We start from the raw sequence: 247476 nt of genomic DNA, 5'->3' as shown, positions 1-247476 counted from the left end.
AAAGGAAACATCTATATAATGATTCAGTAATCATATTCAGTCCTTAAATCCTAATTCCTTGGTTACATTTGGGGACAAAGCATTACCTTGATGGCGCCTTGATTTGGACACTTTCCCAGCCTCAAAACTGTAAACGAATAAATTCCTATTGTTTAAGCCAAACCATTTCAAAGTATTTGCTTAAGCAGCCTAGGAAACTAGAGCAACAATAAAAGCTAAATAAAAAGACATACAAAACACAATCCCTGATTTTCTTATTGTTACAGTCGAGATAGAAAAGTGTTTTGTCAAATTGATATAAACATTTCTAGGATAATTTCTCTCGACGTCAGTACTAACCTCGTCGTGGACCATGTCCGCTGTTCTGGGGACCACACTTTGAGTGGTAATGGTAGTTAACCCCTGTGAAGGGTGGGCGGCAATGTGAGAAGAAGAGGAACTTGAATCAGTAAAACATGTGTAAGAATATTAACTATGAAGTCTAATTCACTGCCGTTAGAATTGTTGTTGCCTTTTCATGTATAACTTGATTATTTTTACCCAATCTTAAAGATGAACTCAAATCCCACCTTCTCAGTGATATCTTCCTGATCTCCTCTAAGCAGTTTGTTGCTCCTTCCTATGAATTCTCATGGTATCAGAGGTTTCTGGTTATTAACCATCAATGGAAGCCTTGATTCTCCCACTGCCATGATTTTTATTCTCTCTCTGTGAATGGCAGAAGGTTGCTGGTTTAGCGATAGCCTGTCCAGATATTTCTGTTGACATACACTTTAAGATGGGGACTTTAAAAAATACATGTGAAGATAAAAAAAGAATTTAATTTCTATGTGCCCATCCTTCACAACTGCTAGCCCATATTTTTGTCACATTTGAGTAATCTTTTTGGAATGATGAAAATAAAGCATTACGAATAAAGTTAGGGTCCTCTGGTCCTTCCATCCCAGCCCTGCTCACCTTCCAGAAGTTTTCATTCTAACCTTAGTTCCGGTTGTTCTTGATACTGAAAGGGCAAGTCAAATGCTTAATATTTTGGTATATGCCGCCACCTAGTGATTACTTTTGCAATGACACTAAATGACAACCAGTATCCACAGGGAAAGGGTTTTTCTGGGGGGAAATTTGGGGTGGGAGTTGTGGTTTGTCACAGTGATTGGGGGTGCTACTGGCTTTTAGTGAGCATGACCCAGGGATGCTAGATAAGCCCTTCTTGGGACAATACCTCACAAAGAAAAATTGAATAGTCCCAAATCCTGAATGTCTTCCTTATGTCTTGCTAAGGCATTTGTGTAGGTGAAAAACCTGTTTGTTGTTATCAGAGCCTACAGCCTAATTCTGTTTTACATAGAAACATAATGTATTTTTTGCATTTGAATATATACGGAATTTTCCAGGAATGCAGTTATTGTGCACACTGAGAGAAGATTGTGCTTAGTTCTGTTTAGAACTTTGCCAACAGAGTCACCGTTCCACTTCAGTGGTCACCTTGCCATTTGTGTGGCAAATGCACCATGAGTTTAGCTCACCTTTTCCAGTCTGCAGTTGTTAGTTATCATATGCACAGTGATTCTATGGGTGTGTGTGTGTGTGTATGGGTGTGTGTGTGTGTGTGTGTGTAGGAATATATATTATTTAGCCAAATTTTTAAATGTCAAATATAAAAAAAAAAGTGATAATATTTAGTTCAATATGGTCTTAATTCTCTTAATCTAAAATTATTCATTACAAGTAGGTATAAGCATCCAGTGAGACCTCATTAGGTCTTCCAGAATTATCTTTTAAATATTGAAATATATATAATTCTATAATAAAATGATTTACATGTCTTCTTTATATTCCTCTAAGAACATCATATTGATTTTTTTTAAATATGCACACAGATAGGTTATATTATCTATGTATTGACTTAAAGGAAAATTAAGTGGGCACTACACAATATTTATTATTTTTAAAGGGGGTATTGTTAGATGGCGTTGAGAATTTTTTAATAGAATAGCTAATATTTACTGAGCACTTGCTATGTGCCTGTCACATTTGAAGAGTTTTACATGCATTAAACATTTATTCTCAAAGTAACTCTGTGAATTGGACACTATTTTTCTCCCCACTTTGCAGAGGAAGAAACTGAGGCACAGTTAGTGGAGTAAATGGCTGAGCCTGCGTTTGAACCCAGCCTGCCTGCCTCTCAAGGCCGCTCTCCTAACTGCTGAATTCTGCTGCCACTCCCGTGACAGGCCATGAGCACCGAGCTCTCCCCATCAGCCCAGCAAGGTGCTTTACGTGCTTGACAGGATTCTTTCATTTATGCTTCACAGCATCCCTTTGTGGTAGGTATCATCTCCAGGCTGCGTAGCTGCACAGAGTCCTGCTCTCTCTACTTTCGGCTGTCTCAGAATGGGAATGTGATGACAACATCTACTTCACAGGATTGAGTGAGAAAATGTGAGAGCCTTTGCAAGTGCTATAAATAGTGTTAGCTCTGTCACCCTGCAGGCTTAGATTATCCAGGCTAGTGTTTTCTGACCATGTAAAAGAAGGGAAATTATGATGGCTTTCTGAGGTATCCCTGCTCTGACCCCTTTTCATTGCCATACTCAATTATGATCACATCATAGCTGAGCACATGCCAGTTACCCCTGTAGGCACCGTATTGAGTAGATTTCCCCTATTTATTTCTTGGGTGTATATCTTTCTCTCTACCTAGATTATAAATAAGCTTGGCACCTTTTGTCATCTCTTCCTTCTTCCCTTGTGGGACCCAACCTAGTTCTAGAACACAATATGCAGTTAATAAATAGTTTTCATTGTTGGCTCAAAACTAATATTATTTTCTTCCCAGATGAAAAATATCATCTATGAAAGAGGTTATCAAACATCTCTCCATTTATTGATCAGAATAGATGACTTAGGAAATCATTGTTTTGATATAAACACATCTGCTCACTGAAGGGTTTTGCTGGATAACAGAACCAGAAAAGCTCTCCTCTTAAGAGAGGCAGAGGAAGCTCAGAACTCTGCAGGTCACCAGTGATAGAAAACTCTTTTAATATTTAGAACAAAGGAAAACAAAAACAAAAACCTCATAAAGTAACAACCAGAGAAAATACTGTGTTTATTTTCTTTAACAAACCCTTGTATAGTGCTTGCCATGTGCTTTCCAGATGTTGAATCATTTAATCAATAAATGTCCTATGGGGCAGTGTGCTAGTTTTTCTTCTGACTTCCCTCTGACCCACTCGGGTCCTTGCCCAGCTCTACCCTATAGCACATGGGGTCTGACCCTGGTGGCTGCATTTCTCAGGCTCTTATGACTTCCAGAAAGATCCAGCCAATAGGAGGCATTGGTGGGAGCTTGGAGGGCAGGCACAAAGGAGAAGCTAGCATATTTCTCCTTCTCACTTTCATAGTTCCCAGGGTGACCACAGGAACCCTGGCTCTTTCCCTTGTCTGTCCGACCTGGGGGTGGCACAGGTACCCTGCTGCTGCTATTCTCTCAGTTGTTTTACCATCCCTTTTTTGGGGGGTGATGTTTTAATTTCCCATAGTAAAATCTCCCCTTTTTAAATGCTTAGAGTGTGTTCTGTTTGGATGCTGACTGGCTATTGTCATCTTCTCTATTTTACATAAAAGGAAACCAAGGCAGAAGACTGTTGCTGCAAAGGAGAGGCTAGGCCTGCCTATAACTGTGCCTAAGAGCCTCCTCCTGAATGTCTCTTTGTTGCTCAGATGTGGCCCTCTCTCTCTAGCTAAGGCAACTTGAAAGGTGAAATCACTGCCCTCCCCCCTACGTGGGATCAGACACCCAGGGGAGTGAATCTCCCTGGCAACGTGGAATATGACTCCTGGGGAAGAATGTAGACCTGGCATCATGGGATGAAGAACATCTTCTTGACCAAAAGGGGGATGTGAAAGGAAATGAAATAAGCTTCAGTGGCAGAGAGATTCCAAAACGAGCCGAGAGGTCACTCTGGTGGGCACTCTTATGCACAACTTAGACAACCCTTTTTAGGTTCTAAAGAATTGGGGTAGCTGGTGGTGGATACCTGAAACTATCAAACTACAACCCAGAACCCATGAATCTTGAAGACAATTGTATAAAAATGTAGCTTATGAGGGGGTGACAATGGGATTGGGAAAGCCATAAGGACCACACTCCACTTTGTCTATTTTATGGATGGATGAGTAGAAAAATGGGGGGTGGGGGGGGAGAAGGCACCCAGTGTTTCTTTTTTCCTTAATTGTTCTTTTTCACTTTAATTTGTATTCTTCTTCTCTTTATTATTATTATTGTGTGGTAATAAAAATGTTCAAAAATTAGTTTTGGTGATGAATGCATGACTATATAATGGTACTGTGAACAACTGAATGTACACTTTGTATGACTGCATGGTATGTGAATATATCTCAATAAAAATGAATTAAAAAAAAAAAAGGAAACCAAGGGAAAGAAAAGTTAAGTAAATTTCCCCAAAGCCACACAGCCAGTAAGTGGCAGGGTGAGGAGACTCAACAGGCAACGGAGTCCACAGTCATCTCTGCTCCGTGAAGTAAGGAATGACGTCCCCTGTGCCTCCAGAGACCCTAACTTCGTATGTATCAACAGACCTCAAAATTTTTGGTCATTTACACTCTAGAAAATTATTGAGGACTACAAAGTGCTTTTTTTTTGTGGGACAGAAGGAAAAATCATGAAATCAGAGAAAAATGACATCACATATAGAAGAACAACTATTTGAAAGAACATGATCTTATCAGAAACAGTGGAATAATGTCATAAAAGTGCTGAAAGAAAAAGTTGTGAAAACAGAATTCTATGTTCTGTGAACATGCCCTTCAAAAGGTAAGTGAAATTAAAATATTTTGAGCGAAAAGAACACTAGTAGAATTTGTTGCCAGGAAACCTGCACTATAAGAATTGCTGAAAGGAAATGATACCAGAGGGAAACTCAGAACTTTAGGAAGGAATGAAAAGATTAACAGTTAGTAAATACCTGGGTAAATATAGATTATTTTTTCTTTTAATTTCTTTAAAATACATATGTGGGTTTAAAGCATAATAATAGCATAGTTTCGTTGGTTTTATAATCAATAGTGCACTGAAATCAGCATGTACTGGCTCATTAAATTTTCAGGAAAGTATTAAATTTTCAGGAAAGTTGCAAACCTGTTGAAGTTGTGTTGGTTGCTTGAAATCAGCCATGATGGGACTGTTTTCAAACACTAAAAGCCAGAAATTTTTTTCTTTTTTTTTTTTTTTGAGAGTCAGTTATTAAACATTAACCAGCACACCATTTATATTCTTTGTAGCTGTAATATATACGACCACTTTATCATAAAGATCTATATGACTGCAAGTTCTCTACATTATACTTAAACTGATACAATATTAACTCCAATACACAATGAAAAGTTAAGGATGTTTATTTTAATCCCTAGAAATACTACTAAAAAGAATGTAAAGAAGAACTAAAAAAAAAAAAAATTAGATGAATTACAGTGATGTTCTAAAAAAAATTCAAATAGTCCACAGGGGAAAGGAAACGGGGAAAAGAAAACCACAAACAGGGTAGAAAACAGGAGACAAATTATGAAATGGCACATTCACCAAGAAAAACTATACGCTGAGCCATAAAAAAAATTTTAAAGATTGAAATTGGAGAGAGTATATCCTCCAGCCACAATAGAATTACATTAAAATACATTAGAATGTCTAGAAAATCACAACTATTTGGAAATTCAACAACCCAAATATACAAATAATCCATGGGTCAAAGAACTAATCACCAAGGGAATTAGAAAATATTTCAAACTTTGTAATACGAAAGACAACATAAAATTTGTGGGATGCAGCTAAAACAGTCATTGGAGGAAAATTTATAGTTTTAAATATTTATGTTAAAAAAGAAGAAAGGTCTAAAGTCAATGATAAAAAGCTGGAGAAAGAAGAGTAAAGTAAACCCAAAGTAAGGAGAAATTCTGAAAAATACTAAATATCCCTTCTATTTCTTTTTCTAAGGGTCATGAGAAAACTCTTGGGAGGGATGGAAATGTTCTGCCTATTTATTGTGGTGGTGGTTTCATCAATGTAAGCATTTGTCAAAACTCATTAAATTCTACAATTTAAAGAGAAGCAGTTTATATTACTTAATTTATACCTCAATAAGGCTGAATAAAAAACAAAGGAGCTTTGACGTAGATGTGTGCCCAATGGGTTAAGGGGGGAGAGGGCTGAGAAGGGGATGACTATAGAGGCCTCGGTAAGGACTTTGGTTTTTATGAGATATACTAAGAGTACTCAGTTCACTGCTTAACTCAGTAAATATTTCATAAATATTTCTTCTCTTTCCTTTATGAAGGCAATGGAGAACAGAAAGGGCAAAGCAGATTTCTCTGTGAACTTGAAACAGTGCTACCATGTAGTGGGAAAAGTCCTCATTGTTTTATAAACAAAATTTTTTTTAAAAAAAAGCTTATTTCACAAAAGATGTCAAGTGAAAATTTAAGCTACTGTAGTCCACATAGTGTTGGGGATTGAATCACGTACCTCATAAATGGTATGTTCAAGACATAATCCACAGTTCTGTGGGTGTGAGGCCACTGGTAAACTGGAGCTCTAAAGATGTTACTGTTAGTTCAAGTGTGGCTGAACTGAATGAGGACGGACTTTAATCCAATGTGGCTGAAGACCTTATAAGAAAAGGGAATTGGATGTGGAAATAGAAGTCAGAAGTCTGCAGAAACCAGAGGAGTAGATACAAGGAGGGAAGGAGGGGGAGAGAGACAGAGAGAGAAATCGGTTTGACGGAGGATTGCTGAATACTAGAGACCCTGAGAGAAAGCCAGCCCTGCCAGTTCCTTGATGTTGAACTTTAAGCCTCCAAAACTGTGAGCCAATAAATTCCTGTTGTTTAAGCCAATCACCGTGGTATTTGTCATAGCAATCTAAGACACAGCATGAAATGAATCTTGCTGTAAATCAAAACTTCCTTCTCTGAAGTGATTTTAAGTAAGCACAAGGTAATACAAGTTTCCAAGACATTGCTCTCTTCTATTTCTCCCATTGCTTGCAATTCTTTTCTCCCAGGTGGTATTTCTTTCAGGGATTTGACCTCAGATGTTGGTGTCCAGTGAGCTTTATTGTTAGGCCTTGCCTTAGTTACATGTCATACTTATCCTGTGTAATCTTTATTCTGAAAGCTTATCTTTCAGATCCTGGCCAGACCTTTCTTGAAACTCCAAGTTCCAGATCCAGCTTCAAGTCAGGCTACCAAATGTCCTCACCCGTACGTTCCCAATACACCACAATCTCAACATTTCCCAACAGAACTCATCCTTTCCCACCCCAAACCTGAACCTATCCTTCCTATGATATGTTATAGTAAATGACTTGAAATGCAGTTGTTCAAGCAAGAGCCTGAATTCATCTTTGACTCTTTCCTCTTTTACCCCCTATACCTAATCAAGTAGCCAGTTTTATCCATTCTGTCTCCTATTTGTTTTTCCCAAATCTAGCCTAACCTCTCTCCATTCCCACTATAATCAAATTACCTTCATCATTCACCTGGGCTCTCAATAGGTCTCCTTGCTTCTACTCTGCTCCCCCTTCAAGCCATGCCACAAAATAGTCAGCATTATCCATATTGCCTTCTCCCTTCTCCCTTCATCCCTATCCCTCTTTTTCCTTTCTCTCTGTTCACATATGATTTATTACATGTACATTTGAAGTTGTCTGTACCTTGGGTTTTGTAATGCTGAGGAAAAATATTTTTAATGTATTCAGTAAAACCTATTTGATGCTATTTGATGCATGAATTTATTCTTGGTATTAAAATTTATACAGTAAATATAAAGCAGAATTCCCTTTTGATCTCCACTTCCACTCCCCTCCTTAGAGGTAACATTACCACAATTCATTGATTCATTGATTCATTCAGGTGCTCATCAACTATGTATCAAGATCCATTATGTGCTCAACACTCAATTTAGTGGTGACCAAGATCATGTCCTAATAAAGTTTATAGTCTTACACACTTAGCAGAAAAAAAAATTAAGTAATGGCACAAATAAATATAAAATTGCAATGTATATAAAATACAGGAATGAGAGGAATGTTTCACCTGACCAGGGAGGTCTGAGAAATATTTCCAAGAAGGGACTACTGATCCAGAGCTTAGCTGTCTAATACAGTAGCCACATGTGACTATTTAAAATAACTAAATTTAAATAAAATTTAAAATTCAATTCCTCATTCATACTGTGTGCATTTCAAGAGCTCAAAAGCCACATGTGGCTTGTAACTACCGAACTGAACAATACAGATATAGAACATCTCCAACATCTCAGAAAGTTCTGTCAGGCAATGTTAAGCTATAGTATGAATTTGCGTTAGACAGGCAAAGAAGAAAGGGAAGAAAATGCCAGGCAAACAGGTCTCCATATGGCAGGAGACAACATGGTGAGGAAAAGGGTCTCAAAGAAAGCCAGTGTGCTCAATGCTAAGAGGAAAAGGGAAAGCAGTGGGAGATGAGGCCTAGGAATAGATATATATCTTCCAAATGCTAGTGGGGGAAAAAAAAACCCAGAATCCAATGAAAGACAGTGAAAGAAAATAAGAAGCAAAAAATACAAAAAAAAAAAAAAAAAAAAATGTTCACTAAATAGGGGGAAAAGATGGCAGGATGAGTTTAAACATATCAGACCCAAAGCTGCATGCCATGTACCTGGGTTTGTGTAATCTGCTCTAGGAAAAATACTACATTCTGCACAGCAACTGCAGGGGCCAGAGTGAGGGATTAAATAGATACATGAAAGGAGCCACTACCCCTCTATCCATTAAGTCTTTGTGGGTGGCATTAATTTCTACCATTGCCTCTGGTATGTGATACTGTTTTTACTTTCTGCATGGAGTCAGTTTCAGTAAGACTCCTGTTTGGTCTTTCCTCCTACAAAAGTTCTTACTCAAAGGTGAAAGACCCAATGTAAGGGGTTGCCAGTTGCTAAATATGTCCATTCCAGATATCAATTTTGGGAACAGGGAAATGCTCTTAAGTCTCTGCCCTAGGATTCTGGAACAAGACTTTCTTCAACAGAATAGAAATAACAGAATAGACACGGTGCTAAGGCAATTTTGCCTTGGACCCCATTCAAGGAAGATTGGTTACTGAAGGACCAAAAGGGTCTTGTCTTGAGAGGATTTATCTGGTTTAAGTCATCTTCAGTAGACTAGACCCTAAAGTCAGTATAAGAGCAAAGCTCTGGGTAAGAGCTTAAAAGCACTTTTAAGCTCCTTTTTTTTTAGGAAGAGGAAAGACACTTTGAATGACATTAAAAATTGGCGTAAGGAAATTCTTACCTTCCTGGCAACTTTCTAATCACAAGGACTTTACCAGTTGATTCTCCCTAGGTCACACCTTTTTCCTAAGATTGTGGCTCATTCGTTCCTTCCTTCATTTATTTATTCATCAATCATTTATTGAGTATATTATTAATCATTAAGATACCTATTCAAAGGTGGGTAAGACACAGATACCGTCTGCAGGACTTTAAAATGAGGGCTCCAAGGGGCCCTCAATAAATAGCACCTATTTTCTTCACACAGGCTCTGAACTAATTTGATAAACGAAGAAGCAGTAAAGACTGTAGTATCTTTGTTCCTCATAGAGGTTAGTGGTGAGGACAGGCTTGAGATCTGAGAGCCAAATAGACCCACTATTTTAACTCCTGCATTTCAAAGATTTACCCACACAAGACATGTTGGCTTGAGGCGGGTCTCTCCCATGAAAGAAATCCACAAGTGATATTTATGACAGGGAAGAGTGGAGATGTGTGTGGTCTGAGAGCAGGTCTTTCCAAGGACAAGGGTGGAGCTGAGTTCCCATGTGTCTTGTTATTCTTCCCATATTTGCCAATTGGAGAAGTCACTCCACTTCCCCAGGGCCAAAGTAAACAAGGGATGCAGGGAAGCCCAGAGTTGTATTAATTGAGCTGCCTTCCCAGGAATGAAGCATCAGGAATGGGCAGCAGACCTCACAGGAGAGAAGACACATTATACTCAGGGAGTGTGAGTGAATGTGAATTTGTATTCTTTTAGTTTCCTAGTTTCAGCAGAAAGCAAATATGAAAAGGGTCAGGTTAAACGATGGGAATTTAACTATTCATTGGGTTGAGGCCAGGAAAATGTCCAAATCAAGTAATCATCAAGGCAATGCTTTCTTCCCGACTGCCGGTGATCCTTGGCTCCTCTGTCACATGGCAAGGCACGTTGCGGCATCTGTGGTCTCTTTTCTCTATGTTGATTTCAGCTTCTTGCTACCACAGCTTTCTCTCTACCTGTGTTCATTCCATTTATGAAGGACTCCAGTAATAGGATTAAGACCCATCTTGGTTGGGATGGGTCACACCTTAAATGAAGTAGCCCTATCAAAATCTCTTACAATGGGTTCACCCTCACAGTAGTGGATTAATTTTACGAACATGTTTTTCTTTTCTTGGAACAGTTCCAGACTACCATATGTGCTATGAAAATAGTGAGCAAGATGCTCTATCAAGTCAGAGATTTTACTTCTGGCTTGAGGTAGTAGAGGAGGTATCTTAGAGCAATTGAAGGATTGTGACAGGCATTCCAGCCAGAGAGATAAAAAACATGAGTGGTTCTCATGCATAGCTCACGTATCATTGAAGTACTCAAGATGCTTTTTTATTTGAGTAATAGAGGGAAGCCTCAAGATCAGAGGCTCCAGAAGGAGAAGATAACTAGTTAGGATTTAACCACACTGTTTTCATTAAGAATATAAGTGATATTGTTTTTTCCATTGAAGATAGGGTTTTAAATATTTAAAATGCATTTATTTAAGTTAAAAAATGAGAAGAATATGAAATAAGTAATAACAATGGCACATAGATTTGCAAAAATAGTGAATGTTGGTTAGTTTGGGAAAAAAACAGATTAAACAAAAGCATAATGATAGGAAAGTGCAGGGGCACTGGTAAGTTGGAATATAGTGTCTGTGAAGTGCACTTCGGTTGTGGAATCTGGAAAAAGAGGATGCACAGAGAGCAGGGGGTGGTAGGTCGATTTATGCACTCCAACAGACACATATTCTTGGTCTTAATCCACGTTCCCCTGGGCATGAACCCATTGCAAATAGGACTTTTTGAAGATGTTATTTTTAGTTAAGCTGTGGCCAACTGAAGAGGATGGGTCTTAATCTAGATTACTGGAGGCCTTATAAAGAGAAGGCCACAAGGAGAAGCAGGAAGTCAGCAGAAACCAGAAGAGCAGACACAGAAACGAGAGGATGTCACCATGTGATGGGAGGCAGAAATGCAAGCCAAGGCCCCGGAGGACTGCTGACAGCCAGCACCAGAAGGCTACAATTTTCAGGAGAAAGCAAGCCTTGCCGATATCTAGATTTTGGACCTCTTCTAGCCTCAAAACTGTGAGCCAATAATTCCCATTGTTTAAGCCAGCCCACTGGGTGGTATTCATTATGCAGCCTGGAAAACTAACACACACAGAGAGTCTTGGAAGCCAGCTGAAGGAGTATGAGCTCTGTTTGAAAGAAGAGGGAGATGCTGATGATCTGTAAACAAAAGTAATATTACTAGAAAACTTCAAATTTAGAATATTAATCTGACTGTGGTTTGAAGATGGATGGGCAGTGGGAAGGGGGACTGAAGGCAGGGAAATCAATTAGGTGGCCACTGTAATAGGAAATGGGGGCCCAAACCAAGCTTGTGGGTAGGAAACATCTTCAGTTTTCAGAATGCCTGGAAATCACTGTGCTCTTCATTAAATAAAAAGGAAAAGAAAAAGAAAAAGAAATATTCATATGTAATCCTATAATATGAACTATGATTTACTAAATTTAATTTCCATCTCATGCTATAAAACAATATATGAACTATATAATCAAGAGTACAAAGTGTCCATGAAAACAGTATCAATCTTAGCACAGTTGGCTCTTTCCTAGTTTTCTTGCAACTGTTTATTTGCAACTTGTTAAACGAGTTTTTTTCCCTGTCACCAGATGATTGAGTGAGCCTCAAATATTTGAGAAAAATATATAGAAAACTTATTTTAGAAAAATTTATCTATTATGATTTTTAAAATGAATAAATAAAATCTATAATCATTCCATTTTAGGAGAAGAACCTGCATCCAGAACCCTGCAGGAATATCAAATTAATAGTAAAAATTTGATATTATTAATCAATAAAATTATTTAATAATTGATTAAACAATAATTTAATAAATAATAACAAAACTAGCTGCCATTTATTAAACACCACTTGCATTGTGTTTCACATACATTTTAAAATGTAGGTATTATTGTCTTCTTTTTACAGATAAGGAAATTGGAGTCAGAGAAGTTAAGTCAATTGCCCTAGGTCACACAGCTAATGAAGGCAGAGTAGGGATTCCAAGGCAAGCTTGTCTGACATAAATGGCAGCTTTCTCCTTACATACACCGCTTCTAAATTGGAGGACTGTTATCCTTTTATTCCCTTCCTAATTATAAATTATCATCATCAGGCAACTACCTTCATGTTCAGCATTTTGCTCCACCATACTCCTCATCTTTCAGGTGTATAAAAAGAAAATGCTAATGAGGAAGTGGGTCATATGAACCAACTTTTCCAACACCAACTAAGACACCACCCGGACCCCTGAGATGCCCTTTGCTATATTGGCAAATAATTTCATCTAGGAGTTAAAGAAAATGCCTGCTCATTTCCTTCTAATCCCACTCCCCACCCTCATTCTCTTACTTCAGGCAAGGTCTGATTCATGCAAACTCGTAGGAGGATACACCCTCTTAAATGGAATCTCTCTCCCAGGCTGTCAGATTCTCTGAAAGTCTCAGATCTGAGAGTCAGCAAGAGTCCGAAGTGAGCCCACAAGCGTCCCTGGAAGAGTTCACCACATTATGCTGTTATGTTTATTCGTGTATGTGCTTAGACTGATGAGCTTTTCTCTTGAAACTCTGTATGCAGGCCACCTTAAAATTTGATCTAGAAGAGACCTTAGAGAAAATCGACTGGGCAGTTCACCCATCCTGCAATCGTAAATTTGCCTGTCTCCCCAGGAGACAGAAGTGCCTTCCCAGCCCCAGAAAGGTGGCGTTCCTCTTGACACGTGTCCTAGCCCCTAATCTGTCACCCAGCACAGATTAGGTACTCAACGAATGGACAAGTGGATGGATCAATTCCAAGCCGTTGTCTCCTGACGGTCCAGAGGCCGAAAGAAATGAGATGACTTGCCCGATTTTTCGAAGGTCTCATTCCCAGTGCAGGGTACGATATCCTGGTGGATGCTTTTGAAGCTATAACAGAGTGGGCTGGAATCTTTGCCACCTCTTGGCTTTGCTAGCAGGGGAAAAAGAGCCTGCTTCCTCGTCTGCAAAACGGGATGAATAAGGGCCCACTGAACAGGTCTGTAGTGAAGAGTTCATGTAATCTTGCATGCAACGTGCGTATCACGGGCCCGCCACTGGCAGAAAATGGGAATATTCTGATGGGGAGGAAATGGGGGCATTCGCCGGATAAAAGGAGCTGAGAAACGGTGAATGGTGGGGGGGTCGCGGGGCAGCTGAAGGGGCTGGTGCGTGTTCCACGGTTGGGTCCCCGGGATCGCAGGTCTGCTCTGGCCATCTTCTGCAAAGTCGGCTCAAAGAGAGCCACTTCCCTTTCCCTAGGTGCTGCCGGGAGAGAGCTGACCCGGCAAGAAACTGCAACGCCGGGCGCAAGAAGACACTTTAAAACCCTTTCCGGACGTGCCCGCGGCGTGCTCCGCCCCGGAAACACGCCTCCAGGCGCCACCGCCTTGGCGCGCTTTTGAAACAGTCTCTTTTATTTCGGGGACTTTTCCCAGGTTTGGGCCTCTTGGGGAACTTCTTTCTCGCCTACTGAATTCCCAGGCCTCCAGGTGCGGCGGAGCTGCCCACCGTGCGCGGCGATGAAAAGGACGCGCGAGGAGGTGGACGCGACGCTGGAGATCGCCAAGCTGAACGCGGCCGAACTACTCCCTGCGGTACACTGCCTGGCCTTCGGCCCCAGGGCCAGCGGCGCCGCCGCCGGCGACTTCTGCCTGCTGGAGCTGGAACCCGCGCTGTGCCAGCAGCTGGAGGTTGGACACAGGTGAGGCCAGGGCTGAGGGTCTGCAGAGCGGGGCCTGGGTGCGGTGCTCAGTACTCGCCGCGCATCCAGGTTGGTGCCACTCAGGATGAGGGAGCGGGGCCAAATAGATTGATTGATTTGGCCGGGGATGCACAGCCATCTGCTGACTTTTTCCCGAGGTCTGGACGCTACTGCTAGGCCGTTCAGATAGCTGGACTGAGGTGACGAAGATGACTGGTCCAACTGAGTTTGGAGGCATGTGTCAGTGGCAACAGGTCAGGAAGTAAAACCTCAGTGGGGTTTTGAAGATGTTGACAGTGAGGCCAAGGGCTCCACAGAACGTTTTGTCATTCTACCTTAAAACGATGGCAATATCGAATATTTTTAGAGTTCTTGCCTTCTGATTTTAGTTCATTTTACCCAGGTAATAGGTAAAACGCCTAAGAATAAGTTTGGAGATATATTAAAGACTTGGTAATTTGGGGAGGCCCCAAGAAAGGGACTTGCTTGGGGTCACTTAGTGGGGATCTGAAGCTGTTTCTAATTCCAGCTCAGGTAGGAATTTGCTTCAGAACCATGGATAAAAACATGGTCAAAGGTGAGGTGGTTCTTGATGAAGTCTAGAGAATCACTGAATCTCTTAACTTAGTTTGGTTCAAATTCCTGGAAATTAGGCTTGATTCTCTTCTTGGTCATTGTTCTCCCACGCCTGTATTTACTTTACACATCAAACGATTACAGTTAACTAACCAGTCTTCAGTTACCAGCCCTATCATATCTTTAAGGGAAGAGGACTTCCCACATTCATTAGCATAACAGCTGAGTTGATGAGGATTTGCTAAAAGACTTCAGGTGTGAGACCTCTGTCCAGTTATAGTTAATCTAGCTGGCAAAAACCAGAGGGAACTGGAAACGTGTTAAAAAAAATTTTTTTTTGATGGGGGAGGGAGTTGGTATAAAGAAAATATTTCAAAGCAAGGATAGGACAATGAAGAAATGAATGTTAAAGAGTGGGTACTTCCAGCCTAATAAGCATTATTAGCACCAGGAAGCTGAAAAAACCTTTTCTTCTTTTCACTTTATTGACTTAGCTTTAGAAAAATTTACACGGCCTTATATTTCAGGGTTTCCTTTTTGTTTGCCAAAGAAGGGAGTTGAGTTCAGGAGAGTCAAATGCTTCATAGACCGAAAAAGTGCTAGAACCAATTTCCTTGTTATCTCCATTTTCTTTGTCTTTAGTCTTTCCTTCTCTTCACCTTCATCCTTTGCCTCTTCCTTCTTCTCGCCTTTTTCAGCCTTGATAAACTCCCATTTTTCCACATCAGAGTCTTTCCTTTGGTCCAGTTTGTAAACATATTATTTTCATATTTTTCCTTTAGCTTTGCTGACTTGTTTTCATAAGGTTCCCGCTTCTTTGCAACATAGCTGATGGTTAGGCCGGAGGTAATCCTTTGATTTTTAGGTGATATTCAGAACAAACAAGGAAACTTGAGTGCATTGGGATCCTTGAACTTCCCTGCCTTTAGAAGGAATGTAGGTTTTCATTTCTCTTTTACAACAGGCCTTGCCTGCTTTTGCCAAGTCTTCCACATTTCCTTTCTCTTAGACTCTTGCTACTTGAGCATTTTGCTTTCAGGCTCAGCAACTTGGGCATCATCTGGGAACTTGTTAAAAATGCAGAACCCCAGACCCCATCCCAGGCTACTGAATCCCAGTCTGCTTTGTAACAAAATCCCCAAGTGACTCTCACATATAAGTTTGAGAAGTATTGTTTTAGTGTTTTAAAAAATTGTGAAGAATCTTCACTGAAGCTTCTGGATGACTTGTCTTTTGCTCCTCCCAGCAATTTGCACAAAGATGCCATATGGTGACATTTTGCTAGTTATTTTTCCTTGGTAAGGCACGTGGTGCCCTCTGGTTCTCACTTGACCCAGTGATTACATGATGGGACTCATCATTGTGCAACAGCCGTGAGAGTGGGACCAGATGCAGCTTTATGACTTAACTCCACTTCTAGGTACATACCCAGAGGAATTGAAAAGAGGGATTTGGACAGATACTTGTACAACAATATTCACCACAGCATTATTCACACTAGCTAAAAGGTGGAAACAACCTAGGTGTACATCAACAAATGAATGGTTAAACAAAATGTGGTATATACATACAATGGAATATTTTTCAAACATGAGAAGGAATGAAATTCTGATACATGCTACAACATGATGTACCTAGAAAACATTATGCTAAGTGAAATAAGCCAGACACAATAGGACAAATATTTATGATTCCACTTATATGAAATATCTAGAACAGGAAAATTCATAGAGACAGAAAGTAGATTCGAAGTTCTCGGGCTGAGAGGAGAGGAGGTGAAAGTGGGAGTAATTGCTTAATGGGAACAAAGTTTATGTTTGTCATGATGAAAAGTTTTGGTAATGGGTGGTGGTAATGGTAGCACAACATTGTGAAAGTAATTAATGCCACTGAACTGGCAGTAAAAAAATGGTTAAAATGGAAAAAAAAATACTTAATTTTAAATTCTATAAGCTTAGAGGATTTGGATACTGGTTATAATGAAGATGTCCAGTGGAATCTCAGTAAACCATATATTTTTCCCCCCTTTTCCTGCAGTCTTGTGATTCGTGGTGATAAAGATGAACAGGCTGTACTCTGCAGTAAAGATAAAACATATGGCTTGAAAATAGCAGACACTTCAAATATGTTGCTTTTTATTCCTGGTTGTAAAACTCCAGACCAGCTGAAGATGGAAGAGACACCCAATAACATTATTCACACTGAGGTACTGTTTTCTGTCTTCTGACTTACATAGGAACAAGAACGAGGACACGCTTGTTAATCTTGCCTTTAGTTAAAAATTTTAGGTACGAAATGTATAATCGGGAAATCTAAAAAAGTCTCTAAGGAAATTTGAATTTTTTTGGCAATTTTCTGAAGTTCTCTCTATTTTCCCAATTTTATTTTTAAGTTCCAGATAAGTTGACTGTGTTCCATAAAGTAGAACATCTGCTATTAAGTGACTCATTCTAAAAGTTTTACCTATTTTTAGTAAATTTCTCTATGGATATTTTGAAAGGAGACTCCCTCAAAACTAATAACTAATGCATTTGGCAATGCTTATGAGATTGAGAGGTGAAGAAATTTGAATTTTTTAGGGAAGTTATTTCTCAGCTTTGAAGTTGGGTTAGTTAATTAGTATTTGTAGCCAAGTCTAACAAATTCTTAATTATTTTGGAGAATACCGATGGTAGTTAGCAAACAGAAGTCTCCATCTTGTCTAGGTTGTTACACACACAACAATCAAGGCTAACTACTTTCTTAAAAATAGAAATGGAGTGGGAAGAAGGGAAAATGCTGGGAAGCTTCCGTGATTCACATGATATTATTTTGGTTTTTGTAGAATTATAAATCCTTCAGTGTAATTAACTAGAAATACTGACATCTCATCCACTTGTAAAAGACAGTATTTTCTTATCACTCTCCTGTTTTGTAGGTGTTTTTGTGAGGATATAACAATATCAGTGAGTGCCTTGAGCTCTCATTTGTGTCAAAGTGAATTCTGTGTGTTAAGACTAGGTAAGACTTAACCAAGACCTACTGTTCCGGTTTGCTAATACTGCCGTTTTGCAAAATACCAGAAATGGATTGGCTTTTATAAAGGGATTTATTAGATTACAAATTTATAGTTTTAAGGCCATAAAAGTGTCCAGATTAAAGGCATCAACAAGAGGGTACCTTCACTGAAGAAAGGCCAATGGTGTCCGGAATACCTCTGTCAGCTGGGAAGGCATGTGGTTGGCGTCTGCTGGTCCTTTGCTCCCGGGTTGCATTTCAAGAGGGCTTTCTTCAGAATGTTTCTAGGCTTTTGTCTGTCTTAGCTTCTCTCAGCTCTCTGCTTGGTTCTCCTGGGGCATTTCTCTCTAAGCATCTGGGAGTCCTCTCTTAGCTTCTCCGGGGCAAACTCTGGGCTTCATCTCTTAGCTTAGCATCTCCAAACGTCCTTCTGTCTGCATCTCCCAGTGTCTCCAGGTGTCTAGGTCTGTGTCAGCTCTTAGCTTCTCCTGAGGCAAACTCTGGATTACATATTTTAACTTCTTTCCAAAATGTCTGTCTCATCTTCTCTGAGCTCCTTCTCTCTGTGAGTTCTCTTAAAGGATTCCAGTGATCTAATTAACATCCACCCTAAATGGGCAAGGTAACATCTCCATGGAAATATTCAATCAAAAGGTCTTACCCAACAAAATTAGATTAAAATCATGGCTCTTCTGGGGTCCATAACAGCTTCAGACTGGCACACCTACTAACCCAAATCTTAAATCCCTTCATTATTGAAGACTATGATAATGTACTTTCTTTATTTTCTGTTTTTCAGCCTAAAAATATTCATTTCTCTGGTTTCCAGAATGGTCACCATCCTGGTCATTATTTTCTTGGGATACTCTGGTTTCCAGAGTACACTTGAGATATGAAGCTCAATTATTGGTTCTCACTATGTGAGCAATTCTTAACTGGTGGTTGAAAGGATGTTTCCTGAAGATGCCCATCCATCTACTTGAGATGGCTGGATGGGTATCTTCCCAACAGAAAGCAGAATGGCTTGGCTTTCTTTCCCTACATCTTATTGAGATCAGGTGGGTTAGTTGGAATTTTGTGTGAAATTTTCTTTTAGAGTGGTCCTTAAGAGGATATGATATATTTGTAATTTCTAGATCTTTGGTTTTTCTAATAATTATTGGGAATTAAGAAGTTGTAGACCTAAATTAAAGAAGCTGAAGAAGCTTTTGATGGAGAATACCTATGAAGGACCTGACAGTGAAAAAGAACAGGAACCAAATCGCTCAAAAGTAAGACTATTATTTTCTTTTTTTAAAATTCAGGATTTTTAAATAGAATTATAATTAGAGACACCTTAATGGTAACACTCTTAATTTTTAAGGTTTATATTAAGAAATTTCATATATATATCTCAAAGCAGAGAGAGCAGTATAATAACCCCAATATATTCATTACTTAGTTTGGATATCAGTATTTGCAATCTGGTTTCTCCTAATTCCTTTCCCCACCTCCATGTTTCCCACCCCGCCCTTCCTTTTCAGGAGTATTTTAAAACAAATCCTAGACAATATGATGGCATTCATATAGTTGAAAGCGTCTCATGTCCCTATAATATGACAGTTTTTTGAAGGTAAAATTAATTTTTATTCTATTAAAATATAACTAGGCTCCTTTAAGAAAAGACATTATGGAAATGGAAAGTATTCTTGTTCCTCTAATGTCAAAACTGACTAATTCCTGAAAGTTTGGAAGAAGTTTGGAAAAAGAATTTAGAAGTTTTTAATGTAATTAAAACTTATATCCCAAAGACTTGAACATATATTTGTACACCATTGTTCACCACAATAGCCAAAAGGTAGAAGCAACCCAAGTGTCCATCAACAGATGAATGAATAAACAAAATGTGGTATATACATGTAATGGAATATTATTCAGCCATAAAAAGGAATGAAGTTCTGATAATACTACAACATGAACGAACCTCGAAGACATCATGTTAAATGAAATAAGCTAGATACAAAAGTACAAATATTGTGTGATTATGTGGATATAAAATACTGAGAATAAGCAAATACATAGTGCATAAATACTGCCTTAATCTATCCTATACATTTATTCCCCAAAATGCAACTGTAAACCTAAAAAATATTATACCTCAAAGGCCTTAAAACATATTTCTCTTGTTTCAGTACACAACTGAAGATTTGTTTGATCAAATTCAGGCAAGTGAAGAAGAGATTATGACCCAATTACAAGTTCTTAATGCCTGCAAGATTGAAGGTAGCTTTACTATTATTATTAATAATGAGGGAATTGGCCATCATATGAAGAGAGAGGGTTTTGGACATCTTTGTCTGATTGCATACTGTTTATTTAATCTGCTTTGGGGCTCAAAGATGATATTTCTAAGTTTGGTTGTGAGTAGAAACTACATGTGATCATTATATCAGGAAGTCAATTGAGACCAGTCACTTTAACCACTTAATAGTGGTGATTAACTACTTAATAATAAAGGCCTTTTTCTTTGGGTTAAGTGGTACTAGAAGAATCTTGTTAGATTGAGAAGGTTCCTTAGGAATCAGGTATTTTTTTATTTTTTTTATTTCTTTTAATTGTAGAATATAACATATATACATAGAAGTGATAACTGTCCAAGTGCAATTTAATAAGTAGTTAAAGAGCAAATTTCAAAGAATATTCCAGTTCCAGTTTCAGTTATTTCCTTAAGGTAAAATATAGCATATATACAAAAAAGGTAATATCTTTCAAAGTTTAACAAGTAGTTATATAGGAATTTCCAAAGTTCTAACCCCTTCATATTTTTTAATAAATGAAGAAACTGAGGCCTAGGAAGGGGGCTGACTTGTCTAGAGCTACACATTGAGTTAATGACTCATGAACTCACAGTTCACAATTAAATAATAACTTCATTGAACTTTCAAGTTGCTTGGAAGATGGAAATTTGTTTCTTCTTGTGCTAACTCAATGTATTTCTGAATATGTATTAAGTAGTTTACACAATAAGACTGTGTAAAGATATGGTGGTGAATGTTGGTCTCGGGTTGAAGGAGAAGCCAGTAGCTACTCCTTTCCATGTTTTTATTGGCCTCCGGTCTATAGTTGGAACTGTGTTTCCAGCATCTGGGCCTGCAGTAATACTTAAGTAGCTGTTTACATACATTTTTCCATCCAGTATAACTTGTGCAGAAGAGCAGCTTGATTCTGCACTCGTGTATTAGGAAGCAGAAAATCAGCATGGTTAAGTAAATTCACTGTTTGATTTGCTCACAGTCTTCCAAGCACAAGTAGTCTTTGTGGGACTTGAACACTCAAATGTAGCAAATTCTGCTGTATAAAGAAACTGCACACAACTTTAGAACTAACTGGAAGCAGTTTGCCTTTGTTGTGGTTTCTCACGACTGATTTCGTCCTAAGCATCTGAAATAAAGTTTTTAATTAGGGAACCTTGCTGCCGGACCATGGTAGGTGGATACTGTGAATAATAAAAACAAACAAACAAACCACAAGCAAACCAATGAATTTTAGTGAAATTTTTGTGAGGGGATACATAGATTATCCTCACTGTCTTCCTGGTTTCACATCATGCATCCTACTTTTTAACGTTGCCTTTATTTTTTCAGAATAAGGAAAAAAACATTTTCCCTTGGAAATGGTGCATGTGTACTTGATTTGTTTCTCCAGGGGTGGTGATGGTTATCATGGATTATAAAAATGGCATTTCATGATCTTCCATAGGAATAGGGAAGGGTGTCTTAAAGTCCAGCCTTTAATTGTCCACTGTCCCACTTTACCTCTGGGTCTATTGTCTCTAGAATGAGCTGGACTTCTTTATGAGCATGGGGACACCTTGGCTGTGATGAGAGTTATGAACTGTGGCAATGCAGCACAGTGTAGATAACTGTGTAGGATACTGAACCTATGACCTTCACCTCTTTTATATTAAGTTCGAAGGAAATGACTATCCTAGCTGCAGGTTTCCACATTTCCACTTAGGATGACAAGGTGACTGTGAGATAATGAATATTAAAGCACTTGAAAAAAATCAAACTTATTCATATGTTAAAGTAATCTTTAAAAACCACCTGATCTCCTTCAAGACACAATTTAAAATGATTAGGGAAAAAAAGCATAAAAGGAAGCATTATGTAAGGAAACCTAAGACTTCTAGTCTTTCTTTTTCGCAGATGGGCAAAATTATGCCCTACTTATCAATCTATTAGCCAATTAATTTGCTTAAAATATGCTTTAGTAAATATAATTTTTGGAATTTATAGGTTATTGGAGGATTCTTGAATTTGATTATGAGCTGAAACTTCTGAATCATGTAACTCAGCTTGTAGATTCTGAATCTTGGTCTTTTAGTAAAGTTCCTTTGAATATCTGCCTTCAGGAACTTGGGCCATTGGAACCAGAGTAAGTATTTTAATTGCTTGTCCATCTAGATTTTCTTAAGGGCAAAATATATTCTTTTCCAGACTAGAACTAAACTATTAGACTATTTGTATATAACTATATCCTATTTATATTTTGATATCTTATAAAAATGTTTGAAATATACAACCTGAAAAGAATTGGAGAATTTTGGTCACTGGGGTCAATAACTGTACATTATCTTTTTTTCTCCATAAAAAAAAAAATAAATAATTGATATGTTTGAGCTATTTCATAATAATAAATTTATTCTACACAATTTATGTAAAAATGTTTCGTTTCCCAGTACATTTTAGTTAATTCCTAATCTAAATAAAGTATTACTTGGTGACCCAAATCACTTAGTACTTCAAATGTCAAATTTATATCTTAGTTTCTAGGTGGAAACAATGAGGTTTAAAATACAGTATATAAAAATATTGATAACTTTTCATATTGATGTTTTAAATTTTTCAGGGAAATGATAGAACACTGTCTTAAATGTTATGGAAAGAAATACATAGATAAAGGTAAGATTTGGAAAGTATTTGTTTTAGTTTCTTGGCTGCTAAAATAAATACCATACAGTGGGTTGCTTTTACAATAGGAATTTATTGGCTTACGGTTTTGAGGCTAGGAGAAGTCCAAAATAAAGGTATCAGCAAGGCAGTGCCTTCTCCCTGAAGACTGTGGTGTTCTGGGGCTGGCTGCCATCAGTCCTTGGTCCTTGGCTCATCCATCACTTGGCAGCGCACATGGCAGCCTCTTCTCTTCTCTTTGGGGTCCCGTGACATCCAGCTTCTGACTGCTCCCCATGGTTTTTCTCTCTGTGACCGCGATAAGTCCTCCAGTAATAGGATTAAGATCCATCCTGATTAAGTTGGATCACACTTTACCCGAAGCAGCCTTATCAAAAGATCTTATTTACAAATGGGTTCACACTCACAAAAATGGATTAAGATTAAGAACATATTTTTCTGGGGTACATAGCTCCAAACTACTGCAGTGTTCTAATGGGTATTTTAACTCTTGTATGTTAAAATTGGTAGTGCCTTCCTGAAGTGTGTTCATATTAAAAATAAGAACTCCATGGGGCTGTGGGAGCTCAGTTGAGGAATATCATTCCTTCTGAGAAATTGGATCAAGGAGAAGGAAACATTACCATGTTTAGTTATAAGAAAACAATATAGAATAACTGACTCCTTTTCCTTAGGTGAAGTTTATTTTGAATTGAGTGCTGATAAAATATGCAGAGCAACAGCACAAATGCTACTTCAGAATGCAGTGAAATTTAATCTTGCTGAGTTTCAAGAAGTATGGCAACAAAGTGTTCCTGAAGGAATGATAACTAGGCTTGATCAGCTGAAGGTAACAGCATACATTGAATAGTGCCGTAATTCAATGGGTTTTCATTAATTACGAGGAGAAATTAAACTTTTATTGAAACTGAATTTGTAGCTAATTTATTTTCCTACCTGTGTACCAGAAGTGCACCATCACAAAGTCCTATATGAGAAATAAACTTTATTGAGGTATAATTTTCGTGCCATAAAAGTCACCCTTTTAAAAATGACTTTAGTAAATTTACTGAGTTATGCAACCATCACCATAATCTGGTTTTAGAACACTTCCATCACCTCAGCGAGATCCTTGGGCCTATTTATAGTTAATCCCCATTCCAACCTGGTGTATCTCATTTTGTGCCATTTTTCTCCGTTTCAACCCTCACCATCTTAATCCAAAAGATCATTGTCTCCTGCCTCTACAACAGCAAATAGCAACCCTAAGTGTTCCCCTTGCACTTTTAATTCTGCCCACCTCCAATCCATTCTCTGAGGTGATGCTGGAATGATCTTTTAAAAATGCCAGTCAGATTAGATAAATGCCTGGCTTAAAACACTTTAATGGTCGTCCATTGCACTTAAGATATAAAATTCAGTATTCATATCATGGCTTACAAGATCTCACCATCAGCCAGTAGTGCTTTGTCTCATGTTACTTTCTATCACTTTCTACCATTGCCTACCAGCCTTCTTTCAGTTCTGCAAAAGCGTCAAGCTCTTTCCTGCCTCAGGACCTTCACATGGGCTTTTTGTTCTAGAAAGATCTCCCTAATTTCACCTGGCCACCTCCTACTCATCTTTGAGTCACTTTATCAAGGAGGCCTTCCTTTACTCTCCACTCTAAAAAAGGCTCCTGTTTTATTCGCCCATGGCACTCTGCACTTTTCCTTCATAGCACTTACCACTGTTTATAATTAAATATATAGTTGTGGAAAAATGTTTAATTATGTGGCTCCCACTCTCCACTTTGATACCATTTTTTGTTCACTGCTGCATGCCAATATCTAGGCATGGTGCCTAGCAGTTAGGATATGTTCAATAAATATTTGTTAAATAAATGAAAGGATTTACTCAACATTTACAGAATTCCTTTTATGTCTAGGCACCATGCTAGGTGCTTGGGAGAAATGTCACACAAGGTGTCATCAGGCTGTTCAGATGTAGCCTAGGGATTGGCAAAAGGACTATTCATTATATGTATAAATCTGTTCTTAAAGTATAGAGTGATGTATACTGTGGGAAAGGCATGCACAAGATGATATGTGAGCAAACAAAAGGGGCTTATCTATCACTGACAAGTTGGGCACAGTTTTCTGAAGGAATGGATGTTTTAGCTGCTGAATTTTGAACATGAACTATTGCTCACTAGATGGAAGGGCAGAGATGGGAATCCAAGGTGAGCATGTTCAAAGGGTCGGAGGTATAAAACAACATTGGGGGGAGTGTTAATAAGTATGCATGACTGGAGTGAAGCACCACTATGGACTCTGCTGAGAAATTTCAACTCTATCCAGAAAGCTCTTTGAGGCCATTCAGCAACATCAGAAGAGTTACATGATCTGTTTTGCCTTTGGGAAGATCTCTGTGGCCGCAATGAGGAGGAAGGATTGGAAGTTGGCTAGCTCATGAAAAAGGAGAATAGTTTAGTCCAGGCACTCAACACTTAAATACTCCTAAGATAGTACTGGCTGTAGAAATAGGGAGTGGGGAATGGAGAGAGAAACCTTGAGACCTTAAAATCTATAGGACTTAGAGAACATTTACATGTAGAGTTTAAATAATGGAATCTACGATGATGCCTACATTTCCTCTTTCTTAGGATAGTGGGACTGGAGCAGGTTGGGTGAAAAACACAGTGAGTTCATGGATAGATTTGGATATAGAGGCCTGGGGCTCAGAAGAGAGATTTGAACTAAAGCTACAAATACTACCATTAGCAAGCAACTGGTATTTCAATCCAAGGGTTTAGATGAGATCACCCAGGAGACTGACAGCAAAATGACTAGTGGGACAGGGATAGAGGCATGGGAACTGCAACATCAGGCTAGGAGAAAGATAAGGAGACAGTGATGCCAGGTGCTAAAAAAAGGAGAGAGATTTAAAGGGAAAGGAGCAATCAGCATTGACAAACAGAGGGCTGCAAGATGAATTCAGACAAAGGCCCACTGGATTTGGCAATGAAAGGTCACTGGTAACCATTGAAACTAGAGCTGTTTTGATAAACTGGTGGCCATAGAAGCCAGATGACAGAAGAGAAAGGGAGAAGTCATCACTGCGTGAAGGAGCTTCTGTTTATAAAAGGGACTATTGAAAGTTTCTGGGTTGTTTGTGTAAATTTTGTGACGTTGACATTGTACCTTGGGCTACACTAAGTCTACAGGTAAAAGAATGATTCACATTTTAAAATTAGCATATCTTTGCCCTTTTTTCTCTTGTTTATTGTAGGGTTTAGCACTGGTGGATAGACACTCAAGACCAGAAATCATATTTTTGCTGAAAGTAGATGATTTACCTGAAGATACTCAGGAACGTTTTAATAGTCTATTTTCTCTAAGGGAGAAGTGGACAGAAGAAGATATTGCTCCATATATTCAGTAAGTAATTTATTAGAAATAGGTTTTGAAGGTTATTTGTATTTTCAGAAAGAGTGGCATAGAGTTTTAGATTTTTAAGTAGAACCTAATTTTTAAGTATTCCTTGAAGATACTGCTTCCTCTGAAACTTTCTCAAGTGCTGGCTGTCATTCTCTACTATTCCAGAGAAGTTACTGGTCCTGGAGGAGGGTGTACATTATCTTTGTTCCCGAGTACTGCTTCTAAACTACTTCTCTGCCCTCCTCCCTGCAAAATTGCAGCTTTCTGAGGGGCAAACTCTACACTGACTCTATGGCAAGACCTCTCTCTGATTGCCACCTGCTGTCTTTACTGCTGCCTTACTCTAACCCCCTCACTTGAACATTTTGGTAGAAGCCAAATTGCAGAAGAGAGACATTGTCCCTGAAGTCCAGGGATTTGAAGTCCACTGCTTACAGGACTTCAAATCCACTGCCGCCACCACTTGTTCACCATGAATCACATCTCTTCCATGCCCTCTTGGGTCTCCTCAGCTTGGCTTCCATGGTCAGTGTCTTAACTCCTACTGTATACTCTTTACTCCTTTGCCTCTCTCTCCCTCTGTCATATCTCCCAGGCGAAAATCTAAAAGAAAATTTAATCCAACTTTCTGCTTACTCTGTGCCTGCATCTGGGCAGCTGAAATTTTCTGGAGAAAACTACATGATGGAGCTAGCCAGTATCATTTAAGAACTTAAGTGACACTTAGCACCGTCCTGGTAAGGCTTGCATTTCATCATGGAATTTTTCTACCCTTAGAGACTGCACTTTCTTTTGTCTTTTCAGAGGAGCAATAATACTGCCTTGCCTCCTCTTTACCTTCAGCTAATGACCTTGTTTCTTGAGAAAATGGAAGCAGTCAGACAAGAATTACCTTCTTTCCCACTGCCAAATCTACCACTTTCCTTGTATCTGTACCCACCTCCTTTGCAGTTCTTCCTGTACGATGCATGAACTGACCTTGCTCCTAAGGCCATTACCTCTTCTGCACTGAATTTCAGCTCTTCTGTCCTTACAGACTTGCATCCTCCAGTTAAATCCCCTTTCCCCCTTGCATTATCACTGTCTCCCTGTCTACTGGCTCATTCCCATCAGCATATGTTTTTCTGTAGTATCGCTTGTCTTAAAAAACAGTTAACAGTCTATGAGATCCCACGTCCTCTGCTCTCCTTGAATAAGAAGACTCCTTTGATAAGTTCTGTGTACTCATCCTCTGCTTCCTTGCTTCCTGTTCTCTCCTTAACCCAATAATACCCATCTTTCTACATTCAGGGGTCAATGGTCTGACCTTGTTTACTTGAACTCTTTGCACTATTTGACAAAGCAGACCACTTGTTCCCATCTGAAACATGCTGCTTTTCTGCCCCTGCTCCTCTAGTGGCAGCTCCTTTTCTGTGTCCTTTGCTGATGTCTCCCTGTTCTTCCCAATCTTTAAATATTGGAGTCTCTAGGACTCTCTTCTTGGCTACCTCTTCTTTGTTATTTTCCCCTTGGTGCCTTCATCCAGTCCTGGATGAAGTGACTTACAATTTTTTATCCCTAAGCTCAAGATTCTTATATCTAGCTGCCTAATTAATATATCCACTTGGATATCTCATAGGAATTTCAAACATAACCTTCTCATAACAGAACCATTGATTTCCCCTTTCTCCTTTCCCACCATCCTCCCAATCTCAGTTAATAGCACTACTGTTAATCTAGTTGCTCAAACACAAATTCTAAGAATCATCCTTGATTCCTTTCCTTCCCTCACCCCCTTTGTCAAACTATGAAACTACCTTCATTCAGGACCAATCCAGAATCCTATCTCTGCTCAGCATTCCCAACTTTATCACCTTATTCCAAGCCACATCATCTCTTACTGCCTCTAAATTGGTCTCCCTGCTTCTATTTTTGCCTCTCCTTTCTATTTTGGGAAATTTTAAACATTTGAAAGTGAGAGTGTAATGAATCTTCCATGTACCCATCACCCAGACTCCATAATCATCAATTTATTGCTGCCATTATTTAAGACTTAGATCACATTATACTTTTCCATTAATTAAAACTCCCTTAGTGGCTTCCCTTTACACTTAGAATTAAAGCCCAAATGCTTTTCATGTCCTTCCAGGTCCTACACCATCTGGCCCTTGCTTCTTTCTCCAACTCCTGTCCTCCCACTCTTCCCTTCCCTCATTATGTGTTAGCCATACTCATTTCTTTGAGTTACAGAAGAGGAAGCTGAAGTTCAGGGAGGTGAGAGTAAGTGAACTAGACAAGCTTACATAGTGTTCCAGTTTGCTCAAGCTGCCAAAATGCAATATACCAGAAATGGATTGGCTTTTTCAATGGGGATTTATTAGGTTGCAAATTTACAGTTCCAAGGCCATGAAAATGTCCAAATTAAGGCATCAAGAGGTAGATACCTTCTTCGAAGAAAGGCCAATGACATCCGGAGTTCCTCTGTTACATGAGAAGGCACATGGCAATGTCTGATAATCCTTCTTCTCCTGGATTCTGGTTTCAAAATGGCTTCCTCCAAAATGTCTCTGGGCTTCTGTCTCTCTTAGTGTCTCTCAGTTTCTGTCTCTGTGAGCTCTCCTAAGGACTCCAGTAAACTAATTGAAACCCATTTTGAATGGGCGGGGTCATATCTCCATGGAAATAATCTAATCAAAAGGTCCCACCCACAATATGTATTCCCCCATAAGATTTGATTAAAAGAACATGGCTTTTCTGGGGGTACATAATAGATTCAAACCAGCATACTTAGTAACCCAGTATCCTGGTTCTCTTAATCCAGATCCCACTGCATCACATTGCTCGTATTTCTAACTTGGAGGCTGCGTGATATAAAGGAAATAACATAGATTTTGAACTCATACAGACCTGTCTACAACATTTGGCTCTGCCATTTACTAGCTGTATTAATTTATTTAACTAATCTGAGCCTATATTACTTAGACTGTTACTGTGAAGATTATATAAGATAATACATTTAATGTACCTAGTTCAGTTGAGGCTTAGTAACCTCCCCCCACCTACTTCTCACAGATATACCCCCTTAAGCTTGTTGGAAAGATGGATTTAGAGGCAGACAGATAAGAATAACTAATCTGAATAGTATATTTGCATTTCTTAAAATATTCATGATATTCATTTTTTCCCCTACAGAGATTTATGTGGAGAGAAGCAAACCATAGGTGCATTACTCACTAAATATTCTCGTTCTTCGATGCAAAATGGTGTTAAAGTTTATAATTCAAGAAGACCTATTTCTTAAAAAAACAACCATCTTTCCTTGGGACTGAAGTTGCTTAATGAAGTTGGTGGTTATAAGAAAAATATATTTTTATGTATTTATAATCCTGACTTAAAAATCTAGTCCTTTAAGGCATTATTCTCACCTTCAGCTTACATTTTTCATATTTCTTAAGTGCAATACGATATTTTTACACCTTCGAAGTTATGTTTGTATTATGTACACAGTGTAAACAAGGACAAAAGATATACTAAATACATTTCCTATATGTAGTATATCTCTGAGGTCTATATGGTTGTATTTACAGAATGATTCTTTGCCTTTTATAGATATTTAAGATACCATTTCTTTAGGATTTGATGGTCTAATCATTTCACATTTAAGTTTTTTTCAGAGATTTAAATAGAGATAGTTTTATAGAAGAGAATTATTTATTCACTTACATGTCATGTCTCAAGTGAGTAAGTTCTCCACTTTCAACCCTCTACCAAAACAGGAAGTCACTAGATGCTATCAGTTATCTCATTTAGTTCTCTGCATTGATGGAATTCGCTTGATAATTGATTGCTCCTCTGTTCACTTGGCTGGTGTAGATGTGCACTTTGAGATGAAATGGGTTTGATCCTCAATCCTATGTGAAGAATACTCAGAGCAGTTTACAATCCTATTAATGGATAATAGTGGCACAGGTAATACTCACTAGACAACTACAAGTAATTTCTAGTTGATTTTGGAATGGTTGATGAAGTTCTTTTGTGGCTTTATTTTACTAATTTGCCTTGGTTTAAACCAGTGTTTAAATTAATTTTAATTTAGCTAAAACATCACCAGGACAGTTGGAGGGGGCAGGCCAAGGTTAAATCTGGTTCAAGGTAAAAAAAAAAAAAAGATAATGTATAATCCATAATTAATTAACCAAGATTTTACTGTTACTGAAATTCACAACTGTTTTGCTTCTCATACACATGAAATGCTAACAGGATGGCTTCAAGTATTTATCCTGTTTTCCAATAAAAGTATTTGTTCTGCATTTATGTGGGTTAAGTGCAAGAATTTTTTTTTTTTTAAGTAATTACTGAGGCAGTAGTGCCTGGTGAGGGCTTTGGAATGTGACAGACTGCCTGGGGTCTAATCACTTTTTTTAACAGCTTAAATCATGGGTCTAGTTACCGTGACTGTTCACACTGCATGGGAGAGGCACATCGCTCCTCCTAGTTGGGGAGAACCCCAGCCCCAGCCCCAGCCCCCGCCACGATTTATAACTTGTTCTTTGCAAATCCAGTCATTTTATTTCAGAAAGTACTGGGCTGCGCCTTAATTCTACTAGAATTTAATGTTTTCTCCTTTCTTTCCTGCTCTTCTGCCGCCACCCGCTAAATATTTGTCTCCACTGTTCTAAATTGAACAAATCTCACCCTTTCCACCCAACAAATGCAATTTAGAAAACAAACACTAAAAATCCAACCTCATCGCATAGGCCCCACCCAGGTACACAACACTTCCGGGGTTCCGCCTCCGCCGCCGTCCCAGTTCCGCTGACGTAGGAGGTCAGGGGTGTCCTCCAATATGTCTGCTGTCGGTCCTTTTGCGCGGTTGCTGAGAGGCGTATCTCTGTGACAGAAATCGGGCGAAGGCGGCTGAGTGAATCCGCGCTGCGTGAGTGAGTTTGAAGCGGCGGAGGGGCCGGCTGAGCCGAGTCTGAGCACCGAGGGAGCCCCGGCCGCGGGGCGTGACTCTCGGGACCGTGGGGGAGCGGGACGTGTGAGGTGCCCGAGACCGGTAATGCTCCGCAGTCCCCAGGAAGCAGGGAAGTCACGCTCCGCGGGACCTCTTCATGCCGCCGAGTGGTTCAGAGCCCGCCAGAATGAACAGGAAGAAAGGAGACAAGGGGTTTGAAAGCCCAAGACCGTATAAATTATAAGTATTTTTCCATTTCTCGTTCCCTATTCCTCTTTTGGGTTTTGTTTTCATTAATTGTAATTTGTGGTTGTTTGAAACTGACTTGGTGGACCTGAGAAACTTAGTGGGAAACCAGACCCAGTCACTGTGATAATGGTATTTGTAGAGGGAGAATGCTTTAAAGGATGGTTTTATTAAGATTTAATGATCTTTCGGGTTAATAAACCTTTTCTTTAAAATGCCAAACTATTTCTGTCAAAAGAAATCTATTTTCGTGGCTGTTGCTAGATTTAAACAAGAAATTTATCCCAATTTGTGGGGTTTTATAATGAATGAAGTGTGATTTTGAGCTATTTAGAACATAGTCCTTATTAATATTTGGATAGAATTATGCTTTCAGTTAATGATGGACAGTAATTTTTCTTTCCTTGTTTTGTATTTTTAATATACAACCCATCAGGTCGTCTGCATCAACAACATAAACTTCCAGAGAAAATCTGTTGTGGTAAGTATGTTCTCCATTATAAACAGTAGCAAGTCCACTGACTAGAGAACTTAGAAACTGTTCTAAGAATTTGGTCTAATACGTTCTGAATTAGAATTCAGGTGTATCTGTCTCCAAGGCCTGTGGCCTTTCTACTAGCTGCCTCCTCAATCTGCCCTTCCTTTTTTTCTCTTTTCTGATTAAAATTTCATTCCTTCTTATTTGTTGTGGAATGTGAAAGTCTGTATTACCAAACATTTTACACTTGTGCATGAAACAAGAATAAGGCTTCTGTGAAAAAAATTGATTAAGGTTATTGTACTCACTGACTTAACTTGGCTGCTAAGAGGCCAGTTTTGTTTTCTGATTCTTGGCTATCTGGTTTAGGTGGCATATTTGTAGTGAAGTTTAGATGGGTTATTTGAAGTCTTGTAAGCTGGGTCCCTCGTCCCTCCATACACATTTAGATGTAAGGACTGTTGATACAGTCCATTCTAGGAACATCCTTGAAAACCCAGGTACTTAATTTACTCTCTTTTTCAGGGGTGTTTCAGTATTAAATAGACCAAGATCTTAGGAAAAGCTGGTTTTCTTTGAGTGATATCAACTTCCCTCTCACACTTGTTACTCATATATGCATGTTTACTTAGGGTGACCTGAATAGATAGAAAAATGTAACCTTTTCATAAGAATCATAGAGCTTTATGCTTGTAAGGATCTTATAAATTTATTTGGTCCAGCCTGTTTACTTAACAAATTTCTCTTGCAATATTTCTCACAGATCATTATTTAACTTGTATCTTATGGAAGGGTATTTTAAGTGCATTTTGTTATATGAGTTGGATAGGGAAGATAGGAGAATTAGGGAGTCTAGGTAAGAGGCTACTGCAGTAATCTAGAGGGGAAATGATGAAGCCCTGAATGGAGATAGTATCAGTGAAAATAGAAAAGTAATAGAGTTAACATGATTAATTGAACTAAAGTGAACCTTTACTGAGTGCTTGCTGTGTGTGAGACACTTCCAATTACTTCATTCAATCCTCACAATAACACTATGAACTAGATACTATTTTAATTCTTATTTTTATAAATGAGGTAACTGAAAGAATGGAGGTTAAGTAACTTTCCTAAAGGCATAAAGTTAGCAAGTGATGGAGCCATTTTCAATCAGGGATGACCTTAGAGTCATAACAGCTCCTTTTTGTTTATCGTCCTCCCTCTCCATCCTTGGGGAAGTGGTAGACAAAAAGGAGTTGTGGTTGACTCTTAGAATGATAGAAAGGAGTTGTGAGTGACTTTTAGATTTCCTACAGGAAAAGTTGGTTGGCTGGTATATCAGTCAGGATCCTGGCATGCAGGAAATAGATGGTACACTCTTACAGGTTAATTGAGGGAAATTAATGAAGGGACTACTTCAAACAAACAGGGTTAAGAGAAAGCAACAGGAGATAGAGAAGTACCCTGGCTAGCAACTGTGAAGATGAACCATTACCGCTTCTAGGCCTGAAGGAACAACGGGAGAACTTAATGGAACCTACTGTTGCTGGAGGATAGGGTCACCTTACGTGGGCTATAGCCATTGGTAGAAAAATGGAACTATTGCCTTGCTGCAGCATGGCAGACAAGAAGGTGAGGGAATGAATATAGCAAGCTCACTTTCCTTCTGCTCTCAAGTTTTCTCCTGGTGCTTCTCATTTGACCAGCCTAACCAGAAGCCAAAGGGCAAGAGTCCAGTGAATGCAATTCCTGGGGCACGTAGCGAGGTGGATAGTGGATCAGGAGAGGCAAAAGGAGAAAATCCAGAACAATCTGTCCCTTTTGCCACAAAGCATATACTCTTATCCTTTGTTGAGATGGAAAGCTAGTGTTTTCAACACAGGAGACCTACAAAGCACTGTCAGCTCTTAAAGGGATTAGCAATGGCCAGCTACCTGTTTTTGTAAATAAAATTTTATTTGATCATAGTCATGCCCATTCATTTATGTATTTGCTTATGGCTGCTTTGGAGCTACAATGGCAGAATTGAGTAATTATGGCAGAGACTATATAGCCCCCAAAGCCTAAAATATTTACTGCCTGGCCCTTTAAAAAAAAATTTGCTGATCCTGAGTTATTGTATTAGTGTGAGGAGATGACAATTCAGTCATACTCCCTCATAAAACATTATAAACTACTGGTATTGTTCATACAAGTTAGTGGAAAGAAAAGTGGGGAAAAGAAACAATGTAAAACTTAATTGCTATAAGCCCCCACTTTCTTTTGGTGGTCTCAAAGTCAAAGTTGGTAGGTAACACAGCTTCCTTATTCCTTTACCCACTCCTTGCTTCCCTTATGCTACCATCTCTGTTGGGATGCTGTAGGTAGGATCTCTATCCTTGGTTGTCCAGTCTTGGTTGGTTTGTTGCAGTCTTCCATTGGGTAGGCCTGTTGGGCAAGGGAGAAATAAGAGGCATCCCAATGAATTCCATGGATTCTAGATATAATTCTTGTCCTTGCTGTATAGTAGAAACTTAATTTCCTTTTTAGTAATTGAGGTTAGTCATTCTAGCCAATAGAGTGACCCCTTTCTCTGCCCTGATTCAGTAGCATTAGGATCCCAAAGTGGTCAGGGACCAGTTTCAGCTTCCAATTTAACAGAACCATGACTACGTCCTGATGATGGCATTCCTGTCTTGGGCAGTAAGGTAGGCTCTGGGGAGATGAGCCAACATGTCAGCCATTGGTTTAATGTAACATCCTGTTGGAGTTCTCAATTCATGCTTTAACTCAGCCTTCAGCAATTTTTTTTTTTTTTTTTTGGAAATAAATTCAAAGTTATAGGAACTGTTGCAAAAACACTACTAACCCCATACCCAGAATTCCATCATACCCGGACCCCCCTCCCCCAATAGCTCAATCCACCAACTTTAACATGCTGTCACATCACTATTTCTTTCCCTCCTTCCCTCCCTCCCTCCTTATCTGTCATCCATCATCTATTGCTCTGTCTTCTGAACATATGAGAGCTAGCTGCACACATCCTTGAACATACACTATAATTCACGTATACGCTTCCCATGAACAAGAACATTCTTTTATGCAATCCCATTAAGCGCAGCTAAGAAGTACAAGAGATTCAACAATGATACAAAGCTTACATTCTATATTTCCTTTTCCTTATGTCTCAACTGTGTCCCTTTGAGCCACCTGTCCTCCATCCTCCAATCCTATCCAAGTTCATCCTTGGCATTCAATTGTCATCTATTTAGACTGTCTTTTTTTTTTTTTTTTTTTTTTCAGTTGTGGAAACATATATACAGCCTAAATCTTCCCATTCCACCCCCTCCCTAGCCTTCCATTAGTGGGATTAATCACATTTAGAATGTTGTAATGCTCTTTCCCACCATCCATTACTAGAAATTTCCCTTCACCTCAAACAGCAACCCTACACTCATTTTTTAACTCCGCATTGCCCCTTCCCCATTTCTCTTAACCCATACTCTACTTTTCATCTCTTTGCTTATATTCTCTGATAATTTCTTTTTGTTTACTGTGGGGCTTAAAATTAACCTCCTAAATTCATAACAATCTTGTTTTTCTTTGATACCACCTTCACTTCCATAGGACACATAAACTATGTTCCTGTACTCCTCCATTCCCCCATGTTTATATAGTTGTCTAAAATTGCATATTTTACATTGAGTTCAAAACCACTGATTTGTCATTAGAGTTTGTGTATTTTATTTCATGTAGGAAGTAAATAGTGGAGTTACAGTTCAAAAATCATTGACTTTTATTTGTATTCCATTGTGGTTGGAGAATATGCTTTGAGTATATTCAATTTTTTTTTTTTAATTTCTTGAGGCTTGTTTTATATCCCAGCTTATGGTCCCTTCTGGAGAAAGATCCATGATCGCTAGAGAAAAATGAGTGTCCTGGTGATTTGGGATGTAAGGTGCTATATATGTCTGTTAAAACTCTCTATATCTTTTTCTCTTTTCTTTGATTCTCTGTTGGTAGGGCTCCCTTTAGTATCTGAAGTAGGGCAGGTCTTTTATTGGCAAACTCTCTCAGCATTTGTTTGTCTATGAAAAATTTAAGCTCTCCCTCAAATTTGAAGGAGAGTTTTGCTGGATAAAGTATTCTTGGTTGGAAATTTTTCTCTCTCAGAATTTTAAATATGTCATGCTAGTGCCTTCTCACTTCCATGGTGGCCGCTGAGTAGCCACAACTTAGTCTTATGTTGTTTCCTTTGTATGTGGTGAATTGCTTTTCTGTTGCTGCTTTCAGAACTTGCTCCTTCTCTTCAGTATTTGAGAGTCTGATCAGAATATGTCTCGGAGTGGGTTTATTTGGATTTATTCTATTTGGAGTTCGCTGGGCATTTATGCTTTGTATATTTATATTGTGTATAAGGTTGGGGAAGTTTTCCCCAACAATTTCTTTGAATACTCTTTCTAGACCTTTACCCTTCTCTTCCCCTTCTGGGACACCAATGAGTCTTAAGTTTGGACGTTTTATTTTATCTATCATATCCCTGAGATCCATTTCGATTTTTTTCTCCATTCTTTCTTTTGTTTTTTCATTTTCTGTTCTGTGGACTTCTAGGACACTGAGATGTTGTTCAGCTTCCTCTAGTCTTGTCTTGTGAATATCCAGAGTCTTTTTAATTTGGCCACCAGTTTCTTTTATTTCCATAAGATCTTCTATTTTTTTGTTTACTCTTGCAATGTCTTCTTTATGCTGTTCTAGGGTCTTCTTTATGTCGCTTATATCCTGGGCCATGGTCTTCTTGATGTCCTTTAAATCTTTTGCCATGTTTTCGTTCCTGGATTGTAGTTCTTTGATTAATTGTGCGAGGTACTGTGTCTCTTCTGATATGTTGATTTGTGTGTTTGGAGTTGGATTTTCCATATCGTCTGGCTTTATCATATGCATTAAGATTTTCTGTTGTTTTTGGCCTCTTGGCATTTGCTTTGCTTGATAGGGTTCTTTCAAGTTGTAAAAAAAAATACCTATCTGATTTTTCAGAAACACAGTTTGGTGGCGTACACTTTCTCTAACCAACCAGCAGATGGCGTCTGTGAGTCACCTATACCCCTCAAGTCAGTTCTCTACCTTGTCCCCACGGTGTGTGGGGAAATGATTCTTGTGGGGTTCAGTTGGAGAACTCAGTTTGGGTGTGTTGCTGGAGCTGTCCGCCCTGAATGTGGGGCATGTGTACGGGTGGCCAGGGAGGAAGGACAGCTTTAATATTCAAATCCCCCAGGTTCTTGGAGATTCAAGGCTGCCACAAGAGTCTCTCTCTCGCTGTCCCACAAACCACTGGGCTTGGCATAGCGTCCCTGGGTTCTCTGAGTGGGTCCCCCCGCCCAGCTGCGATCCTCCAGGATCTCTGCCGAGAGAATGCTGTGCTATGTCACCAGTGTGCCCTGTCCCTCAAGGGAAGCCCCAGACTGCCGGGCCATGCAGCAGCACTTTCAGCCTGATGCAAAGATGGCCGAACGGGGCATCTCAACACCCCCCTCCTCTCACTGTTCCTCCTTCCCAGCTCTGGGACAACTGGCGGGGCTCTGGGCTGTGGGCACGGCCCCAGGCAGGAGTTTATCCAGCCCTCCGGGGAGCCAGCTGCTAGCTGCGGGGTTTCTTTCTGCTTCCGGCTCTCCCCTCTGTTCCCCCGGCCCCGAGGGTATCTGCAGCAGGCTATTTTCCAGGCCAGACACCGAGAGCCGGCCCAGCCCTCTCTTGCTGTGTTTTACTGCGTGGTTCCCACTATCGCAACTGCAGCCACTCCTGGGTTTTTCCCATTTTTTTTTTTTAAAAGAGCCAGCCGGTCTCCAAACGCCAAACCCTGGCTTCCCCAGACCGCTGCGTGGCTGTGGGTCTTCCAGCCAACTTACTCACTCGTTTCAGAATGCAGACTCCCAGTTTCACCAAGGATACGGCCCCTGTGGAAGTAGCAGACCTCGTCCAGCTGGTGCATCGCTGTAACCGGTATTCTGGGTCACTTTCTGTTTTTTATCTAGTGTTTTTCATGGAGGTATTTTTTTGCCCTGTCTCACCTAGCCGCCATCTTAGTTTCTCCTCAGCCTTCAGCAATTGATTGCGCTAGTTGCTTCTGGATGATAGGGCAGAGATAAATCCAGTAAATTTTGCTTATAAGAACCCACTGCTACACTGACTTCCCTATAAAATGAATTTCTTGAAGGCATGTATGGGATATCCAAATGATATATAAGGCATTCTATAAGTATATTGTGGGTAGGGAACTAATGTAGAATATGTATCTATTCCTGTAAAGACAAATCACTGTCCCCCTTCATGATGGGAGCTGTCTAATATAGTCAGTCTTCTACCAAGTTACTAACTAGTGCTTCTAGGGAAGATACCATAGTAGAGGATTAGTATTGGCCTCTGCCCGTGGCAGATGGATACTTACTAGTGGTATCCACATTAGCCTCTGTTGGGGGAGAGGGTAAGACTGAGTTGTTGGGCTCATGCATAGCATCTATTCCTATCATCATAATCACTTTGTACATGGACCCATCAAGCAATCACCAGGGTGGCTCAGGAAAGAATGTGACATCCACTGGATGAATAATCTTGCCAGTTTATTATTGAGGATCTTCTCTGAGGTGGATGCTCTCCGGTGGACATTTATGTGATACATGAATGTTTTCACATTGTACGTATCCTGAAAAATCCATGCATATGTTTCTCCCACTATCTTTCTTATTTCCAATCTTCCAATCTTATTCTTTCCAAACTCCTAACCACCTGGCAAACCCATTAGCAATTGCCCATTCATCATTGTAGAGCTGTACTTCAGGCCGTTCCTACTACACAGAGTGGACAAACAGGTGTATTTTCCAAAGGTCTGCCCACCCTACGCATTTTCTTCTGTCACCCATCAGTGGAACTCTGATACAACTGCCATTCACTTCCAGCTAGTGCTAGGATATTGTGTAAACTTGCACATAGATCAGGCTTGCACTTTGTCCTTTTCTGTTAGCTGATCATAGGGAACACTCCGTGAAGCGATAGGATTGGGTTGAAGGAGAGGTGGAGAAGCAATGGGAGCAAGTAATTGGATTCTGAGTCACCTACTCATGCTGTTTGTTTATGCTTTATAAACCTGCTTGAGCCTGTTGCCAATTAAATGTGGAAAGCTGCTGCACCTGTCCAGTTTTATGATTTGGAGTTTCATGTAATACCCAGTTCATGATTGCCTTTTCATGAAATATATTTATTGGAATTCCCATGTTCATATGTTCAATCTTTACCAGGGTTTAGTAGTAAACCAATAGTTGCTTAGCAAAGGAAAAAAAGTTGTCAGGAGACAACTCCAAACCCCAGGAATCTGCCCTCTTATTCTATTGGAAAATGCCATAGTCAGTAAGAGCCTATAAAGTGTCCATGTCTGCCATGGACATTTCCAGTACCATTGAATCTGCTGGTCTTTAGACCCAAGTGGTAGGACAGCTTGAACCACAGCTTGGACCTACTGTAGAAGGCTTTGTTGCTGTGGACCTCCCTAAAGCTGAGAGTCTGGTAGGTTGCCTAGTAAGCAGTATGCCCAAGTGTATATATTGCCTCCAGATTCCAAAGAAGTCCACCATCCTTTGTGCTTCTCTTTTTTCCTTTTCCTAGCGGGCAATGCAAGATGAAACAATTTATCCTTTACTTTAGAAGGAATATTTTTATGTGCCTCAGACCCACTGGATCATTAGAATCTTCATTGATGTGACAGGCCCTTGACCTTTTATGGGATTTATCTCTCATCCTCTGCCATCCATGTGTTTCACTTAAGCATCTAGAGAACTTGTTTATAACTGAGTCCAGTTATCATAATATTGGCAATATAATGTACTAGTATAATGCTCTGTGGGCTATTATGCGATCTTTTGGACTATGTTATGACTGAGCAGGAGAGTTGATACAGTTCTGAGATGACAATGAAGGTTCTGTTGTCTAAAAGGCATCTGGCTTCTGATTTTCTTAAATAAGAATTGAGAAAGAAACATTTACTTGCTCGTTAGCTGCAACTCCAGTTACCAAGAGCTGCTATGTTTTGCTAGAGTAAATATACTACATCTGCTTCAGTAAGCATGGGATGTGGTGCAAATATTTGCATTTCTAACAGGTTCTCAGGTGATGCTGAGACTGCTGGTCCAGCCACTGCTCTATACTGCTTTTGTGACAGACAAGTTCTGGCATCCTAGATTCAATAACTGGTTTACTATCAAGTCTATATGAAATCCCAAATCTCATTGAGAAATAAGACCCACTTTAATTTTATTGTCCAGCCTGCTTGGTGTGACACCCTGTATGGTCTCAAGATGCCTGATGGTGCATATTGGGAAGGTCCTACAATTTTTTTAGTACATAAAGACTGGGATCTAAGTCTTTATGTAGAAGCAGTGAATAATGCTGTAGTCTTGAGGATAGTCTGCATCTCTTGTTGAGACTACACCTTTGTGTGAGGAAGCTAAAAGGTTTTTATGTAGGGGAAGATTGGCTCCTTGAGGGGAGGAATAGTTGTTTAAGAGAATTTGGGATTTAGAGTTCTCGGCCTCATCTGTGTCTGCCCAAATTTCCTTTCCCAAGTCTTAAGTCCCACTCCTGCCTATGTCCTTATTTTATTGGCCCTGCTTTTCTGTAACCCTTACAATTAGACCCTGAACTTGATCCACAGCCTGCTCTGCTCTTTACTGCAGGGAGGGCATAAAATCTCTTGAAGTTTCTGTACAGGTTTTCTGGTTTTCCAACAGTATTTTGAGACCTTCAATTTATCCTTTCCTCTGTGTACTTCTACTCTATAACTGTCAAAAGCAGTCAACCTACACCTCAGTCTTTGTAATCAATGCTGTCATCATTGTGACTGAGTGCCACAGCCACTTAATCTCCCAGTACTATGGTCTTTATTTGCACGTCATCCCTTGCCAGCACTAGTGACAATTTGAGTAATTGTGATGTTATTACATGTCACTGATTGACAGTGTCTCGTTTCTCCTTCTAGAAATTTTCTGGGTACTCCTTAAATATGTAATCAGCCCAATCCCAGAATCCCATTTTGAGCATTTGTTAACTGGGGCTCTTTTGGTCCCAATTACTCTTATAGGTCTAGGTTCTTTTAGATAGCAGGTAGCCATACTCAGAAAAGAGTAAGAGTTTAATGAAGTGTTTATTTACAAAAGTGGGGTGGAGTTAAAGGGAAACCAAGGAGGGCTGATGAAGTCCTTTTGTGCTGTCAACGTCTGGGAACCATTATCACTTCTAGGCCTGAAAGGAGAAGGGGAGGTGATTGGTAAGGCCTGTAGCTATAGTTTAGGGCTGCCTTAAGAGCTGTGGCTTTTGGTGGAGAAATGTAGCATTGAGTGGAGTTAGGGAATAAATACCTTGGCTGAGTTCCCCTCTTGCTCCAATATGATGATGCCTCCATTGACAATCCAGCCAGAAAGCATGGGAGCCCAGTTGATGCAGTTCGCAGATGACCTGGGGCTCAGAGCAGGACAGAGAGTGGATTTCAAAGTACGAAGCAGTGCATCTGGCACAGATGGTGATGTCTTTAATTAGGGTTGGGAGAATAAGGTGAGAACAGTCTTTCATGGCTTAAGCCATGGGGATAGATGTGATCTCTTAGGGGTAGAGTATAAATGGAAAAGAATACAGGGCCAACAATGAGACCCTAGGGAATACTTAGAGGTCATGAAGAAGGGGAAATGCTGTAAAGGAGACTGCAAAAGAGTGGCTAGGGAGGTAGGAGGAGAACTCAGTCAGTGGTGTCCTATAAAGCAAGGAGTTTTGTATTTGTTTTAGTCCTTGTTGTAACCGTTAGCTGGAATTCTCTTTTTCCAGGTCTTCTGGGTAGAAGGAGGTACAGGAGATAGGAATTTCAGTGAAATGATGACTAAATAAGCCATATTGTATTGGATGGAGGATCGAGCGGCCGTTTTAGAGAATGATGAGTCCGTAAACCATGGAAGAAGTCAAAACATTGAGCATATTCTCCTTTTCCAAGAATCTTTGTTGTAAAGATAAGGGGAAAAAGAAGGGATGAATTACTTAATTTGAGGGTGACATAGATCTAAAGGTTAAGAAAGATAGGTGAGACACTGGTATGTATTTAGGCACAGGGGAAAAAAAATCCTACAGAGTGTTGCTGACAGGGTGACGCTGAAATGAGACACAGACACAAAGTTAAGATTTAAGGGAGCAGGGGAGCCACAGCATCATGTGCCAAGTGGGTGCTGATGCACCTGTGCTCCAGTTATTTACTTGTTTGTTACACAAAGCAAGACTACGCTAAGTGGTCAAAAGCATTTAGGGTCTCTCAGATATTAATCTTTACAGCCTGCTGCAGATGAGAAGGAACAATCTGGGGTCAATGGTTAATGCTGCTGTCATAGTCACAAGACACACATCTTTACAAGGCGTGCCTACATGGTGTTCCATGCAGGCTTGTGGCCCAGCGTTCCAGGCCACCACCCCGGACATGGTCTAAGTGACATGAAAAGCTTGGTTCCCCACAACAGAGAGGAGAGATTATAATTATAGAAGAAGGTAATTAATAGAATGGGATTTCTGGATTATGCCAAGAATGGCCTCTAGACCAGTGGAAGGATCATTCTTAAACAGGAGGGAAAGATGGTGCATGAAACAGATGGGCGAGAGAATTGATAGTTAACAGAACAATGTTAAATTTGAGGGTCTAAACTGAATGGAGAAAAAAATAGCCGGAGAAGTACCATGAAGGATTGTGGTGACAAACCAGGGTAGACAAGGAACAGGAGAATTTTAGTGGCTGAAATAGGAGGACTAGGAGAAAAGTAATGAGAGAGGCAGAAGGATAAGCATTTTTGACATTTCAAGTTTAAAATTTCAGTATTGGAGCAATTCTGAGCAGTGATGAGGGTCTTTCAGAGTGTAAACTTAACTCCTGGAATGGAAAGGAGGCAAAGATTGTAGGAATTGAGGTCAGGGAATTTTGAGGTAGCGTTATTGGGTACATCAGATATGTGTACATTAAAGTCCCTTAGAGTGATGGCAGAGATGAATTAAAATATGAGCCTTCAATGAATGTTGGAGAATTTGGTAGATGTAGATAACAAGAAATAGGGGATGGTGTATCTGTATAGCATGAATACAAAGGAAAAGAAGTAGAAAAGAAAATGAAAATATTTATTAGACATCTACTAGATGCCAGCTTTCCATGTATTAAATGGCTTAACTATCATTATAACTGAAAGGCAGGTAATGCCATTATTCTTGTTTTGCAAGTGAGGACAAGGCACAGAAAGCTAGAGTAACTAGCCCAAGATCATACAGCTACTGAGTGGTAGAGTTAGGATGCAGACACTGTAGCTTCAGAACCTGTGAATTTAACTGCTATACTATACAGCCCTGGCTTTTTAGCGTATGCTATATACAATCTGTGAATGATCTAGAGGTAGCAATGGAAAATAAGCAAATGCCTTTTTCCCCCCACCCAAATTTACAGAGAATGGGAAAAGAAGTAGCTTCCAGTCAAAAGAGATTCAGGAGACATTTCCTTTAAGGCTAGAAGGGGTTGAGGGAGTGTTTGAAAAGGTTGGAAGATACAAGGAATAATATTTAAAATGGAATGAGGGTTCTGGGAGGATGGTCAGTTGTGAAGTGGGGGCAGGGAGCAAGGAACAAGAAGGAGACTAATGTAGGTGAGGTAAACTGACCTGGGGGGCTTACAGTTATGCCAGTGGCTTAGGATGATGGGGATTGGAGGCTTGTGGAGTTTAATGGGTCTGAATGTTGTGAGCAGTTATTAGGTTAGGGCTCTAGATGGTACCAGAGACCTGATGATACGAGAGCACTGGTCTTTCCCCATCTTTACGAAATGCACTCCATTCACTATTTTGTTATTGTTAACCTTAGATTAGAAAGCCAAATCCTACTCTTACATCCCATGTGTAACTAGCCGTTGACAGCACTTTTCCTAATATTTTCTTTCTATAACCACAACCTTTAGTTAGAGAAAAGATGAAAATTTAACTGGCTTACACCAACAGGAATAAATCTTGTTTAGGGGCCATTTCTGTAAGAAATGCTTTACTCTTGGCAAACAAATTTTTGTGTACTTTCTGTTGCAATCTGTCTGTAGTGATTCTTTTATCCTGGACTTTATAGATGACACTCTGTCTCCAATCCCCCTCCCCCCCCAAAAAAAGGAGTGAACACACATTTTAAAATAAACTGTATTTATTGAACAGTTAATTTAAGCTTTCATTTATTCCACAAACTACGAAAGGTATTGAAATATAACTACCATGTTTCTGCTATGAACTGCCAATTGTTCTTCAATAAGATATTCGGAGACATATTTTAATTTACTGTTTTTTTGTTGTGCTCATGTATATATAACATAAAATTTGCCATTTTAACCATTTTTGGTTTACAATTCAGTAGCATTAATTACATTAACAATGTTGTGCCACCATCAGCACCATCCATTACCAAAACTTTTTCATCACTCTGTACTCATTAAGCAATATCTCCCCATTCCCCATTCCCTGTTTCTTCCCTACCCCCTTCCTAGTCCATGGTAACCTCTCTGTCTCTATGAATTTGCTTAGTTTAGATTGTCAAGTGGAATCATACAATATTTGTCCTTTTGTGTCAGGCTTATTTCGCTTAGCATAATGTTTTCAGGGTTCATCCATGTCATGGTATGTATCAGAACTTTATTCCTTTTCATGGGTGAATGGTATTCCATTACATGAATATACTATATTTTGTTTATATGTGTATCTGTTGTTGGAAACTTGGGCTGTTTCCACCTTTTGGCTATTGTGAATAATGCCATGAACATCAGTGTACAATATTTGTTTGAGTCCCTGCTTTCAGTTCTTTTGTATATATTCCTAGGACTGTAATTGCCAGGCTATATGGTAATTCTCTGTTTAATTTTCTGAGGAACTGCTCTAGTTCACTTTTTTTAATTAGAGAAGTTATAGGTTTACCAAACAATCATGCATAAAATATGTAAAATGCAGAGTTCCAGTATACCACCAAATTAACACCTTGCATTAGTGTAGTGCAATTGTTATAATTCATGAAAGAATATTTTTATAATTGTACTGTTAACTCTAGTCCATTGTTTACGATAGGGTTCACTGTGTTGTACAATGCTTTTTTTTCTTTTTAATTTTCATTTTAGAAACATTTACACAACCTTAAATTTCCCCTTTTAACCACATGCACATATATAATTTAGTGCTGTTAATTACTTTTACAGTGTTGTGCTACCATGACCAATATCCGTTAGGAAAACTTTACCATCAAGCCAAATAGAAACTGTGTACAATTTAAGCATTAACTCCCCATTGCCTACTCTCAGCCCAGCCCCTGATAACCAGTATTCTAGATTCTGACTCTTTGAGTTTGCTTATTCTAGTCATTTCATATCAGTGAGATCATACAATATTTGTCCTTTTGTATCTGGCTTATTTCACTGAACATAATGTCTTCAAGGTACATCCAAATTGTCGCATGAATCAGAACTTCATTCCTTCTTAATGCTGAATAATATTCCATTGTGTGTGTGTGTGTATATATCACATTTTGTTTATCTGTTCATCAGTTGGTGGACACCTTGGGTTGTATCTATCTTTCAGCAACTGTGAATAATGCCACTGTGAACATTCGTGTGCAAATATTTGTTCAAGTCCCTGCTTTCTGTTCTTTTGGGTATATACCTGGACTTGGGATTGCTGGGTCTTATGGTAATTTTATACTTAGCTTTCTGAGGAACTGCCAAACTGTCTTCCATAGCGGCTACACCATTTTACATTCCCACCAGCAATGAATGAGTATACCTGTTTCTCTCCACATTCTCTCCAACACTTGTTAATATCCATTTTTTTAATAGCAGCCATTCTAATGGGTGTGAAATGATTTCTTATTGTAGTTTTGATTTGCATTTGCTCTGATGGCTGATGATTTTGAGCATCTTTTTATGTGCTTTCTGGCCATTTGTTTATCTTCTTTGGAGGGCTGTCTTTTTAAGACTTTTGCTCATTTTTTAATTGGGTTATTTGTCTTGTTACGTTGAAGGATTTCTTTGTATATTCTGGATATTAATCCTTTATCAGATATGTGATGTATTAGGGTTCTCTAGGGAAACAGAATCAACAAGAGGTATCTATAAATATAAGATTTATAAAAGTGTCTTATGCAACTGTGTGTATGCATGAGTCCAGATTCTGTAGGGCAGGCACAACTCCAATGAAGATGTTCAATGAACTTCTCAGGCAGCAGACTGGCAACTTCGATGAACTGCTCAGGAAACACTGCTGGTCAGCCTAAGAAGAGGTGAAGGTCCTCTATCTGTCTTCAACTGATTGGATTAAATCCAGCTGACTGCATTCTCATTTTGGAAGACATGCCCTTCGTTGATGTCATCAGTCACAGCTGCAGCCAGTTGACTGATGATTTAACAAACCAGCCTTCTGGTTTCTTGAGCAGCCACAAACATCCTCACAGCAACGGTTAGGCCAGTGCTTGCTTGACCAGACACCTGGGTGCCATCACCTGGCCAAGCTGACACATGAACCTAACCATCACATGTGGTTTCCAAATATCTTCTTCCATTGTGTTGGTTGTCGTTTTACTTTCATGATAAAGTCCTCTGAGGCACAAAAGTTTTTCATTTTGATGAGTTCCCATTTATCTATTTTTTTCTTTTGTTACTTGTGCTTTGGGTAAAAAGTCTGAGAAACCATTGCCTGACACAAGATCTTGAAGATACTTCCCTATGTTTTCTTCTAGGAGTTTGATGGTTCTAGCTCTTGTGTTTAGGTCTTTGATCCATTTTGAGTTGATTTTTGTATATGGTGTGAGGTGTAGGGGTTCTCCTTTTTTTGGCAAATGGAGACCCCAGTTTTCCCAGCACCACTTGTTGAAGACATTGTTTTTTCCCAATCAAGTGGTCTTTGCCACCTCCTCAAATATCAATTGGTCATAAATGTGAGGGTTGATTTCTGAGCTCTTGATTCTCTTCTATTGGTCTGTATGTCTGTCCTTGTGTCAGTAACGTGTTTTGATAACTGTGGCTTTGTAATAGGTTTTAAGATTGGAAAGTGTGAGTCCTCCAACTTCGTTCTTCTTTTTTAAGATGGCTTTAGCTATTCAGGGCCCTTTGTCCTTCTATATAAATTTGATGATTGGCTTTTTCATTTCTGCCAAGAAGATTGTTGGAATTTTGATTGGGTTTGCAGTGACTCTAAAAATTATTTGGGTAGCATTGCCATCTTAATGATATTTGGTCTTCCAATCCATGAACACAGAATGTCCTTCCATTTATTTGGATCATCTTTGATTTCTTTTAGTGACATTTTGTATTTTAGTGACATTATGTAGTTCTCTGTGTGCAAGTCCTTTACATCCTTGTTCAGATTTATTCCTAGATACTTGATTCTTTTAGTTGCTATTGTGAAATTAAATTTTTTTTCCTTGATTTCTTCTCCTGATTGCTCATTACTAGTGTATAGGAGCACTACTGGTTTTTGCATGTTGATCTTGTACCCTGCCACTTTGCTAAACTCATTTTTTAGCTCTAGGAGCTTTGTTGGGGATTTTTCAGGATTTTCTGTATATGGGATCATATCATCTGCAAATAGTGAAAGTTTTACTTATTTCTCTCCAATTTGGATGCCTTTTATTTCTTTTTCTTGCCTAATAGTTCTGAGAAGAACTTCCAGTATGATATTGAATAACAGTGGTGACAGTGGATTATCTTGTTCCTGATCTAGAGGGAAAGCTTTCAGTCTTTCACCATTAAGTAGGATGAAGGAGGGTACAGAGAAAGAAGTTCAGGATATCAAGAAAACAATGACCGAACAATATGAAAGTCTAAGTAAAGAGAAATTTTAAAAAGGAACCAAACAGAACTACGGTGTTCTGTTTGTTTTTGTGCAGAATTTTCTCCTTAGCTCTTATGTTTGTTTAAATTCTGTCCCTCAGTTAGTGCCCCCTTTTCCTTATACCTTCCAGTTCTGTGACCCATTCTGCCTTATAGCAGTTCAGTCCGCCCCCTCCCTCCCCCTTTATTTATTTATTTATTTATTTGCCTCAGGTGGCTTTTTTTTTTTTTTTTTTTTTTAAAAAAAAAACTCCGGTTACTTTCCTTTTAGTGTATCCCACCCTGGGGAACCAGGTGGAGTCAATCCAGAAATCTGGCAATCAGAGACTGGGTTGAGTGTGTGCACCTCTTGCTAACAGTTCTGCCCCTGTCTTTTTTTCCCCTTAGGGCACTTTTGTTAAAAAATTTTTTTATTTTTTTATTGAGATTGTTCACATACCATACAACTATCGAAAGATCCAAAGTGTACAATCAGTTGCCCATGGTACCATCATAACAGCTGTGCATCCATCACCACAATTTTTTTTTTCAATTTTTAGAACATTTTCATTGCTCCAGGAGAGAAATAAAGACAAAAAACAGGAAACTCAAATCCTCCCATACCTCTAACCATCCCCCACTACATTATTGATTCTTAGTTTTGGTATAGTACATTTGTTATTGTTGAGGCAAGAATATTAAAATACTACTAACTGTAGTATATAGTTTGCAATAGGTATATATTTTTTCCTATATGACTCTCTATTATTAACTTCTAGTTATAGTGTCATACATTTGTTCTAGTTCGTGAGATTTCTAATATTTGTATAGTTAAACATAGACATAGTCCACCACAAGATTCACTATTTTATACATTCCCATCTTTTAACCTCCAACTTTCCTTCTGATGACGTACGTAAGGTATGTCACCAGAAGGAAAAAAAAAGCTTACCCTTTCCACCACCTTCACACACCTTTCAGCACTGTTAGCTATTCTCACAACATGCTACCAACACCCCTGTCCATTTCCAAACAAATGTTTGAGTTCACCCCCTTAGGGCACTTTTGAATGTGGCACTCCTCAGCCACTTGTGTTCCATACTGGGTCTCTGAGGACTTGGGTCCCTGTGCCTACATATGCGTGGGCTTATAATTCACTGCTGTGCACGACTATGGTCTGCATCCACAGCAGGAGGGACCTGGTTTGTGCTGCCTCTGTGCAACTCCTAAACTGCGTGGGAACAAGTGAGGGGAGGGGTTTTTTTCTTCTTATTTGATTCAGCATTCTGGAGTCCTTCTACATCCTCTGACATCCTCCAGAGTTCCAAGCAAGTGAGATTTGTCCTTTTATTTGTTGTTTCTGAGGGAGCTTTTCCAGGGGATGTCTTACATTGCCATGTTGATGGCATCACTCTCTAATTCAGTGTTTACGTTGTCTTGGTTCTGCTTTCTTTCTTGCAGCAGATTCAAGCTCATTTATTTAGGTTGGCCATTGTATGTCTGATGATATGCTCATTAAGGAGAATTTTGGTCTTCCTCCCTACAGTTGCTCACAGTATAGACCTTTAAATACAGAGCTTTCATCAACATTTTGGGCCTTTGCTCTTCCTCTTCTCATTTGTTACCACACAGTCTGCACAGAAGATCTCTTTTTGGGATGTGTGGCTTTCTTATTTGGGAGTTGGGGTGAAGTTTCTGTAGAATCCCTAGTCTGTTGAGCAGTTGGATTGAATGTCATCTAAGAAAACTTTGTGCATATTATTTAAAAGCCTCGGACTGAAAGGCATTATGGTATAGTGGAAAGGGCATGGACTTTGGAATCATTTAAATGGGAATTTGAGCCTCAGTTCTCCACTTACTAATGAAACAATTTTCTTATCCTTATTGCTAACTTATCTTTAAAAAGTATAGAGTACTACTTATCTTTTTGAGCTTTTCTGAGGATTGAGTATCTAGTGTAATATCTGATATAGGCATATAGTAGTGCTCATTAAATAGTAGCCATTGTAATTGTTATAATCTAGTACTCTGGTTACTGCCTGAATTTCATCACAGATATTCCTTTTGCAGCCTCTGAAATTTTCCTGTTCACTTTGCAGCTCCTGAAATGTTGCTGTTTCATGCCCTCCCATATTGTGTTTGAGTACATCATTTTCAACCCAGTGTATTAGAATCACTGGATATAGATTCCATATTTCCTCTGTCTTTCCCATTTGAATCAATACAAGAGGGTGGTAGGCTTTCTGTGTATTTATCTCTCTCACATTTCTTAAGTTCATATTTCAAATAGATTGTGAACCTCATCCTTGATACGTTAGGATTATATAGCACCTCCTGTGCAATACTTGGAAGGAAATCTTCCACCAGTTTGAAGCGTCTGATGCTCAGAGGTAGTATTAGATTTTCCCTGCTTTCTTGAAAATCTCTTGCAGCTCTTGTTAAAAGTGTCCCAATTTACCTCCCATAAGTAGAAGTACAAACTTGTTTGCTTCAGTGTAATGTATTTTTTTGCCTCCTTCTCTCCCTTTTGTTGTCATGTCGTTTCACTCACCAACCTCCTGAATTTGATTCTCTTTCTGCTCTGTGATTTTTTTTTCCTTCTTCTTCCCTGTTTGGTTCCAGAATGTTTATAAGTTCTTATATTAGAGAGTAGTGAATTTTTTTACCTTTTTCTAGCAGATGGTCTAATTTTCAGTGATTGTGAATGTGAGCCATCAGAATGATTAAAGTTCACATAATTCATATCCATTCATTCCCAGGCCAGACATATTTGAAATTAGGATACCTGGAGAGCACTTGTTTGTATGTATCTATTTGGTATTTTATCCTGAGTTTAGAATGTCTTGAGTAGTAAAAATCAAATATGTTCTAAAACATATCTATATTAAATATGATAAATTTGTTATTCTTTATCTTCACAGGGTTTTGTGGAACTGACTATTTTTCCTACAGTTACAAACTTGAATAGAATCAAGTTGAACAGCAAACAATGTAGAATATACCGAGTAAGGATCAATGATTTAGAAGCCGCTTTTATTTATAATGATCCAACCTTGGAAGTTTGTCACAATGAATCAAAGCAGTAAGTTATATACTTTAAAAGTTGATATTTCTAACAATTAATGTTTTTTCACATTATTGGATTGATGTTTCTCAGTGGATTTTTCTTAAATTATTATTAGGTTCAGGGTCCCAACTTTTTTTTCCTAATTATAATTTCTGAGGCTTTTACTACTCTGCACATTTAGTTCAAGAGATCTTGCTAGTTCTGCCCAATATAGTAATAAGTTTCCCTTCTTCAGACTACAGCTTTAAAGAAATATCTGGGAACTTTATGTTTTTTTTTAAATATTTATTTTATAAATATGGAAAGTTACCTTCAATGTGTTAGATGGTCACCATAATCTATAGACCAGAGACTGCTTTAAAAATATTCTGTAAAATATTTTGATTTCTTTATCATATTTATAAAAATAACTTCTAATATTAAACATCTAATCCCTTCACCTCAACTAAATATTGTGTCTGTTGAGGCTACTTCTGATATTTAATCAGTACACGTATATAGCTGTAATCAGTTTTATGTTTTAGTTTTTTCATTTAATACTTTGTTTCCACTTTTCCATGTATGTATATAGGCTTTACTATTTTATTTTTATGGTCAAGTAATATTCCATTTACTCACTATAGTATAGTTTGCATGATTATACTCTAGTTGTTTGACTTTTGTATAGTTTGCAGCTTTGGATCATGTTGACTGAATATTTTTGTACTAGTAGGTTTTTCTGCTTTGAATTGTTTCCTTAGCTATCAAGGATTATTGATCATTCTTATGGCTCCTCTTAGTCCCTTACTTGATGGTCCCCCAATAGGATTTGCACTATTGGAAAAGCTATCAGTTGCACTTGAGGGCACTTGTTTTTTTAAGCTTTGGTATCACTGTGTTACATCCCTTCTGTGTTTTAGAGTAGGATGCCAAAACTTCATCATAAACTCTTTTTTTTTTTGTTTGTTTGTTTTTTTTTTTTGTTTTTTTTTTTTTTTTTTTTTTTTTTAATATTCAAAGTTATGTTTAATTCATTTTGACACAAAGATGAACAAGTTTCTGCAGTATATACTTTGTTCAGAAATTAATGAGAAGTGTATCTCAATGCCATAGGAGTCTTTTGAATTTGAAATTACAATTGAGTACTTGGTTTTTTTTTTTTACTGACTAGCAGTACACACACAGACACACACAGGGATGAATGTGTACATATATACACATACATACACACATATAGTGTTTTTTTTTTTTTTTTTTTTTTTTAATCATCATTTTATTGAGATATATTCACATACCACGCAGTCATATAAAACAAATTGTACTTTCGATTGTTTACAGTACCATTACATAGTTGTACATTCATCACCTAAATCAATCCCTGACACCTTCATTAGCACACACACAAAAATAACAAGAATAATAATTAGAGTGAAAAAGAGCAATTGAAGTAAAAAAGAACACTGGGTACCTTTGTCTGTTTGTTTGCTTCCCCTACTTTTTTTTTTTTTTTTTTTTTTTTTTTTTTTAATATTTCCTCATCCTAGGAATAGCTTTTATATTACTTTTTTTTTTTATCATTTTATTGAGATATATTCACATACCACGCAGTCATACAAAACAAATTGTACTTTCGATTGTTTACAGTACCATTACATAGTTGTACATTCATCACCTAAATCAATCCCTGACACCTTCATTAGCACACACACAAAAATAACAAGAATAATAATTAGAGTGAAAAAGAGCAATTGAAGTAAAAAAGAACACTAGGTACCTTTGTCTGTTTGTTTGCTTCCCCTACTTTTCTACACATCCATCCATAAACTAGACAAAGTGGAGTTTGGTCCTTATGGCATTCCCAATCCCACTGTCACCCCTCATAAGCTACATTTTTATACAACTGTCTTCGAGATTCATGGGTTCTGGGTTGTAGTTTAATAGTTTCAGGTATCCACCACCAGCTACCCCAATTCTTTAGAACCTAAAAAAGGTTGTCTAAAGTGTGCGTAAGAGTGCCCACCAGAGTGATCTCTCGGCTCGTTTTGGAATCTCTCTGCCACTGAAGCTTATTTCATTTCCTTTCACATCCCCCTTTTGGTCAAGAAGATGTTCTCCGTCCCACGATGCCGGGTCTACATTCCTCCCCGGGAGTCATATTCCACGTTGCCAGGGAGATTCACTTCCCTGGGTGTCTGATCCCACGTAGCGGGGAGGGCAGTGATTTCACCTTTCAAGTTGGCTTAGCCAGAGAGAGAGGGCCACATCTGAGCAACAAAGAGGCATTCAGGAGGAGACTCTTAGGCACAAATACAGGGAGGCCTAGCCTCTCCTTTGCAGCAACCGTCTTCCCAAGGGTAAAACTTATGGTAGAGGGCTCAACCCATCAAACCACCAGTCCCCTATGTCTGTGGTCATGTTAGCAAGCATGAAGGTGGGGTAGGCAAATACCCCTGCATTCTCCACAGGCTCCTCAAGGGGGCACTACATCTTTTTTTTTTTTTTTTTTTTCCTTGTTTGTCTTTTTTCTTTCTTTTTTTTTTTTTTTTTTTTTTTTAATTTTCCCTTCTTTTTTAAATCAACTGTATGAAAAAAAAAAGTTAAAAAGAAAACAAACATACAATAAAAGAACATTTCAAAGAGACCCTAACAAGGGAGTAAGAAAAAGACAACTAACCTAAGATAACTGCTTAACTTCCAACATGTTCCTACTTTACCCCAAGAAAGTTACATAATATAGCAACATTTCAGTGAACTTGTTCCTACTACATCCATCAGAAATTAACAGACCATAGTCATTTCTGGGCATCCCCAGAACGTTAAATAGCTTATCTGTTCTTCTTGGATTATTGTTCCCCCTTCCTTAATTGCTCTCTACTGCTAGTTCCCCTACATTCTACATTATAAACCATTTGTTTTACATTTTTCAAAGTTCACATTAGTGGTAGCATATAATATTTCTCTTTTTGTGCCTGGCTTATTTCGCTCAGCATTATGTCTTCAAGGTTCATCCATGTTGTCATATGTTTTCACCAGATCGTTCCTTCTTACTGCCGCGTAGTATTCCATCGTGTGTATATACCACATTTTATTTATCCACTCATCTGTTGAAGGACATTTGGGTTGTTTCCATCTCTTGGCAATTGTGAATAATGCTGCTATGAACATTGGCGTGCAGATATCTGTTCGTGTCACTGCTTTCCGATCTTCCGGGTATATACCGAGAAGTGCAATCGCTGGATCGAATGGTAGCTCTATATCTAGTTTTCTAAGGAACTGCCAGACTGACTTCCAGAGTGGCTGAACCATTATACAGTCCCACCAACAATGAATAAGAGTTCCAATTTCTCCACATCCCCTCCAGCATTTGTAGTTTCCTGTTTGTTTAATGGCAGCCATTCTAACCGGTGTTAGATGGTATCTCATTGTGGTCTTAATTTGCATCTCTCTAATAGCTAGTGAAGCTGAACATTTTTTCATGTGTTTCTTGGCCATTTGTATTTCCTCTTCAGAGAACTGTCTTTTCATATCTTTTGCCCATTTTATAATTGGGCTGTCTGTACTATTGTCATTGAGTTGTAGGATTTCTTTGTATATGCAAGATATCAGTCTTTTGTCAGATACATGGTTTCCAAAAATTTTTTCCCATTGAGTTGGCTGCCTCTTTACCTTTTTGAGAAATTCCTTTGAGGTGCAGAAACTTCTAAGCTTGAGGAGTTCCCATTTATCTATTTTCTCTTTTGTTGCTTGTGCTTTGGGTGTAAAGTCTAGGAAGTGGCCTCCTAATACAAGGTCTTGAAGATGTTTTCCTACATTATCTTCTAGGAGTTTTATGGTACTTTCTTTTATATTGAGATCTTTGGTCCATTTTGAGTTAATTTTTGTGTAGGGGGTGAGGTAGGGGTCCTCTTTCATTCTTTTGGATATGGATATCCAACTCTCCCAGCCCCATTTGTTGAAAAGACCATTATGGCTCAGTTCGGTGACTTTGGGGGCCTTATCAAAGATCAGTCGGCCATAGATCTGAGGGTCTATCTCTGAATTCTCAATTCGATTCCATTGATCTATATGTGTATCTTTGTGCCAGTACCATGCTGTTTTGGCAACTGTGGCTTTATAATAAGCTTCAAAGTCAGGGAGTGTAAGTCCACCCACTTCGTTTTTCGTTTTTAGAGTGTCTTTAGCAATTCGAGGCATCTTCCCTTTCCAAATAAATTTGATAACTAGCTTTTCCAAGTCTGCAAAGTAGGTTGTTGGAATTTTGATTGGGATTGCATTGAATCTGTAGATGAGTTTGGGTAGAATTGACATCTTAATGACATTTAGCCTTCCTATCCATGAACATGGAATATTTTTCCATCTTTTAAGGTCCCCTTCTATTTCTTTTAGTAGAGTTATGTAGTTTTCTTTGTATAGGTCTTTTACATCTTTGGTTAAGTTTATTCCTAGGTACTTGATTTTTTTAGTTGCTGTTGAAAATGGTATCTTTTTCTTGAGTGTCTCTTCAGTTTGTTCATTTCTAGCATATAGAAACATTACTGACTTATGTGCATTAATCTTGTATCCTGCTACTTTGCTAAATTTGTTTATTAGCTCTAGTAGGTGTATCGTCGATTTCTCAGGGTTTTCTAGATATAAGATCATATCTGCAAACAATGACAGTTTTACTTCTTCTTTTCCAATTTGGATGCCTTTTATTTCTTTGTCTTGCCGGATTGCCCTGGCTAGCACTTCCAGAACAATGTTGAATAACAGTGGTGACAGCGGGCATCCTTGTCTTGTTCCTGATCTTAGAGGGAAGGCTTTCAGTCTCTCACCATTGAGTACTATGCTGGCTGTGGGTTTTTCATATATGCTCTTTATCATGTTGAGGAAGTTTCCTTCAATTCCTACCTTTTGAAGTGTTTTTATCAAAAAGGGATGTTGGATTTTGTCAAATGCTTTTTCAGCATCTATTGAGATGATCAATTGATTTTTCCCTTTCGAGTTTTTAATGTGTTGTAATACATTGATTGTTTTTCTTATGTTGAACCATCCTTGCATGCCTGGAATGAACCCCACTTGGTCATGGTGTATGATTTTTTTAATGTGTCTTTGGATTCGATTTGCAAGTATTTTGTTGAGGATTTTTGCATCTATATTCATTAGGGAGATTGGCCGGTAGTTTTTCCTTTTTTGTAGCATCTTTGCCTGGTTTTGGTATTAGATTGATGTTAGCTTCATAAAATGAGTTAGGTAGTGTTCCATTTTTTTCAATGTTTTGAAAGAGTTTGAGTAAGATTGGTGTCAGTTCTTTCTGGAAAGTTTGGTAGAATTCCCCTGTGAAGCCATCTGGCCCTGGGCATTTATTTGTGGGAAGATTTTTGATGACTGATTGGATCTCTTTGCTTGTGATGGGTTGGTTGAGGTCTTCTATTTCTTCTCTGGTCAGTCTAGGTTGTTCATATGTTTCCAGGAAATTGTCCATTTCTTCTACATTATCCAGTTTGTTGCCATACAGTTGTTCATAATATCCTCTTATAATTTTTTTAATTTCTTCAGGATCTGCAGTTATGTCACCTTTTTCATTCATTATTTTGTTTATATGGGTCTTCTCTCTTTTTGATTTTGTCAGTCTAGCTAGGGGCTTGTCAATCTTGTTGATCTTCTCAAAGAACCAACTTTTGGTGATATTTATCCTTTCTATTGTTTTTTTGTTCTCTATATCATTTATTTCTGCTTTAATCCTTGTTATTTCTTTTCTTCTACCTGGTTTAGGATTGGTTTGCTGTTCATTTTCTAGCTTCTTCAGTTGATCCATTAGTTCTTTGATTTTGGCTCTTTCTTCCTTTTTAATATATGCGTTTAGTGCTATAAATTTCCCCCTTAGCACTGCTTTTGCTGCATCCCATAGGTTTTGGTATGTTGTGTTCTCATTTTCATTCATCTCTATATATTTAGCAATTTCTCTTGCTATTTCTTCTTTAACCCACTGATTGTTTAGGAGTGTGTTGTTTAACCTCCAGGTATTTGTGAATTTTCTAAGTCTCTGATGGTTATTGACTTCTAATTGTATTCCATTGTGGTCAGAGAATGTGCTTTGAATAATTTCAATCTTTTTAAATTTATTGAGGCTTGTTTTATGTCCCAGCATATGATCTATTCTGGAGAAAGTTCCGTGAGCACTAGAAAAGTATGTGTATCCTGGTGATTTGGGATGTAATGTCCTGTAGATGTCTGTTAAATCTAATTCATTTATCAGATTGTTTAGGTTTTCAATTTCCTTATTGGTCTTCTGTCTGGTTGATCTATCTATAGGAGAGAGTGATGTGTTGAAGTCTCCCACAATTATTGTGGAAACATCAATTGCTTCCTTTAGTTTTGCCAATGTTTCTCTCATGTATTTTGTGGCACCTTGATTGGGTGCATAGACATTTACGATTGTTATTTCTTCTTGCTGAATTGCCCCTTTTATTAGTATGTAGTGGCCTTCTTTGTCTCTCAAAACATCCCTGCATTTGAAGTCTATTTTATCTGAGATTAATATTGCTACACCTGCTTTCTTTTGGCTGTAGCTTGCATGAAATATTTTTTTCCATCCTTTCACTTTCAGTTTCTTTGTGTCCCTGTGTCTAAGATGAGTCTCTTGTATGCAACATATTGATGGTTCAGTTTTTTTGATCCATTCTGCGAATCTATATCTTTTAATTGGGGAGTTTAATCCATTTACATTCAACGTTAAAACCGTGAAGGCATTTCTTGAATCGGCCATCTTATCCTTTGGATTATGTTTGCCATATTTTTCCCTCTCTCTATTAATATCCTTTATTGTACCCATACCGAATCTCTTTAGTACTGAACCTTTCTCCAGGTCTCTCTGTCCTGTCTTTGTTTCTCTGTCTGTAGGGCTCCCTTTAGTATCTCCAGTAGGGCAGGTCTCTTGTTAGCAAATTCTCTCAGCATTTCTTTGTTTGTGAAAAATTTAAGCTCTCCCTCAAATTTGAAGGAGAGCTTTGCTGGATAAAGTATTCTTGGCTGGAAATTCCTCTCACTCAGAATTTTAAATATATCGTGCCACTGCCTTCTTGCCTCCATGGTGGCTGCTGAGTAGTCACTACTTAGTCTTATGCTGTTTCCTTTGTATGTGGTGAATTGCTTTTCTCTTGCTGCTTTCAGAACTTGCTCCTTCTCTTCTATGTTTGACAGTGTGATCAGTATATGTCTCGGAGTGGGTTTTTTTGGATTTATTCTATTTGGAGTTCGCTGAGCATTTATGATTTGTGTATTTATGTTGTTTAGAAGATTTGGGAAGTTTTCCTCAACAATTTCCTTGAATACTCTTCCTAGACCTTTACCCTTTTCTTCCCCTTCTGGGACACCAATGAGTCTTATATTCGGACGTTTCATATTATCTATCATATCCCTGAGGTCCATTTCGAGTTTTTCAATTTTTTTCCCCATTCTTTCTTTTATGCTTTCATTTTCCATTCTGTCATCTTCCAGGTCACTGATTTGTTGTTCAACTTCCTCTAGTCTTGTACTATGAGTGTCCAGAATCTTTTTAATTTGGTCAACAGTTTCTTTAATTTCCATAAGATCATCCATTTTTTTATTTAGTCTTGCAATGTCTTCTTTATGCTCTTCTAGGGTCTTCTTGATTTCCTTCATATCCCGTACTAGGGTCTCATTGTTCATCTTTAGTTCTTTGAGTAGCTGCTCTAGGTGGTGTGTCTCTTCTGGTCTTTTGATTTGGGTGCTTGGGCTTGGGTTATCCATATCGTCTGGTTTTTTCATATGCTTTATAATTTTCTGTTGTTTTTGGCTTCGTGGCATTTGCTGAACTTGATAGGGTTCTTTTAGGGTTTGTAGACCAATTGAAGTCCTTATCTCTAATTTATCAGATCTACAGCTTCGTGGAGTACACTTTCTCTAACTAACCAGCAGGTGGCGTCCACGAGCCACCTGTTCTCCACAAGCCAGATCTCCCCTGCTTAGCCTTTTTGGTGAGTGGGGGAGTGAGTCTTGTGGGGCCCAATTGGTGTACCAAGCTTGCGTGTGTAGTTGGTGTTGCCTGCCCTGTATGTGGGGCGTGTTTCTGGGCAGTCGGGGAGGGGGGGTGGCCCTAACAATGAAATCTCCCTGATGATCCTAGAGTTTTAAAGCTGCTGCAATAGTCTAATCCTTCAGTTCAGTCCTGCCACAGTTTGTCTCTGCCACTGACCCACAAGTCTTTGGTATTGGCGTATGGCTCCTGAGACTTGCAAGTGGGCCCCTCTTCCAGGCTGTGCACCCCGGGTCCTCTGTTGAGGGATGACTGTGCTATGTCACAGGTGAGTGCCGTCCCCCCAGGGCAGTTCTGGGCTGCTGGGCTGTGTTGGGAGGCTCCCAGTCTGCTCAAATGATGGCTGAATGGGGCTCTGTTAATTCACACTGCTCCCCCTTCCCAGCTCTGGGACATTCAGCTGAGGTTGCAGGGAAGGCTGATGTCCACGCCCAGTTTTGTGGTGTGTGCCTGTTATTTGAAGCACTTCCGTCACACTGGGTTGTCTGGGGCAGCTCTGGGCTATGGGGCTGGCGATGGGCAGGAGTGTTTCCTGTCCACCAGGATGGTGGCTGTGAGCGGACACCCCCCTTTTCTTGGGAAGTTGTGTTGTTTAGTGAATTTTCTCAGCCACTGGATTATTGCCTTTTGTCTCAGAGCTCTCTTAGTTCTGCTCTTGACTTGACGTGCCCAAATTTCAATTCTTTGAAGCTTTCTGTATTGAGCTTCTTAGAGTAATTGTTTTAGAAAAAGCAAAAAGGATTTAAAAAAAAAAAAAAAAACAAAAAAAAAACGGCCCTCCTCAGAGATCTAATGGGTTATTGAAATGCTAATAGACAAAGCAACCAGGGCCATTAAGGAAAGGTTCACAGGGCAGAGAGATCAGCCTTGCTTCGGGATTTGCATATGCGCCTCAAGGCCTGATCTCCGCCCTTCCCCTTTCTGTGTTCACCAGAACTCGAAAAATCCTCTGCTTTTATTTTGGAGTTTTTCGTGTTGTTTTTTTTCTATGTCTGTCTCCTCTCTGCTGGGCTGGCTGCTCTCAGAGTCTCTGGTGTCTGGTCTCAGTCTATCTATGGTTGGAGTTTGAATCAGTAGAATGAGTTTCCGATAAGAGCAGCCACTGCAATTCTCCCTTCTCCTTCCTGGAGCTGACAGCCCCTCCTCCCCCGGGACTGAGCCTGGCAGGGAGGGGCGCGGGTCCCCTGGCCGCAAAAACTTACAGATTTCGCTGATCTCAGCAGTTCCACGTTTTCATGAGTGTTGTATGAAGTATGCCCAAAGACAGATTGCTCTGTGGTGTCCAGTCCACGCAGTTCCTGGCTTTTTACCTACTTTCCTGGAGGAGTAACTAAAACATACAGCTCACCAGTCTGCCATCTTGCCCCGCCTCCATCATAAACTCTTTTAACCGAGATTACATTTTAACGAGATAGTTAAATATTTTTTAAATATATTTTTTTAACTAGATAATTAATACTGCCTTAAGGGCAGCAGTTCTCAAAGTGTGATCCCCAGTCAAGCATCATCAGCATCACCTGCGAATTTGTGCAGATTCCCATACATCACCCCAGAGTTACTGAATCAGAATCTCTGGGGCTAGGATAATGCAATTTGTGTTTTAACAAGACTGCCAGGTGATTCTGATGTAGGCTAAAGCTTGAGAACCACTGTCTTTTTTTTTTTTTTTTTTTTTGCATTCTACATTATAACCATTTATTTTACGTTTTTCAGTGTTCACATTAGTGGTAGCATATAATATTTCTCTTTTTGTGCCTGGCTTGTTTCGCTCAGCATTATGTCTTCAAGGTCCATCCGTGTTGTCATGTTTCACAACATCATTCCTTCTTACTGCCATGTAGTATTCCATCATGTACATTTTATTTATCCACTCATCTGCTGAAGGACATTTGGGTTGTTTCCATCTCTTGGCAGTTGTGAATAATGCTGCTATGAACATTGGCATGCAGATACCTGTTTGTGTCACTGCTTTCAGATCTTCCAGGTATATACTGAGAAGTGCAATTGCTGGATCGAAGGGCAACTCTATATCTAGTTTTCTAAGGAACTGCCAGACTGACTTCCAGAGTTGCTGAACCATTATACATTCCCACCAACAATGAATAAGAGTTCCAATTTCTCTACATCCTCTCCAGCATTTGTAGTTTCCTGTTTCTTTAATGGCAGCCATTCTAATCGGTGTGAGATGGTATCTTATTGTGGTCTTAATTTGCATCTCTCTAATAGCTAGTGAAGCTGAACATTTTTTCATGTGTTTTTTGGCCATTTGTATTTCCTCTTCAGAGAACTGTCTTTTCATATCTTTTGCCCATTTTATAATTGGGCTGTCTGGACTATTGTCATTGAGTTGTAGGATTTCTTTATATATGCAAGATATCAGTCTTTTGTCAGATACATGGTTTCCAAAAATTTTTTCCCATTGAGTTGGCTGCCTCTTAACCTTTTTGAGAAATTCCTTTGAGTACAGAAACTTCTAAGCTTGAAGAGTTTCCATTTATCTGTTTTTTCTTTTGTTGCTTATGCTTTGGATGTAAGGTCTAGGAAGTGGCCGTCTCATACAAGGTCTTGAAGATGTTTCCCTACATTATCTTTTAGGAGTTTTATGGTACTGTCTTTTATATTGAGGTCTTTTATCCACTTTGACTTAATTTTTGTGTAGGGTGTGAGGTAGGGGTCCTCTTTCATTCTTTTGGATATGGATATCCAACTCTTCCAGCCCCATTTGTTGAATAGACTGTTAAGTCCCACTTCAGTGGCTTTGAGGGCCTTATCAAAGATCAGTCGATCTCTGAATTCTCGTTTTGATTCCATTGATCAATATATCTATCTTTGTGGCAGTACCATGCTGTTTTGACTACTCTGGCTTTATAATAAGCTTCAAAGTGAGGGAGCGTAAGTCTTCCCACTTAGCTTTTTTTTTTTTTTTAAGAGTGTTTTTAGCATTTGAAACATCTTCCCTTTCCAAATAAATTTGGTAGCTAGCTTTTCCAACTCTGCAAAGTAGGTTGTTGGAATTTTGATTGGGATTGCATTGAATTTGTAGATGAGTTTGGGTAGAATTGACATCTTAATGATATGTAGCCTTCCTATGCATGAACATGGAATATTTTTCCATCTTTTAAGGTCCCTTTCTATTCCTTTTAGTAGAGTTATGTAGTTTTCTTTGTATAGGTCTTTTTCATCTTTGGTTAAGTTTATTCCTAGGTACTTAATTTTTTTAGTTGCTATTGAAAATGGTATCTTTTTCTTGAGTGTCTCTTTACTTTGGCCATTTCTAGCATATAGAAACATTACTGACTTATGTGCATTAATCTTGTATCCCGCTACTTTGCTAAATTTGTTTATTAGTTCTAGTAGCTGTATCGTCAATTTCTCAGGGTTTTCCAGATATAAGATCATATCATCTGCAAATAACGACAGTTTTACTTCTTCCTTTCCAGTTTGGATGCCTTCTATTTCTTTGTTTTGTTGGATTGCCCTGGCTAGCACTTCTAGCACAATGTTAAATAACAGTGGTGACAGCGGGCATCCTTGTCTTGTTCCTGATCTTAGAGGGAAGGCTTTCAGTCTCTCACCATTGAGTACTACGCTGGCTGTGGGTTTTTCATATATGCTCTTTATCATATTGAGGAAGTTTCCATCAGTTTCTACCTTTTGAAGTGTTTTTATCAAAAAAAGATGCTGGATTTTGTCGAATGCTTTTTCAGCATTTATTGAGATGATCATTTGATTTTTCTCTTTTGATTTGTTAATGTGTTGTAATCCATTGATTGATTTTCTTATGTTGAACCATCCTTACGTGCCTGGAGTGAACTCCACTTGGTCATGGTGTATGATTTTTTTAATGTGTCTTTGGATTCGATTTGCAAGTATCTTGTTGAGAATTTTTGCATCTATATTCATTAGGGAGATTGGTCGGTAGTTTTCCTTTTTTGTAGCATGTTTGCCTGGTTTTGGTATTAGATTGATGTTAGCTTCATAAAATGTGTTAGGTAGTATCCCATTTTGTTCGATGTTTTGAAAGAGTCTAAGTAAGATTGGTGTCAGTTCTTTTTGGAGAGTTTGATAGAATTCCCCTGTGAAGCCATCTGGCGTTGGGCATTTATTTGTGGGAAGTTTTTTGATGACTGATTGGATCTCTTTGCTTGTGATTGGTTGGTTGAGATCTTCTATTTCTTTTCTGGTCAGTCTAGGTTGGAGAACCACTGTCTTAAGGGAGTGGGAGGGTTTAGAAAGGAGGCATATCTTTAGATATACTTATGATGCCAATAATTACTGCTTTAGAATCTCTCTGACTCAGAGAGGAGATAAGAAAATGAGGTTGGAAAAATCTAGGGAATCCCTGTATTACTTCTGTGACATCCTGTTTCACAGAGGCTAGTTCTTAAAATTGCATTGTTTTACAGCCATCCTTGTAGAATTATTACAAAATCATGTGCACCCTCTGTCCTCCAGACAAACAGCTGTGTCCTTTTGTAGTAGTAAGTACATACCATTAATAAATGGAAAGGATGCTAGTAAAAGAGTGAGTAGGGTAGCCATTGCCTTGCCAGAAGCCAAAATGTCTACCCTGTGCAACCCAGAACTCTGTATTTGATTGATAAGAAGTTTTTCCATCTGCCAGTCACAGAGCACAGTGATGAAGATCTGCTTTACCAGTAATTTGTTGTTGTTGCTCAAGTCTGAAAGCAGATAATTTGTTACCATGATAATAATAGGAACAGTGGACTCCAAGTCTGTTAAGGAAGCAAGCTTTATTTTCCTATATTTATTTTGAGATGGTAATATCCCCCAGAATTTTTCTCTAGTGATACGGAAGATGCCTCCTCACTTTCAGTGTTATAAATAAAGAAAAGGAAGTTGTAAAAGAGAATCTTTTCAAAGGTTAGTTTTGGAAATTGGGAAGGACAGATATATATTTAAGTTTTTCTTCTCCAAACTAGAGCTCTGTTGGCCTTGTTCACTTATTAAACACTTGACTCACTACCCTGGCTTTTCTGCGTAGCCCCAGGATCTTGGAGAGGTGACGTTAGTTATTTGTGCTGATGTTTGTTTATTCCCTGACTTTTTTGAAAAAAGTATTTGAAGTTAGTTTTAGAATTTTATTAGACAGCCATTTTAAAAAAGTAGCTAATGAAATCAGCATGAAGAGTAAACAAGTATAGGAAGGTGGGGGTGGGTGCACACTATTAATTACTACAAAATTACTGGAGAGAACCATACATTTGGTTGTTATTTCTGTTTGCCATAGCAAAGAGAGAAACGCTATTGCTTATGTTCAGTGTTCACAAAATACAAACATATCAAGTATTCAGAGGAAATACTGCTTTTCTTAGCCATTAGATGTGAAAAAAATCTATATTTTTAAGGAGAATTTTGGGAAAAGTAGATAATTACAGACTATTTAATTTTCCTAGACACTTGTGTTCATTTTTGCTTGTTTCTAAAATAACTTTCCATATTTTTTAATGAACCAATAAAATTTCTAATACAGTTAAAACAAATTAAGTATAGCAGTTTTGAAACTAAAAATGTAACTTAAAATTCAGTGGTAAAATTTGATCTTTAATGCATATAAGAATGTCCAACACTCAAGGAAGTAATATACCACTTCATCACATTTTCCTCATAATTGTTTTAAAGTTAAAGTACCAGGCCCTACAATTTATGATTGAAAGAGTGTGCTTACCTTGGTTCAGATTCAGAATGAACCTGTAGGGGGCTGTAAGGAAAGGAAATATTGAGATGAGAAATTAAAGGCATTACTTCTACTTATTTTACACAATAAATAAGCTGACTTATTAAATCACCTGTACTGACAATTGAAAACCCTATTCATTACTTAACAGCTTATAGACTTCTCATTTTGTGTTGGTTTATTGTCTGCCAATAAAATTTCAACACTTGCAGTTTCTCCAAATATATGTTGTGTTGAAATCTCATGTATCCTAGATCATAGTTTGCCTCCATAGGAGCTAAGACTCTTCCCCTTTTTATTTTTATTTTTTTGGCTACATATATCTCATTTTTGAAGAAATCAAATGCAGACTTTGACAGGGAAACTGTTTCTGTAGATAGTTGTGTAGTCTACAGTGGCTGACATCTCTTTTCTCTTTGTTTCTTCTCTTTCCTCTCCTATAGGCTTTGCCACTTTGGGAATCCTTTTTTGCTTTCCTTGAAAAGTCTCACATTGCCAAAGTACAAGAATCAGTTTAACTCTTGTCTTCTGTCTTTATTTCCACCAAGCAATGGCCATAGAAATGAAGCCATCTTAGGATATAAAAGAAGTAGATATCAAATGAAACTACTTTTTTTAAATTAGTGCCTTTTTAATTTTTTCAGATTTTCTAGGTCCTGTAATTTTAATGCAGTCTTCTAAACAGGGTTTCTAAATTTCATAGTTTTATTGATATCACGTAATAGAAGTGGTTGATTTCTTACTGATTATGGTTAAATAATATGGATACTTTTATATTTTTACTTAACCATGATGCCTTAGTAATGTTGTTTAGAATTAAGTTATCATAAAGTTGGAGGAAATTAGGGTTCATTTAGTCTAAACTTTAATGGGAATTTTTCCTGTAACATTCCACCTTCTGCTTGAATGTTTCCAGCTCTGGAGATTTGACTATATTTTAAAGCACCCCTTTTATTATTTCTAAATACTAGAATGTTCTTTATTAAATTAAACTATAGTCTATCTTGCTATAATATTCACAGACTTATCCAAATTAAGGAAATACTCTTACCCTTAAGTTTTATTTTCTCCAGGGTATAGAATCTCAATACCCTCAACAGTTGCTCACATGAAACTTACAGATTTGTTACTATCCTATTTACCCTTCTCTAGAGACTCTCTGGTTTGGCATTATGTTTTCTTAAATGTCGTAATCCTAGATCAAGATATAGTTCTTCCTATTTGGACTAATCAGCACATGCAGTGTAGCAGAGCCATTTTTTTTTTCTTTTATATGTATATAGTATTTCTAATAGTGTGAAATTAATTAGTCTTTTAACAATAGCTGCTTTGAGGAGTTGGGTCAATTTGAGCTTATAATTAGTGAAATTCCCTAAGCTTTTTCATAGAAAAGGCTGTTAAGGTAGATTTTTTTCCTCCAAGGAACCCTATTTCATGATGGCAGGTCAAATTTTGTTTTGATTATTTTTAAAAAGTCATCTTTATTAATTTTTCTATTAACTGTTTTTTTTTGGGTTTTTTTTTTTATGTAAAACTATCAAAATTATAAACAGAGGAAACCTGAGTATTGATGAAAATGTAGAGTAACTAGAACTCTCAAAGTCTACTGCTGATGGTGTAAATTGAGTTTGACTGTATGCACACTCAATGATCCAGCAGTCTCATTCCTAGGTATATACCCAACAGAAATGTGTTTATATGTTTACCAAAAAATATATACAAGAGTTTTCGTATTAGCACTATTTGTAATAGTCGGAGGCTGGAAATTACCTGAATGCTGTGAGCGGTAGAATGGTAGAATAAATCATGGCGTATTTGCTACTACGGAATTCTAAACATCATTAATAAAAATAAATGACCAAGAATTTTACATGTAGTAATATGAATGGATCTCCTGAACTTAATGTTGAGGAAAGAAGTCAAACATGAAAGAAATGTATATTAAGTTGCTAATCTATGATGTTAGATGTCAGGATAATGTTCACCCTTGGTGGTGGGGGATGAGGCCTGGTAAGTCACTGAAAGAGGGCACAAGAGGGATTCTGGGAAACTGATAGTATTCTGTTCTTGTTCTGAATGCTGGCTCCTTAGGGTTTTTTTGTTTTTCAGTTTGTGAAAATTCATCAAGCTGCATACTCAGGGTATGTGTATTTTTCTGATTTATAATGCCCTTCCATAAAAATAAAATTTTAAATAGAAGTTTACAAATAATTGAAATTTACATGTGCAAAATCTACACCTATATTTTTAAGAAGGAAATGTTCTTTCTTTGGCAAAGATTTAACGGATTGTTTTAATTTAATATGGATGATAATAGGTTCTCGGAGAAAATTCTTTTGATTACCTTAATTTACTGTTTTTTTTTCAGTATCCCCTTTTTAAACTTTGTTTTCCTGTGGGTTGGTGATAGTGGTAATTATAGGGCAAAGGCAGAGTGGTATTTTAGTCATCATTATTCTGAAAATTGAAAACATTTATTATAATCTTGTCCTGTAATGTTTGGCTTTGGTGAGGTTATTATGAAAAGAAACCTATTTCATTAGTACACTGAAATCCAAACCATCAGAAAGTTATTTCTCATAACTGACTTCCCAATAGGTTACATTTATAATGACTCACCTGTTTTATTTGGATCACTTTACCTTTTCTCAGGAAATGAGGAGATTAAGGACAAATAATTTCCCATAAGTAAACTAAGAACTCTAATATTTAATGTTTAAATCTGGCTTGCTTTTTTTCTTTACCATTTACTTTATTGCTTACATTGCCTATTCAAATGAAAACAATAAATTCCTTTTTTAGAAAATGAAGACACATGAAAAGCCTTATGTGCAAATTACACATCATTTAAAATTCTTACTGGCTAATAAAAGTGTTTTTTTTTTTTAACTTTATCAAAAAATTAAACAAACCAACAACAAAAAAAACATAACAAAACAAAGCAAAGGATTAAGAAAAACAAATAACCTAAAATAACTACTTTGCTTCCAACATGTTCCTACCATGCCCCAAGAAAATTAACAAACCTTAATCAAACAAAGGTATAAGAAAAACCGAATAACCTAAAATAACTACATTGAAGCTATTTTTTTATGCAAAAACTTAAAAAAAAAGCTTCAAACAAAACAAAACAAAGGATTAAGGAAAACAAACAACCTAAAATAACTGTATTGCCTCCAGCATGTCCTTACCATACCCCAAGAAAATTAACCAACCGTAACAAAACAAAGGTATAAGAAAAACAAATAACCTGAAATAACTACATTCCAACATGATCTAACATGCCCAAGAAAGTATGCAAACCATAATCATTCCTGAGCATTCCCATAACATTGAGATTACCCTCGATGGCTTACCCGTTCTTATTAGATTATTGTTCCCCCTTCACTAGTTGTTGTCTATCTTTATGTCCCCTACGTTCTACAATATAAAATATTTATTTTACGTTTTTCACAGAGTTCACATTAGTGGTAGCATACAATATCTCTCTTTTTGTGTTTGGCTTATTTCACTCAGCATTATGTCTTCAGGGTTCATTCGGGTTGTCATATGGTTCATGACCTCGTTCCTTCTTACTGCCATGTAGTATTCCATAGTGTGTATATACCACATTTCGTTTTTCCACTCATCTGTTGAAGAGCATTTGGATTGTTTCCATTTCTTGGCAATTGTGAATAATGCCTCTGTAAAATTGCTGTGCAAATATCTGTTCGTGTCACTGCTTTCAGATCTTCCGGGTATATACCGAGAAGTGCAGTTGCTGGATCGAAGGGTAACTCTATATCTAGTTTTCTAAGGAACCTCCAGACTGTCTTCCAGAGTGGCTGTATCATTATACAGTCCCACCAACAATGAATTTGAGTTCCAGTTTCTCCACATTCTCTCCAGCATTTGTAGTTTCTTGTTTGTTTAATGGCAGCCATTCTAACTGGTGTGATATGATATCTCATTGTGGTCTTAATTTGCATCTCCCTAATAGCTAGTGAGGAGGAACATTTTTTCACGTGTTTTTTAGCCATTTGTATTTCTTCTTTAGTGAAATGTCTTTTCATATCTTTTGCCCATTTATAAGGGCTGACTGTACTATTGTCATTGAGTTGTAGGATTTCTTTATATATGCAGGATATCAGTCTTTTGTTAGATACATGGTTTCCAAAATATTTTTTCCCATTGAGTTGGCTGCCTCTTCACTTTTTTGATAAATTCCTTTGAGGTACAGAAGCTTTTAATTTTGAGGAGTTCCCATTTATCTGTTTTTTCTTTCGTTGCTTGTGCTTTGGGTGTAAGGTCTAAGAAGTGACCTCCTAATACAAAGTCTTGAAGATGATTCCCTACATTATCTTCTAGGAGTTTTATGGTGCTATCTCTTATATTGAGGTCTTTAAACCACTTTGAGTTAAGTTTTGTGTAGGGTGTGAGGTAGGGGTCCTCTTATTCTTTTCGATATGGATATCCGGTTCTCCCAGCCCCATTTGTGAAAGAGACTGTTATGTCCCAGATCTCTGGTTTTGGGGGCCTTATCAAAGATTAGTCGACCATAGATCTGGGGGTCTATCTCTGAATTCTCAGTTTGATTCCATTGATTAATATGTCTGCCTTTGTGCCAGTACCATGCTTTTTTTTTACTACTGTGGCTTTATAGTAAGCTTCAAAGTCAGGAAATGTAAGTCCTCCTGCTTTGTTTCTCTTTTTAGAATGTTTTTAGCAATTTGAGGCATCTTTCCCTTCCAAATAAATTTGATAACTAGCTTTTCCAAGTCTGCAAAGTAGGTTGTTGGAATTTTGATTGGGATTGCATTGAATCTGTAGATGAGTTTGGGTAGAATTGACATCTTAATGACATTTAGCCTTCCTATCCATGAACATGGAATATTTTTCCATCTTTTTAGTTCTCCTTCTATTTCTTTTAGTAAAGCTATGTAATTTTGTGTGTATAGGTCTTTTACATCTTTGGTCAGGTTTATTCCTAGGTACTTGATTTTTTTAGTTGCTATTGAGAATGGAATCTTTTTCTTGAGTGTCTCTTCAGTTAGGTCATTTCTAGTATATAGGAATGTTACTGACTTAGGTGCATTAATTTTGTATCCTGCTACTTTGCTAAGTTTGTTTATTAGCTCAAGTAGCTATGTCGTCAATTTCTCAGGGTTTTCCAAATGTAAGTTCATATGATCTGCAAATAATGACGGTTCTACTTCTTCCTTTCCAATCCCGATGCCTTTTATTTCTTTGTCTTGCCAGATTGCTCTGGCTAGCACTTCTAACACAATGTTAAATAATAGTGGTGACAGCGGGCATCCTTGTCTCATTCCTGATCTTAGAGGGAAAGCTTTCAGTCTCTTGCCATTGAGTACTATGCTGGCTAATAAAAGTATTTCTACCATAGAACTGTAGATATCTAGAAAAGCACATGTTGCATTTTGTTCCTGCATAATATCTGAAACGTTGTTACATTTATCTGTGGCACAGTCACCACATCATATATTTGTATCTGAATAATGAAATGACTGTTGCAAAAACATTAATCAACTTATCCACATCTATACAGCCATGTCCCCTAGTATTAATTATATAAATTTTAAAGGAAGAGTAACATTGAACTGCATGTGTGTTCTTTTTCATTAATTGACTAGGAAGTTTGTTGCTTCCAGTCTTTTTTCCATGAGTCCTACTGCTAGTCACACAGGCCAGTGCTAGATAATATAGGGAAAGATAAGTGCTCATAAGACATCTGGATCCAGCCATCCTGATCCATATTATAGTGTCTTAATATGTCTTTTAACCCCTGAAAAACTATTCAGCCTTGAATGAAATCATGAAAGGTGATCTGCCCACTTCTTTGTCTGTCAAACTTTCAAGTAAGGATATCATAAAACTGGTCAGACAGCTGGTATGCAAAACTTGAGAGTGCTTGCTTGAGCTCGTTTTTGTCAGATGTCCCAGAATTGTCCCTGTCATCGGTGCAGAAGACATTCTGCCAGTCTGTGATGTTCTTCTGATGCCAGTGAACTCACTGAAGTTCACACCAGCCTTGTTCTCTTGGTCAAACATAGACATGATTGACCTGGCAGTCACAGGATAAAATGGAATTCACATACCATCAGATAGTGCTTGCTGAAGCTCTTTGTCTGATATCACACCACTTGGGTCTTTATCAGCCCTCTCTGGAAGAGGCGTGATAAAGGTATGGCTGGGCTGAAATGCTGGCAGAGCCCTGGCTTTTTTTTTCCTTTTTTTTAAAAAATATTATTAAAGTTTATTCATTTTGTTTAAAATTTACATACAAGGAAATGCACATATTTTTTAAGTTTTGAGTTTTAATAAACATAGATGCCTATATAACCCAAACCCCTATCAAGTTATGAAATATGAATTTCACTCAAGAAGTCCCTTCATTTCTACCCCAGTCAATCTCCACCTCTACAAAGACAACTCCTGCTTTTATTTTTTAACCACCGTCATAAACTTTTTTGTGTTCTAGAACTTAATATTGATGAAGTCATACAGTATTTACTCTGGTGGATTAAGAATCTTTTACTCATCATAAGGATGAATATGTAGTTCATTCTTTTTATTTTTTTATTTTATTTTTTTTTTAATCTTCATTTTATTGAGATATATTCACATACCACGCAGTCATACAAAACAAATTGTACTTTCGATTGTTTACAGTACCATTACATAGTTGTACATTCATCACCTAAATCAATCCCTGACACCTTCATTAGCACACACACAAAAATAACAAGAATAATAATTAGAGTGAAAAAGAGCAATTGAAGTAAAAAAGAACACTGGGTACCTTTGTCTGTTTGTTTCCTTCCCCTACTTTTCTTTTTTTTTTTTTTTTTTTTTTGGTTTTTTTTTTTTTTTTTTTAATCATCATTTTATTGAGATATATTCACATACCACGCAGTCATACAAAACAAATTGTACTTTCGATTGTTTACAGTACCATTACATAGTTGTACATTCATCACCTAAATCAATCCCTGACACCTTCATTAGCACACACACAAAAATAACAAGAATAATAATTAGAGTGAAAAAGAGCAATTGAAGTAAAAAAGAACACTGGGTACCTTTGTCTGTTTGTTTCCTTCCCCTACTTTTCTACACATCCATCCATAAACTAGACAAAGTGGAGTTTGGTCCTTATGGCATTCCCAATCCCATTGTCACCCCTCATAAGCTACATTTTTATACAACTGTCTTCGAGATTCATGGGTTCTGGGTTGTAGTTTAATAGTTTCAGGTATCCACCACCAGCTACCCCAATTCTTTAGAACCTAAAAAAGGTTGTCTAAAGTGTGCGTAAGAGTGCCCACCAGAGTGATCTCTCGGCTCGTTTTGGAATCTCTCTGCCACTGAAGCTTATTTCATTTCCTTTCACATCCCCCTTTTGGTCAAGAAGATGTTCTCCATCCCACGATGCCGGGTCTACATTCCTCTCCGGGAGTCATATTCCACGTTGCCAGGGAGATTCACTCCCCTGGGTGTCTGGTCCCACTTAGGGGGGAGGGCAGTGATTTCACCTTTCAAGTTGGCTTAGCCAGAGAGAGAGGGCCACATCTGAGCAACAAAGAGGCATTCAGGAGGAGACTCTTAGGCACAAATATAGGGAGGCCTAGCCTCTCCTTTGCAGCAACCGTCTTCCCAAAGGTAAAACTTATGGTAGAGGGCTCAACCCATCAAACCACCAGTCCCCTATGTCTGTGGTCATGCCAGCAACCATGGAGGTGGGGTAGGCGAATACCCCCGCATTCTCCACAGGCTCCTCAAGGGGGCACTACATCTTTTTTTTTTTTTTTTTTCTTGTTTGTCTTTTTTCTTTTCTTTTTTTTTTTTTAACTTTCCCTTCTTTTTTAAATCAACTGTATGAAAAAAAAAGTTAAAAAGAAAACAAACATACAATAAAAGAACATTTCAAAGAGACCATAACAAGGGAGTAAGAAAAAGACAACTAACCTAAGATAACTGCTTAACTTCCAACATGTTCCTACTTTACCCCAAGAAAGTTACATAATATAGCAACATTTCAGTGAACTTGTTCCTACTACATCCATCAGAAATTAACAGACCATAGTCATTTCTGGGCATCCCCAGAACGTTAAATAGCTTATCTGTTCTTCTTGGATTATTGTTCCCCCTTCCTTAATTGCTCTCTACTGCTAGTTCCCCTACATTCTACATTATAAACCATTTGTTTTACATTTTTCAAAGTTCACATTAGTGGTAGCATATAATATTTCTCTTTTTGTGCCTGGCTTATTTCGCTCAGCATTATGTCTTCAAGGTTCATCCATGTTGTCATATGTTTCACCAGATCGTTCCTTCTTACTGCCGCGTAGTATTCCATCGTGTGTATATACCACATTTTATTTATCCACTCATCTGTTGAAGGACATTTGTGTTGTTTCCATCTTTTGGCAATTGTGAATAATGCTGCTATGAACATTGGCGTGCAGATATCTGTTCGTGTCACTGCTTTCCGATCTTCCGGGTATATACCGAGAAGTGCAATCGCTGGATCGAATGGTAACTCTATATCTAGTTTTCTAAGGAACTGCCAGACTGACTTCCAGAGTGGCTGAACCATTATACAGTCCCACCAACAATGAATAAGAGTTCCAATTTCTCCACATCCCCTCCAGCATTTGTAGTTTCCTGTTTGTTTAATGGCAGCCATTCTAACCGGTGTTAGATGGTATCTCATTGTGGTCTTAATTTGCATCTCTCTAATAGCTAGTGAAGCTGAACATTTTTTCATGTGTTTCTTGGCCATTTGTATTTCCTCTTCAGAGAACTGTCTTTTCATATCTTTTGCCCATTTTATAATTGGGCTGTCTGTACTATTGTCATTGAGTTGTAGGATTTCTTTGTATATGCAAGATATCAGTCTTTTGTCAGATACATGGTTTCCAAAAATTTTTTCCCATTGAGTTGGCTGCCTCTTTACCTTTTTGAGAAATTCCTTTGAGGTGCAGAAACTTCTAAGCTTGAGGAGTTCCCATTTATCTATTTTCTCTTTTGTTGCTTGTGCTTTGGGTGTAAAGTCTAGGAAGTGGCCGCCTAATATAAGGTCTTGAAGATGTTTTCCTACATTATCTTCTAGGAGTTTTATGGTACTTTCTTTTATATTGAGATCTTTGGTCCATTTTGCGTTAATTTTTGTGTAGGGGGTGAGGTAGGGGTCCTCTTTCATTCTTTTGGATATGGATATCCAACTCTCCCAGCCCCATTTGTTGAAAAGACCATTATGGCTCAGTTCGGTGACTTTGGGGGCCTTATCAAAGATCAGTCGGCCATAGATCTGAGGGTCTATCTCTGAATTCTCAATGCGATTCCATTGATCTATATGTCTGTCTTTGTGCCAGTACCATGCTGTTTTGGCAACTGTGGCTTTATAATAAGCTTCAAAGTCAGGGAGTGTAAGTCCTCCCACTTCGTTTTTCTTTTTTAGAGTGTCTTTAGCAATTCGAGGCATCTTCCCTTTCCAAATAAATTTGATAACTAGCTTTTCCAAGTCTGCAAAGTAGGTTGTTGGAATTTTGATTGGGATTGCATTGAATCTGTAGATGAGTTTGGGTAGAATTGACATCTAATGACATTTAGCCTTCCTATCCATGAACATGGAATATTTTTCCATCTTTTAAGGTCCCCTTCTATTTCTTTTAGTAGAGTTATGTAGTTTTCTTTGTATAGGTCTTTTACATCTTTGGTTAAGTTTATTCCTAGGTACTTGATTTTTTTAGTTGCTATTGAAAATGGTATCTTTTTCTTGAGTGTCTCTTCAGTTTGTTCATTTCTAGCATATAGAAACATTACTGACTTATGTGCATTAATCTTGTATCCCGCTACTTTGCTAAATTTGTTTATTAGCTCTAGTAGGTGTATCGTTGATTTCTCAGGGTTTTCTAGATATAAGATCATATCATCTGCAAACAATGACAGTTTTACTTCTTCTTTTCCAATTTGGATGCCTTTTATTTCTTTGTCTTGCCGGATTGCCCTGGCTAGCACTTCCAGCACAATGTTGAATAACAGTGGTGACAGCGGGCATCCTTGTCTTGTTCCTGATCTTAGAGGGAAGGCTTTCATTCTCTCACCATTGAGTACTATGCTGGCTGTGGGTTTTTCATATATGCTCTTTATCATGTTGAGGAAGTTTCCTTCAATTCCTACCTTTTGAAGTGTTTTTATCAAAAAGGGATGTTGGATTTTGTCAAATGCTTTTTCAGCATCTATTGAGATGATCAATTGATTTTTCCCTTTTGACTTGTTAATGTGTTGTAATACATTGATTGTTTTTCTTATGTTGAACCATCCTTGCATGCCTGGAATGAACCCCACTTGGTCATGGTGTATGATTTTTTTAATGTGTCTTTGGATTCGATTTGCAAGTATTTTGTTGAGGATTTTTGCATCTATATTCATTAGGGAGATCGGCCGGTAGTTTTCCTTTTTTGTAGCATCTTTGCCTGGTTTTGGTATTAGAGTGATGTTAGCTTCATAAAATGAGTTAGGTAGTGTTCCATTTTTTTCAATGTTTTGAAAGAGTTTGAGTAAGATTGGTGTCAGTTCTTTCTGGAAAGTTTGGTAGAATTCCCCTGTGAAGCCATCTGGCCCTGGGCATTTATTTGTGGGAAGATTTTTGATGACTGATTGGATCTCTTTGCTTGTGATGGGTTGGTTGAGGTCTTCTATTTCTTCTCTGGTCAGTCTAGGTTGTTCATATGTTTCCAGGAAATTGTCCATTTCTTCTACGTTATCCAGTTTGTTGCCATACAGTTGTTCATAATATCCTCTTATAATTTTTTTAATTTCTTCAGGATCTGCAGTTATGTCACCTTTTTCATTCATTATTTTGTTTATATGGGTCTTCTCTCTTTTTGATTTTGTCAGTCTAGCTAGGGGCTTGTCAATCTTGTTGATCTTCTCAAAGAACCAACTTTTGGTGATATTTATCCTCTCTATTGTTTTTTTGTTCTCTATGTCATTTATTTCTGCTTTAATCCTTGTTATTTCTTTTCTTGTACTTGGTTTGGGATTGGTTTGCTGTTCATTTGCTAGCTTCTTCAGTTGATCCATTAGTTCTTTGATTTTGGCTCTTTCTTCCTTTTTAATATATGCATTTAGTGCTATAAATTTCCCCCTTAGCACTGCTTTTGCTGCATCCCATAGGTTTTGGTATGTTGTGTTCTCATTTTCATTCATCTCTATATATTTAGCAATTTCTCTTGCTATTTCTTCTTTAACCCACTGATTGTTTAGGAGTGTGTTGTTTAACCTCCAGGTATTTGTGAATTTTCTAAGTCTCTGATGGTTATTGACTTCTAATTGTATTCCATTGTGGTCAGAGAATGTGCTTTGAATAATTTCAATCTTTTTAAATTTATTGAGGCTTGTTTTATGTCCCAGCATATGATCTATTCTGGAGAAAGTTCCGTGAGCACTAGAAAAGTATGTGTATCCTGGTGATTTGGGATGTAATGTCCTGTAGATGTCTGTTAAATCTAATTCATTTATCAGATTGTTTAGGTTTTCAATTTCCTTATTGGTCTTCTGTCTGGTTGATCTATCTATAGGAGAGAGTGATGTGTTGAAGTCTCCCACAATTATTGTGGAAACATCAATTGCTTCCTTTAGTTTTGCCAGTGTTTCTCTCATGTATTTTGTGGCACCTTGATTGGGTGCATAGACATTTACGATTGTTATTTCTTCTTGCTGAATTGCCCCTTTTATTAGTATGTAGTGGCCTTCTTTGTCTCTCAAAACATCCCTGCATTTGAAGTCTATTTTATCTGAGATTAATATTGCTACACCTGCTTTCTTTTGGCTGTAGCTTGCATGAAATATTTTTTTCCATCCTTTCACTTTCAGTTTCTTTGTGTCCCTGTGTCTAAGATGAGTCTCTTGTATGCAGCATATTGATGGTTCATTTTTTTTGATCCATTCTGCGAATCTATATCTTTTAATTGGGGAGTTTAATCCATTTACATTCAACGTTAAAACCGTGAAGGCATTTCTTGAATCGGCCATCTTATCCTTTGGTTTATGTTTGCCATATTTTTCCCTCTCTCTATTAATATCCTTTATTGTGCCCATACCGAATCTCTTTAGTACTGAACCTTTCTCCAAGTCTCTCTGTCCTGTCTTTGTTTCTCTGTCTGTAGGGCTCCCTTTAGTATCTCCAGTAGGGTAGGTCTCTTGTTAGCAAATTCTCTCAGCATTTCTTTGTCTGTGAAAAATTTAAGCTCTCCCTCAAATTTGAAGGAGAGCTTTGCTGGATAAAGTATTCTTGGCTGGAAATTCCTCTCACTCAGAATTTTAAATATATCGTGCCACTGCCTTCTTGCCTCCATGGTGGCTGCTGAGTAGTCACTACTTAGTCTTGTGCTGTTTCCTTTGTATATGGTGAATTGCTTTTCTCTTGCTGCTTTCAGAACTTGCTCCTTCTCTTCTATGTTTGACAGTGTGATCAGTATATGTCTCGGAGTGAGTTTTTTTGGATTTATTCTATTTGGAGTTCGCTGAGCATTTATGATTTGTGTATTTATGCTGTTTAGAAGATTTGGGAAGTTTTCCCCAACAATTTCTTTGAATACTCTTCCTAGACCTTTACCCTTTTCTTCCCCTTCTGGGACACCAATGAGTCTTATATTTGGACGTTTCATATTATCTATCATATCCCTGAGGTCCATTTCGATTTTTTCAATTTTTTTCCCCATTCTTTCTTTTATGCTTTCATTTTCCATTCTGTCATCTTCCAGGTCACTGATTCTTTGTTCAACTTCCTCTAGTCTTGTACTATGAGTGTCCAGAATCTTTTTAATTTGGTCAACAGTTTCTTTAATTTCCATAAGATCATCCATTTTTTAATTTAGTCTTGCAATGTCTTCTTTATGCTCTTCTAGGGTCTTCTTGATTTCCTTCATATCCCGTACTATGGTCTCATTGTTCATCTTTAGTTCTTTGAGTAGCTGCTCTAGGTGCTGTGCCTCTTCTGGTCTTTTGATTTGGGTGCTTGAGCTTGGGTTATCCATATCGTCTGGTTTTTTCATATGCTTTATAATTTTCTGTTGTTTTTGGCCTCGTGGCATTTGCTGAACTTGATAGGGTTCTTTTAGGGTTTGTAGACCTACTGAAGTCCTTATCTCTAATTTATCAGATCTACAGCTTCGTGGAGTACACTTTCTCTAACTAACCAGCAGGTGGCGTCCACGAGCCACCTGTTCTCCACAAGCCAGTTCTCCCCTGTTTAGCCTTTTTGGTGAGTGGGGGAGTGAGTCTTGTGGGGCCCAATTGGTGTACCCAGCTTGCGTGTGTAGTTGGTGTTGCCTGCCCTGTATGTGGGGCGTGTTTCTGGGCAGTCGGGGAGGGGGGGTGGCCCTAACAATCAAATCTCCCTGATGATCCTAGAGTTTTAAAGCTGGTGAAATAGTCTAATCCTTCAGTTCAGTCCTGCCACAGTTTGTCTCTGCCACTGACCCACAAGTCTTTGGTATTGGCGTATGGTTCCTGAGACTTGCAAGTGGGCCCCTCTTCCAGGCTGTGCACCCCGGGTCCTCTGTTGAGGGATGACTGTGCTATGTCACAGGTGAGTGCCGTCCCCCCAGGGCAGTTCTTGGCTGCTGGGCTGTGTAGGGAGGCTCCCAGTCTACTCAAATGATGGCTGAATGGGGCTTTGTTAATTCACACTGCTCCACCTTCCCAGCTCTGGGACATTCAGCTGAGGTTGCAGGGAAGGCTAATGTCCACGCCCAGTTTTGTGGTGTGTGCCTGTTATTTGAAGCACTTCCGTCACACTGGGTTGTCTGGGGCAGCTCTGGGCTATGGGGCTGGCGATGGGCAGGAGTGTTTCCTGTCCACCAAGATGGTGGCTGTGAGCGGACACCCCCCTTTTCTTGGGAAGTTGTGTTGTTTATTGAATTTTCTCAGCCACTGGATTATTGCCTTTTGTCTCAGAGCTCTCTTAGTTCTGCTCTTGACTTGACGTGCCCAAATTGCAATTCTTTGAAGCTTTCTGTATTGGGCTTCTTAGAGTAATTGTTTTAGAAAAAGAAAAAAGGATTTAAAAAAAATAAAAAATAAAAAAAACGGCCCTTCTCAGAGATCTAATGGGTTATTGAAATGCTAATAGACAAAGCAACCAGCGTCATTAAGGAAAGGTCCACAGGGCAGAGAGATCAGCTTTTCTTCGGGATTTGCATATGCGCCTCAGGGCCTGAGCTCGGGCTTGAGCTCTGCCCTTCCCCCTTCTATGTTCACCAGAACTCCAAAAATCTTCCGCTTTTATTTTGGAGTTTTTCGTGTTGTTTTTTTTCTATGCCTGTCTCCTCTCTGCTGGGCTGGCTGCTCTCAGAGTCTCTGGTGTCTGGTCTCAGTCTATCTATGGTTGGAGTTTGAATCAGTAGAATGAGTTTCCGATAAGAGCAGCCACTGCCGTTCTCCCTTCTCCTTCCCGGAGCTGACAGCCCCTCCTCCCACGGGACTGAGCCTGGCAGGGAGGGGCGCGTGTCCCCCGGCCGCAAAAACTTACAGATTTCGCTGATCTCAGCAGTTCCACGTTTTCATGAGTGTTGTATGAAGTATGCCCAAAGTCAGATTGCTCTGTGGTGTCCAGTCCACGCAGTTCCTGGCTTTTTACCTACTTTCGTGGAGGAGTAACTAAAACTTACAGCTCACCAGTCTGCCATCTTGCCCCGCCTCCTCATTCTTTTTATAACTTAGTATTCAGTTGTATGAATTATCATGGATGGTTTATATATTTTCCTGTTGCTGAAATCTGGACTTTTTCCATTTTGGGGGTATTTACGTATATGTTATGACCACACCTATAGACACTGTTTTGTAGGATATTGATAGGATTTGGAGATAAATGCTTTCTATTATATATTGGGAATCTAAGGACCATGGTGGGAAATTTACCTGTGGTCACACAAGTCCAGGCGGATCCAGGAAAGGCTCTGACATCAGTGATTTGTGCCACTGCTGTAATCTTACTCCTCACAATAGCTTAAAGAGAGCCAGGGTTGTTGGACTTCCTTAAACCTTCTCTTGGTTCCCCATATCCCTTTTATAATATAAAGATTAGCACCCAAATTACTGTGAGGTGAAAGAATGTGACTGGTTTTCCTATTTTACCTTTAGCCTGGCTTTCTTTTAAATGACAATTTTTTATTTTTGAATTTCACAGATAACTGGAGGGGAAATACAAGTTATGCAACCCTCTCTCAAATATGCTTTTGATATTTTATTGAAAAGCAACTATAATCTGTAGATATCCAAAACAGTTGTTTTTAAAATGAGATAGTATGTTAACTAAGTGTGGCAAGGATGTGGAGCAACTCTAATATATTGCTGGTAAGGGGGTGCAAATGGTACAACCATTCAGGAAATCAGTTTGGCAGTTTCTTATAAAGTTACCATATGACTCAGTAATCCCACTCCTGGATATTTATCCTACAGCTACGAAAATTTAGGTTTATACAAAAACTTGTACGCACATGTTCATAGTTAAAAGCTAGAAACAACCCCCGTGTCCTCCCAACAGGTGAATGGATAAACAAACTGTGGTACATCTATACTTTTGAATATTATTGCAGCAGTAAAAAGGAAAAAAAAAATATTGATGCATGAAATAATTTGGATGGATTTCATGGACATACTGAGACAAGCCAGTCTCAACATGTTATACACTGTATGCTCCATTTATTTGAGCACAAGGGACTTTTGGGGGATGTTGGAACTGTTTTGTATCCTGATTGTGTATCCTGTTGTAGTCACAGGACTCTATACATGTGTTAAAATGTATAGAACTGTATGCCAAAAAAAAAGTCAGTTTTACTTTTGTTAAACATGCTAATTTAAAACTAGATAGTATATTAAAACATAAGTTATTGTTTTTATTGTAGTCCTAAAGTTTTTACACCTTTTATTTTACATATTGTTTTAACAGTAAATAGTTAAACTAAAGTCTGTTTAACTCTTTCTAGAATCTTAGGTTCTGTTGTTGTTAGTTGAGTTTAAATGGTTGTTAAACCTGTAGTTATAATATGTCCTTCCTAGTTGGTAGAGAGATGTAAATGAGGGAGGAATGGCTTCTGTCAGATTGTGTATAATTTTTAATATTTTTCTCCATGTCTTTCTATTTTCCCTTAATCACTCTGAAAAGTATATAAAACCATCATTTAATTCAGTAAAAAAATAATTAAGCTAAATAAAAGTAATTAAATATCACTAAATTTACTTTATGGATACATCTAATGGCAGGATGATAAACATAAAGATATGCAACAAGGATATGGCCCATGGTATTTCTCATTCATCTTGTTTGTTTTCTCACTCTTGCCATTCCTGTCTTTTCCGCATCTTCCATTTCTTCCATACTCCTTTAATTGATCTTAACATGTGTATAAATACATATATATGTTGTTTGTATGGACTAAAATTAGAAAATCATTTAAGAGAAGTGTTTTCATATTTCCATAAGAATTCAATGTGTAATTGTTTTCCCCCAATGGGAAATAAGGACAAATAATTACTCAGCACATGTTTATTGAGTACCTCCTACATGCCAGGCTCTGGAGTGAATAGTAGTATATTTTAAGGAATTCATTCTCATCCTGACTTGTTTTAGACATTTTAGTTTTTGTCAGATTATAAAGTTTGATGAGTCCATTTAAATTTTTGCCAGATTGGTAGAGATTTAATTATATTTTCAATTCTACATATATACTTTACTTTTGTATCAAAAAAGTATAGTTGATTTGGCTATCCAAAATTAATGACTAATGTGATAATTGTAGTAATAATTGTATGACATTGGTTAGTAGAATATACATGCCATTGTATTTATAGTTAAAAAGTTTTTAACATGGTAAGTAAAGAAACAGTTTCTTGGCTAAAAATTGTTCTTACGAATTATATAAGAAGATATAACACGTGTAAACAAGTGGTATCAAATAAAATTTAAGAAGCTGCTATGCTTGGTGAAATATATGGCTTATTGTTATTAAGCCTGACTCCTTTTTTCCTCCCCAGGAGAAATCTCAATTATTTTTCCAATGCTTATGCAGCTGCAGTTAGTGCTGTGGATCCTGATGCAGGAAATGGAGAACTTTGTATTAAGGTTCCATCAGAGTTATGGAAACATGTTGATGGTAAAGTACTGAGACTGTTGACCTTATAGTAAAATCATGTAAAATTCAATGACTAGAAAATTTTATGTGAAAATTAATGATGTTAGAATTGTAAATTAATCAGTTGAATTATATAGAAGGAGCTAGACTTCTTTTCTTCCTTAGGATCATTGACTAACAAGAAAATATCAATCAAGGGCTATGACAAAGAGCAACTCATTTCACTGGTAGTTTTTAAAAATGAAAGATATTAAAAAATGAGATGGATGGAACAATTTGACAAGATTTGAGAACCCATACAATATCAAATCAGCTTAGAATTTTATCATTTTAAAGCAAGAAACATCCTAAAAAATCATCTCATTCAATTTCTTCCCTTAGCAGAGGAATAATGTGACATCCAAAAGAGTAAGTGACCTGCTGAAGTTCATTTAGCTAATTAATGGTAGAGTCAAGGCTAGAACATAGGGTTTCTAATTCCTATTCTGCATACTTTTGATTTTATCTTATGATATTATTTCTAGATCTTCATTTTCTCTTATAATGATTATACATCACCTTCTGCCTATGTTTAGCCTTATGAAAATTGACCAAGATAAAGGAGCAGAAGATTTTTTGGTTTTGTTTTGTTTTTGCCTTTTTTGATTTTGTTTTGTTTTGTGAGGTGTTTTTTTTTTTTGAGGGGGTCCACAATTCAGGAATCAGGCATGAAAGGAGATTGCAAATTTAGGTTTTAGAGATAGTCCAGATGACTGTAATGTTTTAGAAGAAATGAAAATTAAAAATTTTAATCTCATTATGAAAACACATTTATTATGCAGAAATCAGACAGAGCAAAAAGCATAGTAGTCAATAATGCTTAATGTAAGTTCTCGGGTAGTCTCTCCTTCTCCTAACCCCAAAGTCAACTGAGGTGTGTAGTGGGAGAACAAATATGAGAAATAAGTTTGGATTGAATCTGAAAGGCCTTAAGTGTCCTTTGTGGGAGGTTTGAACCTTTTTCTTATTTGAGAGGAAGATGTGCCATGGAAGGATTTATAGTTTGAGAAAACACAGCCAGTAGTGTGACCAGAATTGATTTGAGATAGGGTCACCATGAACGCAGGCTATTGAGTTAATATAGGCAAAGAGATGGTGAAGGCCTAACTAGGGTAACCAGTGTAGTTTTTCATGTAAAATTGAGGCTTTGATTCCCATTTAATGTTCACTGTAAGTCTTTACCCTTATTATGTAGACCACACTTATTTATTTATGTATTTATCTATGAATGCATGTGTGTATTTATTTGCTGCAGAGTTAAAGGTTCTGAAGATACACATCAATTTTTCTTTGGATCAGCCAAAAGGAGGTCTTCATTTTGTGGTACCCAGTGTAGAGGGAAGCATGGCAGAGAGAGGTGCTCATGTTTTCTCTTGTGGGTATCAAAATTCCACAAGGTAGATTATTAATTCTTACATATTTCAATTAAGACGAATTTTTCTGGGTGTATGTGATACAAATATTTATTGTAAAATGTGAAGTATGAGCTTGATACCCTAAATCTTTTCTACCTCTTCTAAACCTTGTTCTGTTAGTCATTCTTCCTCTCTCTTATGTTTTCCGTCTTCTCTCTACTAGCTCTTTTTTTAAAAAAATTTTTTAATTAAAAAAATTTATTAAAGTTGGAGGTTTACATCAAAATCATGCATAAAATACAGAATTCCCATATACCACCCTATTATTAACACCTTACATCAGTATCGATCTCCTAGCTCTTTACCCTCAACCAATATTTATTTTCAAGTCTCTATTCTTCTGAAATAATCATCTCACTTGATTCTTTTTTTCTTTTTCTTTTTTGAAGTGTAAATTATAAGTGTAATGCTCTGTAAATTTTCGTAATTGAACAAACCTGTGTAATAATCCATACTCAGATCAAGATGAAGAACATTAACAGCATTGCGAAGTCCTTTTCCCCCCTCCTGCCCACTTCCATTCACTACTTTCCCACCAAAGATTCTTATGCACAAGGGTAACCACTATCCTGATTTCTAAAATACCTTAGATTGATTATACTTGATTTTGAAATTTATTTAAATGAAATCATTTGCACTGTGCTCTTTATATCTGTTTATTTTTTGTTCAACGTTATGATAGTGAGATTCACCTGTATTGTTGTGTGTAGTAGGAGTTCATTCATTCTCATTGCTATATAGTTCACTGATTCTTGATCTCCTTTCCTTCTTCAGTTGATCTTCTTTTAAAAGAGGAGTTATACTCCCTTTTTTATTGCTTTCACCTCATTCTCTTTAACACATTTGCCATATGTTATTAAAATGATTGTTTTATAGTAAGTATACTCTCATTACTGTTAACTCCTTTAAGGCAGGCATGATGCCTTATAGTGATTTGTGTTTCAAAACCAAATAGAACGCTGGCACATCACAATAAGACATGACCTGAATTGATAGAAAATTGAATAGAAATTTCATGTCCGACTTTATCAACACTCAGTTTGGATTTACACAATGCATTAAATACACCAAAAAAGCAGTTTCATAATTTATGGAATAGATTTTGAATATTAAACTTTCTTGTTTCATTTCTGGGAATGAATGCCATATAAGAACTGACTAAGGTAAGGAAATGATTTAAAATTATTTTTAATTTAAAAATTGGAAAATAAGAATTGCTTAACTCTTTTTAGGGTTTGAATTGGAGGTAGCACATGATATATTTTATTAATATGCCAAATAACATTTGGAAACAGATTTTTCTAAAAAAATCACACTCTTTCAAGTTGCACAGTAAAAAGCTTTGGTAGCCAAACAGCTGTTTCTTTTTGTACGTTTTCTAGAAATGTTAAAATATCTTATATGTGTGGAAAACAGTGTAGATTTCACTTCCAATGTATTTTATATACTGTTGATCCTTTTTCTAGATTTTGGTTCCCATGTGTTGATTCATACTCTGAATTATGTACATGGAAATTAGAATTTACAGTAGATGCTGCAATGGTGGCTGTTTCCAATGGAGATTTGGTGGAGACAGTATATACCCATGATATGAGGAAGAAGACTTTCCATTACATGCTTACCATTCCAACAGCAGCATCAAATATCTCTTTGGCCATTGGACCTTTTGAAATACTTGTAGACCCATACATGCATGAGGTAAGTCGTATTTTCTCCTGTCCTTCCAATCCCAATAAAATAAGGGTATATATATCCTTATCAGATATATTTAATGAATTCTCTTCAAAGTGTTGTCTTTTAAAATTTCAGATTTTTTTCAGCAAAGGGCTTAGCATTCCAAAAGAGCTTCAAGTCTACCTTGATTAGAGTTAAGTTGATTTTTGCAACTAATTCCTTTCATTATTAACATTATCTTTTTGTTTGGCTTATGTTTATAGATATCTGTTCCCATCTCTGCAATCTGAAGTATTGTAATTTTAAAATTAAAGAGCAGATTTAATCTTATTTTAGCATAAACAGAGAAAAGAGAAAAGCTTTAAGCAGGGTTAGAATGATAGTTAGCAAACTCATGAGGATTTCTTTATGGTTTAACTTACGCTTCTTCCACTTGCCTCCATCCCATATCTTGCTGCAAATCATGTATCAGTTGATAGGCCACATAGTACTTCTAGGCCTCCTCAAGCATGAGATGTCTGGTGGTTAGAAAAAGACTCAATGGTTGTTGACCCTTTTGGCCTCTATACCTGTTTAAAATAACATTTGAGTGAGTGTCTTTTTATTTACTATTGGTCCTTTATGTTTTAGATCTAGATTTTTATGTATATATTTATATAATCAGGCTTATATTGTTACCATGTATATCTCAACAGCATTTCTTGAGAAATGTGAGTAGATATTAAGGGGAGCCAGGTTTAGAAAGACTTAACTGTGAAACCCTTTGTCTGCTTCTTACATTTGATTTCCTGAAATTCATAAGATTTATGAAATCACTAAAGGAAAAAATTCAGGGTATTGTGTGAATGATTTTGCTTCTGCTGTCTTGACAGTGACTCTTAAAAGTATATCCACTGATAAGATTGACAGTGAACTTTATTATCTTTGGCAGATAATAAACTTTAAAGTCAGCGTTTGTTGATTAGTACCTGCTTTGTATTTCAGAAGAATTTTTTTCCCAATTTGAGTTATTGGAGGGGAACAAGGCAAATGTCAGTCAGGAAGTATATTTCTTGAAATCTTAAGAGCACATGACTTAGTATCTCTCTTCATTTCTCTCAAAATAGATAATAGAATTAACTAGCATTGTCTGTAGATTTGCTGCTACCTTGTAGGTTTGTCTAAAAGTAGGTGCTTTGTTTGATAAACAGTTTTTTGTTTGTGTACGAAGGGAGTGCTAATCATGATACATTTTGGACCCTGACCACTAATAATACACAGGTACTCATCCCTCACTATCCCTCACTATCTATCACTATTGTGGCAGCCTTTAATCTTGTCTTTTATAAGACCACTAATAATACACAGGTACTCATCCCTCACTATCCCTCACTATCTATCACTATTGTGGCAGCCTTTAATCTTGTCTTTTATAATATGGTTAGAAGAATCATTTTGATCATGTGTTAAAAGCTTCTCTTAGTTCTGCATTCTTGCAGAATCAGGATTCCTGGTCTGGCTTTCAAGATCTTCTAGACTTTGATCCTAATTTTCCTTTCTAGCCATTTTCCCACTACATTCCTTTTATTGTTATGTTGGAAATAGTTTATTTATATTTCTCTGATCATATTTTATTCCTCCTGTCTTTGACTCTGTTTGGGATATCTTTTTTCCCCTTTCTTATCAGACTTGTCCAACTCCAAAGGATTAGCCCAAATTCATTCTCCTATATGAAACCTGACTGAGTCATTTTAGTCAGCATGCTTTCTGTCATTGTCAATGTCATTCATCACAGGACCATAATATGAGGCAGTATGGGATACTTTGTGTGTGTGTGTGTGTGTGTGTGTGTGAGGTAAAATGTAACCTGTTAAGAAAATCAGAATTACCATTTCTTTTGCAGGCATCTCTTATCTCCTAATGAGCAATATGCTTTCTCGCAGCTTTCAGTATGTAGTTGTGTTATTAGAGCAAGGAATACAATAACTGCTTTTTATATGAAGTGAAGATAGTGAGATTAACATTAATTATCAATTACTAAGATAGTATTATGACATGTACAATATCCACTTAGATATTTATGAGTAAAAGCTAGACTTAACAATGAACTTTGGAAATTTAAATATTTTTTGCTGTGTATTTGCAGAAGAAATTTTAATTTAATTACTAATGAAAGTTATATTTTCAGTGTGTCTAAGCATGTCACATGAATTTAACTTCTGTGTACAATGAATATTTTGTAAACAGCATCATGAAATTTGTGGGAAAATGGATTTATGTGAAACATTTATTTATAATTGAGATATTTTGGAAATTTAAAATATTAAATTAACTCTTAATTAGATGATCTTCTATCCTTTTTATTTTCAGGTTACTCATTTTTGTTTACCCCAGCTTCTTCCATTGCTTAAACATACCACGTCGTATCTTCATGAAGTCTTTGAATTTTATGAAGAAATTCTTACATGTCGTTATCCCTACTCCTGTTTTAAGACTGTTTTCATTGATGAGGCTTATGTTGAAGTGGCTGCTTATGCGTCTATGAGCATTTTTAGGTTGGTATCTTTTAAACATTGAATTGCCTAAGTTAGATGATGAAGTGAAGAAAAGCTCTATCTTTTGTGATCAATTTTAAGATGAATTCTGAACTTTTTTCCTTTAATTTAGGGGTTGCTAGATTTGTAGGAAAATCTTCCTAGCATTTTTTAAAAATTAAAAAATAAAGAAAAGCGTAAAAAAGAAAATCTTAAAATTACCCAAAAGACTTGTATTAGCTCCTTTTGGAATGAACTGACATTCATATTTTTCATATTTCTTTTTAGTCTTTTTTCTGTTTATGCATTTTAAAAAATCATACAACTTATTTTATATGTTTTTTTTTTTTTTCCCGGCAGTATATAAAATTTTACTTAAGAGCATCAGAAATTTGTTTGGTGTTTTCTTCTCTTCATCTCTTATTCCCTTCTTCCCTCCCTCCTTTCTTTCTTTCTTTGAAAATTCCAAAGAAAATTTAGAAAGTTTTATTTTTCAGGGCAGGCATTTTATTCTTGCTGGATCTAGATTTCCTCGTCTGTAAAATGGGGACAATAATATTGTTCCTGCATTCTCCACAGGGTTTTGAGAGAGCTTGATGAGGTAATGTATTTGAAAGTAAATAATAGAGCACAGAAAACATAATAGTTATTATTAGGAAAAGATTTTTTGAAATTAAAACAACCTTCCTGTAAGGACTGTTGTCTGATTAACTGATCAGTTTCTGATTAATGATGCTTCTCCCCATTCCCTCCCCACCCCAGCAAGAAAAGGTATTTATATTTTTAATGGAAATCAGTATGAAGCATTGCATTCCTTGCTTTAAGCAAAAATTACAATAATAATAATGAATTTCAGCCAAACTTTGAAAGATGTGAAAACTTTTTTGGGAGAATAGTCTGGTTTTTCTTTATATGTCTAACTTAAATTCCATTATTTTAAAAATGTAATTATTTTATTTTGACTGAATAATTGTTTGTTTCTTGGTTATAGTTAGCTTCCTTTTCTTTTAAATTGTAGCACAAATCTTTTACACAGTGCCATGATTATAGATGAGACACCTTTGACTAGAAGGTGTTTAGCCCAGTCCTTGGCCCAGCAGTTTTTTGGATGTTTTATATCCAGAATGTCTTGGTGAGTAATTTCAAAGTTTACAACTACCGAGGAAAAAAAAATTGGAATGTTTATTTTAAAATTTCTTTCCTGTACTTTAAGCTGATTTTTGCCTTAACTACAGATAGTTAGTTTTTAAAAGTCACCATTCCATATTTATTTAAAGACAAAAGTGATTATAAATTTCACTCTTAATTTTTTTAGTCATAACATTAATAGAATAAGTTCTGTAATTTAGAATAAGAATAAGGGGAATTTTTTTATAGCAACAGCTTCTTAAGAACTAAATCAATATTACAGGTGTATTAGGCTAAGAATTCTAATGCCAGAATGTAATGTTCAAGACAAAATTTGGTCCTCGTATGGGAATTTGCCTGCTAGTACTAAACTTTGTACCAATATGCGTGAAAGGGATTAGAAGTAAGAACATTTTATTTTTTATTAACTTGAGATGAATTTGAAGAAATACATGAAACTCCCTTAGGATTATAATGTGTAATTGTGAACATTCTGTGCAGTGTATAGTATGTAAATTTTGGTTTCATTTTCTTTCTTGCTGGAGGGGAGAATAAAGAATAGTACCTGGAATGCAGTAGGCAAAATGAATAAATGAATATACAAATGAATAAATGAATGAATGGCATCAATTGCCTTTCCTCTAGAGAAACCAAAATTAATTAATTAATTGAGTAAATAAACTTTCAGTCTTAGGATGCCATTAATAATTATGCATGGGTTTGGCAATAATAGAACATAGTCCTTAGGAATTGACCAGTACATTCTTGGCTATAGGCAGGGATTTCTTTAGAGGCAGGCAGTGTGAATGTAGAGTTGGGCAGGAGGGAAGCAGCCCTGCCAGAGTAGAGCACATACATAGGTAAATTATACTTGAATTAAGACTGTAGAACAGTTTTGCAAGTAAAGGTAAAGCCATATGTGAAGAGAACATAATGAATGGGCATCTCAGCCAGAGAAAGTGGGGAAACCAAATATTTTATTAATAATTTTCATTTTGCTTTAAGAAGGCAAGGAAATACACATTATATTTGTTCTGTTATCCTTTTTGGTCTCATGTGAAGAGATTTTCAGATTAAAAAAAGTTTCTATTTTGACTTTTTGCTTAGGTCTGATGAATGGGTGCTGAAGGGAATTTCAGGCTATATTTATGGACTTTGGATGAAAAAAACTTTTGGCGTTAATGAGTATCGCCATTGGATTAAAGAGGTACCAACAGTGAGATCCATTATCTATAAGTCAATAGACAGTTAATGTCCTCCTGATTTCCAAGTTATGTATCCTTTATTTTTATAACTGTAAAATACTTTAAAAATATCATTTGTAAGTCCCTAATTTTTCCTAGCAAAATGGAAATCACTTTACTGAGGAAGACTAATGGTCCATCTGATCTGGTTTTTATTGTCGAAGGTGGATCGCCCATAGACTTTTTTTTTTAAGGAAAACAATATTTACACTTCTTAACATGAAGTTGGTCATTAGATACATTCCTCCTCCTCATAGTAGTCATTTATAACTCTTTCCTTCCTAGAATTGCTTAGATTCTGAAATCAAATTGATTGCTTTTGAATCTACCTCATACATTTACTAGCTTTGTGACTTTGATTAATCTTTTCAAGCCTCATCTGTATAAAGAGGTATAATAGTCTTATCTATTGGGAAGGATTTTGAGACATTATACATATAATGTATATTACATGGTGCCTTGCACATAGTAAGTACTTATATGTTGCCTAGTCTTTTAGTGTAATTATGTTCTCGTCACTGTTAATCTTTTTCCTACTATTTAAGGATTTGACCAAAAAGAGTCACCTGTATTTTGGTTAGCCCATTCTAGTCATAATTTTTTATACTTTAGTCTCAGTTAAAAAAGTTTCAATCTTTAACATCCTCATTGAACAAACCTCTTCATCTTCCCTCTTATCTCATTTTATGTATTTTTGTCATCCAGGCCCCAACTCAATTAAGCCATGAAGTTAATTATTAAAGACTTCAAACATCTGTAACTATGAAAGGATTCATACATCTGGAACTGAAAGAGTCCTTTCTTCACTTTGGAAACTATGATAAAGAAGAAAAAATACCATATAGCACATACAGGAACTGTTAGGAACTATTATAAATGTTAACTCTTTTAATACTCATAATAACCCTGTTATTATCTCCCACTTTACAGATGAGGACACTGAGGCACTGGGAGGTTAGATTATTTGGCCAGAGTCACACAGCTAATAAGTTGTAGAGCCAAGATTCAAATGTGGCTCTTAGCCACTTCACTATGTTTTTTACCACTTCTCTATGCTGCGTTTATATTATTTAAACTAGTTATGAGTTTCCAGCACAGTTGTTTTGTTGTCATTTATTCACTGAAACTTTTTTCTTTGTTCTATGTTGTATTAGAGGAAGACTTGAAAAGTTTTTAAATAATGGTTTCCCGAAATAATTTTATTCCCACGTATTTTTAAATCCCCCATCATAAGCAAAATACAGAGAAGGAAGGAATAAACTTAGAACATATGTCAAGAGATTGGGAAGAGCCATTACCTTATTGGCCAGCCCTGAAGTCACAATGTAGAGAAGGCTTTTTTTTTCCTTCAGTCAGCTGTTTAGTCTGCTTTGTTTATAAGAATATAAACTACTCTCCAATCATATCTTACTTATTTTAAGAAATTTACATTCTGATTTTCAGAAATGAGAATTCACAGTTCAGTTCTGAAATTTGATATGTAAAAATATTTTTCATTGACCCCTATTTTTGTATTATCTTTTTTTAGGAACTAGACAAAATAGTGGCTTATGAATTGAAGACTGGTGGGGTTTTATTACATCCCATATTTGGTGGAGGAAAAGAGAAGGATAAGTATGTTTATTTTTCAGAGAAAAAATTATAAGCCTTTTTTATGGCATCACTGTATGGGATTATTTATATGTATGTTGAGACTCAAACAATACCACATGTATGTAATAATACTGATGCCACAGACACTGGTAATATTCTCATTATTCCTTTCAGTAGGTTTACTGTTTTTAATTGCACATGATGACTATAAGTGGATTTAAATTCTTTAAAAAAACTTTAAAAAAATAAGATTTTTCAGTTTTCCATTTAAATTTTCTGATGCTGCTGTATCATACTGTTCTCATAAAAGTTTGAAAAATAATGGAAATATAATGCATAGATACTACTGATTTCTTTTTAAGTCTAAATAGTATGATTTCAGCATCACAAGGCATTCCACTTACGCCTATTTACTTTGGTAGTCACCTATCTAGACACTATTTACTCCTTTCTTTCCTTTCCCTTCCCTCTTTCTCATCTTCCATCTGTTCATTCTTCCTCTTCTTTCTGTCTTTCCTTCTCTTTTTCCTCTCTTCCTTAGCACCTCATAACTACGTAATGAGACTAGCAGGGGTTCTTATCTATCCTAGGGTCCATGGATTCCTAAGGGACTGTGTATTGAATTGGATGGGAAATTTTTCTGTATTTTCACTAACCATTAGCTGAAATTTTACATTTTCTTCAATAATGAATGTAGACAACAGGCAAATAGGATTAGCGATATCTGTAACTTTATCAACGCCAGTGATTTTATCAACGATAGAAATTATGGATATTTCTCTGTCACTTTTTAGCTGCTACAGATATCTTAAAAGAGTATTTGCACCCACTTAAAATTGTTGCATCAGCTGATAAATCTTGTTGTTTAATGCCTTAATAAGCTAGCACATATATTGCTTTATTATAATTTTTTTAGTTTTGGTAACTGCATCTTATTATAATTAGTTTCCTTTGTAATCCTATGTATTTTATTTTATGCATTTAATCACAGTTTCTCAGATAGGGTCCATAAGACTAACCAGACTGCCAGAAGTATCCATGGCACAGCAGAGGTTAAGAAACTCTTAACATTGGATTACCAGTAGCATTTTGTGGTTGTTGCAGCATGGTCATTAAGACAAGATTTAGTCAGTAGGAAAACAGGAATTTTGAGTTAGACAAACTTAGATTTAAATCACTGTTCTATTCCTTTTCAATATGGGTGACCTAAGAAAATTTCATAACCTTTCTGGATCTGTGCATGTGTGTGAGAACATGTGAGTTTGTGTGTGTATTTTTTAATGTGTAAAATGGCAGTGATGAACCTCTTAACCAGGTTGGTTGCAAGGCTTCCTTGAGATAAAGCTGGATACATAGCAAACATTTACTCAATAGATATTAATTCCTTTAACTTTCCTCTCCTGTCTGCCTACTGTATGACACTTACCGGTATATAAGTAGACCATTCCCATTGCATGCAAATACTGTTTATGCTAAATGTTTTTGTATTGGTCCTGCCATTAATTCAGTTCTTGTATTAACTTGTAAAATTCATGAATAAAAGCAGTACATAAATACATGCTCTTTGAAAAATTCAAAACAATTTAGAAGTGTATACAATAAAAAGTAAAAGATCCCTTTCACTCTCCTTACCCCCGCCCCCCCCCCCATGCACACCAGTTCTTCTCCCCAGAGATAACCATGATTGTAAATTTGGTATACTGTCTTCTAGACCTTTTTATTTGCCTTTATTTATGTGTATATGGTATTTTACAAACATCATTCAATCTAATGTCTATTACTTTGTACTTTTTCTTTTAAAAAAACTATATTAATATATATTTTGGAAAATATCCCATGTTACTGTATATAAATTTACTTTCTTCCATTTAAGTTTCATAGTAGTTTATTGTACCTTGGAATTTATTTAGCCTTTTCCATATTGCTGTTCATTCTGCTTAAGCTAGAATTAATAAGTGAAATATAAAAATAGTTTTTCACTTCTCAAAGTGACACATGGAAAATATTGGATATGCAATGATTTTAAGGAGGTGTAATGACCACTTTGATCATGGGAATATAATTTGCTAAAAACTTTTTAAAAGGTAGTTTGTTGGCATCATCCAAACTTTAAAATGGCTATTTTTTTTTTAGCTCCAAAAATTTTACTTCTGGGTGTATATCCCACAGAAATACTTGCACATGTGAAAAAGATACACAACACAGCATTATTTAAAATAGTGAAAATTTGGAAATAACTTAAATGTTCATATATTTTATAAATATTTTCTATAAGAATGAACCTTTTTTCTTAGTTTACTAATAATTTCTTTCAGTATATTAAAATTTTTAATTTTTACATAGTCAGTCTGGTCTTTATGTCCTTCAGATTTTGTCTTTTTCCTTAAGAAAAATTTTGCCATCTCAAGCTTATGACTGAGAAAATTTTTCTTTTATTTTCTTCTGGTATTGCCAAAATTGGTTTTGATTTAGATATGTAATCCATTTTGTATGTATTTTTGTGCATGCTTTAACACTGGACTATTGATTAAAATTTCATTGATTTTATTGATGAATTTGGGGAGAATTGAAATATGTTCAATATTGTATCTTCTCATCTGGAACTTAACGTGTTTCTATTTATTCAAGTTTTCTTTTATGTTTTATAGTAAAACTTCATAATTTTCTTCCAGTTAAGTTTATTCTTGGATGTTTCCTAGTCTTTGTTGCTCTCATACCGTGAATTAAGATAGTCCCATGAAGTTTTTGGTTCATTGTCTTTATGTGGCTGTGAAATGTATTGTTTATTTAATGTTCCATTTGTTATGTTAAGCAAATTTATTTATTTTTCAGTCCAGCATCCCATCTCCACTTTTCAATAAAGCATCCACATACACTCTCCTGGGAATACTACACTATGTTTCAATGTAAAGCTCACCTTGTGATGAGATTGATTGAAAATAGGATCAGTATGGAATTTATGCTGCAAGTAAGTATAAAGTTGAGAACAAGGTAAAGAAAGATCTGTTATGTGTACTACCTGAATACTTCTTTGCAGAATAGGAATCAGGGCATTTAGGTTTACAGTTAGAGTTCTGATGCTAATTGCTATTGTTGACTAACTAACCTATGCTTTTTACTTGTGTTTCTTAGATGTAGAATGGGTATTGATACCTGTCACATTTAGCACAAGATTATTGTGAAGATCAATTTAGAATGTGGTGATGAAAGTATTTATATGATTTTGTGTTCTACATTATTTGGAATACTGATATTAAGGATGAAATGCCATTTAGAAATGTTTTTAATAGAAATGAGCAAACTAATCTACAAGATGTTTATTTTTGCTGTTTTGCTAAATTCTGCCATATAGTTTAAGCATGTTATGGTGTAGGTAGCCGAGATATAGTAGTTGAGTTAGTAGAAACCAGCTATATTATAAATATTCAGCATTTTTTCCCATTGACACTTTCTTGGAGGTGAATGAAGAATTATTCATTGTTTTTTAAAAAGCATTTTTTGCCCTAAAATTTAGTTTCTTGCTTGAAAATGACAGTGTCATATAAAGTTTCATTGATCTTTGCACACATTTGAATTTTCTTTATCCACTCATCTCCTCCTTTGTGCACCTGCATTCTCGGCTGTCATCTTTTTAAGCCTCCTCTCCTTCACTTAGCCTTTAGAGTAAGGAATAGAAATATTAAATGACAGCTCGTCCTTAAAGAGTCACTTAACTTTTGGGGGTGTTATAAACCCTGAATATTCTCAACTTCTTAAATGATGTTTTATTTCTATGTAATGTTCATAGCACAGTAAATTATAGTTATTATGTTCTTATTATTAATAAAGACAGTATTCTTTGTTTTTCTAATATATCATTAAAACTTAATGTTTACACAAAATGGTTTTACTCTTCTTTAAATCTTTGCATGTTTCTGTTGCTAGCTATTCTTAAATTAGAACAATCTTTGTAGTAAGATTTGAATGCATTGTCTTCTATAATTGACTATAGTAAAGTTATAATGTGTAGTAGATATAGTATGGGATCAAAACAATATATATTATGTTACATGAACTTACTCAATGACACTTTTATCCTTTCAGGTTTTCAATAAACTGCTAAGTCTGGCTAGTACTGCTTCATCTCAGAAGTTCCAGTCACATATGTGGAGTCAGATGTTGGTTTCCACATCTGGGTTTTTGAAGTCCATCTCAAATGTCTCTGGCAAAGACATCCAGCCTTTAATAAAGCAATGGGTGTATCCTTTTCAATAGCAGTTCAACAAAAGGGGGAAGGAAATAGGTGTGTGTAGAAGAGGAGTACAAATAACCATGAAATGTGAATCATTTCCTCTTAAGTGCCTACTAATCATTGACATGCATATATACATATACAGCTATATGTTTAAAATATAGCATATTTTGAAGTACTTTTCAGTGTGTGAACTAAGCAATAGGTTTGATGGTGGGGGTGGTGAATAATCCACCAGACAGGTCTGTAGGATTACTTGAAGATGTAATGGTCTGGTGACTTTTAGATGTGGTTAGAGGTTGGCACAGGTTGAGTTGTTTGTTGTTAGAACTTGTAGTTTTTGCATTTTTAAATTTCAAAACACTATTATATTAATAATCCAGTAGAGTGGTTTTGCTTCTTTCAAAGCACCAATTTCTTAATGTTTCAGAAATTTTTCTTAAATCTGGGTAAACATTTTCACAAGAATTTTGAATACTTTGCCACCTGTTTACCATTGAAGTATGCCTTTGAAGCTTTGAACTCATGGGGATGCATTTGAAAATTATTACTGCCATTAATGAATAACTTGTTTTGTTTAGTACATGTTTATTTCAGTATATAAAAATTCCTTTACAATTCTTCAGAGACCAGAGTGGAGTGGTAAAATTTTATGGAAGTTTTGCATTTAATCGAAAACGAAACGTCTTGGAATTGGAAATAAAACAAGATTACACATCTCCTGGCACTCAGAAATATGTGGTATGTTATTTCCCAAATTGGCTTTTTACATACCTCTGCCCTAATTTCAATATGTGAAGGGTTTAGGACTGAGAGGCCAGTTGGAAGGTTTGTAATGAGGTTGTGTTTACAGAGAGTACAATTGAGGGAATACAAAGTATCAAAGAGTGGAAGAAGAGTTACAGATAGATATCTCACAGAGCTAAAATTCTCCCAGTTTCTCCTTTGGCACCAACTGCCTTCCTGTGTCTCCATATACTCATTTTGTGTATTATTATTTTCTACACATAAGCAAACATATTGGTAATTTTCTAGCAACTGTCTTTGAACAGTGTGTTTCTTTTTAAAGGGACCACTTAAAGTGACAGTGCAGGAGTTAGATGGATCCTTCAATCATACATTGCAAATTGAAGAAAACAGCCTTAAACATGATATACCCTGCCATTCCAAAAGCAGAAGGTAGGCCTTGAATCATAACTATAAACTAAAGTTTATAGTTAAACTGCCATTCTCACAGTTTTATATACCATGATCTTTTAGAGAGACAGCATGTTATCAAGTAATTTTTCTTTCTTTTTCCATTTTACTTTAAGTTAGCATTACCAAACATTCTTTCTTTGCTTTCTTTTCTTGATGACATTTTTATCTTTTGAACTGAATAATTCCATTTTTTTGAATTTATGACTGAAAATTGTTTTATTATTGGGAATGAAAATTTGGGTTTGGGAGACAGGAAAAATTCAAGACAAATAGGTTAGATTCATATTTATTAGTTTCATTGGATTAATATCTGCAGGAAATATTGAGGAAATGATTGAATCAAGTATAAGGGAAGGAGCTGAACATATATGTCATGAAAAGCATCTGCATCTTCTTTTATCATGTCTCTCTCCTTTTTCTCTATCATCATGCCCCTGCAGAACATTCTTGAGGTCTTTCATAGGTAAATCACGTTTACTTTAAAAATGTCTAACTATTCATTTTTTCTATAACTTCTATTTTTTTAATTCAGTTTTATTGAGATATATTCACATACCATACAGTCATCCACAGTATACAATCATTCGTTCACAGGGCCAACATCGGGTTGTGCATTCATCACCATCATCAATTTTTGAACATTTACCTTACTCCAAAAATAAAATAACATAAAATAAAATAAAATAATAAAATAAATACAATATAATATAATGTAATGTAATATAAAAAAACACCTAAAAAACTCCATCCCCTCCATCCCCCACTGTTTTACACTTACTTTTTGTCCCAATTTTTCTACTCATCTGTCCATACCTTGGATAAAGGGCATGTGAGCCACAAGTTTTTCATAGTTAACATAGTCACACCATGTAGGCAGGCTATTTAGTTATACAGTTGTCTTCAAGAATCAAGCCTACTGGGTTGCAGTTTGACAGTTTCAGTTATTTCCTCTAGCTATTCCAATACACTAAAAAGTAAAAACTGATATCTATGTATCACATAAGAATGCCCTCCAGAGTGACCTCTTGACTCCATTTGAAATCTCTCAGCCACTGAAACTTTATTTTGTTTCATTTTGCTTCCCCACTTTGGTCAAGAAGGTTTTCTCAATCCCACGATGCTGGGGCCAGGCCCATCCCTGAGTGCCCCTATTTATTTTTTACTTCTTTTTTTTTTTTTTTTTAATCTTCATTTTATTGAGATATATTCACATACCACGCAGTCATACAAAACAAATCGTACTTTCGATTGTTTACAGTACCATTACATAGTGGTCCATTCATCACCCAAATCAATCCCTGACACCTTCATTAGCACAAAAACAAAAATAACAACAATAATAATTAGAGTGAAAAAGAGCAATTGAAGTAAAAAAGAACACTGGGTACCTTTGTCTGTTTGTTTCCTTCCCCTATTTTTCTACTCATCCATCCATAAACTAGACAAAGTGGAGTGTGGTCCTTATGGCTTTCCCAATCCCATTGTCACCCCTCATAAGCTACATTTTTATACAACTGTCTTTGAGATTCATGGGTTCTGGATTGTAGTTTGATAGTTTCAGGTATCCACCACCAGCTACCCCAATTCTTTAGAACCTAAAAAGGGTTGTCTAAGGTGTGCATAAGAGTGCCCACCAGAGTGACCTCTCGGCTCCTTTTGGATTCTCTCTGCCACTGAAGCTTATTTCATTTCCTTTCACATCCCCCTTTTGGTCAAGAAGATGTTCTCCGTCCCACGATGCCAGGTCTGCCTTCCTCCCCGGGAGTCATATTCCACGTTGCCAGGGAGATTCACTCCCCTGGGTGTCTGATCCCACGTAGGGGGGAGGGCAGTGATTTCACCTTTCAAGTTGGCTTAGCTAGAGAGACAGGGCCACATCTGAGCAACAAAGAGGCATTCGGGAGGAGGCTCTTAGGCACAACCATAGGGAGGCCTAGCCTCTCCTTTGCAGCAACCGTCTTCCCAAGGGTAAAACCTGTGGTAGAGGGCCCAGCCCATCAAACCACCAGTCCCCTATGTCTGTGGTCATGTTAGCAACCATGGAGGTGGGGTAGGCGAATACCCCTGCATTCTCCACAGGCTCCTCAAGAGGGCAATACATCTTTTTTTTTTCCTTCTTTTTCTTTTTTTTTTTTTTTTAACTTTCCCTTCTTTTTAAAATCAACTGTATGAAAAAAAAGTTAAAAAGAAAACAAACATACAATAAAAGCACATTTCAAAGAGACCATAACAAGGGAGTAAGAAAAAGACAACTAACCTAAGATAACTGCTTAACTTCCAACATGTTCCTACTTTACCCCAAGAAAGTTACCTAATATAGCAACATTTCTGTGAACTTGCTCCTACTATATCCATCAGAAATTAACAGACCATAGTCATTCCTGGGCATCCCCAGAACGTTAAATAGCTTATCTGTTCTTGGATTATTGTTCCCCCTTCCTTAATTGCTCTCTATTGCTAGTTCCCCTACATTCTACATTATAAGCCATTTGTTTTACATTTTTCAAAGTTCACATTAGTGGTAGCATATAATATTTCTCTTTTTGTGCCTGGCTTATTTCGCTCAGCATTATGTCTTCAAGGTTCACCCATGTTGTCATATGTTTAACGAGATCGTTCCTTCTTACTGCCGCGTAGTATTCCATCATGTGTATATACCACATTTTATTTGTCCACTCATCTGTTGAAGGACATTTGGGTTGTTTCCATCTCTTGGCAATTGTGAATAATGCTGCTATGAACATTGGCGTGCAGATATCTGTTCGTGTCACTGCTTTCCGATCTTCCGGGTATATACCGAGAAGTGCAATCGCTGGTTCGAATGGTAGCTCTATATCTAGTTTTCTAAGGAACTGCCAGACTGACTTCCAGAGTGGCTGAACCATTATACAGTCCCACCAACAGTGAATAAGAGTTCCAATTTTTCCACATCCCCTCCAGCATTTGTAGTTTCCTGTTTGTTTAATGGCAGCCATTCTAACCGGTGTTAGATGGTATCTCATTGTGGTCTTAATTTGCATCTCTCTAATAGCTAGTGAAGCTGAACATTTTTTCATGTGTTTCTTGCCCATTTGTATTTCCTCTTCAGAGAACTGTCTTTTCATATCTTTTGCCCATTTTATAATTGGGCTGTCTGTACTATTGTCATTGAGTTGTAGGATTTCTTTATATATTATATGCAAGATATCAGTCTTTTGTCAGATACATGGTTTCCAAAAATTTTTTCCCGTTAAGTTGGCTGCCTCTTTACCTTTTTGAGAAATTCCTTTGAGGTGCAGAAACTTCTAAGCTTGAGGAGTTCCCATTTATCTATTTTCTCTTTTGTTGCTTGTGCTTTGGGTGTAAAGTCTAGGAAGTGGCCGCCTAATACAAGGTCTTGAAGATGTTTTCCTACATTATCTTCTAGGAGTTTTATGGTACTTTCTTTTATATTGAGATCTTTGGTCCATTTTGAGTTAATTTTTGTGTAGGGGGTGAGGTAGGGGTCCTCTTTCATTCTTTTGGATATGGATATCCAACTCTCCCAGCCCCATTTGTTGAAAAGACCATTATGACTCAGTTCAGTGACTTTGGGGGCCTTATCAAAGATCAGTCAGCCATAGATCTGAGGGTCTATCTCCGAATTCTCAGTTCGATTCCATTGATCTATATGTCTATCTTTGTGCCAGTACCATGCTGTTTTGACAACTGTGGCTTTATAATAAGCTTCAAAGTCAGGGAGTGTAAGTCCTCCCACTTCGTTTTTCTTTTTTAGAGTGTCTTTAGCAATTCGAGGCATCTTCCCTTTCCAAATAAATTTGATAACTAGCTTTTCCAAGTCTGCAAAGTAGGTTGTTGGAATTTTGATTGGGATTGCATTGAATCTGTAGATGAGTTTGGGTAGAATTGACATCTTAATGACATTTAGTCTTCCTATCCATGAACATGGAATATTTTTCCATCTTTTAAGGTCCCCTTCTATATCTTTTAGTAGAGTTATGTAGTTTTCTTTGTATAGGTCTTTTACATCTTTGGTTAAGTTTATTCCTAGGTACTTGATTTTTTTAGTTGCTATTGAAAATGGTATCTTTTTCTTGAGTGTCTCTTCAGTTTGTTCATTTCTAGCATATAGAAACATTACTGACTTATGTGCATTAACCTTGTATCCCGCTGCTTTGCTAAATTTGTTTATTAGCTCTAGTAGCTGTATCGTCGATTTCTCAGGGTTTTCTAGATATAAGATCATATCATCTGCAAACAATGACAGTTTTACTTCTTCTTTTTCAATTTGGATGCCTTTTATTTCTTTGTCTTGCCGGATTGCGCTGGCTAGCACTTCCAGCACAATGTTGAATAACAGTGGTGACAGCGGGCATCCTTGTCTTGTTCCTGATCTTAGAGGGAAGGCTTTCAGTCTCTCACCATTGAGTACTGTGCTGGCTGTGGGTTTTTCATATATGCTCTTTATCATGTTGAGGAAGTTTCCTTCAATTCCTACCTTTTGAAGTGTTTTTATCAAAAAGGAATGTTGGATTTTGTCAAATGCTTTTTCAGCATCTATTGAGATGATCAATTGATTTTTCCCTTTTGACTTGTTAATGTGTTGTAATACATTGATTGATTTTCTTATGTTGAACCATCCTTGCATGCCTGGAATAAACCCCACTTGGTCATGGTGTATGATTTTTTTAATGTGTCTTTAGATTCGATTTGCAAGTATTTTGTTGAGGATTTTTGCATCTATATTCATTAGGGAGATTGGCCGGTAGTTTTCCTTTTTTGTAGCATCTTTGCCTGGTTTTGGTATTAGATTGATGTTAGCTTCATAAAATGAGTTAGGTAGTGTTCCCTTTTCTTCAATGTTTTGAAAGAGTTTGAGTAAGATTGGTGTCAGTTCTTTCTGGAAAGTTTGGTAGAATTCCCCTGTGAAGCCATCTGGCCCTGGGCATTTATTTGTGGGAAGATTTTTGATGACTGATTGGATCTCTTTGCTTGTGATGGGTTGGTTGAGGTCTTCTATTTCTTCTCTGGTCAGTCTAGGTTGTTCATATGTTTCCAGGAAATTGTCCATTTCCTCTACATTATCCAGTTTGTTGCCATAAAGTTGTTCATAGTATCCTCTTATAATTTTTTTAATTTCTTCAGGATCTGCAGTTATGTCACCTTTTTCATTCATTATTTTGTTTATATGGGTCTTCTCTCTTTTTGATTTTGTCATTCTAGCTAGGGGCTTGTCAATCTTGTTGATCTTCTCAAAGAACCAACTTTTGGTGATATTTATCCTCTCTATTGTTTCTTTGTTCACTATGTCATTTATTTCTGCTTTGATCCTTGTTATTTCTTTTCTTCTACCTGGTTTAGGATTGGTTTGCTGTTCATTTTCTAGCTCCTTCAGTTGATCCATTAGTTCTTTGATTTTGGCTCTTTCTTCCTTTTTAATATATGCGTTTAGTGCTATAAATTTCCCCCTTAGCACTGCTTTTGCTGCATCCCATAGGTTTTGGTATGTTGTGTTGTCATTTTCATTCGTCTCTATATATTTAGCAATTTCTCTTGCTATTTCTTCTTTAACCCACTGATTGTTTAGGAGTGTGTTGTTTAACCTCCAGGTATTTGTGAGTTTTCTAAGTCTCTGATGGTTATTGACTTCTAATTATATTCCATTGTGGTCAGAGAATGTGCTTTGAATAATTTCAATCTTTTTAAATTTATTGAGGCTTGTTTTATGTCCCAGCATATGATCTATTCTGGAGAAAGTTCCATGAGCACTAGAAAAGTATGTGTATCCTGGTGATTTGGGATGTAATGTCCTGTATATGTGTGTTAAATCTAATTCATTTATCAGATTGTTTAGGTTTTCAATTTCCTTATTGGTCTTCTGTCTGGTTGATCTATCTATAGGAGAGAGTGATGTGTTGAAGTCTCCCACAATTATTGTGGAAACATCAATTGCTTCCTTTAGTTTTGCCAGTGTTTCTCTCATGTATTTTGTGGCACCTTGATTGGGTGCATAGACATTTACGATTGTTATTTCTTCTTGCTGAATTGCCCCTTTTATTAGTATGTAGTGGCCTTCTTTGTCTCTCAAAACATCCCTGCATTTGAAGTCTATTTTATCTGAGAGTAATATTGCTACACCTGCTTTCTTTTGGCTGTAGCTTGCATGAAATATTTTTTTCCATCCTTTCGCTTTCAGTTTCTTTGTGTCCCTGTGTCTAAGATGAGTCTCTTGTATGCAACATATTGATGGTTCATTTTTTTTGATCCATTCTGCGAATCTATATCTTTTAATTGGGGAGTTTAATCCATTTACATTCAACGTTATAACCGTGAAGGCATTTCTTGAATCAGCCATCTTATCCTTTGGTTTATGTTTGTCCTATTTTTCCCCTCTGTCTATTAATATCCTTTATTGTACCCATACCGAATCTCTTTAGTACTGAACCTTTCTCCAAGTCTCTCTGTCCTTTCTTTGTTTCTCTGTGTGTAGGGCTCCCTTTAGTATCTCCAGTAGGGCAGGTCTCTTGTTAGCAAATTCTCTCAGCATTTGTTTGTCTGTGAAAAATTTAAGCTCTCCCTCAAATCTGAAGGAGGGCTTTGCTGGATAAAGTATTCTTGGCTGGAAATTTTTCTCACTTAGAATTTTAAATATATCGTGCCACTGCCTTCTTGCCTCCATGGTGGCTGCTGAGTAGTCACTACTTAGTCTTATGCTGTTTCCTTTGTATGTGGTGAATTGCTTTTCTCTTGCTGCTTTCAGAACTTGCTCCTTCTCTTCTGTGTTTGACAGTGTGATTAGTATATGTCTCGGAGTGGGTTTATTTGGATTTATTCTATTTGGGGTTCGCTGAGCATTTATGATTTGTGTATTTATGTTGTTTAGAAGATTTGGGAAGTTTTCCCCAACAATTTCTTTGAATACTCTTCCTAGACCTTTGCCCTTTTCTTCCCCTTCCGGGACACCAATGAGTCTTATATTTGGACGTTTCATATTATCTATCATATCCCTGAGGTCTATTTCGATTTTTTCAATTTTTTTCCCCATTCTTTCTTTTATGCTTTCATTTTCCATTCTGTCATCTTCCAGGTCACTGATTCGTTGTTCAACTTCCTCTAGTCCAGATTCTGAGTGTCCAGAATCTTTTTAATTTGGTCAACAGTTTCTTTAATTTCCATAAGATCATCCATTTTTTTATTTAGTCTTGCAATGTCTTCTTTATGCTCTTCTAGGGTCTTCTTGATTTCCTTTGTCTCCCGTACTATGGTCTCATTGTTCATCTTTAGTTCTTTGAGTAGCTGCTCTAGGTGCTGTGTCTTTTCTGGTCTTTTGATTTGGGTGCGTGGGCTTGGGTTATCCATATCGTCTGGTGTTTTCATATGCTTTATAATTTTCTGTCGTTTTTGGCCTCGTGGCATTTGCTGAACTTGATAGGGTTCTTTTAGGATTTGTAGACCAATTGAAGTCCTTATCTCTAATTTATCAGATCTACAGCTTCGTGGAGTACACTTTCTCTAACTAACCAGCAGGTGGCATCCACGAGCTACCTGTTCTCCACAAGCCAGTTCTCCCCTGCTTAGCCTTTTTGGTGAGTGGGGGAGTGAGTCTTGTGGGGTCCAATTGGTGTACCAAGCTTGCGTGTGTAGTTGGTGTTGCCTGCCCTGTATATGGGGCGTGTTTCTGGGCAGTCAGGGAGGGGGGGGTGGCTCTAACAATCAAATCTCCCTGGTGATCCTAGAGTTTTAAAGCTGCTGCAATAGTCTAATCCTTCAGTTCAGTCCTGCCACAGTTTGTCTCCGCCACTGACCCACAAGTCCTTGGTATTGGCGTATGGCTCCTGAGACTTGCAAGTGGGCCCCTCTTCCAGGCCGTGCACCCTGGGTCCTCTGTTGAGGGATGACTGTGCTATGTCACAGGTGAGTGCCGTCCCCCAGGGCAGTTCTGGGCTGCTGGGCTGTGTAGGGAGGCTCCCAGTCTGCTGAAATGATGGCTGAATGGGGCTTTGTTAATTCACACTGCTCTACCTTCCCAGCTCTGGGACAATCGGCTGAGGTTGCAGGGAAGGCTAATGTCCACGCCCAGTTTTGTGGTGTGTGCCTGTTATTTGAAGCACTTCCGTCACACTGGGTTGCCTGGGGCAGTTCTGGGCTATGGGGCTGGCGATGGGCAGGAGTGTTTCCTGTCCACCAGGATGATGGCTGTGAGCGGACACCCCCCTTTTCTTGGGAAGTTGTGGTGTTTAGTGAATTTTCTCAGCCACTGGATTATTGCGTTTTGTCTCAGAGCTCTCCCTAGTTCTGCTCTTGACTTGACCTGCCCAAATTGCAAGTCTTTGAAGCTTTCTGTATTGGGCTTCTTAGAGTAATTGTTTTAGGAAAAAAAAAAAGGATTAAAAAAAAAAGGGCCCTCCTCAGAGATCTAATGGGTTATTGAAATGCTAAGAGACAAAGCAACCAGGGCCATTAAGGAAAGGTCCACAGGGCAGAGAGATCAGGTTTTCTTCGGGATTTGCATATGCGCCTCAGGGCCCTTCCCTTTCTGTGTTCACCAGAACTCCAAAAATCCTCCACTTTTATTTTGGAGTTTTTCGTGTTTGTTTTTTTCTATGCCTGTCTCCTCTGCTGGGCTGGCTGCTCTCAGATTCTCTGGTGTCTGGTCTCAGTCTGTCTATGGTTGGAGTTTGGATCAGTAGAATGAGTTTCTGATAAGGGCTGCCACTGCAGTTCTCCCTTCTCCTTCCTGGAGCTGACAGCCCCTTCTCCCACGGGACTGAGCCTGACAGGGAGGGGCGCGGGTCCCCTGGCCGCAAAAACTTACAGATTTCTCTGATCTCAGCAGTTCCACGTTTTCATGAGTGTTGTATGAAGTATGCCCAAAGTCAGATTGCTCTGTGGTGTCCAGTCCACGCAGTTCCTGGCTTTCTACCTACTTTCCTGGAGCAGTCACTAAAACATACAGCTCACCAGTCTGCCATCTTGCCCCGCTTCCCGATCTTTACTTCTTTTTAACTGAGCCGTTAGCATGTACTCTGAATAATAAAAGATAAGAACATTTCTGTGCTTTGTTGGAGGAATTTTAGGAATAGAAGCCTTAGAGTTATGACTACTTTTTAGTTTATCTTATATTAGAATTGTCTTGATTTTAGAGGCCTACAGTGAACTTGATTCTGAAATCTTCGTATACTGAATTTTTTCCTTTGAGAAAATTCTTTCTTAATTCAGAGTGAAATCCCCCCTTCCTTTTGTTCAGTTTACCTCAGAAATTGGGGACATCTGATTGCTACACTTTTCATAACATTTCCTCAGATTTTTTATTCTCTAATAAATATATTTGGATATTCTCTGGTGTCAGGAACACAGAAAGTCTGTGTTCTAAGTTGTTAGTTTTATTTGCCCTCAATCTGATTTTTAGTGTGTTATCCAGTAGATTTTATGATACGTAAGTAATTGACATGGAAGCAGTTGCTTTTGTTTTTGCTTAATTAATTATGTATACTAATGAATACCCTTGAGATGTTTGGTAGTTAATCATTTACTTTGTTTTGTAGAGGGCAGTGCCTTGCAATAATCTGTGCAGTAATTTAGCACATAGTTCAGAATTATTCATATCTCATTTCAGGCATGGTTTTTTTTTCATGTGCTAGTAAGGATTCCTTTATTCATAGATTCTCTTACCTTTTTTTACATAAAATTGCAATTGCCAGTTTTTTCGAGAAAATATATGGTTTAAGTTGAATTTTAATTTATATATTTTGCTTTTTTGTTAAACTTTGATTTAATATTGTTTACTTTGTTCCTTCCAGCTTCAAAATAGACAGTTTTATTGTGTTTAATTTCCATTACATTTGATGTCCCTTCTGTAGGATATCTTTTAATGTTGCATGAAATCCTTAATTTGAAATTTAGTTGCTCTCTATCTCCATTCAGAATTGGAAAATCTAACAATTTTCCAATCCAAATCCCTTCTTAATTTGTCTGCTTATGAACAGTGTCCTGCACATAGTAAACATTAAATACGTATTTGCTGAGTGACATGATTTTTTCGTAATGTCTCTATTCATTGAGATATTTCTATACAGTATTTTCTTTTTACTTCCATCAAGTCCTTTTTTACCAGATTTATGATTACAAGCCTGTAAGAACCTAATTCTCCCAGTGAAGTGCCTAGTTAGGCAATTTACAGACTGAATTTAAAAGTTGGTTTGGTCCTCCACCTTGTAGAAATTTATAATTTAGTACTTGTAATTTTTCTATACGCATGGGATCTAAATAAGTGTTCCAACAGAAAGTATATTGTGGGATAGATTTGAAAGCTACGCCGATCACCAGAGACGAGAGACAACCGAGGAGTTCGGGCAAAGGCGTTTATTCCGAGAGTGGAAAGGAGCCTGCCTGGGCAGTGCACAAAATAGTGACTGCCCCAGCTGAGTGGATGGGACAGATATGATGCAGAGCTGAGAGGAAGTTAGCTTTTGCTGGCAAGGAAGTTAGTTTTTGCGGGCTTTTTATGGGCGGGGTTTCTGACATTTAAGTTTTGGGCCCTTCAAGATGGAATTAATCAAGAGGATTTCTCAAGCTCTCATGGTTAATTGAAGATTTCTGTTTATATCTCTGTTCTTCTGTTAGGAGACTTCCTTATTTTGTGGGCTACCATTTTTACATAATTTAATTATGGCTATAAGAGCCCAGACTTTAGAGCAAAGCTCTAAATATATATATAAATAGAATACAATTCACAAATGAAGCCACATATATAATTTAAAATTTGCTAGGAGTTCCATTAGAAAAATTTAAAAAAAACCATGAAATTGAATTGAAACAATGTATTTTATGTAGCCCAGTATATCCAAACTTTTGTCATTTCAGCATGTAATCCATATAAAATTATTGATATTTTACATTTTTTTTTATACCGAATCTTTGAAGTCCAGTGTGTATTTTATACTTATAGCCCATCTGAATTCAAACTAGCTTCATTTAAAGTGCTTAGTCACCACATGTGCCCCTTGGCTACTTCATTGTCAACAGAGCTCTATATTCTAGGATCTAGACCTAATGGTTCACAACTGGAGGCAATTTTTCCCCCAAGGAACAGTTGGCAGTATCTAGAGACATTTTTGATTATCACTACTTGGGGGCTGCTACTGGCATGTAGTGGGTAGAGGCCAAGGAGGCTGCTAACCATCCTACAATGCACAGGACATCCCCCCACAACAATTATCCAGCTCAAAGTATCAATACCAATCGAGAAATCCTGGTCTAGAAAGATACCATTTAGATTAAATCCTATCTCTTCTACTAGTAATTCTCATTAGTTAAAGGGTGTACTTTTCTTTATGTACTTGTAAGGTGGTTGATGTACTGAATGAGATCATGTGTGTGAAACATATAGCATAGTGCTTGCCCTAGTGAACAGTTAAAGAGTGCTTGCTCTAGTTATTACTCGTTAATGTCATTATTGTTCTGGTTTGCTAAAGCTGCCAAAATGCAAAAGACCAAAAATGGATTGGCTTTTACAATGGAGGTTTGTTAGTTTATAAATTTACAGTTCTAAGGCCATGAAAATGTCCCAATTAAGGCATCAATAGTCAAATACCTTTACTGAAGAAAGTTCGATGGCATCTGGGTTTCCTCTGTCACATGGGAAGGCACATGGCTGGAGTTTACTGGGCCTCTCCTGGGGTTAGCTTTTGGTTTTCATTGCTTTCTTCAAAATGTCTCTGGGCTTCTGTCTTAGCTTCTCTCTCACAACTCCTGTGTGTCCTTGTTTGTTTCTCCCAGGACATTTCTCTCTAAGCATCTGGGGGTCCTCTCTTAGCTTCTCTAGGGCATTCTCTGGATTTCATCTCTTAGCTTCTCCTCTGGTTCTGGTTTCAATGGCTGTCCCCAAAATATCTCTGGGTGTTTTCTCTCTTAAGCATCTCTGAGCTTTCTTCATAATGTCTCTGCCTTTTGTCCTCTCCTAGAGGATGCCAGTCAAGACAATTAAGACCCACTTTGAATGGGCAGGTCACATCTCCATGGAAACAATCTAATCAAAAGGTCCCACCCTCAATAGGTCTGCCCCCATAAGATTGGAAAAGAACATGCAAACCAGCACAATCATCATCACCATCACCTCCTTTTCTCCTAGCATTTTGTGGGATCCACTTATTTTCTTGACCATATGTTGTATGGGACTTAGTAAGCACTCCATAAAATATCTTTCAGAAAAGGTGTTTTAACTTACTTTTTCTTAAATGTAGAAATAAGAAGAAAAAAATCCCACTGATGAATGGAGAAGAAGTTGACATGGATCTTTCAGCAATGGAGTAAGTTAGTTACTTAAATTTAAGGATATAATTTCTGCATTCTCATTTGTCTTGTTATGCATATCTTAAAGTATACGATTATCCTCAAAATCAGTGCTTTTAAAACTTTATAAAGACAATGGAAACCTTATATTAAAAGCAAATCTTACATGAAACCATAATTAATCAAAGAAATAGAAGGAAATCTGGCCTGCTCTAGGTGAGAGAAAGGATAATTGTGGGGGTGGACACAGCCTTGACTGGGGGCTTTCTTGCTTCCCCAGGTGTCCCTAGAGCAGAGCTTTGCAAACTATTATGCATGCAAATCATTTCTTCAGATGTGGTACCTGATTCGTTACTTCCCTAGTGGGGCCTAATATTTTGCATTTCTAATGAGTTCCCAGGTGATAGTGATTCTCCTTTTCTTTGGACCAATATTCCAGGGAATGTTTGAGGTTTCTTTTGTTTGCCAAACATAATTTAAAAATCGTATGTTCTAATATTTATTGATTCACAGCATTTCTCTTTTTATATGTAAAATAGCTCAAACATTCTTATTTTGCCCATCCATTTTGTGCCTGTATTTTAAAAAAAAAGAATCTGTAATTATTTACTAATTCAATCACCAAATTATCACTACTGTTTATATTCAGATTATGTTCACCTGACCTTGAGGATCAGTATTTTAATTTTTCCATAGCAAATACCTTGCATGTAGTAAGCACCCAGTAGTATTTGTTGAACTGAATTAGTATTCAAAGTAATGATTCCTAGATGAAAATCTTTAATGTATGTTCTTTTGATGAAAATGTGGACTTTTGACTGGGTTTTTTAAAACTGTGCTTGTTACTTTGTAAAGTACATAAAATAGATTGGTAATATGCCCCAAGATAATTAGAATTTCAGAACCTGCCTTTTGAAAAACATTATCATGAGTCTAGCATTTAAAAATAAAAATGTATATTAAAAGTCAGCTAAACAAATTAAATTAATAAATGTTTTTATTTCTTAATCACAGTTTTATGTCCACGGGTGGTATTTTTAGCCATATTCAATTATTAGACTGTAAGAGGTTGAATGAAGAAATTTGGTCTCATTTGCTTTTTTTGTGTCACATAATCAGAAATCTAAAATCTCAAAATTAGTGTTTTCAGACAGAAAATGAAATTTTCAATATCCTTTGTGACAGCCATCCTTTTACCCTTGGAGATATTCCCAGCAGGGTTGATGTAGATTAAAAATTGTGAGAATGTTGACATATATCATACATAATGAGAAAGTTATCAGTGTTATTTTGAAAAAATGATGTGATTTTAAAAAAATGAATACAGTAAAACTTTAAGGCAGTTAAGATGTGAATACCACATCTAGAAGAGGAATGTGTTAATAAATACTTTGTTTCATTTTCAAAATGTATAGAATTGTAAGTTTTAATAAATGTGCGATTTTCTTTTAGTGCTGATTCCCCATTGCTGTGGATAAGGATAGACCCAGATATGTCAGTTTTGAGAAAGGTAGAATTTGAACAAGCTGATTTTATGTGGCAGTATCAGCTCCGCTATGAGAGGGATGTTGTTGCACAGCAAGAATCCATTTTGGCCTTGGAAAAATTCCCTACTCCAGCATCTCGGCTTGCACTCACTGACATATTAGAACAAGAGCAGTGTTTCTACCGTGTAAGAATGTCAGCTTGCTTCTGCCTTGCAAAGGTGAGATTATATACAATAGAAAAAAACAAGATGACTACTGAAAATTAAAAAAAAAAATCCCTGAAAATGAATAAAATTCACCATTATTCTTTAAATTTGCTTGGTAGCTGGTTCTTTGAAAGCTTTTGCCAAATGCTTTTTTTTTTTTTTAATATTCTTTTTATTGAGATGTATGCACATACCATGCAGTCATACAAAACAAATCGTACATTTGATTGTTCACAGTACCGTTACATAGTTGTACATTCATCACCAAAATCAATCCCTGACACCTTCATTAGCACACACACAAAAGTAACAAGAATAATAATTAAAGTGAAAAAGAGCAATTAAAATACAAAAGAACACACTGGGTGCCTTTGTCTGTTTGTTTGTTTCCTTCCCCTATTTTTCTACTCGTCCATCCATAAACTAAACCAAGGGGAGTGTGGTCTTTATGGCTTTCCCAATCCCATTGTCACCCCTCATAAGCTACATTATAATACAGTTGTCTTCAAGATTCATGGGTTCTGGGTTGTAGTTTGATAGTTTCAGGTATCCACCACCAGCTACCCCAATTCATTAGAACCTAAAAAGGGTTGTCTATATTGTGCATAAGAGTGCCCACCAGAGTGACTTCTCGGCTCCTTTTGTAATCTCTCTGCCACTGAAGTTTATTTCATTTCCATTCACATCCCCTTTTTGGTCAAGTAGATGTTCTCCATCCCACGATGCCGGGTCTACATTCCTCCCCAGGAGTCATATTCCACATTGCCAGGGAGATTCACTCCCCTGGGTGTCTGATCTTACGTAGGGGGGAGGGCAGTGATTTCATCTTTCAAGTTGGCTTAGCTAGAGAGAGAGGGCCACATCTGAGCAACAAACATTGCCAAATGCTTTTAACAGGACTGATTTGAAAGGTGTCTTTTGGTCTGAAAGTAGATAGGCACCAAATTTTTGTAATTGTCAAGCTGAAAGTCAGATTGTAAAGCCAAAGAGAATTTTAGTGACATATGATTTTAAATGATAGCCTCTATAATTTAAGTTAGTTTATTAAGAAAACTATTTTTCTTTAGGTGAAATAAAAAAGGGAGAACAAATGAAAACCAGAAAAATGCAGACAAAAATTTGACCAGAAATTCTGGTTTCCAAGTATTTAAAAAGCTTCTTGTAACAGGTTCATTCCCCTTTAGTGACTTTTGCTGTTCTCACTGCTACATCCATTTGTCCAGCATTTCAACATATTATGATGGTTTAGATTTGTTTTATCTTTAATGATAGCAAATGAGTAGAGTCCTATGTTCTCATATGTATGAGGGGAAAAAAGATATAATTTAATTGCTTCTATAAAGAACTTTATGAGTTTTGCATGCTAAATTCTTGGCATATACATAAAATTATAGAATATATTTACAGTTAATGATTTTATTCTTTCCAGAGATATTTTTTATATACAGTAAAAATACCAATGGTAAGATAGAGTTTTTTGGTAAAGCATTCTTACAGGCTTAACTAGTAGCACTGGATTGGGCTTTTCAGTTAGCATAGCTTGAAAAAACTTACTTAAAATCCATAGTGACATTTCTAAGTAAATGTAAGATGTTAGAATACATCTGTTTAAATGGATAAAGACAAGCTACTTGTTATTCAGAATAGAAGCCTTTTATAAATATTTATTTTCTCAAAACAAAAGAATAAGTCCTGCAATTTAAAAGTTAACTTATAGAAGGTAATTGTTAGTGCAAATATTTTAAAAAGTTTTGGTGAGTTGGTATATTTTCTCAGAAATGGCTGTGAAAGGCTAAAAACTTAAATTTCTGAAAATTGAAAATGTTGAAACCTAATCCAATTGTAGTATTGATAACTTTTGGAAAGCTGTTTTGTTTCAAAACAATGGTGATGAAAATTACTTCTGTTTCTAATAATGCAGATTGCAAATTCAATGGTGAGCACTTGGACAGGACCTCCAGCCATGAAGTCACTCTTTACTAGAATGTTTTGTTGTAAAACTTGTCCAAACATTGTGAAAACAAACAACTTTATTAGCTTTCAAAGTTATTTTCTACAGAAGGTACAGTTTATTTTAAAATTTTCTCTTGATTATGCTTTATGCCACTATCTATGTAACTCAGTTTAACTGTGGACTACTCAAATAGTAGATGTGTTTACTTCCTTATACTTTTGCCTTTTTTTTTTTTTTTTTTTTGCTTCTGAATATTTTTTCAAAAACTTTTGAGTGATTGTGCATTGATTTTATGAGCTGTAGGGAACACATTAATAAGAGAGAATAGAAATGAATAATTTGCTCTTTTGGTTGGTTACATGGAGGATGGCGTTGTGAAGAGGTTCTTCTGATGGTGGTCCTTCTAGAATATGGACAGTTTATTGAGTCAGAGGCAGTAAAGCATACAACTCTCCATATAGATCTGAGTTTCAGTCCTAGTTTGACTGTTTACTAGCAGTTTGTGTCTAGACAAGTTCCTTAACCTTCTAAGTCTGTTTACTCAATTGTAAAATTTATCTTTTTTTTAGAATTATATAAGATCAAGCATGTGAAGTGTTTTGCACTATGCTTATCACAAAATAAGTTTTCTGTAAATGCTAACTTAGCAAATGGTCGTAGTCGTGTGATTAAGGTTAGAGACACTATTTCAGGAAGGAATGTGTTAATGGCAGGTTGGTCAGTATTTAGGCATCTTGAAAATCATTTATAATTTTTTGCATAATTTAGTAGTAGTGAATGCAGAAATCATATTAACTAGATTGAACTGGGAAAGGTAAGTGGAATTGAAGTAGAGAAAATGAATGAAACCTGCTCTTTCATGATTTTGGTGCTGATGAATAGGAGAAAGGAGACTGCTGAGGATAAATCTGGGAGGAGGAAGAGGACATTTTGGATTCTATTTTGTTTTGATGTGATTTGTTTAGAGAAAGGAAAAGGAAAAAAACTGGAAGCATGTTTGGCAGAGAGGAAGGAGCTGATGGGGAGAGAGAGATGAAACATTTAAGTAGGAGAAAGTAAATATAAAAGAAAGAAGGTGAACCAAATCCTGAAGGTGTTACTAGAGGTGGGGCACATGTAGAGAGGTTAATTTTAGAAATGATAAGAACATTCCTTTTTTTGAGGCAGATGGAAATCAAGTGAAAAGATTTAAAACAAGTGAAAAGAGATTTTTGAGGGAGGTGTTTTGTAAGTTGAGATTTACATGCAATATATGGAAAAGTAAAAGGATTGCCCAGTGGCATTGAGGTGCGTGCTGATAGTGAATATCATGATATATTTTTAGTAAATTTCATCAGCAAAACACATTCAGGATGATCCATGTTTAGGGAAAGGCAACATTGGTGTTATCAAAGAAGTCTTTGGCATCCTATTATTTTATATTAAAGAACTGAACATTTGGTAGTAACTAAATGCTATTAAGCTCCCTATTTCCATTTTACTGATTTATGATATGGAAGCTAGTTAACTTCTCTGTCTACTCGATATAACCCCTTCATTATGCCATTGTGCTTCCATGAACTTAGATCGGTGTTTCAGCTGGGAGTTGTGACCCATAAGTGAGAAAGTTGTGAGAGCAATTTCAGAAATTGTGACCAACTTTTTATTTTTAAGTAAATGAAACAGAATAGGCAGTGTCAGAAGGCATCAGATGTGATGAGGATAGGTTTAAGTTTTCTTTTGTTTTAGTTTATATACATTGCATCTAAAATTTGTGTGTGTGCATGTGCTAATTTGAGATGTAAAATGTATTTCTTATGGTTGACTGCAGCCAAAGAAGTTTGAAAAACAGTGCTTTTAGACTAATTTACCTTTCATATAATACCTCAAGTGTACAGAAAAAAAGAGAAGATTGGTATCTAAATCAAACATAAGTCCTAAAAGGGCAGAGTAATCAAAGGACAGATACTTCTATGGAAAAGAGCTTTTCCTGAAATTCAGTTTTTCTTAGGGCATTAAAACTGACTTTTGTTGCTCTTATTGCTTCTGCTCCTTCAAGCAAGCAAAGGAGCCATCCTCCTTTCTGGCCCCCAGTTTAGACAGTATAGTTATTTTGATAAGGGGGTGTGGTCCTAATCTCCTTGTGTGCTGAGGACTATTATGTCTGTTCATCTGTGATTCTGCCTAGATTTTCATTAGCTTCATTTTACTGGTAGAAGTTACCTCTGTGTGAGAGTCATGTTTTGTCATCCTTATAGAAGCTGCTTATGAAAATTTGGAAAGGGAAAAGTTAGGCTTGATTTCAGATAATTTACCATTTTTTTCTAAATCCTTAGGCTGGTGATGGAGGTGGTACCAGAGAATCAGTGTGTGCTAAGACCAATTACTGAGCTCAACTCCAGCCATTATTTCTTTTAATCCTAAAAATGGTTGTGGGGAAACTGAGGCTCCTAGTCAGTAAGCATCTAGCCAAAGACATCCACCTTAGTTGATAGAATAGTTAGGAGTTGAATAATGGTCTGTCTAACACTAACTAACTTATACCTTTTACTTATAGCACACAGAACTGAATTTATGCAATTTGCATTACATATACTTTCCTCCAACAAATGAGGTCCAAGGTACTTGGGCTACAAAATACATTGAGTCATGCAACTCTTCCCTTGGTTTTTCACTCAGTTCTTTTATATTAGAATGCTTTGAGATATACTATCAGAAAGAGGGATTGAGAGTTAGGGAGAGTTAGGCTCCACCCATCACATTATCTTTGTCAGCCCCAAGGTAACCCTTTTTCTATATACAATTCAACAAATTATACTAATGAAAGAGTTAGGTTATATACTTTAAAAAAAAAATTTTTTTTTTTTGTAGACTATGCCGGTTGCGATGGCTTTATTGAGAGATGTTCATAACCTTTGTCCCAAAGAAGTCTTAACATTTATTTTAGACTTAATCAAGTACAATGACAACAGAAAAAATAAGGTAAGGAACCTTTCTAAATAAATATTATAAAGTTCGCCAATGGAATTTTGTATTCAAAGTAATAGTGTGTAAAATCATTGTTGAGTTCATAGTACTCGAAATTTATACAGATAGAGACATCAAACGGGATTTATTATAGTAACTAGTGGATTAAAACCAAGATTAGTTGGTTTTTAAATGTTCCTTATACCTCTTGTAATGTGGAGATATAGTAGTGCATCAGATTTGGGGAAGCCAAAAAAAACAGTTATTTAATACCCATTGTATATTACTGTTTGATTCTAGGCCCTCAAGGATTCAACTTAATAAGAGGAGAAGAAAAGTAAATAGTTAACCATCACACTTGGTAACTGCTATGATGAAGGCATACACAGTTCCTAGGAGAACTCATAGGAAGTAGTGCCTTCTTTCAAGAATTTAAAGAGACAGAAAGATTCAGGGAAGTTTTGTACAGAAGTGACCCTTAAATTGAGTCATGAAAGATTAATAGGACTATCCCAGTCTGTGAATAGGAACAGTCTGGGAAAGTCATGCCAGGCTAAAGGAACAGCACAAAGATACATGTTATTGGTAGAATAAGTCAGATTCATGAAAAGTTTTAATATAGTATTATAATAATTTAAAAGGTCACAGACATGTTCATTCAAATTTGCTGATTTATAAAGAAAACCGGGATGACAAAATTTGTCTTTTCTCTTAAAGTCTGTAGAATAGCATTCAAATGATTTAAACTAAAAAGAGTTCTCAAAAAATGATGTTTTATAAGAACACATTATGGCTGATTCACTTTTTCTTGCCGTTTTTGAATACTGTGATTTTTATCTCTGATAGACTTTATACTCATTGCTCTCCCAGAACAATGCATATTAGGGACATAGGATTCCATGGTAACTTAGTTGTATTTGTCATGTGTCCAACTTTTTTTTAACAAGGTGCAAGCTCATCTTGGCAGATTCTTTTTAGGAAGCTTTCTTTCAATATTGTTTTGTTTTAAATAGCTCAGATTTTCCAGTATTTTATTTTAATAGATACTTATTGCCTACGGTAGTTCTCAGGAGAATTTTATCTAATAGACTGTGTAAATGGCTTTCTCATTATTTTCCCTTCAGAGTTCTTCATTTCAGAACCAGATTAAATTTTTTCCTGTTATCACTGTTTAATCTGTCTGGGCCCACTTGTAGGGAAGCCCTCAATTATATCCATAAAACATTCATCATCATCATCATTTATTGTCACAGCCCAAGGGGACTTTGCCAGTCAAAAGACCAAAGAAGATGCCGAGCATTTTCTGAAACATGACCTTTATTTGGGGCTTACTCACAGGGAGGCAGAAATCAAACAGCTTTTTTCTCACCAGGCGGGTACCGCTTTTGCAGGGAAGTTGTGCGATTGAAAGAGGACAGCAAGCCAGTTATAAGGGTTTAAGACAGACATCCCTAAGGGTGGGAGAGCATCCTGTGACATGAGGGTGGTGCAGGAAGAAAAGAATTATAGGACGGGGCTTTGTAAATAATCACAAGAGTGATAACATTTGGGGGCCAGGAAGCAGGTAGACTAGATTAACATTCTTGCTCTTTCAGGAGACCAAGAGTTTCTCAGACTCCTGCTTACTTCCCATTTAAAGTTACAATTTACCCCTTTTTCTCTTTACTGACTTACAAAGATGATAGGTTAAACATCAGCTATTTAGGTCACGCAGACTGCTGTGCGCCAAGGTCTGCAGGCCTGTTTTGTTCAGGCCAGGGACTGCCACAGCCCACTTGTAGGGAAGCCCTCAATTATTCCCATAAAACATCATCATCATCATTTCTTTAAATTACTGTCTGATGCTTAATCTGGGTATTTGACTTCTAAACTATTTCTCAGATTTATTTAAGCTCATTTTCCCACAGTAGGCTTTGTTACTGGTTTTTATAACATATGTTGCATTAAAATAACTATGAGAATCTTCCTAAAATTGAAAAAAAAATATGAGTTCTTTATGCATAAGATACTGGAGTCTGTTTCTAAAACTCCTGGCTCAAAAATTCATCTGAAACACTAAAACTAAAAGAGCCCAACAAGTAATTTAGTTCAACCATCTGCTTGGAAACAGGCCGAAATGAATAGGGCTTTAGGTGAGATGGTTATCTCTGCCACTCTTAAGAGCTATCCAAGTGTGGGATCTTATAACCAGTGTCATTAGTCTGGTCAATATAATATTTTGTTTGTCAAATTTTTTTCACTTTATGTGTAATCTATATGCCATAATAAATTTACAAAATGCTGGAAAATAGTAGGCACCTTTTAGCTGTCTTTCTCTAAACTAGGTACATTTATTGAATGGATATTAATGGGACTCCAACTATATGCTTGGTTTTGATGATACAAAGATGACTAATTTATCTTTCTAGCTACTTAATCTGTAGTGGAGGAAACACACAAATGAACAGAATATTTTAATACAATGAAATAAGTGTTATGATAGTGGGTTGCTTAGGCTGCTGAGAAAGTACTTGAAAGGATAAACAAACATTAAGATTGGGGAAACAAGAAAGGGCTTCCTGAGGAAGGTTGAACCTCTTGAGTCAGTTCACAAGCTGAAAGGACAGGAGAGGAGGAATATATGACAAATAGCATCTCTAAAGGTATAGAGAAGACAGAGAGCTAATTGCATTTGGGAAGCTTTAAGATCATTATTTTGGAAGTTGTTATCTTTTTAACTTGGCATTATTTTCTTAAAACTGGATCCATTTTCTTCATATGTTCACTTACCACAGAGATTTGAATACCCTGGCTTCTATTATGATTCCAGTTTCTAGAATTGCTTAAGTCTCTTGAGTACAAAAAGGATTTAGATATAAATTTAACTCTCTGTAAACTTAAGAAATCTGAGGGGGGCTTGGTTAGGAGTAAAAAGAGGGGAAAAGGGTTGGAAAAATAATTCTAGCCTTGAAGGAATGAGGAATTGATTTAAGATTTAGAAAGTTATAGAAAAAATCTCATCTTTTAACTTGGAATTCATTTGCTCAGCAAAGTAAGTCCTTAAGCCTTATTTAAAATTTTTATATGCATAAAAGTGGTAGTTTATTAGAATAAGAATAGCCTATAGCACAACTCTATTTGGAAAAGAATATAATCTACTTATTAGGTAATTGTGCTTTTAATTTCATGACCTATTTATTTCTCCTTCTTAAAGAGGGAAACTTTTAAAGAAATGTAACAATAGAGTTTATTTTTTGAGAGAGAAAAATACAAGCTTTTTTTTCAATAATCATGTTGTTGATAATGATATTCATTTATTGAGCTTTTACTATGTTCTTTATTCCATAATAGGTGCTTTTCTTACATGTTCTAATTTTAATTAATTTTATTATTACTTTTTAGCACTCTGTAGTTTTGCACTTTATTCCACTTTAAACATTTTTCCTCCATAAAGTTGAATTATAGAATTGTAACAATTGATGAAATTGGCAAAGTAGTCCAGTTTATACCCCTGATGTGAGTGGTTCACAACTGTGTGTGTGTGAACACTCCTTTTCATGATGTTAGAGCTACTTCTCTACCTCATTTGTAAAGTACAGAAAAGGTTATAACATACCTACATGTATCTTCTATCAATAACTACTGCTCTGTTCATCAGTCTTCACTGCTAGGAAAAGTATCCAGCCCAGTTTCTTCAATAGGATATAATATATTCATACCCTTTTGTGTATAGTAGGATTTCTCAACTATGACTCTATTAACATTTGGGACTGGATAATTCTTTGTTATGGGCTCTATTCCTGTGCATTATAGGATGTTTAGCAACATGCTTGGCATCTACCAACTAGATGCTAATAGCATGCCTTCCCCTGAGTTGTTGGAAACAAAAATATTTCCAAACCCTACTGAATGTCCTCTCAGGTGCACAAATCAGCTGCTCTTGAGAACAGTTGATGTATAGGGACAGTATAAGAAGTAAACATAGTTTATGATGATAGATTCTTTTTTTTTTTTTTTTTTTTTCCCTTTTGGGAGGGGATAGTGGTTCCTAACTTCACTTAATGTATATTCTATCCCAAGATAAACGGTCAATTTCTTACATTATCTTCAGATGATAGATTCTTAAATCTATAAACAGAATAGCTGAGATTATAGTGTTATAAAAAATAATTTATTTGTGAAGACAAATTTAGTTTAATATCATAGTTGGAGCATATAACACAAAACATGAAACTTGATTCTTCCTTTTCATTGTCTCTCATACCTACCTCTTTTTTACTTCCCCTGTTTTAGTTCAGTCCTTTCTTCTTTCCTGGACTGTTAAAATAGCTATATAACCTTGAGCGAATTACTTAATTTCTGTGCCTCAGTTTTCTCATCTGTTAAAAAAAGGGGGGGGGGGTAATAATAGTACATCTACAAAATAGGATTTTATGGTGATTACATGAGGTGATATATATATATAAAGGATTTCCTATCAGCAGCAGCTGCTACAACAGCATCATCATCATTTCTAACTTTATTTCCTAATATCTTTCCTCTTAAAATTTTCATGGTAAGACCAAAGTACTCTTTGTGATGGAGCTCACATCAGTTTCTTACTTCCTCAAAAATCTTTAGAGACTCTTTAGTGCTTGTAAACTGAAGTGTGGACGTTTTGCATGACATTCAAAACTCTCCACAATTTGATTCCATCCCACCCCTCCAACTTTATATCCCCCTACCCTGAAGCTGCATCAGTAGCTTTTCTCTTCCTTTAACATGCTATACATTTTCATGCCACTTGCACTTTTGTTAATGTTGTACCCTTAACCCAAGAGATGCCTTTCTCCTTTTGCTACCTATTGAAAATACTCCTTATTTTTTCAAGATCAATATCTCCTCCTAATGGGATGAGTTATTCCTTTCCTTTGCTCTGGAACAGTGTGCTTTCTTTAATTCTGTTCTTGCCCTTAATGTTTTTCTTCTTTGCTTGCCAATATAAATAGTTCTTGTAGTCAAGAATACCTCTTATCTCTGTATCTCCAGAGCATTCAACAAATAATAGTTGCCTATATTCACTTAATTGCATCTATATGTCAAAGTCACTTTTCTGAACCATTATCTGGCTAGTATACAATTATCTGGCTAATCTCCTACATTCAGAAAGCCCGCAGAGTTTAGTATATTGAGGTAATATATATATTTAGTCTATTGATTTGGAGATAAAGGAAATGACTAAGATGAAGAGAGGTTAGACTTAAATTTCCTGTCAATAGCCATGTATTTTATTTCTTTTTATAACTATTGCACTTGGCCTAGTGCCTTATGGACCTAAAAATTATATTTTAAAATAAAGTATTAATTAAAAACATTTTTGTAAGACTTTCTTTCCTAGTCTGCTGGTTTATTTTGGCTTTCGTTTATGGCACTCCTTTCTTCTACACACATGAATTTCTTTTATATGAGGCTACAAGATTAGAATTTGGGATGATGCCAAATCCGATTCTATTCAAATGGAATAGGAAGATGTTTTGTCCAATTACTTTTGTTGGTTGTCTTGTATTGAAGATTATTTATACAGTTTAACCATGGTAGCCCTTGTATAACAGCGCTTTCTACATTGCAAAGTGGTTTTACTTCCTTTAATTCATATCAACCTTATTTCAATGGTAGAAGGTGTGTGTCACTCCTTGTTTGACTAATTAAAGTAAAGCTCAGAGGCTGAATGTCTAAATTTACATAGGAAATGTAATCTGGGAATTATGCTTTGAGCTCCTGCCACTCAGGATGATCTTTTCAGTACACTGTACTGCTTTACACCATGTCATCGTACCTTTTACATTTAGGATTTTATGAGGTACACACTGATAGATTATTAAAGTTTGCACTTCATTTTTTTATGAAATAACTAAAACCCATTATTTTGTTTTTGTATTGAGAAGAAGGCTAACTGTTTTGTATAGTCACTTTGTATTAAATAGTTTGAGATTGGCATTTATCTTGTTCCCTAAAGGATGCTAAGGATAGCATAAATGCAAATAATAATAGTAACAGTAGCTATTTTTTTTCAATTTTATTGAGATATATTCACATACCATACAGTCATCCAAAGTGTACAGTTGTTCACAGTACCATCATACAGTTGTGCATTCATTACCCCAGTCTATTTTTGAACGTTTTCCTTGTACCAGAAAAAGTAAAAATAAGAATAAAAAATGAAAGTAAAAAAAGAACATCCAAATCATCCTCCCCATCCCACCCTATTTTTCATTTAGCTTTTTTGTCCCCATTTTTCTACTCATCCATCCATACAATGGATAAAGGGAGTGTGATCCACAAGGCTTTCACAGTCACACTGTCACCCCTTTTAAGCTGCATTGCTATACAGTCGTCTTCAAGAGTCAAGGCAACTGGCTTGCAGTTTGAGAGTTTCAGGTATTTACTTCTAACTATTCCAATGCATTAAAACTAAAAAGGGTTATCTATATAGTGCATAACAATGCCCTCCAGAGTGACCTCTTGACTCCATCTGGAATCTCTCAGCCACTGAAACTTTATTTTGTTTCATTTTGCATCCCCTTTTTGGTCAAGAAGTTGTTCTCAATCCCACGATGCCAGGTCCAGACTCATCCCCGGGAGTCATATCCCGTGTTGCCAGGGAGATTTACACCCCTGGGAGTCAGGTCCCATGTAGAGGGGAGGGCAGTAAGTTTACTTGTGGAGTTGGCTTAGCTGGAGAGAGAGGGCCACATCTGAGCAATAAAGAGGTACTCAGGGGAAGACTCTTAGGCACAATTATAAGCAGGTTTAGCCTCTACTTTGCAGTAACACACTTCATAAGGGCAAGTCCCGTGATAGAGGGCTTTGCACATCAAACCGCCAGTCCTCAATGTTTGTGAGAACGTCAGCCACAATCCAGGAAGCCCAACACCTCTGCATTTTCCCCCAGCTCCTCAGGGGGCCTGCATATATATTTTTATTTTCTGCCCAAATTACTTTGGGATGTGTTGAGTAGCTATTTTTGTGTGTTCCAAGACCTGTGCTAAAACATGAATAATCTAATGTAATCCTCGTCAGACCTCTGAGATAGGTACTTTTATTATCTCAGCTTCCATGTGAAGAGACTGAGCTTTATAAAGGTTAAGAGATTTACCCAAGGTCACATGGCTAATGAGCAGCAGGCCAGAAGTCAAGATCTGTCTGATATCAAAGGTCATTCTCTTTTTTTTAATTCAATATAATTGAGATATAGTCACATAGTGTATAATCAGTTGTTCACAGATCCATTATGTAGTTGTGCATTCATCATCACATTCAATTTTTGAACATTTTCATCACCACACACAAAAAAGAATAAGCATAAAAGTGAAAGTAAAAAGGAACACCCAGAATATCCCTAAACCCCTATGTCTCCCTATTACTCATTTACTTTTTGTCCTCATTTTTCTATTAATCTGTCCATACGCTGTATAAAGGGAGTGGGAGCCACAAAGTTTTCATAATCACATGGTCACACAGTGTAAGACATATATAATCGTCTTCAAGAATAAGGGCTACTGGGCTGCAGTTCAACAGTTTCAGGTATTTCCCTCTGTCTATTCTAATACACTAAAATCTAAAAAGGGATGTCTATATAATGTATAAGAATAACCTCTAGAATAACCTCTCGAGTCTACTTGAGATCTCTCAGCCATTGAAACTTTGTTTCCTTTCTTTTCCCCTTTTTGGTCCAAGAAGGCTTTCTCAATCCCATGATGCCAGGGCCAGGCTCATCCCTGCAAATTGTGTCCCACATTGCCAGGGAGATTTACACCCCTGGGAATCATGTCCCACGTAGTGGGGAGGGCAGTGAGTTTACCTGCAGAATTGGCTTAGAGAGGCCACATATGAGCAACAAAAGAGGTTCTCTGGGGGTGACTCTCAGGCACAATTTTCAGTAGGCTTAGCCTTTCCTTTGCTGTAATGAGCCTCATAAGGGCAAGTCTCAAGGTCAAGGTCTCGGCCTTCTAAATTGGTAACCCCCAATTCTTAGGAGAATATCGTTAATTCCCCAGGTGGGGAAATTTAGTATTTCCATATTTTCCCTCAGTCCCTTAAGGGGGCTTTGCAAATACATCTTTATTCTCTGCCCAGATTACTCTGGGATGTATTAGGGCTTCACACTAACCTGTACAAACCAACCAGATTTTACTCCCTCTTCAGCGTTCCATGTAATTATGTTGTTTGAATAAACTGACCTTACAAGTTACATTATATGGTGTGTTAAAAAAAATGTAGATTTTGCACCTAATAAACATCTCTTTCTTTGGTCTCACACAGAAATTGAAGTTTTACAAACACCGTCCATATTGTCCTTTACCCTTTAATCTGATTTCCCTTAGTCCTAACCAAGTCCATTTCATTCATATCTCTAATGTGAAGTCTAATCTCATTTTTCAGCCTCTGTAACTTTTGCTGTATGGGGTAATGCTGACATTCATAGCTGCCAGACTCTGGCTCTGAATCTCAAGTGTCACACAGATACCCAAAGTTCCAGGGACTGACCAGATTATACACAAAGAGCTCAGCATCTCAGAATTTAGAAATAACCAGTACAACACAGAAATAGATGTAACTGCTGTGAGAGCTTATAATCTAGGAACCTTTACAGTAAGCCTTGCCCTGCTAACCTGTGCTCACAGACTCAATTCTCAGAGCTTGCATATTATAGTTTGTCCAAATTAGTGAGGCATTATAATGTTTTTCTGTTCATGTCTGGTTTATTTCACTCAACATACTATCCTCAATGTCCATGCACCTCACAACTTCACTCCTTCTTGTAGCAGCTCTGTATTCCATTGTATGTGTACACCACAGTTCGTCATTCCATTCATCAGTCTGTGTACCCTTAGGCCACCTCCATCCACTACAAATCGTGAATACTGACACCATAAACCCCACTGTGCAGGTGTCCATTTGTGTCCCTCTTTTCAGTTCTTCCAAGTATATATCCAATAACCAAGTTACAGGACCATATGGCAACCGCATGCTTAGCTTCGTGTGGAACCAACACACTGCCCTTCAGATAGGCTGCACCATTCTACTTCTCCACCAACGGTGATGAGGTACATCCTTTTCTCCACGTTCTCTCTGGCACTTGTATCCCTCTTTATTTTTTAGACAGTTTTATTCACACACCATACATTCCATCTGTGCTGGTTTGGATATATTATGTCCCCCAGAACACCATGTTCTTTAACGCAGTCTTTTGGGGGCAGATGTATTAGTGTTGATTAGGTTGGAATCTTTGGATTAGGTTGTTTCCATGGAGATGTGACCCACCCAACAGTGGGTAATGCCTTCAATTAGATTATTTCCATGGAGGTATGGTCCCACCATTCAGGGTGGGTTTTGATTAATTTACTGGAGTACTTTAAAAAGAGCCATGCAGGCCCAGACGCTTGCTACAGCCAAGAGAGACATTTTGAAGAAAGCTGTTGAAAGCTGACACTCACATTTTAGAGAATGCCATTTTGAAACGTAACCTGGGAGCAAGCAGACACCAGCCATGTGCCTTCCCAGCTAACAGAGGTTTACTGGATGCCATCAGTGTTCTTCAGTGAAGGTACCCTTCTGTTGATGCCTTAATTTGGACATTTTCTTGGCCTTAAGACTCTAACTTTGTAACCAAATAAAACCCCTTTATGAAAGCCAATCCATTTCTGGTGTTTTGCAGAATGGCAGCATTAGCAAACCGGAACACCATCTGAAGTAAACAGTCAGTGGTTCCCTGTATAATCACGTAGTTTTGCATTCTCCAACACTGTCTATATTGGGACATTTCCATTTCTTCCACAAAGAAAGAGGAAGAGGCAAAAAAAAAAAAAAAAAAGAAAAGAAAAAAGGAAAAGGAAAAAAGAGGGAAAAAATGGCAACTAAAAAGCAAGAAAACAAAAAAATATAATTAAAGTAAAATACAATAAAAAAGTCAGACAACAACACCCACATCAAGAATCCCGTGCCCCTCCATTGTATCCCTCTTTTAGAGACATTTAGCTTTGGTATATTGCCTTTGTTACAATTAATGGTAGCATATTACAATTTTGCTGTTAACTATAAACTCTAGTTTGCATTGATTGTATTTTTTCCCAAATATGACCCCATTTTTAACACCTTGCAAAGTTGACATTCATTTGTTCTCCCTCATGTAAAAACATATTTGTACATTTAATCACACTCATTGACCACTCTAGATTGTATAACTAAGGTATGCAGTCCCAGTCTTTATCTTCTATCGTTCCTTATGGTGTCCTACATGCCCCTAACCTTCCATTTTCAACCATAGTAACAGTCATCTTTGTTCAGTGTACTTAAATTATTGTGCTACCATCACCCAATATTGTGCTCCAAATCTCTCTCTCCTGTCCTTTCCTATCTGCCTGTAGTGTTCCCTTTAGTATTTCCTGTAGAGCAGGTATCTTGTTCACAAACTTTCTCAGTGTCTATTTGAGAATATTTTAAACTCACTCTCATTTTTGAAGGAAACTGTTGCTGGATATAGATTTCTTGGATGGCAGTTTTTCTCCTTCAGTATCTTAAATATATCATACCACTACCTATTCACCTCTGCGGTTTCTACTGAGACATCCACACATGGTCTTATCAGGCTTCCATTGTATGTAACAGATTGCTTTTCTCTTGCTGCTTTCAGAATTCTCTTTATCTTTTTTTTTTTTTTCATTTTTATTGAGATTGTTCAGATACCATACAATTACCCAGAGATCCAAAGTGTACAATCACTTGCCCCTGGGTACCCTCATACAGCTGTGCATCCATCACACTTAATTTTTGTTCAATTTTTAGAAACTTTTCATTACTCCAGACAAGAAATAAAGTGAAAGATGAAAAAAGAAAAAAAGAAAAGGAAACTCTAAACCTCCCCATCCCTAACCAACCCCCCTCAATTGTTGACTCCTAGTATTGATATAGTACGTTTGTTACTGTTTATGAAAAAATGTTGAAATACTACTAACTGTAGTATATAGTTTGTAATAGGTATATAGTTCTTCCCTATATGCCCCTCTATTATTAACTTCTAATTGTATTGTCATACATTTGTTCTGGTTCATGAAGTGATTTCTAGTATTTGTACAGTTGATCATGAACATTGCCCACCATAGGATTCAGTTTTATACATTTCCATCTTTTGACCTCCAACTTTCCTTCTGGTGACATATATGACTCTGAGCTTCCCCTTTCCACCTCATTCACACACCATTCGGCACTGTTGGTTATTCTCACATCTTGCTACCAACACCCCTGTTCATTTCCAAACATTTAAGTTCATCCTAATTGAACATTCTGCTCATACTAAGCAAGAGCATCTACATTTCTTCCACAAGGCAGGAGGGAGAGTCAAAGAAGGTAGAAAGGCAAAAGAAAGAGGAAACAAAAAAAATGACAGCTAGGAAGCAGCAAAAGGAAAGATAACCGTAAATCAAAGTAGAGTAAAGAATCAGACAATACCACCAATGTCAAGTGTCTAACATGCCTCCCCTATCCCCCCCTCTTATCTGCATTCACCTTGGTATATCACCTTTGTTACATTAAAGGAAGCATAATACAATGATTCTATTAGTTACAGTCTCTAGTTTATGCTGATTGCATCCCTCCCCCAATGCCTCTCCATTTTTAACACCTTGCAAGGTTGACATTTGCTTGTTCTCCCTCGTAAAAGAACATATTTGTACATTTTATCACAATTGTTGAATACTCTAGATTTCACCAAGTTACACAGTCCCAGTCGTTATCTTTCCTCCTTTCTTTTTTTTTTTTAATTCAGTTTTATTGAAATATATTCATAAACCATACAGTCATCCATTGTATACAATCAACTGTTCACAGTATGATCATATAGTTATGTGTTCATCACCACAATCTATTTCTGAACATTTTCCTTACATCAGAAAGAATCAGAATAAGAATAAAAAATAAAAGTGAAAAGAGAATACCCAAACCATCCCCCCATCCCACCCTATTTGTCATTTAGTTTTTACTCCCATTTTTCTACTGATTTTTTTTCAATTTTTTAACTTTGTTTATCAAAAAATTAAAAACAAACAGGCAAACAAGAACCAAAAAAACCCCACAACATTTCAAACAAAGCAATGGATTAAGGAAAACAAATAACCTAAAATAACTACTTTGCTTCCAATATGTTCCTACCATACCCCAAGAAAATTAATAAACCATGTCCAAACAGAGGAGTAAGAAAAACAAATAATCTAAAATAACTACATTGCTTCCAACATGTTCCTACCATACCCCAAGAAAATTAACAACCCCTAAGAAAACAATGGAATAAGAGAAAAAAAAACCTAAAATAACTCTATTGCTTCCAACATGATCTTACTATATCCAAGAAAGTTTACAAACCATAATCATTCCTGAGCATTCCCATAACCTTGAGATTACCCTCCATAGTTTATCTGTTCTTATTAGATTATCATTCCCCCTCCACTAATTGGTATCTCTAGGTCCCCTACATTCTACAGTATAAAACATTGTACATTTTTCACAGAATTCACATTAGTGGTAACATACAATATCTCTCTTTTTGTGCCTGGCTTATTTTGCTCAGCATTATGTCTTTTTTTTTTTTTTTTTTTTTTTTTTTTAATCTTCATTTTATTGAGATATATTCATATACCATGCAGTCATACAAAACAAATCGTACTTTTGATTGTTCACAGTACCATTACATAGTTGTACATTCATCACCCAAATCAATCCCTGACACCTTCATTAGCACACACACAAGAATAACAAGAATAATAATTAGAGTGAAAAAGAGCAATTGAAGTAAAAAAGAACACTGGGTACCTTTGTTTGTTTCCTTCCCCTATTTTTCTACTCATCCATCCATAAACTAGACGAAGTGGAGTGTGGTCCTTATGGCTTTCCCAATCCCCTTGTCACCCCTCATAAGCTACATTTTTATACAACTGTCTTCGAGATTCATGGGTTCTGGGTTGTAGTTTGATAGTTTCAGGTATCCACCACCAGCTACCCCAATTCTTTAGAACCTAAAAATGGTTGTCTAAAGTGTGCGTAAGAGTGCCCACCAGAGTGACCTCTCGGCTCCTTTTGGATTCTCTCTGCCACTGAAGCTTATTTCATTTCCTTTCACATCCCCCTTTTGGTCAAGAAGATGTTCTCTGTCCCACGATGCCAGGTCTACATTCCTCCCCGGGAGTCATATTCCACGTTGCCAGGGAGATTCACTCCCCTGGGTGTCTGATCCCACGTAGGGGGGAGGGCAGCGATTTCACCTTTCAAGTTGGCTTAGCTAGAGAGACAGGGCCACATCTGAGCAACAAAGAGGCATTCGGGAGGAGGCTCTTAGGCACAACCATAGGGAGGCCTAGCCTCTCCTTTGCAGCAACCGTCTTCCCAAGGGTAAAACCTGTGGTAGAGGGCCCAACCCATCAAACCACCAGTCCCCTATGTCTGTGGTCATGTTAGCAACCATGGAGGTGGGGTAGGCGAATACCCCTGTATTCTCCACAGGCTCCTCAAGGGGGCAGTACATCTTTTTTTTTCCTTGTTTTTTTTTTTTTTCTTTTTTAACTTTCCCTTCTTTTTAAAATCAACTGTATGAAAAAAAAGTTAAAAAGAAAACAAACATACAATAAAAGCACATTTCAAAGAGACCATAACAAGGCAGTAAGAAAAAGACAACTAACCTAAGATAACTGCTTACCTTCCAACATGTTCCTACTTTACCCCAAGAAAGTTACCTAATATAGCAACATTTCTGTGAACTTGCTCCTACTATATCCATCAGAAATTAACAGACCATAGTCATTCCTGGGCATCCCCAGAACGTTAAATAGCTTATCTGTTCTTCTTGGATTATTGTTCCCCCTTCCTTAATTGCTCTCTATTGCTAGTTCCCCTACATTCTACATTATAAGCCATTTGTTTTACATTTTTCAAAGTTCACATTAGTGGTAGCATATAATATTTCTCTTTTTGTGCCTGGCTTATTTCGCTTAGCGTTATGTCCTCAAGGTTCATCCATGTTGTCATATGTTTCACGAGATCGTTCCTTCTTACTGCCGCGTAGTATTCCATCATGTGTATATACCACATTTTATTTATCCACTCATCTGTTGAAGGACATTTGGGTTGTTTCCATCTTTTGGCAATTGTGAATAATGCTGCTATGAACATTGGCGTGCAGATATCTGTTCGTGTCACTGCTTTCCAATCTTCCGGGTATATACCGAGAAGTGCAATCGCTGGATCGAATGGTAACTGTATATCTAGTTTTCTAAGGAACTGCCAGACTGACTTCCAGAGTGGCTGAATCATTATACAGTCCCACCAACAGTGAATAAGAGTTCCAGTTTCTCCACATCCCCTCCAGCATTTGTAGTTTCCTGTTTGTTTAATGGCAGCCATTCTAACCGGTGTTAGATGGTATCTCATTGTGGTCTTAATTTGCATCTCTCTAATAGCTAGTGAAGCTGAACATTTCTTCATGTGTTTCTTGGCCATTTGTATTTCCTCTTCAGAGAACTGTCTTTTCATATCTTTTGCCCATTTTATAATTGGGCCGACTGTCCTATTGTCATTGAGTTGTAGGATTTCTTTATATATGCAAGATATCAGTCTTTTGTCAGATACATGGTTTCCAAAAATTTTTTCCCATTGAGTTGGCTGCCTCTTTACCTTTTTGAGAAATTCCTTTGAGGTGCAGAAACTTCTAAGCTTGAGGAGTTCCCATTTATCTATTTTCTCTTTTGTTGCTTGTGCTTTGGGTGTAAAGTCTAGGAAGTGGCCGCCTAATACAAGGTCTTGAAGATGTTTTCCTACATTATCTTCTAGGAGTTTTATGGTACTTTCTTTTATATTGAGATCTTTGGTCCATTTTGAGTTAATTTTTGTGTAGGGGGTGAGGTAGGGTCCTCTTTCATTCTTTTGGATATGGATATCCAACTCTCCCAGCCCCATTTGTTGAAAAGACCATTATGACTCAGTTCAGTGACTTTGGGGGCCTTATCAAAGATCAGTCGGCCATAGATCTGAGGGTCTGTCTCCGAATTCTCAATTCGATTCCATTGATCTATATGTCTATCTTTGTGCCAGTACCATGCTGTTTTGGCAACTGTGGCTTTATAATAAGCTTCAAGGTCAGGGAGTGTAAGTCCTCCCACTTCGTTTTTCTTTTTTAGAGTGTCTTTAGCAATTCGAGGCATCTTCCCTTTCCAAATAAATTTGATAACTAGCTTTTCCAAGTCTGCAAAGTAGGTTGTTGGAATTTTGATTGGGATTGCATTGAATCTGTAGATGAGTTTGGGTAGAATTGACATCTTAATGACATTTAGTCTTCCTATCCATGAACATGGAATATTTTTCCATCTTTTAAGGTCCCCTTCTATTTCTTTTAGTAGAGTTATGTAGTTTTCTTTGTATAGGTCTTTTACATCTTTGGTTAAGTTTATTCCTAGGTACTTGATTTTTTTAGTTGCTATTGAAAATGGTATCTTTTTCTTGAGTGTCTCTTCAGTTTGTTCATTTCTAGCATATAGAAATATTACTGACTTATGTGCATTAACCTTGTATCCCGCTACTTTGCTAAATTTGTTTATTAGCTCTAGTAGCTGTATCGTCGATTTCTCAGGGTTTTCTAGATATAAGATCATATCATCTGCAAACAATGACAGTTTTACTTCTTCTTTTTCAATTTGGATGCCTTTTATTTCTTTGTCTTGCCGGATTGCCCTGGCTAGCACTTCCAGCACAATGTTGAATAACAGTGGTGATAGCGGGCATCCTTGTCTTGTTCCTGATCTTAGAGGGAAGGCTTTCAGTCTCTCACCATTGAGTACTATGCTGGCTGTGGGTTTTTCATATATGCTCTTTATCATGTTGAGGAAGTTTCCTTCAATTCCTACCTTTTGAAGTGTTTTTATCAAAAAGGGATGTTGGATTTTGTCAAATGCTTTTTCAGCATCTATTGAGATGATCAATTGATTTTTCCCTTTTGACTTGTTAATGTGTTGTAATACATTGATTGATTTTCTTATGTTGAACCATCCTTGCATGCCTGGAATAAACCCCACTTGGTCATGGTGTATGATTTTTTTAATGTGTCTTTGGATTTGATTTGCAAGTATTTTGTTGAGGATTTTTGCATCCATATTCATTAGGGAGATTGGCCGGTAGTTTTCCTTTTTTGTAACATCTTTGCCTGGTTTTGGTATTAGATTGATGTTAGCTTCATAAAATGAATTAGGTAGTGTTCCATTTTCTTCAATGTTTTGAAAGAGTTTGAGTAAGATTGGTGTCAGTTCTTTCTGGAAAGTTTGGTAGAATTCCCCTGTGAAGCCATCTGGCCCTGGGCATTTATTTGTGGGAAGATTTTTGATGACTGATTGGATCTCTTTGCTTGTGATGGGTTGGTTGAGGTCTTCTATTTCTTCTCTGGTCAGTCTAGGTTGTTCATATGTTTCCAGGAAATTGTCCATTTCCTCTACATTATCCAGTTTGTTGCCATAAAGTTGTTCATAGTATCCTCTTATAATTTTTTTAATTTCTTCAGGATCTGCAGTTATGTCACCTTTTTCATTCATTATTTTGTTTATATGGGTCTTCTGTCTTTTTGATTTTGTTAGTCTAGCTAGGGGCTTGTCAATCTTGTTCATCTTCTCAAAGAACCAACTTTTGGTGATATTTATCCTCTCTATTGTTTTTTTGTTCTCTATGTCATTTATTTCTGCTTTAATCCTTGTTATTTCTTTTCTTGTACTTGGTTTAGGATTGGTTTGCTGTTCATTTTCTAGCTTCTTCAGTTGATCCATTAGTTCTTTGATTTTGGCTCTTTCTTCCTTTTTAATATATGCGTTTAGTGCTATAAATTTCCCCCTTAGCACTGCTTTTGCTGCATCCCATAGGTTTTGGTATGTTGTGTTGTCATTTTCATTCGTCTCTATATATTTAGCAATTTCTCTTGCTATTTCTTCTTTAACCCACTGATTGTTTAGGTGTGTGTTGTTTAACCTCCAGGTATTTGTGAATTTTCTAAGTCTCTGATGGTTATGACTTCTAATTGTATTCCATTGTGGTCAGAGAATGTGCTTTGAATAATTTCAATCTTTTTTAATTTATTGAGGCTTGTTTTATGTCCCAGCATATGATCTATTCTGGAGAAAGTTCCATGAGCACTAGAAAAGTATGTGTATCTTGGTGATTTGGGATGTAATGTCCTGTATATGTCTGTTAAATCTAATTCATTTATCAGATTGTTTAGGTTTTCAGTTTCCTTATTGGTCTTCTTTCTGGTTGATCTATCTATAGGAGAGAGTGATGTGTTGAAGTCTCCCACAATTATTGTGGAAACATCAATTGCTTCCTTTAGTTTTTTTTTTTTTTTTTTTTAATTCAGTTTTATTGAAATATATTCACAAACCATACAGTCATCCATGGTATACAATCAACTGTTCACAGTATGATCATATAGTTATGCGTTCATCACCACAATCTATTTCTGAACATTTTCCTTACATCAGAAAGAATCAGAATAAGAATAAAAAATAAAAGTGAAAAGAGAATACCCAAACCATCCCCCCATCCCACCCTATTTGTCATTTAGTTTTTACTCCCATTTTTCTACTGATTTTTTTTCAATTTTTTAACTTTGTTTATCAAAAAATTAAAAACAAACAGGCAAACAAGAACCAAAAAAACCCCACAACATTTCAAACAAAGCAATGGATTAAGGAAAACAAATAACCTAAAATAACTACTTTGCTTCCAATATGTTCCTGCCATACCCCAAGAAAAGTAATAAACCATGTCCAAACAGAGGAGTAAGAAAAACAAATAATCTAAAATAACTACATTGCTTCCAACATGTTCCTACCATACCCCAAGAAAATTAACAACCCCTATGAAAACAAAGGAATAAGAGAAAAAAAAAAACCTAAAATAACTCTATTGCTTCCAACATGATCTTACTATATCCAAGAAAGTTTACAAACCATAATCATTCCTGAGCATTCCCATAACATTGAGATTACCCTCCATAGTTTATCTGTTCTTATTAGATTATCATTCCCCCTCCACTAATTGGTATCTCTAGGTCCCCTACATTCTACAGTATAAAACATTGTACATTTTTCACAGAATTCACATTAGTGGTAACATACAATATCTCTCTTTTTGTGCCTGGCTTATTTTGCTCACCATTATGTCTTTTTTTTTTTTTTTTTTAATCTTCATTTTATTGAGATATATTCATATACCATGCAGTCATACAAAACAAATCGTACTTTTGATTGTTCACAGTATCATTACATAGTTGTACATTCATCACCCAAATCAATCCCTGACACCTTCATTAGCACACACACAAGAATAACAAGAATAATAATTAGAGTGAAAAAGAGCAATTGAAGTAAAAAAGAACACTGGGTACCTTTGCTTGTTTCCTTCCCCTATTTTTCTACTCATCCATCCATAAACTAGACGAAGTGGAGTGTGGTCCTTATGGCTTTCCCAATCCCCTTGTCACCCCTCATAAACTACATTTTTATACAACTGTCTTCGAGATTCATGGGTTCTGGGTTGTAGTTTGATAGTTTCAGGTATCCACCACCAGCTACCCCAATTCTTTAGAACCTAAAAAGGGTTGTCTAAAGTGTGTGTAAGACTGCCCACCAGAGTGACCTCTCGGCTCCTTTTGGATTCTCTCTGCCACTGAAGCTTATTTCATTTCCTTTCACATCCCCCTTTTGGTCAAGAAGATGTTCTCTGTCCCACGATGCCAGGTCTACATTCCTCCCCGGGAGTCATATTCCACGTTGCCAGGGAGATTCACTCCCCTGGGTGTCTGATCCCACGTAGGGGGGAGGGCAGCGATTTCACCTTTCAAGTTGGCTTAGCTAGAGAGACAGGGCCACATCTGAGCAACAAAGAGGCATTCGGGAGGAGGCTCTTAGACACAACCATAGGGAGGCCTAGCCTCTCCTTTGCAGCAACCGTCTTCCCAAGGGTAAAACCTGTGGTAGAGGGCCCAACCCATCAAACCACCAGTCCCCTATGTCTGTGGTCATGTTAGCAACCATGGAGGTGGGGTAGGCGAATACCCCTGCATTCTCCACAGGCTCCTCAAGGGGGCACTGCATCTTTCTTTTTTCCTTGTTTTTTTTTTTGTTTTTTTTTTTTAACTTTTCCTTCTTTTTTAAATCAACTGTATGAAAAAAAAGTTAAAAAGAAAACAGACATACAAGAAAAAAACATTTCAAAGAGACCATAACAAGGGAGTAAGAAAAAGACAACTAACCTAAGATAACTGCTTACCTTCCAACATGTTCCTACTTTACCCCAAGAAAGTTACCTAATATAGCAACATTTCTGTGAACTTGCTCCTACTATATCCATCAGAAATTAACAGACCATAGTCATTCCTGGGCATCCCCAGAACGTTAAATAGCTTATCTTTTCTTCTTGGATTATTGTTCCCCCTTCCTTAATTGCTCTCTATTGCTAGTTCCCCTACATTCTACATTATAAGCCATTTGTTTTACATTTTTCAAAGTTCACATTAGTGGTAGCATATAATATTTCTCTTTTTGTGCCTGGCTTATTTCGCTTAGCATTATGTCCTCAAGGTTCATCCATGTTGTCATATGTTTCACGAGATCGTTCCTTCTTACTGCCGCGTAGTATTGCATCGTGTGTATATACCACATTTTATTTATCCACTCATCTGTTGAAGGACATTTGGGTTGTTTCCATCTTTTGGCAATTGTGAATAATGCTGCTATGAACATTGGCGTGCAGATATCTGTTCGTGTCACTGCTTTCCGATCTTCCGGGTATATACCGAGAAGTGCAATCGCTGGATCGAATGGTAACTGTATATCTAGTTTTCTAAGGAACTGCCAGACTGACTTCCAGAGTGGCTGAACCATTATACAGTCCCACCAACAGTGAATAAGAGTTCCAGTTTGTCCACATCCCCTCCAGCATTTGTAGTTTCCTGTTTGTTTACTGGCAGCCATTCTAACCGGTGTTAGATGGTATCTCATTGTGGTCTTAATTTGCATCTCTCTAATAGCTAGTGAAGCTGAACATTTCTTCATGTGTTTCTTGGCCATTTGTATTTCCTCTTCAGAGAACTGTCTTTTCATATCTTTTGCCCATTTTATAATTGGGCCGACTGTCCTATTGTCATTGAGTTGTAGGATTTCTTTATATATGCAAGATATCAGTCTTTTGTCAGATACATGGTTTCCAAAAATTTTTTCCCATTGAGTTGGCTGCCTCTTTACCTTTTTGAGAAATTCCTTTGAGGTGCAGAAACTTCTAAGCTTGAGGAGTTCCCATTTATCTATTTTCTCTTTTGTTGCTTGTGCTTTGGGTGTAAAGTCTAGGAAGTGGCCGCCTAATACAAGGTCTTGAAGATGTTTTCCTACATTATCTTCTAGGAGTTTTATGGTACTTTCTTTTATATTGAGATCTTTGGTCCATTTTGAGTTAATTTTTGTGTAGGGGGTGAGGTAGGGTCCTCTTTCATTCTTTTGGATATGGATATCCAACTCTCCCAGCCCCATTTGTTGAAAAGACCATTATGACTCAGTTCAGTGACTTTGGGGGCCTTATCAAAGATCAGTCGGCCATAGATCTGAGGGTCTGTCTCCGAATTCTCATTTCTAGTCCATTGATCTATATGTCTATCTTTGTGCCAGTACCATGCTGTTTTGGCAACTGTGGCTTTATAATAAGCTTCAAGGTCAGGGGGTGTAAGTCCTCCCACTTCGTTTTTCTTTTTTAGAGTGTCTTTAGCAATTCGAGGCATCTTCCCTTTCCAAATAAATTTGATAACTAGCTTTTCCAAGTCTGCAAAGTAGGTTGTTGGAATTTTGATTGGGATTGCATTGAATCTGTAGATGAGTTTGGGTAGAATTGACATCTTAATGACATTTAGTCTTCCTATCCATGAACATGGAATATTTTTCCATCTTTTAAGGTCCCCTTCTATTTCTTTTAGTAGAGTTATGTAGTTTTCTTTGTATAGGTCTTTTATATCTTTGGTTAAGTTTATTCCTAGGTACTTGATTTTTTTAGTTGCTATTGAAAATGGTATCTTTTTCTTGAGTGTCTCTTCAGTTTGTTCATTTCTAGCATATAGAAACATTACTGACTTATGTGCATTAACCTTGTATCCCGCTACTTTGCTAAATTTGTTTATTAGCTCTAGTAGCTGTATCGTCGATTTCTCAGGGTTTTCTAGATATAAGATCATATCATCTGCAAACAATGACAGTTTTACTTCTTCTTTTCCAATTTGGATGCCTTTTATTTCTTTGTCTTGCCGGATTGCGCTGGCTAGCACTTCCAGCACAATGTTGAATAACAGTGGTGACAGCGGGCATCCTTGTCTTGTTCCTGATCTTAGAGGGAAGGCTTTCAGTCTCTCACCATTGAGTACTATGCTGGCTGTGGGTTTTTCATATATGCTCTTTATCATGTTGAGGAAGTTTCCTTCAATTCCTACCTTTTGAAGTGTTTTTATCAAAACGGGATGTTGGATTTTGTCAAATGCTTTTTCAGCATCTATTGAGATGATCAATTGATTTTTCCCTTTTGACTTGTTAATGTGTTGTAATACATTGATTGATTTTCTTATGTTGAACCATCCTTGCATGCCTGGAATAAACCCCACTTGGTCATGGTGTATGATTTTTTTAATGTGTCTTTGGATTTGATTTGCAAGTATTTTGTTGAGGATTTTTGCATCCATATTCATTAGGGAGATTGGCCGGTAGTTTTCCTTTTTTGTAACATCTTTGCCTGGTTTTGGTATTAGATTGATGTTAGCTTCATAAAATGAGTTAGGTAGTGTTCCATTTTCTTCAATGTTTTGAAAGAGTTTGAGTAAGATTGGTGTCAGTTCTTTCTGGAAAGTTTGGTAGAATTCCCCTGTGAAGCCATCTGGCCCTGGGCATTTATTTGTGGGAAGATTTTTGATGACTGATTGGATCTCTTTGCTTGTGATGGGTTGGTTGAGGTCTTCTATTTCTTCTCTGGTCAGTCTAGGTTGTTCATATGTTTCCAGGAAATTGTCCATTTCCTCTACATTATCCAGTTTGTTGCCGTACAGGTGTTCATAGTATCCTCTTATAATTTTTTTAATTTCTTCAGGATCTGCAGTTATGTCACCTTTTTCATTCATTATTTTGTTTATATGGGTCTTCTCTCTTTTTGATTTTGTCAGTCTAGCTAGGGGCTTGTCAATCTTGTTGATCTTCTCAAAGAACCAACTTTAGGTGATATTTATCCTCTCTATTGTTTTTTTGTTCTCTATGTCATTTATTTCTGCTTTAATCCTTATTATTTCTTTTCTTGTATTTGGTTTAGGATTGGTTTGCTGTTCATTTTCTAGCTTCTTCAGTTGATCCATTAGTTCTTTGATTTTGGCTCTTTCTTCCTTTTTAATATATGCGTTTAGTGCTATAAATTTCCCCCTTAGCACTGCTTTTGCTGCATCCCATAGGTTTTGGTATGTTGTGTTGTCATTTTCATTCGTCTCTATATATTTAGCAATTTCTCTTGCTATTTCTTCTTTAACCCACTGATTGTTTAGGAGTGTGTTGTTTAACCTCCAGGTATTTGTGAATTTTCGAAGTCTCTGATGGTTATTGACTTCTAATTGTATTCCATTGTGGTCAGAGAATGTGCTTTGAATAATTTCAATCTTTTTAAATTTATTGAGGCTTGTTTTATGTCCCAGCATATGATCTATTCTGGAGAAAGTTCCATGAGCACTAGAAAAGTATGTGTATCCTGATGATTTGGGATGTAATGTCCTGTATATGTCTGTTAAATCTAATTCATTTATCAGATTGTTTAGGTTTTCAATTTCCTTATTGGTCTTCTGTCTGGTTGATCTATCTATAGGAGAGAGTGATGTGTTGAAGTCTCCCACAATTATTGTGGAAACATCAATTGCTTCCTTTAGTTTTGCCAGTGTTTCTCTCATGTATTTTGTGGGACCGTGGTTGGGTGCATAGACATTTACGATTGTTATTTCTTCTTGCTGAATTGCCCCTTTTATTAGTATGTAGTGGCCTTCTTTGTCTCTCAAAACATCCCTGCATTTGAAGTCTATTTTATCTGAGATTAATATTGCTACACCTGCTTTCTTTTGGCTGTAGCTTGCATGAAATATTTTTTTCCATCCTTTCACTTTCAGTTTCTTTGTGTCCCTGTGTCTAAGATGAGTCTCTTGTATGCAACATATTGGTGGTTCATTTTTTCTGATCCATTCTGCGAATCTATATCTTTTAATTGGGGAGTTTAATCCATTGACATTCAACGTTATAACCGTGAAGGCATTTCTTGAATCAGCCATCTTATCCTTTGGTTTATGTTTGTCCTATTTTTCCCCTCTGTGTATTAATATCCTTTATTGTACCCATACCGAATCTCTTTAGTACTGAACCTTTCTCCAAATCTCTCTGTCCTTTCTTTGTTTCTCTGTGTGTAGGGCTCCCTTTAGTATCTCCAGTAGGGCAGGTCTCTTGTTAGCAAATTCTCTCAGCATTTGTTTCTCTGTGAAAAATTTAAGCTCTCCCTCAAATTTGAAGGAGAGCTTTGCTGGATAAAGTATTCTTGGCTGGAAATTTTTCTCACTCAGAATTTTAAATATATCGTGCCACTGCCTTCTCGCCTCCATGGTGGCTGCTGAGTAGTCACTACTTAGTCTTATGCTGTTTCCTTTGTATGTGGTGAATTGCTTTTCTCTTGCTGCTTTCAGAACTTGCTCCTTCTCTTCTGTGTTTGACAGTGTGATCAGTATATGTCTCGGAGTGGGTTTATTTGGATTTATTTTATTTGGAGTTCGCTGAGCATTTATGATTTGTGTATTTATGTTGTTTAGAAGATTTGGGAAGTTTTCCCCAACAATTTCTTTGAATACTCTTCCTAGACCTTTACCCTTTTCTTCCCCTTTTGGGACACCAATGAGTCTTATATTTGGACGTTTCATATTATCTATCATATCCCTGAGGTCCATTTCGTTTTTTTCAATTTATTTCCCCATTCTTTCTTTTATGCTTTCATTTTCCATTCTGTCATCTTCCAGGTCACTGATTCGTTGTTCAACTTCCTCTCGTCTTGTACTATGAGTGTCCAGAATCTTTTTAATTTGGTCAACAATTTCTTTAATTTCCCTAAGATCATCCATTTTTTTATTTAGTCTTGCAGTGTCTTCTTTATGCTCTTCTAGGGTCTTCTTGATTTCCTTTATCTCCCGTACTATGGTCTCATTGTTCATCTTTAGTTCTTTGAGTAGCTGCTCTAGGTGCTGTGTCTCTTCTGGTCTTTTGATTTGGGTGCTTGGGCTTGGGTTATCCATATCGTCTGGTTTTTTCATATGCGTTATAATTTTCTGTTGTTTTTGGCCTCGTGGCATTTGCTGAACTTGATAGGGTTCTTTTAGGATTTGTAGACCAATTGAAGTCCTTATCTCTAATTTATCAGATCTACAGCTTCGTGGAGTACACTTTCTCTAACTAACCAGCAGGTGGCGTCCACGAGCCACCTGTTCTCCACAAGCCACTTCTCCCGTGCTTAGCCTTTTTGGTGAGTGGGGTAGTGAGTCTTGTGGGGTCCAGTTGGTGTACCAAGCTTACGTGTGTAGTTGGTGTTGCCTGCCCTGTATATGGGGCGTGTTTCTGGGCAGTCACGGCGGGGGGTGGCTCTAACAATCAAATCTCCCTGGTGATCCTAGAGTTTTAAAGCTGCTGCAATAGTCTAATCCTTCAGTTCAGTCCTGCCACAGTTTGTCTCTGCCACTGACCCACAAGTCCTTGGTATTGGCGTATGGCTCCAGAGACTTGCAAGTGGGCCCCTCTTCCAGGCCGTGCACCCCGGGTCCTCTGTTGAGGGATGACTGTGCTATGTCACAGGTGAGTGCCGTCCCCCTAGGGCAGTTCTGGGCTTCTGGGCTGTGTAGGGAGGCTCCCAGTCTGCTGAAATGATGGCTGAATGGGGCTTTGTTAATTCACACTGCTCTACCTTCCCAACTCTGGGACAATCAGCTGAGGTTGCAGGAAAGGCTAATGTCCACGCCCAGTTTTCTGGTGTGTGCCTGTTATTTGAAGCACTTCCGTCACACTGGGTTGTCTGGGGCAGTTCTGGGCTATGGGGCTGGCAATGGGCAGGAGTGTTTCCTGTCCACCAGGATGGTGGCTGTGAGCGGACACCCCCCTTTTCTTGGGAAGTTGTGGTGTTTAGTGAATTTTCTCAGCCACTGGATTATTGCGTTTTGTCTCAGAGCTCTCCTAGTTCTGCTCTTGACTTGACCTGCCCAAATAGTAAGTCTTTGAAGCTTTCTGTATTGGGCTTCTTAGAATAATTGTTTTAGAAAAAAAAAAAGGATTAAAAACAAAAAAAAAAAAACGGGCCCTCCTCAGAGATCTAATGGGTTATTGAAATGCTAAGAGACAAAGCAACCAGGGCCATTAAGGAAAGGTCCACAGGGCAGAGAGATCAGCTTTTCTTCAGGATTTGCATATGCGCCTCAGGGCCCTTCCCCTTTCTATGTTCACCAGAACTCCAAACATCCTCCGCTTTTATTTTGGAGTTTTTCGTGTTGTTTTTTTTCTATGCCTGTCTCCTCTCTGCTGGGCTGGCTGCTCTCAGATTCTCTGGTGTCTGGTCTCAGTCTATCTATGGTTGGATTTTGGATCAGTAGAATGAGTTTCCGATAAGGGCTGCCACTGCAGTTCTCCCTTCTCCTTCCCGGAGCTGACAGCCCCTCCTCCCACGGGACTGAGCCTGGCAGGGAGGGGCACGGGTCTCCTGGCCGCAAAAACTTACAGATTTCTCTTATCTCAGCAGTTCCACGTTTTCATGAGTGTTGTATGAAGTATGCCCAAAGTCAGATTGCTCTGTGGTGTCCAGTCCACGCAGTTCCTGGCTTTCTACCTACTTTCCTGGAGGAGTAACTAAAACATACAGCTCACCAGTCTGCCATCTTGCCCCGCCTCCCCGCTTCCTTTAGTTTTGCCAGTGTTTTTCTCATGTATTTTGTGGCACCTTGGTTGGGTGCATAGACATTTACGATTGTTATTTCTTGTTGCTGAATTGCCCCTTTTATTAGTACATAGTGGCCTTCTTTGTCTCTCAAAACATCCCTGCATTTGAGGTCTATTTTATCTGAGATTAATATTGCTACACCTGCTTTCTTTTGGCTGTAGCTTGCATGAAATATTTTTTTCCATCCTTTCACTTTCAGTTTCTTTGTGTCCCTGTGTCTAAAATGAGTCTCTTGTATGCAATATATTGATGGTTCATTTTTTTTGATCCATTCTGCGAATCTATATCTTTTAATTGGGGAGTTTAATCCATTTATATTCAACGTTATAACCGTGAAGGCATTTCGTGAATCAGCCATCTTATCCTTTGGTTTATGTTTGTCCTATTTTTCCCCTCTGTCTATTAATATCCTTTATTGTACCCATACCGAATCTCTTTAGTACTGAACCTTTCTCCAAGTCTCTCTGTCCTGTCTTTGTTTCTCTGTCTGTAGGGCTCCCTTGAGTATCTCCAGTAGGGCAGGTCTCTTGTTAGCAAATTCTCTCAGCATTTGTTTGTCTGTGAAAAATTTAAGCTCTCCCTCAAATTTGAAGGAGAGCTTTGCTGGATAAAGTATTCTTGGCTGGAAATTTTTCTCACTCAGAATTTTAAATATATCGTGCCACTGCCTTCTTGCCTCCATGGTGGCTGCTGAGTAGTCACTACTTAGTCTTATGCTGTTTCCTTTGTATGTGGTGAATTGCTTTTCTCTTGCTGCTTTCAGAACTTGCTCCTTCTCTTCTGTGTTTGACAGTGTGATCAGTATATGTCTCGGAGTGGGTTTATTTGGATTTATTCTATTTGGAGTTCACTGAGCATTTATGATTTGTGTATTTATGTTGTTTAGAAGATTTGGGAAGTTTTCCCCAACAATTTCTTTGAATACTCTTCCTAGACCTTTACCCTTTTCTTCCCCTTTTGGGACACCAATGAGTCTTATATTTGGACGTTTCATATTATCTATCATATCCCTGAGGTGTATTTCGATTTTTTCAATTTTTTTCCCCATTCTTTCTTTTATGCTTTCATTTTCCATTCTGTCATCTTCCAGGTCACTGTTTCGTTGTTCAACTTCCTCTAGTCTTGTACTATGAGTGTCCAGAATCTTTTTAATTTGGTCAACAGTTTCTTTAATTTCCATAAGATCATCCATTTTTTTATTTAGTCTTGCAGTGTCTTCTTTATGCTCTTCTAGGGTCTTCTTGATTTCCTTTATCTCCCGTACTATGGTCTCATTGTTCATCTTTAGTTCTTTGAGTAGCTGCTCTAGGTGTGTCTCTTCTGGTCTTTTGATTTGGGTGCTTGGGCTTGGGTTATCCATATCGTCTGGTTTTTTCATATGCTTTATATTTTTCTGTTGTTTTTGGCCTCGTGGCATTTGCTGAACTTGATAGGGTTCTTTTAGGATTTGTAGACCAATTGAAGTCCTTATCTCTAATTTATCAGATCTACAGCTTCGTGGAGTACACTTTCTCTAACTAACCAGCAGGTGGCGTCCACGAGCCACCTGTTCTCCACAAGCCACTTCTCCCGTGCTTAGCCTTTTTGGTGAGTGGGGTAGTGAGTCTTGTGGGGTCCAGTTGGTGTACCAAGCTTGCGTGTGTAGTTTGTGTTGCCTGCCCTGTATATGGGGCGTGTTTCTGGGCAGTCAGGGCGGGGGGTGGCTCTAACAATCAAATCTCCCTGGTGATCCTAGAGTTTTAAAGCTGCTGCAATAGTCTAATCCTTCAGTTCAGTCCTGCCACAGTTTATCTTTGCCACTGACCCACAAGTCCTTGGTATTGGCGTATGGCTCCTGAGACTTGCAAGTGGGCCCCTCTTACAGGCCGTGCACCCTGGGTCCTCTGTTGAGGGATGACTGTGCTATGTCACAGGTGAGTGCTGTCCTCCCAGGGCAGTTCTGGGCTGCTGGGTGTGTAGGGAGGCTCCCAGCCTGCTGAAATGATGGCTGAATGGGGCTTTGTTAATTCACACTGCTCTACCTTCCCAACTCTGGGACAATCAGCTGAGGTTGCAGGGAAGGCTAATGTCCACGCCCAGTTTTGTGGTGTGTGCCTGTTATTTGAAGCACTTCCGTCACACTGGGTTGTCTGGAGAAGTTCTGGGCTATGGGGCTGGCGATGGCCAGGAGTGTTTCCTGTCCACCAGGACGATGGCTGTGAGCGGACAGCCCCCTTTTCTTGGGAAGTTGTGGTGTTTATTGAATTTTCTCAGCCACTGGATTATTGCGTTTTGTCTCAGAGCTCTCCTAGTTCTGCTCTTGACTTGACCTGCCCAAATAGCAAGTCTTTGAAGCTTTCTGTATTGGGCTTCTTAGAGTAATTGTTTTAGAAAAAGAAAAAAGGATTAAAAAAAAAACAAAAAAACGGGCCCTCCTCAGAGATCTAATGGGTTATTGAAATGCTAAGAGACAAAGCAACCAGGGCCAGTAAGGAAAGGTCCACAGGGCAGAGAGATCAGCTTTTCTTCAGGATTTGCATATGCGCCTCAGGGCCCTTCCCCTTTCTATGTTCACCAGAACTCCAAACATCCTCCGCTTTTATTTTGGAGTTTTTCGTGTTGTTTTTTTTCTATGCCTGTCTCCTCTCTGCTGGGCTGGCTGCTCTCAGATTCTCTGGTGTCTGGTCTCAGTCTATCTATGGTTGGAGTTTGGATCTGTAGAATGAGTTTCCGATAAGGGCTGCCACTGCAGTTCTCTCTTCTCCTTCCCGGAGCTGACAGCCCCTCCTCCCCCGGGACTGAGCCTGGCAGGGAGGGGCGCGGGTCCCCTGGCCGCAAAAACTTACAGATTTCGCTGATCTCAGCAGTTCCACGTTTTCATGAGTGTTGTATGAAGTATGCCCAAAGTCAGATTGCTTTGTGGTGTCCAGTCCACGCAGTTCCTGGCTTTCTACCTACTTTCCTGGAGGAGTAACTAAAACATACAGCTCACCAGTCTGCCATCTTGCCCCACCTCTCCTCCTTTCTTGTGGTGTCTCACATGCTCCCCATCTTTCCCTCTGAACCATATTCATAGTTACCTTTGTTCAGTGTACTTACATTGTTGTGCTACCATCTCCCAAAATTGTGTTCCAAACCACACACTCCTGTCTTCTATCACCATGTAGTGCTCCCTTTAGTATTTCCTGTAGGGCAGGTGTCTTGTTCACAAAGTCTCTCATTGTCTGTTTGTCAGAAAATATTTTGAGCTCTCTCTCATATTTGAAGGACAGCTTTGCTGGATACAGGATTCTTGGTTGGTGGTTTTTCTCTTTCAGTATCTTAAATATATCACACCACTTCCTTCTTGCCTCCATGGTTTCTGCTGAGAGATCCGCACATAGTCTTATTAAGCTTCTTTTGTATGTAATGGATAGCTTTTCTCTTGCTGCTTTCAGGATTCTCTCTTTGTCTTTGACATTTGATAATCTGATTATTAAGCGTCTTGGCATAGGCCCATACGTATCTCTTCTGTTTGGAGTATGCTGTGCTTCTTGGATCTGTAATTTTATGTCTTTCATAAGAGATGGGAAATTTTCATTAATTATTTCCTCTATTATTGCTTCTGCCCCCTTTCCCTTCTCTTCTCCTTCTGGGACACCAATGATACGTACATTATTGTACTTTGTTTCATCCTTGAGATCCCGGAGACATTGCTCATATTTTTTCATTATTTTCTCCATCTGCTCCTTTGCGTGTAGGCTTTCAGGTGTTTTGTTCTCCAGTTCCTGAGTGTTTTCTTCTGCCTCTTGAGATCTGCTGTTGTATGTTTCCATTGTGTCTTTCATTTCTTGTGTTGTGCCTTTCATTTCCATAGATTCTACTAGTAGGTTTTTTGAACTTTTGATTTGTGCCGTATACATGTCCACTTCTTCCTTTACAGCCTCTATCTCTTTTGCAATATCTTCTCTAAACTGTTTGAATTGATTTAGCATTAGTTGTTTAAATTCCTGTATCCCAGTTGAAGTGTACGTTTGTTCCTTTGACTGGGCCATAACTTTGTTTTTCTTAGTGTAGGTTGTAATTTTCTGTTGTCTAGGCATGGTTTCCTTGGTTATCCAAATCGGGTTTTCTCAGACCAGAAGAGGCTCAGGTCCCTGAGGGAAGAAATATTCAGTATCTGGTTTCCCTGCGGGTATGTCTTAGAAAATTGCTCCACCCTTTGATGCCTCGGGTCAGTGTGCTTTTCTGCCCAGCAGGTGACGCCTGTTAGCCTATAGTTCTTGACTGGTGTGAGGAGGTATGGCCGTGTTCCCCCAGGCTCTGGGGTCTGGTTCTGAATGGAAAGGGCCCCACCCCTTTCCTCCTAGAGAAGACAGACCCCTCAGGTGGAGGTCATTAGCATTTCAATGGTCTTGCTCTCTGCTTGTGGTGTCTCCACCCTTCCCACAGTCACGGCCCTGGAAACTGAAAATGACTGGGGCTTTCTCCACTGAGCCAAAAAAGAAACAGATAGTCCCCTTCAGGACCCAGTCCGAGGCAGCCCTCCAGCTCTCCCAGGTCAGTCGTCACCCAAAGCCTCTGTTTTTGGGGGCTGCGTACGTGTAGTGAGCAGTTAACACTCGCTACTTAAAACCACAGTTGGAGCTCAGCTGAGCTGTATTTGCTTGCTGGGAGAGAGCTTCTCTTTGGCACCACGCAGCTCCGCAGCTCGGGCTATGGGGGAGGGGGTCTCCCGACCTGGTTCTGCAGGTTTTACTTACAGATTTTATGCTGTGTTCTCGGGCATTCCTCCCAATTCAGGTTGGTGTATGATGAGTGGATGGTCTCGTTTGTCCCCCCGCAGTTATTCTGGATTATTTACTAGTTGTTTCTGGTTTTTTGTAGTTGTTCCAGGGGGACTACTTAGCTTCCACGCCTCTCTATGCCGCCATCTTGCCCTGCAGCACCTCTCTTTGTCTTTGACATTTGGTAATCTGATTATTAAGTGTCTTGGAGTTGGTCTACTTGGATCTACTCTGTTTGGGGTATTCTGCGCTTCTTGGATCTGTAATTTTATGTCTTTCATAAGAGATGGGAAATTTTTACTAATTATTTCCCCCATTATTGCTTCTGCCCCTTTTCCCCTTTCTTCTCCTTCTGGGACACCTATGACACGTGCATTCATGTGCTTCCTGTTGTCATTCTGTTCCCTGAGATGCTGCTCATATTTTTCCATTCTCTTCCCTATCTTTTCTTTTGTGTGTAGGATTTCAGATATCCTGTCCTCCAGTTCATGAGTCTTTTCTTGTGCCTCTTCAGATTTGCAGTTGTATGTCTCCATTGTGTTTTTCATCTCCTGTATTGTGCTTTTCATTCCCATAAGTTTTGCCAGTAGTTTTTTCATACTTTCGAGTTCTTCCTTATGTTCACTCAGTGTCTTCTTTATATCCTTCATGTCTCTTGCCATATGTTCCCTGAGCCCCTTGATTTGATTTTTGTATTTGATTTAGCATTTTTGTTTCAAGATCTTTAATTAGTTGTTTCAATTCCTGTATTTTAGTTGAAGTGTAGGTTTGTTCCTTTGACTGGGTGATATCTTCATTTTTCATAATGTGACACATAAGTTTTTGTTCTCTAGGCATCTAGTTTTTTTGATTACCCCAATTAGATTTTCCCAGACTATATGGACCCAGGTCTTAGGAGAAATATTTAATCAGTATCAAGTTTCCCTGAGGAGCAGGTGGTCAGGCTTTTCTGTGAGACCTCTGGACTCAGTGCTTTTCCTGTCCTGTCCAGCAGGTGGCACTTGTTAGCCTGCAGCTTCCCACTGGTGTAAAGAGGTGCGGTCCCTTTAATTCTCAGTGGACCTTGTCCTGGCTGGGGCAGAGGGTGTCAGAAGCCAAGCTTAAGTTGTTTCTGGGTCTTTTGGGGCTTTTTTTCCCCCCCCCCAGGCTCTGGGATTAGAATTCTCTGAGGGAGGGCAGCCACCTTTTAGGAAGGTGTCTTCTACACTTGAATTCCTCCTTTGTCTGTCTGACTCTTTTAACCCCCCTTGCCTGGCTCAGTGCTGACAATATGAAAAATGCCTGAGGCTTTCTCTAATGAGCTGCTCAGAATGAGAGAAGAGAAAAGGAAAATGAGCAAAAGCCCCTTTTCAGAGCCAGTCCCCAGCCCTCTAGTTTTACTGGTCCACCTGTGTTGGTACCTGGTTCTCTGTGCCCCTTTTCTTGGGACACAGCCATTTTCCAGTATTCTGAGCTCAGCCGTCTCCAAAAACCTCTGTTTTTATTTACATTTTTGTTATTGTTTTTCTGTCAGCCCTGCCTCCACTCTGCCAGGAGGAACCTCAAATTCTTTTCCTATTTGCTCCGGGTTTATCTGTGCTGGTAACTTGTATTCAGTAGTCCAGATTTGTTAATTAAAACCACAATTGGAGCTTGCTTGAATTACTTGCCCTCACTCCAGGTAACTGGCTTCTTTTTTCCAGAGAGAAGTATTTCAGCTCAGCCTACCGTGCTAATGTGGGAGGTGGCACCAGCCCCACTGTTAGGGGAGCTTTACTTACAGTTTATGCTGCGATCTCAGCCGTTCATCCATTCTAGGCTGGTGTGCAATGCATGTCCAGTCACAGATGTCCACCAGCAGTTGTTTCAGACTATATACTAGTTGTTCCTGGCTATTAACTAGTTACTCTAGAGGACTAACTAAATTCCACACCTCTCTATGCCACCATCTTGCCCCACCTCCTCAAAGCTTATTCTCTTAACAATTATGGAGTAACTAGGTACGTCCCTCTCTACATGTTTTCTCCAGCACTTTTACCCCTATTTATATTTTTTCCTACAATTTTATAGAGATATATTCACATAGCATACAATTATCCACAGTGTACAGTCAGTTGTTCACGGTATCATCGTATAGTTGTACATTTATCACCACAATCAACACTTGAACGTACTGATTACTATGAAAGTTTTCTTTAAGAAAAAATTTAAAAAACAATAAAAAGAAAAATAAAATGTTATACAATACAATACAATAGTAAGGACAGAAAACACCACCACTACCAAGAACCCCATATCCCTCCCTTAGATCCCCCTTTCATACACATTTAGCTTTGGTATATTGCCTTTGTTACATTTAATGGAAGCATATTACAAGTGTTATTGTTGACCATAGACTCCGGTTTGCTTTGATTATGTTTTATCCCAAATACCATGCCTTTTTCAGCACTCTGCATGGTTAACATTCATTTGTTCTCCCACATGTAAGAACATTTTTATATTTGTACATTTAGTAACAGTCATTGGCCACTCCAGTTTTTCCAAGTTAAACAGTCCCAGTCTTTATAATCTATCTTTACCTCTGGTGTCATACATTCTACTATCCCACCTCTTTCAGCTTTATTCACAGACATCTTTGTTCAGTGTACTTATAATATTGTGCTACCATCACATAGTATTATTCTATCTATTTCTAGATCTATACAGTCAATCCTGCTGAACATTCTGTAGTTCTTTAGCATCAAATGCCCTTTCTCTACCCTCTATCTCCTGATAGCCTGTGTTATCAGCTTTTAACTCTCAAAGTTTGGTCAATTAATGTTAGTTCATATTAGCGAGACCATACGATATTTGTCCTTTTGTTTCTGGCTAACTTCAGTCAACATAATGTCCTCAAGGTTCATCCACGTTATTATGTTACATGTCTTTGTTCTTAGACCTGCATAATATTCCATCATGTGCGTATACCACAGTTTGTTTATCCACTCGTCTATTGATGGACAGTTGGGCTGTTTCCATCTTTTGGCAATTGTGAATAATGCTGGAATAAACTGGTTTACAAATGTCCATTTATGCCTTAACTTTTGGTTCCTTTGAGTATATACCTGGCAATGGAATAGCTGGGTCATAAGCAGTTTTGTACTTAGTTTCCTGTGGAAACTCCACGCTGTCTTCCAGAATGGTTACACCATTCTGCGTTCCCACCAACAATGAATAAGTGTGCGTCTTTCTCCACATTCTCTCCAGCACTTGTAATTTTCTGTTTTTTTGGTTAATGGCCATTCTAGTAGGTGTCATATGATATCTCATTGAGGTTTTGATTTGCATTTCCCTAATAGCCAGTGAAATTGAGCATTTTTTCATATGTTTTTGAGCCATTTATATTTCCTCTTCAGACAAGTGTCTCTCCCTGTCTTTTGCCCATTTTTTAGTTGGGTTGTTTGTCTTTCTGTTGTTGAGTTGTAGGATCACTTGATATATTCGGGATATTAGGCCCTTATCTGATATGTGGTTTCCAAGTATTGTCTCTCCCATTGTGTCGACTGCCTTTTTACTTTTCTAACAAAGTTCTTTGATGTACGAAAGTGTTTGATTTTGAGGAGATCCCACTTGTCTGTTTGTTCTTGGTTGCTCGCGCTTTGGATGTAAAGTCTAGGAAACCACCTCCTATCACAAGATCTTTAAGAAATTACCCTACATTTTCTTCTAAGAGTCTTATGGTCTTAGCGCTAATGTTTAGGTGTTTGATCCATTTCGAGTGAATTTTTATATAAGGTTTGAGATAGGGGACCTATTTCATTCTTTTGGAAATGGATATCCAGCTCTCTAAACACCATTTATTGAAGAGGCTGCTCTGTCCCAGTTGCTTTGGCTTAACTGTGTTATCAAAGATCAATTGTCGGTAGATGCGAGAGTCTGTGTCTGAACACTCAATTCGATTCCATTGTTCAGTATCTCTCTTCTTAAGCCAGTACCATGCTGTTTTGAGCACTGTAGCTTTGTAATATGCTTCCAAGTCAGGTAGTGTGAGACTTCCTACTTCTTTCCTCTTTCTCAAGAGATTTTTGGCTATTTGGGCACCTTGCCCTTCCAAATAAATTTGGTTATTGGCTTTTCTGTTTCTGCAAAGTAAGTTATTGGCATTTTAATTGGCGTTGCATTGAAACTATAAATCAGTTTACGTAGAGTTGACATCTTAATTATATTTAGTCTTCCAATCCATGAACACAGTATGTTCTTCCATTTTTTTTGGCCCTGTTCAATTTCTTTTCACGGTTTCTTGTACTTTTCTTTGTATAGGTCTTTTGTGGTTTTCGTTAAGTTTATTCCTAAATACTTGATTCTTTTGGTTGCTATTGTAAATGGAATTTTTTTTTTATTTCTTTCTCTTGTTGCACATTACTTGTATATAAGAACACTACAGATTTTTGTGTGTTGATCTTGTAGCCTGTCACTTTGCTGTATTCATTGATTAGCTCTAATAGTTTTGCTGTAGATTTTTCTGGGTTTTCTACATACAGAATCATGTCATCTGCAAACAGTGAAAGTTTTACTTCTTCCCCTCCAAATTGAATGCCTTTTATTTCTTTTTCTTTTTCTAATTGCTCTAGCTAGAACTTCCAGCACAATGTTGAATAACAGTAGTGACAGTGGGCATCCCTGTGTTGTTCCTGATCTTAGATGGAAAGCTTTCAGTCTCTCCCCATTGAGTATGATATTAGCTGTGGTTTTTTCATATATTACCTTGTTCATATTGAGAAAGTTCCCTTCTATTCCTATCCTTTGAAGTGTTTTCATCAAGAAAGGATGTTTGAATTTTATCAGATGCCTTTTCTACATTGATCGATTTGATTATGTGGTTCTTCTGCTTGATTTATTGATGTGGCGTATTACATTAATTGATTTTCTTGTGTTGAACCAGCCTTGTATACCTGGAATAAACCCTACCACCTGGTCATGGTGTATAATTCTTTTAATGTGCTGCTGAATTCGATTTGTGAGTATTTTGTTGAGGATTTTTGCATCTGTATTCATTAAAGAGATTGGTCTACAATTTTCTTGTAGTATCTTTGTCTGATTTTGGTATTAGGGTGATGTTGGCTTCATAGGATGAGGTGGTTAGCTTTCCCTCTCCTTCAGTTTTTTTTGAAGAGTTTGAGCAGGATTGGTATTAATTCTTTCTTGAATGCTTGGTAAAATTCGTATGTGAAGCTATCTGGTCTTGGGCTTTTCTTTTTTGGGCGCTTTTTGCTGAGTGACTCAGTCTCTTTACTCGTCATTGGTTTGTTGAGGTCATCTGTTTCTTCTCGGGTCAATGTTGGTTGTTTATGCTTTTCTAGGAAGTTGTCCATTTCATGTAAGTTGTCTAGTTTATTAGCATGTAGTTGCTCATAGTATCTACTCATTATCTCCTTTATTTCTGCAGAGTCAGTAGATACGTTTCCTTTCCCGTTTCTGATTGCATTTATTTGCATCTGCTCTCTCTTTTTTTTTGTTAGCCTAGCTAGGGATCCATCAATTTTGTTGATTTTCTCAAAGAGCCAGCTTCTGATTTTGTTGATTGCCTCTGTTCTTCTCCTTTTCACAGTTTCACTTATCTCTGCTCTAATCTTTGTTATTTCTTTCCTTCTGTTTGCTTTGGGGTTAGTTTGCTGTTCTTTCTCTAGTTCCTCTACGTGGACGGTTAACTCCTCAATATTTGCTCTCTCTTCTCTTTTAATATAGGCATTTAGGGCAATAAATTTCCCTCTTAGCACTGCCTTTGCTGCATCCCATAAGTTTTGATATGTTGTGTTTTCATTGTCATTTGCCTCAAGGTATTTACTAATTTCTCTTGTAATTTCTTCCTTTACCCACTGATTTTCTAAGAGTGTGTTGTTTAATCTCCATGTATTTGTGAATTTTAGTCTTCTTCCTCTTATTTATTTCCAACTTAATTCTGTTATGATCCAAGATAGTGGTTTTTTTTGTTTGTTTTTGTTTGTTTTTTTATTATTTTGAAATAAATTCAGACTTACAGGAACAGTTGCAAAAACTGTACAAACCCCGTACACAGAACTCCAGCATACCCCAACCCCCCTCCCCCGATACCCCGATCCACCAACCTTAACATCCTGTCACACCACCATTTCTTTCTTTCCCTCCCTCCCTATGTATCATCCATCATCTGTTGCTCTGTCTTCTGAACATATGAAAGCAGGCTGCACACATCCTGAACAAACAGTGTAATTCACATATACATTTCCCATGAACAAGAACATTCTCTAATGCATTCCTATTAAGCGCAGCTAAGAAGATCAAGAAATTCAACATTGATACAAAGTTTACATCCTATATTTCCTTTTTTTTTTTCTTATGTCCCAACTGTGTCCCTTTGAGCCTCCTCTCCTCCATCCTCTGATCCCATTCAGGATCATCCTTGGCATTTAATTGTCATTGTCTATTTAGACTTTTTTTTTTTTTTTTCACTTATGGAAACATATATGCAGCCTAAATCTTCCCATTCCAGCCCCTTCCTAGCATTGCATAGTGGGATTAATCACATTTAGAATGTTGCAATGCTATCACCTTCCCACCATCCATTACTAGAAATTTCCCTTCACCCCAAACAGAAACCCTAAACTCCTTTCTTAACTCCCCATTTCCCCTTCCCCAAATCTCGTAACCCATTCTCCACTTTTCATCTCTATGGTCATATTCTCTGATACTTTCTTTGTGTTTACCGTGGGGCTTAAATTTAACCTCTTAAGTCTTTAACAGTCTTGTTTTTCTTTGATACCAACTTAACTTCAATAGGACACATAAACTATGTTCCTTTACTCCTCCATTCCCCCACCTTTATGTAGTTCTTGTCAAAAACTACATATTTTACATTGAGTCCAAAACCACTGATTAATCATTACAGTTTATGTATTTTAGATCCTGTAGGAAGTAAATAGTGGAGTTACAAATCAAAAATACAGTAATATTGGTATTTATATTTACCATGTGATCTTTACTGGAAGTCTCTATTTCTTCATGTGGTTTCAGTCAATTGTTTAGTGTCCCTTCCTTTCAGTCTGCTCAATTCCCTTTAGCATTTCTTATAGGACTGATCTACTGGTGATGAAGTCCCTGAGCTTTTGATTATCCGGGTATGTTTTCATCTCCCCCTCATTTTTACCCTCCAGGTGTTTGTGAATTTTCTAAGTCTCCGATGGTTATTGACTTCTATTTGTATTCCATTGTGGTCAGAGAATGTGCTTTGAATAAATTCAATTTTTTTTTTTTTTTTTTTTTTTTTATTGAGGCTTGTTTTATGTCACAGCATATGGTCTGTTCTGGAGAAAGATCCATAATCACTAGAGAAGAATGTGTGTCCTGGTAATTTGGGATGTAATGTTCCATATATGTCTGTTAAATTTCTCTATATCTCTCTCTCCTTTATTTGTTTCTCTGTCGGTAGGGGTCCCTTTAGTATCTGAAGTAGAGCAGGTCTTTTTTCTTTTTAAATTTTATTTTGAAATAAATTCAAACTTACAGGAGCAGTTGCAAAAACGATACAAAACCCATACACAGAACTCCAGCATACCCTGACCTCCGTCCCCTGATACCCCGATCCACCAACTTTAACATTCTGTCAGATCACCATTTCTTTCTTTCCCTCCCTATCTATCATCCATCATCTATGGCTCTGTCTTCTGAACATATGAGAGCAAGCTGCACACATCCTTGAACAAACAATATAATTCACATACACAATTCCCATGAACAAGAACATTATTTTATGCAATCCCATTAAGCACAGCTAAGAAGTTAAAGAAATTCAACATTGATACAAAGCTTATATTCTATATTTCCTTTCTTTTTTTTTCATTATGTCCCCACTGTGTCCTTTTGAGTCTGGTCTCCTCCATCCTCAGATCCCATCCAGGCTCATCCTTGGCATTTAATTGGCATTGCCTATTTGGACTGTCTTTTTCTTTTTTTCTTTTTTTTTTTTCTTTTTCAATTGTGGAAACATATATACAGCCTAAATCTTCCCATTCCAACCCCTCCCTAGCATTCCATTAGTGGGATTAATCACATTTAGAATGTTGCAATGCTATCACCTTCCCACCTTCCATTACTAGAAATTTCCCTTCACCCCAAACGGCAACCCTGCACTCATTTCTTAACTCCCCATTGCCCCTTCCCCCCCTTCTCGTAACCCATACTCTACTTTTCATCTCTGTGGTCATATTCTCTGATAATTTCTTTGTGTTTACTGTGGGGCTTAAATTTAACCTCTTAAATCCATAACTATCTTGTTTTTCTTTGATACCAACTTAACTTCAATAGGACACGTAAACTATGTTCCTCTACTCCTCCATTCCCCCACCTTTATATAGTTCTTGTCAAAAATTACATATTTTACATTGAGTCCAAAACCACTGAATTGTCATTAGAGTTTATGTATTTTATATCCTGTAGGAAGTAAATAGTGGAGTTACGAATCAAAAATTATTGAGTTCTATTTGTATTCCATTGTGGTCAGAAAATGTGCTTTGAATATATTCAGTTGTTTGTTTTTTGTTTTTTGTTTTTTTAATTTATTGAGGCTTGTTTTATGTCTCAGCATATGGTCTATTTTGGAGAAAGATCCATGATCACTAGAGAAAAATGTGTGTCCTGGTGATTTAGGATGTAATGTTCTATATATGTCTGTTAAAATTCTCTATATCTCTCTCTCCTTTCTTTGTTTCTCTGTCAGTAGGGCTCGCTTTGGTATCTGAAGTAGGGCAGGTCTTTTATTAGGAAAATCTCTCAGCATTTGTTTGTCCGGAAAATTTAAGCTCTCCCTCAAATTTGAAGGAGAGCTTTGCTGGATAAAGTATTCTTGGTCAGAAATTTTTCTCTCTCCGAATTTTAAATATGTCATGCCACTGCCTTCTTGCCTCCATGGTGGCCGCTGAGTAGTCACTACTTAGTCTTATATTGTTTCCTTTGTATGTGGTGAATTGCTTTTTCTCTTGCTGCTTTCAGAACTTGCTCCTTCTCCTCAGTATTTGAGAGTCTGATCAGAATATGTCTCGGAGTGGGTTTATTTGGATTTATTCTATTTGGAGTTCGCTGGGCATTTATGCTTTGTGTATTTATATTGTGTAGAAGATTTGGGAAGTTTTCCCCAACAATTTCTTTGAATACTCTTTCTAGACCTTTACCCTTCTCTTCCCCTTCTGGGACACCAATGAGTCTTAAATTTGGATGTTTTATTTTATCTGTCATATCCCTGAGATCCGTTTTGATTTTTTCCATTTTTTTCTCCATTCTTTCTTTTCTTCTTTCATTTTCCATTCTGTGGTCCTCAAGAACACTGAGTCGTTCAATTTCCTCTCATCTTGTATATGAGTATCCAACATTTTTTTAATTTGGCCAACTGTTCCTTTTATTTCCATAAGATCTTCAATTTTTTTATTTACTTTTGCAATTTCTTCTTTATGCTCTTCTAGGGTCTTCTTCATGCCCTTTATATCCTGTGCCATGCTCTTCTTCATGTCCCTTATATCCTGTGCCATGCTCTCATTGTTTGACTTTAGTTCTTTGATTAATTGCGCCAAGTACTGTGTCTCTTCTGATCTTTTGATTTGGGTGTTTTCGTTTGGGTTCTCCATATCGTCTGGTTTTATCATATGCTTTAAGATTTTTGTTGTTTTTGGCCTCTTGGCATTTGCTTTACTTGATAGGGTTCTTTCAGGGTCTATTAAATAACAACCTCTAATTTGTCAGATCTACAGCTTGGTGACGTACACTTTCTCTAACTAAACAGCAGATGGCGTCCGCAAGTCACCTATTCCCCTCAAATCAGTTCTTCCCGACTTTGTCTTTGTGGTGTGTGGGGGTCGGATTCTTGTGGGGTTCAATTGGTGCACTAAGTTTGGGTGTATTGTTGGTGCCATCTGCCCTGAATGTGGGGTGTGTGTCTGAGCGGTTAGGGAAGGAGGGTAGCTTTAATAATCAGACCTCCTAGGAGATCCTGGAAGATTTATGGCTGTTGCAAGAGTCCAGGCCTTCACCTCAGTCCTGCCACAGATCGTCTCTGCTGCTGACCCACAAGTCCCTGGCACTGGCGTAGGGTCCCTGGGATTTCCGAGCGGGTCTGCCTTCTCAGCCGTGCTCTTCCAGGACCCCTGCCGAGGGAAGGCTGTGCCATGTCACAAGTATGCACCGGCCCTCCAGGGAAGCACTGGGCCACCAGGCCATGCTGGGGTATTCCCAGCCTGCTGTAAAGATGGTTGAATGGGGCGTGCTAATTCCCCGCTCTTTGCACAGCTCCACCTTCCCAGCTCCGGGACAGTTAGCTGTGGGTGCCCTAAAGGCTATTGTCCACGGCTGATATTGAGGCATGTACGCGGTGCTGTGGGAGTCACTCCCCATCACATTGGCTTTCTTGGCGCGGCTCTGGGCTGTGGGTCTGGCCCTGGGCAGGAGCATCCCCAGCCCGCCGGGGAGATGGTTGCAAGGGGCGCGGTTTCTTTCTCCTTTTGGCTCGCCTCTGCTCCCCTGGCTCTGAGACAATCAGCAGCGGGTGTGGGAAGGGCTGTCTTCCATGCTAGACACCAAGGTGTTGTTACAGCCTGCGCCTGCTGTGCTTCACTGTGCCGTTCTCTCCATTGTATCTGCAGCTGCTCCTGGGTTTTTGTTTTTTTTTTTTTTTTTTTTTTTTAAGAACTAGTACATCTCCAAACACCAACCCACGATTTTCTCACACCGCAGCACGGCTGCCAGACTTTCAGCCAGCTCACTCACTCGTTTCAGAATGCAGACTCCCGGTTTTACCAAATGCACAGTCCCTCTGGATTTAGCAGACCTTGTCCGGCTGGTGTATTGCTGGAACTTGTGTTCTGGGTCGCTTTCTGACTTTATTGTAGTATTTTTCACGGAGGTGTTTTTTTGCCCTGTCTTACCTAGCCACCATCTTGGATTCTTTCCTCTATCATTAGTTTTTTATATAGTAGAAGCATCTTTTATATTTCTTCGTAAAAGCTTCTTATATGTTAGGGATGTTTTGGTTTGCTAAAGCTGCTGGAATGCAAAATACCAGAAATGGATTGGCTTTTACAATGAGGATTTATTAGTTCACAGATTTACAGTTCTAAGGTCATGAAAATGTCTAAATTAAGGCATCAAGAGGCAGATACCTTCTGTGAGGAAAGGCCGGTGGCATCCCGGGTTCCTCTGTCACATGGGAAGGCACATGGTGACCTCTGCTGGCCCTTCTCTCCCGGCTTCTGGTTTCAAAATGCCTTCTCCAAAATGTCTGTGGCTTCCATCTTAGCTATTGTGGGTCTTTGCTTGCTTCTCCTGGGGCAAGCTCTGGGTTTCATGGCTTAGCTTCTCTCCTGGTTCTGGTTTCAACAGCTGTCTCCAAAATGTCTCTGGGCGTTTTTTCTCTAAGCGTCTCTCCGAGACAGTGTTTTTTACAATATCAATATTTTTAAATTTGTTGAGGCTTACTTTGTGACTCAGCATGTGGCCTATCCTAGAGAATGTTCCATGAGCACTTGAGAAAAACGTGTATCCTGCTGTTGTGGGGTGTAGTGTTCTGTAGATGTCTGTCAAATCTAGTTCATTTGTCATACAATTCAACAACTCTGTTTCCTTATTGATCCTCTGTTTAGATGTTCTATCCACTGATGAGAGTGGTGTATTGAAATCTCCAACTATTGTAGAGTTATCTATTTCTCCTTTCAGTGTTCTCAGTGTTTGCCTCATGAATTTTGGGGCACTCTGGCTTCATGCATAAATATGGATGATTGTTATGTTTTATTGATGAATTGACCCTTTTATTAATATATAGTGTCCTTTGTCTCTTTTAATTGTTTTACTTTTGAAGTCTAATATGTCTGATATTAATATAGCTACTCCCGTTTTTTCTGGTTGCTGCTTGCATGAATTATCTTTTTCCAACCTTTCACTTTCAGCCTATTTTTGTCCTTGTGTCTAAAGTGAGTTTCTTGTGGATAGCGTATAGATGGGTCCTGTTTTTTTAATCCATTCAGCCACTCTGTCTTTTTAGTGGGGAGTTTCATACATTAACATTTAGAGTTACTACTGTAAGGGCAGTACTTTCTTCTATCATTTTGTCTTTTGGATTTCGTATGTCATGTCTTATTTTTTCCTCTGTCTCTTTTTACTCTTCCTGATGATCTTCATTTCTACACTCTTCTCCAAACCTCTTTCTCCTGTCTTTTCCTATTAGCCTGTAGCACTCCCTTTCGTATTTCTTGTAGCGCCACTCTCTTATTCACAGATTCTCTTGGTGTCTGCTTGTCTGAAAATATTTTAATCTCTCTCATTTTTGAAGGACAGTTTTGCCGGATATAGAATTCTTGGTTGGCAGTTCTTCTCTTTCAGCATCTTAAATATATCATACCACTGTCTTCTCACCTCCATGGTTTTTGCGGAGAAATCTGTACATGGTCTCATCAAGCTTCCCTTGTATATGATGGATTGCTTTTCTCTTGCTGCTTTCAGAATTCTCTCTTTACCTTTGTTATTGGACAATCTGATCAGTAATTGTCTTGGAGTAAGTCTGTTGGGGTCTATTCTGTTTGGGTTGTGCTGTACTTCTTGAATCTGTAATTTTCTGTCTTTCATAAGAGATGGGAAATTTTCAGTGAGTATTTCTTCTATTATTCTTTCTGCCCCTTTTATGTGTATGAATTCAAATGTCTGGTCTTGCAATTCACTGATCCTTTCTTCCGCCTGTTCAAATCTGTTGTATCTCTCCATTGTCATTTTCATCTCCTCCATTGTGCCCTTCATTCCCATAAGTTCTGCCATTTGTTTTTTTAAGTTATGACTTCTTTATGGTCATCCAGTGTCTTCCTTATATCCTTCATCTCTTTTGCTATATCTTCCCTCAGTTCATTGACTTGATTTTTGAATTCATTTAGGAGATTTGTTTGAACATCTTTAATTAGTTCTTCCTTCAGTTCATTGAATTGATTTAGCATTAGTTGCCTCAACTCCGTATCTCGGTTGAACTATTAGTTTGTTCCTTTAGCTGGTCCATATGTTCGTGTTTTCTTGTATGGCTTGTTATCTTAAGCTGTTCAGGCATCTGACTTTCTTGATTAGTTTATTCTGAAGCTCATTTTCACTCTTTTACCTAGAGTTTTCTTGTTGGCTGGCATTGTTCTCTAACCTTTGGTGTTTAGTTCAGCTTATTCTAGGCCTCTAACTTAGGTTCTATTTAGTTGATCAGAGTTTTTCACTTCTTGTTTCTGTTTCTTGCCCTGCCTCTGTGTAGCCTTTTTGTGTGAGGGTCTCCTCATATATGGTCAACCCCAGTCAGGTTTTCCCAGTCAGAGAGGCCCAGGTCTCAGGAGGAGGGTGTGGTGTTTCCTTGAGAATGAGACCCTGCTGTGAGGCCTTCATACTCTGATTTTCCTATGCTGTCCAGCAGGTGGTGCTTGCGAACCCGCAGCTCCCCCACCAGTGTGAGGAGGTATGGAGCCTTTAGTTCTCCTGGTGACCCTGACCCTGTCGGGGATGTGGCTAACCGAAGCTGGTTTCTGAATTCCAGCCCTTCGGGTCTTCAGTTCCCCAGAGGAGGGCTGCCTCCGGAGCTGGGCCATGCCCCCCTTTTCTTGGGAAGTTATGGTCTTCAGCGAATTTTCTCCGCCACTAGACTTATTGCTTTGTCTCTCAGAGCTGTCTTAGCTCTGCTCTTGCCTGGGCCCAAATTGCAAGTCTTTGAGGCTTTCTGTAATGGGCTTCTTAGAATAGTTATTTTAAAAAAGAGAGAGAGAGAGAAAAGGAAAGAAAACGGAAAAATAAGGGCCCAGCATACAGTATTTACAGTCCTTGCAGTTCTGATGGGCTATTGAAATCCAAAAAGACAGGGAGTTGAGGGCGGTTAAGGAAGAATCAGCAAACCAGAAAAACAGGCTTTTCAGAGAAGGGCCTTGGCCCCCTGGGTTTGCATATGTGCCTGATTCTGTTTGAACCAGGCCCTTCTCCGTATGATGTTCACCCCCAACTGCGGGACACTGTTATCGAGTTCCGACTTGGCGGGCCTGGGCCAGGGGAACTGATCAGCCCCTAGGAAAGGTAGTGGGGCACGGGTGGTAGCGCCCTCCATGGCCCCCCGGGCCTGAGAAAGTGGAGCCGAATGCAGGCCCCATTTCCTCACCCCAAAGTACAACCGTTGGGGAGGGCTTGCCGGAGAAAACCCCCCCCCGTGCCTTACCCGCACCCTCCACCCTCTTCGTTACCGGAGCAACTCCCGCCCCTTTTCAAACAACCTCCGTGCCCTCTCAGAACCAATCCAAGCCTTTAACCTCTACAGCTACCCCGCCCTCTAAACCGCCCGATATAAGCTTGTACTCTCCCCTAATAAACTCTCTTGGCTTCCTCACCCTCAAAGAAACCTGTCCCGCCTGTTTCCTCTCGCCGCCCTCCACACCTTGCACGCCACCGCCGGGGACCGGGCCCAGTCCCCCGCCTCGCCCTCGCCTCCGGGAAAGAGCCCCCGCCGCCGGTACCCTCCGAGCAATCCTGAGAGCCTAGGATTTAGCAACCGGCCGCCACCCCCCCCCCAGACGAGTCAACTGCGACCGCACCCAACTCCAAAAGTCTGTTTTTATTTTTATTTTTGCTGTTTTTGCTTGCCCTATCTCCTCTCCGCCAGACCGACTGCTCTCAGATTCTCTGGTGTCTAGTCTCAGTTTATCTACAGTTGGAGTTTTTGTTTAGCAGTCTGAGTTTTTTAATTGGTGTTGCAACTGTGGTTCTTCCTCCTGGTTCCCAGCACCAACAGCCCCTCCTCCCTCAGGATTGTGCCTGGCAGGGAGGGGCGTGGACCCCCTGGCCACGAGAACTTACAGATTTTGCTGATCTCAGCTGTTCCATGCATTTGTCAATGTTGTATGAAGTATGTCCAAACTCCAGTTCCTCTGTGGTGCCTGGCCCATGCAGTTCCTGGCTATCTACCAAATGCCCCAGAGGAGTAACTAAGACCCACACCTCACTACTCTGCCATTTTGCTGAAGGTGGTCTTATTCTGTTCTTACACTTAGTTGATGGCTTAGCTAGGCATAAAATTCTTAGTACAAAACTACTTTCCCTCAGAGTTTCAAAGCCATTATTCCCTTATCTTTGAAAGTGTTATTGAGAGAAGCTCAGTTCCCTTTTGATTTTTGGTCTTTTGTATACAACATGTTTTTTCCCTGGAATGTAGCAAACCCTCTTTTTTTCCCTGGGTGTCCTGAAATTTCACCAAGTTTTTCCCTTTGAATTGTCAACAAAATTGGGTTGGGTGATTGATCAGTGGTCCTTTTGAATCTAGAATCTCATGGTTTTTCAGCTCTAGAAGGTTATGAAATTCATTTTTTCAATAGCTTCCTCCCCCATTTTCTCTGTTTCTCTTTTTAGAACTCTTATTATTCATATGGTATGTCTCCTGTACCAGCCCTTCAATGTCCTTGTGTTTTCTTTCCTTTTTTCTATTTCTTTTTGCTGAAAATTTTGGGGATTTCTTCAATCTTATTTTCTTACTTAATTTCCATTATTCTCTGCATAGTTCTTTTTTAAATGAGTGTTGTGCTGCTGTTAGATCCCATAATATTGGTTATTTCTCAGACAGTATTAATGATAGTTTTTCCTCCCCTACCAATTTTCTTTTCCTTGCATACTCTGTTTCCTCTGACTTGCTTTTTTCTCTTTGTTCTGGTTTCCCTTTATTATATTGATGCTTTCCTCATATGTCTGGTGATCCTTGGTTTATGCTTGCATATGAGTGTATAGCACTAAATAACTGATATGAAGCCTTCTGGTTTCAAGTAGGATTTGTAGGCTGTGGTCCTCCTTCTAGAGGAATCTGTGTGTAAGGTACTATAAAAGGCAGTATAAGAGTGCCTTACAGGTAGAAAATATTTGTTCGGTAAATTAATGTATCACTGATCAGTGAACCTTTTTTCTCTTTGTTTTCCAGTGTACAGCTCTATAAAATACAGAGTTCAGTATTTACCAGAGCTCTTGTTTATTTTTCAGATACATTTTGTTTTTAAGTTGTACACGTATTATCAATTTTTAGCAGAATTGTGAATTTTATCTACTCTTAAATTATTTTATTTAGTTTTCAGATAACTATTATCGTGCAGAAATGATTGATGCCCTTGCCAACTCTGTTACACCTGCAGTCAGTGTGAATAATGAAGTTCGAACTTTGGATAACTTAAACCCTGATGTGCGACTTATTCTTGAAGAAATCACCAGGTTTTTGAATATGGAAAAACTTCTTCCCAGTTATAGACATACCATCACTGTCAGGTATGATTAAATTCTTTACTTCTTTTTTAAAGTTATTTATTTTTATAACTATAAAAAAGAAATTTATCCTTATTATAGAATATTGAGAGCGGATAGTAAAGTAAAAGAAGGAAATTAAAATCCTGTGTGATTTTACCATTCATAATAAATTGTTAATATTTTGGAAAATGTCCTAAATTTTTTCCCTCAGTAACTATATATATATACATTTTTAATTATTTAAGCTTATATTTTAAATTATATTGCATGTTAAGTAATTTTTTTCTGAAGAGTGTGTTTGTTGTAATTAGAAGCCTTATAATGATACTTAAAACTTTGAGTTTCCAAACAAGTTTTGGAGTTTGTTTTCTTTTAAGAGGATTTTGCTATTAATTTTGAATTTTTATGATCGTTGCAGAAATTTAACATTACAGGATTGAAAGGTAAATTTAAATTACATCAATATTCCAGTTTACTGCTACAACTCTAATGCTGAGGAAAAATCAGCAAATTTGTTTCAAAATATTTTTTAAAAGTATTTAAAAGTAACTGTAAATATTTTTTTTCTAGTTGTTTGCGAGCCATACGGGTGCTGCAAAAGAATGGACATGTTCCAAGTGATCCGTCTCTTTTTAAATCTTATGCTGAGTATGGCCACTTTGTGGACATTAGAATAGCAGCTTTGGAAGCAGTTGTTGATTATACTAAAGGTAATATTTTAGAAATACATGCTCATATCATTTTAGAAGATTTACTTTTTAAAGCTAGTCTTATATCAGTGGGTTTTCAAATATTATTTACAGTACAGATATTTTAATTTTAAAATCTTTACTCACTGATTTAGAAAGTGTTTTTGGTGAATATAGAATCTGTATAAAAAATATTGAGGGAAAAAATAAAATTATAGATATCTTTGGCCTTCCCCAGAAGTCACTTTGTCATTCTATAGCTTTAATTACACATTGTTATTTTTATGCAATTTATTGAGATATAATCACATAACATACAATCATTCAAAGTGTGCAATCATTTGTGCACAGTATCATCATATAGTTTTGCTTTCATCACCACAGTCAAAGTAGTGTGAGACCTCCCACTTCATTCCTCTTCCTCAAGACATTTTTGGCTATTTGGAGCACCTTGCCCTTCCAAATATATTTGGTTATTGGCTTTTCTATTTCTGCAAAGTAAATTAATGGGATTTTAATTATATTGCATTGAATGTATAAATCAGTTTAGGTAGAATTGACATCTTAACTATATTTAGTCTTCCAATCCATGGATACGGTGTGTTCTTCCATTTTTTTAGGTCTCATTCAATTTCTTTTAGCAGTTTCTTACAGTTTTCTCTGTATAGGTCTTTTGTAGCCTTGGTTAAATTAATTCCTAAATACTTGATTCTTTTGGTTGCTATTGTAAATGGAATTTTTTTCTTGGGTTCCTCCTCCTGTTGCTCATTACTTGTGTATGGGAAAACTACTGATTTTTGCATGTTGATCTTGTAGCCTGTCACTTTGCTGTATTCATTGATTAGCCCTAGTAGCTTTGCTGTCGATTTTTCTGGATTTTCTACATAGAGGATCATGTCATCTGCCAACAGTGAAAGTTTTACTTCTTCTCCAATTTGATTACCTTTTATTTCTTTTTCTTGCCTAATTGCTCTAGCTAGAACTTCCAGCACAATGTTGGATAACAGTGGTGACAGTGGGCATCCCTGTCTTTTTTCCTGATCTTAGAGGGAAAGCTTTCAGCCTTTCCCCATTGAGTATGATGTTAGCTGTGTGTTTTTCATATATTGTCTTTATCATATTGAGAAAGTTTTCTTCTGTTCCTATCCTTTGAAGTGTTTTCATCAAGAAAGGATGTTGAAACTTACAGGTTTCACTGCGATGTCAGCCACTCCACACGTACCAGATTGTTGTACGATGCGTGACTGATCACAGATTACCCTGACGTGGCTGCTCCACACAATTCTTGGCTATCTACCAGTAAATGAAACTGACCTAAGCTAGATGCTAATAAGTTTTATGTTTTAAGATTACGTAAAAAATTTGTAAGATTTAGGGATATCAGAAATGAGTTATTTCACAAGGTAAAAGGTTAGTCTGGTATCTAACTTCAGATTATGAAAAATGAGAAGATGGTAAACCAACAGTTCCATAATTTTTAGGGAAAATGACCTAAGATGCTCTACCTTGACTCCCATGTAACCCTGGAGACTTAGAAGAACATCTCCTATCTAGCATTCTTGAAAACAAAATTCTTAAAGATTTTTTTCAGCTGACTTGAAAGTAAATAAAAATAACTCATGTTTGGCAAAAGTGTAAAAGAACTGGTGATGGCAGTTCTGCTTGTAAAATAGTTAAGCTTAAATATTTGTTAAAATTGTAAAATTTAATACAAATTTCAAAAATAATTCTTAAAAATGATATGCAAGTAAAAGGAATATGAATCTACATCTAAACTTTGAGATTATAGCACTAGATATGGTAAAGAAATACAAGTATGCCAAACTTCTCATCTGACTATGGGTAAAGAGGAGAGGATGAGGACAAGTACTTTAGTAAAGATATTGGTAAATTTTTAAAATGTTAGGTAGTGAAAAATATACTCAAATCTTTACAATTTTCTGAAAATTTCAGTAGAATACTGGTTTATAATCAGAAAGTAAAGAAAAGGTAAAAACAATATAGTGTGTATATATTTGTTGGCTTAAGTTCAGAAAGTTCTGTTGTTTGTTTTTCCTTTTTATTAAATGTTAAAATAGCCTTTCTTTTAAGAAGTGATGGTGAAAATAGTGATTTTTGAAAATATATTTCTTGGCAAAAAAAATTAAATTAAATTAAATAACCCTGTATTAGTCTGCAGTTTTGTTTTGACATTTTACCAGTGAAGTCTTGAGATCCACCAAATAATAATGGATATCATGTTCCTGGTCTCAGAATTTAAAATAAGTGCTAGTATTATTCACTGCTAGATAAACATTTATAGGTGTTATAGAAGGGTTGTATTAGAAACACCCTTCTAGAACTTGTTTGAAGTTGATTTTGTTCCTAAAAAGCACACCAATTAGATTTTGATTTGCAGGAGGTTCAATTGGTTAAATGTATGAATTTTTACTAGAGAAAAGGGATAGGCAGGACTTAGATGATAATTAATATAACATATAATTAAGAAAAGGATTACACGGGAAGCAAATTTAATTCTTGAAACAAATTTGGCTCTGAATTTACTTGTAATATGAGTGGGTTATGAAGGACAAAGCTATGTAAACAAGCTTTGATTTGCTTTTACTGTCATTCAAGATAGTTTTAGTTTTAGCATTCAACTATGTCAGTATTCCCAATACTTTCCCAAGATGTATGAATGATGTTCACTGTCTCATAAACATAAAGATAATTTCAGGAATTAGTACTACCTGAGATTAAAAAGAATGCTAAATATTTTTCCAGAAGAATGTTAAACTAATAAGTGAAATGTAATTCAGTGGTGTTTAAATGTGATCCACGAATCTAGACCATAGTGGTTGCTAAATTGTTCGTTTATATTTTGGTGGTCGAATGACAAAAAAAAAAAAAAAAAAAAAAATTGGAAATAAAATTCTAAAAATAAAGGAAAGCTTTTCAGATCACAAATGCAAAACTTGTTGAAAAGGTAAATGGAAATAATAATTTTAATTATGTCATTTATATGCAGAGCACTATTTTTGTGATTGCCTTTTATGTTATGTTGAAAAGCTAAGCTTTCTCTTGAGTCTTAAGTGGGAGAAATCACTTGAGGAAAAACAGTTGAACATTCTGTGTAATGTAGTTGAGATACTATTGGATAGCAAACTTCTTTATAATTTCATCTAAGCATCTAGAAAGAAATTTTATTTAAGCTAATTTTGTCTAATTAGAGGAGATCATCTCTGATTTAGAGCTCTTTATATTAAATTATAATTTGTTTTATGTTGTGTTTGCCATTGATACAAGTGTTAGAGAAAAATAATGCACTTGATATGTTTTTATAATCCTTAGAAAATTTACAGAGTAGTGTTGCATGAAAAAAGTAAGAAGTTGTCACAGCCTTCAACTCTGATTTGTAATTTTCTGTTTTACCTATAAATAGCATATTGCTTATAAACTTTACAATGTGACCCATTGCATGAAAAGTAAAAGTAGTAACCTACAGCCTTCAACTCTCAATGGAAATCCAGCTAAAGCAGAGTCTTGAATATTAAGTGTAAACTTCCGGTATATCACTTGTTATTTTCTATTTAATATGTTATAATTAACAGCAAATGTATTTCCTTATTTGTATTTTCAGTTGACAGGAGTTATGAAGAACTGCAGTGGCTACTTAATATGATTCAGGACGACCCTGTACCCTATGTAAGGTTAGTTTTTGTTCTATAATATTTTGGTTTTGTGTAAACGGAATTGAATAATTTCAAAAGATTATACATGGAACAATTGTTTATGATTTCTGAAAATATGGGATTATGTTATTCATTTATTCATGTCCTTTTTATTTAATTTCCTTTGGAAGACATTTTTAAAAAGACCTCATCCCTTATCAGACAAAACTAGTGCATTTGAAAATTTTTAAGATCCTATTGACAGCAAGGAGGAACTGTGTACATAAATACAGAACAAATAAAGTTTATCCTATATTCATGTATGTTTTAAATTCGCATCAACAGACCTAACATTAACATGCATGGTCCTGAGATCTCAGAATGTGTTTTGAAGACCCTTTTTAAGCAAATTGTCTTTATTTATGTATTATGTGTAGTTTGTGTATTATGTATTGTATGCTTTTCAATCTAATGGTTTCTTTTGAAATACTGTTGAGGAATTGTTAAGATTCTTTCACATTTCAAGAGCACTGTTATTTACTGTCTAAACTGTACATTTATTTCAAGGCATTTTTCATGATTTTTTGTCATGTTTTCCTCCTAATTGATGTGGTTCATTTGTATCACTATTGGGGAACCTCTTGGGCTTTACTTATGTCATCTAGTACATAGTATATGCGCATAGGAGCAAAAATAAACCATGTCTTAAAATATCTTTAATGGTAATGAATGGTCAAAGCATAGAGGTGTTACCACACAGAAGTCATTCTTCTTATGTATTTTTTGGTGTGTGTCTCTGTTTTTTTGAGCTTCTTTTTCTATTTTTTATACTTTGCATAGGAACTCTCTCCTTTTCTCTTTGACCCTTTCATTTATTACTTTTTATTTTACTCCTTAAGTAACCATTATATAGAACTCAATCTTAAAGATAGGTAAAAATGTGTATCTCTCCTAAAAACAGTGGCCCCAAACCCAAGGATTGCAGATTTGTGGCTCTTGGTTCATTTTAAAATTCCTAATTGTAAAGTGGCCTTCAATAAGAATTTAAAAATCTACATCAGAATTGTTGGTTTTGGTACAGTTAAAGTCTGAAGAATTTTGAGGTGAAACCTTAAAATCAGGAGGAAAAGAAAATGTATAACCTGTGATTATTTCTTTACCTATTAGGGCTAAACTGAAACGTTCATCATTTCTACAAGGCTGCTTCTTGACTTCTTGGACTAGGTCAAGTCCCACAAATTGTAATCTCTCATAAAATCTTAGTGTTCTTTCTTTATTTGTCATAAGTATTGATTTTTCTAATTTCATTATTTGGTTATTTCTGTCTCCCCCACTGGAATGTAAGTTCCAAAAAGTCAGGGACCATGTCTGTGTCTCTTTTTGTCAAAGTATGTCCAGCATCTAACTTGATACCTTGTACATAGTTGGTTAAATACATGTGAAGCAAATGGCTGTATATAATTTTTTCCTTTTTTGCCTCTAATATATATATATATATTTAATTCATATGCTAAAGAAAAGAAAAGGGTCATAAACATGTATAGAGAAAAAATTATGTTTAACTGCTTTAAATATTTGGGAAGGGGACTTCTGGGAAGATGGCAGAATAGGATAGGCAGAGTTCATCCTTCCACCATGGAAAAACTGGAGAAAATACAGAAAATGACCGGGACAGTGATTCCAGGGTACGAATGACCAGAGAAGAACTTATACATTATATACCGTACCTGGATAAAAAATCAGAAAAATTACGACTGCAATGACAGGGTGAGTTTATTCAATCATGACCACAGTTGGAGCAGGCTGCTACGTGTAGGCTGGAGCAGGTGCTGAAGGAGTGGCATGTTTCTGCACTCCCACCTCCGCGGCCAGCTGGGGAAATCCTCCTCCTCAGCGCTGCAGCTGAGAGCTCTCATGTGGGAACCTGGGAGCCAACAGACTTCATTTACCCACACACAGAGATCTTGCTGCTGTATACAGTGCCTACTCCCCACCCTTGAGGCAGGCTACTGTGGACATCTGGTTTTGGGGGATATTGGGAGGCCCTCCCCTCAGGAGGAAGGGGGCATGCTGTGCAGAGCTGATCTGATAGTTGGCCATTGAAAGAGAGATGCTGGATTCCACTGCCCACATCCTTTCTCCATGAAGGCCCAGAGCACTCACGGTGTGCACAGGAGGAGAGGCAGGAAAAACGGAGCAAGCTGCACTGCAATGCCAGGTACTCTGGCTTGCTGCGGGCAGAAGAATTGAAACTCTCAGTCCCACAGCCCAGGGTCATTCCTCATGGGAGCTTGGGAATCACCAGACCCATCGCCCATAAGCAGATTCTTGCCGAGGTACACAGCGCCCACCCCCTACTCCTGGGGCTGGCAGCTTTGAGCATGTATGGAGATCTGCAGCCTTGACTGGATTTTCACCTGGTTTGGATCTTGCTCAGCCTGCTGCCACAGTCGAAGAGAGGCAGGCTTGAGGGGTGGAAGTGGCCAAAGAGTGCCATCTGCTGGGAAGACAGGGAAAGTACACTGGCAAAAAGCCTTTCTGCCCAGCCTTTAACAGATCTTCAAATAGAGTCGCCTTGGTTTGGCTGGAAATTACTGACAAACCAAGTGCCAAAAGAGACCTTCAGTGCAAACCCAAGCAACTACAAAGTCTTAGACAAGCAAGTGAAATCAACTTTCAAAATAACCTAATCCAGATGATCAAATGCCTAGAGATCAACAAAAATATCACTAAGCATATGAAGATGCAGGAAGATATGGACATTTTTTATTTTTATTCTTATTTTTATTTTTTGGAGTAATGAAAATGTTCAAAAATTGATTGTGGTGATGAATGCACAACTAAATGATGATACCGTGATGGTACTTTGGATGATTGTCTGGTATGGGAATATATCTCAATAAAATTGCAAAATGAAAACAAAGAAGAAAAGAAGATATGACCAAGCCAAATAACCAAATTAAGAAGGCGGAGGAGACACAGAATTTGGAACAACTAATCAAAGATGTTCTTACAAACCTCACTTCAGTGGGAAGTGATATTCAATGGGTTGGCTAAAGACGTAAAGGATATCAAGAAGACATTAAAAGAGCATAATGAAGAATTTGAAAGAAAGATAGCAGATCTTATGGAAATGAAAGATACTGTAGATCAAAATAGAAATATACTAGAGACATAACAGCAGATTTGAAGAGGCAGAAGAAAGAACAAATGAACTACAGGACAGGGCAGCTGAATTTGAACACACAAAAGAACAAATGGCATTAAAGATGGAAAAATTTGAATTGCATCTTAGGGAAATGATGGACAACACGAAGCACACAAATATAAGAATCATTGGTATCTTAGAAGGAGAAAAGAAGAGTTAAGAGCTAGGAAGATTATTTGAGGAGCTAATGGTGCAAAATTCCTAACCCTTATAAAATACATGAATATGCAAGTCAAAAAAAGCCAGCAAACTCCAAATAAGTCCAAATAGACCCACTCCAAGACACCTACTCATCAGGCTGTCAAATGCTGAAGAAAAGGAGAAAGTCCTGAAAGCAGCAAGAGAAAAGCGATTCACCACATGCAAGGGAAGACACGTAAGTTCTGACTACTCAGTGGCTCCATGGAGGCAAGAAGGCAGTGGCATAATATATATTTTAAGATTCTGAGAGAGAAAAATGCCAACCAGGAATTCTTTATCCAGCAAAGTTGTCCTACAAAAGTGAGGGAGAGTTTAAAATTTTCAAAACAGATGCTGAGAGGATTTGTTAACAAGAGACCTGCCCTTCAAGAAATACTAAAGAGGATTGTGTTGGCTGAAAAAAAAGACAGGAGAGAGAGATCTGGAGGAAGGCTCAGAATTGAAGAGTATTAGTAAGGGTAACTTAAAGGATAAAATGAGAGAGAGGGAAAAAACAAATAAGTCTGACAAATAAAAACCAAAGGGTAAGGTGGTAGAGTTAACAACTGGCTTTACAGTGATACTTTGAATGTTAATGGATTAAAATCCCCAAATAAAAGATGACAATTGGCAGAATGGATTAAAAAATATGAGCCATCTATATGCTTTTTACAAGAGACTCATCTTAGACCCAAAAATACAAATAAATTGAAATTGAAAGGATAGAAGTAGATACTCCACACAAGCTGTAACAAAAAGAAAGCAGGAGTAGCTGTACTAATATTAAAAAAGATGGACTTTAAATGCAAAGATGTCATAAAAGACAAGGAAGGACACTACATATTAATAAAAGGAACAGTTCACCAAGAAGAAATAACATTCATAAATGTTTATGCACCCGGTCAAGGAGCTCTAAAGTACATGAAGCAAACATTGGCAAAACTGAAGGGAGCAATAGACATGGGAGACTTCAATACACCACTCTCTTCTATAGATGGAACACCCAGACAGAAGATCAGTAAGGAAATAGATAACCTAAACAATGTGATAGATGAATTAGACCTAACAGACATATATAGATCGTTACATCCCAGAATACCAGGATATACGTTCTCTAGTACTCGTGGAACATTCTCCAGGATAGATCATATGCTGGGGCACAAAATAGGTCTTAATAACCTTAAAAAGATTGAAATTATTCCGAGCACTTTCTCTGGACACAATGGAATGAAGCTAGAAATCAGTAACCACCAAAGAACCAGAACTTTCACGAATACATGGAGGCTAAATACACACTTTCAATCAGTGGATCAAAGATAAAATTGTAAGAAAAATCAGTAAATATGTGGAGACGAGTGAAAACAAGAACACAAGGTATCAAATCTTATGGGATGCAGCAAAGAGAGTACTGAGAAGGAAATTTATTGCCCTAAGCATCTATATTAAAAAAGAAGAAAGAGCAAAAATCGAGGACTTAACTGCACACCTGGAGGAACTAGAGAAAGAACAGCAAACTAACCCTAAAGCAAGTCGAAGAAGAGAAATAAAGATTAAAAGCAGAAATAAATGAATTGGAGAACAAAAAGACAATAGAGTGAATCAATAAAAACAAAAGTTGGTTCTTTGAAAAAATAAATAAAATTGATAGACTCTTAGCTAGGCTGAGAAAGAAAAGAAGATGATGAAAATAAATAAAATCAGAAATGAGAGAGGGGTCGTAACTATGGACTCCAAAGAAATAAAGAAAACATCATAAGAGGATACTATGAACAACTTATGCCAAGAAACTAGAGAACTTAGATGAAATGGACAATTTCCTAGAAACACATGAACAACCTATACTGACTCAAGAAGAAATAAACACCTCAGCAAACCAATCAGAAGTAAAGAGATTCAATCAGCCATTAAAAACCTTCCTACAAAGAAAAGCCCAGGGCCAGATTGCTTTGCAGGGGAGTTTTACTAAACATTCCAAAAAGAACTAACACCATTCCTGCTCAGATTCTTCCAAAAAATTGAAGAATAATGTGCTGGTTTAGATATATTATGCCCCCACCAAGCCATGATCTTTTAATCCAGTTTTGTGGGATATTTTCTTTATTATTATTGTGGTAAAATATATATAAGATATACCATATGAACTGTTTTAAAGTGCACAGTTCAGTGGCATTAAATACATTCACAATGTTGTGCAACAGTCTAGTTCCAGAACTTTCTTTATCACCCCAAATGAAAACCCTTGGCTCTCTAAGCAGTCACTCTCCTTTTCCTTCACCCTCTATCACCTAATAACCACAGATCTGCTTTCTGTCTCTGTGGATTTGCCTATTCTGAATATTTTACATTAGTGGAATCACACAAGATGCAGTCTTTTGTGACTGGCTTTTTTCACTCAGCATGATGTTTTCAAGGGTCATCAATGTACTAGCAAGTAGCAGTACTTTATTACTTCTTATGGCTAAATAATATTCCATTGTCTGACTATATGGCATTTTGCTTATACATTCATCCATTGATAGGCATTTGGGTTGTTTCTACCTTTTGATTATTGTGGATACTGTTGCTCTGAACATTTGTGTTAAAGTTTTTGTTTGAATACTTGTTCTCAATTCTTTTGGGTATATGTAGATATGGAACTGCTGGGTCATGTGGTAATTCTCTGTTTAACTGGTTCAGGAACTACAAAACAATTCCCTCCAGACTTCTCCATGGCAGCTACAAGGGGCATTGTTTTTAAACTGAAAGGGCATTTACCGTTTGGGAAGTGAAGTTTCCTTTCAATGAAAATGACTTTTTTTAAGTATACAAATTTTGAAAAAATACAGAATCACATTAACAAAAAGCTTTAATCCATAATTATTTCAACCGGAAACAACAGTTCTTACCATTTTGGTATGTTGCGTTCTGTCCATTTGTTTGCATGTATATACTTTTTACGTTGTTAGAAGAAGCCATTTATGTTTGCTTTAGATTGGGTAGGTTATTTTAAAGAAGATATGCTATTATCCTCCCCTTTTGGAATCTAGAATTTATATGATTGGAATAAGTCATTTCTACAAGGGACACATTCACAGGTAGCTCCATAATGTGTTCAAGTGGTTTCTCACATGAGATGTAAACTCCCAATCCATTACCCTTTGTGGGGATGCTTTTCTTAATTGACTGTTCTCACCTGTAGCTGCTTTTATGGAAATCTTTTTGTTTTTTCCATACTTTAAATGCTTCTACACATTTCCATACTTTATACAGACAATATAATAATGAAATTTATATTCTTTTCAAAATCTTGGTTTCTTCTTGGCCTGTGTGTAATTTTTCTTTTTTGTCCCATTTGAGAACTTTTATACTTAAAGAAGCATTCTTTTTAATAGATTTTTCTAAGGAGAATATAATGTTCAGTTTTATAAGTGAGAGGAAAAAAGTTGGTTAGGATTATGTAGAGTTGGGTTTAGAGGGCCTCATTACATACTTGGGGGATTTTAAAAAGAGCAGAACCACTAGGATTTTTTAGTTAATGAGCAAGTAGCTAATATTTAGAATGTAACAATGTCTTTTGAGACTAAACTAAACACAAAGCTAGACCTAAGGGGAAATGATAAAATAGGAAGGAAGAACTATAGACATTTGCCAAATGTTTTTATTTAATGGTCAGCAAAACAAACTTTTTATTAATTTATTTATTTATATTTTTCAGGCATAAGATTCTAAACATGTTGACTAAGAATCCACCATTTACTAAGAACATGGAGTCTCCCTTGTGCAATGAAGCCCTGGTAGATCAACTTTGGAAACTTATGAATTCAGGTGACAGAGGAATGGTTTTGTTTTTGTTTTAATATTATTATTGTTTCATTCTGTTTCATTTGCTTATACATTCATCCATTGATAGGCATTTGGGTTGTTTCTGTCTTTTGTGAATAGTGCTGCTCTGAACATTTGTGTTAAAGTTTTTGTTTGAACACTTGTTCTCCGTTCTTTTGGGTATACCTAGATATGGAACTGCTGGGTCATATGGTAATTCTCTGTTGAACTGGTTCAGAAACTGCCAAACTGTTCCCTCCAGACTTTTCCATAGCAGCTACAAGGTGCATTGTTTTTAAACTGAAAGGGTATTTACAGTTCAAATTTGATTTTGTTCTGTTTTTAATTTACTAGCATTGAGATGTTAAGGGATTGTATAACTTCTGTTCCTCAGTTTCATGATCACATGTAGAGTAAACGCACCATTGTTAGGTACACTGAAATGTAGTAGAATTGAAAATAATGCAGTCTCCTCAAAGTACTGAAAAATAACAAACGGTTTATACTGATATTGCAAAATTGTTTTTCAAAAATTTTTCCTAATTCCTGGAAGAATGATATCTTCTATTTATATAAAGTTTTATATTTTTGCTCCTTGTGGTTACTTACCTTAAAAGATAGTATTATTACTATTATTTAGATACAGGGAATGAGGCCCACAAGTTCAGAAACTTCTAAGGCCTCATTCAACCAGTTAATATGTGGCAAAAACTATATTGTATTTAATATATTCTTAACAAGAATATACAATTCCTAGACCATGGTGGATTACAAATTTTAGGAAAACATAATGAAACCCAAAGAATTCTCTTGTCACTTTGTAGGGAAGATTTCTTAGACAAAGTAAATGTGTGTTAATATTAAAGAGACAATTTGTGCAGAATATTTGAAGTCCTTTGAAAGGTTATAGTTATACAGATTCAAACTCTAATTGATGTTCAGTATTTAATTTTGGTATTGTGCAGTGTAAAGTAAGTGCTCCTTTGGTTGGTAATTCTCTATGCCAATAATATAAACAAAACAGTGAGATCAATGAGGCAATAGTCACAACTAATTTATCGCTCAAATTTTCAGATTTAGGAACAGTATGAATAGTGGAAGTGACATAAATAATTGGGTCACTGTTTTTTTTGTTTGTTTTATTTTTTTTTTTTAATGTTTTTGGGGAACAGTGGCCCTTAGACAGGAAAGATGGATTAGTCTGCTCAATTCCCTTCCAAGCCTGAACCTCTGGGATACATAAGTGAATCTGATCTGAGACATCCTTTTTTATTTAATTTTTTTTAAATTCATATTTATTGAGATATATTCACATACCAAGCGTACATTCAGTTGTTTATAGTACCATTGTAGAGTTGCGCATTCATCACCAAAATTAATTTTTGATGTTTTCATTACCACACACACAAAAATAATAAGAATAAAAATTAAAGTGAAAAAGAACAATTAAAGTAAAAAAGAACACTGGGTACCTTTTTTTTTTTTTCTTTTTCTTCCCCCGTTTTTCTACTCATCCATCCATAAAACGAGACAAAGGGGAGTGTGGTCCATATGGCTTTCCCAGTCACATTGTTACCTCTCGTAAGCTACATTTTTATGCAGTTGTGTTCAAGATTCATGGGTTCTGGGTTGTACTTTGATAGTTTCAGCTATTTACTGCTAGCTATTCCAATTCAATAAAACCTAAAAAGGGTTGTCTGTATTGTGTATAAGAGCGCCCACCAGAGTGACCTCTCGGCTCCTTTTGAAATCTCGGCCACTGAAGCTTATTTCATTTCCTTTCACATCCCCCTTTTGGTCAAGAAGATGTTTTCCATCCCACGATGCTAGGTCTAGATTCCTCCCCAGGAGTCATAGTCCACTTTGCCAGGGGGATTCACTCCCCTGGGTGTCAGATCCCACGTAGCGGGGAGGACAGTGATTTCACCTGTCAAGCTGGCTTAGCTAGAGAGAGGGCCACATCTGAGCAACAAAGAGGCATTCGGGAGGAGGCTCTTAGGCACAACCATAGGAGGCCTCGCCTCTCCTTTGCAGCAACCGTCTTCCCAAGGGTAAGTCCTGTGGTAGAGGGCTTAGCCCACCAAACCACCAGTCCCCTATGTTTGTGAGCACATCAGCAACCATCTAGGTGGGGGAGTCCAACCCCCCTGCGTTCTTCATCTGCTCCTCAAGGGGGCTCTGCATATTTTTTTCATTGTTTTGTTTTTTTTAAATCAAGTATATAAAAAAAAAATTTTAAAAAAACATACAATAAAAAAAGCATTTCAAGCAAACCATAACAAGGGAGTCCAACATGTTCCTAGTCTACCCCAAGAAATAACCTAATATAGCAACATTGGGGGAATAGGTGACTCAAAAATTAAAATTATTCAAAGCACATTCTCTGGCCACAGTGGAATACAATGAGAGGTCAATAACCATCAGAGACTTAGAAAATTCACAATGTATTTGAAGGAGAGCTTTGCTGGATAAAGTATTCTTCGTTGGAAATTTTTCTCTCAGAATTTTAAATATGTCATGCCACTGCCTTCTCGCCTCCATGGTGGCCGCTGAGTAGTCACTACTTAGTCTCATGTTGTTTCCTTTCTATGTGGTGAATTTCTTTTTTCTTGCTGCTTTCAGAACTTGCTCCTTCTCCTCAGTATTTGAAAGTCTGATCAGACTATGTCTCGGAGTGGGTTTATTTGGATTTATTCTATTTGGAGTTCGCTGGGCATTTATGCTTTGTGTATTTATATTGTGTAGAAGGTTTGGGAAGTTTTCCCCAACAATTTCTTTGAATACTCTTTCTAGACTTTTACCCTTCTCTTCCCCTTCTGGGACACCAATGAGTCTTATATTTGGACATTTTATTTTATCTATCATATTCCTGAGGTCCATTTTTATTTTTTCAATTTTTTTCCCTGTTCTTTCTTTTGTTCTTTCATTTTCCGTTCTGTGGCCCTCGAGGTCGCTGAGTCGTTCAGCTTGCTCTAGTCTTGTACTATGAGTATCCAGAATCTTTTTAATTTGGCCAACAGTTTCTTTTATTTCCAAAAGATCATCCATTTTTTTATTTACTCTTGCAATTTCTTTTTTATGCTCTTCTAGGGTCTTCTTCATGTCCTTTATATCCTGTGCCATGCTCTTCTTCATGTCCTTTATATCCTGTGCCATGCTCTCATTGTTTGACTTTAGTTCTTTGATTAATTGCTCCAAGTACTGTATCTCCTCTGATCTTTTGATTTGGGTGTTTGGGTTTGGGTTATCCATATCATCTGGTTTTTTCATATGCTTTAAAGTTTTCTGTTGTTTTTGGCCTCTTGGCATTTGCTTTACTTGATAGGGTTCTTTTAGGATGTGTACGATTATTCAAAGTCTGATCTCTAATTTGTCAGATCTACAGCTTGGTGGCGTACACTTTCTCAACTAACCAGCAGATGGCATCCGCGAGTCACCTAGTCCCCTCAAGTCAGTTCTCCCCAACTTTGTCTTTGTGGTGTGTGGGGGTCTGATTCTTGTGGGTTCCAATTTGTGCACCAAGTTTGGGTATGTTGTTGGTGCTGTCCGCCCTGAACGTGGGTCGTGTCTCTGAGCTGTTAGGGAGGGAGGGCAGCTTTAATAATCAAACCTCCAAGGTGTTCCTGGAGAGTTAAGGCTGTTCCAAGAGTCTAAACCTTCATTTCAGTCTTGCCACAGATTGTCTCTGCCTCTGACCCACAAGTCCTTGGTATTGGCATATGGTCCCTGGGATTTCCGAGTGGGTCCCTCTTCTAGGGCCTCTGCTGAGGGACGGCTGTGCTACACCACAAGTGCGCACTGTCGCTCAAGGGAAGTTCTGGGCTGCCGGCCTGTGTAGGTGCATTCCCAGCCTGCTGTAAAGATGGCTGTATGGGGCATGCTAATTTCCCCCTTTTCACACAGCTCTGCCTTCCCAGCTCCGGGACAGTTAGCTGCGGGTGCGTGAAAGGCTACTGTCCACTCCCGATATTGTGGCATGTGCACGTGATGCTGGAAATACTTCCCTTTGCACTGGGTTTTTTGGCTCAGCTCTGGGCTGTGGCTCCGGCACCAGGCAGGAGCATTCCCAGCCTGCCAGGAAGATGGCTGCAAGGGGCGTGGTTACTTTCACCTTTTGGCTCACCTCTGCCTGCCTTGCTCCTAGACGATTAGCAGCAGGTACGTGAAAGGCTATCTTCCATGCCAGCTACTGAGGCGTTCGCACAGCCTGTTCCTGCTGCGCTTCACTGGGCGGTTCTCGCTGCCATACCTGCAACCGCTTTTGGGTTTTTTAAAAAAGAACTAGTCCACCTCCAAATGCCAACCCACAGTTTCCCCACACTGCAGTGTGGCTGCCAGATATTCAGCCGGCTTACTCACTTGTTTCAGAATGCAGACTCCCAGTTTCACCAAGTGCACAGTCCCTGTGGATTTAGCAGACCTTGTCCAGCTGGTGCATCACTGGAACTGGTGTTCTGGGTCACTTTCTGGCTTTTATCTTGTTTTTTTCACAGAGGTGTTTTTTTTGCCCTGTCTCTCCTAGCTGCCATATTAGGTTTTCTTTATTTAATTTTAAAGTTTTTTTTTTTTTTTTTTTTTTTAATGATAAAAGTAATCTGATCATGTCACAGAGTTTGTCTGGAAATGTAACAAAAAGATATTATATAATTCCATTATATTGCTGCCATTAAGATTTGGGTATATTTGGCTTTTAGGGGAAAAAATAGTGTGTGTGTGCTCACGTGCATTGCTGTACTTGTGATAAAGGAATGGTTATTTTTGAAGAAATAATGAGAATTCACCTGTAACAAAAGGAAGCTAGAATATCGTGTAGGTCACTAAATCCTCCTGAACCCTGCCTGTCACCTCTCTGCTTATTGGGGCTACTGGAAATCTGGTCAATTGAGATAAAGGTTATCTTGATATGCTATGGGGAACAAATGAACAGTGGGTAGTAGAGATTTAATTATAGATGTGTTAACACATCTATAATTATAGATTATAGTCAACACATCTATAATTTGGGATTTGAGATGTGTTAGCTTTGCCTAGTTATAAAAATCATTATGAACCTTTTAAAAATATTTGGGGAAGAAAATTATGGCAGTTTAGTAAAAGAGGAGGGATCATCTTATGAGATGGTCATCAGGTATTTTTAAAGAACTCAAGTTTGTTTAATTAGCTGGTCTCAGGAAGACAGAGTAACTGTGAAAGGATTCATAGGAACAGGATTTAGAAAACTAATCAGGTGAGAGTAGGGACAGATGAAGTAAGCAGTGATGTTCATGGGTTTTAATATGCACATACCCTTTGTGAATATTGATAATACTGATACTTATTTTAGAAACATACTAGAGGGATTTGTAACTGAGAGGTAGAGAACCTGGAGGATGTTGGTAACTGAGTCCCTTTAATGGAAGTGTAACAGAAGGAAGGTTATCAGAAGATTCTGCTAGAGTTCAGGGCTGGCTGGTCTCTGCACAGTCTCTGGTGCTTGGTGGCTTCCTTTACCCTTGAATTCTGGGAGCTAGTCTAGTATCCTTCCAGTGGTTTTTGCTTTGAAAAAAACTACACATGTGTAACTGTATATGTATATACAGACATATACACATATCAGGTATCTTGTCCCATTCTGTAGTTTAATTTTCCCATGTAACTTTTTCTCCCTACCATTTTGTTTTTAAATATTGCAAAGCTTAAGAAAAATTTAAAGAATAGTACAGTTAATACCCATATGCCTTTCAGCTTGATTCATCGATTAACATTTTACCACATTTACTTTCTCTTTCTCTGTGTTATATACATAAGCCCTCTTTTTTTCTGAATCATTTGAAAATAAGTTGCATTATGATTTTCTTCCCTGAATACCGCGGTATATATTCCTGAGAATAAGGACATTCTCCAACATATCCACAATACCATTATTCCATCTCATCCCCAATATATATTCCATATTCAGATTTTCTCAGTTGTCCTAAAATTGTCCTTTATAGTTTCTTATACCATTTTGATCCTTCACAGAGAAATAGTAAACATTTTAAAAGAGAAAGCTTCTTTCAGACTAGCTGGCCTTTGTCTCTGCTTGCTTATGAATCTTAAGTATCTGTTTGTTCAGGGGCTATCCTTTTCAAAGGTTTCAAGGATTAATTTATTCACTACTTATTTATTGAGCACCTTCTCTTTTCCACTTGCTATGTCTTGTGTATAAAGATGACTTCAGTATTAAGTTAGTACTTAAGTTAATACTTCTGGTCCAGGTAAGTGTGTTTGGTCCCACAGTATAATTGCTAAAGAGAATAGGATGAACAGCATTTTACCTGAAAGGAGAGTATATAGACTGTTATTAAGTTAAAGAGAAACATAGGGACAGATAAATTATACTACAAAGTGGTAGGCACTAAACTAAAGAGAGAAAGTATTCTGGGAACCCAAAGAAAGGGGCCACAAACTCTACCAGGAATGCAGTATTTTCATGGAGAGGTGACATTTGAGCTAGGTCTTTAGAATGGAAAGGAGTGTGCCAGCAGAAGAAAGACAGTTTAGGTAGTAGAATTATATGTAAAAGCCTCAAGTTCTGCTAGGGTGTTTGAAAGATAGATTAGGTTCCAAAAGTGACTGACCTCAGGAGTTTGTTGTTTTATCCTGTGGGCAGTGAGTAACAGTTGAAGGTATGAGTTGGCTGCCTCCTGCTAGCTGTATTTAGTAGCTGTTTTCCCCACACTGAAAGAAATTATTTTCCTTCCCTAAAGGAAAATGTTTCGAAATTTAGAACATAGAGTTCCTACCTTTTATAGCTTTAAGTAAGGTACTGGATTGTAGATCAACGTGACAATTTTTTTTTTTTTAATTTTTATTGGGATTGTTCAGATACCTTACAATTATCCAAAGATCCGAAGTGTACAATCAGTTGCCCCTGGTACCCTCATACAGCTGTGCATCCATCACCGCACTTAATTTTTGTTCAATTTTTAGAACCTTTTCATTACTCCAAACAAGAAATAAAGTGAAAGATGTAAAAAGAAAAAAAGAAGGAAAAACTCGAATCCTCCCATATCCCTAACCAACCCCTCTCAATTGTTGACTCTTACTGTTGGTATAGTACATTTGTTACTGTTTATGAAAGAAGGTTGAAATACTACTAACTGTAGTATATAGTTTGCAATAGGTATATATTCTTCCATATATGCCCCTCTGTTATTAACTTCTAGTTGTATTGTCATACATTCGCTCTGGTTCATGGAAGAGAAGAGTTTTCTATTATTTGTACAGTTAATCATGGACATTGCCCACCATAGATTCAGTTTTATACATTCCCATCTTTTGACCTCCAACTTTCCTTCTGGTGACATATATGACTCTGAGCTTCCCCTTCCCATCTCATTCACGTACCATTCGGCACTGTTAGTTGTTCTCACATCTTGCTACCGACACCTCTGTTCATTTCCAAACATTTAAGTCCATCCTAGTTGAACATTCTGCTCATACTAAGCAACCACTCCCCATTCTTAGCCTCGTCCTATATCTTGGTACCTTATATTTCATGTCTATGAGTTTACATATTATAATTAGTTCTTATCAGTGAGACCCTGCAATATTTGTCCTTATGTGTCTGGCTTATTTCACTCAGTGTATTGCCCTCGAGGTTTTGTCATCAACCATTTTTTTTTTTTTTAAGATGGTTTTGTTCACACACCATACATTCCATCCTAAGTAAACAATCGATGGTTCTCTGTATGGTCACATATTTATGTGTTCACCACCTTCACCACTATCTATATAAGGGCATCTACATTTCTTCCACAAGGCAGGAGGGAGAGTCAAAGAAGGTAGAGAGGCAAAAGAAAGAGGGAAAAAAATGACAGCTAGGAAGTAGCAAAAGGAAAAGTAACCTTAAATCAAAGTAGAGTAATATAACACCACCAATGTCAAGTGTCTAACATGCCTTCCCTATTCTCCCCTTACCTGCATTTACCTTGGTATATCACCTTTGTTACATTAAAGGAAGCATAATACAATGATTCTGTTAATTACAGTCTCTAGTTTACATTGATTGCATCCTTCTCCCAATGCCTCCCCGTTTTTAACACCTTGCAAGGTTGACATTTGCTTGTTCTCTCTCATAAAAGAACATATTTGTACATTTTATCACAATTGTTGAACACTCTAGATTTCACCAAGTTACAGTCCTATTCTTTGTCTTTCCTCCTTCTGGTGTCTCACCTGCTCCCAACCTTCCTCTCTCAACCATATTCATAGTTATCTTTGTTCAATGTACTTACATTGCTGTGCTATCATCTCTCAAAATTGTGTTCCAAACCATGCTCTCCTGTCTTCTCCTATCACTCTGTAGTGCTCCCTTTAGTATTTCCTGTAGGGCGGGTGTCTTGTTCACAAGTCTCTCGTTGTGTATTTGTTAGAAAATATTTTGAGATCTCCCTTATATTTGAAGGACAGCTTTGCTGGATATAGGATTCTTGGTTGGCGGTATTTCTCTTTCAGTATCTTAAATATATCACACCACTTCCTTCTTGCCTCCATGGTTTCTGCTGAGAGATCCGCACATAGTCTTATTAAGCTTCCTTTGTATGTGATGGATCGCTTTTCTCTTGCTGCTTTCAGGATTGTCTCTTTGTCTTTGACATTTGATAATCTGTTTATTAAGTGTATTGGCATTGGCCTATTCAGATCTATTCTGTTTGGAGTAGGCTGTGCTTCTTGGATCTGTAACTTTATGTCTTTCATAAGAGATGGGAAATTTTCATTGATTATTTCCTCTATTATTGCCTCTGCCCCTTTTCCCTTCTCTTCTCCTTCTGGGACACCAATGATATGTACATTATTGTACTTTGTTTCATCTTTAAGTTCCTGGAGAAGTTGCTCACATTTTTTCATTCTTTTCTCCATCTGCTCCTTTGCATGTAGGCTTTCAGGTGTTTTGTTCTCCAGTTCTTGAGTGTTTTCTTCTGCCTCTTGAGATCTGATGTTGTATGTTTCCATTATGTCTTTCATCTCGTGTTGTGCCTTTCATTTCCATAGATTCTACTAGTTGGTTTTTTGAACTTTCGGTTTCTGCCTTATGTATGCCCAGTGTTTTCTTTACAGCCTCTGTCTCTTTTACGAAATATTCTCTAAACTTATTGAATTGATTTAGCATTGGTTGTTTAAATTCCTGTAACTCATTTGAAGTGTACATTTGTTCCTTTGACTGGGCCATAGCTTCGTTTTCCTTAGTGTAGGTTGTAGTTTTCTGTTGTCTAGGCATCTGACCTCCTACGCCACCCCAATCAGGTTTTCCCAGACGAGAACAGACTCAGGTCAGAGAAGGCAGAAATATTCAGTATCTGGGTTCCCTGATGGTTTTTCTTAGAGGATTGATACACCTGTGCTTTTCTGTGCAGCAGGTGCACCTGTCAGCCTGTCACCGCCTGTGTAAGAGGGTGTGGCCTGTGGCTCTCCTCCCCCAGGCTTTGGGGTCTGGTTCCAGAAAGGTGGGCAGTAGAGCTGGGCCCTTTCCTTTCCTCTTGGAAGCTATGCCCCCTCCAGAGAGGTCATCTTTATATCAATAAGTTCTTTGTTTCTCTGACTCCTCTGATCAAAGTGTTTTGATTTTAAAATGGCTGAGGCTGTCTTTACTGTAAAGTGCTGCAGGCTGAAAATGGCTGAGGTTTTCTCCACAGAGAGAGAAAGGGACAGAAAAGCTCCCAGGCTCACCCATCACCAGAGATAGCACCCGATCCTCTGGGCTCCCCGTCCTGAGACAGATATTCCCCTGACTCTCCTAAGGTCAGTTGTCACCAAAAGCCTCTGTCTGCTTGTTGAGGATTCACTGTCTGTATTGAGCAGTTAACAATAAAACCCTAGTTGGAGCTGGGCTGAAAGAGTGCTGCTCTCTAGCACCGCAAGGCTTCCGTGAGGGAGGGGCTCTCGGCTCTCGGCTCTTAGCAAAGGTCCGCAATGTTACTTATAGATTTTATGCTGCGATCTTGGGCATTCCTCCCAATTCAGGTTGGTGGATGATGAGTGGACAGTCACGTTTGTCTCCCCACAGTTATTCCAGGTTATTTACTAGTTTTGTGGTCATTTATGACTTGTTCCAGGGGGTCTAACAGTCTTCCACTCCTCTCTATGCCGCCATCTTAGCCTCTCCCGACAATAATTTTTTAAATGCATTTTTAAAAACCTTTAGAATTGGAGAATTTTTTATTGGTTCTTTACATTTTAAGGTATAAGTGCTTTTTCTGGTCTTGCGTGATTAGTAGTGTTTTTTCATTTCTGAAGATATATACCTTCATTGAGGAAATGAAATCTTTGATTGTTTTTCGTTACTAAAGAAATTTTAGCAGTCACTTCCAAGGTGCTTTTTAATATTGTCTACACGTTACTGTAAAGAATTACATAAAAACATTTATGTAATTATTCAGGACATTGAAGGCTGTTTTTTAACATCATTATTTTTAGTGTTTGTAAGTTTACAGCTATACTCAAGAAGGTAGAATGAAGACAGCATTTGGTTTATTAGGATTTGCCAGATTTCAAACTAAGAAAATAAACAATTTTGATATTAAAATTAGGTTTCAAAGTTCTGTGCCTCCTTCTCTCCAACATCTTAATTCTGAATATACAATGTAGGGAAGTATATGTATATACATGCATGCACACATGAAATTTGCTGTTTTAGTGTAAGAAACGTCAGGATTGTATTACCTTATGACAATTTGTCTGACTCAGCTCTACAAATAGCCACGCTTCAGTGGTCAATAAGGAGTGCTGAGTTTATTCAGAAATATCCTGAAAACAACAGTGAATTTCAGGCTGAGTGTTCTTCTTAGCAGCCTTCTGACTAGATCAGCTTTATAGGAATTACTTCAGAAAATGAAAAGATGATCTTTTGTAGGATCAGATTTGCTACTTCTTAGGTTTATCTTAAGATCCTTTTTCTGATTTGGTTAGAGAAATTAATACTAGGTTTCCTACTTTGTTCTTGAGTGTTGGTTTTCTGATTCAGTTAAACAGGTTTGGTCCCAAAGTATAATTGCTGACAAGAACAGGAGGAACAACATTTTACCTAAAAACAGAGAATAGAGACTTACTTTTTCATGTATGTGATCATATATCTGTGAGCAGGGGTGGGGGGGGGGAGATGATCAGCTAGAAGATTAAAGAGGGGTGTTCAAAATGTTATCACTGAGGGCAGATATCAGGAACTGTTTAAGGACCTTTCTCTAATGGAATAAATTGATTGGAATCAGAATTTTAGGCCTGAGGAGATCTTAAAGGTCATCTGAGTTATCTGCTCTCATTATTGCTTGAGGTCACAGAGCTAACTGATAATTCAGCAGAAGTAGAACATGCAGTTAGTCCAGTTCAGTGTTTTTCCCCCACCTTGCCTCTCAGTTTAATTCCACAGTAATAATGTGACAATCATCTTAAGATCTTATTCCGTAGTTTTAAATAATAATGGTGCCCTGATTTTTATTTCCTGATTTTTTTTCTCTTTTGTAATTTTAATGGAAGCACTGCTATTCATTTTTTTAACTGGCTCTTATAAGCACCAGTTTTTAATATCTAAGTCAATGGGGGACACTCTCAAGAACTTCCCTCAAGAACAACACAATGATATTCATTCCTCCGAACATCCAGATGGAAACATGTGCCAAAACCAAAATAAGAAAGCCTATACAAAAATAAGAAGTAACGAAAGTCACATTCTAGAGGTTCATTGCATTTAGCATCCTTCACTGTGCTGCCTAATCATCCGCAGGCTCACTTCCCTAATCTACATTTTCCATTTGCTTTTTAAAATTAAAATAATGATTAAGGAATTCAGAGTCTGACTAGTTCATCTAGTTTTCTCTGGCTAGTTTTGATTTCATCCACAGCATAGAAAGATTCAGGATGGCTGTTTACAGCACACATAATTAGATGATATTGATCAAGATTTAGTTTTCTTCTAAACAGTGTAAATGTATCCCTAAACCAATGGTAATAATAAAATGCCCAAAAGTTAGTCCTTTTCTTGCTATACCCATGGATAGATACAGGGCTAGCTCCTTTGGGTTGCCAAAGAATCTTTATTGCTCACCCTTGACAGAGCTCCTTCCATTCCCTCAGAGGGTTGAACCCCTCCAGCCTTTGCTTATATAAGACTTGGGAATCTGATAACATACCCTTTGTGGAACCTTTACAAATGTAGAGTGCTTTTGAGGAAGAAAATAATGAATGCCTACAAAAGATAAAACTATTTCAAGCCACTGAATTACCTAGATGTATATATTCCAGAGAAGAGGAGTAGATTTCTAGTTTAAAATCTTTTCTTTCACTGTATACCATCCTTTTCTAGTTTCTCAGTATCATTTTTATGACATAGAAACCTGATCCTCTTCAGGAGCTCCTGCCTCTTTCTCTGGTTTCTAACAGTGTTATGTCTGTACCTTATCACACAGTAGCAAATTGAAGATGCCTCAAATAGGGTTCATGAAAGTTCATGAAATGCTGTCTTCCCTATGGCCTATTATTTAAAAACAAAAATCAGGCAAGATGAACAGAAAATGTATATGGAATAGTTACTGAAGAGAAGGGATTAAAGGAAGATTGAAAGGCAGAAAAAAAAAATACTATTTTTGGAATATTAGATTTTCAGTTGATGTCTTTTATTCATTTCTAAGAAGAATGACATGATATTAAAATTTCTCCAATTATAAAATTCATTAACTCATTCACCAACATTTATTATTACTCTGTTAGTGTCTGTGCTAAAATGCATCTTTAGTTTAGAGAGTTTGCCAGAGGGCTCCAGAAAAGTGGATAGCTCCTTTTAGGTATCATAATCCTCCTTTTATCCCTTCCCTTTGTACAGATTCTGAAGCAATTAAAAATGTGTGGATAAATTTGCATATTGATTTTTATTTCTTTATTTACTTTTTAGGTACTTCACATGACTGGAGGTTACGGTGTGGTGCTGTTGACTTGTACTTCACACTTTTTGGCCTCAGTAGACCGTCCTGCTTACCCTTGCCAGAGCTTGGGTTGGTTCTTAATCTAAAGGAGAAAAAAGCAGTGTTGAATCCTACGATAATTCCAGAGGCAGTAGCAGGCAACCAAGAAGCTGGAAGTAATCCAAACAGTCATGCGCAGCTAGTTGGATTTCAGAACACTGTAAGAATCATATGTATTACAGAGTTTGTTTTATTATATAGACCTATCTAGAGAAGAGAGCTGCTTCCTTTTTACTGGTGAATTTTATAGCCCCTAAAATTTTTTGTATCATTTAAAGAAATGTTAACTGACATATGTTTAGAGCCTTACAGTTTATAAAGTGCTACTGAAAACTGCATAGCTGCACATAACAAGTGATGTGCTGCCAGTCCATTTACTCCTTTGTGATGACAAAACTACTTTTGTACTTGGGTATAGAATTTCTGCTTTGAGTAGCAAAAAGTTGAAATGAATATTTAACTTATTTAAAACTGATTACTAACTAAGTGGTAAGCTGTCTGAACACAGGGGCCCTTTCTTTTTCATTGCTTCTCTTTGTAATACCCAGCACAATTCTTAATATATGATAAGTGCCTGGCACATGCTTGTTGAATGAAATAAATGAGTGAATGAATAGCCAGATGAATGGGTAATCCACTGATTTGGGGGAAGATGCATTACATTTTTTATTTATATATGTGTGTGTATGTGTGTTTGCCCTTAGAAAAGCCTTTATTTCTAGCTATGTCTTATAAAGTTACCTGCTTTTTTACAGAAAGATTTTTACAATGTATGGAATCGATCACTTTATTGTAATTTAAAGAAATTTTTCCAGAGGTGATTTTCTTATTGATGACAAAATGTCCCCAATATTTGAAGTTCATTTTTCACCAATATTTAGACCAGATTACTTGCCTGGCCATCCCCTACTGGTGTTTTGATGCTTTAGAACTCAGATTCTCTCTATGCTAATTAGTAGGAGATTTTAAATTTACTTTTTCATTTAGATTTTCTGAAGTAAAATTTTATTTATTTGTTGTGAATTTGAAGTGTATCCTAGAGTTTTGGGTTAAAGAACTAAGAAAAAAAAATCATTTCATAGAAAAATGTTTCATTGAGAATCTCTTTCGGATCTGAATATATAGAGACCTTGAAAAGGAATATGCTTATAATTCTTGCCCATATATGTTCATTTGTTATCCACATTTACACTTGGAGTCCCCAGGACAAGAGGAGGAAAATGACACCAAAAACCGTATTCTTTTGGGAAAGCGCTAAAAATGCACTTAAATATATTTTATCTGAGGAAATGCTTCCTCCACCTCCCACTCTCCTCCCCCAACCAAAAAAGACCAGCAGACAGGAAAAGGTTAAATTTATTTTAAGCCCATCGCTGATAAATTTAAGGCACTGGGCATGCTCTAATCTGCATGGTTGCTTTAGCTATTAGTTTTAGCTACAATATGAGCTACTTGTCTTCAGAAATCTAATTTTGATCTTGAATGTTGCCGCAGGAAGATGATCACCTTGCCAAGGAAGCATCATGTAATATATCATCTCATCAGCAGGGAGTGAAGAGGAAGGCTGATACACCACTGGGGTCCCCACTAGAACCTGGTCAAATACTGGAGAAGAATGAGGATAGCAGTAAAGTCAAACTCAAAATCAGAGTAAGAAATACAGGTTAAACCTGTATTAACAGTGTAGGATATTCACCTTCTTATAATTCTTTTTGAATATTTGCAATGGTTTTTCCTTGGCCAAAACACATGGGGCAGACTGAATCATGAAAGAACCCAAATGTCCATCTAAGATATTCCATCCAATGATTTAACTAATACTGTTACATTCTTCTTCTCTGTTTGGGGGAGTAAACTATGTATGCACGTTCCAACATAGCTCGCTGCTTCCTACAACATAGGAATAGATTTTAGTTACTATTGCATTTCTAGTAATTTCCAGACAGCTTCTTTTGGGAGCTGAACCACATAATATTTTCTTATCTTAATATTTTTTGTGGAAAAGAGACTACTTTTCCTTTTAAGATAATTTGGGGATATATCCTGTGGCTTCTCTGCTGTCTTTCCTAAAAGCTAACATTAAGACAAAAAGTTATACTCTTTTCCTCCTTTTTGGTTTATGTGTTTCAGTTTTCAAATTCTCAAGATGAGGAAGAGATTGATATGGATACTGTTCATGATAGCCAGGCATTCATTTCCCATCATTTGAACATGCTGGAAAGGCCATCAACTCCAGGTAAGATTAGTGTACTGCAGCTCACTGGGATAATAGAGAGAGTTAATTAACTTGGTAGCACTATTCTAAGGCATATTGCTTTATGTTCAAATAAACATCTGTGCAGTTAAAAGTATAATTTTATACCCAGTATAAAATTTTAGATTGTATCAGGTTTTATCATATATAGGCAAAGGCATAAATAAAAAAGAAAATGTTTCTTTTTATTTTCTGTTTCATTTTGGTCCTTTTAAATATTTGGCATACTTTGAATTTTTTTTTAATCCATTCATCAGATTCCTTACAGAAACTTTAATTTTGTTGTTGCTGTTGTTTTGGTGGTAGACTTAACTTCAAAATAAAATCCTAGATCTTTTTAAAATAATGTAACCATAATTCCATTAAAATTCTTTTTGACTAAGGTAAATGCTACCCATAACATAACTACTCTCTATTTTTCCTGCCTATTCCACATAATATTGTATTATACAGATTTTTGCACACATCTCTAAGCATCATGTATTTGTTTAAAAATACTACCAAAGACACTGTTGAGTTGACGTGAAAAGATTAGTTTTAGCTGTTATGAGCTACTTGCCTTCAGAAGCTTTTCATAGTTCTTGATACATATTGCCATAATGCTTTTTGAAGGGATTATACCAGTTTATGTCATCAGAATTGTTTAAAATTGTAAAGCATTTGATGTAAATTACATACAGTTATGAAATATAGTAATAAAGCACAAGTATCTGTGAACCTACCAACTAACATGTACACCATACCTCCATGCCATGGGAATTTCTTCCTGGATTCCGTTCTCCTTCCTTGCACCACAAGTAACTACTGCTTTGAATTTTCTTTTTTTTTTTCCCCTTTTCTAAACATTTAATCATTTTAATCACTCTGTTGCTTTTCTTTATAATATGTCACATAAATATATGATCCTATATATTTACTTGTGTTTGGTTTTTGAATTTTATGAAAATGGTATGATGCTCAACAGAACTTGCCTCTTTTAGTCAACATGTTTCTCAAGTTCATCCACATTGACACATGTAGTGCAATTCAATAATTTTCATTTTTCATCATTTTTTGTATCTGTCATAGCAGTGTTTTATTGTCTTTGGTGTGATAATCTAAAAGATAGTTATTATTTAAGTAACTATAAAATGATAATTCAGATTTACTTTATGATGCATTTCTTTTATTATGAGTATGAATATTTTTTCTTTCTTTTTTTTTTTTCTGGGTTCCTGTTTCTTTTTATTTGAAAAGCATATTAATACCCCAGGGTGCTTTGTCTTTGTCTTTTATGATCTTTACTTTTGAGTGAGTTTTTTTTGTGTTTGTTTTTGTTTTACTTGTTACAATTGTGTGAAGTCCCCTCACCCCCATCCACCCTGGTCTGCTTTTTGTTTGTATGTTTGTGTTTTTTTCATTAGTTATAAGACTTAGCTTTCACTACCAGATAATCTAAAATGACCTAATATAATTTAAGAATTGGCTTCAGGTAGAAAATTGGTCTAAGAGATATATTTGAGCATTGGCCATGAATTCTTTGGCTTTTATATTTGTAAGGGATCTTACCAGTTATTTATCTATGCTGTCTATTTTAAACAAAAAAGTAAACTTGAGTGGAGAGGTAGGTGTTAAATGACTTGCCCTAAGTAACATGCCCAAGTAATGACAGACTCAGGGCTAAAACCCAAACCTTGAGACTTTTCCTGGCTGTTGTTCTTAACCACTCTACAACAATGCTATATTCATGTGACAAATAAAAGTATTGAAACACAAAGAGATAAAGAGTCTTGCCCAAATCGTGTATCTGGTTCATTGATGAGTTTAGAATCAAAATCCAGATCTTTTGATCTGGATCAGTGCTGTACTCATTACACCAGTAAACCATTTCCAGTTTTAAATATCTTCTGTAACTTCTTAATTATTTTGATGTATTTGTTGATTAGATATTTTATTGGGACTTATTAGTAAATTTGGGGGGAGGAGGGTTAATTTCATTATATGTGAATTTCCATATAAATATTTTAAAATATGACATGGTTCCTGTCCCAGAATATAGAGTCTAAACTGTAAATATTTAGGATGTCACTCAAACTTATTATCTATCTTGAATGCATATTATTTTCATATTTATGCGTACAGGAACAATGACAAAGGATTAAATCAAATGGAATCTACAGTGCTTTTAAAAACTGTATGCTTTATGTTATTAGAATTTTACTGTGGTTGAAATGCTTGTTTTAAGGTTAACAAAACCTGACAGACTTTATTCTTCTTCTGGGAAACAGATGAATCCCTCTTTTCCCTTTTGTTTGGCATTTTAGGGCTCTCTAAATACCGGCCAGTTAGCTCTCGATCTACTTTAATACCCCAGCACTCATCAAGCTGTGATGGCACACCCACCACAAAACCCCAGTGGAGTATGGAGCTTGCACGTAAAGGAACCGGTAAATTTTGTTTTATTTTTTTGCTCAGAAACAAATCTGTGAACTTCATGGAGTTACTTCATCAACTTAAAAAAAACCTTACCAAATATAATAGATCTTGCAACACATTGACTTTATATTATCTAACTTTTATTTAAAGCTTATTTTAAATCAGACTTTTTCTCTTTTCAAAAATAAGACGGTCCAATTATAGAAAAGTAGAAGGAAGATGGGGGGGAAATCATCCCTCATTATACCATTTAAAGATAACACTGTATTAACATTTTGCTCTTTGCTAAGCAGTGCTTTTTCTAAGAATATTATATGACATGCCAATTTCAGTAGAAATCATCAAATCTGTGCGTTTTTACCTTTATAAAAAACACAAAACAAAACAAAAAACAAACCACTTTTCACCTCTGGAAGTTATATTATTGGTGATCCAATTATGAAGAATTGATGGAATACTTAAAAACTTTAAAATGTTTCTTCTTTTATTTATATTATTTCATGCTAATTGGGTTTAAGTTTATGAAAGATAATTCAGTTCAGATGTGTTTATTCCTTGTTCTACTCTTTTATATTGCTTTCTGCATATTTTGTTCCTCTCTTGCTTACAAAGGGAAGATTATAATCCAAATAAAGAGTAAACATTCAATGTTGATGAACTACCATGGATCAAAGATCTGGTCTTCCAGTTTTGAAGGAACAGAGAGTGAAAAACAAGATATATAAGCAAAACCAATATTAAGGAGAAGCTTTTCCAAACGTCATTTGTCAGACTTCAAAAATCTATGAACTTCTGGTTATATTCCAACTGATGGATTTTGCTTATGTAAATCATGTTTTACATGATATAAACAGAAGAGTACTGTTTATTGATTTGAAAAGCTTAGGGATCAATTGTGATTAATAAGAGGCTTCAAACATGAGCAACACCTTACTATTTTAGTATTGAAATCCCAGATGGTTGTTTGCTTATATTTTTTGTTGAGAATTCTTAATTTTTATTATTTTAATGTAAATATGCTCCTCATAATGTGGCCAAAGCATGTCTTTTTTTCCTTAATTCATTTTATTGAGATATATTCACATACCATGCAGTCATACAAAACAAAGCGTACATTCAGTTGTTCACAGTACCATTTCATAGTTGTGCATTCATCACCAAAATCAATCCCTGATACCTTCATTACCACACACACAAAAATAACAAGAATAACAATTTAAGTGAAAAAGAGTAATAAGTAAAAAAGAACACTGGGTGCCTTTGTTTGTTTGTTTGTTTCCTTCCCCCATTTTTCTTACTCATCCATCCATAAACTAGAAAAAGGGGAGTGTGGTCCATATGGCTTTCCCAATCACATTGTTACCCCTCATAAGCTACATTTTTATACAATCGTCTTCAAGATTCATGGGTTCTGAGTTGTAGTTTGATAGTTTCAGGTATTTACTGCTGTTTGCTTATATTTTTATGTGCTGTGTGCATTTAGTGTAACAGATCCACAGGGAAGCTTCAACACTTTGATGAGTGAATTTTTACATTTTCTGGCCCTTACAGTTCTGTATTCTCTTGGTTTTGTTTTTGTTTTTGATGTAATTTTGCTTTATTATCATATGCTTATTAAAATTTTATTACACATGAATCTACATTTTTTAAGTGTAGAGAGTTTCATACTACTTGATACAGTTTGAGTGGTCCTTCTGCCTTCCTTCCTTACCTTAAAAAAATTGTCTGAATTTCCAAATGTCACATCAGTTCTTATTATAAAAAGATTCTGAGTACCTTTGCCTGGTTTTTCTTAGTGATATGACACACATTAAACATACAGAAGCAAATCTTGCCACCTTTTTATGCGTACCAATATGCCTTTGTATCATTGTCCCATATTATCATGAAAATACATTTTTACTTTTTTGGAATCTCTCTGTACTGTCTTGTAGTTCAAATGAGATGATATTGGAAGACTAGGAAGAGGGAGATGCAGGCCTAGTGGTGGGAAATTAAAGCATACAAATTATAGCTTTGACTGCTTCGGTGTAGGACCCTTTTTTTAATTCAGTTTTATTGAGATACAATCACATAACATACAGTCATTCAAAGTGTACAGTCGGTTGTTCACAGTATCATCATATAGTTGTGCTTTCATCACCACAATCAAATTTTGAACATTTTCATTGCTTCAAAAAATAAAATTAAAATTAAGATTAAAAAGAACATCTAAAACATCCCATTCCCCTCCTCCCCCCATTGTTAATTTACTTTTTTTGATAGTTTAATTTTTATATATTTGTACACCCTACAGTCATCTGCAGCATACAATCAATTATTCACACCACCGTCATACAGTTGTGTGTTCATCACCAGAATCAATTTTTGAACCTTTTCCTTACTCCAAAATAAAAATAAAAGCAAAAAAGAACACCTAAATCTTTCCATTCCCTCCATCCCACTCATCTAATTTTTGTCCCCATTTTTCCACTCATCTGTCCATACACTGGATAAAGGAAATGCAAGCCACCAGGCTTTCATAGTCACGCAGTCACATTTATGCAAGCTACATAGTTAAACAATCGCCTCCAAGAATCAAGGTTGTTGGGTTGCAGTTTGACAGCTTCAGGTATTTCCCTTTAGCCATTCCAACACACTAAAAACTGAAAAGTGACATCTATATAGCACATAAGAACACCCACTAGAGTGACCTCTCGACTCTATTTAAAATCTCTTAGCCACTGGAACCTTATTTTGTTTCATTTCTCTTCCCTTTTTTGGTCAAAAAGATCCTCTCAATCCCACAGTGCTGGGTCCAGGCTTATCTCCAAGAGTCATATCCTGTGATGCCAGGGGGATTTACACTCCTGGATGTCATGTCCCACGTAGGGTGGAGGGTAGTGAGTTTACCTGCCAAGTGGGCTTAGAAGAGAGAGGGAGCCACACCTGAGCAACAAAGAGGTTCTCTGGGTGGGGGGGGGGTGGGGGGTGGAGAGGGGGGCCTAGGCACAATTATAAGTGGGCTTAGCTTCTCCCTTGCAGCAACTAACCTCACAAGGGAAAGCCACCAGATCGAGGGCTTGGCCCACTAAATTGGCAGTCCTCAATGTTTGTGGGAAAATCAGCAATGACCCAGGTGGGGAAATCCAACTCTCTACATTTCTCCCCAGTTCCTTGGGGGGGCCCGCAAATACACTTATACTTTCTGCCCATATCACTCTGGGATATATTGGGATTTCACCCCAGCCTGTACAAACTCAACAAATCCCACTTTCCATTCACTGCTCCCTGCACCTGTGGTGTTCAAACAAACTGATCATACAAGTTAAATTATCTAGTGTGCTACAGAAAATACAGATCCTTCACCGGATAAACATCTCCTCCCTTGGTCTTGCACAAAAGTTGTAGTTTTAAAACTCGGTCAGTGTCAAATATGGGACCCTTTTATGTCATGAGGCAAAACGTATACCAGTGATCTGGACAGATCTGTTAAATTAAATTTTGAATATATTCTTTAGTGTGCCTTTGTAATTTTCTTTAAATGTGTTTTTGCTATTCAGTACCCTAAGACCACTGAGCAAATCTTATGAGTCAATGTTGAAATTATTAGAATTAGAAAACCTTCATTTTACAAATGGTGGTGTTCCAAAGGTTTGTTCATACAAGTATTTATTTTGGAATTCTGAATGCAGTTTTTCCATACAATGTTATATTTGATAGGTACTTTCCCAAGCTAGATGGACAAAAGCCCATTTAACTCATACCATGTGTGAAGAATGGAAGTATCAGTCCTAACCACTGTGTGTAACAATGTTTCTGTGAGAAGATGCACTCAGAGCTCTAACTTTTGAGAAGCCAGAAGCACAATTTTAGCCTAACCCAAGTAAAGTCAGCAGTAAAAACAGGAATTTCCTCTCTTCCTGCCTTCCAGCATGAGCTGGGAATCCTCTAATGTCATAGCTACCTTTTGCCAGGATTTGGGAATTGGGGGTTTAGAAGAGAAGACACAGAGCAGTGGTGAAGGAAGCTGTGACCACTGCCTCTGTTAAGTCTCTAAGGATTCTAGATTAGAGCTCACAGAGGGGATTTTGGGACCACATTCAACTCATCCAACCACGACATTTGGTTCATATAAGGCTCATAAAAATTTTGAACTGGTTGACGGTATTTGAAGATCAAGAGATTACACATAAAAATCTGGATCTGGCTTTTCTCAAAAAAGATACAGCTATCTTTCTGTACCTACAGAGACAGCCTCTTAGCAGGGCATGTGCTTTGCAATTCATTGATCCCTCTTATCTTGTATACAGTAGTCTGTTTACTCATTTATGCTCTCTGCCTATTTCCACAGCTTTTGGTTTGGGGCCCCTGCTCCTTTTATTCATGAGCCGAGATGGATTCTTAGAGCCAGGGAACCAGATGGGAATTGGGAATTGGATTGACCTGCAATGTGTTGCAAACCTCATCTGGGGAGGAAAATAAATGAAACAGGGATTTAGGAAAGATAAAGAAGGGATGGAAACTCTACTGTAGAGTAAAGGAGGACAGGTCATGGTTTACTTTTAAATCTTTTTTTCTCTTTCTTTGCATATGATAGTGAGAAGAGTGTTTCAGAGTGAGAACTGTACATGGGTGGTAGATTAAGTCATTTGGGGAAAGAAAGAAGTGGCAAGAGTATTTTCTTTCATTCATTACTATTTCTATTCCCTTCTCTGAGGTAAGGGAAGGAAATGTTGGGAAAGGGCTGTATGGGTTCCCACAGATGATGGGAAAGAGCATCACATGTCTTCTCCCTTCCCACCACTGCAGCTTCCTGTCTTACCACTGCAAAGGCCTAAATTGGCTTCTCTTGTCTCCCAGGCTACTGCAGGGATTGCAGTGGTAAGAGGAGAGGAGGGGTGAGAGGAACAAAGAGCAGAGGGAAATCCCTCATGGTTTCTGTGGGGAAGGAGTTAAGGAGAGTTTCTGCAGCTGCCTAGCCAGGGCTGCTGTATTATATAAAGTCTTCTTGCACAACTCAGAAAAGGACTATTTTGGTGCATAAAATCCTTTAAGGGGTGGAGGGAGGAAGGAGATTGATTGTTGCCCTAGAGGTTTTTCTTTTGAAACTCTAATATGAAAAACAGATTTTAATTTTATTTTTTTATGGTGATGTAAAAAATCCAAAGAATAGACTTCACACTTTTCCTAATGAAAATTTCAGGTTTTGTGTAGTGTATACCTAATGCAAATAAATTTAATAAAAACAACTGATTATTCACTGTCAGTAGCACTTTTATCAGATGGGCTGAAAAGCTTCTACATTAGGCTTATGTTAAGAACCTCTTTCTGTTTGTTTTGCATTTGTTAAATTTGTAAAAATTATAGCTATATCTTATCCCTGGTGTGCTTTATTAGATCCAGTAGAGATTTTATGTTGGATAGGACAACAAAATTATGAACATCTGTTTTGTTCTTTCCATATAACAAGAGATAGGGAAAGTATAGTATGGTGAATTACATGTATCTCCTTTCTCTGATATATCTGCTTTCTAGAATAGAGACATATATCTTAAGATGCTAAAAGGGCTTTAATAGGCTTAAAAATGAGTGGTACCTAAACTCAGGTTCCCAAGGATCTTGTAAACTGCTGAAATGATATGTGAAATTATGTGTGTAAGTGTTTATGTGTCAGGGGGATGGTAATATATGCATTTTTCTTAACAGAGATTCTGTCGATTACCTTGTTAGGCTGCTCTGAAAATAAACCCATATGTCTCCCACATCTGGATTGCTAATACATTTGCACATGGCAAGGAAATTATACTTTCTTATCACCTTGGAGTAGACCTGGCAAAAGTCATTTAGGAAAGATAAATAAGCAGACAACAAATATATTTGGTCTATAATAGATAAAAACTCAAGAGCCAGAGGTTTTTAGTGGTGATGGGGGATATGTAGGATTGAGGTTTGCTGTGTCAGAATGGGAGAACAGTGGATTAAATAACCATACTATTGGATAGTGAGTAGGGGAAGATCTGGTGTCCTCTTGGTTTATGAAAGAAGTGAGCATTTATTATATATGCACTCTTGAGCTTGGTGTGCTGCTGGTAACTCAAATAAAAATCTGAAACTACTTCCCTTCATGTGCCTAACATGGTGCTATTCTTTAAATAGGTCGGTGTTCTGGTTTGCTAATGCTGCCAGAATGGAAAACACCAGAAATGGATCAGCTTTTATAAAGCGGGTTTATTTGGTTACAGAGTTACAGTCTTAAGGCCGTAAAGTATCCAAGATAAGGTGTCAACAACTGGGTACCTTTATTGGAGGATGGCCAATGGCGTCCAGAAAACCTCTGTTAGCTGCTAAGGCACGTGGCTGGCGTCTGCTCCGGCGTTCTGATTTCAAAATGGCTTACTCCCAGGATGTTACTCTCTAGGCTGCAGCTCCTCTTAGTTGCTCTTGGGTGTTTGTCCTCTCTTAACTTCTCAGGAGCAAAAGTCTGCTTTCAAAGGCCATCTCCAAAATGTCTCTGTAAGCTGAAGCTCTTCTCTCAGCTCCTGTGCCTTCTTCAAAGTGTCCCTCTCAGCTGTAGCAAGCTCGCTCCTTCCATCTGAGCTTATATAGTGCTCTAGTAAACTAATCAAGGCCCAGGCTGAATGGGCAGAGTCACACCTCCATGGAAGTTATCTAATCAGAGTTATCACCTATGGTTGGGTGGGTCATATCTCCATGGAAACACTCAAAGGATTACAATCTAATCAATACTAATAACGTCTGCCCACACAGGATTACGTCAAAGTTAATGGCATTTTGGGGGACATAATACATTCAAACTGGCACAGTAGGCAATGAATAAATGTTGAACTAATGGATAATATACATTGTTTTGTAAATCTAATGGTCCCTTATTCTAATGCTAATAAAGGATTTAGACCTACCTGCCCTTCCTTTCCCTCTACATCTCCGTTTTGTTTCCTTGCTTGTGATCAGTAGCAAGTGAGCAGATAGATGTCTCAGGTCCCTTACTTTCCCCAGTGTGCTTTTTGTTAAATAATGGTGATGATGAACATTTTTTGAGGGATAACAATGGTAGGCACATTGCTAAGCATTTTCTCAAAGTAGTTAATTTCATCCTCACAATTACTGCATGAAAGCTGTTGTTATCCCCACTTTACCTTTGAGGAAGATGAAGCTAAGCCCCAAGACTCACTGCTAATAAATAATAGTAGTGAGATTCAAACTCAGGTCTGATTGCCTGCAGAATGTATACTCATAGCACTGCACTGAGTTGCCTTCTGTTTTAGATTTTCACATTAGTTTATCTCCCTTTTATCAACCCCCTCTTTTTTGTGACATTTGCTCTGATAATATGTATTTTTAGTGAGTTTTAAGATAATCAAATTGATTTTACTACTTTTATCATACATTATAGTCCACATTTGTCTTTGGCAATTAAAAAAGTCACTTTGAATTAATACAAAGAATATTGTTTTGGTTTGCTAAAGCTGACTAAATGCAGTATACCAGAAATGGACTGGCTTTTAACAATGGGGATTTATTAGCTTACAAATTTATAGTTCTAAGGCCATGAAAATGTCAAAATTAAGGCTTCAACAGGGCAATACTTTCTCTGAGGACCAGTTACAGGCAAGCTTGGGCTCCTCTGTCAGATAGCAAGGTACTTGGCGGCATCTGCTGGTCCTTCTCTCCTGGGTTTCATTGCTTCAGCTTCTGGTTTCGGTGGCTTCCTCTCAGCTTCCCTGGGGCTTTTTCTATGAGCTTCTCTTAATTTCATCTCTTAGTTTCTGTTTGTGTTTTATCCTCTAATAAAGGAGTCCAGTAAGAGGATAAGACCCACCTTTAACAAGGTGTATCACATCTCAATTGAAATAACTTAATCAAAAGGTCCCACCCCTAGGAACAAGTTCACAGAAATGTTGCTATATTAGGTAACTTTCTTGGGGTAAAGTAGGAACATGTTGGAAGTTAAGCAGTTATCTTAGGTTAGTTGTCTTTTTCTTACTCCCTTGTTATGGTCTCTTTGAAATGTGCTTTTATTGTATGTTTGTTTTCTTTTTAACTTTTTTTTCATACAGTTGATTTAAAAAAGAAGGGAAAGTTAAAAAAAAAACAAAAACAAGGAAAAAAAGATGTAGTGCCCCCTTGAGGAGCTGGTGGAGAATGCAGGGGTATTCACCTACCCCACCTCGATGGTTGCTAACATGACCACAGACATAGGGGACTGGTGGTTTGATGGGTTGAGCCCTCTACCGTAGGTTTTACCCTTGGGAAGACGGTTGCTGCAAAGGAGAGGCTAGGCCTCCCTGTAATTGTGCCTAAGAGCCTCCTCCCGAATGCCTCTTTGTTGCTCAGATGTGGCCCTCTCTCTCTGGCTAAGCCAACTTGAAAGGTGAAATCACTGCCCTCCCCCCTACGTGGGATCAGACACCCAGGAGAGTGAATCTCCCTGGCAATGTGGAATATGACTCCCGGGGAGGAATGTAGACCTGGCATTGTGGGACGGAGAACATCTTGACCAAAAGGGGGATGTGAAAGGAAATGAAATAAGCTTCAGTAGCAGAGAGATTCCAAAAGGAGCCGAGAGGTCACTCTGGTGGGCACTCTTACGCACACTTTAGACAACCCTTTTTAGGTTCTAAAGAATTGGGGTAGCTGGTGGTGGATACCTGAAACTATCAAACTACAACCCAGAACCCATGAATCTCGAAGACAGTTGTATAAAAATGTAGCTTATGAGGGGTGACTATGGGATTGGGAAAGCCATAAGGACCACACTCCACTTTGTCTAGTTTATGGATGGATGAGTAGAGAAATAGGGGAAGGAAACAAACAGACAAAGGTACCCAGTGTTCTTTTTTACTTCAATTGCTCTTTTTCACTCTAATTATTATTCTTGTTATTTTTGTGTGTGTGCTAATGAAGGTGTCAAGGATTGATTTAGGTGATGAATGTACAACTATGTAATGGTACTGTGAACAATCGAAAGTACGATTTGTTTTGTATGACTGCGTGGTATGTGAATATATCTCAATAAAATGAAGATAAAAAAAAAAAGAAAACATAAAAAAAAAAAAAAAGTCTCACCCACAGTAAATCTTCACCCACAGGAATGAATTACAAGAGCATGGCCTTCTCTTGGGTACATAACAGCTTCAAACTCTCACAAATATCATTTTATTGGGGTCTGTTAGCAGCAGTGTATTAACGAATGACTGTCAAATAAAACTGTACTTTAATAAGTAGGTAAACCTCCTTGTTATTTCATTTGCTCATTATTTCTGGGAAAATTTGTGGTCTAACTTAATTTGTTCTTTTTAATAATTTTAAAATTCCCTAATTATTGGTTTGCTTCACAACTCTCTTCCTTTCTTTGCTTTTGTTTTTGTATGTATCACTGTATAGTCAGTCTTGTTTCATCTATACCCTTAAACATTTCCACCATCCTGAATTATTTTGAAGCAGATCCTGTACATCATAACATTTCAGTCATAAATATTTTAGTAGGCATCTTTAAAAGATAAGTACTTTAGAAAAACTAGGGCCACAATAGTGTTAATCACACCTAAAAAAAATTAACAATTCTTTCATATCATTAAATATCCAGCCACTGTTTTAAGTTTTCAGTTGACCTATAAATGCCATACATTTTATTTTAATTTTTAACAATTTGAATCAGTGCCAGTTAAGTTACACACATTGTAATTGGTTGATATGTCTCTTACATCTCTTTTAATCTAAGGTTTCTTGCCCACCTCTCTTTTTCTCTCCTTTTTCCCCTTTTACAATTTATTTGTTGAAGAAACCAGGTTTTTGGTCTGTAGAGTTTTCAAGTCTGTTTTTTACTAATTATATGTTCACAGTGTAGTTAATCTTCTGTATTTCCTGTAAATTTGTGGTTGTATCCAGAAGCTTAATTGGATTCAGTTTCATAGATGCTGGTCTGTCTGGAGGCATACAATATCAGATGGATTCTCTTTCTTGTGATGTTAGCTGCTATAGATGTTCAGGATCTAGATCCATTAATTCATTAGAGTGGGGAAATGATATTTTAATTCATCCTTCCATTCTTATTTATAAACTGGATATTTCTAAAAAGGTTAAATTTCCCTCATCTGCTGTTATCCAGCATATGTATCATGTAAGAAAAGAAAGATAAATTCTTTCAGTTTTTTAAATAATTTTCAAAATAATGATTTGGTTGACTAGCATCCTCCAATGGTGATCAGTTATTTCTCTCTCTTTTTTTTTTTTTTTTTTTAAGAATCATCATGAACTCATGAATGTAAACAAATTTCGTGTGTTACAGTCCATTACAATTATTATCCTTACCAGTGTTAAAATTATTTCATCTTCAGACGATGAGAGCCTCCTAACTTCACTGTTGAGTCTGTTTGACATGACTTTAACTTCCTTACTTATTACATGAGATGTTTCAGGCTCATCTCATAAATATTCTGCCCCAGACTTAGAGTCAGCCATTTGTCCTACAAACCGTGGTTTTATTCTTGTAGCTAGCTGGTCAGTTGTCATCTTAATAGACTCCATACAAACCAAGAGAGAGAAATGCAAGGTTTATAGTCAGTATATCTTTCATGCAAAGTATAAGACCACTAGGCAAGAGATTAAATTCACTTTTGAAGTGGTTCTATGTATTCCTTGGAAATGAGAACACCCAAGTACAGTCATTTGTCCATTTGGCAGTTGCCTCTGCTTGGGAAGGGCAGGTTCCAATATAATTATTGGCTTTTCTGCGGTCCAAGTAACTTGGCAGGTGTTTGGGATTAGATAATGAGACTTCTCTCAGTATAGAGGAGGATCTCAGACTCCTAAGAGTGCGGGTCGCCAGCTGGAAAGCTGCAAAGTCTCTTGATATAGAATGACTAAATAATGAGATAGGAACTCAAAGAATTTGTTCATGAGGCTTTAAAACCTCATTACTTCTCATCACCTGGCTATGTATTCTGTTAGATATGGGCCTGTTTTCCCATGTTTATAAAATTGGGAACATATTCATACTCGTCCATTTAAAATCTAAATTAAAATTATATAGTGGCACATTTAACTGAAATTGTAAATCAGATAATCTCCCAAAATATTTCTTCTTCTGAAGAATATCTAGTACCAATTACTATAGAAAATATAGATCCCCAAACTTGCCTGATTATATGAGTGTTATTTAGCTTTTGCATTATTATTAATGTTAATGTTACAGAAAAGTCATAAATAAATAGAAATAAAACTTTGCGGTAGTAAAATGTGAATAATCTATGAGGACAGGAACATTCTCTGATTTACTTGCTTTTTCTACAATATTAGAACAGTGCCTGACACAGAGAAAGTACAACAGTCAATAAATACCAGTTGAATAATGGTCTTTTTAATCATCTCCCCTCAACATCAGTGTCTTTCAAATTATATTAAGTTTTAATTTTGTTAAGTTTGCCTAACATCCTATTTTTTAAAACACAACTATATAATTCATTCATTTGTTTAGCAAGCTTTGTGGTGGGAGAGTAGGGTGTACTAGATATTGTTCTATACACGGAGACATAAATATGAAATTGCAACAATCCGTGTCCTTAGGAGGCTATCTGTCTAATGCAAGAAACTGAAAGATAAAAAGAGGTATAATAGAGTTTCTACCATGCTCTGTGCTGCCGGGCACCTTACGTGACTGGAATCAGGCTGCTTGGGTTTGTCTCAGATCTGCCAGATCCACCTGTGCTACTTTGGGCAAGTTACTTAATCTCTCTGTATTATGGTGATTGAACAGAGGTGTTATGAGGATTAGATAAGCAAATATATGTAACTGTCTGGCACAGAAAAAATCCTATGTGTTACCTCTTACTAGTATGATTAGAGAAACAAAAAGCTGTGGAAACAAGAAGAAACTAATTCTTTTTGGATAATTTGGGATAACTTCCCAAAGAAATGACATTTGAGCTGAGTTTTAAGTAATTAAAAAGCCTAGAAATGTTCCTTTCTTTCCCTTTCCCCTCCTTTAGTTGTCACCCTAAACATTATTTCTTAGAGAAGTCTGCTGCTGAGTCCCCCAGCTATGTAAGCCACCTGTTGTGCTCCTGTCTCATTCTATGTTTTCTCTTTTTATTACTCAGGCATACTTAATTTCTTTCACTGCTTGCTTGCAAGCTCCACAAGGGCTGAGATCTGTCCAGCTGATCACTCTTTTCCCCAGTTCCAGTATAGCTCCTGGTATTTGTTAAATGAATAAGTCAAATAAGAAATGAAAGAAGGACATTCCAGGGAATAGCCTTTAGAAATAGGCAGAGTTATGAAAGGGCCTTGCATATCTCAGTGTGGTATTAGCCTCAGGCATATAGAGAGAAAGAGTGGAGGTGAAACTGGAAAGTTAAACTGCCAGTAAGATTAGTGATGAAAAGTGATTTTTCAGAAAATTAGTGTGGTAAAAGCCTGTTTTTAGTGAAAACCATGGTTTTGGGGGGCTGGTTTGGATCAGTTAGTGCTGAGAAATTATATTTTAAAAAAGAGAAAAGAAACTGCTGCATTAAAGTCCACTTCAGTGAAACCCCTGGTTAATTTGGATTTTTAAAAAATGTATTTTCACAAAACTGAGGTATTTGGATTTTATTCTGTCAGTAACAACTGAGTTTTTAAGCAGACAGCATGATCAGTTTTGTATTTAGGAAGAGAAATATACAGCAGGGTTTCTAGCCTCACCACTATTTGGCATTTTAGGCATGATAATTGTTTGTCAGAGGGCATTCTGAGGATTTTAAAGTATTTAGCAGCATCCCTTCCGTCTATCCATGAGATGCCAGAAACACTCTGTGCCCACCAATTGCAACAACCAAAAATGTCCCCAGACATTGCCAAATATCCTGTGTGGCGGGGGCAGGGGGGGCAGTAATTGCCCCTGGTTGAGAACCACTGCTGTGCAACTTTGTATGTTATGGATTAGAGTATGAGACACTTCAGGCAGAGAACCAATCACTAGGAGGCTGTAATCCAAATGAGTGAGCAGGTCTGAATCAGTATAGTTGCAGATGGTATAGAGAGGAGGGGGTAGATTTAAGAGTTATTTGTACACTTACAGCAGTCATATCTATTCCTAAGTTTAGCTGTTATTTAAGCGATATTTAAGTGGCACAGATTCTGTGTAGCATACTATCTAATTTAAGCTGTATGGTCAGTTTATTTAAACAGCATGGTTACATGGGACCTAGAATAGGAAATGAGATCTTGTTGTTCTGTACAGGTCAATGTGGTGTGCCCTGATGCATCCTGGAGTATTTTGGGCAGAGAATGGAAAGGTATTCGCAAGGCCCCCTTGAGGAATTGGGGAGGAATATGGAAATCCTGGACTTCCCCACCTGGGGAATTCCCACTGTTCTCACAAACATTGAGGACTTCCAATTTGATGGGTCAAGCCCTCAATCTTTGGAGCTGCTCTTGTGAAACTTATTCCTGCAGAGGAGATGCTAAGCCTACTTATGATGATGCCTAAGAGTCACCCCCAGAGAACCTCTTTTGTTGCTTAGATATGGCCTCTCTCAGCCAACTCGGCAAATAAATTCACTACCCTCCCCCTATGTGGGACATGACTCCCAGGGGTGTAAGTCTCCCCAGCATCGTGGAACGTGACTCCCGGAATGAAATCTGGTCTTGGCATCATGGGATTGAGAATGCCTTCTTGACTAAAAGAGGGAAAAGAAATGAAACAAAATAAAGTTTCAGTGGCTAAGAGATTTCAAATAGAGTTGGGAAGTCATTCTGGAGGTTATTTTTATGCATATATAATAGATATCCCTTTTAGTTCCTAGTATATTAAAATATGTAAAGTTAATAGCCGAATCTGTTGAACTGGAATCCCGTAGGCCTTGATTCTTGATGATGATTTTATAACTGTACAAGCATTTAATCATGTGCCCATGTGATTGTTGAAAACCTTGTGCTGAACTGACACTTTCCTTTATCCAGTGTATGGGCAGATTAGTAATAAAATAAAGACAAAGATATATATAGATATAAAATGGGGGATAAAGGTTATGGAATGTTTTGGGGTGTTCTTTTTTAATTTTTATTTTTTTCTTTATTTTGAAATTATGACATTGTTCTAAAATCAATTGTGGCAGTGCCTGCACAACTATATGATGATACTGTGAGCCATTGGTTGTATACTATACTTTGGACAGCTTATATGGTGAATGAATATATCTCAATAAAATTGCATTTAAAAAAAAAAGAGTTACTTGTAAGTAAGAATTAACAAGGTTTGATGGCCTAGATTTGGAAGGGAAGAGATGAGATGAATCTTAGACTTTTTATTTAGTCAGCTGCATGTGTGGGTACCATTAACCAATACTAGTAAAGAGTGAATTGTTTCTCAGAGTATGGACCTAAGATCGTAGGCCTGTGGGTCTGGAGGAAGGAGGGCAGGAATCTCTGTGTTTCCTTGAGCACTCCAGGAAATACTTATACACTACCTTACCCTATCCCCCACCCCCATTTTATATATATGTATATATATCTTTGTCTTTTTTTTGTTACTCATCTGCCCATACATTCCTATAGTTCCTTGAGACAACTAGGAACTACTTATCTAGGGTAATGTATTTTTGTGTGTATAAGTGGTTCTCCGTATGGCACAAATAAATACTGCCATCTTTTCCCTGATACCTTAGGGCAGAACTGTAGTTGAAGAAGCTATGTTTTCATTGACCAGTGTGGATCTTAACCTATCATACAGGCATACAGTCATTGTCTCTATAGTACTTGTAAAATATTTTACTTAAATATTAACTTTTAGAAGGTGATTTGGTAACACACTGGTATATATCATTCTTTGTGTAGATTGTAAAGAGCTAAAATATTCAGTTCTCTGGCCACAATGCCAAAAATGGTCTGTGTGTAACTATTGAATCTTATTTATATACTTCTCCCATTCTTAATTATTCCTATGGAAGTGATAAACACTTAGGAATACCTTTTATTCCCTGCTGTCATCACCTCCCTCTTACTTTAGTTTCGCTTTCTTTATTATCAACAAGAATCCTTTTGTATATTTTTAATCTTGAAGGTAAAGAACAGTCACCTTTGGAGCTGAGTATGCATCCTGCAGCAGCAACTCCACTCTCAGTGTTTGCTAAGGAATCCACCTCCTCCAAACACAGTGACCACCACCACCACCACCACCATGAGCACAAGAAGAAGAAGAAGAAGCACAAGCATAAGCATAAACACAAGCATAAGCATGACAGTAAAGAAAAGGACAAGGAACCTTTCACTTACTCCAGCCCCGCCAGTGGCAGGTCTATTCGTTCTCCCTCCCTTTCAGACTGAGAAAGGGAAAAAGAGACCTTTTCCTTAGTATCCAGAAGAATGTATATAAGTAAAGCTTTGTCCTCTGTGAAAAATGATAAAAGGAAGGGGGAAAAAAGTTGCCTCATAGAAATTCAGAATCCATTTAAATTCCAAACATTTGATATACATTATTTATGCAATTAAGATCTAATTAGGAAAATGTGTTTTATAGTTCTAGATAAACCATTTCATCCCATTTCCCCTTTAAAACACCACATACACACACATACAGAGCAAACTTCTTTTCAAAAAGGCCCTCATATCCACTGGCAGTCCCCACTCACATCATGCTCTCCATGTATATTGCCAAAGTCAATTCTGTTTTAAAGACTTTGATGGATATTATGAGGCAAAGTTATGTTTTAAATAGAAGTAACTGCCAAATCTGTGGTGAAACCACTGTTTCAAGTGAGAAATTGTATAACATCATTTGAGCTTACTGAAAACATAGAGGCTTTTCTATAGTAATCTTCCCTGTTGCACTGTTTATTGGGTTAACTGAAGAAACTAAGCATCAAAATTTTCAAACAAGAATACATTATATTTTCTTTTGCCCTAAAATACTGAAATTTCCAGAAGCACTTTTTTTTTTTTTTTTTTAATTTAAATTTAGAGGCACCATCTTTTGATAGCACCATTCAGCCATTATGATGTTGGAATTTTGTCAGAACTATCAAATCCACAATTCTCAAATCAGGATGTTTAAATTATAAGGTTTGTTTTCTGCTTTTTTGTTGAGGCAGCTTTTTTTCCCCATTAGGTATAAGTGAATATGTTCATATGTAAAATATATTTTGCTAAATGTGGACAATTTAAAAATATTTACATACCCAACACATATTCTTTCTAAAATCATTTCTACAAAACACAAAGTATGGTACCTTAAAAAGGTGAGTTTATATACTGTATATTAACTTGGGCGTAGATAATTTAGCCCTCATGTGAACATATACCAGAAGTATTTAAAAACACATATGAAACTTTATGGTTTCATATTTTAACAGTTTCTATGGTTGCATGTTTTAATTTTTATTTCTTAATTTACTGTGTACTTTATTGTTTGTTTAAAAATGTTTTTCTTACCTGTTTTATTTTTATTGTTTCCCTTACCGTCAGAAAGTTTGACAAAATATTTCTTCCCAGAATAGATATTTCAAAAGGAATCCAATAATGCTGGACTTTTAAATATACTTTTAGTTGTGTTTAACTTGTTTAATAAATAACTTTTTAAATTGATCATTCTGCCTTTGTTTCTTTTTATATCTTTTGGTACTTGTTTTGGGGGCAGAGGAGTGTGTGTATCATATACATCCACAAAGTTTGAGGAGAGCTTTGTGAATAAGTGGGAGTTGAGCTGGCCCAGTAAGAATGAATGATTTCAATAGACAGAGATGGGGTAATGTTCTCCAAAGTTCTCTTAGCAGAAGAAACATTATCTTCAAAGGTATGGAGGAAAGCAGACATGTTCAGGAATTGGAAAACGGTGTACTTGGTCTGGAGTGTAAGGTGCAAAGGGAATGTGATGAAATGTTGAAGGGCCTAAATGGTAATTATTTAGAGACTCCAATTAACTGAGTGTTGGCCAACTAAAATCATTTATGGAATATGGAATATTTTTTATTAAGGTGTGCAGTGATAGCAAATATGATATTCCCAACTTTGAAAATACAAAGGATGTGTTGCAAAATAATTATTTGTGTTGTTGGAAGAAAAGTGGCAAACAATAGCTACCTACTACAATTTAAACATTTCTTATGTATCAAGCATTGCACTAGGAACTATATGTATGTTATTTCTAAACTGAATATTTATACTGAATGTTTCTTATGAGAAACATTTATGATAAGCTCTCAAGTAAGCTGATGATTAGCTGACAATGCAAAAAAAATTTTAGTACATTTAAAAATTATTTTATTCATATTTTTGAAATAGGAAATAACACGCAAACAATACAAAGTTGTTTGTGTGATAAAGTGTAAGTCCCCAGTCACCTTCCCCAGAGGCAGTCTTGTTCCCAATGTTATATGTATCTTTCCAGAGTAATCTATATATATATTTATACAGTGTAAACATGTTTTTTTACACAATGGTAGCATATGATACATATTGTTGTTTATTCTTTTTTGTTCTTCCATACCTTTTTCTACGGCTTCTCTGTTTTGTGTCATTGTTACAAAGATCTTTATTCCATGATTATAAAATAATTCTCCCTTTTTTTTTCTGTTGGTTGTAAAGTTTTATTTTCAGGTCTGTAGCTTTTATCCAACTAGATTCCATCTGGAATTTATTGTGATAGAAGGTAGGAGGTAAGGATCCAATTTATTTTTTCCCTTCCAGAATGCTACCCAATTGTCAAGCAATAATGTATTTAAAACTCTAGCTTATCTCTTTCAGTATCAAGTGTTATATTCTAAATTCCCTTTTATATTTGAGTCCGTTTATAGTAGCAGGTTTCTTTGAGCTCTCGTCTGTCAGTACAACACTGTTTTGATTCTTGTAGCACTGGTATATTTTGATGTTGTACAGCTAGTTTCCCCTAGTTACTTTCCTTTTTTGGAATTTTTTGGTTCTTTATGGGTTTATTTTCTTTTTCTGGTTAATTTTTGAAAAATTTATATACAGTAAAATTCACTCCGTGTGGTGTTTTATGAGTTTGGAGCCTTGTTTCCACTACCACAGTTCCATCACCCAAAAAATTTCCTTGTGCTGCCCCTCTGTAGTCAGTTCCTCACTTTCCACCAAACCCTTGCAATCACAGATATATGTCCATCCCTATAGTTTTGCTTTCTTGTGGGTTTATTTTTATGTATAAATATCAGAATGTTTTTCACACCTCCCTCCCCCCAAAATTCTTTTTGTATTTTGAATTGGTTCTGTGTTAAATCAGTAATTAATTGAGAAGTGATACCTTGATGTTGATTATTCCTATTAGGGATATTGATATTATTATCTATTAATGTAGTGGGTTTTTGTTTTTCATTTATTCAAGTCTTCTGTTATGTTTAAGCATTTCAAAGTTATCTTCATATAGTTCTCAACACAATTCTTTCTAAGTTCATTACAAGGTGTGCCAATTTGGATGTATTATGTTGCCCAAAATGCCATGTTCTTTGATGGAATCTTATGGGGGCAGATGTATTAGTGTTGATTAAGTTGGAACCTATTGATTGAGTGTTTTCATGGAGATGTGACTGAATTGTGGGCAAGACCTTTGATTGGATAATTTCCATGGAGGTGTTACCCCACCCATTCAGGGTGGGTCTTGATGAAATCACTGGGGCCATATAAAAGATCTGACACACAGAAGGAACTCACAGCAGCTTAGAGGGACATTTTGAAGACGGCCGTTGAGAGCTGACACTGACATTTTGGAGAACGCCATTTTGAAACGCAATCTGGGAGCAAGCAGACTCCAGCCATGTGCCTTCCCAGCCTACAGAGGTTTTCCAGGTGTCAATGGCCTTTTTCCAATGAAGGTACCCTATTGTTGATACCTTACCTTGGACACTTGATGGCCTTAAGACTGTAACTTTGTAATCAAATAAACCCCCTTTATAAAGGCCAATCCATTTCTGGTGTTTTGCAAAACAGCAGCATTAGCAAACCGGAACACAAGGTAAATTATCTTTTTGTTTGTTGATACTTCTATAAATAGTGGTTTGTTTTTTTTTTTCCATTTATAATGAGGTGATTTATTCCTTTATCCTAATTTTGTACTTAGCTACCCTTACTGAATTTTCATTATTTGTATCATTCTTTACTGCATTCTTTGGGTTTTCCAGGAAAACAATCACATCATCTGTAAATAATTTTATCTTCTGTTTTCTAATTTCTATCTAATTTTCTTCTTTTGTCTGATTTTTTTTCTTGCCAAGTTTCCCAGAGAGCGTCAGGGATGGACATTCTTCCTCAACATCTTCCTGCACCCTGTTTCACCTTCTCTGCATTTGGCAGCCCTTCTTTACATGTTGTGGTTTGGGGTTCCAGATTTCTTCTAAGTTGTGGAAATTGAAGTTTCCAGTTTTGTTTCTTGTTCTTTTCATTTCTTTTGGACAATTCTTAAGGAGTGAGTGAAGAAGCTACTATTTCTACTATTTAAAAACCAAAGCCATGAAAACTCTTTAAAAAGGCATTTTGAGCAAAATATCCTTACATTGAAATCCTTATATAGGAAGAATGGGGAAGCTTCTTAGTTTTCCCACTCTTTAACTCATCTCTTCTGTTTCCAGTTTTTTTTTTTTTTACTGTAAATAAGTGAAATTCCTTCATATAAAATGTGTTCCAGCTCAAATAGAACTGTCTTTCTAAACTGTCTCTACATCAGGCAGAGTATGAAATATTGAAGGAAAAATCAAAGGTATTTCTGTTTAACAGAACCTGATCTGGTAGCTGAACAGGAGGGACAAGCAGCCGTCATAGCTCCACAGGCAGCCTTTACGCAGTGGGGCAAGTATAAGCACTACTGACGGTGAAGTTGGTTGATGTCCCATGTAATTTAAAATTGACTGCTGGAGCTAAGCACTTCTTGGTGTAATTCTAAACCAAGAATTTAGGTTATTTTAATGTTTGTCAAGCCCCCTACATGTTCAAGGCACTTTAAAAGAAGTATTTCATAAAAGCAAATTATTAAAGTTCAAAGCAATTTTATTGAACCAATTTTCTCACTGTTCATAGAGGGAATTTACATATAAACAAGGAGGGAACCTAGAATGAACCCTGTTGTGGTACTAGATTAGAGTTGGAGGTATCAGTGCAAACTCATTTTAATACATATATATACAGATGGATGCAGAAATAATTATAGATATGTGTGTATACATAATACATGTATTTCCTACCTCTGCACTGAGAGGGCCCAGAAGCAGTGACACACTAGTAAAAAGAGCATGCCTAGTGCCCAGATCTTGTTTTCTAAATCCCATTCTCTAAAAGGATAGGGGCATGTCAAAGAGTCATAGAGCCATTTTAAAGAGCTCCTGATGGCCAAAGCTGGGTCAATTTGAGCAAGACCAAATAAATAATATGGTTTTGGATTATAACCCAAAGTATAAAATATAAATGAACATGAGTTCATACTGATATAACCAATGGTTGAATCAGTAAATAAATGGGGTAGAGGAGACAAATCTTCCAGAGGAATTCTGAATAATATATGCAAATCTACCCCCTCTGGGTCAATACCACACCTCCCCTCTGGTCTATGGGTTTAGGCTGGACTTAATGACTCACTTCTATGAGTGTGGAAAGGGAAAAATAGTAACTTTTTGGTAAAGAAAGCTGACAGACGCTACATTAATCAAGCGATCATGGTTAACCACCAGTGCTGTCATGTTAATATCATGTACTCCTTGATATGATGTAATTAAAATGGTGCTTTGCCTCTGTGATCTTCCTCCCCCAATTCCATAATCCCAGTATAAACATGAGGAAAACATTGGACACACCCAAATTGAGGGACAGCCTACAAAAAATACCTGACCATTACTCCTCAAACTGTTATGAAAAACAAGGCTTGACTGAGAGTATAATTCAAGAAAATAAAAATGATTATGATTACTGAGTCATTATATAGATATTTTTTCTTTCTATATTATAGAATAGCCAAAAGTTAATACTTGGGGTTACTGAAACTCGGCTAGTCTCAGCCCTGTGTATACTTACCATAGTAGTGGTTATTCTAGCCTAGTCACAGCCCTGTTTATACTTGATATTCTAATGGTAACAACTCCATCTCCCCTTGTTTGAATCCACAAAAAACCTGAAATCCTTAGATTTGGGGAGACAGATTTTTGGGCCAATAGGCCATCCAATCAGCTTCGCGCTTAGCAATAAACTCTCTCTCTTTAATACCCCAGTATCATAGATTAGCATCAGGCAGAGAACACCGCATTTGTTCAGTATCAATTTGGCAACTTGGGTGGGACAAGGTCCCTAAGAAGTAAGGAGTCTGACTGCCCAAAGTTTTGGTGCCCCGGCAGGACAGGTAAGCACGGTAATCGAGCCTTTTGTGGCCACTAGACTCTCAGTCTAGAGGCTCAGCAACCAGGTTTTCTTCTGCTCTTGCCCACAGTGTAGACCCTCAGTGCCTTTAAGCTTCAAAGAGAGAAAGTTTCCAGTGCCAGGTCCAGATATCTGACTGGTTGAGTAGGTCACCAAAGTAAAAGTGGATCAGGAAGTTAGTAGGGAGGCTCAAGTCCCCTGGACCTGGGTTTTGAGGCCTGGGTCCTGCTTCCAGAATGATCCCCCTTTGCTCTGACCTCCACACATTTCTGTTTTCTGAGTATATTCTGTACGGGGTTTGAGCCCCTGACCTGAGTTTGTCTGTTGAGTGTGCTCCTGGAAAATAAGTAATCCAACAATTAGTTGGAATTTAATGAAATTAAGTGTTTGATTCCTGGCCTCAGTATGATTTGGAATCAGGAGAGAAATGACCTAAGAATGATTCTATTAAAAAACAAAAAACAAACAAAAATTATTACAATTAGATTTGGTCCACAAAAGAAAGCAAAATGGGATGTGATGGCGTATATTCAATCCTTTATTTGTCTCTCCCAAAAGTCCATGTTAATAAGAAAATATATAATTTTACCTGTAAAGATTAGTGGAGAAAAGAAAACTGTCCTCCCTGATTCAAATACAGAGGATTGAATAGAACCTTTATTAACTCCTTCATCTGCTGCACCTCTACCCTGTAACCAAGGGGCCGATAAATCAGGAAAGAAGGAAGCTCCTCTACCTCCTCCTCCTCCTCCTTCTCTTCGTCCTCTATGTACCCCTTTATCGGAGGTAAAACAGTGTGAGATAGAAATGGTCTCCCCTTCCCATACCCACCACGATACTTCAATTTGGCCAAGTCTGCTCTCTCAAACCAGCAGCAGAGCCACAGGCAAAACTTCTGTCCCTACAGCAAGGGTCTGTGGGAGCAGATGAATAGAGGGACCTGAGAGGATTTGTATATGTACATACCTTATCCTCCACATCGGATTTATATATTGGAAAAATAATACCCCACTCTATAGAGAAGACTGAAAGAAAATAGAAAGTTTAATTACTTCAATATTAGCAAACTATAACCCAAATTAAGCTGATATTCAAGCGTACCAGAAAAGAAGGAAAAGTAGGGTTCAAATTAGTGAGTTTTGTATTTTTATGATTCTGGGTTTTTTGGTGACTAACTTTCTATTTGTGTCTGTCTTTCGATGTATATTTTCCTACCTCCAGATGGTAATATCAAATTAGCAAACAAAAATTCTTCTAGAGCTCTGTTCATATTGCTCAAAGATAAATAAGCACACACACATCATAAATATATACATTAGTACTCCTGGAGTCCAAAAAGAAAAAAATTCCTCTAGGCACCAGGATTCAAAGCTTTAGTACTTGTAATTACTATAAACAAACCAGGACATTGGAAAGCAACAGTCCCCTGAAATTTCCCAAAGGCAGCAGAGGGCTGTCTCAGGAAACAGCAAAAACTTTTAAAATTGTCTGGCTCACATTTTTAGGCAAAATAGATCTAATAATTGGAAACAATTAAAAGAAGGGTATAGGAACTCTCATCCGCATGAAGGCCACCTTATGGGTCTTAAATCCCACCATCCTCATTTAAAACTTTTAAAACCAAATTCAACAGACCATGTCTCATTCTTTCTGTTTCATCTATCCCTGCCCCAGGACCTCTTAAACCTTGGCCAAATATGAATGAACCAGCTAAGGCAGCTATGGGGGAAGAGTTGGGTACAGAAAGATGGGGGACGTATGAGCTTGGTTTAGAATTCTTTTACTGGTCCTGGAGATTAGAAATGGTAGACACAGAGGAAATGTTGCAGAGTAGACCATGTTTGTCCTGAGAGAATTCCCCAATTTAAAATTATTTTTCCCAATAATACCTTTGCAAAGGTAACCACAATAAACAAGTCATTATTAAAATATAAATAGCCTTGGGATAGGGGTAATTGAATAAGATCTAATTGCTACGTTTCAGTAAGTAAAGGAAAATGCCCTTGAAAGCTATGGGACTATATGCTAGAAATGAACAAACTGAAGAGACACTCAAGAAAAAGATACCATTCTCAATACCAACTAAAAAAATCAAGTACCTAGGAATAAACTTAACCAAAGATGTAAAAGACCTATACAAAGAAAACTACATAACTCTACTAAAAGAAATAGAAGGGGACCTTAAAAGATGGAAAAATATTCCATGTTCATGGATAGGAAGGCTAAATGTCATTAAGATGTCAATTCTACCCAAACTCTATCTACAGATTCAATGCAATCCCAATCAAAATTCCAACAACCTACTTTGCAGACTTGGAAAGCTAGTTATCAAATTTATTTGGAAAGGGAAGATGCCTCGAATTGCTAAAAACACTCTAAAAAAGAAAAACCAAGTGGGAGGACATACAGTCCCTGACTTTGAGGCCTTTTATAAAGCCACAGTTGTCAAACAGCATGGTACTGGCACAAAGATAAACATATAGATCAATGGAATCAAGTTGAGAATTTGGAGATAGACCCCCAGATCTATGGCCGACTGATCTTTGATAAGACCCCCAAAGTCACTGAACTGAACCATAATGGTCTTTTCAACAAATGGGGCTGGGAGAGTTGGATATCCATATCCAAAAGAATGAAAGAGGACCCCTACCTCACCCCCTACACAAAAATTAACTCAAAATGGACCAAAGATCTCAATATAAAAGAAAGTACCATAAAACTCCTAGAAGATAATGTAGGAAAACATCTTCAAGACCTTGTATTAGGCGGCCACTTCCTAGACTTTAAACCCAAAGCACAAGCAACAAAAGAGAAAATAGATAAATGGGAACTCCTCAAGCTTAGAAGTTTCTGCACCTCAAAGGAATTTCTCAAAAAGGTAAAGAGGCAGCCAACTCAATGGGAAAAAATTTTTGGAAACCATGTATCTGACAAAAGACTGATATCTTGCATATACAAAGAAATCCTACAACTCAATGACAATAGTACAGACAGCCCAATTATAAAATGGGGCAAAAGATATGAAAAGACAGTTCTCTGAAGAGGAAATACAAATGGCCAAGAAACACATGAAAAAATGTTCAGCTTCACTAGCTATTAGAGAGATGCAAATTAAGACCACAATGAGATACCATCTCACACCGGTTAGAATGGCTGCCATTAAACAAACAGGAAACTACAAATGCTGGAGGGGATGTGGAGAAATTGGAACTCTTATTCATTGTTGGTGGGACTGTATAATGGTTCAGCCACTCTGGAAGTCAGTCTGGCAGTTCCTTAGAAAACTAGATATAGAGTTACCATTCGATCCAGCGATTGCACTTCTCGGTATATACCCGGAAGATCGGAAAGCAGTGACACGAACAGATATCTGCACACCAATGTTCATAGCAGCATTATTCACAATTGCCAAGAGATGGAAACAACCCAAATGTCCTTCAACAGATGAGTGGATAAAGAAAATGTGGCATATACACACGATGGAATACTACACGGCAGTAAGAAGGAATGATCTCGTGAAACATATGACAACTTGGATGACCCTTGAAGACATAATGCTGAGCGAAATAAGCCAGGCACAAAAAGAGAAATATTATATGCTATCACTAATGTGAACTTTGAAAGCAATGGGAAAGTTTTCCCAGATTTATGCTTGGGAAGTATTTAAAAATATTAGTATGTTTTCCAGAATTTGATGCTTTTGAGGTTGTTCATAATTTTAGGACATTATGAAAACAAAGAGATTTTTTTAAACTGCTAGTAGAAAAAAAGGCAAACAGCTGCAAAAATGCATTGGCAAACAGATTCTGTATGGTCTCACTAATATGAACAGACATTAATGAACAAACTTTGGGAGTTAAAAGCTGACAACACAGGCAACCAGGAGATAGAAAGAGGGCAGAGATCAGCCATTGGATGCTGAAGGACTACAGAATGTTTAGGATTGATTGCATAGATCCAGAAATAGATAGCATAATACTGTGTGATGGTAGCACAGTATTGTAAGTACACTGAACAAAGATGTCTGTGAGTAAAGCTGAAAGAGGTGGGATAGGAGAATGTATGACACCAGAGGTAAAGATAGATGATAAAGACTGGGACTGTATAACATGGCAAAAACTGGAGTGGCCAATGACTGTTACTAAATATACAAATATAAAAATGTTTTTGCATGTGGGAAAGCAAATGAATGTCAACCATGTAGAAATTTGAAAAAGGGATGGTATTCAGGAAAAAACATAATCAAAGCAAACTGGAGTCTATGGTCAACAGTAACATTGTAATATACCTCCATTAAATGCAACAAAGGCAATATGCCAATGCTAAATGTATATGAGAAGGGGATATAGGGGAGTAATATGGGATTCTTGGTAGTGGTGTTATTTGCTGTCCTTAGTAGTATATTGTATTGTGTGACATGTTATTTTTCTTTTTATCATTTTTTCTTATTGCTAAAAAAAAAAAAAAAACAATTTTTCTTGTAGTAATCAGTATGTTCAAATGCTGATTGTGGTGATAAATGTACAACTTTATGATGATACCATGAACAACTGATTGTACACTGTGGATAAATGTATGGTATGTGAATATAACTCTATAAAATTGTAGGAAAATATATATATAGGAGTAAAAGTGTTGGAGAAAACATGGTGAGAGGGACGATGCCTCACCAATATGGACTAACTACAATGTGTAAACTCAGAATTGAATCTTAGAACATAGCCTAACGTGGACACAATAATTGTAATAGTCCCTAGATTGTAAGCTCTTACAGCAGTTAACTCTATCCCTGAAGTGTAAGGCCTATCTCTAAACTTTAAGATGCTGATCCCCTAGCGTATGTTGTCACAAACATTGGGACTGGCAGTTTGATGTGCTGAGCCCTCAAGCATGGGACTTGCCCATATGAAGTTCATTACCACAAAGGAAAGTCTAAAGTTGTAGGTAATGGTGCCTAAGAGTTTCCCCCTGAGTACCTCTTTGTTGCTCAGATGTGGCCTTCTCTCTCTCTAACTGAGTCATCTCGACAGGTGAACTCGCTGCCCTCCCCCCTACGTGGGACCCAACTCCCAGGGTTGTGAATCTCCCTGGCAATGCAGAGTATGACTCCCAGGGATGAATGTGGACCCGGCATCGTGGGACTGAGAGTATCTTCTTGACCAAAAGGGGGATGCAAAATGAGACGAAATAGTTTCAGTGGCTGAGAGATTCCAAATGGAGTCGAGAGGTCACTCTGGTGGACATTCTTATGCACTATATAGATAACACCTCTTAGGCTTTAATGTATTGGAATAGCTAGAAGTAAATACCTGAAACTACCAAACTCCAACCCAGCAGTATGGACTCCTGAAGACAATTATATAATAATGTAGATTACAAGGGGTGACCGTGTGATTGTGAAGACCTTGTGGATCACACCCCCTTTATCTAGTGTATGAATGAGTGGAGGAATGGGGATAAAAACTAAAGGACAAATGGGGTGGGATGGGGGGATGATTTGGGTGTTTTTTTTCACTTTTATTTTTTATTCTTGTTCTGGTTCTTTCTGATGTAAGGAAAATGTTCAGAGATAGACTGTGGTGATGAACGCATAACTATGTTATCATACTGTGGACAGTGGATTGTATATCATGGATGATTGGTGTGTGAATGTATTTCAATAAAACTGAATTTAATAAAAAAAAATGCATTGGCAAAATCTAGTGCTATTCCTGTTTTTATGATGACTTGAACCAAAGAGATACAGTTTTATTATACTTGGGTGAATTTGGTTCTCCCTAAATTTATACAAGTTTACTGATAAATGAGCTATCAGTATATCTATGAGATCTCTAAGATGGTGGAAAATGTAAGTTTGTGTTTAATGAACTTGAATTACTATTTTGACAAACTATTTCAAAAATAATTATGTTTTGTAGGATGTTTAAAAACAGTATTAAAGATCTTTTTGGTAATTTAAGGTATGCAGGCATGTAAAGCATACAGTATGTGATTTGTTAAAGAAAGGTGTGTGGTTTTGTCCTTGAGAATGTATAGGACAAAGCAGGGGTGAATATGGAAAGTTGTGGAAATTTGCAGTAGTGAATTTTCGTTGTTGTCAATGCTGACTAAAATTTGCTAAGCTTTTCTAAGGGAATGTGGTTTTGTCCTAAAGAAAAATGGCTAGTTTTCACAGAATAAGAGGCAGGAATATATAAGATAAGACCTGAATGGGTATGGGAAGTTGTAGAGGGTTTATGAAAGTGAATTCGGTTTTTCGTAGTCAATGCTGATCAAAAATTTGATAGGATTGTTTATAATATTTTAAAGACCTTTGGTTTCAAACTGTGTATTCATACAAAACTGGATTTTAGTTTTTTGTTAAAATAATGCAGATCGTTGGTTTATTCTTAATGAAATGTTATAAAAAGTTTTTCTTAACCATCTGGGTATTCTGTCTAGAAGACAAAGATTCTGTCGTATCAGAATAATATCCTTGTTGAGGTTTATGTTTACCTTAGCATCCTTTTCGTAGAAGATATCTTCTCACTTTTAAAGGAAGTAAGTCTTTCTTACAATCATATTGACTCTAATTTTACTTTTTGTTGTCACTTTGGTTAAATAAGAAACCAAAGATTGAGTCACAGTAACTTATTTTCCTGTTTAACACAATGTTCAAACCTAACAACTTTTGACATTTTGCCCTCCCAAAATCAAAACCTAAAGGAGATCTTTTTGTTTCCAACTACTGCAAAGGATTTGTTCTTCCACCTTGTAAAAGTGAGGTGCTAAAAATAGTTTAATATATTACATGAGAAGTGTTTGGGAACTACTATCAACATTAAAATGGACAATATTCTCACTGTCCACCTTATGTCCTGATACTGATCTGCATGATGTTAGATGACAGTGTGATGTTGTTGGTCGGGATTGTAGTTATCCTTAGAAGAATGTTCTATGTCATGGAAACAACCAAATTTTCTTGTCAGCTACACTACTTTACTCTAATGCTTCTCTAAAAGTACATGTGGTCAGCTACAAGTCAGAAGTTCATCTCCAACAAAAGGGACTTAAAAAGAGAAGCAAAGCAAGTATATAGATTCTGTTCTACCTGTTAATTAACATAACCCTGGAAATGTGTAAAGGTGAGACAGGACAAAACTTCTGCTATGGTTTGTGGATGATGACCCTAGTATAAGTCAATGATCAAATGTTTTTATTTCTGAAAATAGCTTCATTTAGAAAATGCTTATAAGAAAATTAGGGCCTAGATTGCAAGCTCTTATAGCAGTCACATTTATTCCTGAACTTTAATGGTTACTTCTAAATGCAGAGATACTTTGCTTTTGTGTATAATCTGGTAGCTCCCTGGAACTTTGGGTATCTGTGTGTCACCTTAGACTCAGATTCAGCATTCTGCAGCTCTGGAAGTACTAAAGGAGCAACAATAGCCCATAGAGCAACTGTTAAAAAAGCTTAAAAAAAAAAAGAATCAGACTTCAATTAATGAAGTGAATGGGGTTGATCTGGTTGAGAACTAAACTTTCTATAGCACACTATCTATCTTAACCTGTCTGGTCAATTTATTTGAACAACCTATTTCAGCTTTATTTGTCATAGAATCTAGAAGAAGAAATGAGATCTTAGTATTCTGTACAAGTTGATGTAAAACCCTGATGCATTTCAGAGTGTTTGGGGCATAAAATACAAGTATTTGCAAGATCTCTTGAGGGATTAGGCAAAGAAAGCATGGAACCGTTGAACTTCCCTACTTGGGGAATTCCTACTATTCTCTCAAGTAATAGGGGCTCCTAGTTTACTCTAAAATATATAATAATAAAAGGAAAACTTATTTCTGTAATGGTGTACACCTACTGAAAATCTCTGTGTTGCTCAGCGGTGGCCTTTCTCTCTCTCTCTCTCTCCCTCCCCCCCCTCTTCCTCTCCCTCTCCCTCTCTCCCCAGCCCTCTTACTCCCCCTCCCTCCTTCTCCCCCTTCCCCTGTATCTCTCTCTCTTTCAGCCAAACTCTGCACATGAACTCAATACCTCCCTCCCTCCATGGAAAATGACTTCCAAGGGTAAATTTCCCTGACACTGTGGGATTAGCAATGTATTTGTGATCAAAAGATAGAAAAGAAATAAGTTTCAATGGCTAAGAGATTTCAAATAGAGTCAGGAGATCATTCCAGAGGTTACTCTTATGCAGGTCTGAGCCAGATATTGCCAACACTATTCCTGAAAATTCTAAGGCACACCCCAGATTCTATCTAAAATCTATGAAAAGTGATTTCCCCAAACTAATGGTTGTAAATCACCACCTTCTACTCCTTTTATTTAAACCTATAATTTTCAATTTACTTATTAAGTTTATTTTTCAGAGACTTAAATCTTCCAAATTGTTCCTATGCCAGTTAAGCCCTGAAACCCAGAGGTACCTGTTTCTCCAAGAGCAACAACCAGTTTCATTCCTCTACCCCATAGTGTCAACACCCCTTTTCAGCATAAAGACGTTAGAATGGTCATTGCCCAGATATCCCTCAAGATTGAGGAATAAACAAAAACAAAAGGGAGGAGTTGTAACTGAGAAATTAAGAATTAAAAATGATTATGATCACTGAATCATTATATAGACTTTGTTTTCTTTCTATATTGTAGAATAGACAAAAGTTAATGCCTGGAGTTACTGAAACTCAACTAGTTTCAGTCCTGTGTATACATACTATTATAAGGTTATTCTAGCCTCGTTTCAGCTTTGTTTAGGCCTATTATTGTGATGGTCATTCTAGCCTAGTCTCAAACCTGTTTATACTTGATATTTAATGGTAACAACTCCATCTCCCCTTATTTGAATCCATAAAATCCTGAACTCCTTAGACTTGGGGAGACAGATTTTTGGTCCAGTAGTCCATCTGATCCCCTGCTTCATGTTAAGTAATAAACTCTCTCTTTGAAACCCCAGTGTCATAATGCTGTTAAGCACATGGGTCATAGAACCCTGCATTTGTTCAGTATCAAGAGGAGACTAAGGAGACACGATGACAATCGATGTGGTATCCTGGATGGGATCTGGAAACAGAACACAACAGTAGTGGAAAAACTAGTGAATTCCAAATAAATTCTGGAATTTAGTTAATGTACCAATGTTGGTTTCTTAGTTGTAACAAGTGTACTATGGTAATGTAAGATTTTAATAATAGAGAAACCAGGTAAGGGATAAGTCATAATCTCTGTACTATCTTTGCAACTTTTCTATAAATGTAAACCTAATCCAAAATAAAAAAGTATTTTAAAAATAAAAATGAAAAAAATGTTTAATTAGCAATTATTTGATCAAGATGGCAGAGTGAGATGATTCAGGACTCCATGCCCCCACAGAGGCTTTGAACAACCAGCAAGAACTAGCATAAAAAATCTTTCTCAAAGCTCCATAGAACCATCAAAGCATAAAACAATCAAAGCTAGCACTAAATCAAGAAAAAGGCCTAAAAGCAGTAGTTCTGGTGCCCTGGCTGGCCCTTTCTCCATCCCCTCATCAGCTCAGCACACAGAGCTGACCCGCATGCCCAGTGCAGATCCCTGGTCCAAGTCCCAATAAAGCCTGAGAGTAACCCTTGTGCACATACTGGGAGTATGTATAACTGCCCAATTTCTTGTCTGGTGGTGGCCTGAGTAACTCGCCAACCCAGAACTTGTCCCACTTATAGAAGGCAGCTCATGGAACTCTTGTGGGAAAGCAGTCAAGTCATGCTGCCTGGGGGAGAGTTTAAGACGCTCCCAAATAAGCAAAAGCTGATAAACAAGATCTGCCCTACAAGGATGCTAAAGATAGTTCTGGTTGAAAGGAAAGGTCAACAGACACAAATTGAAGCAGGAGAAAGAAATAAAGATCTCCAGTGAGGGTCATGACCGGTAAATATAACTGTCAGTTCAATTGTAATTTTTGTGTGTAACTCCACTTTTTACTCTTACAGTATCTAAAAAGCTGGTGCATACAATTAATGATAAATAAGTGATTTAGAATTTATAATGTATAAAGTTGTAGTTTGTTATAAGAACTACATACAGGTTAGGAGGTGAAGGGGTGGTTTGTGTAGACTATTGCAGTTAAGTTGGTATCAAAGCAAACAAGATTGTTATAGATTTAGAATGTTAAATTTAAGCCTTAAGATAACTTCACAAAAATATAGGAGAAAATGCAAGTTCATAGAAATCAGAGTATAGGTTGCCAGGGGCAGGAGGCAGAGGGAAGGGTGGACTTAATGCATAATGGGGAGATGGGAAAGTTTTAGTAATGGAAGGTGGTGAGGGTACCACAATATTGTGAATGTGATTAATCCCACTGAATGTTAGCAAGGGAGAAGAAAAGGCTCGAAGGAACATTATTAAGAAGTATGAAAAAAATGAAATATAAGCAGTAAACTTTATATCAAATTTAAGTTTCTTGAACATGAGAACTGCACTTAAGATGGTTACATCAGTGAATATCATTATCAGGAAATGTAGATGGTGGTATTAAGTGTTTAAGGAGCATGATACATACAATTTATGCTCAAGTGTTCAGAAAATGTATTGACAGATGAAAGAGGGGGAGGGGAGGGGGTAGGTATGGCAAATGGGGCAAAATGTTAAAATTTAGTAGGTCTGGATATATGGTGGATTAGGGGTATGTTGAAGTTACCATATGGGGTTTGTATTATTTTTGCAACTGACCAGTAAGTTTGAAAGTATTTCAAAATAAAAAGTTAAAAAAAAATCCTTCTGATGAAAAAGTTCTGGAAGTAGATGGTGACAATGTTTACACAACATTGTAAATTAATGCCATTGAATTGTACACTTAAAAATTGTTAAAATGGTAAACTTTATTTTACCAAGAAAATTTTTTTAAAAAAAGCAATTACTTTGTACAGTTGTAAGCAAATTATAGTTCAGATTTGAGGACAAATGGAAAATGATCCCCAGAACAAGAATGAAAGCTGGCTAAAAGAATTGTAATCATTCTTAGCTATGAGCATGTTTTAATCATTTCTGTAACCTAAATTATTGTTTACTTTCTTGAAGAGATATAAAAGTTCATTTTCCTCACGTCATCATTCTATAAGAAAATGTATGCACTCAATGGAAGAATATTTGGAGAGGTCAAAGAGAGCAATGAAAATGACCTAAAGACTGAAAATTGTAAAACTTATGAGGAGAGGTTAAAAGAATTTCTCTTCTAAAGAAAAAAGTCAAAGGGGCTAATCTCCAATTAGATACCTTAAGAAAATGACGATTTTACAGTTGTATACAATTGGGAAACGGCATATTTCCTCTTTGAGTTAGTAGCCATCACAAGCTCTGAAAAGCCCTGTCATAAACCTGTTTAATACCAGTGTTTCCCAAACCCACTTGACTATGGAAACCCTTTTTCCTGTTAAATCTATTAAAATCTAAGGAACATTTCTCATAATAAATTTTGGGAAATTCTTGTCTTTAAGCATGATTTTCAGTGTTACACTGATATTTACACCATTTGGATTATTCTTATTACCAAATAGGCTTTCTCAACCAATTTTATGATACATTAATCTAGAACTATCATTGTCACTTAATAAGGCCTTACTTAAAAATAACTTTTCTGTTTAATAGAATACCCCATAATTATTGATCACCTTCTCTATGTATTGCACTGGAATATTATATTTTCGCTAAGTTTCTTAGCAATCTATGTACCATGGGCCAATACTTTCTTTTTTTACTCATTAATTACCTATGTGACATAAATATAGTAATTGAATGCTGTCCACCCAGCACTTTGTCTCTTGTTAAAGTAAACTCTCTTCCCTTGATTTAGCCCAGTGATTTCTAAATATTTTGAGTTGGTCATTCCATCAGATAAAAAGAAAAAAGGAGTGCACATATCTAATATATGTATATTTATAAATATATTTATTATACTAATGAAGTGTATACATTATACAATTTACACAAGAAAGGATATGAAATAAATGAAATAAATTATTTGTAATTGTCTTGCTATCTCTGATTGCTTCATGCTAACTACTTAATATTTTAAGGCCCAATATAAACATAGTTCAAGGATCATGAGGATCAAGAGTTTGTTAATCCATATTTCAAATTATTTTGATAAATTCTATTTTTTTCTTTTTTAATTATCTCTGATTATGAGGTAAAAATTCCTATGTACTGTGTAATTTTCTAAGTACTTTTTATGCATTAACTAATTGAATCTTAAAAGTAACAGTATTTGGTAGGCATTACGATTATCTCCATTTTACAGATAAGGAAACAGGCACAGAAAAGTTAAGCAAAGATCACACAGCTTTGTAGGCAAGAGCACTTGGATTCAAGCCAAAAGCCTGGCTCTCCTAATCTATTTGTCTGTCTTTTAGAATTGCACTGTCCAATATGATAGCCACTTGGCCGGTTTGAATGTATTATGTCCCCCAGAAAAAGCCATATTCTTTGATGCAATCTTGTGGGGCAGACAGAATAGTGGGGATTAAGTTGGAATGTTTGAATTAGGTTGTTTGCATGGAGATGCGCCCCACCCAACTGTAGATGATAGGATATTTCCATTGAGGCATGGCCCCACCCATTCAGGGTGGGCCTTGATCAGTGGAGCCATATAAACGTGCTGACTCAAAGAGATGGAACTCAGTGCAGCTGTGAGTGACATTTTGAAGAAGAGCAAGCTTGCTAGAGAGGAATGTCCTGGGAGAAAGCCATTTTGAAACCAGAACTTTGAGCAGACGCCAGCCACGTGCCTTCCCAGCTAACAGAGGTTTTCCGGACGCCATCGGCCATCCTCCAGTGAAGGTACCCGATTACTGATGTGTTACTTTGGATACTTTATGGCCTTAAGACTGTAACTGTGTAGTGAAATAAACACCCATTTTATAAAAGCCTATCCATCTCTGGTGTTTTGCATTCTGCAGCATTAGCAGACTAAAACACCACTGGCTACATGTGGCTATTTAAATCTAAATTAAGTAAAAATTAAAAAATACAAATTTAGTTCCTCAGTTGCACTAACTGTATTCCAAGTGTTCAATGACCGTATGTGGCTAGTAGCAACCTTCTTGGACAGTGCAAATCTAGAACATTTCCACCATCACAGTAAGTTCTGTTGGACAGGGCTGAATTAGACAATTGGTTAACACATTTTTATCATGTAATGTGGCTTTGAAAGAGCTCATACTGTGAAATAAGCATTGACTTTGCTCTTTTGAAGTTGTTTGCTTGTGCTTACATATTGGTATTAATCTTCAATCCAGTGTTTCTTTGTAGGAATCTTTGAAAAGCAATTGGTGTGTGTGTGTGGTATTTAGTTTATTTAAAACTGGATGAGAGAATCCATAAGTCAGCTTAACTGTACAGATATATACTGCAGTCTGTCAAAATACAGGGATGGGCGAGGGCACAACTGTCCCCAACCCCTTGATGCTGTGAAATACTTCACATATTGTCTGACACAGTATTCAAGTGAGAGCCTCAATGCAATGTCAATTATATTTAAATAAATAAATATAATCAGGGGTTCCAATATAGTGATCCTCTTGCATGCTCCTTGGAGTATACAAGCACCCCACTTTGGAGAGCACTATTCTAGATCTTTGACCCTACATTCTTGACCTATTTATTCCCTCTTCTCTAGTGCCTTACTTTATCATTGTTTCTCTGTGTTCGTCTTTGCTAAGGAAGAAGAAAACTTCAGGGCAAGAGACAAGCAGGATTGCTACTCAGCAGGGGGAGCTGTAATGTTAAAGGGATACAGATGTTTGAACTATGTAGGATATGGGCGAGGAGAAAATAAATGCAAAGACAGAAATATGAGTTCTTCCAAGTTGCTTTCTTTGATTTTCTTAAGAAAAACCTCTTGGTTGCCTTTTTTGACAAGGTGAAAATTTTTTCTTATAATTTTTTTGGCAACCAGTTTATCCTTATGATGTCACATTTTCTGATTGATTTGCTATTTCATTAGAACATTTTTTCCACTATGTGATCTTAAAAATATTATGACATTTTAACTGACTTTATTTTATAATGTCATGGGGCCTGTTTTATTTTTTGCATGCATGTGAGACAACAAAATCAGGGTAAATGTAATTTCACTTACAAATACTTTTCATACAGCTTTTCACTTATATATGCAGTGCTTTAATAGTGAGATATGGAAGGAAACTAGTAGATGTCACCTGTTGAGACGACACGGTGTTTCTCAATGGGAGTATTATTGGCATTTTGGGCAAGACAGTTGTTGTGTAGGACTCTCCCATGCATGACTGAACATTAACATCCCTGGACTCTGTCCACTAAATGCTAGTAACATGCCCAGTCACTAGAACAATCATGAACTCCCCACCTATTTCTCCTGTCCCCTTAGAGTCAGTACTCTACTCAAGGTTAAGAACCACTGGGCTACTAGTATTCTCTCCAGTATTTTTACTGTCTCTTAGTTTATAAGGGAGATTACTAAATCTCTCTACTTAAAATTGGACAAGATTTTCCATTTCAAAAAACAAAATAAAACAAAACCTTATTGTTTCTAATAGCTGCCGCCTATTAAGCATCTACCATGTGCCAGGCTGTGCTAGACACTTTATATTCATCCTCTTGTTTCATATTCACTCTTCCATGTGAAACGAGTGTCAGTGTCCTTATTTTATAGATAAGGAAACTATTAAGTTGCACTATGTGGTTAATATTTATCAAGTATTTATTAAGGACATTCTATGTACTAGATAGATACAGTTTTTGCCCTCAGTGAGCTTAAGGTTACACAGCTAAGTCAGTGGAAGAGTCAAAATTTCACCCCAGATCTGTCATTTCTAGAGCAGTACACTGCCTCCACCCAAATTATCTTTTTGAAGAATATTTTAGTCAGCAAATTAATCATATTTAGAAGACAGTCACCATTATGCAGTAACCTTTCCAGCCTCTCTCTTCTCCAGGGCTGCTGTAGTCTGTGTGAACAGCCCTCTTTGGAATAGTGCAGTGTACAACACGCATGGCCATAAGGAAGGGCTCAGCTTCTGCCTCGAGTACTTTCCCCCTTCCCTGCAGAGGTTGTACCTTGCATCAAGATTCAGCTCAAATACCTACTCTGATACATGGGTTTTTCTGGTTCCAACCAACCACCATTCCCTCCTTCCTTCTTTCCATTCATCCATACAGTATTTTTGAATGCCCACTATTTTTTCCATGTACAAGGCACTAGGATAAAATGGTCAATAAGACAGACAGTCCCTGCCCTCAAGGATCACATCACTCAGAATTCTTTCACCCTTTCCCCACTGTATGTGTTAGGGATTGAATTGTGTCCCCCAAAATGATACATGTTCAAGCTCTAACCCCCATCCTATTACTATGACCCCATTTGTAAATAGGCTCTTTGAAGATGTTATTAGTTAAGATGAGGCCAAAATGCAATAGAGTGAGTCCTAATCAATATGACTGGTGTCCTTATAAAGAGAGGAAATTTGGGCACCGACAGACAAGACAACCATATTACAGAAGCAGAGGTTGTGTTACACCACAGCCGAAGAACCCTCCAGAACTTCAGAGAAGCACGGCCCTGCTGGAAACTTGATTCGGACCTCTAGCCTCCAGAACCATGAGATGATAACTTTGTTGTTTAATCCAGTAGCTCTGGAACCTGAGACAGTATGTATAACTCTTACAATGCCCACTGAAGTTTATTAGGTATTATCTGTGTTCTTCCATGCTTTTACTATGGTGGGATTTGCTTGGAACGTAAATTAAGAGTAATGCTGATATGCATTTACTTGAGGAACACTCTGATCTTGGTTGGTGTGACAAATACAAGTTTTCTTGCCGGAGTATAGGCTGATTTACTGGGTTTTGTATAAAGGAGCACTGCATACAGTACATTATTTCATTTTTCTACCCTCAAGCATTAAGAAGTAGTGCGCTCTAGAGTGCCTTTACTCTTTTTTCGACAGGGATATCTAGTTGCCTATACCTGATATTCTGTGTAATGTGTTTATGTTAGATACTGTGAATATAGTAGAGAAAGAGGAAGGGAGTTCAGCAAACAGGGAGAATCTAGAAGTGTTGGAGTCATTTTATTATTTCTCAAGATAAACTTTTACCCTCAAGCATGTTACTTGGGAATAAGACAGTCTTCCCCACTTGATTAATGCATCTTCAAGGACAGGGGTCATGTCATCATCCTGTTTATGATGCTTATTCTCCCTTAGCCATCTAATGCCACTGCCTGCCACTGTTTTCACTTAACACGGGCTCAGTTTTTATTGAACTGAATATGAAGAGATGGTGATTTTTACTGGCCAAAGAGTAAAGATTAATATCATGGAAAGGTAGTGGTTCTGGAAAACAGACCTGGGTTCTCTGTCAAATCATGAGTGCCTAGTGTTGTGACTTCGAATAAAACACCTAACCTCACTGGGGCCAGTTTCCTTGCTGCAAAGTGTCTAGTCAGCTGTCGAACTCCTGTGATCCAGTCACCAGCATGTAGTAAATACACAGAGGAGGATACCTGCTGTGTAAGAAAAGCCAGGCAATCAAGTCCTTACTTCAGGTTTTAAATATAAACAGCTTTGAATGGTTTTAATTAAATTCTTTAAAAAGAGCTTAGATTGTCTCACATCATCTATCTGCGTATGCTCACAGCATATCCACAGGCATCATGTCGTCAGATATGTGGACCTGAAAGGTTTCAATTGGCTGTAACTATTTTCCCATTTCTTACCAACTTGACCCCACAGTTAAAAGGCCCACACCAGGTCACAATGCATCCGTGGGTGCCTACATAAGGTGAGATCCCATTGAGAATATAAGGATCCTGCCTTCAAGGAGTGTACTTTCAAGTTGTAGAATTAAGATGTATAGATAAACAGCAATACTAAGAACTTGAACGTGTAGTCAAAGATTAATATTAAGGTATTGAAATGCTTCAAAGCAAGCCAGGAGGGGATGGAAGGGTCTTGACATGTTCTTTGCTCCAATTACAGAAACCTAAAAATTTCTAGTGAAGATTTTTAATTACATTCATCCTAAAATTCTTGGATCCTATAGTCCTGTACCAGAGAGCAGGCCCTCTTTTCCTTAAAATCCAGTGCCCAGAAAGTCTATCCAGGACTGAGAGAACAATGTCACGACTGACTCTGTAATTCCCAAATGCTTATCCATCCATATCAAATGAGCAAAATTAAGAGAAGGTAGTTAAGATTTCGATAAAACTCATTCCATTTAAAGTACTGTCTTTTACTTTGAGAATAAGTATGTCCATTAGGTTTGCTTGGTGTTAAAATGAACTTTTATGAAATGATAACACTGGTAGGTGGCTTGGAAGTGTTTGGCTTGTTGGTTGTTATGATTGTTATTTTAATGTTCTTGCTTGGTGTTTTAGTTTCCTAGTCTGCTCAAAGTAAATATCATGAAACGGGTCAGGTTAAGCAACAATGGGAATTTATTCATTCATGGTTTGGAGGCCAGGAAAATGTCCACATCAAGGCATCATCAGAGTGATGCTTTCTTCCCAAAGACTGCCTGCCAGCGATCCTTGGCTCCTCTCTCACATGGCAAAGCACACGGAGACGTCTGCTGTCTCTGCCTTCTCTTCTGGGTTTTGTTGATTTCAGCTTCTTGCTTCCGTGGTTTTCTCTTTGTGTGTCTGCATTTCATTCTCTTAAAAAGAACTCCAGTAATAGGGTTAAGTTCCATCCTGATTGAAGTGGGGTACACCTAACTGAAGTTACCTCATCAAAAGGTCCTGCTTATAATGGGTTTACACCAACAAGAATGGATTAGATTTAAGAACATGTTTTTCTGGGGTACATACAACTTCAAACCACCACATCTGACAAGAGAAAAGTTGATACCCCATGAATTCTCCAAGTCTGGTAATCACTGCTATCAGTGCTTTGTAGACATAGCTGTGTCTTCATGAAGCCTGTCTTCCACACTCTCACCCTCTGGGAGGATGTAAAGTCAGTAATTCTCTGCTCATTTTATATTGAGCAAATGCTTGGAACCATATGGTCTGCATCTTCTATTAATGCAATACAGGTTTTTCCTGACATTGATTAAAAATCTGCTCTTCATCACCTCTGTACATAGTAATTACATATGCACAGTTATTATGTATGAGGTCACCAGACCTCACATGCTCCTTACACCTTGCAAATATGGAACGAAGACCTTTCATACGGTGTGGGGGAGGAATCATTCTTAAAAGATTGTGGTTTTTATTAGTAATGGTAAGAGTTTTAAGTGAAAAATAGAGATGTCTGTTTTCCTGGAAAAAGCTTCTAAATCTTTTGAACATGTTGCTTTGAGGGGACACGTCACACATCAGGTTTTTGTTTGTTTTCTTCTGAGTATCCAAAGGAAGTGTATAAATTCATTGTTTTTTTTTTTTATTGGAGATGTTGTAGGTTTACAGAAAAATTGTGCATAAAATACAGGGTCCCCATATACTACCCTATTATTAACACCTTGCATTGGTGTGGTACTCCTGTTGCAATAAATGAAAGCACATTTTTATAATTATACCATTAACTATAGTCCATGGTTGAACTTAGGGCTCATTGTTTGTGCTGTGCTGTGGATTTTTTTTTTTTTTTTTTTTTTTTACGTTTTTATGCTGGTAACATATATACAGCCTAAAATTTCTCCTTTTAACCACATTCAAATACGTAATTCTGTGCTGTTACTTATGTTCACAGTGTTGTGCAACCATCACCACCATCCATTACCAGAAGATTTCCATCATCCCAAATAGAAACTCTTTACAAAATAAGCATTGACTCCCTATTCCCAACCCCACCCTGTCCTCTGATAACCTATATCTAGATTCTGATTTTATGAGTTTTCTTATTCTAATTATTTCATACTAGTGAGATCGTATGATATTTGTCCTTTTGTGTCTGGCTTGTTTCACTCAACATGATGTCCTCAAGTTTCATCATATTGTCAAATGCACCAGGACTTCATTCCTTTTTAGAACTAAATAATATTCCATTGTGTGTATATATCACATTTTTTTAATCTATTCATCGGTTAACGGACAGTTGCATTGCTTCCATCTTTTGGCAGTTGTGAATAATTCCATTATGGACATTGGTGTGAAAATATCTATTCAAATCCCTGCTCTAAATTCTTTTGGGTATGTGCCGGTTTGGATGTTTTACGGCTCCCAAAATGCCATTATCTTTGATGCAATCTTGTGGGTGCAGATTGATTAATCTTTTTGATTAGGGTGTGCCTTTTGATTGGATGTTTCCATGGAGATATGACCCACCCAATTGTGGATGATGACTTTGATTGGATAATTTCTGTGGACGTGTTACCCCACCCATTCAGGTTGGGTCTGAATTAAATCTCTGGAGCCAAAAAATGAGCTGACAAACAGAAGGAACTCATTGCAGCTGTGAGTGATGTTTTGGAGAGCAACTGGAAGTGACATATTGAAAAGGAGCTGCAGCTGAGATACACATTTTGAAGACAGCCGTTGGAAGCTGACACTGACATTTTGGAGAATTCCATCCTTGAAACGCCACCTGGGAGCAAGTGGATGCCAGCCGCATGCCTTCTGAGCTAACAGAGGTTTTCCAGATGCCAGTGGCCATCCTTCAGTGAAGGTACCCAATTGTTGATGCCTTACCTTGGACACTTTATGGCCTTCAGACTGTAACTTTGTAAACAAATAAACCTTTATATAAGCTAATCTATTTCTGGTATTTTGCTTAATGGCAGCATTAGCAAACTGGAACAGGGTATATACATAGAAAAGAGATTGCTGGGTCATATGGTAATTCTATACTTAGCTTTCTGAGTAACTTCCAAACTGTCTTCTACATTGCCACCAGCAATGAATTAGTGTTCCTATTTCTCCACATCCTCTCCAACACTTTTAATTTTCCAATTTTAATAGTAGCCATTCTGATGAGTCTGAAATGGTATCTCATTGTGGTTTTGATTTGCATTTCCCTAATGGGTAATAATGTTGAGCTTCTTTTCATGTGCTTTTTAGCCATTTGTATATCCTCTGGAGAAATGTCTATTCAAGTCTTTTGCCTATTTTATAATTGTTTTTCTTTTGTCTTTTTGTTAAGTTGAAGTATTTCTTTATATATTCTGGATATTAAATCTCTATCGGGCATATGGTATCCAAATATCTTTTCCCATGTGTGGGTTGTCATTTTACTTTCATGATAAAGTCCTTTGAGGCACAAAAGTTTTAAATTTGGTGAGGCCACATTAATCTATTTTTTCTTTTGTTGCTTGTGCTTTGGGTGTAAAGTCTAAGAAACCATTGCCTGACACAAGGTCCTGAAGATGCTTCCCTTTGTTTTCTGCTGGGAGTTTTGTAGTGTTGTTTCTTATATTTAGGTCTTTGCTCCATTTTGAGTTGATTTTTGTATATGATGTGAAGTAGGGTTCTACCTTCATTCTTTCGCAAATAGAGGTCCAGTTTTCCCAGCACCATTTGTTGAAGAGACTGTTCTTTACCAATTGAGTGGTCTTTGCCCCTTGTCAAAAATCAGTTGTCCATAAATGTGAGGGCTGATTTCTGATCCCTGAATTCAATTCCATTGGTCTATATGCCAGTCCTTATTCTAAAACCATGCTGTTTTGATTACTGTGGGTTTGCAATAAGTTTTAAGACCAGAAAGTGTGAGTCCTCCAATTTCGTTCTTTTTTTTCAAGATGACCTTCGCTATTCAGGGCCCCTTATCCTTCCATAATTTTTTTTTCTTTATTAGAGTGCTGGAGGGCTCCAGACTACCCTGGAGAGAAGATGAAGGAGGGGCCAGGAAGGTGTCAGGAGCTTCTTCCATGGTTCCCCAAAGCTGTGCTTTCTTGACTCAGTCCCTGCCCAGCCACTCAGCCCTCCAGCTGTCCTCTGCAGCTCAGAGGAAGCATACCATCTGTTCTAGTTTGCTAATGCTGCCGGAATGCAAAACACCAGGGATGGATTGGCTTGTATAAAAGGGGGTTTATCTGGTTACACAGTTAGTCTTAAGGCCATAAAGTGTCCAAGGTAACACATCAGCAATCAGGTACCTGCACTGGAGGATGGCCAATGGTGTCTGGAAAACCTCTGTTAGCTGGGAAGGCACGTGGCTGGTGTCTGCTCCAAAGTTCTGGTTTCAAAATGGCTTTCTCCCAGGATGTTCCTCTCTAGGCTGCAGTTCCTCAAAAATATCACTCTTAGTTGCACTTGAGATATTTGTCCTTTCTCAGCTTCTCCAGAGCAAGAGTCTGCTTTCAACAGCCACCTTCAAACTGTCTCTCATCTGCAGCTCCTGTGCTTTCTTCAAAGTTTCCCTCTTGGCTGTAACAAGCCCACTCCTTCTGTCTGAGCTTACACAGTGCTCCAGTAAACTAATCAAGGCCCATGCTGAATGGGCAGGGCCACACCTCCATGGAAATTATCCAATGAAAGATCTCGCCCACAGCTGAGTGATCACATCTCCACAGAGAAACATCCAATCAAAAGTCTCCAACCCAATCAACACCAATACGTTTCCTACCCACACAAGACTGCCTCAAAGATAATGGCATTTTGGGGGACATAACACATACAAACCAGCACACCATCTTTAAGTCTCCTCTACTGCCTTTGTTCAGGGCATATCAGAACAATGGCTGTCCTCAGAACCAGGCCCCCAGTGATCCAAGGTAGCTAATCTAAAGCAGTGATCAGTGATCCTCCTGTACCTCCTCACTCCCTGATCTTGGGGAAGTGGACTTTTATGTCACTCTCTGGCACCAGCAGCCTGCACCAGGGGCCAGACTCCACTGCTGCCTGCCATGAGAGTGGGAGATGGGTGCAGGTAACAGCCACGTGGATAGAGACATTTACTGGTCTTCCTTCTGCTCGTCCCTGGATGCTGTTTCTTCTGGGGCTCTGGAGTTTTGAAATGGTTGATTCAGATGGTTCCTGCCTGTTTAATCGTTGTTCTGGTGGAAGGACTGATTTCTGGAGCTTTCTACTCTGCCATCTTCTTACAATTCCCCTCACACATCAGGTTTTGATTCTCCTGCTGTTATTTTCCATTCTGAGAGGAGCCAGCTATTATCCTAAAATGTCAATATTTGGTTTCCGTGTTTAATTGAACAATCGAGTTTCATGGTTATTTGTCTTAAATGTAGTTTTTATTTGGTGTGCTTATACTGAATTTTAGGTGGTTGTTGCCTGATGATTCAGGAAATTTACCCTAAGAGTTGGCCACTTCTTCACTGCTTGTTCCACTATTCCGGCAGGAGCTTCAGCTGAGACATACCTTAGCATATCTATGAAGGAAAAAAAGCAAATGTGTGAACCATGAGTTGAATGTATAAGGTAATTCAGAGCAATGGAACTTTCTACCCGTATGTCCTTATGACTCTTTTACATTATTAATGCTTAGGCTTTAGAGACCACAGGACTTGTCTATGTGCTTTAGAAACTGTGTGATCTTATGTAAGTTGTTCAACTTTCTCATTTGGGAAATAGATGCCTAACGTTTTGGAACTAGATCTGGGCCCTGGCCTGTGCTAAGTGCTTAGCCTGGATTCTCTCAATTCTCCCAACCTCATGAAGTACTGTGGCAGACACAGTTTAGGGACTTACCAAATAATATTCATGCTCTCCTCCCTTGCTCATTTTATGTGGGTGAAAATGAATTTCCTATGTACTTGCTCTTCAATCCTTGCAGCTAGAAAGGCCATCCAACAGAGGTCTGGCCATCAAGATATAAGCAGAAATATCCTGAGGGGTTCTGCCTTTGCTTTCCTGATCCAAAGAGGACACCTGTCACTGGAACCCTATTCTGCTCTTCTTTCTGCCTTAACACTGACATGATATCTGGAATTTAGCAGCTTTCATGTGCTCCTGGAGAAAAGGCTGAAAGAATCACAAAAATACCAGCCCTGACATTGTTGAAATGCTAAACCGACACCTGGTGCCACCATTCTCCAGATGTTCAAACTACTATTGGTCAGGTATTCTGTTACTTGCAGCTGAATACCTTCCTACCTGCTACAGGAAGTACCATGATTATCTCCACTGTCCATATGAAAAAATTGAGGCCCACAGATGTTTAAATAATTTGCCTGAGTTTATGTAGCTAGTCAGTGGTGAAATTGGAATTCATACCCCACCAGGCTTACTCCAAAGCCTGAGTTCTTAACCACTTACCTTGTGGTATTTGGAGGGATGGAATGAAATTACATGTGTAACATATTTTAATGGTAGGATGGTGCCTGGCATATAGAACATGCTCATTAAAATATTATGACCTTTCCCCAAAGCACAGCTTCATGTAGTGCTTAACAATGTAACTATCACATAGTAGGTGCTCAATAAAGTTATTGAAAAGTAAATGACCAATTTTATTAAACAAAGGAAATTTCTTGAGAACCTCTCTTAGGAGGTTACTGAATGCATTTTTTAAAATGAAGCTGATCTTTTTCTCAGTATTAGCATAGTATGAGGGTTTAGTGAAGGCTCTGGAAACAAGACTACCTGGGTTCAAACCCAGTTTCTGCCACTGACTGATAAGCGGTGAGACATTGGGCAAGTTACTTTATCTCTCTGTGTCTCGATTGCATGATCTGTAAGATGGGGATAACAATATGAATTGCCTCATAACAGTATTGTTAGAATTAATTGAAATAATATATGTTAAACATTTAAAAATGAGCCTGGCATATAGTAATCACTCACCAAATGTTAGCTTTTATAACAGCAACTATTAATTATTTTCATTAATTCAGATGAACCTTGACAAAAGGGGTTCCAATTAATGAAGCCAAGTTGATAAGATAGTCACATGGTAGATGTAGATATTCACATGTGGATTTGTTGTGGCTTCTCACATGCAAATATGGCAGGATCAGAATGAAATCTTGCATGTCCTAGCTTGGTAGGCAATACCACCTGCTTGTTTGCTGTTGATAAGTAAAATTCACTTCGTGTCTAAGTGGTTGCCTTTTAAAACTAAAGAGAAAAAAATTGTATAAATTACCTTAACAAATTATAAGGTAATTTAGTTTTCTCTCCTTGTTTCTATTTTCATATTTGTCTATAAACTTGTTTACTTGAGAGGAGTCAAGTCAACTTGACCAGAAAAAATATTGTCACTACCTTATAGGCAGTTGTAACTACTTAAAAATGAAACAATCAACAAAATAACAACAAAAACTGGCAGCTATAATGCTAGATTATGGAATTCTATTTTGAAAAAGGAGCTAATACTTCAGAATAATGGTATGAAAAGCTCTGCAAACCCATTCTCCATGAAACAACCGTAACTGGTGAAAATTAAAAAACACATTTAAAGTCTCTGGAAATTGTCCTACAAGTATAGAGCAAATGAAGAAACATTTATTCAACAAAATCTGCTAAATATCAGCAAAAGCAGTGAAAGTGTGTGGCACTTGGACCATACCCACCACTCCCCCTCTCCTCTTTCCCCCAGCTGAGTTTGAAGGAAGATCTGCTCTGGGTGTGTGTGGCCAAGAAGACAGGGCTCCATTTCCCTTCAGTCCTCAATCATGGAAGACAGTATCTCCCTGGGAGGGGCAGGCCGCCATCATTTCGCATACCATCCAACTCCAAATCACAAAGGCTAAATTGCTGGTGAATGTAGTGAAGAGTTTGGGGGCTCCCTTCCTTCACCCAGCCCCTACTCTTATGGCAGAGGCTCTACCATAGGTAGAGAATACTAGAACCCTAATTGTCCTTGTGCCGTCTTGCTCATAGGGTGAGGACTCCATGCCAGGAGAGGCAAACTGAGATCAGAGGCTACTATGTCCACCCAGACCCCTTCTCATAAAACAGAGGTGTCACTCCAAGAGAAGCAGGTCACTGGTCATCACCCTGGAGCAGTGAGTCAGAGATTTTGCCCAGTGGAGAGAGGTGGCCAATGAGAACAAAGAGCCCTGAATCCCTTCTCAGTGGTACTAACTTTTTTTTTTTTTTTTCAGAAACAGCATGAGGGAAAGTTCAATCCTAAGAGTACTCCTAGAAAAAAAAATGGAGATTTGATGGTAAGTAATTCAAAGTAAGCTGTTAGCTCCATGACGGCAACAAGCTAAATCATAGACAAGCTAGTTTACCAGAGAATACCAGTGAAACAGAAAGGTACAAAGAGCCCTCCTGAAGTGATAAAGAAATCTTAAAGACTGATCTTATAACTACCCCTGCTTTACTACCCCAAGGAACTGGGGGAAAATGTGGAAATATTAAACTTCCCCACCTGGGGAATTCCTGATATTCTTGCAAGCATTGGGGACTACCAGTTTAGTAGGCTGAGCCCTCGATCTTGGGGCTTGCCCCTGTTGAGTTTATTACTGCAAAGGAGAGGCCAAGCCTGCTTATAATTGTGTCTAAGAGTCACCCCCAGAGAACCTCTTTTGTTGCTCAGATGTGGCGTCTCTCTCTAAGCCAACTCAGCAGGTGAACTCACTGCCCTCCCCACTATGTGGGACGTGACTCCCAGGGGTATAAATCTCCCTGGCAATGTGGGACATGACTCCCAGGAATGAACCTGGATTCAGCATTGTGGAATTGAGAAAATTTTCTTGACCAAAAGGGGGAAGCAAAATGAAGCAAAATAAAGTTTTAGTGGCTGGGAGGTTTCAAATGGAGTCAAGAAGTCACTCTGGAGGTTTTTCTTATGTGCTATATAGATATTCCTTTTCAGTTTCTAGTGTATTGGAATAGCTAGAAGGAAATACCTGAAACAATGAACAGCAACCCAGTAGCCTTGATTCTTGAAGATGAGTGTATAACTATATAGCTTACATGGTGTGACTGTGTAATTGTGAAAACCTTGTGGCTCAGACTCCCTCTGTCCAGTATATGGACAGATAAGTATTAAAATGGGGACAAAAATTAAATGAAAAATAGGAGGGGATGAGGGGGGTGGGATGTTTTAGATGTTCTTTTTTACTTTTATTTTTATTCTTATTTTTGTTTTTTGTTTTTTTTTGTAGTAATGAAAATGTTCAAAAATTGATTGTGGTGATGGATGCACAACTATATGATGGTACTGTGAACAGTTGATTGTACTCTGTGGATGACTGTATGGTGTGTGAATATATCTCAATAAAACTGAATTTTAAAAAAGAGAAATGAGGGTAGGAGCATTATACTGATGTTAAAAATAAATATTTATAAAGCCATAAAAAAAAAACCTACCCCTGCTTTAATTTAATTAGATCAAACTGTGGGCTAATTTGTGTTCCAGGACATTATCGAAAAGAATAGAACAAACAGCAGAAAATTAGTGGGGCCTAACACCTGGGTCTAATGCCAAAGAGAGAGACAGCCAAACAGAGAGATGATGGAAAGAGATAGTCAAAGACAGCCCTGATAAAACCATTGTCAATCCAGGGTGACTGTGCTCCTGCCCAAGGCTTCACAAGGCCAGGAGAAATAGATTTCACTAAGATAGTATACCTAAGTCACTGAATAAATAAGCAAACAACAAAAAACACGCCCTATAATGGGAGGAGAGAAATCAGTATCCAGAGTTCCTGCCACATATTATAAATGGTCAGTTTTCAAACACACCCCCCACCCTCCCCACACACACACCATACAAAGAAACAGGAAAGTATAACCCATACACAGGAAAAAGAAGCAGGCAACAGAAACTGCTTGTGAGAGGGCCCAGGTGTCAAATGTAACAGACAAAGCCTTCAAAACAGTAGTTTTATTTTCAATCTACAGGAAACCATGCTTAGAGGAAGTAAAGGAAGCTAGGACAATGTCTCATCAAATAGAGAATACCAGTAAAGAGATAGATATTATTAAAAAAAGAAAAAAGAAAAAAGAAAAAGGGGAAGGAAAAAAAAACCCAAATGGGCAAGAGGGAGAATGATAGCTCTTAGGGATTCAAGGAAATGCAAAATTTCCCCTGCAATGCTTGCAAGTGTTCCCCTTCTCTCAGTACTTTAAATCGCACGTTTTCCTCTTTATAAACTGGAAAAAATACATAACTGAACTGCTTGAGTTCCAGAGGCAAATTTATTTTTTGATACTGAAAAGCAGCCAGTTGGAATCAATGGTTGCTTAGACTCTGTGATTGCACCAAATCTTGCTTTTCACCTCAAGGAGAGAAACTCCTGGAAATTTACCTACCGACCTCAAACTATTTTTATGCAAACATGAACCAGAAATTGTTTTAATCCTTTGATGTATGAAAGAATTTTACAACCTTATATCAAGCTTTATCTGCCAAAGTATATTCCTAAGGTTTGACTTTTGTTGTGATTTATTTAAAATTAAAGGCATTGGCCTGCCCTTTTAGGATGGTTTTGCTGTAGAGACCTTTCAACCATTCCATTTTTGAGACTTTTATTCTATTTTTGTCAGCTGAACAGTGATTATGCTATCATTTCATTGTTTTAGTTTTATAATTTCAACTTCCACAGGAACTTGATGTATTTGGATTTCTAAGGTAATGGAAGAGTAATTTAGGCCCTTTGCCACAAGGTGGTGATAAAAAGTTGAAGGTATATATCCGCAACACTAGGTTGAATATAATTGTTATCAGAAACTCAGCAGTGAGGTAAGTGCTGGGAAAACCAAAGTGTGAAGGTGAGTTAGACAGGATAGATAATCTTGTTGTATTCAAGGAGATTATCATCTTATGGGACAGGTGGGTCCTAGAGACAAGTTATCTCCGTAGGATGTGGTATTAGGTTAGAAGTATGCACAGGTGCTCTGTGACAGGGAGGAGGATGCCAAGCAGGCAGTGCTGGGCGGGGAGGGTGGAAAGAGAGGCTGGCCAGGAAGGACTTTTCAAAGGAGGCAAACCAGAATTGAAAGATGTGTGTTCAATGCAGTGATATACACACTTTCTCTCCTTTTCACATCAAAAATTAGTTGTTATTAAATAGTCAATAACATTTTAGAACACTTTAAGCATGCCAGTGATGCACATTTTAATCAGGCATTTCAAATGCAAGGGACAGAGACATAACAAAAACCAACGTAAGCAAAAAAGGGGAATTTGTTAGATTTCATAACTGAGAAATCAGGCTTCAGGCACAGTTGGATCAAAGGACTCCTCCAGGTCTTGTTTTCTCTCCATGCCATGGTTCTTCCCTGTGTGTGCTGCCCTCATTCCTTCCTACTGCAGATAGGACTTGTTGCATGTAGCTGAGATGAGATGGATATGAGTAGTTCCAGATTCACTAATTCCCCTCTTAGCAACCCCAAGGCGATTCTTATATAGATCTCAGAGGAAGTTCCATCTGACCGTGCCTGCCCATGCCTTGCCTTGCTGGAGCCATGTGCTCATCTCTAGATGGAGCAATGGACTAAGAAGATAGGGTATGTTGACTGGCCTGGGCTGGGTCATTCTCACGTCTGCATCTGATAGAGGAAGTACAATGGACTACAAGAAATGGAGCAGGGAGGGGAAGAGTTCTTTAATGGAAAAGGAGTTCTGTTACCAGAAGAAGAGAACAGACAAAAACAATAGCTACCTCTGGTAGGGACTGCTAACGGTCCCTCAGTATCTGTCTTTCCCTTTGTCTTTAAGTAAACCACTCCCAATATTTTAGCTTGGTATGTGTCCACAATGAACAAAGACTTATTTCTCAGTCTCACTTGCAACCAGATGTGGGCATATGACTAAATGTGGCAAATGAATGTATTTAGACAGCTTCTGGCACTTTCTCTTTAAAAATAACTGGTATGCATGCACCTTTTGCCTCACTATCCTTCTTAGTCATTTCCTCACTTTCTTCTGGAATGAAGATATGATGACTAGCTCTCTACTTGTGATATTGGACCATGAAGCAAGGGCCACACCCTACTGTCCCTGCAGACTTTGTAGAGCAGAGCTGCATGTCATCTCTGGGCTGCCTAGTTCCAGACTTGTAGGTGAAAGAGAAAAAAAATGTCTGCTTTGCCTAAAGCACTGTGGTTGATACATACACACCATAATCCACTTACGGGCACGTCAGCCCTTTCTCCCTAATAACTTTGTTTCTTCAAACCATAATGATAGTCTTCAGTATATATAAGTAGTTTGATGCATTTATTCATTTAATCAACAAATATTTATTGAGACCTACTGTGTGCTAGTTCCAGGCACTGAGGATACAATAGGGAGTTAAACTATTCAGTCTAAGAACTTACCTTCTAGCCAAGGAAGAAGAAACAAATAAATAGATTATATAATTTACAAATGGTGACACATGCTTTAAAAAAAAAACCTGAAAAAGTTAAGGGAGATAGCGGTATGGAAATGTTAGTGCTATTTAATATAGAAAAGTATAGGGGAACTCTTCTTTGATAAAATAAGATTTGAGCAGTGGCCTAAATTAATTGAGAGAATGGGCTAGAAGAGTCAACAGTAAGTGCAAACACCCAGAGGTAGGAATATTCTTGGCATGGGAAAGAACAGCAAAAAGGCCAATGAGTTTAAAGCAGTGGTTCTCAAACTTGTTGGTCTCAGGACTCCCTTCCATTCCCCCAAATCACTGAGGCTCCCAAAAAGCTTTGGTTTTGTGGGGTCTATCAATACCTATGGTATTAGAAATTAAAACTGAGGAAATTTAAAAATATTTATTGATTCATTTGAAATTATAATAATAAACATTTCACATGTTAACATAAGTAACATTTTTATGAAAAATAACTATATTCTCCAAAAAAAAATTAATGAGAAGAGTAACATTTGTTGGTAATTTTGCAAATTTTTCAATGTCTGGCTTACTAGAGAGAGGACAGCTATAATTTTCATAGCTGCTTTTGCAATCAGTCTGTTTTGATATGTTGTTTTGGTTTTATTATATGAAGAGTCTCTGACCTTATATAAATAGTAGGAAAATGGAGGAGTATTTTAATAGCCTTTTCAGACCTCTGCAATCATTCTTCTTTTATAGTACATTAAAAAGGAACAGGTGATCATCTTCTAAAGGGTAGTTGCATGTCCACAGGAACCCTTGCCCCAGGGTCTGGCACAGTGAATGCTCACTAGTCAGTAGCTGTCTGCGTTGCTTTTGGATCGAGTCACACACAGCTACTTTCGGGCAAAGCTGCATGATTCCCCATAATCAATCCTGATAGTCTGTGTTGAGGAAGTCTAGGGACATCTGGTCACCGTGCATCCGTGCATGTGGTTGACACGACTTCTAGGGTATAAAAAGAAGACCAAGCGGAGGAGACTTGGACAAAGGGATGATCTGAATGAAGGAATGGTTTGTGGCAGGGCACAGAGCTCCCTTTAGCCCAATGTTGTTTTCCAGGAGCATCTGTTTTGCCTTAGGTATGGGGTCGCTTTAGGGAATGTTTTTAAAGGAAGTTGATCTTTTCCTCAGGTTTCCTTCCACTCTGCAGTGTGGCTCCACAGGGGTCAGTGGCTTTCCGAGTTTGTGCACAGGCCACTCTGCCTCTTGGGAGCAACCAGATTACAGGGAATAAGCCGAGACTGCCGAATGGCCGTCAGCAGGGAACAATTTTCTGTCCATTCAAATCTAGAACAGATTTGAACTAATGTCCTGAAATTTAAATGTCATCCTGTCTCCAGTTGAGCAGAGTGCAGTTTGGAAGCGCAGTTTTAAGCCTGTTGCTCGGACGGGTTTTATGTTGCAGCATGTCCTTCTCCAGTGTTAAACACTTTATGAATATCTGTTGGTTGTTTGGTTACAGTATTGTTTTGATTAAATGTTATTCACAATTCTGGGGAAATGTCTTTCAAATATCCATATAGAATGGACTTCTGATACGTAAAAGGACATGCTGTTATAGAGTATTCATGCAATCAATTCAGGGCAAAATTAATCACTTCTAATTAAGTAATTTATCATGTGCTTAAAGAAGGGAGGAAGGCAGTGTGCTGTAATGGTAAGAGTAGGGCATTGACGTCAGAAGGTGTGCCAGTTTGAATGTATTGTGTCCCCCCAAACGCCATTATCTTTGATGTAATCTTGTGTGGGCAGAACTGTCAGGGTTGATTAGATTGTAATTCTTTGGGTGTTTCAGTGGAGATGTGCCCCACCCATCTGTGGGTGATGACTCTGGATAATTTCCATGGAGGTGTTGGCCCACCCATTGGGTGGGTCTGAATTAAATTACTGGAGCACTATATAAGCTCAGACAGAAGGATCGAGCTTGCTACAGCCAAGAGGGAAACTTTGAAGAAAGCACAGGAGCTGTAGATGAGAGACATTTTGAAGATAGCCATTGAAAACAGACTCTTGCTCCAGAGAAGCTAAGAGAGGACAAATACCCCAAGTGCAACTAAGAGTGATATTTTTGAGGAACTGCAGCCTAGAGAGGAACATCCTGGGAGAAAGCCATTTTGAAACCAGAACTTTGGAGCAGACGCCAGCCACATGCCTTCCCAGCTAACAGAGGTTTTCTGGACACCATTGGCCATCCTCCAGTGAAGGTACCCGATTGCTGATGTGTTACCTTGGACACTTTATGGCCTTAATACTGTAACTGTGTAACCAAATAAACCCCCTTTTATAAAAGCCAATCCACTTCTGGTGTTTTGCATTCCGGCAGCATTCGCAAACTAGAACAGAAGGACAAATCCAGCTCTCTGCTTTCCGGGTGTGTGACTTCAATGAGTCACTTGAATCTCTCAGAAGCTCTATTTCTTCATCTGCTAAATGGGCATAGTACCATCACTTATACAGGGCAGAGCTGTCAAGGGGTTATAGTAGCATGAGTGTTGTGTGCTTAGCTCAGTGTCTGGGAAGCAGTGGGTGCCCTAAACATGATATCACCAGCCTCCACTCTCCTGATGCTGGTGATGAACAGAAATAATGGGTCACATTGGTACAGCCCGACTCAGCAGATGCATGCATTGAGTATCTGCAGCTCAGGAGGAGTAATCTCCATGTGGAAGGTTTTATTATCATTAGTGGCAAGGGCTGAGGGTCAAGTCCAACAGAGAACTGAGGATATCACCTTTTTTTTTAACTTTTCAGTGACGAATGATATTTCGCATTGTGTAAATGAAAAATAAAACAGAGCTGTAAAGGAAATTAATAGCTGGTAATACCAAACATTCATTCTCAAGCGTGATTTACAACTCTCAGAGGTAGAATAGGGAATGGGAGACAACTTCAGGATGGCCTTAAGTCTTATTAAGAAGTTTTATTGAGGATTATGAGAGGGAATTTTTAGATTCCTGGACAAATACATGGATATGCCAAAAGGCCAGGCCTGGTGTTCCTGGAAGACCCAGATTGTCCCAGAAGGATCACCAACCCCAGACTCCACTCAGTGACCCAGGCACAGGCTTCCTTGTTCCTCGGCCACACCTGCAGTGATGAGAGAGGTGTCTCCCTAACTGCAGAGCTCAGCCCCAAATTGACTCCCTCCCTACCCTGCTGAAATGCTCGGTTACCTTGGTAGTCCACCTTTCCTTTATGTGAAGTGATTTTGTAAATCAACCCATCCTTCTCTCTCCCTCATTAAAATAAAAAGTATCCATGGGAGAGGAGAATTTTCCAGTTATTGCACCCTTTGCTGTGTCAGGTTTGTCAGGTTGCTGGTTTCCAGTGAGCTAGCTGAGGACCAGGACATGGTGACTGAAAGAGGAGGGTCTGGTGTCTGAGACACTATCCTGGGAAGTCTTTTAAAAGTACGATCTGAGCGCCCATCACAGCTCCACATAGTTCACTTATTAAAAATTCAGATTTCTTACCTGAAACTGTTGAACTGCAATCTAGTATCCTTGATTCTTGAAGACAATCCTGTAACTTTATAGCTTATACGGTGTGACTGTGTGATTGTGAAAACCTTGTGGCTCACACTTCCTTTATCCAGTGTATGGACACAGGAGTAGAAAAAAAAGGGGGACAAAAAGTAAATGAATAATAGGGGGGAAAAGGAGTATGAGATGTTTTGGGTGTTCTTTTTTACTTTTATTTTTATTTTTATTCTTATTTTTATTTTTTGGCGTAATGAAAATGTTCAAAAAATTGTGGTGTTGAATGCACAACTATGTGATGATACTGTGAACAATTGATTGTACGCTGTGGATGAGTGTATGGTATGTGTATATATCTCAATAAAATTGCATTAAAAGATTTTCAGATTTCTGAACCTGCCCCTGTGCTCCTGAATCAGTCTCTCCAGGGTAAGACTTGGGAATCTTCGTGGTTAACAAGCGCTTTGGATGATCTGATCCACGGTATTATTTGAGAACCACTGATCTGGTGGAGAGACATTTTGGGATGAGCCACATGGAGTTTTAAGCAGCCAAACATATGGTAGAGTTGTTTACTTGGTTGCTCCTAAAGACAAAAATCCATCTAATCTACTTCCCCATTTTGCTGGAGCACATCCTGGTAGACTTGTCTCTGCCTTGTAAGGAACTCCTGCACCAACTTCCTTATGCCTTCTCCTGTTCCCCATCCTACCCTAACCAAAGACATTATTCCCAGTAGAAACCCACGCATCCTTTGATCGTAGTAGAGCACCACTTTGAACACATCTGAATCATTTTGTTTGGAGATTCAAGGACAGGAGAACAGCATTTAGTAGCTTTCTACAAGGTCACCAGTACATGACAGAAGGATCTCCAGGGAGTGTTAGCACAATCTGCTCTAACTCAGCAACTCACTATATCCCTTTCCAATTTCGTAGGACTGGTTTGCATAGTCTGTAAATTCTGTGGGGAGTTTTTGTTTTGCTGTGTTTTGGCAGAGCTGAAGGAAAACTACAATGGGGGTAATTTTCCATACTTTTGCCATAAATTTTTAATTATCCACCAGGAAAGAAAAAAGAGCAGTAAATTGAATGTTCTGCTCTTAACAGAGACACATGCAGGAAGGAAACTCACAAGGCTCTTAGTGACATCATTTACAAAGAAGGTCCTTAGAAACCATCAACACTGCCAATCGGACTCGGACTAGGTAGGTGTCTGAAGGAAATTAATTGATTCCTGTTTTTGTATGCGAGTGGAAAGGGGATTCGAAATGATGAATAGCTACTTTCAGCTTGATGCCTGTTCTCCAAGTTTGCAAACAAAAATAAGTGTCCTGGAGTATTTTCTGAGAGAACAAGCTTAAGTAAGTGAAGGGGCATGTCAGACAGTCTTCATTTTTGTATGGGAGGGAAAGATTTTTTTATCCTTTTTTTTTAAATAAAAAAAATAATATATGAATGGGGAGGTTTGAATTGTGTAACTGCACATGAAGAATTTAGATGATGGTTTGTTTATATTGTGAGCTTTCTTACAATTTTTACCACGACTCTTCATGTTAGTCAAATGAAGATTGTACCCAAGGATATACATTTAATTTCATGATAGTTGTAAAATATATTGAGCATTTTTTCTGTGCCAGGTGCTGTACTAACACTTTATAAGTCTGATCTTGTAAGCGATCAAAAGAGGTAGGTGCCCTAATCTTTACTTTACAGATAAGGAAACCAAGACTTGGAAATACCCAAAATATGTAAGATCATAAGAGGAAAATTTGTGATTTGAACCTAGACCATCTGATTTCAAAGTCTGTGGAGTTTACCACAGCTCTAAGCTTTGTTGTTTGTCTAGAGCATTTTGCTAGGTCCTTTAGAGCCTGTGAGTGCAAACACACACACACGCA

General features: G+C 37.5%; 2 protein-coding genes and 1 pseudogene across 9 annotated transcripts; 2 read left to right on the top strand and 1 right to left on the bottom strand.

Moving 5' to 3' along the window:
• The first annotated feature begins 13829 nt into the window (after positions 1-13829).
• Positions 13830-30253, top strand: DSCC1 (DNA replication and sister chromatid cohesion 1). Of its 2 annotated transcripts, XM_037803021.1 has the most exons (9): positions 13830-14139; positions 16753-16921; positions 18849-18983; positions 19884-19974; positions 21990-22128; positions 22603-22655; positions 23339-23493; positions 25914-26062; positions 29234-30253. In XM_037803021.1, the coding sequence occupies exons 1-9, from the start codon at positions 13958-13960 to the stop codon at positions 29340-29342; spliced, it is 1182 nt and encodes a 393-aa protein (XP_037658949.1). In that variant the 5' UTR covers positions 13830-13957; the 3' UTR covers positions 29343-30253. The 2 variants fall into 2 exon arrangements, with proteins under 2 accessions (XP_037658949.1, XP_037658950.1); XM_037803022.1 differs by lacking the exon at positions 18849-18983.
• Positions 30254-30878: 625 nt separating this feature from the next.
• On the top strand, positions 30879-208168 carry TAF2 (TATA-box binding protein associated factor 2). 7 transcript variants are annotated; one of them, XM_037802780.1, is made up of 27 exons: positions 30879-31238; positions 31671-31725; positions 50479-50639; positions 81383-81501; positions 82775-82916; positions 84401-84632; positions 86958-87142; positions 88158-88253; positions 89357-89456; positions 91022-91107; positions 93919-94054; positions 95170-95324; positions 95944-96058; positions 96387-96496; positions 108739-108804; positions 110240-110492; positions 112402-112542; positions 115285-115395; positions 162262-162455; positions 163005-163144; positions 166743-166812; positions 173856-173965; positions 186867-187096; positions 188431-188586; positions 189067-189172; positions 191494-191616; positions 206649-208168. In XM_037802780.1, exons 1-27 carry the CDS (start codon positions 31156-31158, stop codon positions 206909-206911), a joined length of 3738 nt encoding a protein of 1245 aa, XP_037658708.1. In that variant the 5' UTR covers positions 30879-31155; the 3' UTR covers positions 206912-208168. The 7 variants fall into 7 exon arrangements, with proteins under 7 accessions (XP_037658708.1, XP_037658710.1, XP_037658709.1 ...); XM_037802782.1 differs by having other exon boundaries at positions 88140-88253; positions 188485-188586; XM_037802781.1 differs by having other exon boundaries at positions 88140-88253; positions 188482-188586.
• LOC119509519 lies at positions 70011-80710 on the bottom strand (annotated as a pseudogene).
• Positions 208169-247476: the final 39308 nt, after the last annotated feature.

This window comes from Choloepus didactylus, chromosome 14, assembly GCF_015220235.1.
Source record: "Choloepus didactylus isolate mChoDid1 chromosome 14, mChoDid1.pri, whole genome shotgun sequence".
In the NCBI taxonomy this organism is placed as follows: Eukaryota; Metazoa; Chordata; class Mammalia; order Pilosa; family Megalonychidae; genus Choloepus; species Choloepus didactylus.
Note: the sequence above shows the minus strand (reverse complement) of the source record. Positions and strands in the feature narration are given on the sequence as shown.

What these genes read in the sequence shown, in the direction of transcription:
- DSCC1 (XM_037803021.1), top strand. Translation starts at nt 13,958, where the DNA reads ATGAAAAGGACGCGCGAGGAGGTGGACGCGACGCTGGAGATCGCCAAG. An exon ending in ATAACATTATTCACACTGAG is followed by an intron (nt 16,922 to 18,848) that starts GTACTGTTTTCT and finishes TGTAATTTCTAG; the next exon opens with ATCTTTGGTTTTTCTAATAA. An exon ending in TAATGCCTGCAAGATTGAAG is followed by an intron (nt 19,975 to 21,989) that starts GTAGCTTTACTA and finishes TGGAATTTATAG; the next exon opens with GTTATTGGAGGATTCTTGAA.
- TAF2 (XM_037802779.1), top strand. Translation starts at nt 31,156, where the DNA reads ATGCCGCCGAGTGGTTCAGAGCCCGCCAGAATGAACAGGAAGAAAGGA. An exon ending in TGTCACAATGAATCAAAGCA is followed by an intron (nt 50,640 to 81,382) that starts GTAAGTTATATA and finishes TTTCCTCCCCAG; the next exon opens with GAGAAATCTCAATTATTTTT. An exon ending in TAGACCCATACATGCATGAG is followed by an intron (nt 84,633 to 86,957) that starts GTAAGTCGTATT and finishes TTTTATTTTCAG; the next exon opens with GTTACTCATTTTTGTTTACC.